At 53.2% G+C, this 280,500-nt stretch overlaps 5 protein-coding genes, 1 long non-coding RNA gene and 1 other non-coding gene across 30 annotated transcripts in view; 4 read left to right on the forward strand and 3 right to left on the reverse strand.

Annotated features, from left to right (window-relative positions):
- Abcc1 (ATP binding cassette subfamily C member 1 (ABCC1 blood group)) overlaps positions 1 to 50,234 on the reverse strand; it is an 87,406-nt gene extending 37,172 nt beyond the window's left edge. For both annotated transcript variants that reach the window (XM_078024307.1, XM_078024306.1), the window contains exons 1-12: positions 49,991 to 50,234; positions 27,528 to 27,704; positions 24,471 to 24,596; positions 21,979 to 22,116; positions 20,555 to 20,680; positions 14,939 to 15,000; positions 13,604 to 13,735; positions 7,211 to 7,444; positions 6,359 to 6,536; positions 5,016 to 5,177; positions 2,130 to 2,222; positions 761 to 964 (exon numbers count right to left, since the gene is read on the reverse strand). In XM_078024307.1, coding sequence (XP_077880433.1) covers positions 761 to 964; positions 2,130 to 2,222; positions 5,016 to 5,177; positions 6,359 to 6,536; positions 7,211 to 7,444; positions 13,604 to 13,735; positions 14,939 to 15,000; positions 20,555 to 20,680; positions 21,979 to 22,116; positions 24,471 to 24,596; positions 27,528 to 27,704; positions 49,991 to 50,038 — 1,680 coding nt within the window. In that variant the 5' untranslated portion in view covers positions 50,039 to 50,234. The remainder of the gene's footprint in view (positions 1 to 760; positions 965 to 2,129; positions 2,223 to 5,015; positions 5,178 to 6,358; positions 6,537 to 7,210; positions 7,445 to 13,603; positions 13,736 to 14,938; positions 15,001 to 20,554; positions 20,681 to 21,978; positions 22,117 to 24,470; positions 24,597 to 27,527; positions 27,705 to 49,990) is intronic.
- A 341-nt stretch (positions 50,235 to 50,575) lies between these two features.
- Positions 50,576 to 55,606, forward strand: LOC144367548 (uncharacterized). The gene is made up of 2 exons (XR_013427042.1): positions 50,576 to 51,748; positions 53,797 to 55,606. It is a non-coding gene; the product is annotated as an uncharacterized LOC144367548 (long non-coding RNA).
- A 1,944-nt stretch (positions 55,607 to 57,550) lies between these two features.
- On the reverse strand, positions 57,551 to 57,657 carry LOC144367679 (U6 spliceosomal RNA). Its single transcript, XR_013427213.1, has one exon. It is a non-coding gene; the product is annotated as a U6 spliceosomal RNA (small nuclear RNA).
- A 37,929-nt stretch (positions 57,658 to 95,586) lies between these two features.
- Positions 95,587 to 110,648, forward strand: Cep20 (centrosomal protein 20). 4 transcript variants are annotated; one of them, XR_001229712.4, is made up of 6 exons: positions 95,587 to 95,727; positions 97,913 to 98,110; positions 99,941 to 100,025; positions 105,637 to 105,765; positions 107,856 to 107,981; positions 108,440 to 110,648. XR_001229712.4 is itself a non-coding variant. In XM_005323700.5 (5 exons), exons 1-5 carry the CDS (start codon positions 95,661 to 95,663, stop codon positions 108,441 to 108,443), a joined length of 483 nt encoding a protein of 160 aa, XP_005323757.3. In that variant the 5' UTR covers positions 95,587 to 95,660; the 3' UTR covers positions 108,444 to 110,648. The 4 variants fall into 4 exon arrangements, 3 of the variants coding, with proteins under 3 accessions (XP_005323757.3, XP_021581099.2, XP_077880435.1); XM_005323700.5 differs by lacking the exon at positions 107,856 to 107,981; XM_021725424.3 differs by lacking the exons at positions 107,856 to 107,981; positions 108,440 to 110,648 and having other exon boundaries at positions 99,941 to 100,043; positions 105,637 to 105,738.
- Positions 110,649 to 115,808: 5,160 nt separating this feature from the next.
- Myh11 (myosin heavy chain 11) lies at positions 115,809 to 206,111 on the forward strand. Of its 6 annotated transcripts, XM_040278333.2 has the most exons (43): positions 115,809 to 115,945; positions 127,040 to 127,401; positions 133,798 to 133,954; positions 150,793 to 150,820; positions 157,626 to 157,728; positions 159,230 to 159,250; positions 160,871 to 160,963; positions 162,324 to 162,387; positions 164,153 to 164,251; positions 165,836 to 165,979; positions 171,835 to 171,930; positions 174,273 to 174,391; positions 175,789 to 175,941; positions 176,876 to 177,049; positions 177,990 to 178,163; positions 180,346 to 180,460; positions 182,323 to 182,516; positions 183,545 to 183,666; positions 183,762 to 183,831; positions 183,921 to 184,081; positions 185,343 to 185,451; positions 186,732 to 186,863; positions 186,944 to 187,150; positions 188,038 to 188,175; positions 188,495 to 188,618; positions 188,772 to 188,943; positions 190,205 to 190,417; positions 191,628 to 191,772; positions 192,906 to 193,112; positions 194,241 to 194,345; positions 194,430 to 194,582; positions 194,677 to 194,925; positions 196,026 to 196,238; positions 196,461 to 196,673; positions 196,891 to 197,052; positions 197,288 to 197,416; positions 197,686 to 197,774; positions 198,019 to 198,142; positions 198,828 to 199,036; positions 199,797 to 199,905; positions 199,982 to 200,154; positions 203,005 to 203,042; positions 205,461 to 205,597. In XM_040278333.2, exons 2-42 carry the CDS (start codon positions 127,057 to 127,059, stop codon positions 203,033 to 203,035), a joined length of 5,838 nt encoding a protein of 1,945 aa, XP_040134267.1. In that variant the 5' UTR covers positions 115,809 to 115,945; positions 127,040 to 127,056; the 3' UTR covers positions 203,036 to 203,042; positions 205,461 to 205,597. The 6 variants fall into 6 exon arrangements, with proteins under 6 accessions (XP_040134267.1, XP_013213332.1, XP_021581097.1 ...); XM_013357878.4 differs by lacking the exon at positions 203,005 to 203,042 and having other exon boundaries at positions 205,461 to 206,111; XM_021725422.3 differs by lacking the exon at positions 159,230 to 159,250.
- Positions 192,649 to 235,271, reverse strand: Nde1 (nudE neurodevelopment protein 1). Of its 8 annotated transcripts, XR_013427044.1 has the most exons (11): positions 235,121 to 235,271; positions 227,236 to 227,360; positions 226,148 to 226,301; positions 221,591 to 221,739; positions 214,372 to 214,508; positions 212,365 to 212,544; positions 210,946 to 211,037; positions 209,736 to 209,887; positions 195,932 to 198,025; positions 195,692 to 195,847; positions 192,649 to 194,895 (listed from the first exon to the last, which is right to left on the reverse strand). XR_013427044.1 is itself a non-coding variant. In XM_021725423.3 (10 exons), the coding sequence occupies exons 1-9, from the start codon at positions 235,217 to 235,219 to the stop codon at positions 208,503 to 208,505; spliced, it is 1,179 nt and encodes a 392-aa protein (XP_021581098.2). In that variant the 5' UTR covers positions 235,220 to 235,271; the 3' UTR covers positions 192,649 to 194,895; positions 208,476 to 208,502. The 8 variants fall into 8 exon arrangements, 4 of the variants coding, with proteins under 4 accessions (XP_021581098.2, XP_077880438.1, XP_040134268.2 ...); XR_005730916.2 differs by lacking the exon at positions 195,692 to 195,847 and having other exon boundaries at positions 195,902 to 198,025; XR_013427045.1 differs by lacking the exons at positions 195,692 to 195,847; positions 235,121 to 235,271 and adding an exon at positions 234,360 to 234,484 and having other exon boundaries at positions 195,902 to 198,025.
- Positions 235,272 to 239,231: 3,960 nt separating this feature from the next.
- Positions 239,232 to 278,034, forward strand: Marf1 (meiosis regulator and mRNA stability factor 1). 8 transcript variants are annotated; one of them, XM_021725420.2, is made up of 27 exons: positions 239,232 to 239,379; positions 242,849 to 243,050; positions 245,490 to 246,179; positions 246,886 to 247,060; positions 247,987 to 248,213; positions 248,994 to 249,111; positions 250,015 to 250,187; positions 252,742 to 253,170; positions 253,360 to 253,517; positions 253,605 to 253,763; positions 254,881 to 255,073; positions 255,864 to 256,042; positions 257,270 to 257,350; positions 259,047 to 259,283; positions 259,408 to 259,527; positions 260,212 to 260,387; positions 261,572 to 261,792; positions 262,513 to 262,655; positions 262,822 to 262,955; positions 263,921 to 264,123; positions 264,919 to 265,146; positions 268,348 to 268,578; positions 269,832 to 270,044; positions 272,295 to 272,355; positions 272,438 to 272,563; positions 273,447 to 273,617; positions 275,456 to 278,034. In XM_021725420.2, exons 2-27 carry the CDS (start codon positions 242,907 to 242,909, stop codon positions 275,695 to 275,697), a joined length of 5,232 nt encoding a protein of 1,743 aa, XP_021581095.1. In that variant the 5' UTR covers positions 239,232 to 239,379; positions 242,849 to 242,906; the 3' UTR covers positions 275,698 to 278,034. The 8 variants fall into 8 exon arrangements, 7 of the variants coding, with proteins under 7 accessions (XP_021581095.1, XP_013213359.1, XP_013213361.1 ...); XM_013357905.3 differs by having other exon boundaries at positions 254,884 to 255,073; XM_013357907.3 differs by having other exon boundaries at positions 254,932 to 255,073.
- Positions 278,035 to 280,500: the final 2,466 nt, after the last annotated feature.

A 280,500-nucleotide genomic window follows, 5' to 3' on the forward strand; every position in this document is an offset into this window, starting at 1 on the left:
CCAGCGTCGGGACGCACACCCCGACAGGAAAGCCTCCTCATCAGGAAAACGTGTGGTTTCAGGTCATAGAAACTTCCAGAAACCACAGTCACCCCCCGGCATCCACAGGGACTGGCTCAGGACCCCCCATAGATACCGAAGTCCAAGGTGCTCTAGTCCCTGGTATGAAGGGGCCCAGTGTCTGCAGGTAGCCTGTCCACGTCTGCCCGCGTGCACTACATCATCTCTGGATGCTCAAAGTACCTAACGGTAAACTCTGTCACCAGCTGCTATACTGCACTGTTCAGGGGACAATGACATGGAGAAAGTCTGCACGTTCAGCACAGACGCGGTCTTTTTCTCTAAACACACACGCGTGCGCACACACGCGCGCACATGGCACTGGGGACTGAACCCCAGGGTGCTTTGACACTGAGTCACATCTGCAGCCCTTTTTATTTATTTTATCTTGAGACAGGGTCTCACTGAGTTGCTGTGGCTGGCCTCGAACCCGCCAGCCTCCTGCCTCAGCCTCCCGACCCGCTGGGATGACAGGCGTGCACCACCGCACCCAGCTCAGCTAACGCGATTCCTTGTAAGAGAACGGCTCGGGAAGGGGGCACTGGTTCCTTCACTGGCTGCCCGGAAGCTGCAAAGGGCTGTGAGTAAAACAGAAGGGGCTGGGGGTGCGGCAGCTCGCGAACAGGGGACTGGGGAGACCCTCCCCGAGACGAGCAACCTCTGAAGGACACGGGACCCGGGAGCAGCCGGCCCCACTCACCAGGAACGGGGTGCAGACCCAGGTGAAGGTGCCCACGGCCGCCAGGTAGGCGGACTTCTTGAGCACCTTCAGCTCCTCCTGCCGGATGGCCATGACCTTGTCCTTGAAGGCCAGCTCCCAGGCGTAGAGCTTCAGCACCTTGATGCCGTTGAGGATCTCGTTCATCAGCTTGATCCGGTTGTCCTTGCTCTTCATGTGGGCCACCTTCACGGAGAAGGGTGGTCAACACCGCACCGGGGACGGGCCACGCGCCCTGACCGCCACCCTCCACATGGCCATCCCGAGACCACGCCACAGGACCCGCCGTGACGTGCTTCGGCCACGTCCCATGGCCTTTAGAGAAGGCCACTCAAGTCAACCGAGGAGCAAGGGGGCAAACACCCCTCGGTGGCCAGAGCAGAAGGGACGGGCCTCCTGGGCTGACCCAAACACAGGGGACCCTTTTCCTATTTTTAGGCAGTTGGTAGTTGGTACTGCTCTGACCAGCAGGGGCCCGTCTCAGGTTGTCACCTGCCTGGCTCTGTCCTCCCTCCTGGGGCGGGGAAGCCGCCCAGGGCCTTTGCGTGAGAGGCCGGTGCTCACCACGGTCCACCCAGCCCCCGCCAGGCATTTCTTTTGAGCGTTTCACAAGAGCTCAGCGATCTGCTGCTCACACAGACCACCAGTCAGTGCCAGGTCACCCTGGGTCACGTGGGGGAGCCTTCAGCAACACGGAAGGGTCCCCGAGGACAGCGTCGAGCTCCAAGATGGCACTGCCCCAAGGACATGCAGTGGTCACAGCCCGAGAGCACACGGGTACCACCAGGCCTGACCGTGTGGTTAATGAGGTGTGCGTGTGAATGCAGAGACAGTTCTAGAAGGTTCTGTGTCCGTGTGCTCACAGCGGCTGAGAGGGAACAGGGCACCCCCGCTAATCCCTCTAATCCCTGTTACTGGAACTATTTTATAACAAGAAAACACTCGCTCTGTTATTGTGTGTTTAAAAGCTTAAGGAATACACCCTCCCGTCTCTAAAAGCCAAGTTGAGCGCTGTGCAGAGGGTCTTTGTTACTCGACTCTTGCAAACACATAGATATAAGAAACGAGCAGCTCTATGGTAAAGGACGCCCGGAGCCCACTCGGCCTGTTTTAGGAGCTCTCCCGGGCAGCCCAGGACCACCGGGGAGCCTGCCCAGACCCCAGTGCCCAGCGCCCAGCGCCCTTGGTGAACAGAGCCCCAGGAAGGAGACCGGGCAGCGGCATTCACAAAGCTCCCGGGCGAGTCCCACGGGCAGGTGGGGCTGAGAGCCCGGGGCCTGCGCAGAGTGACCTGGCCAACGTCCCTGCAGACAGGCCGCGGCCAGGCCCACCCGCGGAGCCAGACACCCACCTGGTAGGTCTTGGTCTTCATGGCCATCACGGCGTTGAAAGGCACCATCAGGACCATCACGGCCACCCCGGCCAGGACAGAAGGGCCCAGGTTCTGGGGAGACAGAGACAGCCCGGGCTCAGCCAGCAGCAGAGAGCAGGGCCTGACCCTTGTCCGTGGGCCGTCCACCCCGACACGGGCAGTGAGTTCTGGGCAGGTGTCTTCCTTCTTCCCGGTGATGGGGTGTTGGGAGTCGGCCACTGCGGGGTCCCCCCACCTCTTTAGAAGATGCAAGTCTGCGATCCCTTTGATGGGAAGCTCTTGGGGCCGGCCGGGTTTACAACTGCAGAACGGACTTTCTTCCTTCCTTCCCTCCTCCATCCCTCACCAGGGACTGAACTCAGGGGCACTTTACTAACCCTGAGCCACATCTCAGCCCTTTTTAAAGATATTTTTATTTAGAGACAGGGTCTCACTGGCTGGCTTAGGGCCTCACTAAGGTACTGAGGCTGGCTCTGAACTTGCGATCCTCCTGCCCCAGCCTCCCAAACTTCTGGGAGGACAGGAGTGGGCCACCGTGCCCGGCCACAACTGTGGACCTTTGAAAGGAGACCAAGGTACCGGGCAGAAAACAGTGCGGCTGGCCTGGCCGCTCATCCGGCTCTGAAGGCGCTCACCAGTCCGGCTGGTGGCTGGGGTCTCGGAGCCTGAATTCTAGGAGGGGGTCACACCCAGCACGGCGCACGGTGAACCCGCTCTCCTCCTGGGAGCCTGGAGCTTCGGTAGGCACCAGACAGGGGGCGCCTCCGTGGCCAGATCCTGGCGAGACCCCGGGGGACAACACGTCCCACCCCTGACCCTCACCTGCTGGTGGGGAATCAAGAGCACCCAGGGGACCCCGGGGGACCACCCCGTATCAGGACACACCTCAGCCGCGGAAACTACTCGGCCCTCAAGGCGGAAGGTGACGCCCTCCCGTAACCGACGCGGCAACTCTGAGAGCAAATGTCGGTGGCCAAAGTGTCCCTGCACCTCTCTCTGCCAGGCCCCACTCCACGAACAGAACCTGTGTGAACGATCATCTGCCCCAAGAGCCCACCTTGAGAGGCCACGGTCACCGTGGATCTAGAGACAGAGGAGGAGGGGACATCGAGAAACACCCCCAAGTCCCCGAGTTGGAAACAGAAGAGGCTCGATTTGAACCCGGGCAGCCTGTTCCGGGCCTCTCCTGGGTTTGTGTTGAAGAGAGACCCTACTGCGGTCTCCAGCAGGGACACCCTGTCCTCAAGACGCCCGGCCACCTCGGGGGGCACTTTCCACCATCACAGTGGGGTGGGGTGCCACTGCCCGCCGTGAGGTCAGGGCTCTGCTGAACCTCCCACCGCCCACGGGAGGCCCACAGCCCACAGCTCCCCTGCCCCATGCCCCGAATGTCACCGGCCCCGGCTGCAAACCACCACCTACAGCAAGAGGCGGCGGGAAGCCGTTTTCCCAGCGGTTCAGAAACCAGTCCTGCAGGCAGCGCTCAGAGGGGCGTCCCGAAACACCCCGACCCCCAGGGGGACCTGCAGGAGCGGAGACGCCCCAGACATCTGCCCGGAGGTCATTTAGAGACTTAGAGTCTATCGTGGGAGGCTGGGCACGCAGCTCCGTTCTACCCCAGGCTCTGAGAAAGGGAAGATGCTCGCGTGTGTTTCTTTGAAGTTTCATTGTGACAAACACTTCGTTCACTTTTGCTCTCTGTAGCCACAAAAAGTGGTCGATTAAAGTCAGATTGTCAGATGATCTGGGGGTCCCTACTGTGTACCTGGCCTTGGAGTTACACCCACGAGATATGAACACGGGTTAGATGCTGTACGCCTGCACAGCATCGCACACGCGCGCACACACGCGCGCACACACACGCGCACGCACACACACACACGCACGCACACACGCACACACGGCCGACGTGGCAGCGTGACGAAGGGGCCGTACCTCAGGTGATTCCTACTCTAAAGCCCCTGGGATTCAGCAAAGGAAAACAAAGGAAGAGAGGACCGGCGGGAGGACAGGAGCCAGGGCCCGAGGAGGGCAGACTCCCAGAGGAAGGAGGGGCCTGGGCAGGGCCAGAGGTGGGGAGAGACGGGGTGGGCGTCCAGCCTCGGGCCTCCGGGCTCCTCAGCTCTGCCCTCTGGGAGCCCTCTGTCCCTGTGGACAGACTCCTGTTCCACAACGGGAGCCCCACCCGAGACAGGCTGGCCAGACAGAGGCCTCTCCCTCCCGGGCTGCAGACTTTGGTTCAGGGACGGGACGGGGACAGGACCTGCAGAGCCATACAGGCTTCTCTGCTGTGGCCCTGCTCTGGGTAAACAGGGTACAAGGCCAAAGGCCCCTGGGGAATCCCACTGAGAACAAAGAGGAAAAGGGGCCAAGAAACAGTGACCTTGGGAGGGAACCAAGTCCCTCAAACCCTGCTCCATCTCCTGGATCCATCCGTGCCTGAAGACAGTCCCCGGGACTTTTCAGGTCTGGCTCACCCCCAAACGCCCTTGGTTTGCTGACGTAAAGATGGACTCCTGGGAGATCCACACCCGGAGAAATCCACACCTGGGGAAATCCTGACAACACCACTGGGCACTTATCAGGGACTCTGGTCACGTCTGAGAGGATACGGGGGAGGAACAGGCGGGCATGTTGCCGGGTTGTGAGTCACACACACTGTCAAGGGGAGACAAATGCGCACACACCCCGTGCCATCAAGGAGGACATGATCCCCACAACCCGGGGACAGCAGGAATGTCCAGGAAGGGGTTCATGGGCCAGAAAACAACACATCAATGACAGCAAGAGGGACCGCTGAGCTGTGGCGGCTCTTATCAGACACCCCCTCCCCCGGGCACTCGAGGGGACGACGCGGACACCCACCAGCCACAGGAGGTAGAGGGCCAGGACGACCTGCAGGGGGGCCGACCAGATCATGTTGATGTACGTGGCCAGGTCCATGAAGCGCTGTGCGTCCACGGACATGAGGTTGACGATCTCCCCGACCGTGGAGGACTTGCGGGCCGCGTTGGTGATCACCAGGGCCTGCGGGGGGAGCAGAGAGGGGGTGAGCAGGTGAGGGGCCCCGGCCCGCCCGGCCCCGGACAGGACGGGACACTACCCCTCTTCTCCGTCTCCCCAGCCCCTCTGCCTCGCGAGGGCCACGCCGCTGCCCACGGCCCTCGTGGACCTGGCCAGGTCCATCTGCCTCCCGCCTTGGGCTCTTCCGTGTGCCCTCCGGGGCCCTCCAGAGCGGGCTCTGCACACGGGCGTGGCCACACACACGGGGTCAGCAGGTCTGGGCGGCCCGAGAGTCTGCGTTTCTAACAAGCTCCGAGGCCAGGCTGAGGTGGCTGGGGTCCGGTCCCCAGCCAAGGGCACCAGGTCCCTCAGAGTGGCCGTCAGCCTTCTGGGGCTGTCCAGGGCGAGGTGGGCCCTTAGCAGCCTCCTTCGCCTCTGACCACTAGATGCCCCCCCCCCCACACACACACACACACACGCGCGTTGTGACAACCCGACGTCACCGATGCTGCTCAACATCCCTGGGGATTGGGCACAGGGCTACAGCGAAGCCTCCCTGGTCCAGGCCCCGGGTTCCCGCACCGCCCACCGCCCACCGCCCGGGGAGTCTGAGGAACGCTAACTCCTGCCCCACCTCCCTCAGGACACTGCTTTGCTGGCCAGGGTACAGCCTGGCGGGAGGCCTGAGCCCCCCAGGTGAGTCCTGTTTGCAGACAGGGATGGGGACCCAGGCCCAGCTGTCTCCCTAGTGACACAGCCCCCACCCCAGGGGCTAAGAAGTGAGGGGACGGGAAGAAAACAGGGTTCCTTTCCAGTCCAACCTGGGGGCCGGGGACGTGGCTCAGCGTCTGGCCCGCACCAGGCCTGAGCTCCACCAGCTCCACGCGCAAAAATAAAAATCCAAGAAGCCGGACTGCACAGGTGCCGGCCAGGCTCGATCCTGCAGGAACCGGCCCCCCTAGGTTCCACCGAGGGGGAGAACACGGGCAGCCACAGGAGACCAGGAGGCAGCCTGGTGGCCCCACATGGAGGACTGGCAACCTGCCTCCCCGGCACAGGTACCCAGGGTGACAGGCACAGGTACCCACGGTGACGGGGGGCAGACATCCCGCACGGTGGCCCTGGATCCTGGCCAGTGGTCGCCCCCATCGCCCTCCGGCCCCCGGAGCAGGGCTGCAGATCCCCGGGGTCCCGGAGGGACCCACCTTGCGGTAGACGGCCCCGATGACGGCGGTCTTGATCCGCATGCCGCTGACGAAGCAGATGTGGAAGTACTGGTGCAGGACCAGCGTCTGCAGGCAGGCGCTCACGAACAGCAGCACCGTGTACAGGTAGCCCTGCCAGTCGGGGGCCTGGGTGTCGTTCACGAAGTTGATGAGCAGCCTGCGGGGGCGGGGGACAGCCCTGAGTGACGGAGCGGGACCCGGGAGCGGGATCCAGGGAGCGGGACACAGGGATAGGGACCCACAGGGCAGGACACAGGGAGCGGGACCCAGGGAGCGGGACACAGGGATAGGGACCCACAGGGCAGGACCCAGGGAGCGGGACCCACGGGGCAGGAAGGCGCCTCCGGCAACTTCCAAGCCAGGCGAGGGGGGCAGACAGGTCAGTCCAGGGCGCACACAGGGCCCCTGGTGATGGGCTGCAGGGCGGCCGGCCTCTCCCAACACGGCCCCTGCCCTGGGGTCCTCACACTGTTCTGCCCACCCCCAGAGAGTCACCCAAAGGGGACCAACCAGAGGACAAAGTGACCAAGGTAAAGCGGGACAGAGAAGGAACCAGAGGCCCCGGGAAGACAGAGGAGGGGAGAAGGGACCTCGCCCTGACTTCTAGGTGACATGGGCCCATGGGCTGTGTCCCAGGCCCTCCCCACCCTGGGTTCGGGGAGTCTGTGTGACCACAGTGCCTTAGCTCAGCTATTCAGCCAGGCAGGAAGCAAAGCCGGGACAGACGGGGACGTGGTGTGGGTCCCCCCAGCATGGAGGACACCAGGGTCCTCAGTACGGCAGCGAGAGGTCAGGCCGGGAGGCCGGGGGGCGGGGGAGGAAGACTCTTACTTCAGGATCTCGGGGCCAGCGAACATCATGAGGTCGTGGACGGCCTTGAAGAGGAAGCTCATGAGGAAGTAGGGCCCGAAGGTCTTGTACAGCACCTTGAACAGGGACGGGGCCCGCTCCCGCTGCGGGGACTTGACAATCAAGGCCTCAGCCTCCTCGCTCACGTCCACCTTGGAGCCCCCCGAGGCCTTGGAGGGGTCCTTGGTGGAGGAGTACGCGACCTTCACGGGCTGCCTGCAACACGAGTGGGGTCAAGGGGCGGAGGGGCCAGCGGAGACGCAGCCCAGGCCCTGGGGAGGGACAGCTTTGCACGGGGGGCAGCGGAGGAGTGGACATGGACTCGGGTCCGGATCCTGGCTTGGCCACCTGCCCTCTGAGGGACGGCAGGAAGTCCCCTGACCTCTCCAGGCCTCAGTTGCTTCGTCTATAAAATGGGGACAGAGGCCGAAGCCACCTCCTATGGCTGTGAAAACTGAACGAGCCACTGGACGTGAGGCTTAGAGGACCGCCAGCCCCCAGCTGGCCCACGCAGGCCCCAGGGTCCCCGTCAGAACCCCAGACCTGGAAAACCCAAAGCCCCGCCGAAGAACCAAGGAGACTCGCACGTCCCAGCTTCAGGACTGACCCCAAGACACCAGGCGTCCAGACAAGCAGAGGGACGGGCACCCAGAGATGGCGGCAGCAGAACCCGAGTCCAGCCAGGAAGCTCCGGACCTTTGGCAAGACCACCCACTGGGAATGGGACAGTCTTTTCCAAACACGGTATCAGGGACAGGACAGCCACGTGCAAAGGAAGGACTATGGTCGCCGGCCTTGCTCTGCCCACAAAAACCAACTCGGCACGGAGCGGCCAGCAACGCAGAGCTGGCGGTCTATACGCCTCAGGAGGAATCTGACCTTGAACTCGGCAAGAGAGTCTGCAGCCTCATCATCCCAAAGCACAAGCGACCAAAGGAAAAACAGTGTCGGAACTTCAACGGAAAACACTCTGTGCCTCAAAAGACACTCGGGAGAGTTAAAGGAGAACCCGAGGACGGGAGGAAGGGCCTGCGCTGGACACCTGGCAGGCTCCTGTGTCCTGTGTCACAGACACCCAGCTTCAAAGACGGGCAAAGGACCCGTAAACAACTCTCCAAAGAAGACGTGTGAGTGGCCACCAAAGCACGCTGGCCACCCTCGTCCCTCGGGAAGCCAAGGCAGAACCACACGAGATGCAACTTCCGACCCGTGAAGAGGGCAGGAGCCAAAGGCCACGTCATGAAATCGTGTTTGTGACGCATCAAGAAGTCGAAGCACTTTACGCCGCGGGTGGGAACAGAAGGTGATGCTGTCCCTTTGGAAACGGCTAGTAATCCCTTAAGAGCAGAAACAAACATCCCAGACTGACATCTGTGCCCAGGGGTCCTTCCCACGCAAAGCGGCGTGCGGCAGGAAGGAGGGCACCACTTCAAGACCAGGTTGGCAGAACAGCATGGACTGCACCTTGCCTTGCTTGGACCACTCACTCTGGACAAGGCCAAGCGCCACGTCCCGAGGACACTCCATCCAAGATGCCCCCCGTGAGACCCCTTGCTAAGAGCCACCCCTAACTTGCCAACTTGGGCACAACCAGGAAGCAGGTCTTGTAGCCCCACGTCCCAGTCGAGCCTTCAGATGAATGCAGCCCTTGCTGACGCATGACAGCACCCTCCTGGGAGACCTCGGGCCAGAACTACTGGGCCAAGCCCACCCCTGATCCCGGACCAGTGTCCATTGCTATTTCAAGCGGCTACATTTGGGGATAACTTGTTACGCAGCCCAGCCATAGATACTAACTGATACACCCCCTCTCTCTTCTCCCCAAACAGTCAAAGCAACTTTCTCCAATGGATGAACCATCTCACGGTTCTGGAAGTAGGAAACCTGAACGTACTAGGAGAAATCAGTGCTTGTCCCTTCTGGCTGAAGAAGCCACATGCACTTGCTGCTTTGTGACGCCTTCCTCCCACCCCAGGGCCAGCAGCGGCATGTCCCCTCTGTGATCTGTCTCCCTCTTGGAGAGAAGCCTGTCCAGATGGTGCGGAGCAGTGTCAGCACAAAATGCTCCCCTACCCACAGCTACAGATCTCTTGCTGTGCCACGGGACGTCCTCCAGGTCCTGGGGGTCAGGAGGGGGACGTCTTTGAGGAGGAGAGCCTTTAGTCCCAGCCACAGGGGACTAGTCACCCGCCCTAGATCGTCCCCTGCTCCATGTCCTCCGTCCTTGAAGCTGGGTTCCTGGCTGGCGTTTGGAGTCCAGTTTCTTCTCACCCCCAGGGGCCAGCTTGGCCAGCTCGGCACCACTTCCTGAGTGCCCCACGGGCCTCCCCAACCCAGGGCGGTCCTCGGTGGCCAGGGCGTGGCATCAGGGAGATCGAGGGCGCCAAGGAAAGCACCCAGTGAACGAGAGGCCCAGAGCAGGGAGGGAAGGAGCTTAAGGGGGTGGACGATGCAAGAATCTCTGAAGAGTGTGGCCAGTGCTGGACGGGGAAGGGCTGAGTCAGAGGAGACCTCCCAGAACAGGAGGCAGGGAAGGGGGAGCTGAGGCGGGGGCTGAGGGCCTTGGAAGGAGCAAGGAGCCGGCCTCAGAGCGGCAAGAGCCTGGGGCGGGACAGCCAGAGAGGGTGGCAGGGGACAGAGTGGCCTGTTGAATGAAAGCCACGGGAGGCCCCTGTGGGGCACTAAGCTCCCGCAGGAGCCAACGACCAGGCGGAAAGTTAAAATGGAGCCACTCGCGCTCAAGTTCCGCGTCACCAAGCGGCGACGAAGCTGTCCACCTCCTTCACAAACTCGGTGTCACCGGCCACAAAGACGGACCCAGAGGGACCCGAAAACACTCTCCAGGCCTCTGCCCGGGTCTGTCTCCTGCCCCGCGTGACCGGGAGGTGGCCTCACCAGGACTCACCCGGTTCTTCCCATGTCTCGTTTCCGCTTTCTTCAGCCCTTTTACGTCCATGAAAGGACCTGCCGGCGGCCACTCTGGAAAGTTCCCTCTTCAACCTGACGAGGGTGATCCCGTCTCCCCACAGCCTTCAACCAGAGCCTCTGAGGGGCCCCGGGGGCTTCGTCCTTCGTGAAACCAGACGGCCGGTGTCTGCAGGGGCCACGTCTCAGCCCCCACGGCTCGGGATTCCCTGGACGCGCCCGGAGCCCTGCTCTCCGACCCCGTCCCCGGATCTGATCTCCAGGCAGAGAAGGGATCTCCTCCACCCCGCGGCACGTTCCATTCCTCTGACCGGGAAAGGGGAGGTGGGAGGGGAGCCGCCAGCCAGGCCCCCACGCGGCCCTCCAGGGAACACGCGGCCCCGGCTGGGCTTCAACTCGACTCGTGGAACCAACGTGAGCGACGCAAGATGGAGTCGCCCTTGCTCCGTTCCTCGACAATGGGTCTCAAGAGGCCTTGTCACGAACCCCAGTACCCGAGCCCAGGTGCCAGCTCTTCTGAACCTTCCTGCCTTGTGCAAGACGGTCCCCAAGGAAGACGGTCATTCCACCAGGCGACCGTGCAGAAGGCAAGCCTGCTTACGATGACCCACGTGAACCTCCACTTCCAGATACAAATCTGTGCAGAGGGCGTATTTCTGCATATTTAAATAAATGCTAGACCCTCTACTTAACTGTGAGGAATACGGCCCGGAGCCCCCAGCAGACGGCTGTAATCACCAATTGTCCCAAACCCTACATCCACTGTTTTCTCCTAAAACTACACATTCATGAAAGAGTTTAGTCTATACATTAGGCACAGTACAAGATTAACGACTAATAAAACAGAACAATGACAACAGACTGTAATAAAATGTGTGTCAACGTGGCCTCTCTCAAAATATCTTACTGGAGTCTCCTTAAGATGGTGAGAGATGACACAATGCCCGTGTGATAAGACGAAAGGAGGTAAATGACACAGGCATTGGGACCCAGCATTAGGCTACTACCTAAGGATTACCTGAACACAAGCACTGTCGGTCTGATAATCAAGATGGCTACTAAATGACTACCGAGAGGGTAGCGTATACTCTGTTGACACATTAGACAAAGGAATTATTCACATCCAAGGCAAGGGAATGGGATGGTGCATCAACCATGCACCATTTAAAACTTATGAACTGTTTATTTTTGGAAATTCTGATTTAATATTTCCAGATCACAATTGACCATACAGAACAAAACCATAGGAAGTGAAACTGTGGATAAGGGGAAAATAACTATACTTATTAATTATTTTTAGGACTGCAACTATTGCACAAATCAAAAAAAAAAAAAAAAAGGCTGCATTTTGCTCAGGACTTCACCAAGTGTTGGTCAGCACTTTGTAAAATCTCATCTAATCTCCCGACACAAAGGGGCCAGTTGGGATTTTAGCTGGTGTAACAGTTATACCCTGAAATACATGTCCCCTGACTGTAAATTCCTTGCCCTGAATTCCTACTTCAAGTCTGGGGAAAGCACATTGACTTTTTTTAAGAATCAGATAGGCTGGTAGGTTATTCACGTGTTTGCAGATTTTTGGTGCCCAAGGAAGATTCTGGAATAAATCCCCTGCAGATAAGGGGGAGTGGCTATGGTCCTTTTTGTCCGATTTCTGTCACTGAGCATAAGGATTCTGCCGTTCAGCTGTGTGGTTTGTGGTGTGTATCCACAGTCCACTCCTGGGTGCTGCTTAGGAGCCCACCGTGGTCTGCACATCTGTCCACCAGCGGGTGGCTCAGCTTGAGCCACCACAGACACACGGCCTCAGGTCTGTAGGTGTCTTTAGGAGTTTCCAGGCCTCTTGGGAGTCTGCCTGGGAGCGGAACGGCTGGCGGCAGGTGACTTCTTTTTGAACACCGCCCAACTCTTTCCAGAGCCGTCAAACCCTCCTGCACCCGTGCCAACCGTAACCGCCACCCAAGACAGCTCCAAGCTACGGTGGCCCCGGGCCGCGCAGAACCCACAGCCCTCACCCGAACCAGCGAAGCCCTGGGTTTTCAAACCCAGAGGTAGGAGCCGGGAGGCAGCTCAGACCAGGCCTCTGAGAGGAGCAAGAGGGGCCAGGAAGCGGAGGCCGACCCTCCCGCCCACCACCCCTCGCTGTTTCCCAAAGACCCGGGCCACCTGCAGCCCAGCCCCACGCGGGGCGGCGCCCCTCCTCTGGTTAACAAAGAGACTTGGGCGTGAGAGGCCGCACCAAGGACCGCCAGCCCAAGGGGACAGTCCTCCCCAGCCCTCCACATCCTCAGCAGCGGCAGGGCAGATCCGGCTCCCCTTCAGGGAAAAACCCAAGTGACCTCTCGCCAAGCGGAGCACCCCTGAGGGGACCCGCCTCCGAGCCCCAGGAGCCATCCCCACCTCGTCCTCCAGCCCCGATGGAGAAACACCCGGAGCTCACCCAGGACTGGGACGCGGCTTGTCAGATGACACTCACCCGCGACTGCTCGCCAGGCACTCGGAGGACAACACGGAGTGAAGGCCCCACCCGTCCCCACCTCTGCTCTGGTTCCCCGTCTCCTCCAGGGCAGCCCCGGGGTTGTCATAAACCAGAACTCAGGCCACACCACCGTCCTGCAAAGCTGTCCTCTCACTACACCTAGAGCCAGGCCCTGGGAGAGCCCGCCAGCACCTCCTACCTTGTCTCCTCCTGCCCCCACCCCAGCCCCCCTCTGCTCAAGCCGCGTGGCCCCCTGGCTCCTCCCCAGGAGCCTCAGGACTTTTGCACGGGCTGCTTCCTCCAGCGGGAAGGCCGTTCTCCTGGATGCACACAGGACGCGCTTCCTCCTTTGACAAGAGTCTCCACTGGAACGTCACCTTCCCAGAGAGGCCATCCCTGACCACCGGCTCTAACACAGTCCACGGGACGCTCTCGCCGTCACCTCACCTTAATCCCACCCCACACTGGCGCTCAAAGCCACGATCTCAACTCCCCACCTGCCTCATCACGCCGCATGCAAAGGGCACCAAACCCGGGGCACGCCTGTCCTGCCCTGGCCCCTGAGCCCGGGCCTCGCCTGCCCTGTCCCCTGTATCTGCTGCGTGGATCCAGTGAGGGCCAGACAGAGGCAGAGCTGCTGGTGCCGGTCCACCCTGCTCCCCAGGGTCACCCCATAGGCTGGACCCACCCCAACGGCAGGATCGCTCGGGAGCACACCAGGGCTTGGAGACAGGCCACACCACAGAGGACTCGGGAAGAGTCACACGGCTCCACTGCGCCACCAAGAGCCACTCGGCAGCGGGACAGGCCCTGACTCTCTTTTCCACCCAAATCGCCTCTGCTCCCCCGAAAGGCCCCAGCCCACTCGGCAGACGGCGGCCCGGGGAAAGGAAGCCATCAGAGGCCACGGGGCCGGGCACAGTGGCGGGGGGAGGTGACGGGCCCCCGGGGGTGACAGGAGCCGCACTTACTTCCTGGACTTGGCAAACTCCTTCCTCCAGTTCTTCTGCAGCACGGGCACCACTTGTGCGGACGTGTCCTCCTTGTTCAGGGACCAGAGGTCGCTGGCCTCCAGGGGCTGGCGGTAGCCCCGGATCATCAACCTGGGGCCAAGACACAAAGGCGGACAGTGTGGACGGGGGACGACAGAGGGCGGCGGGTCCCACTCCACGCCCCCAGGGCCCCTCCATGACAGCCGCAGGCAGCTGACCACGGGAGAGAGCCAAACTGAGGGACAGAGGGCAGGTTACGGAACTGCAGTGAAGGCCATCAGGTGGCCCGGGGAAAGTGGCCTCATCTTTACAGAGACACGAACAGAATGATCAGGAGAGAAACGTCAGGGTGACGCTGATTGACCGCACACGGTGCAGATTCCAAAAGGCCACTTTAATAAAACACTGCGATCGTGGAGGGATGAGCTCATCGACTTTTATCCTTTATCCAAAATGCGTGGGAGGGGAGGCGCTGTGGATTCCGGACTCTGGAACACGTGCTCATGAATATGTGAGCGGCTGGGAGGGGCCCAGTCTGAGCCCGAGGTTCGTCGGGGTCCCAGATCCACCTTCTCCCCAGCCCGGGACGACTCCACGCAGTGTTTCTGGTGCCCCTGGGTTTCGACTGTGACCTGTCACCCGAGGCCCGGGGTGGAATCTCCCACTTGGGGCGTCACAGTCGGGCTTAGACAGTTTGGGATTTCAGATTCCAGATTGGGGGGCTTGGTCGGTCCTGGCCTAAGTGTCTGAGGACTTTCAGGATAAAACGCGAGACCAGGGACAGGGGCTGTGGCTCAGAGCACTTGCCTCGCCTGCGGGGGGCGCTGGCTGGGGACATTGGGGCACTGGGTTCGATCCTCAGCACCACATAGATACATAAAATAAAATAAAATCCACCTACCACTGAAAATTAAAAAAGAAAAGTGGACCTAGGATTTTCACCTTTTGGAAAACAATCTCAACGTTACAGAAAGATCCCAGGAACCGGACAAAGAATTCACCTCGTTCACCACCTCGGTGCCACGGTTCCGCCTCTGTCCGTCTCTACACAATGTGCCAGACACCCCCAAACCACCTTCGCTCCCCGGAAGGCCCTGGCCCAGGAAGGCTCCGCAGGCCAAGCTGCAGCCCAGGGAAAGGGAGCCACGTCCCCAGGGCGGCAGCTCGAGGCCTGCGCGTGTCTCACACTCGGCTTCGTGAGCCTGGGACGGTCAGCACCCGGTGCAGGAAGACTTGGGACAGGAGCCGAGCCGAGGGACGCCTTTATCAGTCCCTTCCCCTCCGCCCGCCCCGGGCCTGGGGCGCTGGCCTTACCCCGTGATCCACCAGAAGGTGATCCTGGACAGGAAGGAGGCGCTGGATTCCGGGCACGGGTTCTGGAGGAGACAGAGCACAGGGGGGGAGAGGGAGGTGAGCATCGCACCTTCCATCGCGGCCAGAGCCGGGCGAAGAGCAGCGAGCAGACCGTCTGCTTCAGGGGACCAGCATCCACTCCCAGGCTGCTCTGCGACTCACGGATTCCGTGCTTGGGCCCCAGGAGGAAGAGACCCACGGCTGCTCCTCCGTCCCCAAGGGTCCACCTCCAGGCACAGGTGCCGCAGCGCAGCCTGCCTGTCCTGCCACCCAGGACAGCCTGAACTATGGGACTCACTCAGCCAGTGCTTCCTGCCTCACCACCTACTAGGTGCTCTCCAGAGAACCGGAGCCCTGCCTTATCTCATATCCCACAACCAACACATGGACTGGGGTCACGATTGTCCCCCAGTGTATTTGTGCATTCATCGAGCAGGTACTTACTGAGCACCTACTACGTGTCCGATGATCTACAAAGAGCTCAACACCTGCATGATTTTATATCCCCCTGAACGTGGCAATACTATCATCCCAACTTCATCCAGCCAGCCAGCAAACACTTCCCGAGCACCTACTATGTGCTGAGCCCCATAAATGAAACTAAACAGAGACGTCACCCCCGACTTCATGACACTGGGCACCTACAGTGATAACAAACGCTGCCGACCTGCACACCAGCCGCTCTGCCCTGAGAGCTTCACACAATGACCTCACTCCGTCTTCACAACCACCTACAGCACAGGGATCCTCCCGGTTTGCAGTTAGAGCTTAGCAGGACGGAGGGGAAGGCTTTTCCCAAGGCTCACGGTGGTGGAGCCGGGACGTGAGCCCCAAGTCATCAGGTTCCAAGGGAAACAGGGTCAAGTGATCACAAGCAGCAACTGAATCTAATTCATGACGGGGGCCTCACGGGCAGGTCAGTTCCACCAAGGAGCCCATGCAAGGGGACAGGGGCCAGTCTGGTGTGCCAGGGTCCCAGAGGGCTTCCCCGAGGAAGACAGTCTAAGTGGCATCTGAAGAGCAAGTGACACAAGTAAAACCAGAGGAAAGGCCAGCCCTGCCTGGCAGAGAACAGTATATGCAAAGGCCCCGTGGCAGACGGAGGCACAGCAGACTCCAGGGACAAAGACGGGGTCTATGGTGGAGGCTGTCATTCTGTCCACACTGGGGCCACATGAGGAATGGTGGCTTCCGTCTTAAGGGCCATGGGGATCCCTGAGAGGCTCCAAGCAGCTGCCCAAGGATCTCTTCCCAGAGGTTCTGTTGATGCTGCTTCCCAGTTAGACAGGGGGCCGACAAGGACAGGGACACCAGCTCAGAGCCCCCGGGACTGCCGAGGCGGCTCTCCTAAGGCCCGGGTGAAGTCAGGCCCCCATGGATGATCTTCTCCCTCCAAAGCCATCTTCTTTATCCTCGCATGGCTGTGGGGGCTCAATGCCACCTGTTCTCAGCACCACGACCCCCGGGTCCTGTGGACACAGACCCTCATTCCAGCTGGGGGGTGTCCCAGGTGCTGGAAGCCAGCTACAGGTCAGCCCGTGGCCGCTGGCTCGCATGTCCCAGGGCTGCCCCTGACCCCTGCCGGGACCCCACGCGTGGATTCTCAGGTGACCGAGGTTCAGGCGCAGGGGCAGAGCCCAGCAGCGCTACCTGTCCTCCTCACTGTCAGGGAAGGAGACGTATCAGCCTGGGAGCTGGTTTCCGGGAGCCCCTGTCTGCCGTGCAGAGCCCGAGTCGACACACAGGCCGGCTGGACTCGCGAGGGGCCAAGATGGACAGACCGGAGGGGACACAGGCCAGGCCAGGACCCACGGCACCGCGTCCGGGGGAAGCACTGAGGACTTCCTAATGGGGCTCGTTAGAAGGGACAGACCGAGGGGTCACCTGGGGGCTTCCCGGCCCTGGACAGAGCTGTAGCACGTCCACCAGGGTGGGACGACGGGGACCTATGAACCGGCCCCTCGTCACCTGGAGAGGAAGACCACTCAGACGAGCCCGGCTGACGGCAGGGGCAGGGCAGGCCTGACCTGCACAGACCCAGAGGGACCAGGGACTCGGCAGTCGCGTGGGCTGCGTGTTTGGCACGAGGCGACTTGGCCTGAACCCTGGGGCTGAAGCCAGTTTGGTCCAAAAGCCCCAAACGCCGATTCCTTGAGAACTGGTCACGAATGACCTTGCAGGGGGAAGTCTGGGGACCTGGGCGGTGCCTGTCGCAGTCTGGTCCACGCATCAGAAATTCCCTGGGTCCCCACGCACCTTTCTGGTACTGATCTGCTTTTCGTGCCCACCCGGCTCTCTGCAGGGTGCTCGGAGATGCCCGCAGCTCAAAGTGCTGGAAGAGGCCAGGAGGCCGAGAGCCACGGTTCTCAAACGCACCGGCCCCCAGCAGTACCTGGGAACGAGTTATAAATGCCCGGAGCCACGCGGACCTATGGTATCAGAAACTGTGGGGGTGGGACCCGGCCAGCTGTGTCCTCCAGGCAACACTGCCACATGCTCACCTCACCACTCTGACCCTCTGTGTCTTCATCTCATTATCCTGCCTCACTGGGTTGCTGACAGGATTAACCCAACTAATAAACGGTGTGCGGAGCTGCTCTCCTTACGACCTGTGGGAACCACCTAAACATCAGGCCACCAACTTTCCAGCACAAGGTGAACACTGGAAATCTGTTTACGCCACTGCCCGCGAGGTGTCCGAACGCCCTCCCCGCCCAGGCCCTCTACTCTCTCCCACCGGGTCCCTTTCCCCCGACCCCCTCTCCACCTAGAGCCCCAAGCTGGGCTGGGGACCCTTGGGTAGACCCGAGTCCGTGGCGCCACGTCCCTCAAAGCCCCCGCTGCCCGTCCCACAGCTGCTCCCGCTCCGCCCACGTGTGCCTAGCTCTGCCCTGGCACCGCGGTGAATCACCACAGGACCACAAGGACGGGAGGAAAGCGTCCACGTTGCGTGGCCAGATGTGGTGGGGACCGGCTGTGATCCTAGTGACTCGGGAGGCTGAGGCAAGAGGATTGCCAAGTTCAAGGCCAGCCTCTGCAACTTAGCAAAACCCTGCCTCAAAATGAATAAATAAATAAATAAAAAGGGCTGGGGACGTGGCTGCGTGGTAGAGGGTCCCTGGGTTGAGTCCCCAGGACCAAACAATAAAATAAACGGATTTACTTGATCAGCAGCCCCAGGTCAGACCTCTGGGGCGGGTGGGTGGTGGACGCAGGTCACAGAGGGGCACGAGGAGACGTGGGGGGACGCCACAGGGACGGGGCCTCCAGGCATGGGCTCACGTCACTCGTCACACAGGAACTTGAGACTGGAAGTCTCACTGCAGTTAAGTTCTAATCCGTGGGAAAAAGACAGTGACAGCCGCCCGACTCTGGCTAATGATTTGCAGGGGACCGGATGTGGGTGACGGATGCCAATGTCCCTCAATGCAAGTCTCACACGTGCAGGGCATTAGCAGTGGGCGGGCTGCACAGAGAGACAGGGACGGGACAGCAGGTCAGCGGAACGGCAGCTGCCACTCTCGGTGATGGACGCGGCTGCTCCCGGTGCTCTGGGTGGGACGCAGGTGGGAAAGCGTCCGGTACCGTGGGGATGGACAGACAGACGTCTCCTGCTCCCCAGGCCCGGTGGCTCCCGGCACATGCTCTGAACCACCGGGGAAGCTGGTCACCACGAGAGTCTGACCGGGGGCCTGTGCGGGACCCGAGGCCCGACCTCTAACAAGCTGATCTGGGGGACCCCGGCTCCTGTCCCTCACCCACGGCGGAGGCCGGAGTGGGCAGGAGCAGGAAAGCCCTGGAACGCTCCCAGAGGCCCAGGCAGCCAGGGTCGGGGACGGAGGGCAGGAGCCCCAGGGGAAGCCAGGACAGAAATAGACGCTGAGTCACAGAGTGGGCCCAGGGCCCGCGGGGGGACGGCCACTGGTGACTCAGCATGTAGCGGCCTGGCCAGCCCCACCCCACCCAGCCTCCCGGGGGACACGCCATGGCCGCGGCGGCTCTGAGGGTGGGAGGGTGCTGGGGGCTGGGTGCCTCCCACCCTGACTGGGGCCTGAGGGTCATGGGGACATGAACATGGGACAGTGTCCTCAGGACACGGGCCTCAGCTCTTGGAGGCCGTGAAGCTGTGCCTCCCAAAGGTGGGCAGATAGTACCCGCTGCCCGCAGTGAGGCCTGGGGGCTCCCCACCCCGAGGCGGGGCCTCGGCCCCTTCCCCACACCAGGGCAACCTCGACCACCGAGGGACACCCTGCGACTCGGGGTCCACAGCTTCCTCTGGACCAGTCCCTCTGGAGACCAGCCGCTGTGCCCCGAGAGGCCCAGCCACGAGAGACCACCTGGTGCAGGCCCAGGGACGCCCCGCCAGCTCCACCCGACGCCTGGCTACGGAAGCACCGACCCGAGGTCCAGCCACCATCTGACCACGGACGCCGGAGAGGATGACGGGAGCCACCCAGCGGAGCCCCGTCAACCCCCAGGACCCTGGAACACGGCCACTCACGGGCTGGTTGTCAATGGAGAGACAGCAGTCACCCCCGTATGTCCGTCCCAGGACCCCGACACACGCTCTGAGACGCCGACGTCCCTGACACGTGTGTTCAGAGCATCCTTCGCGTGTGACCTTCGCACGTCTCTCCACGTGCTTGGCTCTCAGATGGCGCAACACCCGACACGGGACCCTGCTCTGCAGCCCTGCTGGACTGTTCAGGCACAGAGGACCGCGGCGGCCGTGCCAGGCAGCGATGCCCACCACCAGGCACCAGCAGGATCCGCACGGACCCCCACGGCAGCCCCAAACCCTTCCCCCGGAGGCTCCCAGGACGCCCCACTGCTCCGGGAAGTCGGAGGGTCAGGGGCGCCCCACGGCCGCCAGCCAGACCCCAGGACTCGGGGCCAGCGCAGCCTGACGTGACCCTGCTCCATACACTGGATGCCCGAGTGATGGGGACGCGGGGCCGTGGGGCCACACACACTCAGCACACAGACCAGCTGCCCGTGTGCCCCGCACGGGGAGAAGCCACGTGTGCTCGCTGCCTCCCTGAACGTCATACACGCCAACCACATGGACCCAAACACGTGCACACCCACCCCCTACATGCACACGCAAACGCACGATCACACAAGACAGGTGAGCCCACAGCAGCCACCCACGCCTGCTCATGTCCCCGGCCCTCGCCCCGGAGCGGGCGGCTTCGAAGGTCCTGGGCCGCGGGCTCCCTCTGCCCCACGGTGTCGGCTCCTCCGGGGCGCCCCAGCCTGACGTCACCCAGTCCCCCAGAGGCTCAGGAGGACCCAGCATCTGTGAAGTCAGCATCCTCCAACCCCTGCTCACGCTCCCCGTCACCAGGCCAGGCAGGAAGAGGACAGGCTCAGCAGCGGCCACCCTCGCCCCCAAACAGACCTCCTCCAAGCACAGCCCGCCCCGTCCCTGCCGCGGCCTGGTCACGGGTGCAGCGGGAGGCTGAGGCCACACGTCCCTCTGCGGGCCACCCGTCCCGGGGGCTGAGGGCTGGGGACCAGGGCCTGGGACGTCAGCCGGCGTGAGCTCCCAGGCACGCGCGTCCTGGTGGCACTTACGGGGTCATTGACTGTCTCGGAGAACAGGGGCGCGCGGTCCAAGACGCAGGACAGCACCAGCTGGGCCAGCACGAGGGCCAAGTAGACGTAGAAAGTCGTGTCCCGGAACCGGTCGACCTGGGCGTCCTGCGCGGCAGACAGGGAGGGCAGGGGGAAAGGTCACCTCCAGGAGCGCCCGGGAAGCCAAGCTCGGCCTCCAGAGCCCACGTTGAAGCCACGTCCCCAGGGTCCTGTGGTCACGGTATTTGGAGGTGGGACCCCCACCCCCAACCTGAGGAGAGACTCGAGTCTGTGCGCTGGCTCTTTGGGCGGGGACGCCCTGAGCCACCTCGGGGCTCTGGGAGAATCCCCACAGCGAGCAGGCCTGGCCAGACGCAGTCGCATGACCCTGGATTCCCCGCAGCCTCCAGAACCACGAGCTGCACAAACCTTTGTACTCTGTAAGTCACCCAGCGGTGGCATTCAGTTACAGCAACAGAAAACGGAGCAAGTCGAGCTCGAGAGCCTGGAGAGTGCCCCCTGCAGACCCAGCCCTGGCTTCCCCGCACGCCCCACCCCTCCTGAGGCAGGAGAGAGGGCTCCGACCCAGGGCCACCCTGCCCAGCTGTGTGCTGAGGGCATCCCAGGTGCGGGAGGAAGCCTGGGCATGGGAGCCAAACTGAGCTGCGTCCAGGGCCTGGTCCACCTCAAACGGGCTGCGGGACCTTGTTCACTTACTTACCCTCTCTGTGCCTCAGTTTCCCCTCCTACAAAAGTCCGGTGGTCCTCAACCAGGAGGACCTCCCAGGGACCAAGTGGCAGTCTAGGGACACACATTTGTCATAACCTGTGGTGTGACTGGCACCCAGCAGGAGGAGGCCAGGGATGCCCCAGAACACAGGAGAGTACTCGGTCACCAAGCAGTGTCCAGCCCAGAATGTGAATCTGGCTGAGGTCGCACAGTCCCATCCGTCACGGAGCAACATCACGTGATTATTCATAAAAAGCACTCAGTCCCCTGCACTTAGAGACTCGACGTCTGCTCCATCAACGTCAAGGAGAGGCTGCTCTGTATGCCGTGGGCGCTCAATAAACACCCATTCCTTCCCTTCCTTGGCCTCACGCTGCTCCTTGGTGAGCTCCAGGCCAGCAGGGACAGCGGCCAGGAGCCTCCAGGTGACCACTCCTCAAATTCCTGGGAGAGCGCTCGCTGCCCCCCTAGACACCGTCTCCAGCCAGAACGCAGCCGATGGCACCGAGGTCACCTGGGGACGCGTCCAGGCCCCCGGGGAAGCAGCCACTCACACACCCTGCTCCCAGCTCAGCTCCGCCCCAGGCCCAGGACGCGTGCATGTCCCCCGGCAACCCAAGACCCTGGGTCGGAGGAGACGCAGCCCCAGCCCTCCGCGGAGGTGAGGGACCGTGCAGGCCCGACGCCCACTCACCTCTTTTAAGGCAGCCATGATCTTGGATCTGAAGATGGCGAGGGCGCACAGTAGGGCCATGAGCCAGAAGACGAGCAGGAGGCCCGAGGACTGGACCCCCTTCCTCCTCTCAAGCTGGATCAGGAAGGTGGCGAGCAGCTGGGGAAAGCAGCAGAGAGGGAGCCGCTCAAGGAAGGCAGGAGCCAAGGCCCAGGGCCCGGTGGACCTCAGCCTGCGGGACGCGGCCTCCCGGGGTGAGCCGGCTCCAGCCCAGCTCCGCCTCACACCAGGTGTGACTGGGGGCTTTCACTCCGTGGCTGGCTCTAGGCCTGCTGCCCCCACCCACACACGACCAAAACCCAGGGGCACCAAATCCACCAGGATGCTTCTCCTTGAAAGAGGAGGGCACTGTGGTCACCCCCTGGAGGGGCAGAGTGGCCCGGGGGAAGCAAGACCTCGATGCTGGGCCTCCAGATAGACTCAGGAGAGGCAGGGCAGCCACAGGCCGCCCCTGCCCCCAGACATGGGTTCAGAATGCCCTGTCCCCGCTCCTCTGCCCAGTCCCCGCTCCTCTGCCCAGTCCCCGCTCCTCCTGCCCAGTCCATCGCTCCTCCTGCCCAGTCCCCTGGTTCCTCCTGCCCAGTCCCTGGTTCCTCCTGCCCAGTCCCTGGCTCCTCCTGCCCTGTCCCCGCTCCTCCTGCCCAATCCCTGGTTCCTCCTGCCCAGTCCCTGGCTCCTCCTGCCCTGTCCCCGCTCCTCCTGCCCAATCCCTGGTTCCTCCTGCCCAGTCCCTGGCTCCTCCTGCCCTGTCCCCGCTCCTCCTGCCCTGTCCCCGCTCCTCCTGCCCAGTCCCTTGCTCCTCCTGCCCAGTCCCTGGTTCCTCCTGCCCAGTCCCCGCTCCTCCTGCCCAGTCCCTGGTTCCTCCTGCCCAGTCCCCGCTCCTCCTGCCCAGTCCCTGGTTCCTCCTGCCCAGTCCCTGGCTCCTCCTGCCCAGTCCCTGGCTCTTCCCGGAGCCCATCAACCAGGGCTCTGCCTCTGAGGCCCGGGCCAGTCTGCCCAGAGCAGCCTCCTCCCCTCTGGCTGGGGCCCGTCAGTCCAGGGGCTCCGGCCTCCCCTCTCTCCTTGGTCAGCTCTTCAGGATGCCTCGCCCTGGCCCAAGACTTCTCCATTCAGGACCCGGGGTACAGCAATGGGCCGTGGCCAGAACCCAGGCGTCCAGGAACTTCACTGACCAGTGTCCACAGCAAGAGAGGGGAGACAGCAGGGTGGGACGGGCACACCTGGGGCTCTGTCACCACCACCAAAGGTCAGGTGTGTCCACACCCTGTGGGAGCAGCCAAAGGGGCCTCCCATGGCCACACATGTCCCGGCCACCCAGAGACCACAGACCACACGCCGGCCACGTGACCTCAACCTGAAACGCGTTGCCAGAGATGCCCGCCTCGTGCCACCAATGGGCTCCGACAACTGTTTAGACTGACCGTCCCCCGCCCACGCCTCCTGTGACCAGGAACGGCCCAGCAGCGGGCGGCGAGGCCACCCAGTAAGTAAATCAGGACAGACCCGGCCAAGGGCTGTGCAGCCAGACTGCAGCCGCTGCGCCCGAGACGTGCCCACGGTGCTCTGGAGGCTCAGAGCAGGACGGGAAGCACCCGAGTGGCCACAGGGTGGGGGGCGGGGAGGGTGACCACGGGGTGGCCCCAGGGAACTCGGGCAGGGGTACCCTCCACAGGTGCCCCGTGTGTGAGGCCGGGTGTGGAGCAAACCCTCCCTGTGCACCCTGCGCCCGCACACTCTGAGCCCCACAGAGCCGCCCGTGGAGCTGCCACACACCTTACCTCGCGCCCTCGGGGAACGGGGAGGGTAAGACAATATTTGCCCACTGTTTCCTGTGTCATGTCCCTTGTCTGAAGTCACAGGGGAGCCAACCCCAGTGGGAAAGCCAGATAATAAACAAAGAGTCACAGTAAACAAACAGGGTACAGTGCGGCAGGTGCTGGGCCAGAGCTGGAACCCGCTCTACGCTGTGGCTGTGTGACCTTAGCAAAGGCCTTAACCCTTCTGTGCCTCAGCTTCCACGCCCTGGAAGGGGACAGATCAGAAACTGTCTCGCAGCCGATCGGCTATAATTAATAACGGCTCACCCATGGGCACTGCCCGCCGACCGAGGACCCCCAAGGGGAGGGGCTGCTTCCTGTCCAGCTCAGCATCCCACCCCTCACACACGGCCGGGGAAAGCGTCTGAGATTTCATTGCAAATGCAAGGGAAGACGAGGTGTCACTCTGCCTCGGGGAAGGGCGGGGGCAGCGGTCCCTACGGTGGCAAGAGGGGTGTGCATGCCCCTCCCACAGGCCCCGCGGACCTCCCTGTCCAGCTGGACTCTGGCGGGGCCAGTCCCCGGGGTTTTTCAGAAGTCAGATTTCTGGGCTTTCACCGTCCCTTCTCAGCGGGCCGCGGTTTGGGCCTCCGCGGAGCCTGGCGATGGCCAAGGTTCCCAGTGGCGCCCACTCACCATGGTGACGCCCAGGAGGGTCGGGCTGACCAGCAGCACGGGGGCCACGAAGACACCGTGACTCCTTTCCCAGAACGAGTAGAAGAGGTCGGCCCAGCAGACGATCCACAGCAGGAATCCCAAGGCCTGCAAGAGAACAGGGCAGGTTCCAGCACCCCGCGGGGAGCGCGGCCAAGCCCACGCCACCAACCCCAGATAAAGCCCCGTCCTTGCCACATGGAGCCCAGCTGGGGTGGACAGCCAGCAGGCCACACACAGGGTCTGTGTCCAACCCGCCAGGCGGCGCCCCGACCCGGCAGGACTCGCTGGCTGATGTCCCCCCAGCACCCACACTCAAAAGAGCTCAGCCTGCAGCCCTCCCTGGAGCCATGCCATCAGCCACGTCACCTGAGGGCCAGCCACAGAGGCAAAGGCCGTCCCTGCCTCAGAGCTGATGCTTTAGTGGAAGATAATCAGGAAAAAACAGAAGCACCCCGCATCCTGCCCGAGAGCAATGGTGCAGTGCAGAGAAGGAAAACAGGCCGGGCCTCCGCCGGGAGGCAGGAGAGTGGAGAGTCGAAAGCAGGGAATGTGTGCACAAGAGAGCAGTCCAGGCAGAGGGCCCAGGACGTGCAAAGGCCCTGGGGTGGGACCAAGGGTTTGTTGCTGCTATGGGATGAGCCTGGACACGAGGAGATGGCAGAGGAGGAAACCTGGAGCCAGGGCACTCTGGGCCACCAGGGGACTCTGGGCCACCAGGGCACTCTGGGCCACCAGGAGGCCTTCCGGATCTTTACTCCCAGGAGCGGGAAGCTAATGGAGCGTTTCTGAGCCAGGAAGGATAAAAATCTGATCTATCTCCAAAAAGGAGACAATGTTCCCCAAGAAATGGACACAGGGCTCCTGGCTCACCCAGTCCAGGCAGGGAAGCCGGCGGCGGCCTTTCCAGGACTGATTCTGGAGGAGCTCCAAGTTCACAAGGATCAGGGTCAGTGCTTCCCCTCCCCCACCCCCACGCGCCCGGCCTCCGCTACCAGCATCCTCAGGGGTCCAGTCCCAGTGGACGGACCCGCACCCACACACGGCCGCCCAGAGCCCAGGCCAGGCCTCCTTCCTGGTACTGGACCTGCTCTGCCGTGGCCCAGGGCCTGAGGCCACGTGTCCCTTGTCACTGTCCTCATTGACCCCCCCTGCCCCCACCCTGTCTGTGCTGAGCTCTCCCCACCCCCACGCCCCGTCTTTCCCTTCCAGAGGTGACACAGCTGCGCTCTACACACTCTGTGGCCTGTCACACTGGCCACCCGAGTGGCCCCGCCCCTCAGACTGGCTTCTCCCCGGTGCACGTCAGTGGTCACCCGCCCACAGTGTGACAGCTCGGCTGGCCAGGCAGAGCCCCGCGGCCACTCCGACAGCGTGCGGCGGCTGCTCCGATCTGCAGGGCTGGTCGGTTCTAAGGGGCCTTGACCGCGGTATGAGCCAGACGGCTCGGGCGGGCGTCCCAGCAAAGGACTGGGGCCAATCACTCAAGCCTCCTTGTCCCCGAGGGTCTTGGGTCACAACAGCCGAGACGGACGGACGGCCCAAACCTGTGACCCCGCGACTCGGGAGGCCGAGGCGGGAGGGTCTCCAGCTCCAGGCCGGCCTGGGCCACAGGGCAAGACCCCATCTCAGAAAGACAGAGGTGGGTAAACAGCTGGTGCAGAAAGAGAGCAGGAGAGGGAGCAGGGCGCTCCCAAGCTCCTCACGGCTTCTCCTAGACGGCCGGCCAGCTGTGGGGGGGCGGGGATGGCACCCCAACACGGAGAGGCCAGCCAACACCGGGATCAAGTGACCGGCACCCACCCGACCAGGAAGGAGCAGGCGGGCAGCTGCTCTACCGTGGATCTGGACTGTGCCCCAAAGACCACGGGTCAGAGACCTGGTCCCCAGCGGGGGCACTACTCAGAGAGACCCCTCAGGAAGTGGGGCCTGGAGGGGAGTTTCCTGGGGACCCTGCTGGTCTTGGCCACGAAGAAAGGGTTTGCTCTGCTACATGTGCCAGCCAGGATGTGCGACCTCCTCTCAGGCCGAAAAGCCATGGGTCTGCCCAACCCTGGGCCCAGCTGTGAGCCGAAACAAACCTTTCCTCTTTCTAAGTTTGTTTATGTCAGGTATTTCTCACAGTAACAGAAAGCCAGCTGACGTTTGCGTCACTCAAATTCCAACTGAGGAAGGGTACTCCAGAATAAGCGTCCCTCACACGTCCCAAGGTCATGAGAGACGCAGGAGGGCGGAGACTTCTTCCAAATTAAAAAGAAGCTAAAGAGACAAACGTGAGCAAAAGCAGCGCGTGGCTGCAGCCGGGGTTCTGCGCCAGAGGAGGAAGACGCTGGCGAGGCCAAGGCCAGCAGCAGGTCAGAGGACAGACTGCAACTCAGACAGCAGGTTTTCTTTTCTTGTTAAGTCGTGGCCATTTGTGAAATTCCCTGTTTCGTAACTGTGCTGTGGTTACACAAAAGAATCTCGTTTGGGGGGAAATAAACACTGCAGAAGCTGAGGGGCCGAGGGGCGTGGCGGACGCCGCCTCTTCTCAGGTTCTGTGAGTGCAGGGGGCGCTGGGGACGGCGCCCAGGGCCTGTGCGCACGAGGCAGGCACGTCCCCAGCCCACGCCACCTCTCCTCAAACGGTTCAGGATGTGAACCCGCGGAGGGCAGGAGCTCTCCTCCAACCCAAGGGCAGGGGTTCAAAATCAGTGGGCACAGGAGGGACGGGGCAGTCCTGGACACGGATGCCCCGACCCTGTGCTGGGAAACCATTTCAAAACGAAGGCCTTTTTAAAGTAAAAAAATAAGAAATAAATGGCAGACAGCTTTCACCGGGAGGCAGGCCTTCTGAGGACCTGGTCACCCCTGGAGAAAGCGCTGCCCCCCACTGGGCACACATGGGACAGGGAGGCTCGCAGGCGCCCGAGCGGGGATCCGAGCCCCTGTGCGCTGCCCGAGCTCCGGACTTCAAGTGAACTCGAGACACGTGGACAGAAAGGTCAGGCGCCGCCCGGGGGCCCGCCCCCTCCGCCGCGGGGACGTCCGGCCACTCACAGTTTTGGCTTTGTTGAGGTGCGTCATCTGGATGTAGCCCCGGTCGTGGCGGGAGAGATAGAGGGCGTAGACGGGGAAGGAGGCCCAGAGGTAGAAGCATGGCAGCCACAGCAGGACGGTGTTCTGGAAGCACTTGGGGAAGTCGGGGTTGCTGGTGTGCCACGTGACGTTCCAGTCCTGCAGGCAAGGCACAGGGCAGGGGCACGGGTCAGGGGCACGGGGCAGGCGCACCGCCCAGGGTAGCCACCAGGATCCGCCCCTTCCGACCCACAGGGCTCGGCCAGACCCAGACACCAGTCATGGGACGGGCGACCTCTCGCCTCTCCCTACAGGACAGACAAGGTCCCCCAGCCCACGGCCGGTCCCACCGCGACACAGTGAAGACTGCCGTTTCCAGGGGCCCTGAAGGACCCTTTGGTCATACGGGTCCCCTGATGTCCCTGCCTTGTGAAATGAGGACGTCGTCATCAGCAGCAGCAGGAACATGGCTCACACCCCAACTGAGCTGGTGAGCCAGGCCCCCCCCGTGCTCACACTCATCACCCCCCTCGATCCTAGGAGCTAAGGACGCCCCCGGCCCCTTCTGCAGATGCGCAAGCGGGCGCCACGGGTCCCAGGGCGTGCGCAGTATCACAGGGTCGCTGGGCTCCGTGGCTGAATTCGCACCCAGGCAATCGGAGCGGCTCCCTGCCTTCACCATCAGACTCCCCAGCCTCGGGAACAAACTGCTCCGATCACTTTAAAAAACTTTTTTTAAAAAACGAAAAGCTTGTATTTTGCACAAGAGACGTGCCAGACAGATTTCTAAACATGATACGCACACACACAACTCGCCCGGGCGGACCTAGCCAAGAGCTCATTCCACTCGCTGTTTGGCAATGGAGGATGTGAATTTCACTCGAGGCCAGAGCCGTCGGTGAACCAGCTGCACAACTGGGAAACCCTGTCAGCCAGGTCGCGAGTCTCGCTTCCCACCTCTGCAGGGGGAGGCTGGGCCAAAGGAGAAATCCGAGACCTCGCCCCACAGTGGCCACGGAGCCCAGGGATGGTTCCGTGTTACTTTGGACATGATTATTAAAAAACGAGGTCAGCTGCTGGCACCTAAAACCAGACCATCTCCTATAAAAACTTGGATGATTTCTGACACTTTTTTTTTAAATCGAACATCCGGGCCCTGCGCGGTGGTGCTCGCCTAGAATTGCAGCAGCTGGAGAGGCTGAGGCAGGAGGATTGCAAGTGTGAGGCCGGCCTGCCCACCGTCACACAGTGAGGCCGGCAAGGAGCTCAGGGGCTGGGAACCTCGGGCACCAGACAAGCTTTGACGCCAGGCCAAATGCAGGGAGGGGAAGGGGAGGAAGCGCGCGGCTCTCGTCTCTTTTTTTAAATCTTTAAAAATTTTTGGTACCAGGGGCGAGACCCAGAGATGCTTAACCGATAAGCCCCAGCCCCAGCCCTTTTTATTTTTGATTTTGAGACAGAGATTTGCTGAGTTGCTTAAGGGTCTCACTAAGTTGCTGAGGCCGGCCTTGAACTTGCGGTCCTCCTGCCTCAGCCTCCAGAGTTGCCGGGATGACAGGCGTGTGCTGCTGCACCGGGCCCGGATCATTTCACTTGAAAGAAAACTGGGGAGGAGACCAGCTCAGAGACAGGGGGCTTGTCTGGCCTGTGGGGGCCCTGAGCCGCACCTCCAACTCTCCAAAATAAAAATGAAATAGAGAGGAAAAAAGCTGAGAATGTGATCAAAGTGTGTGTTCCCCAAGGAGCATGTGCGTCATGCCCCACGGGCCACTTGCCACGGCCCAGCCAGGCACCTGAAAGGCAGTTACGATGGCTGTAAAATTCTTAATAAATAATGGGACCTGAGAGGGACAAGGACTGGCTCCCCAGAGGCGTCCCTCCTCCGAGACGCAGAGGGCCGTTTTGGCAGAAGCGGGAACGAGGCGGGACCCAAGAGCCAACTTCCAGGGCCCCCACACGCAGGGCTCAGCGGGGAGCTTCGGGACCGACAGAACCGTTAAAAAACCAAACCAAACTAAACCGGAAAGGCCCGTGTGTCTGTACAGCAAGACGGCGGCCGACCGTGGAGGGGAGCGGCTCCCATGGAGGCCAACGGCCTTAGTTGGTTTCCCGCCACCTGTGAGTCTTAAGGTCACGGTTGGCACGAGGATTAAACTGCTGGTGGCTCTAACCACCAGGCAGCCTCTCCGCAGCCGCCAGACACAGCTCACGCCAAAGGCATCTGCCCTTCAGAGAGAGGACAGCCCGGAGCCACTGTCCCCAGAGAGGCGTCTGAGAGGCGCGGGTACCAGGCTACGCTGTGACCCCCTCTGTCCTGCTCAGTCCTCCCCACTAAGGGCAGGTGTCCAGCCACGGCCACATCTGACTGCCCACCACAAACCATCACCCACTTGTCACCATCCCCACGCCACATCCCCACTGACACCTGTGCACCCGCCCCCAAGTCCCTGCGTCCACCACCCGGGAGTGCACCCAGCCCCCTCCTCTCTCTGGATTTAACAGGTGACACGTGGGCGCCTTCAGACTTTTCAAACTACACCAAATGGTCTATGACGAAAACTCAGTCCCTTCTCCTTAGCGCCCAGCCGGTCCCCCATCTGCAAGCCAACTGCCCCCCGGGGCCAACGAGCATCCTACGGAGTGACAGGTCCCAGGCGCAGCCTCCTGGGTGCCCCGTGACACCCTCTCCTCAACACCTCGGGTTCCTGACTTGGCGTCCCTGACCCCACCACTGGCAGAGGTGTGCCCGGCGCTGGACATTTCGATTCCTTTGGAACAACGAGGTGGGAGCGCGATCCTGCCATCGTCCCGTATCCACCAGACCCGGCTCCTGTCCCTGGAAGGGACCTTGGCAGTTTCTTCTGGGTCCTTCCAGAAACCGATTCATGCAAACGTGACACAAGCAAATGACCGTCTGTCACCAGGGGCGGAAACAGACCCCCAGGGCCCTCTGCACCTCGCGTCCTTCTCCTACCCACAGACCCCAAACTGCGCGGGAAGCGTCATCGTCCCCTGTGACCCACACTTTGTGCGCCTTTGTGCGGGCGGACCTGCTTCCAACAGTCCTGCAGCCTTGGACCTGGGCGGCTCTTGCAAACCAGACAGCGTCCCATCCACACCCCGAAGGCCCTCGGGTCACACCCAGGCGAGGACGAGGACGTCTGTGCGACAGCTTTCTAGGGGTGAAACTGCTGGGTCACAGGGCGCACATTCGACATGAGGAGAGGCACTGTCCTCCACCCAGGTGGCAGGAGCCTGTACTCCACCCACAGGACCCAGGCGGGCGGCCACCCCCAGACCAGCCTCCCGGCAGCTCGACTCCCTTCCCTCCTCAGGGTCAGAGCACTAACTGGGAGGCCCTCCCGAGTGTGTTTAGGAGCAGGCTGCCCCCTGCTCAGAGGGAACCCACAAATCTACACACGGGCTCCGTCCTCGGCCCCACAAACACACACAAATGAAACTGAGTGAGACGGACGGGGCGGCCCCCTGCTCTGGAATATAGCGCCCCGTGGCTCCCTACTGCCTGAAAACGGCGTCTTGCCAGGCCCCCGCGGCCTTCCACATGCAGCGGGCATTCGGCGTCTCCTGCGGTTTCTCCCGAGGGCCATCTTACTTGTCCATCACCAGCCTGGACTGCCCGCCCTCAGGGCCTGGCCCCGCAGGGTCCACCTCCGCCTCTGACCCTCCTCACCCAGCACGCGGCTGGCGAGCAGCCAGCACACGGTCCAGGGACGCCGGCCCCTTCTCTGCAGGGGCCGACTGAGGTCAGGAACAGCACCTGCCGGGGCGCCGTTCCCTGGGCTGGACGCCACGTCGAACTCTGTGGAGCAACTCCAGCACCCGGGGGCAGGGAGTGGACGGACACAGAAACAAAGACGGGGCAGGCACGGCCAGGAGCCCGACCCCGATGGAAACGCGGCCTTTTTACCAGACAGACCCACTGCTCCCACCCGCGTCAGCCCCGGGGACACCCACAGGCTGGACGGGAGGTTTTCTTAGAAGGAGTCGAGGGGAGGAAGCTGGCCCAGGGGGCAGGCTGAGCTCGTGGGTGGACACGGTCACTCGTCTGGGGTTTGTGGCCTTTGGCCCTGTTGGGATCCTCTGCGCTGCGTGAAGCGCCGCCGCGATGACAATCTCCAGCCGGCCACGCTCCAGATAAATAAACAGCCGCCGGAGAGCGAGGGCAGAGGCTTCCGACCGCAGAGCCGGGAACAAACGGGAGGCGCCCTTCCACTGGGCGCCAAGGGTAACAGCAACGGGCCGCGCCAGGCCCGGCCCCGAGGTTTCCAAGCTCTGGTCCAGTCGAGCCTCCGCGGGCCTCCCCTGTCCGAGCTCCCAGACGCCCTCCTGTCCCGGGGAGGACGCTGAGGTGCGCAGGGTCAGGGCAGCCTGCTCAGGCTCACTGACCAGGAGGGGGCCTGACCCCAGAGAGCCTGCAGCGGCGTCCCAGCCCTTTTGTATTTTATTTAGAGGCAGGTTCCACTGAGTGGCTCAGGGCCTCGCTAAGTCACTGAGGATGGCTCTGAAGTCACGATCCTCCTGCCTCAGCCTCCCGAGCCACTGGGATGACGGGCGTGCACACGGCAGCTTTTGCTAAGCACCAACTGTATGCCAGTGCCGGGTGCAGGCGTCAGGGCCTCCTGTCCCAGGGGCAGCTGCGGAGGAGCCGGCACAGCAACCCAGCAGGCTGGCACGAGCTCCGGCCAGCGCAGGCCCGAGGCCCAGGAAGCACCCGCTGAGCCACCTCCAGGGTCACCCTGGGTGGGCATCCAGAGCAGCTGCAGAAAGGAGGGCAGAGGCCCTGGGCGGCCGGACACCGATCCCGTTTGGCCACACAGCCCGGGCACTCGCCCCGCCACGGCCCTGCACACACAGGACAGGGAGAGGCCGGGCTCCGTGCCCAGCACAGCGAGGCGGGCAGCAGCTCCCAGTGGGAGGTGCCAGGGGCCAGCACACCGTCGGCCAGGCCCCCTGCCCCCTCCGGCCAAGGGACGCTCCCCTCTCCTGGGACTCGGCAGAGCTTCGAACAACACGTGGAAGGGGACACGCCCAGACTCCCCCGACGCCCCGGGGACAGCACCCGGATCCCCTGTGGAGACTCAGAGCCAGGCGGCGGGTGGGCAGGTCAGGGGTCCAGCAAGCCCAGGTCTCCCTGGGCTCCCCGCGCAGAGGTCAGGTGGAGCCCGGCTGCCGCAGGGGGCAGCGTGTCCGGCCCACTTGGACACCAGCCTCCCGCAAGGCCTCTAAGCTGACCCCTCCCTCCCGCCAGGACCACGCGGCTCACGCCCTCCAGCTGCTTCCTCTCCTCGGTCACAGAACCCCCGCCCGGGTCATGTCCCAGGGACCTGTGAGGGGTCAGGCACAGGCCGGGCTTGGGGCCGCACGCATCTGGGAGTGTGGCCGTCACAGGACAGATGGCATTCGTGTGTTCACTGGCACTGTCCCTGGGGTGGAGGACCCCGAAGTGAATGGCGGGAACAGAGGCCCTGCCCTCCCAGAGGCCACAACCCAAGGAGGGGAGACCCTCAGATAAGACAAAGGACGCCGGGACTGTGTGCACAGAAGGGGCCCAGAGGAGGAGGAGCACGGGCGGGGGATGGGGGTTCAATGAAGGATGGAAGGAAACGGGGGACCAGGCAAGCAGCCACGCAGGGAGGGACAGGGCTCCCGGCAGAAGAAACAGCACGTGCCAAGGCCCTGGGGCAGGACTGTGTCTGGCACTTTTGAGCAAGAACACAGACACCCACATGTCTCCATGGTACCACGGGAGGAAGGCAGGGAGGAGTCAGGCTGCGAGGGGCGCCTAGGCCACTCCAGGGACTCGACTGCCACTCAGGATAATGGGGGTGCCACAGGTTCACGTTTGAACCTATGGGTTCACAATTGGGAGCCCTTCTGTCACCCAAGGGACATTTGCCAATGCTGGGAAACAGTTTGGTTGTCACCGCTGGGGGCAGTGGAGCAGGAGCTGTGTCGTCGGTATCTGGTGGACAGAGACCAGGGATGCTCCTAGACAGCCCCAACGTCACCAGCACCGAGGAGCCTGACACTGTCCACCCAGCCCCCCGCAGCCAGGAAGAGGCTGTCCCCTCCTCGCCCGGCGGAAGGACGGAGCCTCGGCCTCTGTGGAGAGGGAGACGGACGTGGGGTAGAGGTGGCCAGCCAGGGCAGAGCCCCCCGCAGGTGCCCGACAAGTCCACGTCCTTCCGTCCTCCAGCCCCGCTCGCGCCCCTCTCCAGCCAGCGAAGACGCCGCACCGAGCCCCCAGGCCAGCCGCGACCTCGTGGGCACCTGAGGGCAGGAGGCTGTGCAGGAGCAGAGGTGGAGGACCCGGAGCCCGCGGCCACCCTGGATGGACAGGCCGCCCATGGGAAGCCCGAAGGGGGACGGGTGGCGGGAGATGGGGCTCCAGGCAGAGAGGAGACCAGAGGCCGAGCGTGGGGGCGGGGGGCCGCGGCCCGGGCAGGGAGCAGCCGGGCCTGGTCCGGGTCCCCTGCATCCCGCGACTGGACGTGTAAGTGGGTCGTGTTAAGCCACTTGATCTGTGGAACCCGGAGGAGGTAACGAGGCCAACTGGGCTGGAACTGAGGCCCTCACCCGGCGGCACTCCTCCATGTCCCCATGCCCTCCCCCCGCCGTGAAATGGACCCGGGCCAGCACCGTGTCCATGCGAAGCCTCCTGCTGACCCCTCCCGGGTAGCCCTGGGGCGCCAAGGGCAGACGCCTCACGGGAGTCCAGGGTGTGAACTCACAGAAGGGACCCGTGCCAGGCCACTCAGGCCCACACCCTCGGCCGAGGACGCGGCCCGGCCTTCGGACTCTCACGCTGCCTTTACTTCACTTTTCCAGTCTGTTCAAAACCGAGACCCAGACCCGCACCTTCGCCGAGGCCTGCAGGGCCAGGACCCGCACCGGCCGGCTTCCGTCTCCACAGGGGTCCCCCCCCAACTCACACACACCCCGGAGCGGAGCAGAGGGACCTGCAGACGCTGCTCCGCAGGCGCCATGACTTTAAGTCAAAGGAGACACTGGAAAATAAGGGCGCACACCTGAGATCCCAGAGGCTCAGGAGGCTGAGGCCGGAGGATCACAATTTGGAGGCTCAGCAATTCGGTGAGACCCTGTCTAAAAGTCTGTGAAACACCAACAGGGCTGGGGACGGGCTCGGAGGTCTCGCACCCCTGGGTTCAACCCCGGAGCCCGGGGAACAGAAGGGTCAACCCGGAGTGTCACTCATCAGTGCACCCGGACATCACCGCGTCACCACAAAGGGGGAGACGTGCTGCCCAGTTCCCCGGGTGCGACAGGACCCCGCAGGGTGACGCCCCAGTCGTCATTAGGGAGGCAGGACCACCCTGGCCCTCGGGGCTGAGTGTGCGGGGCCTCGCTCGCCCCAAACCTGGCCCCTCCTGCTGCGAAGCCACCTGCTGAGCTGCCCTGTTTGCACCTGCCCGTCCACCTGCCCGTCCACCTGCCCGCCCACCTGCCCGCCCACCTGCCCGCCCACCTGCCCGTCCACCTGCCCGTCCACCTGCCCGTCCCATCACGGACCCTCAGCAGCTGAGGACCTTCAACACAGGCCGGACAGACACCTGGACAGGAGCCCACGGAGGCCCCAGGGGACGCAGGACCCGCAGGAGGCATCCAGAAAAGGAGGGAGGGGCCAACTCACAAGGAGACCCAAGGAACGCTCCGTTTTCTCATCGCAGGGTGGTGGTGGGGGACCTGCCTTTTCAGAGACATCGGGAAGACGGAATTCCCAGGTCGGAGGACTTCTCCACCCCGAGCCTTTGAAGTGGGTGCACTGTCCCCGTGATGCAGAAGTAGCACTGAAGCACAGAGAAGGACAGCAGCTCGCCCCAGGGTGCACAGCCTGCGCGTGGAAGGGTTCAGTCCACTCAGGAGGGCCGGCTCCTGGCTCCGTGTCACGTTCGGCCTCCCCAAGACGGGAGGGATAAAATCACTTGGGTGACAGTACGTGGGACCCAGGGGCCACCCTGTTAGTGGAGGCTGCTGGGACGATTTCCTCTTGGGAGGTCAGATCCGGATTCCTCAAGGAGGGGCTGCCTACCTCGAGGGCACGCGGCCCCGTCCAATCCCCAGCACCCACCAAGGAGGTGAAATCAGGGGACCCAGATGCCAAGATCCGCCACCCTGGAGAGGGGAGGGGAGGAGGGCCCCCAGGAGACATCCCCAGGCAGGGTCACGGCACACAGGTACAGCAGGACCTGCACGGGCCAGCCAGGCGAGCAGGGTGGAAAGGGAGGAGCCGGGCCAGCGCCAGGGCCAGCGCCAGGGCCAGGGCCAGCGCCGGGGCCGGGCCAGGAAGACCTGCACTGAATACCCCCAGGAGGACGGCCGACCCGGCTGTTTCCAAAGCCCCTGGGAACTGTGAAATCAAGACGGAGACCTTAAGGCCTCCCTGTCCCTTGGATCCAGCTGACAACAGGAGACTGGAGAATCACCATCATCCCGACTGCCCCGCAGACACCCCGTCCCCACCCGGGCACGCGCCCCCCTCTCGAGCCTTCCCTCCAGGGAGCCTCCGGGCTTGCCTGCCTCCTGACCCGAAGGTCTGCTCCAGACAGAGACCCTCACCTGCACCCCAGCCTCGCCAGGCAGCGCGGGCAGTGGGGACAGGCTGGGAGCGGGGAGTGCGGAGGGAGGGGCCACCTTGGCCGTTGGAGCAGCAGACCAGGCTGTGCAACCTCGGGAAACTCAACCTCCCTCTCTGACTCCCAGGCCCCACGTGTCGATGGACCATAGCCCCCCATCTCACAGTGGGTTTTTTTTGGGGGGGGGATTGTTTTGTGGTATTTTGGGAGTTTTTTTGAGGTGCTGGGGATCGGACCCAGGGCCTTGTGCCCGCGAGGAGGCAGCTACTCTATCAGCTGAGCCGTATCCACAGTCCCTTGTCCTGTTTTTCAATCCTGGGGGACAGGACCCTGGGGGACAGGACCCGGGGGCTCGGCCACTGAGCTGCACCCCAGCTGTTGCTCTTCGAGTCGGGGTTCCCCGAGTGGCTCAGGCTGGCCTGGAACTGGTCCCCCTGCCTCAGCCTCCCGGCTCTCGGGCTGTTCTGCAGGTGAGTCGGGAGGCGTCTGGTCCAGTGCCCGGGACCGGGCAGCCTGGGAGTTAATCATTAGCAGCAGCAGCTGCGCCAGGCGTCCACAGCCCAGGGCAGGCCCTCGCCCGCAGCCACCGAGGCCACATGGGTCCCCCGCGGCACTTCACAGGCACCCAAATCCTCACCTCAAAGCCGCCTACGGGTTCTTCTGGGCCTGAGAGTCCCCGGCCCGGCGGGCTGCACCTCCCCTGCCCAGGTGAAGGCCCCCAGCCCTGTCCCCGCGGTCACCAGGGCCGGGGTGTGAGTGCTTCCTTAGCACCCCTACATTTGCAGGGTGCGGGGACCGGCCGGGCTCTGGGGCAGGCAGCCTGTCAGCCCCAGGGCCACCAGGCCCTGATCCGGGGAACAGGGACGAAGTCTGGTCGTCTGTGCCGACCCGGGACCAGGAGGAAGCCTCGGGTGGGATCACAAGGAGACAAGCTCAAGGTGGAGGGTCCGGGCAATCCCTTCCTCGCACCGCCCAACACGGCGCCCAGCACCTCACGCCTCCCCCAGAGGTAAGCGGAGGTCAGGCCACGGGCCTAGTCACACAGGGACCCGCGGGCACCGTGGCAAACGGGGCTTCGCAGAACAAGGCCGACATCCAGCCCTTTCCCCACCCCTTCCAGATCCTGGACTGGCTCCTGACCCAGCGTCGTCTCTGGGAGCAGGCCACCAAGACCGACCGGCAGACGCGCCCACGGCACAGCGGCGGTGACTGACAGATGGCGGGACCACCCAAAGCGTGCTTCTCTCTGGCCCCTCCACGAGAGTCTGACCACCACTCAGACCACACTCACGTGGCCTCCGTGCTCTGTGAGGTCCGACAAGTCACCTAGAGACGGTCCAAGTACAGGGAAGGGTGCGCAGCTGGTGGGCGACCGTGTCCACCTGGGGGACGTGGGCATCCGGGGCCTGGGGCCTGGGGGGGGCGGTGCTGGCACGGGCTCCCTGCGGGTCTGACGGACGCCTTCCTTTCCTGCAATAGGGACTGGGGGACGTGTGACCATGGCCAACCTGTGACTTCACCCAGAGTGACGGGCGACTTCTTTCAGGGATGGATTTACTTGGGTTAAATGCGAGATAATGGATCTAAAGAGCAGAACTCAGTAGATAAGCTGCCGGGCAGGCGCTGCCGGCTGGCTCAGGCACAGCCCTGCCCCACGCTCTCCCTTCCACCTCCCACTGGAGAAGGGCACAGCCCGATGCCCACTCCTCCTGCCTCCCCTGCGGCTAGCGCTGGTCCCGAGGCGCAGTCCCAGTTAAGAAAACCTGAGGAGTCTCTAGTGCAGGCAGAGGGGCTTCCAGGAAGACTTTCGGTTCCCTAAATAAAGAGGGCCATGTGAGGCTGGCGTGGCCCTGCCTCCTTCCTGCCTTGAACCTAGATGGGCTGGTTGGTGCTACAGCAGCTATCTTGGGGCCTTGAGGAAAAGACCATGAAAATGGCAGAAACAGGCCAGAGAGCCTGCAAGCCCTGATATGTTTTTGTTTTTGTTTTTTAAAAGAAAAAGAGCACCTTCACACTCAGACCCTGGGAGCCAGCCTTTCTGTTTCTGAAGTCAACTGCAATCCTAACGGATATGAGGAAAGACACAGATGTCAAAACCGTGGGGACTGAGGTGAACCTCAGGGAAGAGCGCAGGCCCTGAGGTCCTGAGTTGGAAAACTGCCCACGCTGCTCGCTGGCCCTGTGAGTCTGGGCGAGTTTCACTGTGCCTCAGTTTCCCCATCTAAAAACAGGGATCGAAAGAGCCCAACCGTGGGCCCAAAGCAAAGTCTGCACAGAGAGGGCGTGGCATCCTCCACGACACACAGGAGCCAGCCATGTCTGTGACTTACAAAATTGAGCCCTTATCACAGTCACACGGGGAGAAGGGACAAAGCAAAGGTGGAACTGACTTAGTCGCTAGCTCTTCCAACACCTGCCCTTAAGAACTGTGTTCAGCACCCCTGTCTCAGAGCTGCTGGCGCAGCAAGAAGAGGGGAAAGGAAACTGCTCCAAGCCCTGCAGGCCAGCTCTCAGCCCCTGGCTCCCCCTTCCCTCCAAGCCACACGGGCCCCCTTGTTATGCTGGGGCTTCTGCACGTGCTCTCCATAGCCTAGAACATTCCAGCATTTGCTTTTTGCCCATGTGGCAGGAACTGCAAGCAGCCCTCCAATATCAGATCTCCCTTACCCACCAGCAATGCTAGTGGAGCGCACCTCTCCAGAAAACTACATTCCCTGGGCGGAGGCTGTGGCTCAGAGGCAGAGCTCTCGCCTAGCAAGCATGAGGCACTGGGTCATAAAAATAAAGAGTTAAAAAAAACTACATTTCCCAGCCTCCTTTGCAGCTAGATGAGACCATGTGACTAGTTACCAGCCAATGGGATGTGACTACAGACTCCTCAGGGTGCACCCTCTTCCCCTTTCCCACTGGCTGGTACATGGGGGTGGGCACAGATGGGCCAGCACCCCAAGGCAGCAGGGCAGCGAGATGGGGGAGCCTGGGTCTCAACTGTTTACAGGACAGAGAAGCCCGACCTGCTGAGGTTTTTACCTGGGAGAGCAATTCGCTTGCATCTTAGGCCCCTGTGTCTAAGTCTTCTGCCAGACGGACAGACCCAGCTTGCAATTCAGGCTCCCCACCCAACAGTCTCCCTCCTCTCCGGGACCAACCCTCCCTGCGCCCGCCAGCACCAAGTGACTCCCCTCCACGGCACGGTAGGTCCCACCTCCCACCGGCCAAGCTCAAGGAAGACGGGGACCCTGCTTGCACACCCTGGGTTCCCAGCACAGAGCCCAGTTCAAGGAGTCAGGACCCCCTCAGAGACTGTCAATGGGAGGGGGCCACCACGGGACCAACTCAGCCTGGGACACAGAGCCTCCGAGGGTCTCCATCCCACCAGGAGCACTGAGGAGGCCGGGGGGCCACCCACTCACCCAAGTCTTTCCCTCGACTTGCCAGGACCGCTCCATACCCAGAGGTTAAAAAACAAGACTCTGACCAACTGCCTCCAGGGGAAACGATTGTTAACCAAATACTTAATTAGCTTTGAGTTGACACTTCACCTTCAACTACAGGTCTGTTAAGAAACATGGGTCATAGCCAAGACACACAAGTCAATGGGAAGAAGAACGAAGAACATGCCTGAATAGGGCTCTCTGAGGCAGGAGGATCCCAAGTTCAAGGCCAGCCTCGCCAATTTAGCAAGACTGTCTCACGATAAAAAGGGTTGGGATGTAGCTCCGTGGTAGGGCATCCCTGGTCAATCCCCAGCACCTCAAATAAAATAAATTAAAATTACCAAGGGGCTGGAGGTGCTGCTCAGTGGCTGAGCGCTGGCCAAGCATGCCCGGGGCCTGGGTTTGAGCCTCAGATCTCCAAACATCAATAAAAATGCTGCCCGTTCAGCTTTCCTGGAGGAGACTGGAGATTAAAGGACCTGCCCACCAACGAGCAGAGAGTGACAATGAGGATTTCCACCTGTCACCTTCCCCTCTCCTCCCTTCTTTTACAGCATCAGAGACAAGGAGGAGGCCTGTGAGTAATCTAATTACCAGGGTGTTAAAGTTATCAGAAAGCCGCTCAGAGAAGTCACTGCCGGCTTCAGGTGGTTTGGCAACTTTCCTGAATCCTGAACGACAATAAAACCTGCAGGATGAACTTCCCCACGTTGTTTCAGAGCTGAGACCCGATGCCTGGGGTAGCCGGGGACTCCTCCAGTGCATGACTCGGCCCTGGCAGGGATACCTTGGGGCACTGGCAGAACCAACCCGAGCCATCTCCAGCCCCTGGATGAGCCAGGAAAGGATCAGGATGTCCCGGGGCTGCACCCTGCCCGCCGAGGCCTGCCTGGGCCCAGAGGCTGCAGAAGAGACACCAGAAGCCCTCACTCCCCACTGGCCGGCCATCCAGCCACCTCCTGGTGACCCCAGCTGGCATCTGCAGGGCACCTCCCAGGGGCCCCGCTCCACTGAGCTTCCTGGGGGGGGGGGTTGCCACCTCTTCTCCTCCTCAAGGTCCGGGAGACCCCCACACAATCACAGCGCACTTTACGGACCAGGAAACCCAGGCTGAACAGGCCCAGGGTGGCCTCAGGGGCCTTTGGAGAGTAACGAGGGGCTGACCCAGAGGGAAATCCTCTCTCAAGTGCCTCCTCCCACCAAGCACAAGGTGACCTGGAGGTGGGCCAGCTCTGTCCCAAGGGTGACACGGCCACCCACATCCCACCTCTGGTGGGACCAAAGTAAAGGGCGGAAGAGCCCCAAGCAAGTTCCAGCGCAGTCCTGGCCACCCCTGCTGCCAACGTCCCTGGGGAAGGGAATCAAGGAGGCCTTATCAATGTGCCCCCAGAGACACCGACCTAATAATAACCGCCAGGTCACCTCTCCCAGGGCCAACTGGCCACCGTGTCCAGCCCGCCTGCAGGGACCAGAGAACTGCCTGGCATCATCTACCCTGCCCCCACCCCCCACCCCCGTTTATTTTGGGGTTTTCTGTTGCAGGGCTGGGGCTGGGGGTGGAGCCAGGGCCTGGTGCCGCCAGGCCAGCGCTCACCACTGAGCCACACCCCAGCCCACAGCTCGTCTCAGGAACAACAGTGTGCATCCCCAGAGCCGGCCACAACTCTAGAAAACAAACAAGGCAAAGCTGCAGGGTCACCTTTTCAAAGGTCCTGAGCTCGTCCTTCCACTCCTGAGAAGGTATTCTATTGAAATAAGCCAAGGGCACCTCACCACCAGGTGCCATTACAAGTGTTTTCTTTAAAAGGAGAAGGGGGGAGGGGAGGGGGAACAACAGAGCACCCTAAATGTCAAACCACAGGTCTCAGGGAGTGAATTACAGTCCACAGATACGGGGACTGTCGCCAGGACACCTAAGGGTACAATTACAAGGGGTATGTAGAACGTGGGAAAATTATCACTGTTATTATTATTGTACCAGGGACTGAACCCAGAGGTGCTTAACCACGGAGCCACATCCCCAGCCCTCTTTTTTTTTTTTTTAATTTTGGAGACAGGACCTCACTGAGTTTGTAGGGCCTCACTGAGTTGCTAAGGCTGGCTTTCAATATGTAATCCTCCTGCCTCAGCCTCCCAGATGTCTGGGGTTCCAGATGTGCACCACCACACCCAGGCCCATTGAAAAATCCTTCCAACAGTGGGGGGAAAAAAAAAACACAAGATACGGAAGGGCACCCAAACTATAAGCGAGACTCGAATGTTAACCCGCTGACAGACACAGCCTTGGGAAAAACAGTGACAATATCCACGACAGAGGGACAAGGCCCCCAGTGCACCCCGAGAGCCTGCAAGTTAACCAGACACGACTGGCCTGTCAGACATGCCCCAGAAGGACCCAGGAGGACGCCCACAGGAAAGAAGGCACAATCCCGGGGGAGCGTGTGGAACAGCACACAGAGGGTCACTATGAGGGGCAGGCGGAGGAAAATCAGGCCTCTCTGCACTCAGCACAGCCAGAAACTGAGTCGTGTTCCGTCCTGGAAAAGATGCCGAGAAACGTGAATTTTCCACACGGGGCCATCGGGAAGGGACTCCTTTTGGAAAATAACCAGGCCACACTATTAATGAGAAAAATGTATATAACTCTGACCCAGGTACAAGGATATATATGGGGCCACAGTCCACTGGGGGAGAAAAATGGGAAAACCTATCCAAGCAATGATCCACCCACAGGCACAGAGCCCACCTATCCCGAATCTGTAGGTCAGAATACTATACAACCATGACAAAGGGTCAGGTTCTGTGTGCTCACGTGTGTGTGATGCTCAAACAGCCGAGAATGACAACAAGAATCCGTCTTGAGCTGAACCTATTCGCTGAGGGTGTAAATGTTGCAACAGTTCTAGAGAAAGGACTGACTCACGCCTGGTCCTGGAGTCCAGGAGAGACACTTGATCAGGCTTTCTTTTTTTTTTTAATATTTTTTTTTTAGTTGTAGATGGGCACAAAACCTTCATTTTATTTGTTTATTCTCATGTGGTGCTGAGGATCCATCCCAGCGCCTCGCACGTGCCAGGTGAGCACTCTCCCGCTGAGCCCCAGCCCCAGCCCCGCTCAGGCTCTTTCAATATCCCCATTCGGTCTGTCACTTTTGAGATCAGAAAACCCCAGACTCTACTAGAAAGTTTACGTGGAAAAACTCAACCGCCATGACGCCCACAGGGCACCAGGAAAGCTTCACCCCTGGTCTCTGGTCGACCTATTAAAATAATAGGTCAAAGAGGTTCAAGATTTAAGGGCACCTTTGAAACACTGAAACAAAAAACCGAAACACCCTCCTATCTGGGCTCCTGACCTAAGCCCTTTGGAATGTCAGGCTCCACTTGAGCCTCCACACACAGGAAGCAACCCGACCCGTCAATGCCCAGCCTGCTCCAGCCTGCTCGATGATCTTGATATGCCAGGAACACAATAGGTGTTTAATAATTGCTGGTGGGTCTGCCAGTGGGAGTATCACCTGCTGCAGCCACACAGCAATTAGCTCTGAAATTCCAAAACTCCCACATCCCACCACCTGGCAGCTTCCCCTGGGAGAACTTGGTCTGCCAAGTCATTTACATAGACTGGCATACATGCCTACAGCTCGCCCAGGAAGGAGCATGTATTAATGCCACCAGAAAGCTGAACAGGACCCCAACAGCCACCCAGAGGGGACGGGCGAGAACCCGGCTCAGGCGCGTAACTGAGTGTGTGGCTGATACAGAAAACGGTATTTCCTTTTCCTTTCGATTTGCGTGCACCTAACGGGGAAAGCCAATCCGCACTTAGAACAGGGACCTGCTGGGGGGGAGGGGACACACGTGGGTACACACACATCTGCGGGGTCTTTGCATAAGCTATGCTAGAGATTTTTCTAGAAGGTGGCTCCAAGAAATTACCATCATCACCAGGGGCACAGAGCAGGGAGGGGAAGTATGGCCTTGACCTTCCCTTTATCAGAGAACCTTTTTTTAGATTGACAGCAACCTCAAAAAAGTTACAGTGCGGGGCCCGGGCAGATGGGTGGGGGCCAATTGCATCCAGCTCCGTGAGGAATTTTCTAGTCCTCTGCAGAAAAGTCACTGTGACCCCTGACAGAGAAGTACCTCCTCATCTTCGTGGGCCAGGAAAACTTTCTGCATGAGAATCAAAGGCCGTGGGGAGCGGGGGAGTCCCAACCCCAGCTCACCCAGAGAGGTCCCCCGGGGTTCTCAGAGGTGAGCCACGTGGGGGAAAATACACACAGGAGCTCACTGGGCCTTTAAAAACCTGAAGTTCACTCAAACACGGATGGAGGATCAGAAGGCCCTGCCTCTGCTGGGGACCAGGCAGGGCGCCATCTTCCTGGAATTTCCAAGCCCTTCACCTGTGGGTGCTCCGGGCAAGACTGTGCTGGGCAGGCCCTGCAGATCCTTTGAAGTAAATTCCCCCCCGGGGGCCTCGGTGCCTGTGGATCCCTCTCCCATCCCCCACCCCCTGACCTTGCCTGGTGGCTCTGACACCGAGGTCTTGGGTCAGCCTAGCCCCAAGGGCCTTGGTCTGCGCTGTCTCTGCAGCCTCCACCTGATCTCAGATCCCCAGTGCAAGCCCCAGGGGAACGGGGCCTGTCTGTCCAGCCCTCTGCTGTGTCCCCAGTGTCGGGGACAGGGCCAGCACACTGTAGATGCTCAATTAATAATCATGATAATCAATGTCAATCAAAGAATGCCAAGTGGTTGTAGGAGAGAGAGAGAAGGAATCCCAGGCCTTCAGAGGCCACCCTGAAGTCCCCGCTCCTGGGGAACCCAGCTGTGGGACAAGTCTTTGCACGCGCACCACCAGCGCATGAAGACTCTCCCGAGGCCCACGGGAGGGGGTCGGGGTGCACAGAGGCCAGCTCCCAGCGAGAGGAGAGTGTCCCAGCAAATCTCAACCACTAGCTGAGCCAGTCCAGGGCCACCGCCTGGTCCTCAGAGCCAGGAGATGAATCCCACAACTAAGCCACGGGGACACTGCTGTGGAGTCTTGACTCTGTCACTGCTTGTCCTGGGCAGAGCCTCTACAGGAAGGACTCTGTCCCCACACCTCACCAAAGACAGAGGCAGGTGGAAATCCAGGCCCCAGTGGGGACAGGGCAACAGGCTGGGCTGCCCCAAGCCCCTTCTGTAGTGACCGGGGTTGAGCCTCCTGATGGGCGGGCAGCTCATTAAGGTCCCCCAGGACAGCTCCGTGAGCCAATGACACCGCGGGTCCCCAGCCTACCCCTGACTTCTCCAGGAAACGCCAGGAGCGAGGCCCCAGATGGCCCCGAACTTCCCGGGGTTCCCGCACACCAGGGGACTGCAGCTCCACCCCGAGCACACCTGGCACTGCCTGGGCCTTTCCTAGTTGTCCTGCAAGGGGCACTGTCCCTCTGTCCAGTGGGCAGCCGACCAGCCCCGGGGCCCAGGACGACTCCCACACCAGGGAGCAAGCTCCGGCAGCCAACAGGGCCAAGGTCGAGGAGCCGGCTCCTGCCGCCCTCGCGCCCACACGCCCTGTCCTCAGAGGACCGCCAGCTCTGGCCCTGGGCTCCAGCACAGCAGCCCTCCCCTCGCCCTCCCTCGGGGCAGCGGGGCTGGGGAGGCCCTGCGGTCCTTACTGCCCCAACCCATTTCTTTAGTTCTGCAAACAACGTTCAGGCCAATTGTTTTAGGAGCCGGAGTCTGGCTGACCCTAAGACCTGAGGGTGAAAGCCAGGCCTGAGCCCCACCACGAACACCCAAGCCAGGGCCCACAGGGACACCAGGGGCCAGAGTGCAGGGCCATCGGGGCGGGGGGGGGGGGGGGTGGCCCAGGTAGAGCACCTGGTTCCATCCACAGAAACATACAAATGAAACCGTTTTTTCTTTTCCCTCTAGGTAGCCAGATGGGCCCCAGCCCGGACGCCAAAAGGCTGGGCTACAAAACAGGACACGCCCACTCAAACACTAACAGGTGCCTCCTGACCCCGAGGAGAAGCCAGAGGTCTACAGAGGCCTGTGAAACCCCAGAAATCACAACGAGTCATACCATTAAAATGAGCCAAGCCAGCGGGGGGCTAGGTCCACCCCCAGCCCGGAACAGAGCCCAGATGCTTGCTCAAGTTCACGGGCCGATGGGGCCTACTATGTGCAAGACACCCGGAAAGAGCTGGACACAACCCTGTCTGGACTCTTGCAAGACAAAGGAGAAGGAGCCTCATGTGGGAGCCCAGGGCTGAGTCTGAGCACCCACTCCAGACAGGAGAGACTGCTGCACCCCAACACCTCGGGACAGGCCCTTCGGGCTGCTCCAAAGCCATTCTAGAGCCCTAGGTCGTTTATTCAATTAACAAACATTTGCTGAGTACCCAGGAGCTGGGATCGCGGCTGTGAACCCCGGGGGTGAGGTGGACCCTTTGGTGGACGTGTAGAGAGTTAAGCACAGTGAGTAAAAACTTCAGATATGAGAAGGCCACAGAGCCATGACGTGGGGGGCAGAGAAGTGAGCACGCAGGGAAGTGGGGGGGGTGAGGAAAAAGGCCACCCAAGGCAACCTCCAAACAAGACCAGGAAGGCAGGGAGCATTCCAAGACATATGCAAAGGCCCTGAGGCAGAGCAGGTCTGGCTGCCCAGTGAGTCCTCTCCCTCTACCCTGAGGGACCTGGGAAGCCACTGCAGAGTTCTCAACAGCAGATGGACAGCATCCCTCTGGCCGCCAGGCTGAGACTGGACTGCAGAGGTGGAGGGAGAAAGAAGAACAGAGGTGAGTGTACAATCCAGCAAGTGGCCCTGGGTGGCTCAGGACAGCACGGTGGCCCAGGAGGCCTGAGAACAAGGCCGATTTGGATACATTTTGAACAACAGGCAGCGGGATCTGCTGGGGGGTCAGATATGGAAGGGACGCCGGTCGGAGGAGTCGAGGACACTGCAGCTCCTGGCCGGTGTCTAGGCGGACTCGGCCCCCCCATCACTGACATGGGGAGGGCCGGGGAGCTGAGCTGCTCTGGGGCCTGGTGAGGCAGAGGTGCCCTGAGTCACCCAGGTGGAGAGACCAGATCCCAAAAGTCCATGAGTGGGAAGGGGAATGTCACCCACCAGCATGTCCCAAAGGTGAGGTGCCCCAAAGACTGCGGCCAAGGAGCGGCCCAGTTCAGGGTCTTCTGAGGGTCCCAGCCGAATGGGCTGCTGGGCCTTCCTTCTGGGGCCCCGGGTCAGCACGCGCCCTGCCCAGCTGGGACTCCCCAGGCCGGGCCTCAGATCCAACATCCACGCAGGGGGGTGAGCAGGGGCAGGACCACACCAGTCCCGAGGTCCCCTCCCGCTCTAGCAATCACAGGGAGGGAGGGGAGCGTGGCAGGACCCGCAGGGGGAGGAGAGGGACAAGGTGGAAAGACACAGTGTGGAAGCCACCCTGCAGGGTCCCTGCAGGACGGGACCCGGCTCCTTCCAGACGGCTGGGACACCCCCAAGGGGAGGTTTTCAGGCCGGAAGGAGGCCAACTCCAAGGCCACTCGTCACCCCCAAGAGGAACTTCTAGCAGCTGCTGGGATGTCCCCACCCGGCTCAGAGCTTCCCAGAGCAGATTCCACCCCAGGACCAACTCACTCCGCCACCCAGCCCGTGCTGTGGCCAAAGTCCACCAGAGTTCCACTGGGTGGCCACCACTGCCACCCAGGGAGCGCCAACGACAGAGCAAGCAGCCACAGTGAGACAGCTTGCCCAGGGCACGCTGACCACACTCCGAATCACCACGGCTCCCTGGGGGCGACACGATTCCCCCCACAGGGGGGACCGACAGAGGCACTGTCAGGGACACAACTGGCAAAGGTCCACGAGCGTCAGCTCCAGGCCACCGAGCTACACCGGAGCTGGGCTTCTCTCCGTTCCTCTGTATTTCTCTAATTTTTCTACCCTCAGCATGAAACACCCTAGTGCACGGATTTTAAAAACTGACTTGAGAATGGCCAGGCCTGGTGTCACACGCCGGTCAGCCCAGGGGCTCTGTAGGCTGAGGCAGGGAGATCGCCAGTTCAAAGTCGGCCTCGGCAACGGAGCGAGGCCCTAAGCAACTTAGCCAGACCCTGTCTCTAAATAAAATACAAAAAAGGGCTGGGGATGGGGCTGAGTGGTTAAGGACCCCGGGTTCAATCCCCAGTACCAAACAAAGGCCTTGCCAAGGAGATACCCTAGACATTAATCCAACCATCAAACACCAGCTCCAAACCTCACCGCCACCTCCAGGGAAAAGACAAGCCAAGGACCAAAAACTCAGCCCTGTTTGTTCCTGTAGATAACTCAAGTCCTCTCCTCCCATGGGGGTGAGCCTGCGCATCTGCGGAGAGCGTGGACATTTCAGGGGCACAGAGGCAGACACCGGCCCAGGCTCCAAGACAGTCCCACATGGCCCAGCACACCCCCCGGGAGTCCCCAGGAAGGACAGAACAGGAAACAGCTCCTTCTTGGAGGCCAAGGGAACCGCCGTGATTTGCGCAGGCGCAGGCTCCACCGCTCGCTCCTTTGCTGGTCCCAGCAACCTAGGAGGTTGGGGTGTCTGTAGGCCCCATTTTACAGATGAGGGAACGGAGGCAGGGAGTGACACAGTGCCTTCTCAGGGTCACACGGGCATCTCCCAGCATGGAGCATGCACGCCACCTTGGGAGACCCAAGCCAGCCGCTCTGGATGGCACTCGACTCCTGCGACTGGCACTTCCTGAGGCCAGCCGCCCACTCGCCAACGCTGGTTCCAGGGCACCTCCAGAATCTGGGGCATCCAGCAGGTGAAGGATCCAGAGGGAGGAGGGGCAGAGGGAGTCCGCCAGGCCAAGAGGCAGGAAGGAGCAAAGGCCTCTCAGAGGTGAGGGCCCACCACCCCTGTCCCGAGGTACATTCGACCCTCTGACGATTTCTGTAGCAAAAAGTCCTCGGGAGAAACAAAACAAAACAAACAACAACTGGGTTTCTTGGATGGGCTTCTTAGTTAAGTAACCACAGGACACAGGATACCGCCAACATTAGCCATCCACTGCCAGGAACCTTCCATGAGACCCGACCTGATAGAAACTGGTCGACAGGCACCTATGTCCCCCACCTTATCGCAGGAGAAAATAAACAAGAAATACTCCAGGACTCAGCGCTAAACCAGGTCCCCTGCGGAGACCTGCATAAATATCTTGCTGCCGTTACACCTGGGTCACAGGGACCCACAGGTGTTTCTCTGTGCTCAAGAGACTCCAATGCCAACGGCCTCCAGCCCATCCCACACCAAGGGCCAGCTCTAGCCCTGGAGCAGATACATCTGCAACTCCTGTGGCTTAAAATGACATCTCAAAAGTGCACTTGATTGTTCAACCAAAATGACACCCCCCCCCCAAAGAACAAAGTCTTGCCCTGGGCCCTTGAGGGGAACTTTTCAACCCTCAGGAAAAGCCCATACAACAGGACAAGAGAGCACTTGTGGGTGCTAATCGCCATCTCCTGTGAGCCAAGGGTGTCCCCCCCCCCATTCCTAAACAAAACAAAAGATTGTGTCCAGATTTGCCCACGGTGTTTACCAATCGGGAGGCCACAGAAGAGCGCTCCTGGAACCAGGGGGCAAATCGCATTACAGTGACCCTAAAGCCCCAAGTGCTGGGGATTAAACCAAGAAAGTGGACTCTGGGAAGCCAGCTGGCTAGGGCCAGCCCTTCGCATGTCACAACACTCCCCAGGTAGGGGTAGAGCCCGCGGCATCCCCAGAGAGGAGGCTGGCCCCAGGGACCCGGGTCCTGGGCATCCTGGGGGACACCCCAACCCTGACCCCAGGGTCAAGCAGCACATGCCAGGTCAGCCTCCTTCTCCCCTGGTCTTTCTCCTGTTCCCCTAAACTTGCCGTGAGCTTAGGCAGAAAGGAAGGAAACCAGGACAAACACAAGTAACTAGAGAGAGTGACACGGAGTAAAGCAACATGGGGGGGGGGGGGAGCCCCGGCGCCACCAGTGGGAAGTTCCTTTCTACAGCCTGTGCCCTTCCCCAGCTCAGGAATGGGGGGTTGGGGGCGAAAGGGGGGCCCCCAGACCACGAGGTAGGTGGGAGGGCAAGGTAAGCCGCCCCCCTGGCCTCCCTGCCTCCATCCCCACGTCCCCTTTCCTGGAAGGTAACTGCACGCGGCGCCCCGCGCGGGGAGGCCCCCTGCTCGGCCGCCCAGCTCCCCGCGGAGCCCGTGCCCGACGCCGGGCGGCCCGAGTTCACCCCGCGGGGGGCCCGGGGCGGCGGGCGCGGGGCTGGGGACTGGGGACCGCGGGCCGCGCGTCCCGGGCCCGGCCCCCGCCCGCCGCGCCGGCCCCTCCGGGTCGTCCCCTCGTCCTCCTCCCGCGCGCGGCGGCCCAGCACGTACCCAGAACGGGTCGGAGCCGTCGGCGCTGCAGAAGCCGCGGAGCGCCATGCGGGCGGCGGCGCGGGCACCGGGCGGGCGCGGACGGGCCCGGCTGGCGGCGGCGGCGGAGGGCGGCGGCGCAGGAGCGAGCGGAGCCGCAACGCCGCCGGGTTGGCCCGCGTCACCGGGATGCGAGCGGCGCCCCGCCCCGTGCGCCTCGCCCGCGCGCCCCGCCCGCCCCGGCGCCCGCTCCCCCGGCGCGCGCGTGGGCAGCGCGGCCGGACCCCGGCGCCAGCCACGCCCGCCCCGCGCGCCGCGAGGCCCGTCATGGAAACCGGGGGTCACGTGTGCGAGCCCGGGGCCAGCGGAGCCGCCGGCTGCGTCCTGATTCGACCCTCGCCGTTACCACTTCCCCTCGGTGCAGGAAGAGAACCAGGTGCCCGGTGGCTTTGCCAGGGTCACCTGGTTCCCAGCCCGCAGGAGCCGGGCGGGCCAGCTGGCCGCAAGACGGACAGCAGGAAGTGCAGACTCCCGTCCACCGACCCCTTCCTAGTGGGGAAACTGAGGCTGGAGCGGGGGGGGGGGGGAGGGGGCGAAGTGACTTGCTCAAGGTCACCCAGTCAGCAGGCAGTGAAAGTTGGCCCCAGGACGCTGATCTCCATTGCAAACACCTGTGGCCCCCCACCTGTGGGTGAAGCACACCTGCCTTGCAGCACTCTGAATTCCACCCAGGAAATAACAGGGTTGTTTATCTTCATCCCGGAGACAATAAAACTGAGGCCCAAGGATGTGATAATAACTAGCCCAAGGCCTGGGCTCAGCAATTCACCTGAAGTCACTGTCACACTACAGCCCAGGCTGGGGCCTAAGAGTGTCCCCGTTTTGCAGACTGAGGCCCACGGAGGCAGAGTAGTTTGTCAAGGAAGTGACTAAAATGCACCTTGTAACTGAGGGGGTCTGGTTGGGGAGGGGGAAATGGATCATGGTCACATTCTGCCATGTCCCCTCCGAAGGCCTGGGAGGTGGGCCTCGGGTGATTCCAGCAAAGCCCTTCCCCTCCCCTGCCCCCTGCCCAGCTTCTATGACACACACAGAACAGCTGCAGCCAGTGAAACAGGAACCGTGTTTGCACTTGGGACCCCCTAAAGGATCTGGTCAGGGGAGGGAGAAAGGAGATCGGGTTTCTGTGGAGTTTTGTGTTGACCCAGGTCCCCCTCAGAGTGAGTTTCCTAAGAAATAATGACTTGCCGGTGACAATCCTCCCTGTGCTGTTACTACAAGGTGCATACAGTCAGCATCTATTTATTGACCCTCTAGTAAATGCCTGATGTCTTATTTTGGCTTGGGTGCTGGGGATGACACTCAGGGGCACCTTACCACTGAGTTTATTTATTTATTCTCATTTTTATTTATTGACTTTCATTTTGAGATGTGGTCTCACTAAAGTTCCTGAGGCTGGCCTCTAACCTACGATCCTCTGTCTTAGCCTCTAGAGTCTCTGGAATTACAGACATGTGCCATCCCGCCCGCCCGGTATGCCTGGTGTTTGGTTAGGAACCTTTCAAACTCTTAAAGAACTTAAAGAGTTGTGTCTTGGTTATGTTTTGGAGTATTACATAAAGCAACAGATATGTTAGTCAAATAATCGGGTAAAGAAATTGTATTTACAACTGTGGTTAAGAGCTAGGAAGAAAAAAGTGAACCTAACCGAGCCTGAAGGAGCCCTGGCGTGCTACGGGTGGAAATCAGGAAGACTTCCTGGAGGAAAGGGTTTTGGAGGTAAGTACAAGAAATGAGTCTGGGATTGTGTTCCGTGATCAAGACCAAAGGAGCTCATGGAAGAGCCAGGAAACAGAAGGTTCTTGAAGGAAACCAAGCACCACTGGCGTGACAGGAGCCCCAGAGAGGGACAGGGAAGGGTTCAGCCTGGGACAGGTGGGAGGGGCCACAGCATGCAGGATCCTGTTGGCCACTAGCCTGGGGGGGGCAATAGGGAGCTCGGAATGGATTTTAGGCAGGACGAGTGGCGAAGCTGGATTTATTTCCGTTCTCATCCTCTGTATTCATTCATTCTTTCAATACGTTTTTTTTTTTTTCAATTGGGCAATATGGGAATCCCTTCGACTCCCATTAGTCATCACAGACACGCAAAGTCAACTCCTTTGCAATAAAATCTGTGCAATTTCTACCAAAGCTAAATGTGCAACTACAGGGTGACACAGCAGTTTTCGTCCTCTCCGGGAGGGTGCTTATGTCCACCCAAACACGTCCACAAAAAAAATGTTCCAGCAGGAGTGTGTGTGTGTGAGTCTCCAAAGCCTAATATGGAGCAAGAGCAGGCAGATGGGAGAAAGCACATTTGTCACGATAACGTTCAGATGATGTTTGGGAACAGGCAAAACTAACATGTGGACTCGAGTCAGAGTGATGGTTGTCATCGGGGATGTGGACCGGGGAAGGGTGCGAGAGACCCTGCTAAGGAGATGGGGCTGGCCGATCACTTGATCTGGTAGTAATTACATAGTTCCTTTTTTTTCTTTTTTAAATTTTAGATGGACACAATTCCTCTATTTTATTTACTTATGTTATGTAGTGCCGAGGATCAAACTCGGTGCCTCAAGGTGCTAGGCGAGCGCTCTACCACTGAGCCACAATCCCCCCCACACATGGTTTTTAATATATATCTCTATATACACACATATACATATTTTTTTATTTACTCCTAAGTATTTTTAAATGCATTGAGCTGGGGAAGGTGGCTGACATCTGTAATCCCAGTGACTCAGGAGGCCGAGGCAGGAGGATCGCAAGTTCAAGGCCAGCCTTAGCAACTTAGCTGGGCCCTGTCTCAAAATGATACAAAGGGCTGGGGAGGTGGCTCGGTGGAAGAGTGGCCCTGCATTCAATCCCCTGCATCACAAAAAAAGAAAAAGGAAACATGACTACAGCGAGGCGCAGTGGCACACACCTGGAATCCCAGCTACTTGGGAGGCTGAGGAAGGAGATTCAAAAGTTTTTATTTTTTTTATTTTTTTTAAAGAGAGAGTGAGAGAGGAGAAAGAGAATTTTTAATATTTATTTTTTAGTTCTCGGCGGACACAACATCTTTGTTGGTATGTGGTGCTGGAGGATCGAACCCGGGCCGCACGCATGCCAGGCGAGCGCGCTACCGCTTGAGCCACATCCCCAGCCCAGAGAGATTCAAAAGTTTGAGGTCAGCTGAAGACCTTGTCTCAAAATTTAAAAAAAAAAATGTGGGGGTGTAGCTCAGCGGAAAAGCACTTGCCAGACACACATAAGGCTCTGGGTTCAATCCCCAGTGTCACAAAAAATGAGTAGAATGCTTTGAGTCTGACCCAAAGGTTGCACTTTGCTCTGTAAAAGGTACACCTTGATCAATTTTAGTGTGTGTGTTTATGGGGTGCTGGGGATGGAACCCGGGGCCTCGTGGGTTCTAGGCAAGCTCTCCCCCACAGAGCTACATCCCAGTCCTTTGTTTGAAATTGCCTAGCCACTACACCTGGCTTTGATTAACTTTTTTTATTTAAAAAAATGAGTAAGGTGAACGTATGTACCGCAGGCCTGCGAATGTTGGGTTCTGGGTTCGTCGCTATAGATGCAGTAGTAAACAAAACACAGGTCCCTGCCCTCCCCTGAAGGAAGAGGAGCTGGGGAGGTGGCTTGGGGACAGAGTGCTTGCCTGGCACACGTGAGGCTCTGAGACTGAGGCTCTGGGTTCCATCCCCAGCACTGCCCGAAAAAAGGAAGGGGGAGGAGGAGGAGGAGGAAGTGGATGATCGACCCAACTAATAATCACCATTTTCCAGGCACAGAAACCAGGGGATCGGTGGGAGCTGGCCACTTGTCTCAAATCCCTCAACTGGTATTCGGCAGAGGAAAAGCTCAGCCGTCCCCAGCTCAGCCACCAACACTCAGTGGCAGTGTCAGACCCCGACCCTCGAGGCTCCCAAACCGCCTCCGGAATCCCCTTCCCCCGCTCTGGGGTGCCTGTGTCCTAGTCAACACCTTCGCCCAAGAGGCTCAGGGGGGCCAAACCCGGCCACTGACCACAGAGTCACCTGGGATTACCATTCTGAGCATCCACAGCACGGTTGACTGAGAATCAGGTAAACAGCATCAAAATGAAGCCTCTTCCTGTAATCCTACCACCCCAGCTCCACGCACGCCTCCTGCCGTGCTTTCTGTTCTGTTCCTGGGACCATTTGTTTATCTGTCTGCACCCTGTGGCCTCCCCAGGCCAGACAGGGGGCTTCCAGCTAATGCCATCTCCCACCCGGACCCCGGCACACGGGGCTTCTGCAGGGTCTCCTCCTCTCCCTCCCCTCCCCACTGTAAGCAGGGACCCTCAGGGCAGCCCGGGGGATCCTCCTCTTGCAGCCAGGCCCTGGGGGCCTCCCTCCCGGGGGGGCCCTGCGTGGACAATCCCACTGGAAGTGATTCAGCAGTTTCCTCTCCTGGGGATACTCCCGGAGCCAGCGAAAGGACTCAGATGGCTGCACCCCGTGCTTAGATCAGCATGAGTCACAAGGGTCAAAAGGGGAAGCCACCCAAGTGTCCCCAGATGGGTGACGAGATAAGCAAATCATGGACGCTGCCTCCACCTGAAGAGGAAGGAGATTCTGACGCCCACTAGGATGTGGATGCACCTTGGGGACCTAGCTCTGATCCAAATGAGCCCGGCACCAGAGGACAGATACTACCTGAGTCCCCCCGATGTGAGGTTCCTGGGCTGGACGTCCTGTGAGGAGCCAGGCTGGGGTCTCGGGGGGCTGGAGGAGGGGCGGTGTGGAGTGAGTGTGCTCAGGACCCCAGACCTGCAGCTTCAAAGTGGTTAAAATGGTAAATTTGTGTTCTGCAGATTTTACCACAATTAAAATGATTTTTAAAATAATAATAATAAAAGGGACCAAAATGGAATGGTCGGACCCTCAGTGACCTGGCCTCTGCCCCTCGCGCAGGGTCGTCCTGCACCTCGTCTCCTGAGCGTGTGGCCGCCCTGTGGGTGGCTTTCAGTCCCTGAATGTGCACCAAGCTGGTCCCCACTCCAAATCTTCTCCTCTGCTGGTCCCTCTGCCTGGGACCCTCTGCTCCCAGTCTTCAGGGGGCCGGTCCTGCTTCAGCTCAATGTCACCTGGGGGGGGCAGGGAGGTGTCCCTTGTTAGCCCAGGCACAGAGTCACCATCCCCTCTGTCTTGACCCCTTCTTTATTTTCTTGATGGTACCAAATACTGTCTGAAATTGCGTCATCCGCCTGTCTCTGCTTCTGTAGTGACCCTGTCTCCTGCTGTAATGTGGATCCTGAATGTCCCCCCAAGGCCCTGTGTTGAAGGCTTGGTCCCCAGTGTTGACACTATTGGGAGGTGGTGAAGACTTTAGCGGGTGGGGCCCAGTGGAAGGAATTGAGGTCTATGGGGATGTGCCCACCCTGGAAGGCAATATGGGGACCTGTGCCCCTTCCTCTCCCTCCCCACTCCTCCTTCCTGGACACTGTGGGGTTAACAGACCTCTCCCACCATGATGTACTCCCTCACCAAAGACCCAAAGCCACAGGGCCTAGTGACTATGGGCTGAAGCCTCTGAAACCATGAGCCCAAATAAACCTTTCTTTCTCTTTAAGTTGATTCTCTCTGGTATTTTGTCACAGAGATGGAAAGCTGACCGATACATCTCCCTTCAAGAATTCAACCAACAAATATTAACTGGGGGTCAGGCAATGTTCCAGGCAGGAGTTAGTGAACTACTATGTTTATCGATAAAGTTTTATTGGAACCCAGACACGCCCATCTTTTCAGGTATTTTTTTATGGCTGCTTTCACACTACAATGGCAGAGTTGAGTGGTTGCAACAGAGAGACTGTGTGGCATGCAAAAACCTAGAAGATTTACTCTCCGGCTTTTGGCAGGGAAAGTGTGCTGACCCTTGGCCTCGGTGCCCCAGGCACCTTAGTGAACAAAAATGCTAAAATCCCCACATCGTGGAGCTGAGATTCTAGAGAGAAAGAGAAACAGATCAACATATTCACAAGAAAAATACGTACAATACTGAATGCCGAATTCCAATGATCAAATGCAGGAAGGAAACGTAAAGGAGGGAAGGGGGTCTGGGGGCCGGGGTGGGGAGGAAGGTACTTGGCACTGGGTGACCAGGGAGGACCTGTCTGAGGAGGTGGCATAGAGGCAATGAGGTGAGGGTCACGTGGCTGGGCAGGAGGATGGCCTAAGCAGAGGCTGCAGCTAACGCCAAGGACAGAGAGCCCAGGCTGAGGGAGAGCCGGGATCAGGGGTGCGGAGTGGAGGGGGGGTGTGAGGCTGACCGCTGGGCACCTCGGAGAGGGCTGGGAGGGTGTGAGCCAGGGACTGGTGTGACTTGTGCAGGACCAGCAGCTGCTGCTGGACTGGGGTGGGCACCCGAGGGTGCGGCCAGGAGCAGGGCTAAGGAAGCCCAGCGAGGATCCCAATGAACGTGGTGAGGACCAGCCCGTCGCCACGGTGGCTGGAGGTGGCTGGTTCTCAGTCGGCTTGGAGAACCAGCAGGATTGGCCGACAGACCCCACGCAGGTGTGAGAGACAGAGAGACTCCAAGGGGGTCTCCCGGACCTTGGCCCTCAAACTCTGCCGGGTCCCCACGTGCCCGGGGCTAGGTCCTCACCAAGCTGAGCGAATGAATCCAGGAATGAACGCTCAAATGGGCATCGGGCCGTGACAAAGGGAGGCCGGGGCCAGGGATGCATGTCCACATCTGGCTCTTAAAGCAGAGGGGAAGCCAAAGCGCAGGATTCCTGAACCCTCCAGGAACAAGACAAAGAGGACCTATGAGCCAGGCGGGCGTGGAGGCGCACGCCTGTCATCCCAGCGGCTGGGGAGGCTGAGGCAGGAGGATCAAGAGTTCAAAGCCAGCCTCAGAAACTTATTGAGGCGCTAAGCAACTCAGTGAGACCCCGTCTCTACATGAAATATCAAACAGGGGTGCAGGATATGGTCCAGTGGTTACGGATCTTGGGTTCCCTCCCGGATACAAGAAGAAAACACAGCGTTGGGCTGGGAGTGTGGCCCCGCGGTGGAGCTCTCACCTGGCGTCGGAGAGGCGCTGGGCTCCATCCCAACGCCGAAATCAATCAATAAATAACTTATTGTTTCAGCTCAACCAGAAAAGATCGCCAGGGTCCCACCTGGGGTCAGAGCCACCTGGGTTTATCACTCATGTCGGTTCACCCCGGAGCAGCTGTGCGTGGCGGAGAAGAGTCTGATCCGCGTGGGATTGGGAGCAGGGCCAGGGGCAGGGCAGACTCAGGTGAAGCAGGACCCTGGGTACAGGGGGTCCGAGGCCCGGAGCTCTCCGCCCCTGGAAACAAGGAGTTCCACAAATGGGAGTTCTGTACCAGGGCTGGAGTCCTAAGGGCTCCTGGGTGTCCAAGTGACTTGGATCCTCCAAGAGAGAGGGAGAGATTTCGTTGGTCCCCATAGGATTCTATTTGTTGGGGGAGAGGTGCGATTGTTTTTCTGTTTTATTTATTTATTTATTTTTTGGAATATAATGAAAGTTTTATTTCTTCATTGCATAAAAAATATGGAACGCTTCACGAATTTGCGTGTCATCCTTGCGCAGGGGCCATGCTAATCTTCTCTGTATCGTTCCAATTTTAGTATATGTGCTGCTGAAGCGAGCACTGTTTTTCTGTTTTATTCATTTTGAAAACCATGTTCCCGCTTCCTTGACTTCTCGGCTCTCCCTGTTTCCTCGCTTGGCCGCTGTTCTGTCCAATATCAGGTCCCCAGCTCTCTGCCCAGATGGAAAGCCCCTGTGCCCTGTGGCCACAGCCCTCCCCCTCCCCAGGAGGGCTCTCAGAGGGCAGAGACCACCTTTCCTTCCTGTCACTCCCCAAGGAGCTGGGAACAGAGCAGTCCAAGGGCCCACCTTCTAATCCCAGAAAACCTGGGGCTCCATGCGACGTGGGAACCAAGCCGGCTCCCGAGCGTAGCAGGAGACTTTCTCCTATGTCCGAGGATGAGACGGGGTTTTGAGAAATGCAGACCAGGCTGGGCGCAGTGGCGCACACCTGTGATCCCGGCGGCTCTGGAGGCTGAGGCAGGAGGATGGCAAGTCCAAAGCCAGCCTCGGCAACTTAGTGAGGCCTAAGCAACTCAGGGAGACCCTGTCTCTAAATAAGATTTTTTAAAAAGGGCTGGGGATGTGGCTCAGTGGTTAAGCACCTCGAGGTTCAATCCCTAATACAAAAAAAAAAAAAAAGAAAGAAAGAAATCTGGGCAAGACCGTCAACTCTATTAGTATGACCGCACTGCAGCATTTTTAAAGGAAGATATTTATGCTTTTATTTCTCTTCCCAAAGAGGAATAGACTCTCCTAACGGGGATACAGTGAACCAGGATAAGTCCGCTCACACACGCGAGACGTTCCTGGATCCTGATTTGGGGTTGCTGAGAATGTTCAGCACGTGTGTGTGTGTGTCAGAGTGGCAGAAATTCCGGGAAATCGGAGAAAACCGAAGTCAAAGGCGGCGGCCACCTTCCCGATTCCTGTGGGACACGCGTACCTACCACTTGCTTTTTTGTTTGTTTGTTTGTTCCTGGGTGGATGTCCAGGCGTGGACACCCCTGATGGCAACGTAAGTTATCCTGTCCATCACGGAGACCGGAACAACACAGGGAAAGACACCTTTCGGAAAGCGACGGAAGGGACCTTTGGCTGAAGGTTGTCTCACTCTGAAGGGGAAGGACTGGAGCCCAGAGCCCTGAGGCCTTCATTAGCTTGACCCCGCTCTTTGGAGGCAGTAGCCTCCGTGGGAGCTCGGCCTCCACCGGCTGCCGGTTCCTCCCCCTCCTCTTGGGGATGGAGGGGCTGGGTTTCCCCACACCTTCCTGCGTGGCCTAAACTGCTCCCCGTGGGGGTAGCTGGCCATCCCCCAAGGCAGGAGCAGTTCCAGTGAACGTCCCCCATGGGCAGTACTGATCCGTGGTCCCTGGGGTCAGCCACCGCCCCGCACTGCTGGGAGTGTGATGAGACTCAGGAGCACCAGGCCACCCGGCCCTTCCCGCTGGTGGTCGGTAGCAACCGCATCTTCATGTCTGGCCTCCCTCCTTGTCTGTTGGCTTGGTTTCATTTGATCTAGTTTTATTTATTTTGATTGTGAGTGTGTGGAGCTGGGAATCGAACCCGGGTCTTCCCCATGCTGAGCCAGCCCCAGCCGCTGAGCTACATCCCGTTTTCATTTTCATTTTGAGCCAGGGCCTGGCTAAGTTGCCCAGGCTGGCCTTGAACTTGCGATCTCCTGCCTCAGCCTGGGGGGGTGGGGGGGGCTGGGACGTTTCCACGGTGCCGACCCCTGGGGCCTGATCTTATCTTCAACTGCCCGTTTTTCCGACCATCTACCATTTTAGGGAACACACTTTCTCAGTGAGTCAGAAAGCAGCAGCCGGTTGTTCCAAGAAGGGGTCACCCCGTCGGTACCTTGCCCTTGCAGGGATCCTTCTGACAAATATCGTTTCCGGTTCCCTCTGTGGCTGGCCTTATCTGGGTGTGACATCCCCCTCTGAAGAACTGCCTGGTGGCTTTCACTCTGCTTGTCTGATCCTGCTTTCTTTCGCCTTCTCACAAGAAGGGGTCACCTCCTGCAGCACTGGGTGGTCTCCTGTTAAGCGCATCTTTTAATGGAGATCAGCCCCCCCCCCTGGCATTTTCTGTGACCTTTACATCTTAAGGCTCACCGGATTCAGGCAGTAACCTGAGCTCCCAGAACAGATGCCTCTGGCCCAGAGGTTTGGGTTAGTGTTTTGCGGTGCTGGGGATGGAACCCAAGGCCTCACACATGCCAGGCAGACGCTCCACCACTGAACCATGTCCCCAGCCCCTTTTTATTTCATCTTGAGACAGGATCTTGCTTTTATTTTATGCTGGTCCAGGCTGGCCTCCAACTTGAGATCTTCCTGCCTCAGCCTCCCTGAGACAGGCATGTGGGGATGCAGAGAAGAAAGACATAGCGAATCTCAAAAGAGAAGCCCCCCAGGAACTTTTGGAAACGCTGCCCTGGAAACTTTGTAATGCAAAACAAGCCACCAGGAGCACCCCCCTCCCCCCTGTCCTCGGTCCTCATGCTTGGCCACCAGAAGTACCAAGATACCAGGGCCACGTGAAAGTTCAAGGAGAAGTTGTGCATGGGTGCTCCGATCCCACCTCCATTTCAGTCCCTGGCTATGGTCCCTCTATAAACAGGATCAGCCCAGGCCAAAGGGTGGATGCTCCTTGCCCTAAAGAGGGCCCCCCTTCTCCCTAGAATTTCTCCCGGAAAAATGTGCAGTCACCCCCAAAGGCCACTCTCCTCTCTCTCCCCACCCACGTGGACACATTTGCCCTTGAATGTGGATCTGCTTCCCTAAATAATCTTCCCCTCTGTCTCTGATGGGCACAGGCTCAAATTCTTTTCCATCTCAAACCCACAGGACCCCACTTGTCTTGAGCCAAAGCACACCCCGTCTCTGGGGACTCCTCTGATGACCTCTCTCTCTCTCTCTCTCTTCTCTCTCTCTCTCTCTCTCTCTCTCTCTCTCTCTCATTTTATTTATTTATTTACTTACTTACTTATTTACTTTGGTCCTGGGAGATGAATATAGGGGTGCTGTACCCCCAGCCCTTTCTTTCTTTCTTTCTTTCTTTTTAAAATTTTGATCCGGTCTCCCTGTGTTGCTGAGGCTGGCCTCAAATTTGCATTCTCGCTGACTCAGCCTCCTGAGTCACTGGGATTGCCGGTGTGCACACCACACCCAGCTTGGTGACATCTTTTCTCAGCGTCCAACATGGGGCCCTCGTGGAAGCACCCACTTCGGCAAGTTTTCTCGTCTTTCTGCCTTGCTATGCCTTACTCTATGGTAGCACCCATATTTCCAGCCTCCCTTCCTCTGCCTCCTTCACTTGAAGAGCATGAACTCGGTCCAACTGCTGGCCGAGGGTTCCTTTGGTGAGTGGCTGGGGAATCCCCGAGCCACGTAGATTCAGGTGGTGATAAAGTGGTGGTCAACGCTGTCCTTGGGATCTGGTAAGAGTCTTGGACTCTAAAACCACCAAGGAGCTCAGTATTCTGCAAAATCCTTGCCTTTGCCTCAGACACTTCAACCCCAGGGTTACCTGTAGATTACCTGTAGATTTCTGCCTGATCTAGCAAAGACCTGCTATCTCAATCCAGCTAGAAGGTAAACTACTTGTGAGTCACCTCCCGGGCTTGTTTGAGACCAAAGAGGGAAAAAAAAAAAATCTTTTAAATTCAAGCTGTTATAAGACTTAGACACGGGCTGGGGTTGTGGTAGAGCGCTCGCCTAGCACGTGAGAGGCCCTGGGTTCGATCCTCAGCACCACATAAAAATAAAGGGATTGTGTCTAACGACAACTAAAAAAATAAATACTAAAAAAAAAAAAAAAAAGAGGCTTAGACAGTGACCTAAATCTGTAACTGAAAATAAGACACCACCTGGAAATAGATTGACTTTTATTAAAGGCTACATAACTTTATTCTATCGAGGATGCTTCCAAATCCTCTTAAAAACTCGTTCTACAAGGTCTTTGTGGCTTTTGCTGTTTTAGAGCTACAAGTTTCTGAGAGCACCAAAAATCATTTACGAATCAGGGATATTCCTCTATAACGGATGAGTCTTCTCTTTTTTCCTGAAGACCCAGAACAGAGAGTTTGTTTGTTTGTTGTTTTGTCACTGAGGATTGAACCCAAAGGTGCTTTATCACTGAGCTATGTCCACAGCCCTTTTAGTTTTTTTTTTTTGGTTTTTTTTGAGACAGGATCTCACTGCTTTGCTGAGGCTCACCTGGAACTTGCCTCCTGATTAACTGGAATTGTAGGCATGTGCCACTGAACCTGGCCTGAACAGGGGGTTCTGAGACTTACAGGAATGTCCAGAAGCAGGGATCTGCTTATCTGGGATGAGGAATCTCCTGCGACCAATAATCTGCAGAAGGTCTGAGCTGGCACCAGTCATTTAGAATCGGCTGCATCCCGGGGCAGGGATGCCTGAGACAAGCAGATTGGCAGGACAGGGCGGCCCTAAACTGTCTGACGTCAGGGGAGACTCGCTGCCTACTCAAGAGACAGTATTCTGGCTTTCCTCCCCCCCCCCCCCAGAATAACACAAGGAAACCCTAGAAGCATGAAGTGACCAAGATCCTGGGTCACTCAATGCCTATCCCTGAGACCTCACCCCGCAGGTGCATAATAAACCATCGAACTTGTTTTAGGATACAGATTGTAAAGAAAAAAAAAATTGATTTCTTCTGTAACCCACAGCTTAGGCCAGACTAGAGAAGGCAGAAGGAAAATGGACAGAGAGCGATCTATCTGGTCCCCACCCCCACTGTCTTTTAAAAACAGTGACTCAAGTGTGGTTCCCTCAACAGTTACCGAGAATAAATTCAACTGAGAATGAGGGAAATCAATGAGTCTTCCCCCTTCGAGGGTCCTAGGGAGGGAGATAAGCCACAGTGAAGGTGGACACAGATCTGCCTCGTGGAAGACAGGCGTCACCTGGACCCGTGATTCGGTGTGGGCCATGGTTGGCAGATTCCGCCCCGGCCGCGGCCAACTGTGTGGCCCTCCCCACGGCTGTGTCCTCTACCCTCTGTCACCCACCGTGTCATGTGATAGATGTCTGTGACAGCTCTGTTTTGGTTTCTGAAACTCTAAATTGGGCATGTGCTCTATTTTGTGAGCATCTGTGACTCCCTTGTCCCCTCCCTGTGGGGATCCAATACCTGGTCTATCCAAGGTGTGAAACAAATGGGCTCTGTCGAACAGAGACGCGTCACAGCCAGATCTCTGGGACAGTCCAAAGGCTGTTCTCAGGGGAAAGTTTATATCTTTGAGTGCTTACGTGGTAAAAAACAGAGAGATCCCAAATAGATAATCTAATGTTGTACCTAAAGGCCCCAGAAAAGGGATTTCAAAATTAGTAGAAGATGGGAAAGACTATCAGAGCCCAAATTCATAAAATTGAGAATTTAAAAAAAAATGCAAAAGACCAATGCGACAAAGAGTTGAAAAGATAAACGAAATTGATAAACCCTTAGCCAAACTCACCAAGAGAGAAGTTCCAAATTAGCAAAATCAGAGATGAAAAAATCAGATGTCACCCCAGATACTTCTGAAATCCAGAGAATCGTGAGAACTGGTTTGAAAATGTATACACTGATAAACCGGAAAATACAGAAGATATTGACAAATTTCTAGACACATAGGACAGACCCAAACTGAACCAGGAGGATATAGAAAACCTGAACAGACCAACATTTAGCAATGAGATTAAAGAGCCATTAAAAGTCTTCCAGAAAGGGGCTGGGATGGTAGCTCCGTGGCAGAGCACTTGCCTAGTATCATGTGTGAGGCACTTTGTTGGATCCTCAGCACCGGATAAAAATAAACAAAATGAAAATATTATGTCCATCTACAACAAAAGCCTGCCAGCAGAGGAAAGCCCAGGACCAGATGGGTTCTCAGCCAAGTTCCACCAGAACTTTAAAGAAGAATTAACCAGTCTTCCTCAAATGATTCCATGAAATAGAAAAAAAGAGGGAAGACTCACAAAAATTCATGTTATGAAGTCAGTCTAACCCTGATACCAAAATCAGATAGGGACATACCCAGGAAAGAAAAATGGCGGGCCAATATCCCTGAGGCACACAGAGGCAAAAAAATTCTTAATGAAATATGAGCAAATAGGCATTAAATTTGCATGAAGAAGATAGTACAGCAGGATCAAGTGGGTTTCACTCTGGAGATGCAACGTTGGTTCACCATGCACACGTCAAAAGACATAATTCACCACAGAAATTGAATTAAGGGCAAGAAGCACATGGTCATCTTCATGGGTATGGAAAAGGCCTTTGACAAAACCCAACACCCATCACGTTAAAAATACTGGAGAAACTAGAGAAAGAAGGAACTTGCTTCAGTATTATAAAAGCCAGACATGAGAACCCCAGGGTCGACATCATACTGAATGAAGAACAAGTGATTGCGTTTCCTCTAAAATCAAGAGCAGGATAAGGATATCCACTTTCTCCACTCCTATTAAACATAGTCCTTGAAACCCTCACCAGAGCAATCAGGCTAGAAAGAAATTAAAGGAATAGGAAGAGAAAAAAGAAGAAGTCAACTTATCTCTGTTTGCTGATGACATTATCTTGCATCTAGAAGACTCAAAAAACTCCACCAGAAGACCATTATCTAGAGCTGATAAACGGATTGAACAAAGATACATGATCAACACTTGCGAATACTTGGAACTAAATCTAACCAGGGAGGTGAAAGACCTCTATAATAAAAACTGTAGAACACGGAAGAAAGAAATTGAAGAAGACCTTAAGAATTTGCAAAGCCCTCCCATGTTCTTGGATAGGCAGAATTAATATGGTCAAAATGGCTCTACTACCAAAATATAAAGTGTTACCCGGATTCAAAGCAATCCCTATCAAAAGACGTGTAGGATTTTTTTTCACATTAAAAAAGGAAAAACAGTCCTAAAACTCATTTGGAAGAATAAGAGGCCTAGAAGAGCCAAAGTAACTTGAGCAAGAACAGCAATGCTGGAGGAATCTCAATACCTGATCCCAAAGTGTATTATAGAACCATAGTGACCAACACTGTCATAAAAATAGACATGAAGACCCGTGGGATAGAGAAGAAGACACAGAGACCAACCCACATGGTTACAGTCATCTCATTCTTGACAAAGACGCCCAAAATATGTGTTAGAGAAAAGACAGACTTTTAACAAACGGTGCTGGGAAAACCGGATATCCACATGTAGAAGAATGAAATTAGATCTCTCGCTCTCATCCTGCACAAAACTCAAAGTGGAACAAAGACTTAGCAATTAGAAACAGAAGCTTTTCAACTGCTAGAAGAAAACACCGGAGAAACACTCCAACACGTTGCTACTGCCTTCCTTAACAAGACCCCCAAAGCTCAAGGATTAAAGCCAAGAATCAATCAGTGGGATGGCACCAGATTAAAAAAAAAAGTCTTCTGAACAGCAAAGGGAATAATTAAGAGAGCCCGAAAAGAGAGCCTACAGGAAGGGAGGAAATCTTCATCCAGTACTCCTCCAACAGGGGATTGATATCCAGACTACAAAAAGCACCCAAAAAACTTGACACCAAAAACAATAAAACAAATCACCCAATTAATAAATGGGTCAAAGAACCAAACAGACATGTCTCTGAAGAAGAAATACAAATGGCCAATAAATCAATGGAAAAAAATATGCAATATCCTTGGCACTCAGAGTTGGTCTCACCCTAGTTAGAATGGCTACCGTCAAGAATCCTACGAATGATAAATCCTGGTGGGCATGGCCGGATGGGCACTGATACATGGTGGAGGAGACTGCAGATCACAACCACCACTCTGGAAAGCAACACGAAGAGTCCTCCAAAGACCGGGAAGAGGACCGCCATGTGACCCAGCGACGCCACTCCTCCGCATTTATCCAAGAGAATTAAAATCAGTCTACTCCAGTGACACAGGCACATCCATGTTTATGGCAAGCACAACTCAAAATAGCCCAAGTCCAGGGGGCCCATCCACAGAGGAACGGATGAATGTGATGGTCTGCATCCACAATGGCGTCTCACTGAGTCATAAAGAAGGATGCAATTATGGCCTTTGTTGGTAAAGGGATGGAACTGGAGACCATCATGCTCGGTGAAATTTCAAAAAGACTCAGAAAGTCAAGGGTTGATTTGTCTTCCCTCATCTGCAGAAGCTAGAGCAAAGTAAGGTGCCAGGGAAGGATGGGGTATGAGCCCACAGAAATAGAGTGGGGGGGGGCCGTGGAGAGGAGATGGAGGGGAGGGAGGAGGGATGGGAAAGGGAGAGACTGTAGAGTGGAATTGACAAAAGAATCCTAGGTGCCTGTATGAATATACCTCAGTAGATTCCACCTTCACATACATCTATAAAGCACCAAATTAAAAAATCAGTCAATCAATAGAAGGTATACCAGTAGTACAGAGGAAGAGGAACAAGGGGAGGGGGGAGGGGAGGGAAAGAGGAAGTACTGGGGACTGAGGGGGATTGTATAGGGAGCATGTGTGGTGATGTCGAAATGAGCCCCACTATCGTGCAGAAATACAAACATTTTCACCCAGCTCTGTCTCTCTCTCTCCCTTTGTCTGTCTAATAAGATGCTTTCTTTTCTACTTTTTTGGTTCAAGGGGATATCTAGCCCCCTCGGTGACTCTCTGGAAAGAAATCCAACAGGCCCTAACATGGACTTGTGCTCCAGCCACCGGAGCAGCCTCTAAAAAAACATAGTTCTAAAAGCAGGTACTGGGCCAAATTCTAATTGACAAAGCTTTGGAAAGTTGAAAGGAGGCGTTCCCAGGGTGGGTGAGCCTAGTCCCCCACCTCTGATTTGTAAAAAGCCAGGTAGGTCAAAGGGACTTGTCCACTCGATGATAGTTCTCTAAAATATGATTTTCCTAACTTATTACGTAAGAAATTTCCCTTAGTAGGGGGTCTCTTGGTTATATGGAGGTTGATTAGCTCTGGAGTCAGGAAAAAAAAATGCTAGATTTACATCATAAACCTCATCTTTCAACCTTTTGCTGGGCCTTTCTCTACAAGGTGGAAAATCTAGTTCCCAGTGACAGAGAATAGTCTAGATTTTCTACCTTGTTTCAACCAAGTCAAATCTTTGTTGCAGATTTGAGAATAAGGCTGGCTTAGGGCTATGGTCAATATAGCAACAGTCTAACCTCTTTGAAAACTGAAAATGCTAAACCTAAATGAGAGCAGTAAGATCTTTGCTTTCTGACTATTTTATGTGTGTTTGTACACAGGTATATATTGTGTGTTGTGTCTTCCTGGTGCCAAATCGGCTTACACAGCAATGAGCGCTCGTCCACTTGAGAAACACATAAAAAAAAAAAAAAGATGCCTTTTCGTTCACATGACTTCAATGAATATTTGATAAATTAGCTAATACCAATCTGTTGCTTTGAAATTATTAACACACATATCAATTTGCCTGGGTGGCTAACCGGTGATTACTATGTTTTTCCTTTGTGAAAGATGCTGAAAGTTCATTGTCCATCCTGTTTAGGAATTTTTCTATTGGAAACAATAACTTAAAATGTTAATTATGCTGGTGTGATCTTTTTTGGTTTCATGGGTAATTTAGAAATAGTTATTAAGTTGGGCAAGCAAGGTTTGATAGAAATCGGATAAACATTTATTTAAAGTGTACTTGTGGAAGAGAACATGTGAGCCATTTGTACGTTGAGTCCTAAAATACCAGTTGGTACATATAATACCAGTTGGCTTCTTAAGGTTTACAAAAGGCAACATATTTTGGATTATTTGAGGCATTTTCGTAAGTTGTCGATACGTGGGGGAAACAACTCAAGATGGCCTTTTTCCTGTGTCTGCATTAAATTAAAATATAATGTTACCAAAGATAACAAAGAATACAAAGAATATAAGCTGTGTTTTGATTTTAAAAATCCTGCAGAAAGCATAAAGTATTTTATGTTATTGAAGAAAAAGGAAGTGATTTGTCTAAATTCAGACATTTTTTTAAGGATTGTTTCGAATTGTAACATAAGGAAGGATAAAGGGCAGAAAAGAATTACCAAGCAGTTGGAAAGAAATGGCAGGAGGTTTTGAGAATGGAGACATATTTTTTGGAGAATGTTTCTAGATGAAAAAAAAAAACTATTTTATATGGTAAAGTGAGATTTATGCCCTAAAGTCCAAAAATGTGAAAAAGGGAGACAGGGCCAAAACAAGCTGTGAGCCAGATGTGGTGGCTCATCCTTTAATCCCAGCAACTGAGGCAGGAGGCTCACAAGTTCAAGGCCAGCCTCAGCAACTTAGGGAGGCCCTGTCTCAATATGGCAGTGGATGGAGCTCAGTGGTTGGACGCACCTGGGTTCCATCAACAAAACAAAGCAAGAAAGAAGAAGGAGACGAAGAAAATTAAAGGATAAGAAAACTTTTCATATATTTCTGTGTTTTGTTTTTGAGGTACTGGGCTTGAACCCAGGGGCCCTCTGCCACTGAGCTATATCCCAGCCCCTGTTTTACAGAGAGTCTTGCCAAGTTGTGGAGGCTGCCCTTGAACTTGCAATCCTGCCTTGTCCTGCCAAGTTGCTGGGATCACAGACATGTGCCACCGTGGATTTAAAAATATCATTCAAATTTTCAGCAAGTAGGTAAAAATAAGCTGTAATTGGTAAGCTGTCGATGGAGAGGTATGTTATTTTCTACACTGGGGTGGGAATTTGAATATGCTTTTTGAAAGTTAGTAAGGAGATGCTGATTGATTGATTTAAAGGCTGGCGATGTAAAATATGGAAATGTTTTGCCACTTTTTCCACAAAAAAAAAAAAAAAGGAAATCAAGAGCCGTCTTAGCCTTTCTGTTGGATTCATACTTAGATATGACGCTTTTATGCCTACTGTTCCTTAAGTAGACTCAGAAAACCTTATGTGGGAACTTTGTTTTCTTACACTCCTAACAGAATGATATTTTAAAAGGGGGCAAGGATTAACTGCAAATAAAACACTTTAAGGTTCCTCTGAAGGCCAGCCTCACCAGCCTCTCCTCTTGCCTACACCATGCTAGGGTGGCCCCCTGTAGGCTGAAATTGAGCCCATTTCAAGTTCTGTTCAAAAGGATACATTTAAAAAAAAAAAAAAAATTCCTAGCTCTTTTATTAAAAAAAGATATTTTTGGTTGCAACGAACACAATGCCTTTATTTTATTTATCTATTTTTATGCAGTGCTGATGATCGAACCCAGTGCCTCACACGTGCTAGGCCAGTGCTCTACCACTGAGCCACGACCCCAGTTCCCCTTGTGAAGCTCTTTAACAGCTGCCTGTTAGAGTTTTGCAGAAATCCACTTCTAATGGGATAACCTAAGTTCATTCAAAATAAGAAGCCATGACCCACAGGGCAGATAGGATATGAGACCAACTGCCAATATAATGCTGACTCCAATTCAGTGGAAAGGGTAACTAGAATTACAAAAGCTGTGATTAAAACCCACTGTTCCCACTCAGGACAGGTGGGACTGGCCTTCTCCTTGCTCATTAACAGAAACCCGGAGACCAAGAACCAGAAAAATGAAAGAAACAAGAAAGAGCCAACTTGCTATTTTGACCACTACCTTCCGCTATCAGCCAGTACCCAGGGAAGGACAGACAGAATGCCACTCTGCTAAGTCACCTGACCTCCCCATAGAAGGAGTTACGGTTTAGATGTGAGGTGTCCCCAAAGGAAATGATAGGAGAAAAAAATAAGAGGATCAAAGAATCATAGGAGGAAAAGTTTCAGAACTGACAGGCACGATTTTTTTTTTTTAAGAGACACATACTGAAGCATCTACATGACTATGTCATGGCTATTGTAACTTCCTCTAAAATATTTCAGCAAACTAGGACTGTGGTTATAACTTAATGTAAAAGGTCCTAGGTTACCAAAAAAAAAAAAAGAGAGAAAAAAATTTTTTTTTTCTAGCAAACCACAATGAGCCATTATTCTAGACAGACCAGAGCAACTGTAATTTTGAAAAGATAACATCAAAAACAGATGGGAGGGCTGGGGAGGTGGCTCAGCGGCACCACACTTGCCTAGCATGTGCAAGACCTCAGGTTCCAACCCAGCACACCGTGGAAAAAACAAGAAAATGGATCGAAACAAGCTCCAGATGTGGGTTCCAGGTTGTCTTCTCTCTAACCTGCCTAGCGTCTCCCTCCCACAGACTTCTCCACATGCTCCCACAGTTGACTAAAACCTCAATAATACATTACTTTTTATTAAGTAACAAGGGCCCATAATCGTTGTGCTTCCCCAGTCAAACTACAATCCACGTTCGTAGGTCATTAACCCTCGGAGGAAGGTGACTGGAGACGCTATTGCAAACATGTGCTCTCTAAAAGGACTCCCCAGACGAGGTGAATACGAGGTATTTGGAGGGAGAAATCCAAATAGAGACAGAGATTTTCTTTTCACCCATTTGTTTTGTTTGAAAAAAAAAATTCTTAATTTATGTATAGTATAACTTTTTGAATGCATGATCATGTTAAATCATAGCATGCGTGCACTTATAAAAAGAAGTTAGGATAGATGCAAAGTGTACAGTAGTATCTCATTGTGGTGGTAATTTGCATTTCCTGAGGACAAATGAAGTTGAGCACTTTTTTGTATGTTAACAGGCCAAATGAATTTTCTCCTTTTTGAAAAAGCATGTTAAGCTCTTTTGCCGTTTTTCTGTCCTCTGACCATTTTTTCTTAATAACTTCAAGGAGTTCTTTATTTGATCTAGGTATACAAATGCTTTGTCACATATGCATTGCAAATATCTTCCCCAACTCTGTTTTTTAAAATTTATTTAATTTCTTAATTATTAAAAAATAAATAAATGACAGCAGAATGCACTACATTCTTATTGCAGATATAGAGCACAATTTTTCATCTCTCTGGTTGTATATAAAGTGTGTTCACACCAATTCGTGTCTTCATACATGTACTTGGATAATGATGTCCATCACATTCCACCATCCTTGCTAACCCCTGCCCTCTCCCTTCCCCTCCCACCCCTCTGCCCTGTCTAGAGTTTGTCTATTCCTCCCATGCCCCGCCTCCCTACTTCACTATGAATCAGCCTCCTTATATCAGAGAAAACATTCAGCATTTTTTTCGGGGGGGAATGGGTAACTTCACTTAGCATTATCTTCTCCAACTCCATCCATTTACCTGCAAATGCCCTGATTTTATTCTCTTTTATTGCTGAGTAATATTCCATTGTGTATACATAGCACATTTCTTTATCCATTCATCTACGCAGGGGCATCTAGGTTGGTTCCACAGTTTAGCTATTGTGAATTGTGCTGCTATAAACATTGATGTGGCTGTGTCCCTGTAGTGTGCTGTTTTTAAGTTCTTTGAGTAGAGACCGAGGGGAGGGATCGCTGGGTCAAATGGTGGAGATTCCTTAGAATACTCTTTTTTTTTTTTTTTAACCCTATTTTGTTTAAGTTTCATTTGATGAAAACAGTTTTTAAATTTAGTTGAGCTGAACTTATCAATATACTTCCTTTTAATACTACTTGTGCACTATGTAAATTCTAGTAGCTAGAGTCCGGTCTTAAGGTAAACTTTAATATTCAGTAAAGCAAATCTTCCTTCTTTTTTCCCCGTCTTTCTTTTCCAAATGTTTCTTGGCTACTTTTGCTGCTTGCATTCCCATGCCAGTTTTGGAATCAGATCCTCAAATTCTAAAAAAAAGAAAAAGTAAAGTTTTAATTGGAATTACATTTTATCTATAAGTTGATGAAATGAGAATTAGCACCTTAAAATCGTAAATCTTCCAAATTAAAGAATATGGTATATCTTTCCATTTATTTATATCCTTTAAAATGTTTCTCAATAAAATTTTATAATATTTTCAAAGGAGTTTTTTTTTTTTTTTAACAACCTTTGTGAGTTGTCAGCTCTTTTTAGTAAAGACTCCTTAGTGTAGCAAGGAGATAAGCTTTCACTTTTTTTTTTTTTTTTTTTTGGTACTGGGGATTGAACCCAGGTTTGCTTAACCACTGAGCCACATCCTCAGCCCTTTTTTATATTTTGTTTACAGACAGGGTCTCACCAAGTTGCTAAGGCCCTCCCTAAATTGCTGAGGCTGGCCTTGAATTTGCAATCCTCCTGCCTCAGCCTCCCAAGTCGTTGGGATTACAGTCTTGTGCCACCGTGCCTGGCACTTCTAATGTTTTTAAACTGGATTTTTAAAAATTGTATGCATATATTTTTAAAATAAAAACTATTTGGGACTGGGGATGTGGCTCAAGCGGTAGCGCACTCGTCTGGCATGCGTGCGGCCTGGGTTCCATCCTCAGCACCACATACAAACAAAGATGTTGCGTCTGCCGAAAACCAAAAAAAGTAAATAAATATTTAAAAATTCTCTCTCTCTCTAAAAAAAAAAAAAAAACTACTGAGGTTTTTAATTATTCATTTAGTTATTTGTGATGCTGAGTCAAACTCAATGCCCCTCACATGCCAGGCAAATGCTCTATCACTGAGCTACAACCTCAGTCCACTGCGGAGGTTTTTGAATCAGCATTACATTATCATTGCTCACACACCAAAAACTATAAGAAGGCACATAGTAGAAAGTCTCTTTTTCACTCCTGTGCCTATCAATATATTCCCAAGCTTTCCCAATGGGTAATTGCTTGTGCAGCGCTGAGCACTTCACGTTTTTTTTTTTCAATTTTATTTTAGTTATTGATGGACTTTTATTTTATTTATTGAAATGCAGTGCTGAGAATCGAACCCAGTGCCTCACACAAGCTAGGCAAGCGCTCTCCCACTGAGCCACCACCCCAGCCCACACTTGATGTTCTTAGCATGTATTCTCTTTCTCTCCCAGGGGCCGTGTATGCAGTAATCACAGGAGCCCCGTTGCCTAAGGCCCACAATACTTGTAAATCTCATGGGAATACTTTAGTTCTCTTTAGATCAGAAGAATAGTAACCGTAACCCTGTATCATATTCATCTTTCTGCCAACACAGGCGTATGTATGATAAGAAAATATTCATCATCATCACTTCACGGAGGGCCTATCCCGACCCATGGCCCCTTCAGCATAGCAGCAGCTGGGGGCTAAGGTGGCACAAGGGAAGAAACTCAAGTCTGAGAAGTGACTTTGCCAGGTTCAAGGCCAACTAGAAAGGGTGGGAATGGGGGCGAGACCCCAAGCCTGGGAGGCCCTCAGCACTTGCTCAGGGCGTCTGAGCTCAGGGGGCTCCAGCTGGGCCCATTCATGGCTCGGGACGTGCCTGTCTGACCAGACCTGGGAAGGCTGATCCCGGAAGTAGAAGGACATCGGATACCGCCTTCAGGATACCTGGAGCGCTGTCATGCAGAAGGAGGATTAGCAGCCCTTTTATATGGACCCTGAGAACAGGGCTTGGGTGGGGGAGAGGGGTAACAGGAAGGTGGCTTTTGTCCTGGTGAAGTCAGCAATAAGATCCCTCTGGGTGTTGCTTTATTATGACCACGGGAGGCAGGGGGCTTGACCCCAGTCTCTGAGAGGGGCAGAACTCCAAACAAGGCTGTGTGGTGGAGGATGGCTGCTTAGGAGGAGCGGGGCTCAGAACTAGACCAACCTGAGTGTCCCTTTCAACACAAGGGTCTGTGGCTGCGAGTGTCAGTGGTTCTGTCGCCCGAGGCGCTGGACCCTCCCTACACCTACCTCGGATTCTTCAAACCTCAGGGAGACCCCTTGCCTCCCCGTGGTGGGAGGATAAAGAGGGATGGGGTTTTGGGAGGGATGTTTTGCAGTGTCTATTAAAAGGGGCGCTATTCCTTTCCTTTTGATTTAGCGATTCTCTGTGTAAGAATCTGTCCTGCCGCATAAGCACACAAAGGTGGTCCTCCAAGGGGGTTCATCACCAGATGTTTTACCTTTCCACCAATACACCTGCAGTCCCAGCCACTTGAGAAACCAAGGTCACTTGAGCTCCGTAGTTTGAGAAAAGCCTCCGCAACAGAGTGAGACCCCCCCTCTGAAAACAAGAACAAAAGCAAGGAAAGAAAAAGAAGAGGCTTGGGGCTGTGACTCAGTGGCAGAGCGCTTGCCTGGCATGCGTGAGGCCCTGGGTTCCATCCTCAGCACCAGGTAAAAATAAATAAAACAGGGCTGGGATGTAGCTCAAGCGGTAGCGCGCTCGCCTGGCATGCGTGCGGCCCGGGTTCGATCCTCAGCACCACATACCAACAAAGATGTTGTGTCCGCCGAGAACTGAAAAATAAAATATTAAAAATTCTCTCTCTCTCTCTCTCTCTCTCTCTCTCTCCTCTCTCACTCTTTTAAATAAATAAATAAAACAAAGGCATGCTGCCCCTCTACAACCACTAAATAAACACACAAACAAATAAAAGAACAGATGAAGTTGGGAACAACCTGGTGTCCACTGGAAGACAGGTTAGAGGAATGACGACTGGGTTGTCCCTCAGCATTCTTGGGCATTTTCAGGGTCCCCCACGGAGACCCCAATCTGCAGATGTTCAAGTCCTTTACGTGAACGATGCAGAATTGGCCCAGGATGCACTGTGCACATACTTGAATCATCTTCAGATTTCTCATAATCCCAGTCTCACGGGAACCCTATGCAAACAGTTGTCCTGTGTTGCTGGGGGGTACTCATGAGGGGGCTGTCTGCACGGGCTCCCTCCGTATTGACGCAGTTTTCCATTCAATGTTGGTTGAACAGGCGGGTGCGGAACCATGACCACCAGGGGCCAGGTGCACACAGCTGGTACCTTTCACAGCACATGAAGGAACCTGGCTCTGTCGCAGACTCCAGGGACCTGCCAGGAGCACGTGCCGCAGACCTCACTCCTGTGAATATCTCCCTAGTGGAGGTGGGAGAACATCTGGCGATAGATCAGCAGGTTTAGTGAGTAAATCTTCATGGTGGAAGGTGGTAGGGGGTGTGAAGAAAGTTTGGGGTAGGGGTGAAGAAAGAAAATGTGGGGTAGGGGTGGAGGCATTGCAATTTGGGGGAGGGAGGGTACTGGGGATGGATCTCAGGGGCACTCGACCACTGAGCCACATCCCCAGACCTATTTTTTTTTTTGTATCTTATTTAGAGACAGGGTCTCACTGAGTTGCTTAGTGCCTCACTTTTGCTGAGGTTGGCTTTGAACTCACCATCCTCCTGCCTCAGCCTCCTGAGCCACTGGAATTACAGGTGTGTGCCACGGTGCCTGGTGAGACATTGCAATTTGAAGTGAGATAGTCCAGGTCAGCTTCCCTGAGAAGGTGCCATCTGAGCAGACCCGAAGGTCACTGGTAGGACACTTAGTGTTTCCTGTGGCTCTATGTTGGAAGTCTCTGGAAGGTCACCTGTAGAGAGGGCCTAGCATCCAGCAAGCCCTGGAAGGACAGTCGCTATTGTTCATTTTAGTCCTGAACTGAGTAAGGGCTCACCGTGCCCAAGGAGGATGCCTGCAATGGAGAGTGGGGAGGTTCAGAGCTGGTAACTGTTTTATCTGCCTCCCCAGAAAGGAATTGCCAAGTCCCGCGCCCTAGCGGAAGGCTCCTGCTGGTCCTGCAGCCGCCTCTGTTACAATTCTTCCATTGCTCCCACTGGTGGAACTGCAAGGGGAGGCCCCTTAGCACGCTGGGTCCCTGATAACACCCACAGCGCCTGGCCGGGTGTGGGGCCAGGACATGGCATGGCAAGATCCCTCCCTGGAGAGGAGGATGACAGCCACATCAGGGCCTTTATTCTGAGAAAGCACCCCCGGGGAGTTTCAGAGGGGCCAGCGCTCCACTCCTTCTCCCTGACTCCAGGCCTTAGCCAGTTCCTTCCAGACATGGTTCTGACCTCTTCTCTGGGATGACTGGCCTGTACCGGGCCCTGCCCTGGCTTAGCTGTTCCCGACGTCAGACAGGAAAGTGCTTCTCCAAGGGGAGAAGAAACAGATTTCAACACCAAGCCAGGAATCAGGCAGGACCACAAGAGCAGACCCTGGAGTCTCCTCCATCGGGAATAAGAAAGGGACCAATGACATCCATTTTCCTAGGGGAGCGGTGTCCTGAGACAGAGGACACAGCAGGCTGCCAAGGGCCTATTGAGGCTGTTCTGAGAGTCCCTTTTGTCTGGGCTTTGTGACAAAGAAAAGAATTAATGGGGGGGGGATGGGAAGAATGCAGGAACTTTGATGGGGCAAAGGGGAGGGAGAGGAAAGGATGAGAGGGAGCATGGGGCAGGGAAAGATGGCGGAACGAGGTGGACGCCCTTACCCTAGGTCCACGTATGACTGCACATGTGCTGCGACTCTACATCTGGTACAACCAGAGGAATGAGGTCATGCTCCACTTATGCACAGTGAATGGAAATGCATTCTGCTGTCATCTATACCTAGTCAGAACAAATAAATAATTTTAAAAAAAGAATTAATGGTGATAGCTCATGGTCATCTATGCTTGCCCTGTGCCCAGCGGCTTATAAAGACTTAGTACTCCATGTGACCATCGTAGCCATCCCGTGAGGAAGTATATGATATGGCAACTCTAGAGTTAAGCACACAAAGGCAATGGTGGGTTATCCGTTGCCTGCGTGGGGTTGAGGGGTTTGTGAACTGCAATGACCGTGGCCACTAATGGACCACGAAGCTCTCTCTGCTGTGCAGGTGAGGAAACTGAGGCAGGAGCCGGGCGAGAGTCTGATTCCAAACCACCACAGCTGGTTATGGGTCCAGCCAGGTGGACACTGAGGCTGACCCCCGAGTGCTGGTTCTTTACCCCTCTGTTGGATCATGACTCTCTGATCCCACAAGCAACCTATGAAGATGTACTTGGTGCTTGCTCATCTGGGGACCGGAGTTTGGAGGGAAGGAGAAAAGCAGCCCTAAGCCACTGTCACTGGCCTGAGAGACAAGGGTAATTTAAGGAATTTTTAACTGAGACATAAAAACTGTACACACTGTGGTGGCACACACCTGTCATCCCAGCAGCTCGGGAGAGTGAGGCAGGAGGATTGCAAGTTCCAGGCCTGGCTGGGCAACAGAGTGAGACCCTGTCCAAAAATAAAAAAATAAGAAGGGTTGGGGATGTAGTCCAGTGGTAGAGAATCCCTGGGTTCAATCCCCAGTAGCACACTCAAAAAAAAAAAAAATCTGCATACACACGCACACACACACACACACTTTTGGGGGGGGTATATTGGGGATTGAACCCAGGGATACTCAACCACTGAGTCACATCCCCAGCCCTTTTTTCTATTTTATTTAGAGACAGGGTCTCACTGAGTTGCTTAGGGCCTTGCTAAGTTGCTGAGGCTGGCTTTGAACTCGTGATCCTCCTGCCTCAGCCTCCCAAGCTGCTGGGATGACGGGCATGCGCCACCGTCCCTAGGCATACACCCACACTCATGGAGCACTCCATGATATTTTAATTCATGTACACATTGTGTAATATTTAAATCACATTAGGTACCTCTATATCCTGCTAGGTGCCGTGCTACAAACTTGGAATCCCAGCAACTCCAGAGGCTGAGGCGGGAGTATTGCAAGTTTGAGGGAATTTAGGGAGTTCCTAGGCAATGTTGCAAAACCCTGTATCAAAATTAAAATTTTGTAAAAAGAGGGTTTGGGAAAGTAGCTGCGTGGTAAAGTGGGCCTGAGTTCAATCTCCAGTAGCCACCCACCCCCCCACCAAAAAAGATTTTATCTTATGGTTGAACAGTGTTGCTTGGTGTATATGTACCACATTTTCTTTATCCAAGAATATCCTTATCACATGGACTTATCAAGGGACTATTTATTAAATCATAGGTTCATGATTCTTAGGAGATACAAAGTAAAGTATTTAGATGTGTGTGGGGCATCGTGTGCACAACTGACTCTCCAGTGGCTCAGCAGTCATCCCATGGACTGTGTGTAAATACAATGTGAGTTCACAGGGACTGTCACAGATGGGAGGTGTCCCCCAAAAGCTCATGCGTGAGACGTGGCAGGATTTAGAGGTGAAATGAGTGGGTTATGTGAATTTTAACCGAATCAGGGCATTAATCCCCTGATAGGGATGAACTGGGTGACAGTTGTAGGGATGTTGGGAGTGGCTAGAGGAAGTGGGTCATGGGGGGGGTGTGTCTTTGGGGTTTACGTCTTGACCTTGGTCTGCAGAGTTCAGTCTCTGAGCTTCCTGGTGACATCCTGAGCTGCTTTCCTCCGCCTGACCCTTCCACCGTGGGTCACCTCAGGCCTCGTGTAACGGAGTCCACCAGCCGTTTATGGACTGAGACCTATGAAACTGTGAGCCCCCAGGTGAAATTCTCCTCCTCTACATTGTGTGTGTGTGTGTGTGTGTGTGTGTGTGTGTGTGTGTGTGTGTGTGACACAGAGAAAGAGCCCACCCAGCGTGAGGAAATGTCTAGGCTGGGGAAGGACATGGGAAAACCTTTTGCATGGTTCTTTCATTCTTCTGTATATTTAGATTATTTTTCAAAATAAAAAAATTTCAAAAAAAAAAAAGAACATGTACTTTTTTAAAAAAAAAAATCACATTGGCTTGTTGAAGGCCGTGAGAAATTCTTTGCAGTCAAAATTCTTGTTTCTCTCAACAACCAAGATTTGTTTGACCACATTTGTTTGGGCCTGAAAATCTGTTCCTTTCTTACTTGTAACTCCAGACGACACTTTGGGCGTAGACTAGGATGGCACGTGTGGGAATAAAGTAAGAATGGAAACAACATAGGCAACAGAGATAAAAATCCACAAGATTAGGTGCGGTGGCTCAAGAATCTAGGTTTTGGTCATCGGGAGGACGATGAAGCTGTAGGATAAATTCAGTCCCTCTGCACGGTGGGGGAAGTGGCCGGTGGGGGTGGCATGGAATTTTGCTTTAGATGACTTTAGACTCTCCAGTACAGGCTGTAAGCAGTCGGGCAGGCAGGCAGCTGTCAGAGTGATCTGGACATGGAGAAATAAGTCCATTTTCATTTAGGAGTCAAATAGTGTACAAGTCACGGGAATGGCCCATGTCCCCGGGAGACACACACACACAAAAGTGGTATTTGTTAGTTTTTGCTACTCATCACCCATTTCTTCCTGTTTCTGAAAATGTCACCTGCTTTATTTTGGAGAGCTACCCACTCCCTTGCTGGAATGTTCTTTTTTTTTTTTTTTAAAGAGAGCGTGAGAGGAAAGGAGGGAGAGAGAGAGGGAATTGAGAGAATTTCCAACATTTTTTATTTCTTAGTTCTCGGCGGACACAACATCTTTGTTGGTATGTGGTGCTGGGGATCGAACCCGGGCCGCACGCATGCCAGGCGAGCGCGCTACCGCTTGAGCCACATCCCCAGCCCTCTGGAATGTTTTTAATGAGGCTGTCCACCAAAATGTCCTCACTCTGCTGATCAACAGGTGGGTGTGTGAACCAACCTGGCCGATTAGATTCTCTTCCCTGAAAAATGTGAATATTGATCAAAAGGGCTGAAAATATTTGGATCCAATTCATTCCACCATTAATGCCCCGAAAAGACTATACATGCACATTTCCTATGTATCATCTTACTAAAAATGTTTAGGCTGATTCTAATCCCGAGGAAACAATGAGACAAACCCAGGTGGAATATTCTTTTAGGCATCTGAGAAAAAGCTCTTCACAAAAGCCAGTTTCATTAAAAAAAAAAAAAAAAAGAGGTGGAGAACAATTCCAATTTGAGAGAGAGAAAAGATACATTACAACCAAATCAATACATCGCCTCTACTGGATCCTGGACTGAGTAATAAAACAAAAGTTGGTTGTAAAAACAGACACCATAATTACTAGATTAAAAACTCTGAATCAACTATTTTGAAATATTCTGCACCCTACAAAGAAAAAAAATCATAATTTTGAAGAATTAATAGGCCAAATTTCCAAAACTTGATGGAAGACACGAATCTACACATCCAAGAAAAATAAAGACACTGAAGTAGGACAAACTCAAAGAGATGCACACTGAGACACACTGGAATCCATCTGTAGGGCTGAGGTTGTGGCTCAGTGGTAGAGCACTTGCCCAGCACATGGGAGACACTGGGTTCAATCCTCAACACCACATAAAAATGAATAAATAAAGGTATCGTGCCTGTCTGCAATTAAAAATTTTTAAAAAAAGAATCAATTTGGGGCTGGGGATGTGGCTCAAGCGGTAGCACGCTCGCCTGGCATGCGTGCGGCCCGGGTTCGATCCTCAGCACCGCATACAAACAAAGATGTTGTGTCCGCCGAGAACTAAAAATAAAATATTAAAAATTCTCTCTCTCTCTCTCTCTCCTCTCTCACTCTCTCTTAAAAAAAAAAAGAATCAATTTGTAGAAAGGGAAAGGCAAAGAGAGAATCCTGAACATAATAAGAGAGAAGCTACTTGTCACATATAAAAGATCCTCAATAAGAGTAAGAGTTGATATTTTAATCAGAAATCATAAAGGTCAGAAGGTAGTAGGATGATATATTTGAAGATCTGTGAGAAAAAAAATCAAATGAGGATCCCATAACTACAAAACTATCTTTACAAAAATAAAGTCAAAATTAAGATATTCCCAGAGAAAGAAAAACGGAGAGAGATCATTGCTGGTAGGGCTGACCTTCAAGAAGGGCTAAAAAGAGTCTTTCAGGCTGAAATTAAAGGTCATTAGGAAATAACTCATATCCATATGCATAAATAACACTGATAAAAAGAACTACAAAGGTAAATGTATTTGGTAACTATATCAGTATTGGTATATTTTGGTATATAATATATATATATATAGGTATATTTTTCCTTTATGATTTAAAAAACTCCATAAGACAGTAATTACAGGGCTGGGGATGTGGCTTAAGCGGTAGCACGCTCGTCTGGCATGCGTGCGACCCGGGTTCGATCCTCAGCACCACATACCAACAAAGATGTTGTGTCCGCCGAGAACTAAAAAATAAATATTAAAATTCTCTCTCTCCTCTCTCACTCTCTCTTTAAAAAAAAAAAAAGACAGTAATTACAAACTTATGTTCATGGGCACGCAGTATATAATGCAAGATGCAAACTTTTTCTTTCTTTCTTTCTTTCTTTCTTTCCCCCCAACCAGCACAAGAGATTGAACCCAGGGGCACTTTACCACTGAGTCACATCCCTAGACCTTTTTATTCTTTATGTCAAGACAGGATTTCTCTAGGTTGCTTAGGGCCTTGCTAAATTGTGAGGCTGGTCTTGAACTTGTGATCCTCCTGCCTCAGCCTCCAGAGTCACTGGGATTAGCAATTTTCAATAATAAAAAACATAATGGCGGGGCTGGGGATGTGGCTCAAGCGGTAGCGCGCTCGCCTAGCATGCGTGCGGCCCGGGTTCGATCCTCAGCAGCACCACATACCAACAAAGATGTTGTGTCCGCCAAGAACTAAGAAAAAATAAATAAATGTTAAAATTCTCTCTCTCTCTCTGTCCCCCTCTCTCTCTCACTCTCTCTTTAAAAAAAAAAAAAAAAAAAAAAAAAAAAAAAAAATTCTATCATTTAAAAAAAAAAAAAAAAAAAAAAAAAAAAAAAAAAACATAATGGCAATCATGGAGCTTAATTGGAGTAAAATGTTTGCATGCTATTGAAGTTAAGCTCATGTTAATTTGAATGAGATTGCATAAATTAAGATACTGGAGAAAACACAACCTTTTTACCAAATGGCTCTGGGAAAACTAGATATTCATATGTAGAAGAAGATGGTTATTAAATCCCTGTCACTCACCTTGTGTAGAAATCAATTAAAATGGATCAGAGACCTCAGTATAAGACCTGAAACATTAAAATTGCTAGAAGAAAGCATACAGGAAAGACCTTGAGATATGGGTACAAGGAACAACAAATATCTTGAGGGCCGGAGTTGTGGCTCAGTGGTACAGTACTTGCTTAGCATGTGTAAGGCACTGGGTTGGATCCCTGGCACCACATAAAAATACACAAATAGTGGCTGAGGCTGTAGCTCAGTGGTAAAGTGCTTGCCTCCAAGGCACTGGGTTTGATCCCTGGCACCAGATAAAAATAAACAAAGAGTGGCTGAGGCTGTATGTAGCTCAGTGGTAAAGTGCTTGCCTCACATGTGTGAGGCACTGGGTTCAATCCTCAGAACCATATAAAAAAATTAGTAAAGACACTGTGTGTTTATCTACAACTAAATAAATATTTTTTTAAGAGAGAGTGAGAGAGGAGAGAGAGAGAGGGAGAGAGAATTTTTGATATTTATTTTTTAGCTCTCGGCAGACACAACATCTTTGTTGGTATGTGGTGCTGAGGATCGAACCCGGGCCGCACGCATGCCAGGCGAGCGCGCTACCGCTTGAGCCACATCCCCAGCCCTAAATAAATATTTTTTAAAAATCAAATAAATAAAATAAAGGTATTGTGTCCATCTACAATTAACATAAAAAATAAAAAAAACTTGAGATTCCTGTCTCACCCCAGTCAAAGAGCAATTATCAAAAATATGAATAACAATAAATGGTGGTGAGAAGAGGAGGAAGGAGTCCTAAATTCTGTTGGTGGGAATGTAAATTCGTGCAGCCACTGTAGAAATCACTATGGAGGTGCCTTAAAAATTGAAAACTAGAACTACCATATGACCCAGCTGTACTACTCCAAGTCGACATACTATAGAGATACCATGTTTATCACAGCACAATCCTCAGCAGCCAAGTTATAAAATCAGCCTTGGTATCTACCACATAAACAAAATGCTACATATATACACAATGGAGCATTACTCAGCTAAAAAGAAGAACAAAATCATGTTATTTGCAGAAAAATAGATGGAACTTGAGATCATCGTGAAAGAAGCCAGACTCAGGAAAAGAGTATCACAAGTCTTCTTTCATATGTGGAATCTGGAAGAAACAAACAAAAATCACATTAATGTAGTAGGGAGGCCATTCATGAAGAGGAAGAGGAACATGGGGGAGGAAAATAGTAGATAATGGGGGTGGAAATGGTCAAGATATGTTATACAAATGTATGAATATGCCATAACAAAAACTTCTATTCTGCATAGATAACATGCACTAATAAAAATAGGTAGATAAATGTGTATTTGATGAATAAAACATGTTAACTGTAATCCCCAGGGCAAAAACCACTAAGAAAACTGAAAAATATATAGTAAAATACATGCCAAGGGAATCAAAATGGTACCCTAGACAATATTTAACCCAAAATAAAGCAGTTAATAAGGAAATTGAAGAACAAAAAGCATTACACATAGAAGACAAATAGCAAACTAGCAGAAGTAAATTCTTATTCATCGGCAATCACATTAAATGTAAATGAATTAAACTCTCCAAGTAAGGGGCAGAGACTAGCAAAATAGAAAAAAAATAATAGCATAAGCCAACTACAATCGTCTCTGAATATCTTTGAGGGATTGGTTCCAGGACCCTGCAGATACCAAAATCTGAGAATATGTATGTATAATTTAAATCATCTTTAGATTGCTTACAATACCTAATAAAATGTAAATGCTATGTAAGTAGTAGTTATATAGTATTGTTTAGGGAATAGTGAACAAAAAAATGTCTCTGTGTGTGTTCAGTACAGATACAACCATCATAATCCTAACTACACAGTACATGAATGAAATGCAAGGTGAGAAATGCCCCGACAGTGCATGCTAGAGAGGAACTGAGGCCTCAGGAGATGTGGAGGCCACCACACAGCTAAAGGTTGCTTCATTTGCATGGACACAGGGTAGTGTTTGACATGCAGCCAATTCAAGTTTTGCATTTTGGAATTTCCTGGTGTATTTTTCTCAGATATGTTCATATTGACATATTTGATTATATCTTACCCTATTGACAGCTGATTATATCTGCTAATGCAGGACCCGCATTAAAGGTTTATCAACAGGATTACAAAATTGATACACTTTAACTAGATTTTTGGCCAAGGAAAAAATGGAGAAGACCCAAATTACTATGATAAAATATGAAAGAGGACCACCACCCATACCTAAATAAAAGAGATGATAAAAAATGCTATAAAACGTCAAAAATCAGATAACCTGGAAGAAATGGACAAATTCCTAAAAGCACATAAACCTACCAAGAGTAACTTGAGAAAAAAAAATAGAAAATCTGAATAGATCTTCTATTTTTAGTAACAATAGGGAAATTAGTAACAATAGGGAAATTGTTAGTAACAATAGGGAAATTCCAATAGGGGTTGGGGTTGGTGCTCAATGGTAGAGCGCTTGCCTTGCAGGTGTGAGGCACTGGGTTGGATCCTCAGCACCACGTACGAATAAATAAATAAAGGTATTGTGTCCATCTACAACTAAAAAAAAATTTTATTTCAATTAAAAAAAAAACAGGGCTGGGGATGTAGCTCAAGAGGTAGCACGCTCGCCTGGCATGCGGGTTCGATCCTCAGCACCACATACAAGCAAAGATGTTGTGCCCGCCAATAACTAAAAAATAAACATTAAAAAAGTTCTCTCTCTCTCTCTCTCTCTCCTTCTTTCTTTAAAAAAATAAAAAAATAAAAATAAATTTAAAAAAAAAAACAAGTTCAGGACCTGGTACTTCATTGGCAAATTCAACTGGGCATTTTAATAATAGCATTATGGTTTGGACCTAAAGTTTCCCCCAAAGCCATGTGCTGAAGGGTTGATGGACCATCTGTGGAGCTATTGGGAGGCGGGGCCTGTTGGAAGAGGCGGGTCACTGGGGCCATAGCCTTGGGGGCTATATCTTGCCCCTTGCCCTACCTCTCTCTCCTTCCTGGCCACCATGGGCTAAGCAGATTTACTCCACCTCGCGTTCCCCTGCCATAAAGTTCTGCCGCGCCAAAGCCCCGAAGTCACATGGTCAAGTGACCGTGAACTGAAATCTCTGAAACTGCAAGCCAAAGTGAATCTTTATTCCCTAAACTTGACATTCTCCCGTATTTTGTCACAGAGATGGAAAGCGGAACTAACACAATGAGCACCGATTCCTACTTAATTCTCCTCCAAAACAGAAGAGGAGGCGATCCTTCCTAACCCATCCCACCAGGGCAGCGTTACCCTGACACCAAATCCAGACAGACTTAACAATAAAACTATAGACCATGTCCTTTATGAATATAGAGACACACACACACACACACAAAAATACTAGCAAATCGAATCCAGCAGCATATAAACAGATTGTGCATCATGATTCGATTTAGATTTATCCAGGGAATGCAAAGGTGCTCTCATATAAGAAATTCAGCAAATCTATTTCCAGAGACAGAGAGAGCCGATGGGATATGGGAGGGGATTTATTAGGGGGGTCGGCTCCTATCACCACAGAGGCTGAGGAGACTCGCAATCCGCCGTGGGCAAGCTGAAGATGCAGAGACCGTAGTTGGGTGGCTCAGCCCAAGACTGGAAGGCTCAGATCAGGAAGCCCCCAGGTGCCAACCCCCATCTGAGACTGAAGAGGCACAGGTCCCCAGAGGTGAGTATGGAGGTGCAAGTCCCCAAACCCAAAGAACTTAAAGTTCTGATGTCCAAGGGCAAGAGAGGGGAGTCTTGCTCTGGAAGCGCAAGACAGAGAGACGGAGCCTCTTCCTTTTCCATGGGGGTGGGCAGTGGTTGGATGGGCCCACCCACATTGAGGGTGGAGTAAATAGGTACCCAAAGGAAATTTAGTGTGCTATATGCAGAAGAATGGATTCTGAAAGCTGTTGTGGCCTGGATACAGCTTGAAGGTCCTCATTATGGTGATCCTGCCACATCCCAGATGGGGCTTCGGGCATGGTTAGAGCTCACCAGGGCACTGCCCTTGGAAGGGGTTAATGGAGTCTTGTAGGACCTCTGTTAGTTCCTGTGAGAGTGAGTTGTTAGAAAAGAGCAAGACCAGCCTCCCTCTGGCTTCCTGTCTCACTATGTGATCTCTCCCTCCCACAGGTGCTCCTGCCATTTTGTTGCCACCACCAGGGGAATGAACATCTTGGACTTTCAGCCTCCAAAACTGTGAGCTAAAAACAAACAAACAAACAAACAAAAAAAAAACAACTCTTTTCTTTATACATTACCATCTTCAGGTATCTTGTCATAGCAATGGAAAACAGGCTGACAAAAGCTGAGTGGAAATAACAGACAGGTCCTGCATGAACACCTTCAGATTCATGTTGTGCCTGTCCCTGGAGTCTGACCTCCCTTCCCTAAATGTCCTTATTGTCCCTCCTGTGATAGTCCATGTTCCTGGAATGTTCTTTTTTCACTGCGCCTAGTCACTACACCTTCTTATCTCTCAGCTGCCGGCTCCACATTCACTTCCTCAGGGCAACTGTAGCAGCTGTCCTTTCAAAATATGGCCACAGTTGTTCCTCTTCCAGGGAGATCTGGTTACTCCTTCCCTTAAGAAGTGTGGTCTGGGGCTGAGGATGTGGCTCAAGCGGTAGCGCGCTCGCCTGGCATGCGTGCGGCCCGGGTTCGATCCTCAGCACCACATACCAACAAAGATGTTGTGTCCGCCGAGAACTAAAAAATAAATATTAAAAATTCTCAAAAAAAAAAAGAAGTGTGGTCTGTATTCCCTTCCCTTGAATCCAGGTGAGCTTGAGGGTGTTACTGTGGAAGTGACACTGTATGACCTTTGAAGGTAGGTCATGAACAGTGAAAAGCTTCTGCCTGGTTGTCTTGGGACACTCCCTCTTGGAACCCAGCCACCATGCTGTAAGGAAGCTCAAGCAGCCCAGGGAGTGCCCCCGAGAGCAAATGGGGTTCCTGCCCTAGGCCTGGCTGAGTTCCCAACTGACAGCTGGTATCCACTCGTCAGCTGTGAGATCAAGCCATCCACAAAGTGGGTTCTGTAGAACCTCAGCAACCTTGTGCTCAGTGACATGAGCCAGACACCCAAGGCCATGACCAATATGCCTCCTTTTATAAGAAATATCCAGGGTAGGCAAACCTAGGAGACTAGTAGACTATAGATTGGTGGTTGCCAGAGGCTGGAGGGAGGAAAAGCAACAGCGAATGGTCCAGAGTTTCTTTTTAGGGAAATGAAAAAGTTCTGGAATCCAGTAATTATGGTTATAGCACCTTGTGAATAGACTAAAAACCACTGAGTTGCACAGTTTCAATTTTATAATATGTGAATTTTTATTATCTCTGTTTTTTTTTTAAATAAAAGTGGGTCCTCCAATCCCTGTCAACTGTCATAGCTGATGCCCATCTTGTGTGGCACACAGACTTGCTGCCCAGGCTGCATTCTGCCCAAATGGCAGATTTTGGGGGAAACAAACAATGGTGTTGTTTGAAGCCTCAAAGTTTTGGGGGATGGTTGGTTACAAAGACCTGGGTAAGGTTGCAGAAGCCTTTCCTAACCACATACTGGTCTGGATCAGGGCCCCTGTCTTCCCCTGTCTCTGTATTTTTTATTATAACATCTATCTTATTTGCAATTTGATCTATATTTGATCAGCTGCTGTCTTTCCCATTGGAGAGTGAGCTCTGGGTGGGCAGGGACCTGACTATTCGCTGCAGTGCTCTTAGTGACGACGGTTATACTCAGTACCTAATAGATGCTCAACAAACATCTACAATGAGTGAATGGAGGATTCACATGAGGAGAGATGCCAGGCTAAAGTCGAGGGGTCACAGGGTCTTCCTGGTTGAGTAGGTTTGATGGGTGAGCAGGAGGATGGAGACGAGGTTGGGGATTCACGGAGAATGGAAGCTTCTGGAAAGACTAGAGAGGAAGGATAAGGAAATTAACAAGAGAAAACTGGAGCATAAATGGACTCTTCCACACTGAATCCAGCTTGGCCTCCCAGAAACAGCGATAGAGATGGAGGAGGTGTGCGTTGGGCTGGACTAGGGCCTGCCGAGGGGAGACTGGGGGAGGAGGAAGCCATTTATTTGTGTTTGCTATGTCCTGGGCCCGGTACTGAGTTCTCTGCATGCATTAGCTAATCTGAAGTTGCATCATCATCCCAGGAAGTGGATGCAGAAATCAAGACTCCCTGGTAGAGCAATTTAGCCAAAGGACACCACTAGCCAAGATTCCCACCCAGTTCCACATGATTGCAGAACTTGTACCCATCACCAGGATCCTGCAGGGGGCGGGTTCCAGGTCTTTGGGTTCAGACTGTGTTTCTAAGAGTGCTGTCCAAAGCCAGTGACGCAGGGAGGTTCCAGGAGGGGACTCAGATGTCACCTCATCTGTCTGGGCTCTAGGTTGGCTGTGCCACAGATCACTGGTATGGCCTTAAGCAAGGTCTTTAACTCTTCTCCAGTTCAGTTTTATGGTTTTATTTTTCCCACAGTGATCGAAGATCAGAAGAGCCAGGGAAATCCTAATTGGGACAAAGGCTACATCAGCTTTCCCCTACATTCTTTTCCAGCCTGAGAGCCGAGCCTTCTTATTCTAGGGATCGGTGAGCTCATGACAGCCATACGTCAGAGATTTTCCTGGTGTAGCTGGACTACCAGTTATTCTGTGCGCCTGCCTGGCCAGTTGGAACTGAAAGACCTTCAACCTGAGTCTGGCCTGGTCTTTTCCAGGTGTCTGACCTTGGGCAGGTCACGTTCTTCACTTTCACATCAAGATAACAACAGGACCCGGCTCTCGGCTCTCCCAAGAATTCAATGGAATGATGTAGGTTTCCTACAGGTGCTCCTTCAACATGGACGGCACCCCTGTTCTTAAAGTCTGTGCGCAGGGCAACAATACCGGAAAGAAAGACAGTTGCTGTTTTTCCTCCTTAATAAATCCAGAAAGAATTTGAAATCCTCCGGGATTCGGACGGATCCCTCTGAGTCAGCAGTATAGCTGGGTTGCCATGGTCTCGGGGGCTGTGCATGGCTGACGTGTAAGCATGTCGCATTTCAGAATTTGTCTCGGCTTGCCAGGTGAGCAGAACCCATTCCACAGGCAGCCATCTCCAGTCTGTCAAATTCCATGTCACCGTGGCTCCCACGAACAGACTGGTCTCCGACTGAATCTTGGTAGGGGACGTGGCCCTCTTTGGCCTTAAGGACATTTAACCGGCAACTTTTTCCAGCTGGTTTCCTCTGACAATACTCGTTTCAGCAAGATTACCTCAAAAATTCCTTCATCTTTAATCTTCTTAGTGAACAAAGCGTTGGATGAAATGAATGCTCATGTCTCTGAAAATGGCCTGCTGAATGCGGTCTGAGAATGTCGTTTAACCGGGGGAACCAGCCGACATGAGTATCCACTTATATTTACTTATAAATCAATAGAAGTAAATACAATCCACTTTAAAATTTCCCACGGGACCAGGGTTAGATGGGAGAATTGGAACACGCCACAGCCTAGGACATGGGGTCTCTGATCCCGATGGATTCCGGGCTGGTGTCTAGGCAGCAGTGCTGGGCTCAAATCCCACCTCGGCCTGCCCCGGCCTCCTTGCTTTGGGCCAGTGGCTGTCTTCTCTGGGCGTCCATTTCATCTGGGAGGTGAGCTGTCCTACAGGGCTTTGTTCACTCATTCTGCAAATATTTGTTCTACCAGAGGTAGTAGAGATGCAAAGCAGCCAGTGCGGGCAGCTATCTGGAAACAAAGAATGGTGGCCACGCCTAGGGTGCTGGGCAGGGTGGGGATGGAGCCAGCCCAGAGGGTGCCTTGGCTCCAGGTGCACCCTGGGCACGCCCTCTGGCCTGGCATTGCTGCGGCATGACTCACCCCTGCACACCTCGGGAAGTGGAGCCCGCACGGGACCTGTCACTGCTCCATGGGATCCTGGCCCAGGTTCGGGGAGAGACCCAGGGGGAGATGGGGGAGCAGAGGCTTCCACACCTGGAGGAGACGCAGCTTATCACCACCCCAGGCTCCCCCTCAGGCAGCTCTGAAGTTGAGGTCACCCTTAGAATTAAGGGGACCGAAACTTTATACCCCAACAGGTACCAGGCTCCGAAGGCAGCCTGGCCTCAAGGGAGGCCGTGACCTTGAGCCTGGGGGAGGGCAACTGCGGTGCATCTGTACGTGAAGCTTCCTTTAGCCTTTCCCCAAACAGATCTGACAAGAGCCTCATCTATCCAGGGGAGTGAAGATGGGGTGGAAATCACCCAGGGCAGGAAGAGCTTAGAGGCTGAGGGAAGGGCCCCGTGAGAGAAGAGGAGGGGAGGGGAGGGGAGGGGAAGGAGGAAGAAGACAGAGAGGAGGAAGAAGAGGAAAAAGAAGGAGGGGGAGAAGAAAGAAGGAGATACAGAAGGAGAGAGAGAGGGAGAGAGAGAGGGAGGAGGACCGTGTCTCTTGGGAGTAACTAGCAAGGTTCCCTGAATGTGGGGTGGAGCAGTAGTAGTTAGCCATTTACTCCCAAGTGACTCAAGTCACTCACAAAGAGAGTGACTCTGAAGCTCACTCTCTTTGTGACACAGGGGTGGTCCCCACCTGGCTCAGGTGCTTTTCAGATGATAAGAAAGAAAACACACACACACACACACACACACACACACACACACAACTCAAGAGCTCTTTAAATGTCCATTTTTATTATTATTACTGGTATTGTTCAGAAAATAATGGCTGATTCTTTAATCTTGTACCCCTTTCCTGGAAAAATTTATGGAAGAATTATTCGGGAGTTGGCAAATTTTTCTACAAAGTGCCAGATCAAACACTTTTAAGCTTCTGAGCTTTCTGGCAACTTCTTGACTTTCTTGCATCCTGGATGGAAGATGCTGGAGACATTGTATTAAAAAAAAAAAGAAAGAAAGAGCTCAGCAGTGTTCTAACAAGACTGTGATTACAGAAAGAGGTGTGATAGTATTGGCAAGGATCTGGAGGAAATCTCCAATAGATAAAGAGGGTCAACTGCAAGTTAAAGCGATTAGCCTAGTGTGGTTTAATCCAAAAGGCAAGCCCAGCGCAGTGATGCACACCTGTAATCCTAGTGACTCTGGAGGCTGAGGCAGGAGGATCACAAGCTCAAGGCCAGCCTCTGCGATCAAGCCAACAGGCAGATCCTGAGACATGGACACTGGAGTGGGGGGGACTGTGTAGAGTGAAATGAGGCTGGGGGCAAACTAAGTGCTTGAGCTGGGAGCCGCTGTGGTTCAGTCCTGTGGAAACCCCTTTGGGACTATGTAGAGCATGACTCAGAAACGCCCACTGCAGACGTGGACTCTCACTGACTGGTCAAGGGAGGTGTTGCTCCCTCCCATTTCCAGAAGTGAGAGCTTGCCACCTGGCAGAAGGCCTCCTGGGGCAGTTGGACCAGAGGAGTTAGCAATAGTCCCGATATTCCCGGCTGACCAGAGTCTGTGCTGCTGGGCTGCTCCTGCACCAGGCCCATAGTGAGGCCTGCACGTCATTAACAATGTAAATCAACATGGGTCCCTGGACCAAAGTAAGTCCATCTTAACCACTAGCCCTTGATCACCCACCCCTCCACGCTCTCCTATTTATCTTTTCAGGTCTATCCTGGATATAGGCAAACACATTTCTCCTTTCTGTAAACCACTGGTGCATACTGCACAAAATCCACTCGATGGTGATGATATTGATGATGATGATGATGATGATGATGATTTTTGGTACTAGGAATTGAACCCAGAGGTGCTTAACCACTGAGCCACATCCCCAGCCCTTTTAAATATCTTGTTTGTAGACAGGGTCTCGCTGAGTTGCTTAGGGCTTTGCTAAGTTGCTGAGGCTGGCTTTGAACTCGAGATCCCCCCCTGCCTCAGCCTCCCGAGCTGCTGGGATGACAGGTGTGTGCCACAGCGCTTGGCTGGAAAAATTATGGAAGAATTATTCAGGCAGGAGTTGGCAAATTTTTCTTCAAAGTGCCAGATCAAACACTTTTAAGCTTCTGAGCTTTCTGGCCACTTCTTGACTTTCTTGCATCCTGGGTAGAAGATGCCAGAGACATTGTATTAAAAAAAAAAAAAAAAAGAGAGAGAGAGAGAGAGCTCAGCTGTGTTCTAACAAGACTGTGATTACAGAAAGAGGTGTGAGTCCCATCTGCCAACATCGAACTTAGCCTGTTCATTTGAGAAGACATTTGAGGTCTTGGATTGTGGTTTTTAATACGTCTGTGCATGCATCTTGATGTAATTGTGAATGTGGATGTTTAGGAGCCAGTCTTTGGGAGAAAGGCCTAGGACTCCTCTTGTGGCTGCACTGTCATTTATTTACACAGTCCCTGCCCTGATGATAGCAATATTTCCAGTATTCCTCAAAAAGTCAGGTGGAGGGAGGTATACCTGGAGTAAAGATCATCCTTTCAAGTGTACAGTGTTACTTTGGCAAACATGCCCAAGGCTGTAATTCTAATCAAGATACAGAGCAGCTCCATCACCTCAGAGAGTGTCCTAGTGCATCATGGGAAGCCATCCCCTGGGTCCTCCTGAGCACCTGGTACCCAGGGATCTGCTTTCTGTCCCTGTGTTTGCCTTTTCAGGCATGTCACACAGGATGCAGCCTTTGGAACCTGGTTTCTTTCACTGAGCACAGTGGGTGTGAGACTCAGCCATGCTGAGGCTCAGGAACATGGTTGGTTCCTTTTTATTACCAAGGGATACTCTGTAGTGCAGACCCACCACAGTCTGTTTATTCACTCACCAGTCATAAGGCATTGGGTCATTTTCAGTTTAGGGCAATTACGAATGAATCTGCTCTTATTAGTTCCTGGCTTCTGTGTGGACTTCAGTTTCTGCATCTTGGGTCAACGCCTGGGGTTGGGATTACAAGGGCTACATAAATGCACGTATGACTTAATAGGCAATCACCAAGCAATTTCCCAAAGTGACTGCAACTTGGTTCTCCCTCCAGCCATATGGCGTGCTTGACAGCATTTAGCATCGCCAGTTCTTGTGTTAGCCTTACCGAGAGTTGTACGCAGTTTTGTACTACAATAAACAGTGCTGATCACTGTTTATGTACCTATGTCCTTAGACATGTATCCTTTACTATTAGGTGTGAGTATTCTGCAAGGTACATTCTTAGAATCAGAACTGATGGGGGAAAGGGTATGAAAGGCTGATTTGATATTGCCAAACAGCCTCTGGATGGTGGCGCCAATTTGCCCGCCCACCCATTCCCTACGGCAGTGCCTGTCTTAACCACATCCTTGCCGGCAGCGTTTTACTCAATTCAAGTTTTGATTTAATTATTTTAAAGAGATGGGGGGGGGGTGGTGTCTCTCTTTGTTGTCTAGGCTGGCCCTGAATACCTATGCTCAATCGATCCTCTTCTCCTCCTTTCTCAGCCTCCCAAGTAGCTGGGACTATAGGTGCCTGCCCCCACCTCCAGCAAGTGCGTATTTTTGAAGAAAATTATACTCAAGACAATTGCAGAGTAAGTGTGAACTTTGGAGGGGTTTAGGGAGTACTTAAAGTAAAGCTTCTGGAGCAGGACCTGCTGATTAATGATCAATGGCACTACTAATCAGTCACAGTGTTCTTTGCCTCAATATATTCAGTAGGGCTTCTTTCTGAAGAGCTCAAACTTCACCAAAGGAATTTAGTTGATCCTCATAATAAATCTCCTGAGATGGTGAGCAGGCATGTAGGCAGTGTGGTGCTGCAGAGTAGGGAGACCTGACGGGAAGGAACTTTCAGAGGTTCCAGAACAGATCTGTGTCCCACAGGGTCCAAAATGAATCTGTCGGGGCTGGGGCTGTGGCTCAGTGGTAGCATGCTCACCTGGCATGCGTGAGGCCCTGGGTTCGACCCTCAGCACCACACAAAAATAAATAAAGGTCCATTGACAATTTAATAATACTTTTTTTAAAAAATCAATCTATCTAGGGATAAGAATTGATTCCTCTAGATTAGGATGAGCCTGTTATGGTTAGATGGTCTTTCTAACTTTTTTTTTTTTTTTAAACTGCTACCCTCTTTGAGAAATACCCCAGGAGTTGGGGCCAATGATGCACGCCTATAATCCTGGTGACTTGGGAGGCTGAGGCAGAAGGATCCCAAGTTCAAGGCCAAACTCAGAATCTGTCTTTGAATAAAAAAAAAAATGGGGGGGGGACTGGGGCTGTGGCTCAGTGGTAACGCAAGTGCCTGGTATGTGTGAGGCACTGGGTTCGATTCTTAGCACCATTTTTTTAGTTGATGATAGATCTTTATTTTATTAAAAAAATAAAGATCTATCATCAACTAAAAAAATAGATAAATAAATAAAATGGGGTGTCGATGTAACTCTGGTAGAGTGCCCCTGGATTCAATACCTGTACTACTACTACAACTAATAAATAAGTAAACATTTTAAAAAAGAAAGACAACCTCGGGATCTAAAATATATATATAAAACATGTATTTTTTGAAACAAAAACTTCAAAGAATAATCTTCAATGTCGTGTACTTGTTACCTTGTTTCTTTGACAATGTGCTGAGCACATTGGGATCCAGAATATCTATTATTGGGCTGTCCGGCATTTTATTTATTTTTTTATTGATTCTTTTTAGTTATACATGACAGTAGAATTCATTTTAATATAATTATACAAACATGAAAATATCTTATTCTAATTAGGACCCCATTCTTCTGGTTGTACACAGTGATGGGATTCACCTGGTGTATTTATATGTACATAGGAAAATTATGTCAGGTTTGTTCCACTGTCTTTCCTTTTCCATTCTTCCCTCCCTTCCCATCATTGCTCTGCCACCTTTTTTTTTCTTTTTTTTTTGGTGGTGCTTGGGGATTGAACCCATAGCCTTGTGCATTTGAGGCAAGCCCTCTACCAACTGAGCTAAACCCCAGGCCTCCTATCATTCCCCTTTGTCTAATCAACTGAGTATCTATTCTTTCCCTCTCCCCTCTTATTGTGGGTTTGCTTCCACAAATTAGCAAAAACATTTCACCTTGGTTTTGGGGATGGTCTTATTTTACTTAGCATGATGGTCTCCAGATCTATCCATTTACTGGCAAATGTCTGAAAGTCATTCTTCTTTATGGCTGAATAATGCTGCATTGTGTACGTGGACCACATTTGCTTATCTACTCATCTCTTCAAGGGCACTTAGGTTGTTTCCATAGCTCATCAATTGTAATTGAGGTGCCATAAACATTGACATGGCTGTGTCACTGTAGTATGTTGATTTTAAACCCTTTGGATACACACCAAGGAGTGGGATAGCTGGGTCAAAGGCTTGTTCCATTCCCAGTTTTTTGAGGAACTCCATACTACTTTCCAGAATGGTCGCACCAATTTGCAGTCCCATCAACTGTGTATGTGCCTTACCCTTTCCCGACATCCTCACCAACATTTATTATTACTTATATTCTTGATATTTCCGGCCAGCATTTTAAAGAGCACAGTTGTAGAACCCACGTCAATCCATGTCACTTGTATAACCAAGGCTTTCCATCTCCCTGGTGATGCAAATTGGAATCATGCAACCTCACATTCAGTTTGGGACACTTGATTCCCATGTTCCTTTTCTGGGGATCTGAGAGCCTATTCCTTCGTCAGTTATTTCCGCAAAATAGCTCTTGGATTCCCTATGTGCACTGCGCAGTATTCAGTGCTGGTGGAAGACAGCCGGCTTTGAAGAGAAAGAGGCCTGGATTCAGATGTCACCGTCACCTTCTGCTGGGGATCTTACAGGGAAATCACTGAGCTAAGGTATGGAAAGGACTTGGCCCAACGTCAGACTCACAGCCGGTGCTTAACACAGCGGTCCTCAACGTGGGATTTCCCAGACCAGCAGCGTCGGCGTCACCTGGGAACTTGATAGAAAGGCAAAGCCCCAGGCCGCGCCTCAGTTTCACTGAGAAGCTCCGAGGCTGGGACCCGGACGTCTCTCTTAACCAGTCTTCCAAATGGTATCGAGGCCTGCCCACTTTGAGAGCCAGCGGCTGAACGGTGGTAACATTAGCAGTTAGCACTCAAAGCTGCACTGATGAGCAGCGGGCGGAGGACGAGCGGCTCCGCAGGCTGCAGTCAAGCACCGAGGCGCCAGCAGCACCCACAGGTCAACGCTTGAACTGTCTCTGTCCCGGCTCCTCCCACCTCCCGCCTCCTGGAGCAGGGCCCGCCTAGTGCGCTCACTGATTGGTGGAGTCTCTCGTGGACTTTCGCCACTCATCCAATCCCGAAGAACATAAACAGAGAAGGGCGGGACTGGGCTGTGCGCTCATTGGCTGTAGACCACGCCGGGGCGGGAGGGCGGAACTGAGCATGCGCGCTTTCGCGGCGCGCCCCCGGCGGCCGTTGAAAATGGCGACTGTCGCCGAGCTCAAGGCTGGTGAGTACCAGCAGGGCGGCTCGCCGGGTGGTAAGCATCGCGACTTCCACCGGTGAAGAGCACGGGCCGGAAGGAACACAGGCTGGGCCTTTGCGGGGCTCGTTCTGCGGTATCAGGGAGCGCCCGGCGGGGGTGGCGACCGCCGCGCGCGGGCTCTGGGAGGGACGCGGAGGTCCAGCGGCGTCGAGCTGCAGCCAGAGCCCAGAACCCGCGGGCCCCTGCGCGGGCTCCCGGGCTGCACCCTGGGCCTCTGGCGCGTCTTTCTGGACCCCGCCGGGGCTGGGGAGAGGGAGGCCCGGGCGGGCTTGGCACCCGAGCTGCCCCGGGATGCAGGGTCGCGACCACTGGGCAGTCACCATTGCTGTACGCACAGCGGTCGTTGGTCGGAGCTCCGTCCTGACCGGTTGGCTCGGTTTGCTCAGGAGGTCCCGCTTGTCCATCAGGAGAAACCGGGGTCAGAGTTTCCTGGTGTGGCCACTCGGGAAAGTTCTGTGCATGTCATTAAGAACATTTAAGGCCATTAACTTCGAAGCAGACGTCCCGACAAGTGTTAGTGATTGCACACTGGTCAGCGCCTGAGCTGGGTATTAAGCACTGCCCACGGCCGTGCGTCATCTGATGGATGCCCTGTACCCGTGGCCTGGACTGGGAAACTGAGCTGTTAAGAGGGGAAGTGCCCGAAGTCATTTACCGAGGAAGAGACAAGTGTGGGAACCCAGATTAGGCGCACCGCGATGCCAGGTCTTCATCACCGGGCAATAAACCTGCTTAATGAGTCAACTGAGTTCTGGTTTCCCCGCAAGAACTCACAGGAACTCCAAAGTAGCAGGCGCCCAAGGCAGCAAGAGCCTCCCTATTGCCCGACAGTAAAGGTCAAATATACAATACAATCAATCCAGCATCACAGCAATTATATATAGCTCAACTCAAATCATCATCTCAATGGTTCCCTGGTGCTCACCTTTCAACCATTCCCTCTGGCAAATGCCAGGCATCCCTCAGACTGGCTGTGGCTCTCAACAGTATTCCATGGGGGATCAGCCAGGTCAACAACCTCTTTCTGATGGAGTTTTTATGGTGCAGTGTTCTAGGCATAACAATAAAGAGAAGGGAAAATGATATGGAACCCAGAGGGCGATTTGCTCTTTGCTTGTCCTACACTGACTTGAAGAGGGGCCATTTTCTCTGCTTTCCCCAGTTCTGAATGTGCTTTGTGTCCAAAAGAAAGTCCATGAAAGCTTGTTTGCCAAACATCTTAAATTTTATGGACGTTTTATCTTTTTGGGGAGGAGGGGTGTCTTGTTCTTTTTCTGTGGTTCTTTGCTTTTTTTGCATACCTCGTGCCTTGTGTGTATAGAATTCAGGCCACCTCGGGCACAAGCACCTTCATTGTTGCTTTGTTTTGTTTTTGGGGGGTACCAGGACTGAACTCAGGGGTACTTGCCCACTGAGCCACATCCCCAGCCCTAGTTTGATTTTTATTTAGAGACAGAGTCTCACTGAGTTGCTTGGTGCCTTGTTTTTGCTTAGGCTGGCTTTGAATTTACGATCCTACGGGTGCGTGGGCCACCACTGCAGGTCTTTTTATCTTTTTTAAGCACTCATAACTGTCATTAGAAAAAAACAAAACAAAAAGCCCCCAAACCGGTTCATTCAGACTGGGCCATTCCCGAAGGGTATCAAAGGTATCATATATTTTATACAAAATATATGACACATTCCTTTCTTTATGGCTTCTAGTTTTCTTTAATCACCTTTCTGCACTGGAGGCTGTTGGTGAAGCCCAGAATCCATTTGCAGTGACAAATGCTCTTGAACATAGGAGAGATTGGGGGAGGTAGGCTAGGTCCTGGTAAGCCAACTCTACTTCTTATCCCCCTATATTTTCCCGTCTGTAGTCTGGGAGTATGTCTCAGACTACAGCCCCTGACCACAAAGATGCTATAGGGATAAACTTGAATTCCTTCAACTATATTCAGAATAAATCATTACAACTTGGAAACTTTGTTTTTGTTTTGTTTTTGTTTTACAAGCATGGTTTGTGGTCAGTGTCATTGACCACTTGGTTACTTTGTTTAGCTCAAGGGCTGCATTTGCACTATTTACCTTTTAAACATTTTTCTTGAGAACATACCCAACAGTGACAAAATTTATAACTGAAGCATTAATATTTTATATTTAACAGTTTTAAAGGACACCTTGGAAAAAAGGGGGGTACTAGGGCATTTAAAAGCAAGGATCCGAGCTGAAGTTTTCAGTGCCCTAGATGATGATCATGAACCCCGACCAACGTTGTCTCATGAAAACCTTCTAATTAACGAATTAATTCGGGAGTACTTGGAATTCAACAAATATAAGTATACGGCATCGGTCCTCACAGCAGGTAAGTGGTCATGGTTTATCACTTGAGGCAGAATCTGTGCCTCCCGTTCCCCAATTTATCCTAGAAGTCCAATTTCATTACCAAGCAGTGTCATCTGGGTGACTGGATCATAAAAATCATATGTGCTCTTTTCACAGCTCAAACAAAATTTTTTTTAAAATATTTATTTTTTAGCTTTTAGGTGGACACAATAACTTTATTTTATTTTTATGTGGTGCTGAGGATCGAACCCAGGGCCTCATGCATGCCAGGTGAGCTTGCTACTACTTTAGCCACATCCTCAGCCCATCAAACAAATTTTTATAAAGTTTAACATACTACAGGAGAAAATACTAGCTAGAACTTTCCATTACAGGTCCTTTAATATTAAACATACATTTCTGCATCCCTCAGTTTGTTATAGATGGCTATATGATGCCAGTGACATCAGCTAGTTATCTTGGATTTTGGCTTCCCTAGAATGAAATCCAGTGAGGTAACCAAATTTCATATTAAATGTTTTGGCTTTAAAAAAAAGTGTAAAATTTACATACAAAAAAAAAATTACCCTTTTTAGTGTACAGTTCTATGGATTTTGTGAAACATGTTCAATCATGTAACTACCACCACAGTCACAGTCGAGACACAGAACATTTCCGTCACCTCAGGAGATTTTCTGGCACCCATCTGTGGCCAGCCTTGTCACTCAGCCCCGCCCTGACACTCACTAAGCTGTCATTTTTCTGTTCTGGGGTCTTCTTTTCCCGAGTGTCCTGCATGGAGCATGTTGGTAAAGCCTTTTGACTCTGCCTCCTGTTGTTTGCATACTGCACCTGAGGTTCAGCCATGCTGGCTGTCCCTGCAAGTGGCATTATCCCCAGGGAAACCGTGTGGCCCTGCCAGTTCACCTGCTCCAGTGGTTAGGCAGTTAGGTGGTCTCTAGTTTGGGGCAGTTATGAATCAAGCCACTGTAAACATTTACTTATGAGTTTTTATGTGAACATGAATATTCATTCTCTTGGGTAAATAGCTAGGAGTAGCGTTGCTGGGTTGTGTGGTAAATGTTCACAGACCTTTATAGGAAAAGGGGCCAGCTGTTTTCCAAAGTAACTGTGCCATTTTACTTTCCCACCAGGGAAGTACGAGAGTTCCAGTTGCCTGTGTCCCTGCCGGCACTTGATATCAAATCCAGTTTTACTTTTAGAATTACTGCTGCCAAATGGATATATTTTTTCAAAATTGAGTTATTAGTAGTTATGTGTTTATATTTTGGTGGTGCTGGGGATTGAACCCATAGCCTTGTGCATGGGAGGCAAAGCACTCCACCAACTGAGCTATATCCCCAGCCCTTCCATCATTCCCCTTTATCTAATCAACTGAACATCTATTATTTCCCTCTCCCCCTTATTGTGGGTTCGCTTCCACATATTAGCAAAAACATTTCACCTTTGGTTTTGGGGATTGTCTTATTTTACTTAGCGTGATAGTCTCCAGATCTGTCCATTTACTGGCAAATGTCTTAAAGTCATTCTTCTTTATGGCTAAGTAATGCTGCATTGGCTTCTCAGGAAACTGATTGAAGTCTAGTATTATAATTTAGAGGCAGAAAGAGTATTTTCAATCCAGAATTGGGGATTTAAAAACTTAGGTTAAACTGCATTAAGTTTTGCATTAACAGAATGAATTTTTCAAAGTCATATAAAGTCAGTTGCAGGTGGATCTACCCTGTTCTGTCATTAATCTTCCCAAATCTGAAAAGCGTATGTGTATCTGGTAAGTATGGTTGTTATCAAAATCACATTTGTTATTAGATTAACAGACTCGGTGTTTTAATGAATTTTTCCCCTCCAGAATCTGGTCAACCTGCAGTTCCACTGGACAGACAGTTTCTCGTCCGTGAACTAAATGCCTTTGAAGAGTCAAAGGACAACAAAATGTAAGAAGCTTCTTTAAGGTGGGCGTTCAGCTCCTGGCGCAGGAGTCCTCCTGGCGCAGGGGGCTGTGGTTTCTCTTTAATTCAGCAGGTCTTGACCCAGATCTGGTGTGCAGCAGTGAGAAGGTCCGCTCTGCTCGTGAAAATCCCTATGGTGTCTGTCAGAGGACTAAGCATCTCTACTTTTTTTTTTTTTTTTGGTGGTGCTGGGCATGGACCCAGGGCCTGGTGCATGCTGGACATGGCTGTACTGACCCCCACCCCAGCCCTCTTCTCAGGGCCACTTTCACTTGCTCTCCCTCTCGCCCGCTCTGCATCTCAAGTTCTGTCCTCGGGTTGATGCCACCCTGGTGGGAGTGGGCGACACTTTCTGGTGGTGGTTCTTTCCAGAGGGTCCCTGGGTGGGCGGAAGAGGGCTGAGGCTGGCAGGCCACTCCAGGCAGCCTGCCCCAGCACCTTTCCTTCTCTTTCTAAAAATTCATTGAGCTTTTGATTCTCCCTCCTGGTGTGATGGGGTTGATTACCGCGAAGCCTTTGACTTACATGCCAGTTGAATTCCGTGCAGTCGGTGCCCCTGATAATGTGCTGCCCGGCCCTCTACTCTGGGTTGAGGCCCGCGGGCCAAGCGTGGCGTCTGTGGATTTCTGATTTGAGAAGTTCAACTTCACTTGAGTTTCTGCAGCCTTTTGTAATATTGACTGGTCTTAAAATGCTTTTTGTCATTTGTTTCTAAGACTCTTTACGTCCTAGTTTCTGGGGCTTCCTCATAGTGCTCTTAGTTTCTTTGTTGACTCTTTAGGGCTCCTTTCACCTGCGCCCGCCCCCAAGTCTGCCCTCTGCTTTCCCTTCTCCTTGTCCTCCACCTCCTCTTCTGTGGCCTCTGGAGGCTCTAGTGATGCTGCCTGCTGCTGCCTGCTTTGAACTGGAGTCTTAAGTCGTAGGCCGGGTTTCTACTGGCATGTCCGGAAACCAAATGGGTTATTCTTATCTCCTCAACGCCCTGCCTCCGTGGGAGCCTCCTGCAGCTGCTCAGGTCTTAGTCCCTCTTGGTGCCGGCTCTCTGTTCTCTACCGGTCCCTCCGCAGATCCCACTGCTTCTGCCTCACGTCCCCTGTCCACCCTGTACCCCACTGCTCAGGAACCCTCTGACTAGGTTTTTCATCTCCAGTCACCTCCTTTTCCACCTTGTTTTACCTGCCACTGTCTTTCAACAGGTTGTTGCATGGTTTAAAAACAACATTGAGGATGTGACGAGCCCCAGCGCCTCGGCCCAGCGTGGCCAGCCGCGTCTTCCCACCCGTCTCTGGTGGGATTGGCTCACACCTCACTGTGCGTCGTCCCCAGAGGACACCTTGTAACCCCAAGCTTCTCTGCCTTTGCACCAACTGTCCCTTAGCCTCGCAGACAGGGTCACTTCCTTGTTCGTCTCACTTCCTGTGGGAGTGTCCTTCGTCACCCTGGCCCTGTTCAGATGTTAACTCCTTTTTGACATTTTTCTTCCTCTTCTTTCCACATTTCTGTGTTTCTTTAAGATTTGATTTTTACTTTTGTTATATGTGTGTTTCATTTTTTTCTTAGAGTTAACTGTTTATAGTTCATCTATTGGACAGGAATCTTTAAGAAAAAAGGATATGTGACATTCATTTCTATTTGTCATGGTATGTCACCGTGTTCTCTTTTTGTTTTAAATATATTTTTTAGATATTGATGGATCTTTATTTTATTCATTTATTTATATGTGGTGCTAAGAGTCGAACCCAGTGCCTCATGCTAGGCAACTGCTCTGCCACTGAGCCACCACCCCAGCCCCTGTCACCGTGTTCTCTACACACATGAATAAAATGCTTACTGCACTGAACCTCCATTACCCAGATAATTACTAACTATATAAAATCAGGGTTGCTTTGAAAAAGAGGGAAAAAACCCTTTTATCTCAGTTCTATTGATGTATATTTTCTTTAAAGTCCTCATGTGGGCAGTAAATGATTGTAGAAGGCTTTAGCAGCAAAATTAGACTGACTAGAAAGAAGATAATTCCATTACGCCATATTCTGAATCTAGAATTTGATCCAAATAAGTGTAGCTGGCGCTAGTGCACACCCGGACCCCACAGTCACGTCTCCAGCTCACACTCCACATTCGCATCCCCCGAGCATCCAGACCCCGCTCACCCCTGTGCTGGGAGGTCTGCTGCTCTGATGGAAGGGCCCGATAGGCAGGACAGGAGGAGGGGACGCGCTGCCTGCCTGCCCCTCTTAAAGTCAGACACTTCTGTGAACTGCCACAGGCTCCCGGAGGCAGAGCAGTGGCTGGAAGAGTCAGGACAGACCTCTTCAGCAGAGGGTCAGAGTGTTTTAAGTGACAGTGAAAGTAGCAATTGCTGTTGAGGAAGAATGCAGACAGCACAGAGGAGCAGCCATTGAAGAGGAACAAGCTTGGCCCTCGCTGAAAGCCAGTCTCACTTCCCCAGACGCCCACCGTGGACTCCCCTTGCAGCCATTCAAACTTACGCTGTATTTAACCCACCCGTGTGAACTCTCTCCTGCCTGTGCAGGGGGTGTATTTGCCACTTGTTTTTCATCCCAGAGTACATAAATCTTTTTTTCTTAATAAGATTATAAGTTATCCCAGCTATACAGAGCAGTGCGGAGTCATGCAGCAGACGCTGAGTTCCTTCCCCTCCGGCTTGGAACATTACGCTTTGTCTTTGAGTTTTTTAACTACATAAATATTAAGGGTATCTTTGAAGGCCACCTTCCCCCATTTCCCCTCCTCCGGCAAAACTGTTTCCCCTTTCTGTTTTAAGACAACTTTGTAGTGTTCTGTGTACCATAAATGATTGGCACCTGCTCCTATCGGTGGACATTTAGGTTGTTTCCAGTGTTTTGCTATTGCAACAGATACCGCAGTGGATGGTGGTTCACTTAAAAGTGTCTGAGAACCCATTGTGTGTCAGACACTGTTGTAGGCTCTGGAGACAGCAGTAGGAATTGTTTTCTGCAGTGTTTTCTGGGAACCAACCATGCCCAAAGCGTGATCCACAGAACAGTTGTCCTATGAGAGTCACTGCAAAAGGGATTTTGAGCAGGAAGCTACCATACCACATCCCTTCTTGGAGATTCATATCACCTTATTAGGGCAATTGCTCTGAGAAATCCTGCAATCAAAGAGCCATTGTTACCTAACCTGTTTGACAGAGGGACCAATTTTGGCATAAGTATTCACATCCTGTAAAGCCAGCGTTCATGGGTATAGTTGATAGCTGTACTTAAACACTGAGTTGTTAAAGCAGTGGGTAACACTTTAGAAAGCATATATTTTGACAAATTTTGAAAAGTATAGAAAACTGGCAGAGTAGAAATGGTGGGAGTGGTAATTTGGAGGAGTCTACGTGTGACTTGGGACGGGCCAGGAGGTAAGGTGGCATCCAGTTCAGGACCTTGGTTTGCCAGTAGCACTTGGGAATGAACCCTGATACAGTCTTCCTGGCTCTTGGTAGTTTTGAGATACTTGCTGCAGATGAAAGTATTAAGAAGTAAGTGACGGCTTTACTTCCAAAAATTTAGGGAGATTCTTCAAGCTCTATTTTTGCTGAGTTTAATGATTTGCATTTGCCAAGTTTGCCATTCCCCGTACCACTCGGGTTATTCACTTAGTGCAGATCTTCTGTGCCAGTTCTGAAACCCTTAGGGCAGCTGGGTCTTGAAAATCCAGAAGTTTTCATGGATAATATGTTAGGTCAAACCCTGCCACCAAATGAGGGTGTGCCAATTTTATGAAGAAAGTTCCAGTTTTCAAGAGGTTTGATTTTCCAGTATTGTATGTGAGGCTGTACTTTAAATGATCTTTTTAAAACCTATTTTAAAAAATGAATCTTGATATCCATGAAATTGCAAGTTAAATGTGTTAGTTATATACAAGTTAGAATACCTGATTTTTTAAAAATTTCAATCTTTTGTCAATCTTATCCATATTTAAAATATAAAAATTTAAACACTTAACAATCATCTTAACAAATTAATACTTGGGGAAAGACTGGCTTAAAATAATAGGAGACGTATCTTTTAATTGCTAGGTGAGGCCTGTCTAAGAAAGGGGTGGGCCTCCTCTTAGAGCAACCTCCTTGCCTGCTTTCCTGGTAACATGGGAAAATTGCTTTGATATGCAATTATTAATTGCTGCCTGAGCGACTGCCCCAGAATCTGATGGCTTAAAACAAATATTTATCCTTGTCTGCAGCGAATGTGGGAATGGGCGTAGCTGGGGAGTCGAGCTCAGGCTCCCTCCTGAGGCTGCGGCGGGCGTCTGGGGCTTGCTAGGGCTGGGAGTGGCTTGTAGCTGGCTCTCGGGTGGCTTGTAGCCAGCTGTTGACGGGCAGGAGGCCTCAGCTCCTGGCTCTTCATTCCCAGGGGGCTGCTGGAGAGTCCTTGGGAATGTACCTTCCCCTAGAGAGAAAGCCAGGAGGTAGACACTGTCACTCTCCACCTTACTCCGTGTGTTGGAACTGAGACCAGTGCACAGGGAGGGCAGTTGGGCCCAGTTTCAAAGGGCTTGTTCATGCTTTGAACCATACCAGCTGATAAGTAGGTGGATATCTAAGAAAATCAGTCAAGTTGTTGGATTTTCAAGGATGAAATTAAAAACATTTCTGTATTGTCAACAGGGCAGCTTTCATTGATGCAAAGGCACTGATATAAATTCCTGGGTGGCATATTTCTAGAAAAAGTATAGGACTTGGGGTGTAAATATGAACTTTATTTACTCTCTGGACTGTGGATTTCTCATTCACAAATTGATGATAATGGTTATGACATCACAAAGGGAGGATAAAATGAGGAGGAGTAGGAGTGTTTTGTGAACTGTGTGTAGCTTCTAAAATTCAGCTGCCACGTGTGTGCCGGGCAAGCCCTAAACACTCAGGGCCTGTGCTTTCCCCACCTCAGGAGGCAGAGACACTGAGGAGACCCGGAGGCTGAGTCTCGCCCAGGGGTCCACAGCTGACAAGTGGCAAAGCCAGTATTGGAGCCCTGGCTGTCTGGATGTGTGACATTTTCTGGGCCCTGATTTATTCAACAGGCATTTGCTGTCCTGTTACCAGGCAGAGTCAAATACTGGGAGGTCTATGGACTTGGAGTTTAAAAGCTGAATTCCTATGAATTGGTTCATAGTATTTCCGTTTATATGAATTTTAAGTTGTTCACATGTTTTCTCTAGGTTTTAAATTTTCCTTCAATTTAATGGTACTTTTAAACTTAAAGAGTATGAATAGTTCACAACTCAAATAATAATCACACACTATTTTCTTAATATTATTTTTTGATACTGGGGATTGAGCCCAGGGGTGCTTTACCACTGAACCACATCCCCAGCCTTTGATTTTTGAGAAAGGGTCTCATAAGTTGCTGAGGCTGGCCTTGAACTTATGATAATCCTGCCTCAGCTCCTGAATCACTGGGATCATAGGCATGCACCACTGCCCTGGCTTATAGAACTGTTTTTAAGCCTAGTGAATTACTTGGCCATTTTGGTGTCAGAGGTTATCTTTAAAGAATAAATGTTTTTAGTTGTCCCTTTTATGTTAATTGATTTTTTTTTTGTTTTCTTCCTGATATAGACCTCTTTTATATGGAATTTTGGCTCATTTCTTGCATGGAACTAAGGACAGCATCCCAAACACCTTTCTGAAGGAGTCTTCATTTCAGCCTTCAAACCCAAATCTTGTCAGACAGAAGAAGGCCGATGGGTAAGAGGTTCCTGAGGTTCCTCTTTTAGCTTTAGCAAATGTGTTTTCTTCCTGTGCGTTTGTATCCTTGAAGGAGTTTTTCCTGAGCTTTTGAGCCGAAGTTTAATTTCATTTATATCTAAAACAGTGAGCTTATGTTACTCAACCTTCAAGAAATACTTTTTGGAAAGAAAATTTTTTTAAAAAGTAGGGGAATAACTGGGAAAGTCCGTGTGTGTGTGTGTGTGTGTGTGTGTGTGTGTGTGTGTGTACACATACATGTAAATTCATATACACACACAAAAGTTTTGCAAAACCTGATTTTTATTTATAGTCCTTGGAGCACTGCAGATCTGTATACTGCAAAAGTAGTTTTTTTTTACCAAGGGATCATTTTTTTCTGTCCAGGAGCTAAACACAGATGGAGAAGTCATGGGCCATGTGTCCTTTGCATTTTCAGGATTTTTTTTTTTTTGTACAGTAGATGGTCGTTATTTTCACAAATAATGGATTCTTAGAATGACTGATCTTTTTTTTCAGAATGCTTGCTGTTAAAATGAGCTTTCAGTTGTTCAGTTACATCAGTAGTAGAGCCTCCGTTTTGGATTGCATTTTAGCTGTGTTTCCAGCCGTGGTAGAGAGCTCATTGCTCTGCCCACTCCTACCAGTAGTTCTTCTGTGTGGGCACGTAAAGTAGAATTGCTGGTCACAGTGTACAAATATTGAAAACCAGCACAAATTGTTTACACGCTTCCCAGGAATATGTGACTATATCCGTTTGTTCCAGTGGATCTTGGTGACATACGAGCACTTGTTACACAGCAATCGCAAGACATTGTATTAGTCCCGGGAAGAAAGAGAGCCTCTTGAGAAATAAGCCTTTCTGGCTCATAAGCTTCTTATAATCAGTCTCTTTAACATTCCTGCTAATGACAAGTATTTCTTGACCAAGTTCTGTTCAGAGGTGGAAGTCACTGATGAGCTCCTGCTGTCTTACACCACATGGGGATGGACACGGAGGGAAAGAAGGGCCAGAGACACCTTCTGGGTACAAAGTGCCAAAAGTATCAGAGAATCAGCTTCAAGGCAGTAAAGCAGCTTTGTTCTGTGGCAAGCTCCATAGAAAACCCAGCCGTGAGGGTGACCACTGATCCAGTGGGACAAGAACAATGACTTGCAAATTATTTTCTTGGCACAACAGTGATTTCTTTGTGCAATGACTTGAAGCACTGTCAGCCACATGTTTCGTCATGTTTCAGGAACATGGTTCAGCAGTCTACTCGCTTTCTTAGCCTGCATACCTGCACGCCTGGAGCTGCGTCACTCTTACCTGACAGCACTGAGGAGGTCGCAGAAATAGTAAAGTGACCACTCTGCAAGCCACGCGCCTTATCACTGCACCGGCCCATCCGGACGCAAGACAAGACATCAAACAAAATCTGCTTCCATTTGAAAATAAGCCCAAAGCCTGCCAAGATGAAAACACACCTCATAAGAGCTTTCAGAGTGGGGCAACCCCTCTGAGAGCCCGCTTACTACCTGCTGCTGGTGACCCTTGCCATCTTGCAGGCAAAGAAGTTTTTGCTCCGAATAAAAGACAAGATGTTTAGAGAAAACCTTTATCAGCTCGACTTTATACAAAAATGCAGACTCCATTTTATAGAACAGGACTTTTCTAGAAGACCTAACATCACTGTGCTCTAAGGAACTTGTTCATTTTGTTCTGTCAACAAAGTTGCCCAAATGTGGAGGGAGAGAGATCCCCATCTGTTATCCAGACTGGAGAGGTGTCCTATTCCTAAGGCGGATGTCACCTCTTCTTAAGGATTTGAAAACCAAGTGTGGATTTTTGGTACTAAATCTACATTTTCTAATCCCTTGCCTAAATTTGTATTTTCTTAAAAGAATTGACACAAGAAAGGCTCTGTCAGCTGTGGCAGTGCTGGGCTGGGCAGAAGTGCCCTCTTTACTGTGGCCAGAGCACTGCAGGGGTCACAGAAGCCTCCTGGAGCTTTCTTGTCTTGTTTTTTGGCTTTTGAAAACATTTTCCACAGGAGTTTTCAGATCTCGGTAGGAAGGTGTGAATGTGCCCATGTTTTTCTTGCCACCAGAGGGCGCTGCTGGGAGGCGCTTGTGTCTGAAGGTCTGGTTTCTGATGGAAGAGCTCTGGCGGCCCTCAGCAGCTGACCCACCACTTGTCCTCCTCCCTGGTGAATTCCATTCCTTACAAATAAGAGGTAGGCCTGGAACTCATCACGCAGGGGTTTCCTCCAGCCTGCCTCCTTCACTTAAAAAAAAAAAAGGGCAAGAAACTCTTTTGAATAGTTAGCCTCAAGGATGAACATTTCTGACTCCTCAGTAGGTTTAAGAAGTGCATTTAAAGGCAGGTGCAGTGGTGCAGGCCTGCGATCCCGGCCCCTTGGGTAGCTGAGGATCACAAGTTCCAGGCCAGCCTAGGAAACCTTAGCAAGGCCCTGTCTTAAAATTTAAAAATAAAGGGGGCTGGGGATGTGACTTGGTGGTAAAGCACTCCTAGGTTCAGTCCCCAATACCAAAAAAAAGAGACTTTTTTTCATCATCTTAAGCCATCTTCAGAACTCATCCAAGAGTGCATGACAGCATTGGAAAATTCGTGCAGGTATGGCCGCCCCTGTGTCTTAGGATACGTGTTGACATGTGCTTCTACTCATTCCAGGTGAACACCAAGAAAGGAGAGGGGCGAAGGCACCAACACCGAGGCTCTCCCCCTTTCTCAAGCCGTGAAGAGATGACACTTCGATGCAGAGTATCTTTTATCTTAAAATTGTGTGTATTAAGTAACTTATTTATCATTCCAGTGTTACAACTACTATTTGCATTTTGTAGAAATTTGAGTTTCTGCACAACACTTGACCCCTCGTGTTTTACTGCATTTGTGAATAAAAGCTAACTCTGTCATCTAGCTTATTGGCTGTGACTGGAAAGAAGGTGCATGGATTTTACGAAGTAGTTTGAAGGCCCAGAAGTTCATGAAAAATGCAAGGGCTTTTAGAACTTTGTACCTTCTTCTAAAAAAAGTTCCAGACCTTTATCCACATGTTCTGCTCCTTGACATGCACATGAATTAAATTTCCTTCAGTTGGAATCATGTGAACTTGTAGGAAAATTCATTCATGACTTAAAGAATATTAAAACCAAAACTAATTTCCTGTACAGTTTGATTTTTCTTAAAGGACCTATTTTTCAGAAAACCACTCATGATTCAGTTTAAATATCTGAATTACTACCTAAAGTTAAATTTGTACATAGATAACCAAGTACTTTTTCTTTCCTTAGTCCATTTTGGCTTCCGCTGGAAATTTTAATTAAAAGGTAGAGGAGGAAATAATTCTTTTAACATGCTATAAGTAAAACAGAGTTTATTTTGTTTTATTAAGAATGTAAAAGAAGGGGGGCTGGGGTTGTGGCTCAGCGGTAGAGCGCTCCCCTCGCACGGGCGGGACCCAGGTTCGATCTTCAGCACCACATAAAAATAAAGGCATTGTGTTGTGTCCATCTACACCTAAAAATAAATATCAAAAAAAAAAAGAATGTAAAATAAGGGGCTGGGGTTGTGGCTTAGTGACTGAGCCCTTGCCTCATGTGTGTGAGGCACTGGGTTTGGTCCTCAGCACCACAAGAAATAAATAAATAAGTGCAAAGATATTGTGTCCACCTACAACTAAAAAAAAAGAATGTGAAATGACATGAAGAGACAGGCTTTAGGGAAATACCAGAAGGAGCTTTCCCTAGAGGCACTTTTGAAGCCCCACGTGGCCCAGGTCGCGCGCCTTCCTGCGTGGGCTCTGGAGGTCATTTTGAATGTCCGTGTGTCTCCAGAAGCCCCTTTGATCATTGCTAAGGAAGTCTCGTGATGTGGAGTTTCACCAAGACAGCTCTCAGGGCAGCCCGCTCCTGTGCAGAGTCGTGGGGCGCTGGAACTCGGAGCGCCTGGACGAGCCGGTCTAGCCGCGTGCTTCCCACGGGAGAGGGCTGTGGCGGGCGCTGTTGTTGCCCTCCTTGGGGTGCTGGGTTTGTGCTAACTTTGAAAATGACAGAAACCTTTGATTTTTATATTTGATGATGTTAGTTGTATTTACTCCTTACAGATTAAGAATTTTTATCTAAACACAAACCACCATTGTTTTTCATTTTTATTTTGTTGTGCTTGGGCTGGAGCTCAGGGCCCCAGGCTTTCTAGGCAGGTGCTCTACCACTGAGCTACCCAGCCCATCAGAAACTACTAATGAAACCCCTTAAACTATATTTTATAAGTCAAAAGATTTTGAGAGCTGGGCGCAGTGGCTCATGCCTGTCATCCCAGAGGCTCAGGAGGCTGAGGCAGGAGGATCTTGAGTTCAAAGCCAGCCTCAGCAACAGCAAGGTTCTAAGCAACTCAGTGAGACTCTGTCTCTGAATAAAATACAAAATAGGGCTGGGGATGGGGCTCAGTGGTTGAGTTTCCCTGAGTTCAATCCCTGGTACCCCCCAAAAAAAAAAGATTTTGAGAGCCCTGTTTGTGGGTTAAAACTATATCTGTAGATGCAGAGTCTTATAAGGGCCCATTTTCATTTTTAAATCTGTAATGTCTGGTTACAATTATGAATTCCATTGTATCATATGTGGGAATATGAAGATCTGACTTTTCCCAGCAGTCTTGGTTCACATCCAAGTCGTTGTCACTAAGTTTACCTCAGGAATTGCAATCATGTAGATTAAAAATGCTGGAGTTGATGATTTTGGATACTGTTGAAAAACCATCACAATGAAAGCTGACTAGAACTGTCACCGGTGTTGTAGCCTCTGTGTGCATTATTCTGTAACTCCTGTGCCTGGGCAACTTTTATACTTTCAATATAGCATTTAATTAAAAAATATTTAAGCAATTCACCTGTGTGCAGAGGGTGTTTGTATCGCTGCTGTGTTGTCAAGAGCTGGGCTCAGAAATAGAAGAAGGACCCGGTGGCTCTCCCGCTGCCTGTCGGGGTCCTCATGGTGGAGAACCTGGAGTAGGGGCTGGGGTCTGTGCCCTGGGCTTCAGCCCTGTCACCCCGCAGCAGCTATTCCCAGGGTGCAGTGGGGGCCTGTGCCAGTCCCTCGGGGGTAGCATCACAATGGGTGGCAGGGGTGGTTTGAAAAACATTTGTATTTGGAAAAGAAAAGACAAAACATACACTGAGAATTTTATTATCCAAAAAGAAGGACTTCATGTTAAAAAAATCTGCCCCAGAAATCTCCATACTTGAGGTTTTTCAATAGTGTCAGTTTTTAATCCAGGAGCTCAAAAAGGCGGTGCCTGAGACAGGGAGACGCTGGGGGAAAGAAACAGAGCACAGATGGACTCAAGGAAAGAGAGGACTCCATAGTGCTGGTGGGTTCCCTGGGGTTGGGAGAAGTTGGGAAAAATGGGAAAGTGGAACAGAGGGATTTAGGGAGGTGGAGATTTAAAACGTGGACAGTCTAAAAATCCAGAGCAGGCTCAGAGGGCGTTTGAAGATGACGAACAGGCTTGTCATATGTATTTGCAGAGAATAAACGAATCGCCTTATGATTACGTGTGAGTACACATTTGTGTGTGGCTCACGTGCCTGTGTGACTGTGTGACCTTGATGAGTTCTTTTAGCCTAAAGCCAAGTGCACAGGAAGGACCGAGTTGTGACAGTCTGCCTTTAGAGGCCCTTGGTATGTGACGTTTGTAACAACTGTTAGGCACAGACTGTGATCTCCGTGGATTTTTAAAAAAGAAAATGAAGGAAAACTACCTTCTTAGAAATAGATGATATTGTTCAGAGCAGTTGCAGATGCACAGCTAAATAGAAGGGAAGGGACAGTGCCCTTTCCTCCCTGCCCCAGGGACGAGCAGCCTCTGCACCTGTCACTGTGGACGGGCCTGCTTTGACACCTTAAGTCCATGGTTGCGTTAGGGACCACTTGGTGTCTGTCCCGTGGTTTTGGACAAAGGTGTACTCACATATGTTCACAGTATAGTGTTAGACAGCAAGTTTCCCCCCACACCCTCTGTGCTGGGCTTTCTTCTGCCTTTTGCAGACGACTCTAGCTGGAGTCGTGCAGACTGGCTTCTTTCACCCAAGACCCTGCATTGAGTTCCCCTCATTGCTTCATGACTTGAAAGCTCATTTCTTTTTAGTCTTGAGTAGTATTCCACTGTTATTTGTCCATCCTCCACTTGGGACATACTGTTGCTTCCAAGATTGGGCAATTATGAACAAAGCTGCTACAAACATCCATGTGCAGGTTGAGTTTTTTGTTTGTTTGTTTTTGCGTTGGACATAAGTTTTCAACTCCTTTGGATAAATTCCTAAAAAGCGTCACTGGCTGGATCATATGGTAAGAAAATGTTTGGTTTTGTAAAAAACGATTTTTATTGAGACTCTTGGGACCCTTTCCTAAGATAGTGGTAGAGAATATACAGTTACTGGGAGGCCAGAGTTGGAAACTGGTGACAAGGAGGGTGGCAGGTCACTACCCAGTGCAGTCTTACGCCTGGAGAAGCGTGGGGCCGCCTGGCTGAGACGGAAGCGCTCTGGGCAGTGCAGGGGACACAACTGTGACTGGTCAGCAACCTTGGGCCAGGTGGACTTGAGATGATACCTGGGGCCTATTAAGTATTTGAGTATATAAATCTATTTACCTGTTAAGTAAATAAATCCTGAAGCCCACACAGGAGAAAATCATGCTTAGGGTGACCTATCTTTGAGAACTAAAAATTAGAAGGGGCCAAGTGCTGTGGTGCACACCTGCAATCCCAGCAGCTCGGGAGTTTGAGGTGGGAGGATTGCAAGTTAGAGGCCAGCTTCAGCAACTTAGGGAGACCCTAAGTAACTTAGGGTCTCAAAAGAAAAATTGGAGGGATCACACATTGGGGGCTTTTTGAAAACAGCAAGAAATTATTTTTATTTTTTAAAGAGAGAATTTTAATATTTATTTTTTAGTTTTCGGCAGACACAACATCTGTGTTTGTATGTGGTGCTGAGGATCGAACCCGGGCCGCACGCATGCCAGGCGAGCGCGCTACCGCTTGAGCCACATCCCCAGCCCAAGAAATTATTTTTAAAAAGACCCTGAGAGAAAGATTTCCTCTCCCCCATAGTTCATGGAAACGCGCATTATATGGTCCCTCACAGAAAAGACGTGCCTAGGAAAAATATTTGACAGCAGGCAAAGTGACATTTTGTAAAGTAGTTTTTTGTCTCCATCTTAAAAATAATTGGCCTTTTGAGACCTGAGAAATAAAGCAGGCATCTGCTTTAATTCATAGAAGAATGCACTTTTGAAGATTCCAGCATCTGAACGTGGAGCATGGGCAGGCACATGTTGAACCGCCATACGTGAACATGCCATCTCTGGGCACTTCTGGAGCACGCATGATGAAGTGGTTATTGGAAGGCTTCAACACCATCATATTCACAACTCGGCAAGCTAGTCAAGGCAGGGTCTAATCTTTACTTTTCCTTTGAGAAAATGGACTCAGGTACAGCCACAAGCCCGCAGCTGCTTGGCTGGTGCTTATTTAGTATTAAAAGTCAGGCCTGTCGTGCTTACTGCAGACTCAGGCGGTGCTCGGAATCCCTGCCCCACTGCTAACTACCCCAGCTACCTGCCCTGGGTGTCTCACCCCTCCAGACCCTCACCTACGTCATATCCTTATGAAGGACCACAGGAGAGAGCAGGTAAAACTGAGCATTGGCTTCAAAGTCTCTACTTCTGATTACTCTCTTCTCAAAGTTACCAACGAGTTCAAGCAATCAGCGGCAGCCCTTTGGAATAACACTGTTGGGGCCAGGGGTGGGAATGCCAGTCCTTCCACGGAGGGGGCCAGGCTGGGTTGGGCCAGCCGCTCTGGACTCTTTCCAGGATGGGAAGGTGAGGATCGGCGGAGTCTTCCCCCTTTCTCTGCTAATGCAAAGACAATTTCCACTCCTTTTACAGTGTAGATGTGAAAAGGTATGTGGGGAAGCAGCTCATTTGTCATCTTCTAAAGAGCTTCACCCTGAACTTCCCCAGCCCTGGAACTCGGCTGCTCTTGGCAGAAGGATTTAGGCCTCTGAGCCGGTGGGGGTTGGGCGCAGATTCTTTCAAGGGTGAAAACCAGGTGGACTTGAAGTTGGAGGGGTGTCCCCAGGACCGGGAGGGTCTGAGCTGCACAGCTGTCTGCAAGGAGCCGGGAGGCCGTTCTGTTGGAGGGTCTGCTGCAGCTGGACCTGGTTTCCCCGGAGCCCTGCCAGAGGTCTGCTCCTTTCACATCAGGGACTGCTTATCCCCAAACAGGAAGGGCCGGTGTCCTGCCGTTTTCCAGGTGTGGAAACCCAGGCCTGGCAAGGTGAAATCACTTGCTCGTGGCCAAACAGCTAGAAAGTGGCGCTGGCAGCTTGACTCCCAGATGTCACCCTCAGCTCCTGTCCTTGGCCTTCTCCTGCGACCCCCCCACCCCAATGTCCCCTGTCTGGAAGTGCATCTTCCTTTCACAAAGCCCCAGCACCAATCCATGGCTGTCAACCGGTTCCTGTAGGGACTCGGTCTTCTCGTCTGAAAAATGGAGATATTGGTTCATATTGGTCCCCGGGGCTGTTGGACAGGGCGTGGGCCAGGTACAGAGCCTGCCAAGGGTCTTCCCAACTTTTTTTAACCCTTTCCCCAGATCCTCCGGCTTAAAGCGGTTGGGCGCACGTGGGCCTGGAGCGGGACGGCCCCTTTGGGCTCTGCCCGGGCAGAGGGTCCCCTCCACCCGCCGGCGGCTGCGGCCAGCTGCGGGATGCGGCCGGTCCCCATCCCCGCCCGCGCGCCGCGCTCGGCACCATATTTAGTCAGCGGGAGCGGGCAGCCCCGGCTGGTATGCGGCGCTGGGAATTCCTGCAGGAGGAGCCCGCGCCTGGCCTTTTTGGGTTGTCTCCCACCCAGCGCCGGGGGAGAGGACCGGCCCGACCCGCCCGGCCCGGGAACCTCGCAGCGGTCCGCGCGGGAGCGGGGCGTCCCCGGCCTGGAGCGGGGCCAGCTCGCTGCCTCGACTCCTTTTATGGCCTGTGCGTGCGGGTGACAGGGAGGAAAGGGACCGGGAGAAGACAGCCAGAGACCAAGGATAGAGATGGGCGGGCGACCGAGGAGGAGGGACAGGGGGGCCCTGGACGGGGGATGGGACAGGGGCTGGGACCACAGTCCGGAGCGGGAGCCAGGCGACTCGGGTACCGACGCGCGGCACCTGAACGCGGCGGAGGGGGATCGCAGGCCACTTCTGGGTCTCTGAGTCCCTGGGAGGAGCAGCGGGAACTCGCAGCGCAGAGGCGCCCCCACGTTCTCCCGGGACGGTGACCCGCGCCCCGCAAATGACACAGCCGCCCGCCCCCACCCTCTCCCACGTCCTATTTTGCTGATGCAAAGGCTCAGCGAAGGCACTGGCTCGCCCCAGGTCACCGGGGGACTGGAGTCACGGAGCGGGATTGCTTGAGTTTTGCTGGTGGCCGCGGGCGCGGAGGTGGGGCCGGCAAGTTGGGAAAAGCAGAAAATTCCCCTTCCGCCCCCTTCCCAGCCGTCGGGGCGGACCGAGGGACGCCCGCCTCGAACTCTGAAAAGTTGATAAATAATTTATCAATCAGTCAATCGGTCAACGCGATCCCCTTTCCCTGCCCTTCACGCACACGGCCGGCCCCCTCCCTCGACAGTGGCAGGCGAATGAAATGGGGACAAGGGAGGGAGGCGTCAGGTCGGATCCGCCGCGGTCCCCCGCGCGGGCAGGAAGAGGTTAAGGCCCGGGAGGCTGGAATTCGGGAAGAAATTCCCAGTATTCAGCCCAGTCGCTGCCCGCTCCACCCCTTTCTCTAGGGACCCAGAGTCCTGGCGACTGCCCCGAGCGAGGGGTGAGACACCCGGCCCGCGACAGGCGCGTCCCCTGGGCCCGCGCCCCTCCCCGAGCGCCCGCGCCAGGTGCGCCCGAGGCCCCGGGACCGCGGCTCTTCTCGGGCCCTGCAGGGGGCGCCGCGGAGGCCGCACGTGGGACCCTCCCCCTCCGCCCCCCGTGGGTGGCCACCTCCTCTTTCCCACCGCCCCAGATCTGGGGCTATAAAGCCAGGCGTCCGAGGCGCGCAGGGAGATTTGGACGCCCCGGCCTGGGAGGTGTGCCAGATCTGAGCTCTGCGTCCAGCGTCCGCTCCGCAGTCCCCAGGAGGAGGTGTGTAAGTAGCGGTGGTCCTGCTGGGCAGATCCCTTGGTGCGTTTGAGGGTCCCACAGTAAGGCATTCTGCAGCGCTGGGGAAAGCTGTGGGGTCTCTGTCATCCTCTCCTAAGGGCTGCCGCGGGGTCCCCTGTTACCCAGGTCCGATGTTCCCCAGACCAACATCTCCCCCCAAATCCCAGCCTGGATCCAGGTCCAGCTCCGGCGCTGCTAGAATCTCCAGGAAGACGCCCCCACCCCCCACCCCCCAAAAAAATTACTGGTAATGAGGGCTGGGCTGCAGCTCCCCAGTTTGTGTGAGGCCCTGGCTTGGTCCAGCCCCTGTGCCACAAAAAATGAAAAACCAGGACTCCCAGGTGGTGCCGGTGTGAGGTTGTCGGGCTGCCACATCAGGCTCTTCGTTTTTATTCTAGACACAAAAAGTGCAGCTGGCTCCCGGACAGTCCCATCTCGCCATCACGGCGGGGAGAGTCCAGCTCCGAGTGCGTTTCAAAGCCTCTGCCGAGTTGGGTGGAGGAGAGTGGAGGGGGCTTTTGCTCGGTTATCAAGCCCAGTGGATAACTCCAGGGAGATAAAGCTGGCTCAGCAGATAAGGTTTGTTGATTAGAGCCCAGATTTCTTCCAGACCCAGTCCCTCCAGATTTAAAAAACCGAACCTGGTCTGGGTTGAGCTCAGGCCCCAGGTGTCCAGGTGGATGTTATTGGCATCCTCACGGGACAGGTGTGTGGTTAGGTCCTAGGACCCGTGCTGCCCGCCCCCAGGGTAAAAGTTGCTCTCCTGCCTAACAAAGTGGCCCAAGTGGGGGAGGTGTCGGCTCCCTTCTCACAGCTGCTGGGGATTTCACCACTCTTGGAAAGACACCTTTCAAAGCCGTGCTTGTCAAGAAGCAAAAAAAAAAAATATTTAGAAACCCAAGGCGGGGAGCCTTTAGTTACAGCAGTAAGAGCTGAGAGATGACCTTGTACTGGCCAGGGTCTAGCAGCGGAAGTCACGCTGTGGATGAAGAGCTTCACTAGTTCTCTTTGGTGACCATTTGCTGGGTCTACTTAAAAGTTTTAGCATTGGTTTAAAGAAAACTCAAAGATATGAACTGCAAGTCGACTATGGCAGGGCACATGTGGTATATTGAGTGTCATTTCAAGGAAAACATTGGTTCTTGCTGTCTTCTGTGGCCGAGATGGCTACTGTGTTGGTACACTCAGGTGGGAGGCACCAATGCTAATGGATCTCATTTAATCATTGCCCCCACCTCACCAGAGGGTCATCATGATGTTTAGTCTAGAAGGCAGCCTGAGACTCAGAGAAGTTAAGTAACTTGCCTAATGTCACACAGTAAGTGATAGAACCCATTCCCCCCCGCCCCCCCCATCTGTGAGATGCCAAGTTTATGTCCTTGAGCCCACCACATTTTTTTTCTTGACTGAGGACAAAAACGTCTTGTAGCAGTCAGGTTTCCGGTAGGACCGAAGGCTTCCAGCAAAGTAAATATTTATCATCATCTCTTCGAAGAAAACTCAAACTGACCTTTTGCGAATTTAAAATAAAATGCACCGTTTGTCCCCCGCTGGGGTGGTTATCTAGTTGGAGTTGGTGACCTGAGGTGGGCTGCCATCCCTAGAGTCCAAAATGGGAACTGGCTGGGCCTGGCTTGGAGAAGCCTCTGGGGGTGCCTCGTAAACACGGAGGTTTTTTTTATTATCATGTCTGAAATAGACGCGCTATGCCGTACAAGGTATTTGTTATGGGTCTATCATTACTTTTCTGTGGGAGGGCTGGGATTGAGGCACACATGCCCATTTATGGTAGCGTTTTTCCATGAGGCCATCCCCGGCCCCCTTGCCAATTACCCTGCCCTGGGCTGCTCAAGGCTCTGGGGATTTCTCGGCCCCGTCCTTCCCCGGCAAGAACCAGCATTGAAGCCCAGAGGGGAAGCAAACACGGGAGGAAAGGGGGTCATCTTGCCCACTCCTTTTTATTTAGAAGCCTTGATTTTTTTGGTGGAAAAGTCATCTCCTCTGTCTTTGGTAAAATGAACCCCAACAAGTGACACTTGTGCTTCGGGAGCAACTGTTCTAAAATGGGACACGTTAGATCTTTCTGGAAAACCAAGTTCAATCTTAAGACCATCAGGATCCTAGAAGGTCATGAACAAATTTAAAAGTCCTCCCCTGTGGGCTCCCCCAGCCTCAGTTTTCCCCATCTGCCAGGTGGGACTGCTGAGAACAGCCAATGTGAGTCCTGCCCTGTGACGGTCAGCACCAGGGGAAGCCTGCCTGGGCATGGGCTTCCTAAGTCTTCACCACAACCCTTTGGAGTGGATACGGGTTATTGTGGACCCTATTTTACAGACGCGGATTCTCAGTAACTTGCTCCTTAGTCCAACTAGCCATCAAGATGAGATTTGCTGGGTGCAGGGGTACCTGCCTGTAACCCCAGCAGCTTGGGAGGCTGAGGCAGGAGGATCGCAAGTTCAAAGCCAACCTCAGTAAAAGCCAGGCACTAAGCAACTCAGACTCTGTCCCTAAATAAAATACAAAATAGGGCTGGGGATGTGGCTCAGTGCCCCCTAAAAAAAAGTCAGGATTCCACAATCCAAGACCTATCTAAGGGATTACCCTTTGGGGAGAGTTAGACAATACTATAAAGGGTTTAGCACAGTGTTGGGCATCTGGCAAACTTCAGCAGAGAGTCCACGTATGATGACTGTGATCAGAGATGTTGAGGAGGTTGCTCTGTGTGGCACAGCTCATCTCAGCAGAACCAGGAAGACCCACGGCATGGTCTTTCCATAATGGAGAAACTTCCCCTTAATTTTTGTGTAGTCCTTGTTTGCAAATTCAGCTCCCATTTGGGGCTCAAAGTAGTAAATAGAAACTGATCAGAAACATACTTCCTCACCTGTGATGTCACGGATGCCCGTTATGCCGGCCCGTTCCTGCTTTGCTGGGGGTCACTCTGGACTCTTCAGAGCTCGACTGTACTTGGGAGAAGTCCATCTGGTTCTCTGGTCCTCCAGCCTTCACCCCTGACTTTTGGTCACATTAACCCTGGGCACAAACTGAGTTTGGAGAAGGCCAGGCAAGATTGGAAGGAAATTCTTGTGTGTGAGTAGAGGAAGAAGCTGCCCATCTGTCCAGAAGCAGGAAGTCGGGCATCTCTGACTTACTGGGTTTCAGGGACCCATCCTCCTCAAAGTCACAAAGAAAAGGTCATGGGACCTGCCTGCTCTCTGTGCAGAGCTGAACTTGCCAAGTTGGCTCTGCCGTGGGGTCCGCGTCTATGAATTCCATCAACCGTGGGCTGAAAACATTTTTTAAAAATTGCATCTCTACTGAGCATGCACCAATTCTTTTTCCTTATCATCCCCTAAATCATACAGTAGAGCAACTATTTCTATAGGATTGACATGGCATCGAGTGCTCTGGGTAATCCAGAGACTTCGAGTATGCGGGCGGACGGGCAGAGCTTCTGTGCAAACATCGTGGATGGAGCATGGTTGGATTTGGTATCCGTGGACACCGGGCAATGCCTGTCCCTGGTCCTCTCCCTGGAGAGGGAGGGGGGCTGGGACTGCCATTCTCCTGTCTCCAGACAGAATATCTTTGTCTCTATCTCCTCCATCTCGGCATGCATCATGGTAAATGTAGTCTTGTGAATCTTCCTAAAATTTATCTACATCAGATTTTCCTCTTTATGCAATTATTGGCATTCTGTAGACTAGTTCCCCCTGCCCCACCTAACTATGTATTTCCAACATCTTTTCTATGTCTGCCTCCTTTGGCACTTTCCTCATCTGCTACACAATGTAAAAGGACAACATCTTATTTAATCCCTTATTAAATATACCAGATTCAGGCCACTGTTTCTTATAAATAGTGCTTTAGGGAGTGCTTTAGGGAGTATTGACTGTCTCTTATCTCCAATGGTTGGGAACACAAGTATTTCAGTTTTTTGTTTTTATTTTTTAATATTTGTGGGAACGTACTGTGCCATCTTGGTGATGGGATCCAAATCTAAACCCAAAGGTCATTTTTTTTTTCATATCTACATTATGCAATAGCCTGAAGGGTCAATTTTTCTTTTCTTGGTGGTATTGGGAATTAAACTCGGGGGCCCTTGACCACTGAGCCGCATCCCCAGCCCTATTTTGTGTTTTTTCTTGAGAGACAGGGTCTCACTGTCATTGCTTAGTGCCCCCATGTCGCTGAGGCTGGCTTTGAACTCACGATCCTCCCGTCTCAGCCTCCCAAGCTGCTGGGACCACAGGCCTGTGCCACTGCGCCCAGATGAAAGGTAGTTTCATATGGTCTTTTTGTGTTTGAAGTGCGACCTGTCCCAGAAGGTCAAGTGTGGACGTCAACCCTCAGAAAGTGTGTTCTAGACTTGCCGGGCTCACGGAATTTTCTCAAGAGCAAATACGTGGCCATGTGTCCTTATGAGAGCCCAGGGTCCATGAGGGGGGCACAGCCTTGGGATTTCAAGGTCTGCCGGGAACCCAGCTGTCCCGATGCGTGCTCTCACGAAGCGCAGGGAAGAGGTGGCCCCTTCCTAATGGACTTGACCTCCGGACTGTGTTTGAAGGGCTTGGCGATACCCTGTCCCACTTTACCCCATGATCCCCAGGGGATGGGGTTTCCAAGGGGCCCCATCTGGGAAGCGCCGTGGCGTCGTAGCCCAAGCGTCTCCATCCCTTGTCTGCTTCCCGTGACCAAAGTGGCTTCACACTTGGTGACTGTCAGAGGCATAAAAGCCAAGCAGAGCCTGCCAGGGCCGCTCGCTCGCTCGCTTGCTCCTCTTTGTGGACGGAGACCGAGTCTCTGCCTTTGATCTGGTTTGTGTTTTCCAATCCTGGATGAGTCGGGCTTCCTGGCCGCGCAGGGGGGCCTGCTTCGGTGACCCGTGAGCCCTTTCATTTTCCCGTTGAGATTTGGGCTCCTTCTCCCTGCCCCTCTAAGGCAGCCCCTCCACACGGTGATCGGAGCTTGTCACGCTGCCTGGGAAAAATGCCCTCAGCCGGGTGCTGCGACTGGCCACTGCAAGACCCTGCTCGCTGGCTGCAGAGGCATGAAAAAATGCCACAGCCCCGCCGTGCTGTCCCCCGGGATGGGGGGGACATTCTATGTTGGGAGTATTTTGCTGCAATGAAGATAAAAAGAAACAAGATGGAAAAGCGGGTTTTGTCTCCAGAAAAGTCCCCACGCAGAGCAGCTTGATGAAGTCCTCCAACACCATGGCTCTCCCGTGACGAGCACTAGGGTCAAGAAATAGGTCACCGGCCCCCAAGCTGCCCTCGGGTCCGGCCTTCCAGGGCCTTCGTGCCCGGGGACATTCCTTCTGTGGCCTCTGTCACCACAGACTCCTTTTCCTGCCTCAGGACCTCATTTAAACGGGTCACTTTTGAGTCCGCCTCCTGTTGCTCAGGACAGTTTCTGTAGGATGACACTTTCTCACGGTCGGGAATCGTTCATCTAATCTGATCCAAGTCCATGTTGAGTATTTATTATGTGCCGGGTCCTGTAAGATCCATCTTCTGACAAGCTGGACAGGCACAGGCTCCCAGAGGCACCTGGGCTCTGTAGCTCTGTAGCTCTTGGCTGTGTGATCTCGGGTAGATTCCTTCACCTCTCTGAGCTTCAGTGTCCATAGGTCTAAGGTGCAGCTGGTGGTGGTGATGGGACTTAATAATTGCACATGCAGGATTTAGCTCAGGCTGTCACTGAGTGCTCAGAAACTCTGCCATGGATATGCAGTAGGGCTTCAGTGGGAGACGGTGCTATGTCTGCATGGCTTCAAGTGGAAGACGGCTTTATAGATTTTATAGGGTTATATATTTTTTCCTTTTAGAAAGATCTCAAGCATGTGCAAGAGCCCAAAGACCAGGATTACATATTCCCAGGCACCTGTCACTCATCCTCACGGGCTATCAACACACGACCCATCTGATTTCACCCTGACCCCATTCATTTCTCCCTGCTTTGATGTTGCAGTAAGCCCCGGGTAGATCATTCCACCCATGACTCCTTCGCCATGCCCCTAGGCAGCAAGGACTCTCCAACCACACGAAATCGTCATACCACGTTCGCACCAAGAGTCTAGGAAATTCTCTGAACTGTGGAGTCCATCCATGGTCAGAATTTTCCTGCTTATCTCCTACGGGTTCTTTCTGTCCTTTTTCTGAGGGGGGATGCTTTCAAATAAATTCTTTTTTTTTCTGACGACTGCATTCAGTCTTGCTGAATTTCCCATTTAAGGCATGGCTTTTGAAAAACACAAAACATACCTTTCTTTGTGATTCACTGTGTGTGGTGGGGGTAGGGACCTTCCCCTGCCTTCTCTTACCAGATATCTTTTATTGTACCTGTTTTTCATGATGAAAAATTTGAAATGTGTGTAAAGGCAGAGCCGCCAGCCACTGGACTTGAGTAAAAGCTTCCTGGGTTTCCACCCCCCCCATGGCTCCTGTCAAGGAAATGGCAGGATCTGGTGCCGCATCTTGTCCACAACAGGGATTGTCCGGGAATCTGCTACGTTTCCCACCTCGGGAAAGTAACTTGGTCACAGTGTTGCAGAACAGACGGGTCTGGTTTTTGTGTTTTTTTTTTTTTTTTTTTTTTTTTTTGGTGGGAGGTGGCAGGGACAAAGTGCTTCAAAGAAAAGGGAAGAGGAGACATGTAGAAAGGTCACCTTGCGGATGCTGGGCCGTGCCTCTCACCTCTCCACCACTAATGCAGAGGTTTGCATAAACTGCCCAGAACACCTCCTGGGGTGGCCAGATCAGATTTGAGCAGGGATCTGCCTCCCCAACCTGGCTGTAGATGAAGGTCCACTAGCCATTCAGACCTGGCCAGCTCCCGTCAGGACGCAAATCTCCGTCTGTTTGGAATGTCTCCAGTGCCGTTTCCTCCTCTTTGTTCCAAGTCCCGTGGGTCTCTGGGCGGCCTTCCCTGGGGTCTGCACTTCATTTGGTAACCAAGTCGCTTGCCCTGTGGCTCCTGACTTCTGGGCCTCGCTGCTGCGTGCCTGTGACCTGTGTATGCCTGGTCTTGCCCGGGGACAGGTGGCAGATCCCCAGCCCGAGTGCCACCCCCTTCTTGTGAGATGGCTTGTGGGCCGCCCACCTCGGGCTTGGCAGGTCTCTTCTGCTCTCTGTGGTGGTCATCAATTATTAGGGTCAGGTGGCCCGGCCTGATCCATGCACAATCAACTTCCCCAACTTTTTATCTTGGAGTCGGTCTTCAAGGGTAGACTGGGCCAGCCGTCCTCCTGGGGATGGTGAGACACAGATTCTTGGGGCTGGGGGCACGTCGCTCGGGGAGAGGGTGTGCACGTGCTTAGCACACGTGAGACCCTGGGGGACCCCAGCACGAACCCCCAAACCCCCAACCACACACAGCAGGAAAACTCGCCAGCCAATCAGATCCCCGAAACATGAATCCTTGGGGTGCTGGTCCCAAACCCACAGCACGAGGCGGTGTGAGAACCAGCCGTCTCATGGGCTCAGCGGCTGTGGACGGTCCTTGCCAAGGCCTATGACCAGGGGTTACAAAAGGGTCACACTGAGTCTCTGCATCAATTCACCGGCCTCCTTCCCCACAGGAGGGTCGACGATTCAGATGGGAAGTGGGAGGGAGGATGCTCTTGGGCCCATTTGCTCCTAAGATAAATCTATTAACGATTTTCAAATGCAGGAAAACGTGATTGTTAAACCCAAACCGCCTGCGATCACATCTGACGGGCTAAGGCCATCCTTCAGAGTTACAGAGCGCTTCACTTATTTCTCCCCTTTTAATTTTTTTTTTTTTAAAGCGACTCTTTGATCAGGTCCCTGGGAGAAGTAACTTCTCTCCAAACAACTACCTTCTGTTTCTTTTTAACCTTCTGGATACAGTGTCTTTATTTTTATGTGCTGCTGAGGATGGAACCCAGTGCCTCATGCAGGCTAGGCGAGCGCTCTGGTTTTTAATTACTGTAATTTTTCACCCTGGAAAGGGGAAAGTAGGTATTAGGATAACAGCCCCTTTTTTTTTTTTTTTTTTGCCTTGTGAAATCTGCTTCTCCCCACTTGTCTCCTGTTAGAGGAGTTGGTGCCTTGGCTCTGGGCCCTGGATAGGGGTTGACCCCATCTCCTTTGGGATTGGGGCCCTCGAGTGGGGATTATCTTGGTGAATTCAAAGGAGGTGGAAATTATTTTTTGCTGAAGCAGGGACGTCAGCCACACAGTAGGTCCTGGTAGCTGCACATCCTGTCTCAATTAGTGGCTTATTTCTTTGGAGCCCAGCAGCACTGAATGGGGAAGGGGTGAGGCTGGCTGGGAGCACCGTCAGCTCCTGCAGGTACAGTCAGAGGGTTCGGAGCAGGTGGCTACAGGATGGAGAATCAATTGCAAATGGTCTCCATATTGAGAGGCACAGTTCATGAATTGAAATCTTACTTAGAAGAAAAAAGTGTTCTCCTTCTCGGTCACTTAGTCACCCTGGGGAACAATCTGTTTGGGAAAGGTAGACTTGATGACTTGGTTTTTGCCCCCCTTCTTTAACCATTGTTCAAAGACACACTTGGTTCCTTCTCCTCCTGCAGGATGATCTAGGGATGTCTTTCATCGTTATGAACCCGAGTTACAGACTTAAACAGCCTTTCAACTCTTACAGTTATGTTAAAAATTGATGTTTAAATCGCCCCATACTGGACCGGATAGGACCATAGTTTAATATTTGTGCACTTTTCTGGACTTTAAAATGCAGATGCGGGTTGGGGATGTGGCTCAAGTGGTAGCGCGCTCGCCTGGCATGCGTGCGGCCCGGGTTCGATCCTCAGCACCACATACCAACAAAGATGTTGTGTCCGCCCAGAACTTAAAAATAAATGTTAAAAATTCAAAAAAAAAAATGAATAAAATGCAGATGCATCATATAAAATTACAAAAATTTTAATTATACTTTAAAGTGTAAAGTGTAAAATTTGTCATTTTTTTCAATTCATTGATTTTTTTTTTTTTTTTTAATACTCAATGAACTTTGCCAGATGTATGCAGTTATGTGATCACCACTATTGTTAGGATACGGGTCATTATTATCATGCTGTGCTTCTTATGAACCCCATGCAACTACTGATCTGTGGCCCTGGCAATTACTGATGTACCGTCACCATGAGTGTACCTTTTGACTTCTTCATCAATGGAAAAACGCTGCATGCAGGGTTTTAGATCTGGCTCCTTTTACTTAACATGGTGCTTTGAGACTTAGCTATGGTATTGAGGTTTGTTTTTTTTTCTTTTCCTTTTCTATTGCTGAGTAGTATTCCATTCAGACATGTTGTTTTTTAACTTTAAAATATATAGGTATCTTTGCATGGTCTCAGCCTGGTCAGAGGTCACCTATTATGTGATTCCATTTATCCAAAATGTACAGAAAATGTGAATTTACAGAGACAGAACATTAGTGATTGTCAGGCCTGGGGGCAGGGACCCTAACCCCAACCACAGCAGGGCCCATGGGTACCCCTTTTGAGTCACTGAAATGATCCAGAATTGACTGTGATGAACACACAACTCTGTAGGTGTGCTGAGACATCACGGAATTGCACGTTCACCGTGAGAGAATTGTATGTCATACAAATGAGCCTTCAATGAGTATGTTGGAAGAGGAAAACCTTTGGCATAAGTGAAAGTCCTCGTCTTAGATATTAGGCAGAATCACAGCATTTGATCCAAGGATTGTTCCAGGGGTGTTGTACCACTGAGCTATCTCCCCAGCCCCTTTTGTTTTGTTTTTATTTTGAGACGGGGGTCTCCTCAAGTTGCTTAGGGCCTTTCTAAGTTGCTGAGGCTAGCCTCAAATTTGCAATCCTCGTTTCTCGGTCTCCAGAGCCACTGGGATTATAGGTGTGTGCCACCACACTCAGCTAAATATCTATTTTTGCTGATTACAAATTTAATAGTTCTATATTTTTGTCATATCTGACTTTTTATGACAGGAAGTACACCCACCTTCCTAGCAGCATTATTTATAATGATTAAAATGCGAAAGCAATCTGGATACCCATTGGTGGGTCAATGAATAAGCAAAGTGAGGTCTCTCCACACAGTGGAATATTACTCAGCTGTAAAAAAGGAAGAAAATCTGGATGTAGGCTACAGTTTGGATGACCCTTGATCACATTCATTGTGCCAAGTGAAAGAAACTTGTCATAAAAAGATGAATACTCTAAAGTCCCCCCTGTGTGTGGTACTTTAGAGTTGTTGGTGTATTAGGGAGACAGAGGAGAAGAGCCATTGCCGGGGCTGAGCCCTGGGGCTTGACTACTGAGCTATCCTCCCAGCCCTGTTTATTTTGAGGGTCTAAGTTGCTGGTTCTGACCTCAAACTTGCGATCCCCCTGCCTCGGCCTCCCTAATTGCTGGGATAACAGGCGTGTTGTGCCGGCTGTCGGGGGGCCTTCTGGGCCAGGCTCCTTCCACTTAGCGAGATGTTTTGGGGGTTCAGCCACGTCGTAGCACGTGTCAGTTTCATTCCTTTTTATGGCTCAGTACTACTCCACTGTGCGGAGAGGCCACATCTTACTCCTCCACTCGCCTCTTACCTGCCCATGGACCGTGGGGATGTTTCCACTTTGGGGCTGTGACAAGGGACACGGCTGTGATAAGGGACACGGTTTTGGGGTGGAGGTCTGTTTCACTTCTCCTGAGTACGGACTCGGCAATGGAGTTCCTGGGTGCCGGGGTGGCTCTGGTTCATCACCTGAGAACCCCCCTTTTATTTTGCAGTAGGCAGTGAGCTCTGGGTACCCTCCATGCCTGCACCCCAGGACCTGCTTCCTGCTGGCCACTGGGTGCTTGGGTGGTTAGAGTTTCGCTGCAGGAAAACCCCTGGTTCACCCTCCGGTCCAAGCTGGTGGCCGGTGGGTTGTGATCATGGGCCATGAAGCAGGGGGTCCCCTGGAGGCCTCGGAACGTCCCCGTTCTCCCTCCCACAGCACACACGGGGCCACAGGGGTGCAGACCACACAGTGTCCTGCCGAGACGGGGGGGGGGGGGCAAGGTGTCTTCGAGACGCAGTTCTGGCCCGACCCTGACCCTCTCTCCTCCTCCCGCAGGGGACCCACCAGGCGCCATGGCACAGAAGGGCCAACTCAGCGACGACGAGAAGTTCCTGTTTGTGGACAAGAATTTCATCAACAGCCCGGTGGCGCAGGCCGACTGGGTGGCCAAGAGACTGGTCTGGGTGCCCTCGGAGAAGCAAGGCTTCGAGGCGGCCAGCATCAAGGAGGAGAAGGGGGACGAGGTGGTGGTGGAGCTGGTGGAGAATGGCAAGAAGGTGACGGTGGGCAAGGACGACATCCAGAAGATGAACCCGCCCAAGTTCTCCAAGGTGGAGGACATGGCCGAGCTGACCTGCCTCAACGAGGCCTCGGTGCTGCACAACCTGCGGGAGCGCTACTTCTCGGGGCTCATCTACGTGAGTGTCCGGGGGTTGGGGTGCAGGCGAGGGGCGGGGGCTTTACTGAGCACATCCCACGGGGGTGACTCCATCCCAGTCCCCCCTCGCCAGCTCCGGGACGTGGGCAGGTGTGTGGCCTCCCACAGCCTCACTTTTCCCATCTGTAAAGTGGGAGCCGCGCCCTCCCCACAGAACAGGGGTGGACAGTCCCTGCCGTCGCGTACCCAAGTGCCAGGCGCGGGACAGACTCCCCTCAGATCCCAGGGGTGTCTTCCTGGAGGTGTGGAGAACTTGGGGACCCCTTGGAGAGGCTGGTCCACCCTGGCACTGGGAGGGTAGGGGACAGGAGAGGGTCCCTGTCACAAGTGGCGACGGCCAGGTGGGACCTGGGACTCTGAGTGGACCCTGCAGATGAGGTGGACTGGAGCCGAACGTGCAGCGTGGTCACCGCTGGCCACTGTGGCCACCTGCACTGGGCTTCTAACCAACTTTAAAAAATGAGTATTTGAGGATTCGTTTCTCCAGCCGGGTCTCGGCCACGTGAAGTCCTCGGCAGTCCCTGTGGCCAGCGGTGGCCTGGTTGGAGGGTGTAGGTCTAGAACATTCTCACCATCGCAGTTCTGTTGGGGCTGGTGACAAGGGGGGACACCAGTGCCTTGGGTTGGACCAGATTTCCAGGATGAGTGGGACCCAGCCCCGTGAGGCCAGCTGGGCGGGCGGAGGTCCCCAGCCCGGTCATTGTCCACCTTTTCTCTCTGAAAGCCACACTGGGGCCTGGGGCAGGCCGCCTGACGCACCTGGAACTTGGTTCCCTTGTCCGGGTGACAGACAGAACCGCGCCAGCCTCCTGCCCGGGGAGCTCTAAAGAGAAAGCCCGACACTCTTCCTGGCACATAGTAGGCACTCAAGTGTGAGGTGTCCCCATCACAGGTTGAAGGCCACCGTGACGGCTTTAGTTGTCCCGGGGCCAGTGTTCCTGGATCCTTCGCAGAGCCATGGGCACAGTCACTTCTGTCCTTGTGTCCCCTTGGTCCGTCCTGTATGCCTTGCCACTTGAAAATCGCCCAAAGCTCCTTGTCATCTCTTTAAAAAAAAAAGAAACCCGTCCTGCACATTTTTTTCCTAATTGGGACAATAGGACACATTGTCTGGGAAGGACTTGGAATCCAGAAAAAGGCAAAACTCGGTCAAAAGCAGAAAACACAAAGATCCGTCTTCACCCAAAAAGGAGGTGTGTGCGTCCATCTCTTCATGGGAATGGCGCGAGATGTGGGTGTGTCTGCGAGCCTACTGTGCGTGTGGGTTAGCGACTGGCTCTTCTTCCGTGTGACGTCGATGCTGAGCGTCTCTCGGCCCCAAAGGTTCCCTTTGAAGGGCCACATACTCTGTGGTGGGCAGAGCCACGATTCATGACCCCTTCTTGTGGCTGTTTCTGAAGGGGCCACAGAGGCTGTTTTAACAGCCGGGGGGGCGGGGGGGGGGGACAACTGTGAAATGCACTCCCCCCCCCCAGCCAGGTGCTGTAACCCGGCACCCTCCATTTCCTTAGTGGACACAACAGCCACGGAGTGACCCAGGGAGTCCATTTTACAGGGGAGCAAGCTGAGGCCCAGCGTAGAGAGCCCGTCTTCCCTTCCCCAACTATGCAGAGAATGTCCCTTGAGTCTGTGCCGTTCCCTGTGTGGAGACAGCGCCACCCTAAGTCCCTGGAAAGTACACTGGACTTTGCTTTTGGTACTAGGATTGGGCCCAGGGGTGCAAAACCCCTGAGCCACCTCCCCAGACCCTTTTTAATATGTTTGTTTAGAGACGGGGTCTCCCGGAGTTGCTGGGGGCCTTGCTAAGTTGCCGAGTCCGGCTTTGAACTTGCCATCCTCCTGCCTCGGCCTCCGGAGCCGCTGGGATCGCAGGTGTGTGCCCCTCCACACCCCGCTACTGGGACATTTCTGAGGACGCCAATCTGCAGAGGGCTGGGGGGACCGTTGGGGTCTAACCTGTGTCACCTCCCTCCTGAGGACAGGGCCACGTCTCCATTCGACTTGCTGTCCTCTGACGTGGCGTTTGAGCCCAGAATAGAATCTGGGAATCATGAGGCGCTTGTGAAGTTCCCGAGACCCAGACTACCATCTGAAGCAGATGAACAAGGAATCGGAGCTGCACATTCCTGCTGTGCTTCTCTGGGCAGAGCAGATTAAAGTCACGTGGCCTCGTGACCAGGCACCTGCTGTTATCTGGTACCTTTCTGCTCGATTTAATCACTTAACAGAAACTGTTGCCCGTGACGGAAAAAAATAGAGAAGGCAAGGGGTTGGGGGACGGGCACGGGAAGCCGCTCTCCCATCCCGTAATCAGACTGTGTGACCCTTATTAACAGGTGGCACCGTGTCTGCGGGCCAGGCGGCCGACCGTGCCCACCTTTGCCCTCGGTGATGAGGAGATCCTGGCGGACCTCTGTCCTCTTGGGCCCCACAGGGTCCTTAGAAGCCGGAGGAGCCTGTCCTCTTACCTTAGATTTTCGGGTCTGTGCTCAGCAATGTCCAGGGACTCGCCCGAGCTGCCCGCACACCTGGCGTGGGGACGCAGCTCTGATCCCTGCTCCAAGGCCCCCTGTTCTTCTGGGTCCTGGGCCGAGGCTTCTCTGTGGAGCCTGGTAGCCCTGGATACAGGAGGAGGGAACCCCCGTGTGGGCCTGCTCCGGGCCAGGTGCTGTCCCAAGTCCTTCCAGCCCACTTTGTCCCTTGGGATCCAGCAGAATGATGTCCCACCCTTCAGATAAGGTGACTGAGGCGGGGGGGACATACCCTTAGGAGGGATCCCCTTCCCAGTTCTGGTCTGTAAAACGTGGGCCGTCTCCACTCTCCTGTTTCTGGGTGGGACAGGAGCGTTGGTCCTCGTCCTGAGACGGTTCTGCACTTAAGTGACAGGCGAGATGCGCTTGAGCCAGATGCAAGTCGCGATGTCTATGTTCTAGGACTCTGTTCTACAACACGGGGTGGGGGGTTCAAGCCCCCCGTCCTTCAAATGGGGGCCAGGGAGCCTGAGCCTCTGGTGATTTGGGGGAAACATTTGCTCCTATCTGTATTTTTTCCGGCCACTGGTCTTAGTTGTCATTAAACTCTCAACGTAGCCGCTGACCCTCAGTGATAGTAGATAGTATTGGTTCAAGATTTACTAACATCAAAAGTTGATGCTAACATATTCTTGTGACTACCATTTATTTTTCTGTAAGAGACACAACTACAATGGACTATTAAAAAATGTAGGTGGCGGGGAGACACCATGACTTATGCCCATTTTTTGCAGTTTAAAACTGAGACTTTGAAAAGTCAAATGCCTTGGGGGACCCAGAGGTGACTCTCAAACCTAGAGAGGCTGCCCCCAGACCAGTGCTCTCACCTTGATCCCACGTGATGTGTCCAGATAGTGTCATATCGCACTTTAGAGAGGGGGACACTGAGGCCCAGTGCTCAGTCTCATTGCTGGTAAGTGGCTGAGCAGGGATGTGGCACAGCCTGGGGAGGCTGCCCGCGCTGGGCAGGAGGGGAGCAGGAGGTGAGGTGTGGGGGGGCGGGGGAGACGGTGCCAGGGGTGCTCTCGGCTTTGAGTAGCACAAGCTCTATGTGCCTGCGAGGAAGGCATCCAATCTTGTGTTACGATTTCTTGAGCACCTACTGGGTGCTGGGGTAGACATTGTAAGCTGGAATGATTAGCCCACCAGAGATGCTGGGCGCAGAGCTGTTCTGGGTGCCCGTCACTGCCCTGGGACCTGGAGGGGTGGCAAGAAAACAGGGCGGGAGGCGCCCTTTGCTGAGCCTCCCCAATTAGCCCTTCAGACTCAGTCCATCAGGGAACATAGACCGTCCTTTCCCCACCCCAAATGGGCGTGCAGGCCACTGCTGGCCTACATCTTGGCCTTGGCATCTAGCTGCCCAGATGGATGCCCGACAGTTCTCTTTTTTCCTTTTTTTTTTTTTGTGGTTGAGGGGGGATACCCCGGATTGAATTCAGGGACACTCTGCCACTGAGCCACATCCCCAGCCCTGTTTTGTATTTCATTTAGAGACAGAGTCTCCCTGAATTGCTTAGGGCCTCACTTTTGCTGAGGCTGGCTTTGAACTCCTATCCTCCTGCCTCGGCCTCCTGAGCTGCTGGGATGACAGGTGTGTGCCACCTGCCAGCAATGACGCTCTTTTTAACCATAGCAGGGTCTTCTGCTCTAGGGATGAACTGGACTCCCTGACGGGCGTTTGGATTGATCCTAGTCTTTTGCTGCTGAAATCCAGGCAAGAGCCAAATCACTGTCTTGAGTCTAGGACAAGGATCCCATTCATTCAGGAGTGACTGTCCATCATTTTAGAGAACAAAAGCAGGATGCCCGGTCGGGCTGTGTGCACAGCCAGGCCTCGGAGATCCCCCAGACCCGAGTCCTGAAGCCGGTGTTCCTTGGCCTTCCTCCTGCTCCTGGACACTCGGCTCAGGGCTCTGGGGCTGACCATATAAAGCCTCGGGGAGCAACTGGAGCCGCTTCCTAATACGGTTACAAGAGGGACACCGTGCCTGGGGCCTGGATCTGCGCGGCACAGACGCCCTGAGATGCTGGCTGGGGCACGGGCTGGGGATGTGGAGACTCTGAACTTGCCCGTCGGGAGGGGGGGCTCCTGGGGACTGAGGCCGACACAGGGCCAGCTACAGGGGGCGGGGTCAGGGCCAGGGTGAGCCGAGTGGGACGTGGGGATGGAACGGCCAGATTCGCAAGCCAATGACCGGGTGGGACCTGCCTCTGGCCCCTGTACTTGTTGGGCAACTGAACTGAACACAGATTCAGATCTGCCTGGAAGCATGCAGTCAGTGCTTGCTGTGTGCACAGCACCTGGAGAGGTGTCCTGGGATCGTGGTGGAGCTACGAGGGCCCAGCTTTCCCTCTTTAGGATTCATGTTATTCGGCGAATATTTGCAGGTGAACATCCACCCTGTGCTGGGGGCGGGAGATGCGGTGCTGACGCTGAGTTAGAGCCCTGAGCTGCAGGGACACTGAGGGTAGACATCACGAGTCCTCATCCCCTCCCCTGGAAGAGGGGGTGGTGGCTCCAGGGAGATCAGGGGGAACCGCCTTTGGGAAGATGCCTTGTGGCATCATCCTCCGGAAACAGCGCAGGCATAGTCGCTCATGTTGACTACTACTGAGCACCTACTGTATACCAGGCATGGTGCCCAATGCCTTAAGATCATGACCTCGGAACAAAACGAGGAGGGAATTGTTAGTGTGCCCCCACGGTTTTTCAGATGAGGATAACTGAGACTCAGAGAGGTGAAGAGTCTTTCCTGGGGTCACAGAGCTAGGAAGTCGGAGAGTGGGGTTCAAATCTGAGTCCTCCTTTAACTGTTGGAGATTACTGCCTCCCATCCAGGGCTTGGGCGGGAGGTAAATGACACCCGTAGGCTGAAGGGGGCGTGGCAGGGGTGTGGCCTGGAGGAGCCGGAGGCGGGGCTGAGACCAGAGGAGGTGGGACCTGGCTGCTTCCGTTCCACGTGGTGCGTTCAAAGCTCACCCCTGTTGCAGCGTAGGTCAGTGCTCTGCTCCTTTTGGAGGACACTCGTCCTCGTCCTCATTTTACAGATATGGAAGTGCTTTGTTAGCCATCATGAGCTCTGAGCAGTCATGATGTCTACCCCTGAATGTCCCTCCAGCTCTGTGACCTGGTGACAACCCCACCACGCCTCAGTTTCCTCTCCTGTCAATCAGGCAGCAGGGAAAGCAAAGGCTCCAGTTTCCCCGCAGAAGATGCCCGTGAAGTGCTCAGTTCAGTGACGGGCACTTAGTGAGCACTCGGAGATGGCCACTGTTGTGAGGTCCTCGGGGCTCGGGGTGAAGTGACATCAGCGGGGGTAGAGCCGAGGTTTGAACTGTCTAAAACCACACAGATGGGGCTGGGGGTTGGGTCGGGGGAGAAACCTTGCCTAGCACGTACAAGGCTCTGGGTTCCATCCCCGACACCACACACCAATTAAAACCACGCAGTTGGCCGGGCACCGTGGTGCACACCTGTAATCCCAGCAACTCGGGAGGCTGAGGCAGGAGGATCGGGAGTTGGTGGCCAGCCTCAGAAACTTAGGAAGGCCTGAAGCAACTTATACCCTGTCTCAAAATAAAAAATAAAAAGGACTGGGGAGTGGTAGAGCACCTGGGTTCAATCCCCTGGTCCCAGAAATAAATAAATAAAACCAGAGCTGTCGAGCACGGCGCAGTCCGGGCTGGCTCCGTCCCCCTGTCCCCACGCCTGGAAACCGGTGACGCTCAGGGTTCCCACGGCCACTCTGGGCCTCAGTTTCCCCGACTCGGGTGGGAACTCGGAGCACACCCAGTGACCTCGTGCTCCTGCGTGGCCTGGAGCTAAGCCCGCTCTCTGCTTGCAGACCTACTCGGGCCTCTTCTGCGTGGTGGTCAACCCCTACAAACACCTGCCCATCTACTCGGAGAAGATCGTGGACATGTACAAGGGCAAGAAGAGGCACGAGATGCCGCCGCACATCTACGCCATCGCGGACACGGCCTACCGCAGCATGCTGCAAGGTGAGCGGGCGGGGACCCAGCACCTCTGGGGAGCTGCTGGCTCCGGAGCCACGCCCAGGGCCACGCCCATCCCACAGGCCCCGCCCATCCCAAGACCACGCCCATCCAGCAGGCCCCGCCCATTGCGCAGGCCCCGCCCATCCTACAGGCCACGCCCATCCCGTAGACCCTGCCCATCCTGCAGGCCCCGCCCATCCTGCAGGCCCCTCCCCCGACTGGGGCTCGCTGGGGACGCAGGCCTGGCAGGCGGTGCTGGGGGACAGGGGCACTGCCACTGAAAACGGGCCAAGCAGGTGGACCGTCTGTGTCCACGCCTGGGGAGCGAGAACTGGGCAGCGCCTGCCCTGGGAGGAAGAGGGTGGTGATGGCCAGGTCTGGGCCAGCAGGTGGCTTGTCCCTCCCCGGCAGCTGGGCGGACGTCGTCCCCTCTCCCGCCTCAGTTTCCTCGTCTGTGAAGGGGTCGGCGCCTCCGCCTCGCTGTCTGTTGTAAGATTGCTGAGGCCGGCCTCTCCGATTCGGGGGCGAGTATGTTTCCCTCACGCCCACGGCCTGAGCGTCCCTCTCTGGAAAGCGGGGGCCCGGGAGGGTTTCAGGTTTGGGATCTCCAGGTGTCGAAAGGCCAACCTGCGCCACGGCTCTTAGGAACAAAGTGTTTTTAAGGAGAGGAAACACTGGAGACTTGGAGAACGCGCAGACTGTGCTCAAGGGTCCGGTTTAAAGTGACTTTTGATGTCTGCAGTAGTGTGATCACCATCCAGACCAGGATGCGAAATATTTCTAGAAATGCCTCTTCCCAGTCAATAGCTCTTGGACACCTCTGCCTGGAGTGGCCGCTGTTGACCTCCATCACTGTCAGTTAGTTTTGCTTGTCCTTGAACTTCATATAAATGACATTCTTATGTTATTTATGTAATGCATTTCGTATCAGCTTCCTCCCCTCCTCAAACTACTTTAGACTAAACAAAACCCGGCAATATCCCTTATTAAGAGTGTGAATTCTAGAACAGAGCTGCTCGTGTTCAAATTCCAGTCCTGTCACTCGCAAGCTGTGTGACCTTGGATGAGCTGCTTAACCTCTCTGTATCTGTTTCCTCCTCTGTGAAAGAGGATCATAGTGACTGTGCCTATCCTCACTGGGCTGAGGCAAGGATTAAATGAGCTGTTGCACCCAAAGCTCAGAACAACGTCTGGTTTTAGAGTAAAAGCCTGTTAAGTATGAACGATCACAGGCTGAGCCTGCCTAATCCGAGAATCCAAAAGCTCCAAATTCTGAAACGTTTGAACCCAGCGTGAAGCCGTAAGTGGGAATTCAACACGTGGGAACACGGGGGCTGGGAATTGAGGGGAGCCCTGTGCTGGGAATTCCTGAAGGGCAGGAAGCCGGGAGTGTGCAGGAGACGGCACCCCACAAGGTAGAGGCTTCAGGCAGAAGTGTCCCAAGTTGCTGGCAGTTAGCCAGGCTCTAGGGCAGGACCTGATCCTTCAGGACACTGGGCTGCCATTACCTCCAAGGACCAGCAGATGAAGCCTTGCAGGGTCAGTCCCGGAGGCGCAAGCTGTGTCCTTGAACCTCATGTAAATGGCATTCTTATGTTATTTTCGTAATGGGGTTTAAAGCAATGGCTCCTGGAACCAGGGAGTGCCTTTGTGACATTATTCTATTTTGGGTGTCTTCAGATGAAACGGTCTTTTAAAAGTGGTTCCCACCCCACTTTGGGAGGCATCACAGACCTAGGATGTTCATATCTTTTGGCATGCTTTTGATTGCAAGTAACATAAGAACTAACTCAAGTGGCTTAAACCGTAGGAGTTTATTACCCTGTATGACAGGAAGTCTAGAGGTTGGTGATTTCCGGGTTGCTTGATTCAGGAGTTCAAAGGCAGGCCACTTTGGGGGGGTTTTCTTGGCTGCTTCCTCATAGTCACAAAATGGAAGCCATTGATCCAGCCATCACATTGTCAGGTGATAATATCCAAAAGCATGAAAGAAGTGGGGGATTAGGCTCTTACCCCCACTTCTCTCTAGTCAAGGAGGAACTTTGTCACATGCCCAGCCTCTAAATCGAGCATGAGCTGAGCGGGTGTTCACGACTGTTTTAAATCATTTCTGGTTTCTTTTTGTGGAGTGGAGGGAGGTCCCACTAAGCGCATTTTATCCTGATACTAGAATGAAATAGAATTGTGTCAGGGAAGGAGAATGGGAGAGACACAGGTGGGTAGGCATTGCTATAGGGCTCTGAAAATGTGCATTTGTAACTTTGAAAATCCTTAGCATTATAGTCTATTGTAGAAAAATTAAACCCTCTATTTAAGGAGAGGAGAATGTGCTGGGACCTATCAGTCTGTCACCCAGAGGTCACCATCACTGATGTCCTGCTGTGCAGCCTTTCGTACACTAACTGAGCTGAACGGCACGTAATGAATAAGACTCTGACCATCAGAAAATAATTGGCTCCAGAAAAGGGTGACTTCACACGGGGCCAGTCATCAGCAGGCTGCAGTCCGAGGGTGACTTCACATGGGGCCAAGGTTTCACTGTAGACAACGAGGGGGGTGGGGGGAAGGTGTGGGCTTGAGAAAGGGTCTGGCAAAGTAAGAAAATGGCCTATCTCCCCCTTCTCATGTGTGTTTAGCATTCGATTGTAACTGCAGATAGCTGCTAGTCCTTGGATTGAGTTTATTTGGGGGGGGGCTTGACATTTTTCAACACCATCGTGTGGGCGTGGCCCGGAGCCCCCTTCCTGTCTCGACTGAGCTCTGCAGCGCGGCCGGGAAGCCCCTCTTCAGACTCACTCGATGGCCCAGAGGTCTCCCTAGGGCTTCTCCACGGTGTTGGTGCCGAGCACAGTGCCCAGGTCCCTCTGGTCGGGTTCGGGACAATGCTCTGACCTCCAGGTGGGAACTGGCCCCACGCTCTTTGTGGCCTTTCCAAGGCCCTTGACTCGGGGCAACACTGTGACAGCTCCCACGTGGCTGGGGCTGTTGGAGCCCAGTCATCAGCAGGCTGCGGTCCGAGTGGGGCTAGCAGGGTGTAGACCCAAGCAGGGGGTGTAGACCCGGGAGGTGGTGTAGACCTGGAGGCTGCTCCGCTGCGTCAGACCTCCCCGTGGTCAGTCCACTGAGGCTTATCCCTGGGGCCCGCTGACGCCCGCTGCCCTGGACGTGCCTCACCGTGGGCCAGGCTGGAGGATGGGGAGGACCCTGTGTCTCCCTCCGTGCCTCCCGGGCTTCGTGTGCAGACACAGAAGCACAGTCGGCTGACGCCACTTAGAGATGCTCGCTGGGCTCCTCCGTGGCCCCCAGGGGACGGCAGCCAGGAGCAGGGCACCCCCAGAAGGCGGCCGTCTGTGCAGTGGGCGTTAGTCTGCCGCCGTGTCCTCGTGCGCCTCCAGGCCTTCTGAACCACGGGGAGGGGACTCCGAACACAAGTCCACGGAGCTCAGAGACACGTCGGGGAGGGAAATGGAAGCCGGGGGCACTGTGCACACCGGTGTCCACTCCCCCTCCGTCAAGTGGGAGTTTGGCTGTGGTAGGGGGACGGGGAGGTCCCGTGTGTGCGCCACTGGGGACGTTCCTGGCTCGTGTCATTCAGTCTCTGGGCGTAAAGATGTAGAGATGGTGTGTTCACGTCCACAGATGCACCTTCTCCTTCCCCTTCTGTGCATGAGACCCCCGTCCACCTCCCCGGAGATGATCATGGCTCCTAGTGTACCAGGTGTCCTCCTGGACTCTAGTTTCTTGCACGTGTGAGCAGATATGTCTATTTTCTCCCACCGTTTCCCTACAAATAGTAGCATTTCACGTGCTGCACTCTACATTGTGCAAGCGTGTTCCTAGTTAGTGTTATAGGGACCCCTCGTCCCTGTGATTTTAAATTTAGTTTTGATTTTTATTAAAAATATTCATGCAGATGATAGAGTCAAATAACTCCTCCAACCTTGTTAAGAAAAATAGCCCTCCCTCTACTCCTTCCCCAGAGGTGACCCTTATCAACTCCTTTCATTGATGTTTGACTATTTGCCTTTATATATATTTTTTTTTTAAGTCTGGTAAAACATTGAAATTTTTTTTGTAGTTGTAGATGGACAGCATACCTTTGTTTTATTTGTTTATTTTTATGTGGTGCTGAGGATCGAACCCAGAGCCTCACACATGCTAGGCAAGTGCTCTGCCACTGAGCTGCAGCCCCAGCCCCTTGCCTCTATGTCTTCAAATAACTTGACTATTTTGCTGATATCTTGACACCTTTTCAGTTTTGCCTTTCACCTATTGACTTTTCACCATGGATGATGAGGATTTAACTCATCCACTTTCTTGGTTTGCCCTTCTGCCCCATCCTCATACACCTTATTTATATTCTAGATTGCCAGTATAGTTAGCCTTAACCTTGATGAGCTCACTATTCAGAGTTTACTATGTTATGACTATAATAGTAAATGCTATTATATAGACATCATTCAGTTCTCATCTCTGCACTCTCTTGTGAGCACTTTTCTTTTACTGTATGACTTATTCTTTTCCCTGGAGTTAGCAGTTGCCTTTTTTTTTTTTCCTCCCTAGCCTGGTTTTCTATGTGGCTGCTCACTTATTCTGCCCCAGATTCTCCATCTAAATGTGTTACTCTTGTCTTAATAAGTCCAGAAATGTATCAGAGGTCACCCAGTGATAGTCTGTCCTTGAACTGCTCTCTACTGTAGCCTTTGGACCTGCCCTAACCCTATTACTGGTAGCGGTCAGTGCTCTCAGGAGGATTCCTTGTTCCCTAATTTCCATCTCTTCCTGTTCCTTGGTTGACTCTCCTGTTTGAATCGCACCTTCCCCAGTAGCTTCCCAAGGAAGGGTATAGAAGATCCTGATGTATGGAGATCCTGCACAGCTGGAAGATCAGAAGCTCCTCTAATACTCAGAGGATAATTTATTTGGGTTTAAATGTGTTGGTAAGAAGTAAAATTTCCTTCAGGATTTTTAAGGAACTGCTTTGTTGCTCTCTAGTTTCAGTTTCGTTTTTGAGAAGCTAAAACCTAGTCTGATCCTTAATCCTTTCTGTGCAACCATAGACTCCTTCTCTGCCTCCTCTGGAAGTTTTTAGATCTTCGTCTCCCTATTCATGGTGATGGGACTTTCCGTGGTTCCGTTCCCCACGTTGTTCTGAAGACCTAGTGGGCGCCCTTGGTTTGTAAACTCATGCACATCCTTGAATTCTGGGAAGTTTTCTGGAATCCTTTCCCTGGTCATGTCTTTCTCGCCGTGTTCTCTCTTCCTACTTCTGGAATGGAGCTTCTGAACTGGCCCCAGAGTTTTCCTTCTCCGGGCTCTTCTATCTCCTTTTTGTTATTTTCTTTTTTTTTTTTTCCTTTTTTTTTTTTTTTTTTTTAGTAACTGAGGATTAAATCCAGGAGTGTCAACCACTGAGCCACATCCCCAGCACTTCTATTTTTTTATTTTGAGGCAGGGTCTCACTAAGTTGCTTGGGGACCTCGCCAAGTTGCTGAGGCTGGCCTTGAACTTGGAACCCTCCTGCCTCAGCCTCCGGAGCTGCTGGGATTACTTGGAGTCCGTGCGCCTCTGCACCCAGCTCCTTATGTTTTTTTTATTCTGTTTACTGAGCAGTTACCTCAACTTTATCTTTCAACCTTTCCACTGAGTTTTTAATGTTGGTATTTTTTTTCTTTTTAATTTCCAAGAGTTCTGTTTCTCTCTCTGAATGTTTCTTGGGCTACTCTTTCCGGTGGCTGCGATGGCCTGTGTCTGGAGGACGCTCCTTCACGTATCTTCTCTGTTTCCTCCAGATGCACATTTTCCTGCGTGTCTGTTTTGACTTCTTCCTGTGACCGGCTTCCTGGTGATTCTTGGCCGGCCCAGTGTGTGGGGACCAAAGAACTGGCGGGAGCTGTGCGCGCAGAGGGCTTGCGGGCGATGACCTTGGCCTAGCTGGAGGGAGCTGGGCTGTTCACATGGCTCTTCTGAAGTCCCGTCCCCTTTCCTGGCCTGGTCTGTGTTCCCCTCTCCTGCTCCCCCCCCCCCCCCCCCCCCCGCTCTCAGTTACTGAGGCTTGGGGTAGGAATGAGCCAGGGCTGATACCCGTGTTCAGAATCAGAATCCGGGTCCGTTTCCCTGGGGTTGGCGATCCCGAGAAGTGCCCAGCCAGGAGCAAAAAGGTTTATTTAAAGACTCCCCCTCAAAGGAGGGGGTCCAAGACTGGCGCCCCAGGGAGTGGGGGTGCCCGCCCCTTCTGTGGGTTTCAGGTGTCCTTTGTTCTCATGCCCCCTCCTCCCATCCTGCCGAGTGGCCAAAAGGTGCAGTGACCCAGGGGTACTGGCCGAAAGTTGAATGGGCCCAGCTTCTGACCCAGTCACCCGCTACCTTTTGCCAACCCCCAGGGATGCGCGATCCTGCAGTTGGGGGAGTTGGGGTTCCTTCTAGAGCCTCCTGCTGCCGACGACGGACTCTCCTCCTCTCTTGGAGGAGTTGTCCCTTCCACTTCCTGGCTTCCTGGCTTCCCGGCTGGAGCTGCAGGTCTCTTTGGAGGTGGCGTGGGCTTGTGGAGACTCCCTTTACCATGGCTCCGTGAGCGCTGGGGAGGGAGGAGAGCTCCAGGCGTGTGTCCACCCACCGTCCTCCCGCGGACATTCCCGGCTCCTCTGCCACGTGACTGACAGCTGTGGGATGTTAGCAGACGTCTGCTAAATGCTCGGGGCTTAGCGAGAATGTCCAGCTAATCCTTAGCTAGGAACCCCACGCAGCAAACAGGACAGATAGAGACCTTTAAAGTTCCATCCCGAAATTAATACGGGGCCTGCGTGTGTCATCCAAAATAAAAGCGAGCTTAGATTTAAAAATAAGGAAGGCCAACCACATGTTTAAATCTCTCTTATGTTTACATTAATGGCTTTTTTTTTTTTTTTTTAAAGAGAGAGTGAGAGAGAGAGGGAGAGAATTTTTTAAATATTTAGTTTTCGGCAGACATAACATCTTTGTTGGTATGTGGTGCTGAGGATCGAACCCAGGTCACACGCATGCCAGGCGAGCGCACTACCACTTGAGCCACATCCCCAGCCCTTAATGGCTTTTTTACAAAATCGCAACTATCCAATCCTTCCTTGGCGTGTGTGTGTGTGTGTGCGTGCGCCGTGAGCGTGGGCGTCCGGGGCTTGTTGGTGACCCAGCGCTGGGGCAGCCACCACCATGAGTCCCCTTTAGTAGCTGGAGAAATGAGGCTCAGAGACATGAAGGATTTGCTGAAGGTCAGATAAATGTTGTAGATGGATTTGAACTTGACCCATCTGACGTCCAGTCTTGCCCTGGGCGGAGCTACAGCAGGGTCCCCATCCCCTGGGTGGCTCTGTGCTCCCCAAAGTCCAGCTCCTCGCATCTCCCCGTAGTGAAGGCCCACAGCTTGGGAGGCAGGAGCTGAGCTCGGGACACCACGGGACACCACGGGGTGAATGGGCAGCAGCACAGCCCTCCCGCAGGCCCCCCTGGGGTCTTCCTCTCCCCCCAGGGCTGCTGGGCTGGGAGGACCTGGGGTACAGGGAGGTCCTGGGGTGCAGGGAGGTCCTGGGGTGCAGGGAGGTCCTGGGGTACAGGGAGGCCCGAGTTCATTCTGTCCTGCTGGCAGGAGCCCTCAGGCTGTGCCCGGCTGGCCCAGTCACCAGAAGTGTCTTGTCGTCACCTCATTAGCACCAAATGGCCACTCTCCGGGGATTAGAGCAGATGCCGGGCCAGCATGGGGCCCTGGGCCCAGTCCCCTCCAGGCCTGAGATAAGTCTGCACAGGGAGGTCATCCCAACTGCCCTCTGGGCCTCGCGGGTTCCCACACTCGGTTGTGTCCCCCTGTGCCTGGTTGGCAGGCCCTGGGGCTGGCTCGCGTTGGCCCAGCTCCCCAGAGGCTGCTCTGGAACGAGGAGGAGGGCCCGCCAGGTCCGGGCTCCCTGCTCCCTAAACCCCAGCAGGCTAAGCCCTCGCCCGCAGGACAGGCAGCAGCCTCCCCACCTGAGAGACTGGAGAAACTGAGGCCCCACACGCCACGCGATCTGGCAGAACCGAGAGTCATCGTGGAGACCACCACCTTCTGCCCCGCCAGGGCAGCACGCGAGTTGGCCTAGACGGTGACTCCATTTAAGGGAAGGAAAACAGAGGCCCCCAGAGCCCAAGGGGCTGGCTTAGGCCTTAGGACTTAATCTGTTCTGGTTGCTATAACAAAATGCCTTAGGCAGAGTGGCTTATAAACCACAGGGGTCCATTTCCTACAGTTCTCTAGGCTGAGAAGCCCAAGGTCAAGGTGCTGACAGATGTGGTTTCTTGAGGCTCTGTTTCCAGGCTCCTAGTTGGAGCCTTGCTGGGCCCTTTTCACCAGGGAGAAGAGGGAATGAGCTCCCATTGGTGACTAATCACCTCCCAGAGGCCCAACTCCAAATTCTGTCACCTCCGGGAGAGGATTTCACTATAAGGATTTTGGGGGAGACACAAACCTTCAGACCACAGCACCTTGTCATGAGAAAGGGATTGAACTTGGCCCGCGACCCTGCTGTATCTATTTCCACCCTGTTTTTATCTGTTTTCCTGGTGAAGGCCTCGGCTTGGGGAGGCAGAGGGGGTGGCCAGGGGGTGGGCCTGGGAAGTCGCCCCACACGGCTCTGCCCCAGGGACAGATTTCTTGAAGACACGTCTCCCGACGTTGCGAGTGCCGTGCCTCTCCGTCTCTGGGGCTCGGCGGTGTGCTCGGCAGTGTCTGGCCTGCCGGGTGGTGGGGACAGTGAGGACCCTGGCACAGCCTTCGGGGACGGCTGGTTGGCACTTGTCTCGGCTCAGGCTGCTCAAACCACTTGATGTCGTCCACCACTTGATGTGTGGGAAATGTGCTGTCCACCTGGCTGGAGCCGGGAAGCCCCAAGTGTGGGGCACCAGCGCCCTGGAGTCCCGGTGAGCCCTCTTCACCGTAGATGGCACCCCCTCGCCGGGTCCCCGTGGGGTGGAAGGGGCTGGCCAGCTCTCTGGGCCTCTTTGATGGAGGACGCTGATCCCATTTGACCTAATCGCCTTCTGAAACCCCAGCTCTCCACAGGTCTCCCCAGTGCGTGGGGGGTGCCAGCGCTCGGGCCCCGCAGGCTCTGACTTGCCACCACGTCCTGGCACAGTGGAGAGCAAACGGGGGCCATTTATAATCGGTCAGTACTGAGCTGGAGAAGCCCACATGCTGCAGAGAGTGGACTTGGGGGTTCCTTGTTGTATGTGCATGAAGGTGTCCCCCAGCCTCGGGGAATCAGGTTCCTGTCCCCTTGTTCACTCAGCAGGATACATAATTGACCCGCGCTGGCAAGGCACAGGCTGGGGAGGGAATGTTCATCAAATCATTTCAGGAATGGACAGGCCCTGGATGGAGGCCCAGGGAGCTGCGGCAGGGCACCCCCTGGGGCCTGTCCTAGGCTGGGGGAGCGGGGCCTCCTGGGGAGGTGGCTGGAGCTTCATCAGGGAGCCTTGGTGATATCCTCGAGGCTGGTGGGGCTGGAGGAGGGGGAGTGTGGCAAGTGGGAGTGGAGGCCCCCGGGGGGACATTGGTCTTCTGCTACCCAAGCCCCTCGGTGGCTCAGTTTCCCACCCAGGTCTGTGGGAGGGTGGGGGTGGGGCTGGAGGAGGAGAAGGCCCACCTGCAGGCGTGGCGCAGGGAGTGGTGCAGGGAGAGGTGCAGGGAGTGGTGCAGGGAGTGGTGCAGGGAGTGGTGCAGGGAGTGGTGCAGGGAGTGGTGCAGGGAGAGGTGCAGGGAGTGGTGCAGGGAGTGGTGCAGGGAGAGGTGCAGGGAGTGGTGCAGGGAGTGGTGCAGGGAGAGGTGCAGGGAGAGGTGCAGGGAGTGGTGCAGGGAGTGGTGCAGGCGTGGTGCAGGCGTGGTGCAGGCGTGGTGCAGGGAGTGGTGCAGGGAGTGGTGCAGGGAGTGGTGCAGGGAGTGGTGCAGGGAGTGGTGCAGGGAGTGGTGCAGGGAGTGGTGCAGGGAGAGGTGCAGGCGTGGTGTAGGCATGGTGTAGGCGTGGTGCAGGTGTGGTGCAGGGAGTGGTGCAGGCGTGGTGCAGGCGTGGTGCAGGCGTGGTGCAGGGAGTGGTGCAGGGAAAGGTGCAGGCGTGGTGTAGGCATGGTGTAGGCGTGGTGCAGGCGTGGTGCAGGGAGTGGTGCAGGCGTGGTGCAGGCGTGGTGCAGGCGTGGTCTGGCTCTGGGTTTGCACTTCTCTGAGCCTCGGTTTCCCCGTTTGCCCCAGGAGGGTGAGAGTTGCCTGCTTCAGGTGTTACTGGGGCTCACCTGGCAGTGGCTGGGAGCCTGGTGCCTGGGCAGGACAGGGCCATTGGGGGTCAGTGTCATCTTTCCTTGGGGACCAGGCACCGGGCTCATTCACGTTCGCCCGGCGGAGGGTCAGGTGCCCCCGGACCCTCCTTCAGGTGGGGAGGAGGGTCGGGAGCCCCTTCCTGCTCATGGTGTAGACGGTCCCTCCGTCCCCACTGGCCTGGGACTAGGGAGACCCCGCAGGGGTGTGGGCTTGGCTCCTTGTCCCCGAGGTCCTGGGCAGCCTGGCACAGGGAGGAAGGGAGGGACGCCGAGCGCTGGGTTTTCTCCTTTTATGGTCAGCTGCAGGACTCTGTGCCCAGCCAGAAATCGGGAGCTTGTGCTTGGGATCCGGCCGAAAGAGCCGGTCTGTGTGGAGCTGGGCACCTCCTGAGAGTCCTGCCTGTTGTGCCACCGCGGGGAGGGACCACTGGAGCCCTGAGTCCCCTTCAAACACCCCCGAGACCTGCACCCCAAGGCAGACCCCAGGCCCGGGAGGAGGTGGGGGAGGCCCCCCAGCTCAGGGCTCTGGCCGGGAGGCAGGGCTGCGCTGGTGACGTCTCCCGGGCTGCAGGCCAAGGGGGTCCTGTGTCCTTCCCGCTCTGAGCTGCGGGGTCTGGGGGGCTCTGCCTGGGGCCCGGGATGGTACACATCCGTCTTGGGGTAGCTCCCTCGGCACGGAGACCACGAGGCCTTCCTGCTGTCTGAGGGGCCTCAAAGCCACATGCCCGTTCCCAGCACTGGGCACCTCCCCACTGCGGTGCCGTCACAGCCAGAGGTCATTTCTTTGCCCATCGGTCCCCAGCCCTGGGTCACAAGCTTCCGAAAAGCAAAGATAAGCGGGCCTTGTTGGTTTGCGTGTCTAGCCTGGCGCACAGTAGGGCCTCGGGACTCCTTTGCCGAGTGAGCGCAGCGTGTCCCGCTGTGGATAGGCGGTCACCCTGCCCCTGCCTCCGCCCGCGCCCCAGGTCAGCACAAGCCCCTCGGCACCTGCTGCCCCCTGTGGCTCTCGGTTCCCAGGATCAGGCACCACGGCCCTTGACCTTCAGGCGCTCTGGGCCTCCCAGGGGAGCACTGGGAACAGTGAGGGACAGTGAGGTGACGGTTGGGAAGCCGAGGGACGCACCTGAGGTGTGGGAAGTCGGGCCTCTCGACTTGGAGAGGGCATAAAGTGAACACGGTTTTCCAGAAACCATGATTGTGGCCTCGTTTACGTACCACGAAGGAATCGGCTGCAAAGATGGCATTTCCTGGTCGCTGGTGGCCTTGCAGGGTCCGAAAGCCATCTTGGCCCCCCAACTTTAGATGTCCACCAACGCAAAAAGAGGTGCCCACACGCCAGCCGCCCCCACCCTGGCCGGCCCCCCACCCCTTCTGTGTCTGTAGGCCCCCTGCTCTGGCCCATGCAGGCGACCAGGGTCCCGGCGGTGGGCTCGCCGTGGGCCGGCCTTGCCCCTCCCTGCTGGATGACATCCTGTTGGTCAGAGAAGCCACATTCTGCTCACCCGCCCCTGGCTGTGGGACAACTCGGCAGTTTCCCCTTCTTAGCTGTTACCCGTCCTGTAAAGTACTGCGGTTGTCGCCAAAGTTGAGAAAAGTAAGGACTCTACAAGCCCCGTGGTGACCGTCCCTTATCATAGAATCTGTACCCTTCCCCCCAAAGTATTAAAGAGACAGGTTAAATAACGATCGTGGGAGGTGAGTTGCTACCCTAGAGAGAAACTTTGGACCAAGGGGGCCGGGACCACCCTGGACCACGAGGCACATTGGCAGAGGGAGAAAGAGGCACAGCTTTCTCCAGGTGCTCGGCCTCCATCTGCTGGGAGAAGATTTGAACGAACATCCAGATCTGCCATGAGCAGTGTGGGTGGTCCCCTGGAGAGTCGTGCAGTGTGCAAGTCACCCCACCGTCCATGGCAGCCATGCAGGTGGGGACGGGGTACCATGGAAAGGCCCCCTTCTCAGCTCCTGAGAGGTGTGAGTCAGAGGCAGCATCTTGGATGAGGTGACTCCCCAGATGCTGTTTGAAGAATGGAGTACAGTCTACACCCCCAAACTGAAAACAGGTGCTCGCTGAAAGATTTGTACGTGAATGTTCCCCGCAACCCAGATTCCATCGGTGGAAAAATGGAGAAATGAAACTACTCTACCTACAGAGCAGAGTGTCAAGTCACAAAAAGGAGTGAAGTAGGCAGGCACAGTGGACCACACCTGCAATCCCAGTGGCTCCGGAGGCTGAGGCAGGAGGATAGCAAATTCAAGGCCAGCCTCAGCAACTTAGCAAGACTCTGTCTCGAGTTAAAAAAGTAGAAAGAGCTGGGGATGTGGCTCAGTGGCAGAGCACCCCGGGTTCAGTCCCCGGTGCCGACGATGACAAAGATGACAAAGTACTGATACAGGCTGCAGTATGGATGAACCTCCAAATCACCCTGGGGGAGAGAGGCCAGGTCCTAAGGTCCACACCTCACAGGACTCCATTTCTTGTGACATCTCCAGGTGAGGTCCACGCGTAGAGACAGAAGGCAGATTGGTCTGACAGAGGTGCCAGGGAATGGGCCGTGGGGAGCAATGACTTAACGGGCACCGCGGTTTATTGGGGGGTAACAAGTGCCTTGGAGCTAAGTGGGGAAGGTGCTCTTGGGCCCGGGAATCCGCCAAACCCCACGAGTCGCTGGTTTTGAAGTGATGAATGCTGTGTGGACTTTGCTTCCGTGAAAGAGAACGGATTGTGCAGGGGCAGGGCAGGGCAGGGCGGGCATGGGGGCAGAGGATCCCCTGCACATAACTGAGTTCTGAAATCTCTCTGGTCTGGAGTGGGCACAGCTGGGCCCAGGAGGGAACCAGCAGGCCCAGGGCATCACAGCCAGGTTGGCAGACAGTGCCCCCCGCCCGCCCTGCCCGCGCCATGCTGCCCAGGACCAGCCCTCCCCGGGCTTCCCACGCTGCATTTCCGATGGGAACGTCCCAGGCCAGAGGTCTCCCAGTGGCCCCCGCACAGAGCCTGCTCCCCCTGCTGGGGGCCCTGGGACCTCTGACCCTATAAATCTCTCCTGCGCTGGGGCCGACTCTGCGGGGCTGCGGGGAGGGTCTGCCCGCTCCCTGAAGCAGACGGAGCCGGCTAGTCCATCGACTGCGTCTCAGACTGTTCCTTAAAATAGCGGAGGCCCCTGGGGGTTGTCTCCCGCCTGGCCTCTGATCCCGGGGGCCTGCTTCTTCCAACCCTGCCCTCTGTCCGTCCTGCCTGGATCCATTTTTAACCCGGTTCCCGAGACGCTCTGCTCTCAGTTTCTCCCCCTGGGCAGGAGTGGACGGCACAGGTCCCCGGTCCTCAGGCCTGCGTCGTTGGGCCAGCTAGGATGGTTCCCTGTGCACGAGGGATTTGTCTGTCCCCAGGGAGTCCTGGGGACATTAGGTTTTGATTGTTTCCTTCCTTTTTTTGTCCTTTAAGGAAGTGCCGGCCAGGGAATGTGGGTGACCTAAGGAAGGTGAGAGAGGCCCCGGCCTGGAGTCCCACCTGCCACTCACTAGTGAAGGGAGCCAAGGGAGCGGCTGTATTAGTTTCCTGTGGCTGCTGTAACAAACGGGCCCTAACTTGGTGCCTTATCAGGAATGTCTTCCCTCCCAGCTCTGGAGGCCAGAGGCCTAAAACAAAGGTGTTGGCAGGGTTGGTCTCCGTGCAGCCTCTGAGGGACATCTCCTGGCTCCTGGGGGCTGCCAGCTGTCCCTGGGGTCCTGGCCTGTGGGGGAGTCTCTGGTCTCTGCCTCCATCTTAAACAATGAGCCAGTCCTCGACATTGGAGGATCCTTACCGTAATTGTACCTGAGAGACCCTTAATCTAAGGGACCTCTCAGCCCTGAGGTCCCAGGGTTCACTGATTTGGGGGTCCATGGCTAGGCCCCCCATGGTGACCGTGTAAAGTCCCCCTGCTTCTGAGCATCACTCTCCATCTGGAGAGCGGAAGTGATGCTGGTGTCCACACCAGGGCTGCTGAGGACCAGGTGCAGAGGCCCGGAGGACATGCAGGTGGCCCTGCTGGTTCTGACTGGTCTCCCAGCCCTGTGCCTGTGGTCATGGTGGGTTGACCAGGCGCAGTGCGAGCTCTTCTTCCCTCGGCCGGTTGTGGTGGCCCGAGGGAGAGGCTGCAGCAGGTCTTCAGGGCACAGAGCGGAAGTGATGGGGCCAGAGTGGGTCTCTGTCTTCCTCCTCGGTCCCTGACCCTCTTCAGGCACAGATGGTCCCCGAGGGATGTGGTCGCCAAACACGATTCCATCCTCACGGCGGTGGGCGCGGCTGTTTGGTGGGGCTGGACTTGGGATTTGAATCACGATTCTTTCCCAGTCTTGGCCACTTGTGGCTTGGCCCCCCTGCTGCCGGGCAGCTGGGAGCGGTGGCTCTGGCCAGCCCCATGATCCTGAGGGGACACAGCTGGAGCTTGGTGGTGAGCCCCGGGGCTCAGCCATGGAGGTCAGGAGGTTGGGGTGCATTCCCAGTAGGGACAATCACTGGCACGTCACCCCGTCCTAAACGGGGTGCCCGTGTTCTCCACCCGGACACGAGTACATAAGGGCACACATGTCTACACAGACACGTGTGTGCGTGTTGCAGAAGGCGTGTTTCAGAAAGCTGGCAGTGGGCCGAGTCCCTCCTGGCCTCCTGGCCCTGGAGTGTGAGCTCGGTGTGTCTCGGAGGAGGCGCCCGCCGGCCTCTGAAGACCCGCTCCTTCTCTCTCTGGTGTTGGGACTGAACCCCGGGCCTCCTGCCTCCTAGGCACGCGCTCTGCCCCGAGCTACCTCCCGGCCGCCGCCCCTTTCCAATGGCAGCCTGGTGTGGCACCTGTGGCCACGCTGGGGCTTGTGCACCAGGGCTGGTTTCTGTCCCCGGGCTGGTCACAGGTCTCGCTTCCAGTCTGGCTGCTACACACGTGGCAGGGACAGCCTGGAGCCCTCCCCAGGCGGGGGTGGTAGAGCACCTGGCCTGGAGGACAGGCCGCGAGCTGACCGAGTTCCCATGCCCAGGGAGGGCTCTCCTCCCGCCCCATCCCATCCCAGGGCCTCCCTCCTGCAGGGGCCTCCCTCGGCCTCAGCTGGGGGGTCAGCCCTGCCTGCCCTGGCCCCTCCCTGCACCCCCTGAACGCAGCCCCTGCTGGCGCTCCGGCCCTGCTCCCGCCTCGGCTTGGAAAAACCAAGAATGGACGGGGGATCGGATGTCCTGCTGGCTCTTCTGCCCTTGGTCCCGGGGACTTGGCTCGACCTGGCCTCTCGGGAGCCCATTCCCCAGGGAGCTAGCGGGTGGGGGCTGCGGAGAGTCCTGCAGCTGGCCCAGGTCCTCTCCGCCGGGCCCCCCTCACGGGGTGTGACCCTCCCTCTTCTCTGTAGTGTCCCACTGGACGTGGCCTTCATGGCCTCCAGTCCTCTCGTCCATCCTTCCACTCATCCCCCTCCTATCCCCAAAGCCCCCAGGAGCCCCGTCCCTTCAGACTCGGGGTAGGACCCAGGGAGACCTGGGGGGAGCTGGCGAGGGGCCGAGTGTTCCCTGAACTAAGGACCAGGGAGTGGGTTAGAGGGACGCCCACCCCTTTGGCACTGGGCCAATACCACCCTCCGACTTCCCTGTCGTGGCTGATGGCAAAGATGTTGGAAACTGTTCCCATGTCCCCTGTGAGGGACAAAATGAGCTTTAGGACCCAGCCCTGTCCTCCGAGGCCCCCTGAAGAGCAGATGGTGGTCTATGACAGCTGCGGTCACCTTTGACCCCAGGATACCCCTGTACCCCGTTTCCCTGGGGTCACCCCAGGGCTGACTTCTGGAGGACAGGAACGTAGGGAGGGGCCTGAGGAGCCTGCAGGGGGGCGGGGAGGCTGGGAGCCAGCCCTGAGAATGTGACCGACACTGGGGCTGTGCAGGCTCTGGGGACAGCAGTGAGGTCCCTCAATTCCTGTGTGACTGAGGTGGGTCTTGGGCCAGAGAATCGGGGGACACAGCCAGTTCTCAGCTGTTCACTGGGGCCTGGGGCTCCTGGGCCAGCCCCGCCCAGGCTGGGCGTGATGGCCGCTGACGTGGGACAGATGATCTAAAGGAGAGGGAACCAGGTGGGATGTCTGGAAATGTCTGCCCCCACCTCACAGATGGGGAGCCAAGGTGTGGAGGAGGTTCGGAACCTCCTCCCGTTTGCCCAAGGCCACAGAGCAGAGCTGTGGCCACTCGGGTGTCCAGTCTGTCTGGGTCTGAAGTCTGTCCTGGCCACAACCTGAACTGGGCAGGGTGGGTTCCGGGGACCCCCCCGCCCCATCCTCACCAGACTGGGAGCCCCTCCTGGATGAGTTGGCTTCTAGCCCCATCCTGGGGCTGCCTCTGGGACTCGGTGGCTGCCCTTGGCCTTGACCTTGACCCTGGGCAAGAAGCCCCTGGCCCTGGCCTCCCCAGCAGGACCAGCAGGCAGGAGCTTGAGATTGGAGGGCCTGGGGAAGCCGTCCAGACCCTGATCCCAGAGCTCCCACCCATTCACGCCCCTCTCTCCTTTCTGTCCGCAGACCGCGAGGACCAGTCCATCCTGTGCACGTAAGTGGAGCGACTTCCTGCCTCGTTCTTCTGGGATGGAGAGGCCATCTGTCAAAAAGGTCACAAGGGCGGGCTGTGTGATGTGTTCGGGGCCCAGTGCTCCGTCCCACCAGGTGCTGCTGAGCACTACGGAGGGTGCTCTCCTGCGAGGGCCACCCTGTCCCCCGGGAGCCTGGCAGCATCCGGGTCTTGACCTTGGAGCTTTTCAGAAGTGCTCTTCCAGCGTCTCCCCGAAGCCCCCAAGGTGGGAAAGAGATGGGGGCAGTAAATACTTACCACGTGCCAGTGAGTGCTGGGTCCTGCTGGACACGGGTCCCCGGGTGACCTCGGAGTGCGCTAGGGAGCAACGGGAGGGGCCAGACGGCTCCCGGCAGGTGTGGGGTGGACGTGGGTAGAAAGTGGGAGGAGTCAAACAAGGCGATCATGAACTCTGCAGAAAGCCACCAGGTGGGCAGGAAGGAGGGGGAGAAGATGGGCGAGGTTCCCGTGGGTATCAAAATGCAAACCAGAGCCGTGGTCTGCACAGAGCCGCTGCGGTGCGTCCTCCTCCCCTGGAGGTCTGCAGCCAGCCAGAGGGGGAGCTGAGGTCTTGGGGGGGCTGGGGACCGCTTGGTGCCACCTGGGTGCCATTCCCGGGACTGCAGTCAATCAATGGATGATAGAGAAAACATTTGGGGGACTTTCCATCTTTTCCTGCCACGATTCCTCCGCTCTCCAACGTGCCGCTACGCACACGGCATTTACGTCGCGTGGGGTCTGGCGGTAACTAGAGGTGGGTCCGCCCGCGTGAGGGCGCTCGTGGGGCTTGTGCAAAGACCGCACCGTTTGATCTAAGGGACCGGGGTGTGTGCAGACCTGGGAGGCCCCAGAACCAGTCCCCGTGGACACTGGGTGGACGGCGCGTGTGTCCGGTTGGCTCTGTGGGGAGAGGTGCTCTCCTCCCCCACCACGGGAAAGCGCCGCTCGGTACTTGACAAGGAGCCGTGAGAGCGGGCGATGGGGGGCTACCCAGACGGGGGGTGTAGATGGGGACTCACCGAAGGGGCTCCCCCTCTGCCACCCAGAGGCTGCGTGTTCCTGGCCCGTGGTCCCCGGCTCCCTCTTCAAAGCAGCATTTGGGCACCTCCCTCCCGCTCTCCAGCCCTCCTGCGTCTCCTTGTCAGGAACTTTAGTGTATTGGCTCCGCCCCGGTGGTTCCAAGAGTCCCCCATCTCATGTCCTTGAGTTTGTCATGCCTGCTAGGTCCCCCCCACATGAGCTAACCCATTGGCGGGTTCTGGGGACTAGGACATGGGCATCTTTGGGAAGGGGCCCTGTGAGCCAGACCCTGTGTGAGCTGCAGGCCATCTCCCAAGATGTGAGGAAATTCAGTGTGGTGGCCGAAGGGAGCAGGGAGAGTACCTCTTCCAGGTGGCCTCGGGCTGTGTGACCCTGCACGGTGCTCTCGACCTCTCTGAGCTGAGCTCTGGGAGAGGCTGTGCAGGTGACAGAGCAGGCACCCGCCCTCTTCCCTGGAGCTTCCACCGTCATCAGGTTCTGCTTCACCCAGAGCCGGGCTGTCCAGCGGGACTCTGGGACAGTAGCTCCTGAGCACTTTCAATGTGGCTAGGTGACCCAGGAACGGAATTTTATAAAAGTTAACTGTGGCTAATGTAGATGGCCTATGGCCAGCAGCGCCCACTGAGGTCCTGAGACATTTTCCACCTCGGTCCACTCCGCTGACCCCATGGCCTCCCCCAGAGGGGCCCTGTCACCCCCTACCTAGGCCACTGCCAAGCTCTGAGCTCTCCATGTGGTAATGCCCAGCCACCCACCCACCCATCCAGCCACCCAGTCAGTGGTCACCGTGAGGACATTCATCCAGGATTCTTGGTAGACGTCCGTGGATGTGGGTGGCCAAGTGCAGACAAGGGGGCACACCTCTGGCTTGAACTCCAGCCTGTCCCCAGCTCCCTGCAGCTCAGCAGCAGGTCACTGGACTCCCCAGTCTCCATTTCCCATCCATGAAGTAGGGACAGGAAGCACCCGCTGAGAGGTTGGAGTGTGTGAGTTTTGTCACTGTGACCAAAATGTCTGACGAGAGTGACCAGGAGGAGGGTGTCCATCCTGGGCTCACGTATTCAGAGGTTCAGTCCACGAGGGGCAAGTCCGCGGCTCTGGGCCCCAGGTGAGGTGGCACGTCACAGTGGGGGGCACAGTGACAGCCCTTTCTGTCCATGACAGCCAGGCAGGGGGAGGACTGGGGAGGGGCTGCGGGGCAGATGTACCCTGCGGGGGCATCTGCGTGTGACGGTCACGCTCTCTTCTCTCCTGCCAGCCATGCCACCCTGCGGTTCTGACTTCCTGTCCCTCTGGTTCTAAAGGCTCGGTGGCCATTGGAACAGAACCCAGGCTCCTCCCTGTGGTTAGGAGATGGCCCATGACTGGCCCTGCTTCCTGGGCTTGTCACTAACCATGTCCCCATCCCTCAGTGTCCAGCTACACTGAGCAGCACGCTGCTGCCCACGTTGGGGACTTTGTGGTCCCTCTTGCCCGGCCTGGTGTGCCCTGCCCACCGCCCTTCCCAGGTGTCCCCGAGGCGGCTTTCAGGGCCACCCCTTCCCTGGCCACCCGCCTGCGGTCTCCCCGGCCACCTGGGTGGCTGCTTGGTGCCGGCTGCTGTTGCCTCCCGTGTCTGGAAAGCCAGGCCAGTGTGGAAGGGGACAGGGGTCGTCCCCCAGGCCCCGCCGTCACACAGCCAGTGCTCGGGAGCAGGCCTCTGCACTGCCGGGAACGAGTCCCAACCTGAGCAGCTTCCGTTAAAAAACGCAGCCCCCTGAGCCACCAGCCCCATGACCTCCCTTCAGTGGTGGGTGAAATCAGCCGAAGCTCGAGGGCCACGGGTGGGTGGCAGAGGGCAGCAGAGGGGAGCCGTGAGCAGTCGGGAGAAGCCGGGTTGGGCCGACTCCTGCCGTGGGCGAATGCCACCAGGAGGCTGGAGGCCAAGCGGTGTCCTTGGTAGATGTGAGCCCTGTTCTGTCCATCAGGCAGAGGCCCTGGGCCGAGGGACCGAGGCTGAGAAGGAGCGTGTGGGTTGGGGGCTGGATTAGGAGGACGTGGGCGTGAAATCAGGGGTGGGTGGGGGCCGCCCTATTAGAAGGATGTGAGGGCTGAGGGACTTCCACCAGATTGACAGACTGTGACCAGAGGACCCAATCCGGCCCCCGTCTGCATTTTATAAATAAAGCTTTATTGGAACACGTCCTGGTGTTCACCATGGGCTTTGGCTACAGTGCAGAGCACGTGGTTGCCACAGAGACCGTGTGGCTCACAGAACCCGAAATGGTTGCTGTCCAGCCCTCTGTAGGAACAGTGGGAGGACTCCTGGCTGGACAGTGGGAAGTGGCCAAGTGATTCATGTTTCAGTGGTAGCATGAGTGGTCAAGGTCATGCCGTAAACAACATGTGAGCACAGGGAAGAAGCAGTTTTCTCTGTGTTTACTCCCTAAACCCTCTAAACCTGCAAGGTGAGTGGCTTTATGATGTCCACTTTAGAGATAAGGAAACGGAGGCACAGAGTGGTTAACTGACTTGCCTAAGGTCCAACAGCCACCGGCAGAGCAGGGGTCTAAACCATGACCGTCCGGCTGGGAGCTCTTCTGTGCCATCCTGCCAACTGACGCTGGAGGGGGGAGGGCATTGCTTCTGCTGTGACAGTCGGAGGCGGGGCTTCACTGGGCTTGGTAGGAGGCGTAGGCAGCCCAAACGCCTGAGGTGTGGGTCGTGGGAGGACCAGGACTGGCTGGCTTCGAGGGTCAGAGCCCCTTTGGTTTTCTCACCAAGAGTGAGCACCAGGCTGCGGAGGGTCTGGAGACGGCGTTCAACCCCGGGGGCCGAGAGAAGCCGTACAATATGTAAAATTATGCACCATGAAGACACAGAGCCTTGTTCAAAATTATCAGGAATTTCAAGATGGCAGCCTCGGAGCTTTAAATAGCACAGGGCCTTCCCGGGGCAGTCCTGTGGGCTGCACGGTTACTCATCCCTGGAGCTGGCCCCGTGGGGCCTGGGGTTAACTGCACTGGATGCTCCTCCAGCCACTGGACCGACTAGGAGGACTTGGCAGTGGGGACCCTGCAGGGCCAGGAGGCCATATCTGGTCAAGTCCAGGTCCTCTGGGCAGTGGGAGCTGGACACCAAGTCCCGGGGAAGCAGGACAGGACTTACGGTGCTCAGGTAGGGTGACTTCTGCACCCCCAGCTCCAGGGTGACAGTGCGTGGCCCTGCAGACGCCCACGTGCCGGAGCCCAGGACTCTCTGGCAGAGCCTCCTGGGACAGTCTGTTTGTATCAGTGAGGCCTGGAGGGGTTGAGCCAAGCCGGGGAGAAGCAGATTCCCAGCGCCTGTGTCCACTTCCCTTCTTTGGCAGGGTGGACAGCCACAGCTGCCCACACGGTGGCTGTACACCAGGGGGAGGGGAGGCTGAAGGCGAGGTGGGAAAGGAGGGGACACTGATGTGTGGCAGGAAGACCGCGTTCTGCACACATTGACGGTAAGCACTGCTCTCTGCACTGGTTCAGATCTCAGGCTCAGGACCACCCACATCGGCAGTTTCCAACACCAGTTCCCTCTTCTTCCTTGTGCTCTGATCCCAACCCAGCTCCTTCCGTTTGGAGCAAAATCTGTGGCATATTTTGATGTTAACCTGATTGGACAAATTTATACTACGGTGTAAATGACTGAGTGGCTTTGCTCACTGATCACTGGTTCCCAAGAGCCTATTAAGGCAAGATTCCTAGAATATATGGAACAACTCTGGTGGAGCAGGGCTGGGACCTCCTTTGCCTTTCCCCTTATTAACATAAAAGCATAGAAGGCAGATCATGGGCTCTAGTGTCAAGGGGACCCGAGTTCAAATCCTGTTCCTCTCCCGTTTCCTATCTGTGTGACAGCAGGAGCAATTGTGACCTGGGGTCAACTTACTCAACCTCTCTGAGCTTTGGTTTCCCCAGGCGGATGATCAGGGTCATCAATCACGCCATTGTAAGATGCAAAGGCTTAAATGGTGAGCCCAGTGCCTGGTGCACCATAGTAGACTTTCAAAAAATCCTAGTCCTTCTTCCTGTTCTGTTCTCTTGCCTTAGCAGGTTTCTAAAGAGCTGTGCCTGGGTTCCGGAATAGAGTAAAAGAAAGCTCTGCTTGCGCTGGAATCGAGAGACCAGGCTCTCCATTCTGGCCTTGCTGTGGGACTTGGGGCAAGTTGCTTATGCCCTCTGAGCTAGTTTTGGGTGTGGGGGGGATCAGTCCCTCCTGTAGGAATGGCGAGCAGTAAGAGAATGAAAGAGATTATGCACGTGAAACCGTTACGAAGCCCCTCCCCACGCCTGCAGAAAGAGCAATTCTCCTCTTCAAATTGGAAAAAAAAATAGGCCTTAGTTTTTCCTGTTCAGGAAAATGGGGATAATACCTCCAGTGCCCCCCGTTCTCACCTCACAACCCCCTCTGAGGCCACGTGAATAAAGTCCACTGGGCTGGGAGGGGACCGCAGGAAGGCTGGTGTGACAGGTGTCGTTGTCCCTGACATTAGGTTTTGGGACACGGAGAGCCACAGGACTGGGCAGTGACTCAGGGCACGTGTTTCTCCCTTTTTCCTTTTAGCTCTGAGCAAAGTTATTAATGGGCCCTTGGCAAAAAGAAGAAAAAAAAAGCCTAATTTCTTCATTCCCAAATTAGGAAGAAGAGCAGAGGCCCTGGCTCTGCCCAGAGAACCCCAGGCCAACCTGGGGCAGACGCATTCTTTCCCAGATTTTAAAAAAAAAAAAAAAAAAAAAAAAAAAAAGCTCTTAAAATGGGAGTTTAGGCAAAGAAAGGAAAAGAAACAAGAGCGGAGGGGGAGGGAGGCTGTTGGCCGAGGCCCTGGACGTCCCTTCTGCCAGGAGTTGGGGGGAGCCAGAGCCGCTCTGGAGCCCGTGGAGGCAGCAGTCCCTCCATGGTGCCCCGTGGCAAGCCGACTGGAGAAGGCCATGGTGGCTAAACCCTGCCCGGGTACTCTAGGAGCACTCTTTTATTCTGGTGTGTGTGGGGGAGACCACCAGGGGTTGAACTCAGGGGCCCTCAGCCACAGAGCCCCATCCCCAGTCCTGTTTTGTATTTTATTTAGAGACGGGGTCTCACCGAGTTGCTTAGAGCCTTGCTTTTGAGGAGGCTGGCTTTGAACTTGCCATCCTCCTGCCTGGGCCTCCTGAGCCGCTGGGTTTACAGGCGTGTGACCCTGGAGTGGTGCTCTAGGAGCACTCCTTGGATGAGACGGGTTTCGCCAGCAGGGCATCCTCGGTCAGTCTTGTGCACTTGAGCGTGAATTACATCACCCCATTTATCCTCTGATGCTCACCGGGGTCCTTGGCTAGTCACCTGGCCTTCAGGTGGGATTCCCCAGAGGATGAAGGGGCTTCCCCCCGCCCAGTGGCCAATGGGATACCAGTCCTCTTTTGTAAGAGGAGCTTATGTGACTTTAGGTCCTGCACAGCTCTCCCCTGAGAGCTTCCTGCGTCCTTCTGTGTCTGACACATCTTAAAATGAGACAATCGCAGATAGACGCACGTGGGGACCTTCGTAGCAAAACCCAGGTTTTCTTTCCCATTCTTGTCACCTGAGCTCTTTCCAGCCTCCCCCGGGAGGCGTCGGGCCTGGCTGGCTGTCCTTGGGCGAGTCAGGCCCGTTCTGGGAGCCTCGGTCTTCCCTCTGGGGAGGCAGTGACCACGCGCTCTGCCTGCTCCGGGCACAGGGAAAGGCCTTATCCCAGGGGTCACAGTCCCGTGTCTTTCAGAGGCGAGTCTGGAGCCGGCAAAACGGAAAACACCAAGAAGGTCATCCAGTACCTGGCCGTGGTGGCCTCCTCCCACAAGGGCAAGAAGGACACGAGCATCACGGTGAGTGGCCGCGTGGCAGGAGGCTGCGCCTGACCCAGGTGCAGAGGGCTCTGGACGCTCGGGCCACGCCCCTGTCCAGACCACGCCCCATCCAGACCACGCCCCATCCAGACCACGCCCCATCCAGACCACGCCCCGTCCAGGCCACGCCCCCGTCCAGGCCACGCAGCTCCTGTTGGGCCTGCAGGAGCCTCTCCTGGTCAGTGCCCTCTGCCCTCCACCAGGGCTACCCACCAGGGTGGCTCACAGGGCCCTGTTGTCATTTTGCAGCAGGTGGCGGGGTGTCCTGGCCACCAGGATGTTGGCAGAGCCCCGGCCTCTGTCCTCCCACAGCACCCTCCCCTCCCGTGGTGACGACCACCCAGGTGTCAGATACCGACAGGTGTCCCCTGGGATGGGACACAGTCATACAACTGGGCCACTGCTTTAAGTGGATCTCCGACGTCCCCAGGACTGAGTGCATCTTGGGTGGCTCCTTCCTCCATGTCCCTGACCCCCCAGGGAGGGGCTCTCTCTGGCCCAGTGTCCCTTAGTCCCGTGGGCAGAGCCCCCGCTGTGTGCCAGACCCTGCTGGGGTGAGGCCAGGGGGGGATGCTGTCCTTGTCATTATGAGCTTTCAGACAAGTGGAAAAGAGTCACCAAATCACCCCCGGGACCCCAGGTGGCAGAGGCCAGGGGCCTCCGGCTGGGGCCACGCCCCTAGGCCTCCTCTCCCCGCCCACCCTGCCTCACCCAATCAGGGCTGGGGCCAGGCAGAGGGACTCGAGTCTCACCAGCACCCCTGTCTGCCCCTCTGGGGACAGGAAGGTGGCAGGAAGGAGCTCTCAGTTGGGTGACCTCACTGCTTCCTGACATCTCGGACCTTGTCCTCAAAGTAACTCTGCCCATCACAGCGGCCAGCTTATCTGGAGACCTGGGGTGGACGCCTGTTGTGACTCTGGGGACCAGAGGCCTGGCCTGTCAGAGCTGCACCTGGCAAGTTGGCTCCCAGCCAGCGTGCAGGGACCAATGGCCCCGGGAGTGTGGAGGCTTCCTGCTCCTTCCGTTGCCCTGTGTGAAAACGAGAAGTGACGTTAATAGTGACCAACTTCACCAAGGGCCTGCCACTACCCTACCCATGTAGCACATGTAGGATGTGATCTTGATGGCTACCATTTTAAAGAGTCCACTGTGACCGGCTGTGGTGGTTCACACCTGTAAACCCAGGACTCAGTGGCTGAGGCCGGAGGACCACAGTTGGAGGTCAGCCTCAGTTTAGCCATTTAGCAAGGCCCTAGGTAATTTAGCAAGACAGTCCACTGTGGTCCCTTGGAAGCATCAGGCCACTAGTGATCAGAGGAGGGAGGGGACTAAATGGGAGGGGAACCGCAGAGGAGGAGCTGCGTCCTGCCGTCTGGGGGAGGCCAGGCTGTTTGGGGGGTGAAACACGTACCCCAGCCCGGGTGTCCGTGCGATTAAAGTAACGCTGACATTTGTTCCATGCCGTGCTGTCTGACCGTAGCAAGGCCCATCTTTTGCCTACGTGAGTAACCGAGAGTGTTTCCCTGTCCCGGTGTGCACGGGCAGCACGGAGTGGACTTAGATCTGCATGCCCCTGTCGCACCCACGAGTCTCCCACCCACATCAGCAAGCCCCCCAAATCCCGTCCCGTGGGCCTCCAGGGGTGCAACGTGGGGTGTGTCACCGCCCACAGCACCCCTGGAATCCTGGGTTTTGCTCGTCCAGGATGGACCCTCAGCTCCCATGAGCCCCTCTCCCTGCCCAGCAACATGCCCAGCCCCAGAACCCCTGACCGAACGACCTAGAGACGCCCTCCCATCTGGCGGAGCAGGACTGTCGAGGCTCCCAGCGTAATGGATAGTCGCCGCTCGGCTCTGGCATGCTTCCCGCCCCGCCCCTTCCGCCACCCTCCGAGTTCTGCCCCAGCCCTGTCCCGTGCACTGTGTGTCCCCACGCATGCGTGTGCCGTGTGCCGTGTGCTGTCTTCTGCATGCTGGGTGCTTGACCAGGCTCCGAGGACCAGCTTGGGCGCGGCGCACTAGCTTCGGTGGTGTGGTAAGGCCCCGGCTACGCGGCACGTGACCTGTCCTGCTCGGACCTCTGCACAAGTGGACTCATTGCTAACCTGGAGCTTGGGGGGCTGGCACTCAGGTCAGGGGGTCTTCCATGGCATTGGGAAGAGCACACGCGACCCACGTTAGACAGACCCTGGGCAGCGGTATTGTGGAAGGGAGGAGAGTCCGATTATTTGAGACGGGCTCCTGTGTGACCCTGGCTGAGTCACTTGCCTGTTCTAGGCCACAGTCTCAGTCCATCAGAGGAGGCCTCGAGTTTAAAGCTCCCCTGACAGGACCCCCCTCACCCACCTGCTGGGTCCTCACTTGGGGCGGGCGTGCAACCCCAAGTTAGTGTGGACAGAGGGACTCTTTTTTCCCCAAAGCCCAGCAGGAGGCATGGCGTTCTTGTCATTCTCCATGGCTGGGGCAATTTCCCTGGGGGCTGGGATTCCGTGAGGCTGGGGCTTCTGCTCCTCTGGCTCTGGAGCTGCAGAGGAAGAGGGCATGACGACCAGGCGGGAGCCGCTGGCCTGTCCTGGGACAGCTTCTCGCCAGCCAGCCCTGCCCCCTGGGCCCTGGAGGACAGAGAGCAAGGTCCCCAGAGCCACGCTTCCGGGAGGGAGGATCGGTGGCAGGCTGCAGCGCCCCGGGGCTAGGCAGAGCGGGCGCGCTGCTTTCTCTGCATGACTTACCTGTTGGCCTTTCCTGCGCGTCACCAGCGCCTGGTGCACAGGAGCCTGCAGCGGGGTGGTGGGCTGGGTACGGCCTCAGCTGCATTTAACTGATGGACGGAGCTCGGGCAGCCGGCTTCAGAGCTTTGGCATCCCTGGCGTTAGGCAGTGTGATGGTTTTTGGTGACAGTGACATTGCACAGATGAGTAGGCACTTATCTTTGAAAAAGTAGTCTTTGTAGGGAACGGAAGTCCTAGCCATCAGAAAGCTCTTCTGAGATTGTCAGGTCTGGAGATTGGAGATGGGCGAGAACCTGTGTGTCAAGGGCAGAGTTTGGCGACAACATCTGCCTAGGGCCAAACTGTCAGGATCCAGGTCGCTTTCTCCAATAACTAAATGCCAATGAATTCTAGGGAGAGCTGGAAAAGCAACTTCTGCAAGCAAATCCCATCCTGGAGGCTTTTGGCAACGCCAAAACGGTCAAGAACGACAACTCCTCACGATTTGTGAGTAGCAGAGCCACGTGGGGTTCTGGGAAACGTTTGGGTCCCCCCATCCCGTATCACCCCTGCTGAGGCTGTAGAGCACACGTGTGCAGGGGAATCCGGGCCCCAGGGTAGAGGATACCTCACGGCAGCCTCTCCAGTCCTGCCCTGACCACACAGTCAGTGTCTGTCTGTCTGTCTCTCTCTCTCTCTCTCTCTCTCTCTCTTTTCTTTGAGCAGCTACTGTGAATAAGGCCCTGTTAGGCATTCAACTTTCATAATTCACTTACTATTGCCTGAGCACCTACTGTATGCTAGGTATTTGTATCCAACACTCATTTATTCTGCAAAGCATGAACTGAGCACCTCCTCATGCACACACATCCTTCACCATTTATTTAGCACCTGTTGTGTATATCATTCTGGTAGGCATTATTCCCTGCACCATCCTCTTTTTTTTTTTCATTTGCTAAGTCAGTTTAAACTTGGCACCTACTGCGTACCAGACACTGAACCGGGTTCACAGGATCATGGTGAACAGCTTTCACAAAGCTTGTGTCCTGGTTGGGGAGCTACCAGCCCATGAGGAAGGAGGTGCCATGATCTCACATAAGCTCCTTGAGGCTCCAAGGGTCTCCCCGGAACTCGGGAGGGGGGTTGATGACACAGAGACAAACACTCTTTTATTGTACAAGAGAAGAGTCCAGAAGACTCGAGTTGGGAGAGGCCAAGCCTGGGCTGCCCCTGCCCCTGTAAGCAGGAGCCTCTGTGGCTGCTGGGCCCCCTTGGAACTGTCCCTCCTGGGGCCGGGGAAATGGGGGACACATGGACTCTGCCCACCCAGAGCCGTCTGTGTGCACTCCTGTGCCCATTGACACGGTGCCCTGCCTGTGAATCCCGTTCCCATAACTCGCGGCACGTCCCCTTTCCTGGCCTGAGGTTGGCTTGGGGAGGAGACGGCCTGCCCCGCAGGCTAACGGAGCAGCAGGCCCTGCGCAGGACTCGGGGGATGAGGGCTGGGCATGGGGAGCCTGCCTTGACTGTGGCTCTGCTTTTCGGGAGCGGCCACTGCGCCTGTCAGCCCCAGTGTTCCCACTGACATTGGTGTGGCCATGACGGACAGAGAGTCCTCGCAGGAGCCAGATGAGGTTGACCCGTGGGTCTGTCCGAGTGGCTCCTGCCTCCGTGAGTGAGGCTGCGATCACCGGGCTCGGTGGATACTGGTTCCCTCCGGGAGGCTGCCCTTCTCAGAGGCCCTGAGGGTTGGCCAGGGTCAGCCCCTGCCCCAGAAGACTCCCTGGCATCTCGCTCCCCACTGGGCGGGGTCTGGGGTCAGGGCCCGCGGCCTGCAGCGCAGTGAACCCCCTTTTCCCGTTGGCAGGGCAAGTTCATCCGCATCAACTTCGACGTCACCGGCTACATCGTGGGCGCCAACATCGAGACGTGTATCCTTTGGCCGGGCCTGGGTCACATGGGCGGAGAACGCCCCCTGCGCTCCCCACGCTCTCGAGTTCCTTCCAGAACCTTCCTGCTTGCCTTCCCATAGCCACCGGCCTGGGTGTGTCGGGTTGTGTGAATGCAGACCCAGGTGTGAGCCCCAAGCCGGTGTGGCTCTGGGTGACGCCTCCCGAGGCGGGCGACCTCGGTCGTTTGCCTCTGTGCCCCGCAGGGCAGTGGGCATCGCAGGGTGGGGTGCCCGCCACGTCAGACGACGTGGGTCGACTCTCGGAAAGCTCCCAGCACCAAGTCGGGACAGAAAGGCCGGTCAAGGACCCCTGTCGTGTGACCCACGGCCACACGTGACCCCTTGTCCCTGCCGTGGGTCTGTGACCAGCCTCCACAGGTAGGAAGCCCATGCAGCAGGGCGTGCAGCGCATCTCATCCTGGAGTCTGGACGGTCAAGAGCCGAGTGGGAAAGTTCTGGGCTGGGGACCAGGGCTGGGCTCAGGAGTTTCCAACCCCAGAAGCATCCAGGCGGCCCTCGGGCTCAAGATGCCAGACTCACAGCAGAGCAGGACCCTGGCGGGAGGGACTCCAGTGAACTTCAGCTGCGCTCAGTGCCCCAGAAAAGAGGGCCAGCTGTGGAGTGGTGCTGCCCCGAGTCCAGTCCTCAGCTCGGCCCTGTTGGCCGTGAGGCTGTGGGCAAGTTACTTAACCTCTCTGAGCCTCCACCCTCCCTCTGCTCCCTGCAGAATGGGGGCGGTTCCCTCTCCTACTCTGTGGAGCTATTGAAGCTGATAAATGAGATGATGTATGGGACCCACGACGTGGTATCTGATGGCTGGTGGCCGTTGGGTCACTAACTTGACCTGTGTGCTTTCCCATGGAAATCTGCCAAAGTTTTCTCCAGAAAAGGGACATTTGTGAACTGATTTTTTAAAAATCTTGACTTCTCTGGAGAAGCATCACAGCCATGGGTAGCTCCTTAAACCCAAGTGTGAGAGCCAGGCTCTGTTTGGTCATGCAGGGGGGACGGTCACTTGAATGCGTGAGGTCAAAACCAGCCCGGGCAGCAGAGAGGCCCCGTTTAAAATAAAAAAAAAAAAAAAATTGGCAAAACCTTGATGGCTGAAGGGCCCGAGGGAGGTCATTTCTTCTCTGTGTCCCCAGTGCCACTAGGTCAACTGTGTGGTCCCCTCCCGGGTCATGCCGGGGCACGCACACGTTTCTCCCCTCTGGCCTCTTGTCTCAGGCAGGTCCCCAGACGCTCATCTGCAGCCCCAGATGCAGAGATGTCTGAGATTCGGACTCGCCCCAGAGCCGGTGGCCTCTGTCCACTCAGGACAGTGCTGGTGTGCCTTGCTGTGGCGGTACCGCTGGGCTGCTCTGTGTGCAGTCTGGAAGGTTCTGGGCTCTCCGGGGCCAAGGGCTGAGAAAGGGGCTGTTCTTACAGCGTCGCTGACCCGACGCAGCCCTCCGTCCTGGGACGTGTCAGTCATCTTCTGTCTTTTCCTTCTGTCCCCTTGCTTCTCCCTGAGCCTGGTGACTGCCAGCAGCACCCGGCAGGCTCCCTCGTCCACGGGGGTGACGGTGTCGGAGGACTGGGCGGCCAGCCTGTGGGACACAGGCACCACGGCCCAGCCCTCCAGCCATCCAAGAGCCCGGTCCAGGGCCCGTCATTGTCCCCTCCAGCGCCTGGAGGGACAGGGATGGGGAGAGGTGGGGTTCTGCGAGCACAGCGTCCCCAGGACCCTTGACTCCCCGCACCAGACCTGCTGGAGAAGTCGCGGGCGATCCGCCAAGCCCGGGAGGAGAGGACCTTCCACATCTTTTACTACCTGATCGCCGGAGCCAAGGAGAAGATGAAGAGTGAGTCCTCCAACAGCCGTGGCTGGGCGGCTCGGCCTGTCACCAGGGCACGGGTGGGCGGCCAGTTGTTCAGAAATGGGACCCACTTTGAGTGGCTGGTGGGCAGCTCCTGGCCTTCCCAGAGAGAGAGTGGCTTTTGTTGAGTCATCATTTACTGAGCACCTACTATGTGCCTCAGTGGACGTCGACTGCAATCGGACATCTGCCCTTTAACCAAATCCAATTAGACACACCCGTGCCACCAAGGAGGGCAGAAGAGGTCACCTTGTTGCTCAGTCGACGAACCTTCCCGAGTGTGCAGGGTGCATTCTGATTTCATGAGGAATTCAGATGGTGGGATTAAGGACTTTTTGTCACATGTGATTTGAAAGTGACTTCAAAGCAGCCTTTCTAGGAAAGGTCACCAAACTTTCTAAAAAAGGCCAAATGGCAGATCTTCTGGACTTTGCTGGCCATGTCATTCATGTCACAGTTGCTCAGCTCAGCTAGCGTCTTCAGAAGCAGCCATAAGCTGGACCTAAACCACGCGGTGTGACCACGATACAATGAATCTTACTTGCAGAAATGGGCCGAGTACTGAGGTGTGCTGAGGTGTGCTGGCCTCTGTGGTAGGAAAAATTGTTTTCACGTAAAAGAAACATGCTTCAGGCCAGATTCCAGTAGGTCTGCAGCATATTATAAGCTTGGACCATGCAGTCGTCCAACTGAAAAGAGTAGACAAGGAACGGAGCTAAACACGGGATTGAGCCGTGTGCAGTGGCGCAGTCCTGTCATCCCAGCAGCTCTGGAGGCTGAGGCAGGAGGGTCGCGAGTTCAAAGCCAACCTCAGCGACAGTGAGGTGCTAAGCGGCTCAGTGGGACCCTGTCTCTAAATAAAGTACAGAGTAGGCTGGGGTGTGGCTCGGTGTCAAGTGAGCCACAGGTAGACGGCAGCATCTGCTTCCTACTAATAAGTTGAAGTCCAAAAGTCTATGAGAACAGCACCAGCTTTGCTTCCTGCCCTTGTGGTCCAGAGCTGGTTACTCTGGTTAAGAATATGGCTAAGTGCGTGTGCGCTCCCACCCGGTGCCGGTGCTCGGGGGAGGTACTGCCGAGCTCTGGTGGTGGTGTGGGGGGTGGGGTGACCTGGGACCTCGGCATGAGGTGAGGCGGTGCTGGGTGACAAGGGTGCTGGCTGGATGCCCAACTCCAGCAAGGGTGTGGCTCAGCGGCTCCAGTGCCAGTGGCCATGGGGTGGCCCAGGTCACATGTCCACGAACCTCGGCCCTCCACCGAGCACCAAAGGTGACAGGCGGATGGGCTGGTGACTTGGTCTCCAGCTCTGCAGCCCGCCTCTGGTCTTCCTGAAGTCGGGCAAGAACGAGGACAGTGATGCAGTCCTGGGGGCCACCTGGTTCTCCATGACAGACCTGGGAAGGGGAGGGCGCCGTCCACCTGGCTGGGTGAGAGTGGCCGTGGCTGGTGAGGCCACCCACGTGGTGACTCAGAGCAGGGTCTGACACTGTCCAGGCCTCGAGAAAGAAGGTGACGGCCGAGACCTGGCCCAGGCCGCGTCTCACGCCGCGCACTTGCCCCCTCCCCCAGGCGACCTGCTCCTGGAGGGCTTCAACAACTACACGTTCCTGTCCAACGGCTTCGTGCCCATCCCGGCAGCCCAGGACGACGAGATGTTCCAGGAGACGCTGGAGGCCATGGCCATCATGGGCTTCACGGAGGAGGAGCAGCTAGGTAGGCTCACGCCCGGGGACAGGACACCCCCCCAGGGTCCCCGGGAGTCCACCCGGGACCTGGTGGTCAGAGTGGACCTCAGTGGTCAGAGTGGACCTCTGCTCTCTGCGTTCCCCGCATCCCAGGGAGACGGCCCCCTGCTTAGGCCTTGTGAGTGTTCTAGAAGAGCAGCTCAGGCTCCTACAGGTGACCAGGTCAGCTCCAGTGGACACTCGTGATGCCAGTCAGCTCAGGGCTGCGTTCCAGCCTCATCCCAGGGTCTGTGTCCAGGGGGCAGCGCCAGTCTGCTCGGTCCCCGAATGGGGTCTGTTAACTGCTTGGTCCAGGTTGAGGTGCCCTGTGCCGAGCTCCTCGTGATGGCAGGTTGTGGAATGTTCCGGAAGGGGCCGGTGCAGGTAGAGATGCTCTGTAGGATCGGGGGCAGCTGGCAGGGTGGACTGCTAGCGCTCTTCCAGAGAAGGCAGCCCTGGCCACAGACCCGTGGACCCTGCCGTCACCCCAAGGCCAGGGAGCACTTGGGTCCCGGGGACAGGACAGCTCAGAGTCTTGGCCTGACGTTGTGCTTCCGGAAACACTTCTCCTTCTGGGCCGGGTGAGCCCCAGTGGTCAAGGTTGAACACGAGGGCAGGATGGTGGAGGACTCCCCTCTCTTCCCCCGCCCCGCGGTCCCCAGAATGTCACTAAGGGCTGAAATGCAGGGCGGGGGAGGGGCCAAAAAAGAAGGTCCCGAGGCTCAGCTGAGAGGTGGCTGCCCTTGGCCAGGGTCCCACGGCAGAATCCAGCACCGTGGACTCCCCAAGTACAAGTCACTGTGTTGGGGCGATGGGTCAGTTCTGCTTCTAATCTTGCTTTTTAAAAACATAGATGATGAAATACTTGTTATATGTCAGAAATATTCTGAATCCTATTTTTCCCCCTCCTTAAGGTACCAGGGTGTTCAATGTAGACTTATTTAAATAGTGAAAAAAAAAAATTGGGACAAACTGAAATGTTGATGGGTAAAGGAGTTGTTAAATCATCACCTGTGCTTGAGAAACTGCTTTGGAAAAACACGGGCCTCTGTGGAAATGCTTACAGTATATCCAAAGGGAAGACGTTAGGTGCCAACTGAATGAGGGGCCTTATATGCAGCATTTAACATCACGACAACCCTGTGAGGCAGCTACTGTTATCCTCAGTTTGTTGATGGGGAAATTAAGAAACAGAGAAGGACACACTGACCCAAGGACACACAGCAAGTTGCGGGTGGAGCTGGGGCTCGCTCTTGGGGCTTTTGAATTCCCAGTCCCTGCTTTTGTCTGTGGAAAGGGAGTTTTGATCCTTTAAAATTCTGTAAAAACTCTATCAGGACCTGGTGGAAATGGGCTAGAAGGATCCGGGTGTGTTCTCGATGTGGACCCCCCCACACACTGCCGGGCGGTCTCTACTGAGCTTTGACCCGAGACCATTCCCTTCTCTACCCTCCCTCAGTTCTTTTGATGGCTTTCAGAGTGAGATGGCAGCCTGGCACTTAGTAGGTCTTCCTCTCCTCTTGGTAGTCTCCCTTTGAACCACAGAGAGAGCCAATCCCAGGTGCAGCACCTGCCCACAACTTGACCATAGGATTTGTTTCCCTGGTTTTTCATCTTTAAAGTTGTCCTCTGCTTTGGGCCAAGTGAGGCTGGAGCTTTACTTAAGATGAAGTTTCCTAATAAAATAAACTTAAGGAAATAGAAGTGAATTTAAAGAAGAAAGTGAAGTCAATAATAGATCAGACAGTGCCCGGAGCAGGTCACGATGATGAGCTGACGGCAGAGCTCCTGGGACCCAGACAGACCAGGGGGTGTGCTGGCTGCAGGTCCACACTCCTCCACCACATCGTCCACACCAGACCACAGGGGCTGGGGGCAGCTCGGGGGTACACACACGTGTCCTCCAGCACGCGCAAGACCCTGGCTTCCCTCCCCAGCACCCCCACACACACACACACGAGGCCAGAGGAGAACCAGGGGCAGGGAGGAGTGTCAGGAGCAGCATGAGGCTGCAGGTGACGGGGATTCCCTGCCACATCGGTTCTGATCTTGGAGTAACTGCAGAGTCACCAGAGCCCCGGAGCGCGAGCCGGAAGGGACCCTGGAGACTGGCAGTCCAGCCGCCTCTGTTTCTTGGAGCTCAGCAAGAGAAAGGTCACAGCCTGTCTCAGTTGGGACGGGAGCAGCAAGAGTGACAGGGTGGCAGCTGATGTTGCCGGGCACTGGCCCTGTGACTTAATCCTGGTGACAGTCCTATGGGGAAGGTGTCTTATGGGTCTTCAGATGGTGAAACAAAGGCCCAGAGAGGCGGATAACTCACTTGAGGTCACACAGCTGCTAAGAACAGGGCCAGGACCTGAGCCTCTGCGGTCAGCATCCGCATCCCGGCACCGAGACTCTCAGGGCTGTGGAGATTGGCGACCCCACCTCAGTCCTCGGCACTTGATGCTACTTGTGGTTGTATCTGTATCGTTGTTGTGATTTCTATGACCCTCCTCACTCTGGGCTTTGTCATAAATGATAGTTTATATAAAATCACTAATTTGATGTCCTAGTTATATGGATTCTGATAAATACCTGATTACTAAGATCTTTTTTTAAAAAAAGTCCCACTGGGTGTGGTGGCACATGTCTGTAATTCCAGACACTCAGGAGGCCGAGGCAGGAGGATTGCAAGTTCGAGACCAGCCTCAGCCATTTAGTGAGGCCCTAAGCATCTTAGCGAGGTCTGTCTCAAAATAAAAAATAAAAAGGTCTGAGGATGTGGCTCGAGGTTAAATGCCCCCGGGTGTTCCATCCCCAGTACCAAGAGAAAAGAAAAAAAAAAGTTTCACATGCAACTGAAATCATCCGCCCGCAGGGTGCCGGCCATCGCCCCTCCCTGCTGGTGGGGCCAGGTGCCTGTCCACGAGCTCTGTCCACTCATCCCCTGTGGCCTGGGTTAGGTCACCTCCCTTTGGTCGTTTCTATGATCACATTAACTAACTGCGTCAGAAAATGCAGATGGGTAGCCCCTGGGCCTGCAGGAGAGAACTTGGCCCCCGCGATCCTTTAACTGGTTTCCCACATTCAAACGTTTCCTAGATTTCACGTAAGAACCTGGGTTGGCATCGTCTTTGGGAAAATCAGAAGTTCTGGCAACACCTGGCTGATCTCCTGGGGACAACAGCACAGTCACTGTCCCCTTTGTGGGGGGTTTCAGTCACCCAGGCCCCATTGGTCTCCTCTGTCCATTTAGGCCAGTTCTCCACGAGGGGTGAGCCTGCCCCCCAGGGGACATTAGAGCCGTCTCGGGAGACATTTTTGCTTGTCCACCTCTGGAGGGGGAGCATGCTGTCATCTAGAGGTCAAAGACCAGGGGTGCTGGACACGTCCTCCCGGGCTGCACAGGAAGCCGCCCACAGCCAGGCCGGTTCGGGCCCCACGTTTCAGTGAAGCCAAGGGGTGGTCGCGGGCTCTGCAGGCCTTCCAGCAAGTCCTGGTGTAGACCTGCACTTGGAAGTCGGGGGTGCAGCCCTCGGCAGCTGACAGAGCCCCTTCACGGCGGTGGTGGTGAAGGAGCCCGTCTCGGCAGCCTCCTGTCATCCGCGGCTTTGTGCTCGGTGCCTGGGAGCAGCCAGGTGAGGGCCAGCAGCTGGGTCTTCCTCCCGCTGACGGGGCCTGGCCCCCGTGGTGTGAGGACAGCTGCTAGGAAGGGCCTTGCAACCCGCGGTTTGGCCACAGGAACCGGAGAAGGCTGCCATCTCTAGGCTTTGCTCCTGGAACACAGCGACTTCTTAGAATCCAGAACTCTCCGCGACCGATTCCCGAGTTCAGCTGAGATGAGCATTTGCTTTAATTAGTTATCTGTCTTCCACCATCTCCCCATCCTGCCCCTGTCCTCCACATCCATCTAGCCTCCATTCAGCCTTCAAACGTTCATATCATCTATCACTCCATTCTCCATCTATCCACTCATCCTTCATCTATCGTCTTCCATCCACCCAGCCTCCATCCACCCAGTCTCCATCCAGCCTCCACCCAGCCTCCATTCATTCATCCACCCATTCAGCCTCCATCCACGCATCCACCCAGCATCCACCCAGCTTCCACCCACCTATCATTCATTCACCCATCCAGCCTCCATCCACCCAGCCTCCATCTACCCATCATCTATCCACTCAGCCTCCATCCATCCACCCAGCCTCCATCCACCCAGGCTCCATCCACCCATCCACTCATCCATCCCCCATCCATCCATCCAGCCTCCATCCACGCATCCAGCCTCCGTCCGTCCACCTATCCATCTATTCATCCTTCATCTATCCATCCTCTTCCATCCTCTCTCCATTCATCTACCATCCATCACTCCATCCTCCATCCATCACTCCATTCTCTATATGTTCATTCTTCACTCACTCATCTCCCGTCTATCCATTTGAATTCTTCCGTCCATCCGTCTATCACTCCATCCTCTTTCCATCCATCACTTCATTCTCCACCCTGCCCACATCCATCTGTCCGTCATGTTTCCCTCCTTCCCTCCCGTGTGTCTGGATCCCGGACTCGGCTTCGGGAATGCCAAGGTGTTTGGGGCACACCCCCACCTAACAGAAACGCATGGCCCTGAACAGATTCCAGCGCAGAAGCCGTTTTCACAGTAACGTGAGCCCAGTACGGAGTCCCGAGAGTTGTTCTGGGAGTTCTGGGAGTAGAGCATTTTTGTCTGAAGATATATCTAGATGATAACTGGGGAAAATTTCCCACCTTCTTATCCTGACTTGGGCCTCTCATACATCCAGTGGGGTATGTTAAGAAGCATAAGGTTTTAAAAAAAACTCTTATTAATAAGTGAGATACATTTAGAAAATCACGTCTATCCTAAATGTACTGTTCAACGAGTTTTTCTAAACTGGACACACCTGTGGAACTAGCACCTGTTTTAAGCTAGACGCCACCCCCAGCCCCTCCAGACTCCTGGCCAGCAGCTCCCCCTAGTTAGGTTAGCCATCGCCCGACCTCTAACGAGGTGGATTCGTTTTGTCTGTCTTGAACTTTCTCTGAATGCACTTACAAGGTGTGTTCTTGTCTGTGCCTGTGTCCTTTGTTCATTCTTGTCTTGTTCTTGTCTTGACGCGTCAGCTGGGTTGTCTGTAGTTACAGATCACTCATTCTCCTGACCTGCAGCAGGGCTTGGCAAGCAGCTTCTGTAAATTCCACAGAGTAAATATTTTAGCCTCGATGGGCCAGACAATGCCTGCTGCAGCTGTTCAGCTCTGCCATTGCAGCAAGCAAACGGCTCCAGACACTTCGCCAATGAATGAGGGTGACTGTGTTCTAATAAAACTTTATTAGTAATAGCAATCGGCGGGCCACATGTGGTCCACGGGCTGGAGTTTGCCAGTCTGTGCCGTGTAGCATTCCATTGTAGCACAAGGGTTTTAGCAATGATCTGGAGCCATTCAGTCACCGTCTGGGTATTCGCTGTGTGTGCAGAGAACCAGGTGGTTCAGCTCTGTCCTCCACACAGGAGCTCAGGACTGAATCTCCTCATTAAAAAAACATGTAGGTGGGTTTTAGTCCCCAGTGACTTTGAGATTGCAAACCTGGCACACCTTAGTACGGATGCTTAGTACTGGCACACCTTAGTACTGATGCTTAGTACTGGCACACCTTAGTACTGATGCTTAGTACTGGCACACCTTAGTACTGATGCTTAGTACTGGCACACCTTAGTACGGATGCTTAGTACTGGCACACCTTAGTACTGATACTTAGTACTGGCACACCTTAGTACTGATGCTTAGTACTGGCACACCTGAGTACTGATGCCGTGTCTGACCTGTTCTTCTCTCCTCACCTCAGCCATATTGAAGGTGGTGTCATCCGTCTTACAGCTTGGAAATATTGTCTTCAAGAAGGAAAGGAACACAGACCAGGCATCCATGCCGGATAACACAGGTACCCGCCACCTTTTCCCCGTGAGGGCAGTCCCAGAGGTGGAGGGAGGGACCCCTTCCACCATGGCCAGTGTGGCCATCCTCCTCCTCTCCGTGTTTCCTTTACTGTGGATTCGGCCACCTGCGGTCAGCTGGGTGCAGAAATGCAGAACTGCACAAGAAGACTGAGAGGGCAGGACCACTCTGACATAACTTCTTTTGTTTTTTAATGCGTCCATTTTATCTTTCACACTCACATAACTGTTACTGCCATGTATCGATGGTAATCAGTCTATCTTATTAGTCATGGTCGCCGACTTCTCCATGTGCCTGATCTATAAGTGAAACTTTATCATATGTGTCGAAGAAAACATCTGTAGGATTTGGTTCCATCTGTGATTTCTGGGGGTCTCAGAACGGGTGCCCCACCCACAGGGGGGGAGTTTCTGCACCTCGGGGTGAGGGACCCAGGAGATGCACAATGGCTGGACGAGGTTCTGATCGCGGACTTCTCATGGCTGAAGACCCGATGGTGGGAAGTTCCTAAAGTGGGGTGTTTTAGAATTCTGAAGGGGTTCATCTCTCCCAAAACCCTCCACTCGTTTGTTTGTTCAGTATTTCTTGAGCGCCTGCTGTATGCACTGGACACAGTGGGAGATGAGCCCTTCTTATGAGACCGGCCCTTCTTATGGTGTAAGTGGTCCTGTCCCGGGGACCGTCCTCCAAACTCCCGGTTCACGAGACCGGCCAGATGAGACGCGGGAGGCCGAGTCGAGTGTGAATTTCAGTAAACGGCAAACACCTCTGTCATAGCTTTGTCTGCTCCAGTCACGTTTTGTGTCTCTGGGACCAACAAGAAGCTCCTGGATTCAGAGGTTCAGTCCCTAGTCAGCCGAGTCCTTCCCACTGGCCCAAAGTGAGGCCGAAGGTCATGGCGGAAGGGATGGCGGAGGAAAGAGCTCAGGACACGGCCGGCAGAGAGCTCCACTAAAGAAAGCAAACATACATCCCAAAGGCACACCCCACGCCCACCCCTCCCACTCGCCCCACCTGCCGGCAGTCACCACCCCGTTAATCCGCCCAAAGTGGATCCATCCACTCACACCACTGCGTCTCTCGTGACCCAGTCGTCCACCTTCAGACTCTCTTGCACGGCCTCTCACTCGAGCTATTGAGGGGCACCTCAAAGCTAAACCATCACGATGTCCCATGCGGCATCTGAGAACTACATTAATATGATTAATTAATGGTATTGATCTGAAATCACATTTAACTGGGAATTCCATTGGTTGGTTGGTTTTTTCCCCCCTCCACTAAATCTGACAGCCGTCCCTGGAAACAAACAGTTCTGGGTGTCTCGAGACCACAGGCCGCCATGCTTGTTGGTGGCCGAGCTGGGAAGTTGGCTGCCGCCGCGTTCCCTGAGCCTGGGCAGGGGCCAGAGCTGCCGTCCTATCACACCTGTCCCGTGTGTTCACTTCCCAAATGTGGCAAGTTGTGACCGAATCCACTGTCCCAGAGAGAAGTTGGGGAAACGAGAAATGGAAAAGAATCCTTGGAAAGCGGTGGTGAGAATAGTCCTGACAGTCCCTTACTCAGTGTTGCTCTGCGACATAAACCTTGTGATCGACAAAAGCCATGTCACACTGTTGACACCGTTCTACACACAGATTCTTAACACTTGCCATGGTCTAGATGGCTTCTCCCCCCCCAACTGTGACAAACAAAAACGTCTCTGGACGTTGCCAAATGTCCCCTAGGGACATACTCATTCCCACTCAGAGCCACGGGTCTAGAGAGAGACTGTTCCCTTTCCCTGCTGTTTGCCTTTGGGTTTCCATGAAATCAGGGCAACGCGTCTCTGTCCACTCCCCCATACTGATGGGCGTGGCAGCGGTTTCCGGCATTCTGCTGCTGCGTGGCTGTGACACGTGTCCTAGAACACTGGAACAAAATCTGAGTATTTCTTGAATAGCTGCCGTATGTCAGGCCCTTTACCAACCTCACCTCAGCTGTTGGTGTTGACAACTGGACAGGACACCCAATGGCTGGCCCTTTACAGAGCTGAGGAAGGCGCGGCTCCAGGAGGTGGACCGCCTTGTCCACAGTCCTGTGACTCGAAAGTGCACAGGGCAAGGACTTGGACTTGGATGTATCTGACCCCTGTCCCCTGTAGCTGCAGCCCACCCCATGTTTGCCTCTTAGCAAAACACTAAGGGGATGGTCACTAGGAGCGTGGTTCTAGGACTCTTGCCGCGCTCACACACGAGGCCCCGTGTCCCAAGAGTGGCCTGCGCAGAGCGCAAACGTGTGTGTGTGGGAGGTCCTTTGTGACACACTTGGGATGCTTCTTTCCTCATCCAGCTGCTCAGAAAGTTTGCCACCTCGTGGGAATTAACGTGACGGATTTCACCAGAGCCATCCTAACCCCACGGATCAAAGTGGGACGCGACGTGGTACAGAAAGCTCAGACCAAAGAACAGGTAAGACATTCCTGCCATTCATTCCTGCAGAGTCTCCTGTCTACCCACCCACCCACTCAGCACGCATCCAGCCACTCAATGTCCATCTAGATATTCTCCCACCCACCTACCCACCCACCCACTCAGCGCGCATCCAGCCACTCAATGTCCATCTAGATATTCTCCCACCCACCCATCGATTCATTCACCCACCCACCCATCCATTAATCCATCCATTCACCTATCTCCCCATCTGCCCATCCATTCTCCCACCCATCCACACATCCTCCACCTGTCTACCAATCCACCCACCCACCCACTCTTCCAACTCCATCCACCCACCCACTCTCCCAATATCCATCCACTCACCTGTACAATATCCATCAACCTGCCTTTCTTCCACTTATTCATCCATCCACCAGTCCACCTACCCACCCACCTAACCATACACATACATACACCATCCATCCGTCCGTCCATAGTCCATCCACACATCCATGCATCTACACACCTATCCATCCATCCTTCCATCGATATATTAACCCACCCACGTCCCCATCCATCCACTCACCCACCCTTTCATTCATCCAGCTACTCTCACATTCAGCACCTGTCTACCCACCTATCCCACATCCACAGATCTGCCCACCTCCCTACCCATCCATCCACATGTCCATCTATTTAGTTATCTATTCATTCACCCACCCAGCTGCCCACCCACCCACCCACACATCCAACATCCATCCTTCCATCCGTGTATTCATTCACCTGTCGACCCACCATCCACCTGTCTAGCCACCTATCCATTCACCCAGCTGCCCACCCACCCATCCACCCATCCATCCCTTTGTCTCGCGTCCATTCAACACTAGAACACTTGAGTTGACCTCTCAGCCATGGTCTGAGGTCTGGCGGGCAGACTTGCCTGTGGAAATGCCCGTGGACCTTTTCTAGAGGCAGGGACGACCTCCAATGATCCTGGGATGAAACAGCCTCCCCGGTTCCCCGAGAGGAGGCATCAGGACCCACAGGATCACTCCTTGGGCCTGACTGTGCTTACTGCAGCTTTCCTGCTGGTGACAGACATGATAAAATCTCCCTTCGTGTTGGTTGGTTTATTTTTTAAAGGGTTGATTAAAGGTAAGGGGAGAGGCCTATGGTGGTTCATGCCTGTGATCCCAGCCACTCAGGAGCTGGGGCAGGAGGATTGCAAGTTTGAGGTCAGCCTCAGCAGCTTAGAACTTGTCTCAAAATTAAACAGGCCAGGGAAGTAGTTTATGGAAAAGCACCCTGGGCTCAATCCCCAGTACCAAAATAAATAAATGCAATAGGAAGAGAGTAAAAATCTGAACCTGCAGTCTGTCCTCGCTGTGAAAACCCAGCTCGCTGGAACACCCAGCTCTCTTCCTCCCCTGCAGGCCGACTTCGCCATAGAGGCTTTGGCCAAGGCCACCTATGAGCGCCTTTTCCGCTGGATACTCAGCCGTGTGAACAAAGCCCTGGACAAGACACATCGGCAAGGGGCTTCCTTCCTGGGCATCCTGGACATTGCTGGCTTTGAGATCTTTGAGGTACAGCTTGGTGGGATCCTGGCAGCCCTGGTCCTGGTCCTCTGGGATGAGGCTGTCCCCTGGACGGATCCCTGGGTTGGAGAAAGGCATGCTCTTGCCCACTGCAGAGTGGAAAGCTGTCTAGGTAGGGTCAGAGGCGTGGTGCATGAGAGGCAGAAATCCGACAGGGAATGTATTGGTTTTCGTAACTAAGACAGCCAGAGGTACAGGAGCGTCCAGCAGGCAAGGCCTGACCTCTTGCCATCTTTCTCTCTGCCTTCCTTCATATTGGCCCCATTCTTAAGTGGGCTGTCCCTAATGGTGCCACAGCTCCAGACTGTCTCTCGGCAACCCTGGCAGAAAAGACTGTTTTTCAACAGTTCCAACTAAAATCGTGGCAGGGAGTCTCACTGACTCCTCCTCACCCGAGTTGGGCCCCATGGTCACCTCCAAGCCCAGCGCTGTTTTCAAGGTGTTGCGGTATTTTGTGTAGTATAACCACAGTTGGTTCCTGGAGACCACTCCCATGGTTTGGAGGAAAACTCTAAGATCTGGGAGTGATGGAGGTAGAAAAGACGCCTCCTGCAGAATCACTGAGACTGAGCCTCGGTTCCCAGTCTGTAAAGTGGGGATAAGAACTTGCCTTAGGGGCTTCTCCATCCATAGGTCATTCTGCAATGGAAAAGATAAGGGTCTTAAAGCCAGGCCATGTGGCTGGGGCTGTGTCATACCTGATGGCCTCTGGGCAGCCTGTTGGGCCCCAGCCCTCTGGGTGCTGGAGTGAGCTCCAGGGAGGGGTCGTGGCCAAGGGACTCCTGGGGAGGGGCGTGGCCACGGGACTCCTGGGGAGGGGGCGTGGCCACGGGACTCCTGGGGTGCGGGTATGGCCGCAGGGCTCCTGGGGCTCCTGGGGCCGGACCTTCCTGCTGACGCTCAGCCCCTGCCGGTCCTGCAGGTGAACTCCTTCGAGCAGCTGTGCATCAACTACACCAACGAGAAGCTGCAGCAGCTCTTCAACCACACCATGTTCATCCTGGAGCAGGAGGAGTACCAGCGCGAGGGCATCGAGTGGAACTTCATCGACTTCGGCCTCGACCTGCAACCCTGCATCGAGCTCATCGAGCGGCCGGTGAGGGGCGGCACGGCCGCGGGGCGCACAGGGCACCGCGCTTAGCTGCACGTGGACCCCTGGCTCGCCCCCTCCGCGCACCGCTTCCCCTCACCGAGCCCCTAGGCCGTCTGTGACCTAAACCACACTTTCCGCTAACGCACATTCTATCGTCACAGGTATTGTCCTTTTCCAAAATGTCCCCTCTCGCTCCTCTTCCTTCCCCCCTTCCTTTCCCTCTCCAACGTGCTCTTCTCCGAAGGTGGGCATCTGTTCTGTTCCCTGCTGTACCCCAACTCCCAGAAACCATCGTAGGTCGACAGTAGACATTGGCTGATAAATATTAACTGAGCGCCTACTATGGGCTGGGCCCTTCTTCAGGGGCTGAGGGTGTAACTGAGACAGACGGGGGTCCCTCCCTCCTTGGAGGAACAGTGAAACCGGAAAAATAAAGCAAATAAAACGCCTTCAGGGCCGCTGTGGAGAGATTTGGGAAGAAGGCCAGCTGTGGACAGAACAGTCAAAAAATGCTTCTCTGAGACCGAGTCAGCAGGGCAATGGCACGTGCAGATTTGGCCACGGTCCTGAGACCTTAGTCCAGCCTGTCTCGGCCTCAAGGAGATGCTTGACTGACAGCAATCCTAGGGGGTTTGATGAGTGAAGAAAGCACCTAATTTGTTTGCAAGGACTTGCAATCTCCGAGTTGTCCACTAGGGGCAGCAGCAAGCTCCTCCCCTCTTTGGCTCTGCCTTGCACCCCAGGGCCATTCACTGTCCAGGGCTAATTTCAGGATAGATTTTGGGGGTAGGGGACATGGGGACACAAATCCACTTTATGCAGGCAAGTATGGTGACAACAGGGGAGGCCTATGCAGTGTGCTTGGGGGGGAGGCGCTCTCCAAGTGTTCCTGAAGCAGGAGTGACCTGCCTCCCTGTGGTTCCTGCCCCCTTGTCCTCCACAGAACAACCCTCCCGGTGTGCTGGCCCTGCTGGACGAGGAGTGCTGGTTCCCCAAGGCCACAGACAAGTCCTTTGTGGAGAAGCTGTGCTCAGAGCAGGGCAACCACCCCAAGTTCCAGAAGCCAAAGCAACTCAAGGACAAAACCGAGTTCTCCATCATCCACTACGCTGGCAAGGTACCGGCTCGCCCAGTGCCCCCTCTGTCCACGGGACCCAGGTGGATGATCAGACCAGGGATGATTGGGAAGTGGCAGTACCCTGGAGCTTGCTGGAAATCCCAAAGGCACATAGCAGGTCACACTCAGCCAGGGCCTGTGTACGATTGGTCTGTGCATCCATAAGGGGAGAGACTACACCCCTCCAGTGTATTTAAACATGGCAGCCAGGCTCTTCTTTCTTGGATAGACTCTAAATCCTGCCTTCTGTGAGTTAAACCCCAAAAAAAGGATCAACTAGAACGAGGTGACCACTAAATCTACCTTGGGTTTAACCAATGTCCCCGCCATTGCCAGCCTGTTCCCCCTGGGGAAGTCAATGGTAGTTTTCTTCCTCCTCCTCCTGGACTCCATCCTCCCCCCCCCACTCCATCCTCCCTCCTCCCTCCCACTCCATCCTCCCTCCTCCCCCCCACTCCATCCTCCCTCCTCCCCCCCACTCCATCCTCCCTCCTCCCCCCCACTCCATCCTCCCTCCTCCCTCCCACTCCATCCTCCCTCCTCCCCCCCACTCCATCCTCCCTCCCCCCCACTCCATCCTCCCTCCTCCCCCCACTCCATCCTCCCTCCTCCCCCCCACTCCATCCTCCCTCCTCCCCCCCACTCCATCCTCCCTCCCCCCACTCCCTCCCCCCACTCCATCCTCCCTCCCCCCACTCCCTCCCCCCACTCCATCCTCCCTCCCACTGCATCCTCCCTCCCCCCACTCCATCCTCCCTCCCCCCCACTCCATCCTCTCTCCTCCCCCCACTCCATCCTCCTCCTCCCCCCTACTCCATCCTCCCTCCTCCCCCCCACTCCATCCTCCCTCCCCCCACTCCACCTCCTCTCCTCCCCCGACTCTATCCCCCCCACTCCATCCTCCCTCCCCCCCTCCATCCTCCCTCCCCCCCACTCCATCCTCCCTCCTCCCCCCCACTCCATCCTCCCTCCTCCCCCCCACTCCATCCTCCCTGTCCTCCCTGTCCTCCATCATCACCATGTCCTGCCTGTTGACACACAGGACCTTGCCTTATGGCTCCTGAGTGTCCTGAACAATGTAGGAAGGCCCTCGCTTGGTCTGGCTTGCAGAATCATTTTATGAACCCCACCCCCAGTAACCCCACTGCATTGTGAGACCAGTGGGTGACAAACCACAAGCCCAGGGGTCAAACCTGGCCCACAGAGTGTGTTTATAAATAGTTTTATTGGAACCAGCCAGGCCCATTTTCTCACAGAAGGTCTACAGCCGCTTTCGGGCCCCAAGGCCAGAGCTGGACAGGCGTGGCTCACCACGCTGGAAACATTTACCCTCTAGGCTCTTGACCAGCGGCCCACTCTGCCCTACATTCAAGGGAGATTATGCTCCTTTAAGTGCACAGAGGAAGCACTTTTCTCTTTCTGGCTTCATGTGTCTTTCCCAGGCCCCTCTCAGATCAGGCCTGGCCATCACCTTGACAACCCACATCCCATAATAATCCACCAGAGCGGAATCATCCACTTCTTTCATTTCAAGGTCACAGTCATAAGATGAAGGCTTTGGCCAGGAATTCCAAGGGCCTTCAATGTTTGTGTGTCTGTGTGTGTTGGGGTGTGTTGGGGTATGTTGGTATGTGTGTGTGTTTGTGTGTTGGGGTGTGTGTGTGTTGGGGGTGTGTGTGTGTGTGTTTTTGTGTGTTTGTGTGTTGGGGTGTGTGTGTGTGTGTGTGTGTGTGTGTGTACCCAGGGGTCAGAACCTCCAAGTTAAAAAAAAAAATCACGTTCCCCAGAGACGGAAAGAGGACCCCAGGCTGAGTTCAGAAACTCCAAGTCGTCAGGGCTTCCCTGGGTGAGGGGACGGTGGGTGTGGGGAGGACTCTGGCCACCCGCAGGCCCATCCTTAGCCTTTTTATAACTCCAGGGCCTTGTGCCCCTCTCTGGAGAGAGGAGGTGCCAGGGGAGGGGCTGCAGGAGACTGGGGGAGGGAGGGGCCTTCCCTGCACTGGCCACGGCTTGCTGACCCTCCAGTCTCGGGGCCCTTGATCCATGGGCCTCCCTCACGGCGGCTGCAGACGTCCTTTCCTCGCTGACCCTGGGAGATCTGGGGGGGAACCCGGAGGCCCTGGGTCCTGTCCTTGGCGTCTGACGGGAGAGGGTACCCGACCGGTGCGGTGGTCCTTGGCAGGTGGACTATAACGCCAGCGCCTGGCTGACCAAGAACATGGACCCGCTGAACGACAACGTGACTTCCCTCCTCAACGCCTCCTCGGACAAGTTTGTGGCCGACCTGTGGAAGGACGGTGAGGCCCCCTGCTCTGGAGGCTGCTTCCAGGGGGGGCTGAGCTCCTCAGTCCTCTCTCTTCCAGCTGCCCCAGGAGGGGAGGCCTGTGCGCGGGGCAGGGGAGAGGACCCTGTTGTCCTGAGTGGTGTCCCCGAGTCCCCTCAACCCCACACCTGGACCCCAGGGGGCAGGTCTGAGGCCAGGGCTCAGAGGAAACGGTGACCAGGCAGGCGGGTCAGACTGTCCCCAACTGAGGTCAGAAGGACCTGGTTTCATTCAGCCTCGTCTTCGCCACATACAGGCAGCCAGAGGGCCAGAGCCGGTGGGTCTCTGTTTTGTTCATGGTGGCCCCTGGGGCCAAGCACAGGGTGGACACTGACTTTATAGCGTCCGTGTCCTCATCAGCTAGAGATACGACAGTCCCACTTCTCCCAGGTCATCTCCAGGGTCCCGTTAGACCAGAGGGGCTCAGGATCACCTGTTGAAACCCGGGGCGCTGCGCTCTGTCCCCAGAGGCGGTCGGATGTCCTGGGGGGACCTGGGGATCTGCTCTTCCTCCTGTGCCCCAGCCCTGCTGCGGGTCCGGGAGCCTCTCTGGCTCCTCCTGAGAACCAGGGAGTAGGTGACCCGTGTGAGGTGCTGCTGTGTGTTTGCCAGGGTTGGTGGGCTCTGCCGATGGGACCCTGGGTGCCCACCAGATGCCACTCTGGCCCCAGAGCCTGTGGCCTGGGGCTTGCAGGACTGGCTTCCCTGGCTTGGGGTATGATAGGAAGCACTCCAGAGGGTCCCACTGCCCGCCGGCGCACCAGGCCCTGGGTCTGGACAGCTGTGTCACTCCAGGTCAGCCTCAGCCTGGGCCTCAGGAGCAGCCCAGCCAGGCCCTGCCCTCGGGCCCTGGCTAGGGGGAGGCAGGCAGGTGGAGCATCACTGTCCCGTGGCAGCCGAGTCCGTGGGGCAGAAGCCATGCCCCCCCAGGCCCTGGGGTTGGGCTTGACGTGGGCACATCTGCCGAGCTGTGGGTTCCCTCCTTCCCAGAGAAAGCACACCTGGGGGAGAGGCCAGCAGCGGTGGTGGACCGCCCGCCCCGTTGGGAACTCACCTGTGCGCCAGGCCCCTGCCTCCCTTTCTGTGCCTTCTGCTCAGTTTATTCTCTCCCCGGACGTCCACGTGGTCACTCACGGCTTCTATCTGGTCTCTGTTCAAATGTCAACTCAACAGAGTCCCCCACCCCGTCAAAGGAAGGACCTGTCTCCCTCCCCCGTCACTTTCCTAGCCACACGTGACCACCGGGAAGACACAGACCCCTGGTCACTGGCTGCCCCCACCCCCAGGCAGCCAGAGGACCAGAGCGGGGTGGGTCTCTGTTTTGGTCATGGTGGCCCCTGGGGCCAAGCACATAGTAAGTCCTCAACTCATGCTCGTGTGGGGAGGAAGGTTGGAGGCTGGCCGGGAGACGGGGGCCTGCGTGCCCTGTCTCTCATTCCTGCCCTGGGAGGCAGATGTTCTGGTGCCACCTCCTGTAGCAAGGGAGGCCCAGGCACAAAATGGCACCAGGCCAGGGCTCCTCGTGGAGAGCAGCCAGGACAGGTCTCTGATGAGGGCAGAGGACGTTCCTTCTGTCACTCGGGCACCCTTGGGGTTTCCCAGCGCGACACTACCAGCCCAGCCCCACACGCCTCCTCTTTCTGCTGCTGGAGGTGAAGGTGGTGGACAGGAGAGGAGGGGTCTTGGGCCCACTGAGGGGACCTGGGTTCTCCAGGAATGTCCTCACCAGGAGGCCTGCCTCACCCGCTACCCTCTGGGCCTGGTCCCCTGGCCTGTGGCAGGGGTGGAGGCCCTAGGAGGGCCAGAGGCCAATGCCACCCTCAATGTGCCCCACAGTGGACCGCATCGTGGGGCTGGACCAGATGGCCAAGATGACCGAGAGCTCGCTGCCCAGCGCCTCCAAGACCAAGAAGGGCATGTTCCGCACCGTGGGGCAGCTGTACAAGGAGCAGCTGGGCAAGCTGATGACCACGCTGCGCAACACCACGCCCAACTTCGTGCGCTGCATCATCCCCAACCATGAGAAGAGGGTGAGCCCTGCCTCCGGGCTCCCGGCCCTCGGGGCTCCCGGCCCTGGCTGCCTGAGTAGCCAGGGTGCCCCCAGGCACACTGTGGGGGGGGGACGTGAGTGACACTGAGGCACCCCAAGATAGAGGGCCAGGAGGGGACGCCCCCTTCTGCACCCAGCCCCTGCCCACGGCAGGGGCTCCGCCTGCCGTGGGTGGAAGGTCACCTGGATGGCCGGGAGGGAGCCGCTGTGGCATATAGCAGGTAGAGGCCAGGAGGCTGCTGGACACCTGCGGTGCTCCTACTGCAGACCCTCTGGCCCTGGATGTCAGGGGAGCTGAGGTTGCGGAAGGTCGGGGGGACCACAGTGGTCATCAGGAGAACGCCCTGAGCTGGGCCCACAGCCACTCAGGACTCACAGAAAGCCCCTAGGGGATCTGGACCTGAGTCCGCGCAGGCGTCCCCTTGGTGAGGTGTGCGGGAGGCAGAGGCGGCCCAAGGGGCTCAGGGGTGAAAACACAGGGTCACGGCAAGGACCTTAGCTGTCATTTCACACTGACGTGATGACCAGGGGTGGAGCTGGGCAGAGGAGAGGGTGGGTGGGCAGAGCCTAGATCATGGAGTCCCTGGGGACCAGAGCTTGGCTCCTGTCCATAGGAAGCCACGGGGTGGGGGAGTTAAGCCGAGTTGGTTGCGGTCAGGTGGATGTTCTAGAACAAACAAGGGACTGAGGTGGGGAGGCAGGTGGGGAGGGAGAGGTGGGGGCAGGGATGGAGGTGACGACGGGGGAGTCTGGAGGCAGGAGCTAGAGGATGGGTGACGGAGGGAGTGAGGGAGGGAGGAGCTAGGGAGGAGAAGCCCATTTTCCAGCCACAGACGCTGGCACCCTGAGGACAAGGAGGCCAGGGGACGCACCGGCCCAGAGAGGGGGCGCTACATTGTACAGCTTCTGCCGAGCCTCGTCTGTGCCTCTGTCTTACCCCACGCTCTGCAGGGGGGTCAGCCAGGCCTGCGCCTGGCCCAGGGTCACTGTCCTCTTTTGCCCCCGCAGTCGGGCAAGCTGGACGCGTTCCTGGTGCTGGAGCAGCTGCGGTGCAACGGCGTGCTGGAGGGCATCCGCATCTGCCGCCAGGGCTTCCCCAACAGGATCGTCTTCCAGGAGTTCCGCCAGCGGTGAGCCCCGGGGGGCGGGCCAGGGGGCACCACGGGCAGCTGGGCTGGACAGAGGAGTGACGGGAGGCACTGGGCGACTTCTGCTCTGTTTCCAGCTACGAGATCCTGGCAGCGAACGCCATTCCCAAGGGCTTCATGGACGGCAAGCAGGCCTGCATCCTCATGGTGAGCCCCCGCCCCCCCCCAGCCCCCGCCTCGCCCAGCTTGGGGGACCCCGGCCCAGGTGACAGTGGGCTCCTCTCCTTCCCTGGCAGATCAAAGCCCTGGAGCTTGACCCCAACCTGTACAGGATCGGGCAGAGCAAGATCTTCTTCCGCACGGGGGTCCTGGCCCACCTGGAGGAGGAGCGAGACCTCAAGATCACCGACGTCATCATAGCCTTTCAGGCCATGTGTCGCGGCTACCTGGCCAGGAAGTAAGGACGCGCCCTGTGCCCCGAGGTCCCCAAACAGGCCGACATGCTGACAGGGAGGGCGTCCTGGCCCCGTGTCGCGGGTCCCTGATCTTTCAGAGGCCACCTGTTTTAAGTCTTTCCTGGAGAACAGCAGCTTTTGGTGGAGGGGAAGAAAGGGCCCCTCAGGCAGAGCCCAGGGAGGGAAGACAGAAGTCCACGTTCTCTGGACGTGAGACCCGCGCTCTCATCCCAGCCCCCACTGACGTCCTGATCAACCGTGGGCAGGTCACAGTGCCTCTCTGAGCCTTGGGCTTCTCCAGGGGGATATGAATGTGGTCGCCCTACCTCGTGGAGCTGGCCACGAGGAGTCGGTGAGAGGACTCCTGAGCAGGCTCACAGCAGTGGCCGGTGGTCAGTGTAGAAATGTTGGGGTATGATAATCTGGAGGACGTTTGGCCCTACCAATATTCCCCAAGGCCAAGTGCCATTCAAAAGGCAGGACGCTGGAAGTCCTGGTGCGCTCTGCGCCATGAAGCATGGGACCAGGTGAGGCTCAGGTGCCCCTAGGACAGGCCCAGGCCCAGGAGCTTCAGGGGCTGGTGGAGCCGCTCTGTCCAGAGCGAGCGTCGTCATGGGGTGTAGACCCACCTCATCTGCAGAGCCCTGAGGGGGTCAGGCTGATGCACTGTCACTGGACCCCAGACGGCAAAGGCCAGCTCTGGGAGCCCTTGGTCCAGCAGTAGACCTAACTTGCGAAGTTCAGTAGCTAAATTCCCTGTTGCCAGCTCCCCAGCTCCGGAAAAACTGGGGCAGTTTAATTCTTAAAACCTGTGCCCATCGAGATGGACCCTCTCCCTGTCCTGTGGTCCCCTTCCCTGTCCTGTGGTCTCCCTCCCTGTCCCGTGGTCCCCCTCCCTGCCCCATGGTCCCTCACACGCAGTAGCCCTTAAAGGAGGCGTGCGGAGGTGGTGTCGAGGGCTGAGGTGTCTAAGGTACAACCAGGGAAAGGGCAGGTTGGTCAGGACAGGTGGTGGCCCTGGGGAGTGACCGTCCACAGCGATGCTGTGGCACAGGTTCGACTTCTGGGGTGTGGGGATCCCAGCTGTGAGTCCAGGGCATCCTGTGGGTCTCCCTTGCGCCCTGAGAAAGGCGCTCGGATCCCCTGGGGGGCTAAGCCGGGGCAGTCGGCGGAAGCTCGGAGGCTCTGGGCTGGAGAGGACGGTGCAGGGCGTGTGGACCACGGGACGTGGGCTCCTCACGGCCCCTGCTCCTCCACCCCCAGGGCCTTCGCCAAGCGGCAGCAGCAGCTGACGGCCATGAAGGTGATCCAGAGGAACTGCGCCGCCTACCTCAAGCTGCGCAACTGGCAGTGGTGGCGGCTCTTCACCAAGGCGAGTGCGGGGCCCCCGGGCCCCCCCCGTGGAGCCCACACCCGCCGGCCGCTGGCTCTCCACCTAGAGGGCCTCCCCGGGCCTGTGGGTGACGGCCACCACCTCCATGCAGACCCAGGGCGTCCCAGCACCCGGGACCCCTCACCTGGGCCTGTGTAGCCCGCCCGCTCCCCCCTGGCCCTGGGAGATGCTGGTCTCGGGTCTGAGTTTCGTCAGGATGCGAGGTCAAGGGCGTGCTCCAGTGTTGGGCCGCCTCTGGGGACTGGCCCTCTGCATCAGCATGGTGACCGGGAGAGCACACAGTCGCCCGTACCCACGGTTACGTCTTTTCTCGTGGCGAGTGGACCCAAGGCCTCTGGCCACAGCTGGCTCCAAGAGCGCCACCTGCAGTGTGCCCGCCACACAATGCCATGCCCAGCTGGGTGGACCTGCTGCCCCTGGGGCCTGGCACACGCTAGGTGGTGGGGAGGCAGCTGTGGACAGGCCTCACGGCCCCTGGCCTTGGGAAATGACCCGCTGACGGTGGGACCCGTCAATAAACAGTCATAGAAACAAGGAGATAAAGGCGACTGTCATGGTCAGCCAGGGCCCCAGGGCCAAGCTGGGGCTTAAAAACAAGCCCATGAACTACGCTGGGGGAGCCGCTTCTTGGACACGTCCATCCCCATTGACCCGCCTTCTGACAAACTATCCCAAGAAAACCACATTCAATCAAATCAGGTCTCCCTGGGCCTACTGACAGCAGCGGCATGTCAATGTCCAGCCCTTGGCACAGGGACGTGTTCACCCCTCAATGGAAACATTTTCAACTAAAACAATGGCCATCTAAAAATAACTTCGTAAGCACGATGACCAGCCTGGGCTGAGGAGGAGCCCGTGATCTCGGGTCCTAAGGCAGACGTGAAGCGAGGCAGGACGCACGCGAGTCTGTTTTTAAACATAGGAAACAGTCCAGGCAGGGAATATAAGCAATGCTGGCCGTGGCCTTGACCAGGAGGCCGGAGGCAAGGGCCCCTGCCTTCCCCCAGCCCCAGCAGGAGTCCCCTTTCAGGACAGGTCTGAGGCAGGGAGCAGGAGACTGCAGCACTGCTGGATAGTCCCTCTACCTGGCCAATGGAGGGGGGTGTCCCGGTCTTCTGTGATGGTCAGTACCGTCCACCAGTGTGACAACCAATGGTGACTGCAGACACACCCAGTGTCCCCTGGATGGGGGTTGGGGGCAAAAGCATCTGTAGTTAGAAGTGTCCATCTGACGCGAGCCTGGGCCGGGGTGTGCGCAGGTGAAGCCGCTGCTCCAGGTGACGCGGCAGGAGGAGGAGATGCAGGCCAAGGAGGACGAGCTGCAGAAGACCAAGGAGCGGCAGCAGAAGGCCGAGAGCGAGCTCAAGGAGCTGGAGCAGAAGCACTCGCAGGTGGGCGGGTGGCCGCAGGGAGCCCCGGAGCCCGCCAGGCCAGGCGCAGGTGGGCTCACGGCCACCTCCTCCCCCGGCAGCTGGCCGAAGAGAAGAACCTGCTGCAGGAGCAGCTGCAGGCGGAGACGGAGCTGTACGCGGAGGCCGAGGAGATGCGGGTCCGGCTGGCTGCCAAGAAGCAGGAGCTGGAGGAGATCCTGCACGAGATGGAGGCCCGCCTGGAGGAGGAGGAGGACCGCAGCCAGCAGCTGCAGGCTGAGAGGAAGAAGATGGCCCAGCAGATGCTGGTAAGGGGCCCCGGAGCTGCCCACGGGGAGCGGCATATCGCCTCACCCTCATTGCCAGCGTCTGTGTCATGCGTCCCCACTGGACAGGTGAAGAGAGTTGGGGTTTGACCACTCTGACCTCCCGATCTCCTTAAATGACCACACTGACCGCTGTCCTGTCTTGATGCACACCCTCTTTCTTTGGATAGCAACCCTGTGTGATGGGCAGCTGTGTTTGTCAGCTGCGGCTATGTAACAAAACGGCCCGAACGCAGCATCTTGGCATAATAAGTACTCATCCCACACAGGAATCTGGGGCTGGCTTAGCGGGATGGTTCTGGTACAGGGTCTCCTGAGAGGTCACCATCAAGACGTCAGCCAGGGCCACAGTTATTGGAAAGCTTGACTGGGCTGGAGGAGCCACTCTGAGTGGCCCATGCAGGTGGCTGTTAGCAGGCAGCCTCAGTTCCTCAGGATGGGGGCCTCTTCCAGGGCTGCTGGGTGTCCTCTTGAGATGGTGACCGGCTCACCCCAGGAGGAGGATCGGGAAAGAGTGCACAGCCTCGTCTCTGGGGCTACATCCTCTCGCCTCCTCCCGACTTTTTCTGCCACAATCGGGTCATTAACGCCCAGCCTACACCCAAGGGGGGGACCCGGCTCCACCTCTTGGAGGGGTAAGACCCAGGGGCGGTGGGCCTGCTTCACACCTGGCCCCTGCTGTCCCCACTTTGCAGTCGAGGAGACGGAGGCTCCACTGCGGAAGGCCACTGACCCCAGACTCTAGCCGCCTCCTCGTAGGAGGCCGAGAGTGCCGGACATGACCGTTGGGGCCTGTGTAGCCCTAAGCTCCACTGTCCCCGGGGGACTCTGTCCTGAGCCCGCTGTGCTTCCTATCCCTGCCCCACAAGGACCTGGAGGAGCAGCTGGAGGAGGAGGAGGCGGCCAGGCAGAAGCTGCAGCTCGAGAAGGTCACGGCCGAGGCCAAGATCAAGAAGCTGGAGGACGACATCCTGGTCATGGACGACCAGAACAACAAGCTGTCCAAGGTGAGGGGCGGCCTCTGCGTGGCCACGGGGCTGCCCGGGGGCGGGGGCTGGGAGAGCCCATGAGCTCTGCCACCTGGAGGCACCGCCATCCTGGTCAGTGACACCTCCCCAGTCGCCCTGAGGGGGGTGTCCTGTGTCCTGGAGCCGGGGATCCCCCTCAGGCTGGGGACCCTTGGGGAACCTCCACCAGTGGACAGCAGCCTGCCTTTGGCTACAATGTGGGGCGTTCTTTTGGATGTTTATATGGAAATTACCAAAAGAAAGATGCAGATCGTGGAGGAAAACAGAGTCGACACTGTCTCTCTTCCGGCCCCCAAAGGAGCGGAAACTCCTGGAGGAGAGAATCAGCGACCTGACCACGAATCTAGCGGAGGAGGAGGAGAAGGCCAAGAACCTCACCAAGCTGAAGAACAAGCACGAGTCCATGATCTCAGAACTGGAAGGTGGGCCGCCGCCTCGGGCTCCCGGGGACAGGAGGGAGGTCCGGAGTCTGAGGTCCCCAGGAGCTTGGCCTGACCCTGCTGTGCTGCTGTGCGGTCGGGGGGATGTGTGGGCCCCCGGGTGGGCCCCATCCTGAGCGCCCTCTGTGGCTGCAGTGCGGCTGAAGAAGGAGGAGAAGAGCCGGCAGGAGCTGGAGAAGCTGAAGCGGAAGCTGGAGGGCGACGCCAGCGACTTCCACGAGCAGATCGCCGACCTGCAGGCGCAGATCGCGGAGCTCAAGATGCAGCTGGCCAAGAAGGAGGAGGAGCTGCAGGCGGCCCTGGCCAGGTAGCGGACGGCGCAGGGCCGAGGCCATGTGTGCAGTGTCCGGGGGCCGCCGGCCATCTGTAGCGGCCACCTTGGTCCAGGTGCCCCAGGCCCTTAGCACAGATGGGGTTTTGCGGCCAGGCCTCTGCTCTCAGCCTCCCAGCTCACCTGGGACTGTCTTCTCCCCCCTCCAAGCCCAGCCTTCCTTTGTAGCCTCCCTGTTCCCATGCTGTCGGGGTGCACTCTCTGGATGCCCGGGCGTTTCTCATCCACACCCCAGTTCTGCATTCCATCGCTCACTGAGTCCGTTTCACAGCACGTCTAAAGCTAGGGTGACCTTCCTGTCCCCCAGGTCCCTCTTTTTGTGAATGCCAGGCTCCTCCGCAGCTGTTGCCCACCCTCTTCTTCCCTCCCACAGCAGGCAGCAGCCCCCCCACACACACTCTGCCTATCCTTGGAGAGGTGCTCCCATCCGTCCCCCCCTTTGTCCCCTTTGCCTGGCTCCACATGGGAGTATTGCAGCGGTGACAGGTGACAGTGGCTTCCCTGCACGTGCTGAGCTGAGCTCCCTTCCAGTGGGTCCCCGTCAGGTGCGCTGCTCTCCTCTCACGAGGGAGGAAGAGGCCAGGCCTCATCCCGTGAGGATCGACTCCTAACTCCAGCGCCAGCTCGGCTCCTTCTCTTCCAGCTTCTGCCCCACCGTGCTGGGGTGACCCATGACAACCACCTGGGGCAGGAACATGCTCCGGGGCTTGGCTGGCTTACGGGGAAAGGCAGGTTCTTCCTACCTGGCCTCCGGAGCCCGCCCCCTCCAGTCTGTCCCCCCAGACCCGGCCCTTCTGCTTTTGTTGGTGCCGGTTCAGATCTAAGTGGGCACCTGTCCCTGGCCAGAGCCCTCTTCCTCCTGGTCCTCCCCCCATGTCCTTCTGTGACACCCTCCTGCACTCTGCCTCTGAGTCCCCTCCTCTGCCCTCCTGGGTCTTTGCTCCCAGCCTCAGCCAGGTAGGTGGGGGCTGGGGGCTCGGGCCTGGTTCGGAGCTGGCACTCCCTGCTCCAGCACCCGGAGGACAAATAAGTGTCCACTGTGCAGAAAGCCGCTGCGAGGCGCCTGCCGTGGACGGACCTGCTTTGTGTGCGCACAGCCTGGCCTCTCATCCCACATGACTCCCTGAGCCCTGTGTCCTGGGGAGGTGCAGAAGGTGTCTCGGCTGGTCCCAGAACAGAGGTCCTGGCTGCGCAGGGACCCTGGGGTCTTGACCGCCACCCCCGCCATCCCTTGCAGGCTGGATGACGAAATCGCCCAGAAGAACAACGCCCTGAAGAAGATCCGGGAGCTGGAGGGCCACATCTCCGACCTCCAGGAGGACCTGGACTCGGAGCGAGCGGCCAGGAACAAGGCCGAGAAGCAGAAGCGGGACCTGGGCGAGGAGCTGGAGGCCCTGAAGACGGAGCTGGAGGACACGCTGGACAGCACGGCCGCCCAGCAGGAGCTCAGGTGACAGGACGCCACCCAGCCACAGTCCTTGGCCCCAGGACCCTGGGGAGGGGAAGGAAAGGCTACAGGCCAGTCCTGGCGCCCAGGAGTCCTCAGCCCCTAGACCTTGACCTTCCTGGCCACGTTCTGCTGTGACTGGCGGAAGCTCGATGGGGTCTGGTCTTATTTCCCATCCACAAAGAATGACTCTCAATTAGAGACGATTTCAAAACTACAGAAAAGTGGTCACGCACGCACGCCGAGTCCCATCACGGTTAACGGTGCTCCGCGAGGGTTGCCCCGGGCGCCGCTCGGTGCGGCTCGGGCGTTTATTCATTCAACATGCACACGCCTGCTTCCTGGGCAACCCGTGGGCAGGGCGGTGCCAACATTGAACACCTGAGGCCCACTGCCCGCGCTCCGGGCTTTGTGCTGCACTGCTCGCCTGCCCTGAGAGGCCAGCACGATGTCCTGTGGCCTTGTCACCAGGCAACAGATGGAAAAGCCCAGTGCTTTTGGTGAAAATGCAGGCTCAAGGCCAGGCCAGCTTCAGATTCTGTCACACCGTGCTGTGACACCACGGGCCAGCGGCTCACTCTTAGTTTTTTCACCTGTGAGATGCATATAACACACCTGCTTCTTAGGGCTGCTTGGAGGACCAGATGATGTGTATTAAAAACTGAGCCAGGTGTGGGGGGGTACACACCTGTAATCCCAGTGACCTGGGAGCCTGAGCCAAGAGGATCGCAAAATCAAGACGGCCTGGGCAACTGGGCGAGACCCCGTCTCAAAACAAAAAAAGTGAAAAGGGCTGGGATGGATCTCGGTAGTAGAGCACCCTGGGTTCACTCCCCGATCCCCACACACACACACTGCCCCTACCCTCTCTATTGAGCACTTAATATATGCCAGGCCCTGAGCATACGTTAAGTGCTTAATAAGTAAGAGCTGGCATTAACACTCGTGGCAACGTGGCAGTTCCCAGATACTCTTTCAATATTATTTGGCAGTTGGTCTTTCAGCCTTGAGGGAGGTTCTGGGCAGGTAATGTGCTCCCCATTTGGGCAGCTGAGGAAATTCCAGGTTCAGAGACATTAGGTGAAGCACTCGAGGGCACACAGCAATGAAGGGTGGCAACGGGACTCCAGCTCCGGGTGCTGCAGAGCTCGTCCCCTGCTGGAGGGAAGCCCGCCTCCTCCCCGTTGCCACCTACTGTGTTCTTCCTGCCAAGGGCCAAGCGGGAGCAGGAGGTGACGGTGCTGAAGAAGGCCCTGGACGAGGAGGCCCGCTCCCACGAGGCCCAGGTCCAGGAGATGAGGCAGAAGCACACGCAGGCGGTGGAGGAGCTCACGGAGCAGCTGGAGCAGTTCAAGAGGGTACGTCGCCAGGCTCCGCGCCACCCGGGCCCGCAGGGTCGCAGCCTCAAACCATGACGGGTCTGAGTGTCCCGCGTCCAAAACCTTCAAGTCTGAAACGCCCCAAACCCAAACGTTCTGGGAGTCAACGTGAGGCCACAGGTGGAAGATTCCATGCCCGGGCTCATGGGATGGGTGACACCAAACACAGGCTCACTGAGGACACTGTCTGAAATTCCCCCGGGGTCATGTGGATAAAGGGTACACGAAACATAGATGGGTTCCGTGTGTGGGCTCAGGCCCCATCTATCCAAATGCAAACATTCCACAATCAGAAATCCTACACTTCTGGGCCCAAGCATTTTGGATAAGGGACACTCCATCTGTATGTGTTGGCGTCTACGTGAAGACAAATAACGAGTGATGAGATTCTAACGATAGCTGCGGCGCCTCGCATTTACGAAGTGCCTCCCGCATGTTGTCCTTTCACCTTTACAACCACCCTATGAGGTGGGTCAGTGTCCGTTACTATAACAAATACCCAGGTGGCCAACTTACAAAGAGAAAAGGTTTGTTTGGCTCAGTGTGTTGGAGGCTGCAGTCCACGGGTCTGTTGGTCTACTGCTGGGGTGAGGCAGCTCACCACGGGGCCCCAGGGCAGGGGCGAAACCCTCAGCTCGTGGTCAGGAAGCGAAAGAGCAAAGAGGGGGTCAGAGTCCATAGTTCCCTTCAGGGCCACACCCCAGTCACCTGCAGACCCTTCACTAAGGCCCACTCCTGATAAGCCTGGGGTTAGGGCTGGTTTTTGGAGGAAGGCAAGACCCTCTGCACCCATTTGACAAAGCGGTGGGCTGTGTGAGCAGCGCTGGTTTAGGTCTTCAAAACAGGAGCTGGAAATCCAGACTTTCATATAAAATTTATTTAAACCTTGGTAACTCCTCCCTTTTGGAAGTCCTGAATGGGGCAGTGGACGTGACTGCAGGTTGGAGGTGGCTGTGGGACCCCCGTGGGCCAGCTCCACGGCTTAGGACACAGCATCCCCCAGCCTCCCTGGTGACTCTGCGCTCCCCTTGCCCCATGCTCCGTGATGGCACGGTCCGGGGCCCTCCTGGGGAGCGGGGAGGAGGCGGCCTCTCACCTCCCGGCCCCCGCAGGCCAAGGCCAACCTGGACAAGAGCAAGCAGACGCTGGAGAAGGAGAACGCGGACCTGGCCGGCGAGCTGCGGGTGCTGGGCCAGGCGAAGCAGGAGCTGGAGCACAGGAAGAAGAAGCTGGAGGGGCAGGTGCAGGAGCTGCAGTCCAAGTGCAGCGACGGCGAGCGGGCGCGGGCCGAGCTCAACGACAAGGCCCACAAGCTGCAGGTGAGCGGCGCCGCAGGCCAAGGCAGGCCTGGCCAGCCACCACGGTCCCTCCAGTGACACTGCCCCTGGGAGGGACAGCTCCCTGCTCAGCTCAGCCGATGGGCGTGCATTGGCATCTGCTCTGGGCCAAGCACGGTGCTTGATCCCGAGACTCGAGATCAAGGAAGATGACAGACACTGTCCCTGCCCAGTACGCTCCAGCCTGGTGGGGTGGGAGGACACCAGCGATCACACAGATGGAGCTGGAAGGGGAGGCACGCAATGGAGTAAGTGGCAAGAAGGCTGGGCCAGGCCTCCCTCAGGAGACTGTGAAATGACCCGTAGAAGTCTGCTAGGCAGAGGGACGGCATGCACAAAGGCCCTGTGGTAAGTGGAGAAGCAGAGGAGAGGCACAGTACAGAGAAGGAGGCTGTGGCTGGATGACACAGGGCCTGCAGGGACATTCAATGGATGTTGTTATTCCAAGCGATGGGAAGCCATTGAAGGGCACGAAGCTGACAAATGGCTCGGCCCGTCTTGGGTTTTAATTAGCTTTGAAGACACACTGAGCCCGAATTTCCATTTTTCATGACCGGCCAGAAACTAGATGGATATTTAATGTACTAAGGCCTGGGCCAGGGCAGCACGGGTTTCTTTCCCCACCTGCATTTGAGAGCAGGGCTCTTGATATCCTAATACGAGCGAGGTCCTGGAAGATTAGCGTCAAGGTCAGTCACAGCCTCGCTGTAAACGGGAAGAGGCAGGCGCACACCTCCAGAGGCCCTGCTCAGGGACAGCAGGCCCTTCACCTTTAGGGTGTCTTTGGTTGTAGCTAAAAGAGCTAACAGAAGGAGAGGGTGGGGACGGTCACGTGTCCTCCACAGTCTCCTCCCCCGCTCTAGGGAGCACCTCTCAGCCCTGGACCTTGGGGCCTGCTTCACCCTTGCCAACTTGGGCAGGGGACCAGGGCCCAGTCGGGAGGTTAGAGTCCAACAGACTCTAGAACCACAGTCTAGGGACAGGGACTTAGAGACAGTCACCCAGACCCTGCAGATGTTTTCTCAGTGGACGCCATGAGTCGGTCGCATCCTGTGAGGGTGCGTGACATGGTGTTCTAGAGCCCCACTAACCAGTCTCCTGCCACCGCAGAATGAGGTGGAGAGTGTCACCAGCATGCTCAATGAGGCAGAGGGCAAGGCCATCAAGCTAGCCAAGGACGTGGCATCCCTGGGGTCGCAGCTCCAGGACACCCAGGTGAGTGCCCCGCTGCATCGTCCGGGGGACAGGGGTGTGGCCCTCCTGGGTGGGTCCTGGGACCTCCGTGCGTGCTTTCCGTAGGAGCTGCTGCAGGAGGAGACCCGGCAGAAGCTCAGTGTGTCCACCAAGCTGCGCCAGCTGGAGGGTGAGAGGGACAGCCTCCAAGACCAGCTGGACGAGGAGATGGAGGCCAAGCAGAACCTGGAGCGCCACATCTCCACCCTGAACATCCAGGTGGGCGCCCGGGGCTCCTCCCTGGCCGAGCCTGGCGTGGCCCCGCTCCCCAGGGCCGCTCTCCTCTCACCCCGGCCGGGCGCTGCCGTTTCAGCTTTCCGACTCCAAGAAGAAGCTCCAGGACTTCGCCAGCACCGTGGAAGCCATGGAGGAGGGGAAGAGGCGGCTCCAGAAGGAGCTCGAGGGCCTCACCCAGCAGTACGAGGAGAAGGCGGCCGCTCACGACAAACTGGAGAAGACCCGGAGCCGGCTTCAGCAGGAGCTGGACGACCTGGTGGTGGACTTGGACAACCAGCGGCAGCTGGTGTCCAACCTGGAAAAGAAGCAGAAGAAGTTTGATCAGGTAGGGGCGGGTCCCCACACTCGGTCTTGGACGCTGGGGACCTCCATCCCATCCTCACTTCTAGAAGGCACAAAAGGCTCTCTCACCTCACCGGGGGTGACCATGACACATAAGGGTACCAGTACCATGAGGGCCATTTGTGGGGCACCCAGTGAGGATCCCATTTATACTCCGGTACCACCTGTCCCACCAACTGCATCATGGGAAATTTCACACACCACCAAGTGGCAAGATTGGCGCAGCGAATACCTGTACAGAACACTGTACAGCCATGCAGCGCTCACGTGTCCCCACGCACGCTGCGCGCACTCGTTCAACTCCTAAGGTTTTACTACATACTTAGAAGGATGAATCATATCTATCCATCATCTTTGGGCACATCTCAAAGCAAATTAGACATCTGTATACGCCTCCCTCAACAGCACAGTGATTATATATTAGAGTTCATTTTAAAAAGTAACTTTGCTTCTTTTGAAGTACAGTGTACCAATAAGGCAACGTACAAATCTGAAGTTTACAAAGTTCTCATAAAGGCACCCACCTGTGAGCCAAACCTCTGAACACCAACTTTTACGATGTTACCTATAATTATTACATAGAGCCCAGTTTGCAGGTGACTGGGAGTTAGTTATCGTAAAAACAAATTTGGGGATTGTACCACTGGGGCCAACTGCCAGAGGGGTGCTTGGCTTCTATGCAACATCCCGATTCTTCCCTGTCCCAGGGAACCTGGAGGGATCAGCTTGCTTTTTCTGTTGGCCATCACCTATGGTGCAGGGTCATTGTGTTGACTGTGCTGTCTGGAGGTCCTGGTCACTGACTTTGGGTGTTATAGATGGTAATGCCCAAACAGCAGATGAACGGGCCTCAGTGTCACCCTGGCCTCCGTAGCTGGGATGTTCTGCCCACGTGGGCAGCTGATCTAGAAGTAGAAAGTCCATTATGAACGACTTCCACTGAAACCTGAATGACTCACCCCCGCAGCTGGGTACATTCAGTGGGCCACCTGGCTCCTGGCTTAGAGCTGGGCTCACTGAAGCTGCACCCCAGCTACACCATGGTGGGGACCGGGCGCCCATGAGCCTTCTCTTGTGTTGCAGTTGTTAGCCGAGGAGAAGAACATCTCTTCCAAATATGCCGACGAGAGGGACCGGGCCGAGGCAGAAGCCAGGGAGAAGGAAACCAAGGCCTTGTCTCTGGCCCGGGCCCTCGAGGAAGCCCTGGAAGCCAAAGAGGAGCTTGAGAGAACCAACAAAATGCTCAAAGCCGAGATGGAAGACCTGGTCAGCTCCAAGGACGACGTAGGCAAGAATGTAAGTGGCTCGTGGCTGTCGCCTGTCCCCACGTTGATCCGCCATTGGGACTGGAAGGCGGTCCTCGGGGTGGTGCATGGAGTGGGGAGCTGGGGCCGAGCTCTCAGCGGGCATCTGGGTCCCTGGTCGTGCATCCTGCGGGGGGCCAGGGACACACTCTGGACTGAGGCGCTGGGCTCTTCGGAGGTGTAGCCTCACTGCAGTGGGGGGGTCGCCTGGCAGGTCCATGAGCTGGAGAAGTCCAAGCGCGCCCTGGAGACCCAGATGGAGGAGATGAAGATGCAGCTGGAGGAGCTGGAGGACGAGCTGCAGGCCACAGAGGATGCCAAGCTGCGGCTGGAGGTCAACATGCAGGCGCTCAAGGGCCAGTTCGAGCGGGACCTCCAAGCCCGGGATGAGCAGAACGAGGAGAAGCGGCGCCAGCTGCAGCGGCAGGTGAGCCCCGTCGCAGGGAGGGCAGGACGGGGAGTGGGCAGCCTGTTGAGCCCCTGCCGTCACCTGGACGGGCCTCCGGGCACTGTCTTCCCATTGGCAACCTGGGCAGTGGTGGTGCTGGGAAGGGGCTGCGGCACGGGGGAGCACAGGGCATCCCCAAGTGGGTAGGTGGCATCCTGCAGGGACAGCCTCACCACGCTGCTCCCTCCTCGTTCAGCTTCACGAATACGAGACGGAACTGGAAGACGAGCGGAAGCAGCGCGCCCTGGCAGCCGCCGCCAAGAAGAAGCTGGAAGGGGACCTGAAGGACCTGGAGCTGCAGGCCGACTCGGCCATCAAGGGACGGGAGGAAGCCATCAAGCAGCTTCGAAAACTGCAGGTGGGTGACACGCAGAGTGAAGGGCACGGGTGGGGGGGAAGGGGGCCCTTGACAGGTATTGGCCACCGCTCAGCTCACACCAGGCGCTCGGCTCCTCGGGACAGCACAGTGCCCTGAGGATGAGGGCAGGGCCATGCCCCACGGACCCCTCTGAGGCCAACTGCGCTAGGTCCAAGGGCCTGGCTTGGAGAGGTGAGTAAGGACCTCTGGGCCTGTGCTTCTGTTGCTTACCCAGGCTCAGATGAAGGACTTCCAGAGAGAGCTGGAAGACGCCCGCACCTCCAGAGACGAGATCTTTGCCACAGCCAAAGAGAATGAGAAGAAGGCCAAGAGCTTAGAGGCCGACCTCATGCAGCTCCAGGAGGTAGCGTCCCCTCCTGGATGGCAGGCAGGGCCACCCCGGGCCTGTGTGCCCTGGGACCTCCTTCCCTTGCCCCACACCTCCCCGTGCATGGGCCCCCATAGCAAGAGCACAGGAAGAGGAATTCTCGCTCCTGCTGTCTGGGGCCTCCCTGAGCTCAGGGGGAGAACGTGGCACTTCAGGAGACTGGGGAGAGCTGGGGGACGGGAGCACAGGGGATGTGTAGTGGGGGCGTCCTGGAGACAGCCCCTTTCCTCCCTGCTGTCCTGCAGGATCTGGCAGCAGCCGAGAGGGCCCGCAAGCAGGCAGACCTGGAGAAGGAAGAGCTGGCCGAGGAGCTGGCCAGCAGCGTGTCGGGCAGGTAGGGGGCTGGGGGGAGGAGGGAATGGCTCTCAGGAGGTGACGACAGCGCTCACCTGAGCTTCCCAGGGGACAGACCCACTGTCAAGGGCTCCCTCAGCTTTTCCACGGCCCAGTCCTTTCACTCTGTGCCCGCCTGGTCCCTCATTCCTGGACGAGGCTCCTACTCCTCTGAGCCTCGCCGTCCTCCGAGCATGAGGACAAGCCGGGAGGGGTGCAGGCCCACGGAGGCTGTTTCCCCTCAGGAACACCCTGCAGGACGAGAAGCGGCGCCTGGAAGCTCGGATCGCCCAGCTGGAGGAGGAGCTGGAGGAGGAGCAGGGCAACATGGAGGCCATGAGCGACCGGGTCCGCAAGGCCACCCAGCAGGTAGGTGACGCCAGGTTCAGGCTGAGGGCGCAAGTCCCCAGGCAGGGAAAGTCAGTACAGAAGGCTCGCAGGAGCTGGCCTGGCCCTCCCCCGCCGCCAGGCGAGCTGTGTCATGAAGCCAGGGAGGACAACGTTAGGCCCCCGGGCTCAGGCCACATCAGGGCACAGGGGTGCTGCAGCGGGGCGAGGACCCCCAGGCTGAGGCCCCCCACAAGAGAGCACCTTGCCTTGGATCGCGGCTGTAACCAGGTCCAAGTCTTGTCCAGGTTCAGGGCCACATCACAGGCCTGCTGTGGCTGCCCAGGGAGAGCCAAGCTGAGAACAGGGACCAAGGGATCGTCCCTCCTCCAGCGGGTCCTGCCAGCGCCCACCTGCTGTCCCCGTGACACTCAGCACCAGCCTGTAGGGTCTCCCTCGTTGACCAGCACCTGTCCACTAGAGGGAGCAGCCTGGCCGAGGACCCTGGTGTCCTTGTGCGGAACCAAGGCTTAGCATCTGCTTTAAAACATGCTGGGCTCCCCTGTGGGCTGGTGCTCCAAACAGGACCAGAGGACGGAAGGGAGGGCTGTCACTCAGCCCGGGTGGAATGGAGTGCGTCTGGAGGTGGCTCCAGAGCTGAGCCCCAGTGTGGGGGCATCTCAACATACACCCTCCCTCCTGAGCCTTTCCCCCCATCACCCCCCAGGCCGAGCAGCTCAACAACGAGCTGGCCACGGAGCGCAGCGCGGCCCAGAAGAATGAGAGCGCGCGGCAGCAGCTGGAGCGGCAGAACAAGGAGCTCCGCAGCAAGCTGCAGGAGATGGAGGGGGCAGTCAAGTCCAAGTTCAAGTCCACCATCGCCTCACTGGAGGCCAAGATCGCACAGCTGGAGGAGCAGGTGGAGCAGGAGGCCAGGTATGAAGGGACCACCCCAGCTCACCTGCTGTGGCCAGTGGGGGACACTGGGGCGGTCAGGTAGCCTCTGAGCATGGAATGGAAACACTAAGTGCTGTGCCTGTACCAGGCCCAGAGCAGGCACTTCACACACATAGGATCACGATGGCCCTGGGGACATTAGCCACCTTCCTGGCTAATGCAGGGAGATGATGTCATCAGCCATGTAGCTTCTCCTAACTCTGGGCCAACTCAGGCACATGGTCACAGCGCCTCTGTGACGAACAGGTTTCAAGGATTCTGACCTTTCAACCCACCCGTTTACCGTGCGTAGTTCCTGGGGTTCTGTCTCGGCAGACGTGTAAGATGGTCATCTCTTTGACACCAGGGGTGCTCCACTGAGCCACATCCCCGGCCCTCTTTTGAGACAGGGTCTTGATAAATTGCTGGGATTACAGGCGTGAGCCACCACCCCCAGCGCCACTGTCCATGTTCTAGAATGTTTCCATCACCCAAAAGGAACCCCAGCCCTCTAGCCTTCACCCCAGGTACCTGCTAATCCAATCAGGCCCTGGTCCCCTCATACAAATGCACATAGTCTCCTGCCTGGCCACCACCTCCTCCAAGGGAGGTGACTCCAGGTGAGCGCTGGCTCCCCCCCCTCCTTGGCCAGTCAGTCCTGTCATCAGGTGCTGCTTCAGGGCCTAGGGCAAAGTGCCCGCGGAGGGCGTGACGCTGCACGCAGGACACTGCCTGAGTCTGCTCCCTCCCCACGGTGCAGAGAGAAGCAGGCGGTGGCCAAGTCGCTGAAGCAGAAGGACAAGAAGCTGAAGGAGGTCCTGCTGCAGGTGGAGGATGAGCGCAAGATGGCGGAGCAGTACAAAGAGCAGGTAGCCTTGCGCCAGCCCCCGTCCCAGGACCCCTGGGCCCCCCGAGCGGCCTGACCCTGCGCCTCGCCCCCGACAGGCGGAGAAAGGAAACGCCAGAGTCAAGCAGCTCAAGAGGCAGCTGGAGGAGGCGGAGGAGGAGTCCCAGCGCGTGAACGCCAACCGCAGGAAGCTGCAGCGGGAGCTGGATGAGGCCACAGAGAGCAACGAGGCCATGGGCCGTGAGGTGTCCGCGCTCAAGAGCAAGCTCAGGTGAGAGGCCCTGAGGGCCACAGGACACCCACGAGGGCCAGGCACTGAGGCTGCCCAGAGCAGAGCAGGTGCCCGTGGGAGTGCCCATCTTCTTCAGAGCCTGCGTCCACGGCCAGAGGAGGCACAGCTCCCGAAACTGCCTCCTCCCTGGGCCTCCTCCGCACCTGCGTCCTGCCTCGGCGCTGACTTTCTGCACTGGACCCTTCTCTGCTGGGCTCCTCCCCGCACCATGGCAACCAGCTGTCTCCAGAGGGCGCTGGGGTGCAGTCATGCTCCGTGAGAGCCTCTGCACACCCCTGTCCTCAGGGCCACCTCCACTCAGAGGCCTTGGCTCAGGGTACCCGGCTCTCTCCCACGCCACTTGTGCTCTGAGCTTTCAGCACCCAGGTCAGCTCCGGCACCTTCCCCATCCTGCCAGTCGCCCGAGCCTCCTGGTTTGGCCACAAGACATCTTGTGGGTCAGGGCCACCTGGGCCTAGCTGTCGCCCTGGGGTCTTCACGCATTCACAGCCCCCGCACAACCCGCCCTCCTGCCTTTTCCACAGCTGCAGCGCAAAGGGGCCCAAGGAAAGCACCGTCCCCACTGCGTGCTCCGACCCCCACACTTGCCCCCTCACACAACCCCCACCCATGGCCTGCCTTCCTGTTTCACTAAAAACAGAAAGACCCTGAGACCACCCCCAGCTTCCCCCTCTGCCCACCTGTGCTCATTCCCTCCACCTTTCCTCCACTTCTGGGCCTAACTGCCCGGCCCCCGCCCAGGCCAGCCCAGGCCCCCTTAAACTCGACCCGCATTTGCTCAGGTGCCCTGACGTCTCACCTTGCCCTGCTGCAGAGCTTCCCTCTGGTTAGCAGCCGGAGAAAACCAAGTCCCACTTCTGCCACCCGTTACCACGACACTCCCTGTGGACACACACTCCCTGGTGGCCCTGCGTCTTTCCCAGGGCCTGGCCAGGGCTGCCTCCAGCCCTCACCCACCTGTGGGACAGCGCAGGCATTGGGGGCAAGAGGAGTGATGAGCTTTTTCTCGTGGGCTTCCCAGGCCCCACCCTCCCCTGCCTGCCCCCTCTCAGAACTTGCCAGCCACGAGGCGGCCTGGGCCATCTCGGTTCTCATCTCTTGCTGCCCACGGTGATCGCAGCTGGTCTTGTCTCTTGGGAATTTCCATCTTCAGCTGATAACTTTGTATCCAGTTCCCCTTGAACTCCCCCCTCAGCTGTCCTGAGGGCCGTTCCTGCGCAGCCCCTGCAGTGGGAAACCCACCCCTCACTCAGACTGCTCACCGTGGGGTCGTGGTTCCCCTCTCCCCTACCTCCTACACCGCCCTGTCGGAACAGTCACCGTCCCCCTCGTCTAGATCACAGGCTCCCGCTGCAGTCACCCAGGGACCTCCTGCTCCCACTGATCCTGACTTCCCAACACAGCAGCCCAGGGATCCGGCTACATGAAGCTGGAACCCCTCCCAGCTGTCCTCAGCCACTACCCCCCTTACAGTGTCTGATCCCACTGACCCCCGTGACCTCTGCCAGTAGGTGACCCTCACCTTCACACACGGCCTTGGGGACTTTGCAGTGGCTGCCTCCTCCCTGGTCCTTACCCAGCCTCACTGCTTTCCCAGCTCCTTGGTCATCTTGTGTCCATCTCCTGGGCTGCAGGCCCATGAGCAGAGTTTCACCTGCTCCTCCCCAGGACAGCATTGGGCACCCAGGAAACCTCCAGTCACTGAGTCCTAAAGCGTGTCTCTCCAACTTCTATTCTGAGGCCCCGTTGTCATTCACCTGAGCCTCTTGCCACCTGCATTACTGCTGTTTGAAAGTAGCCATTTTAAACATTCACCTATTTGCAACTAAAACTGGCCACCCCCGTATTCCTAACCAGCATCACCATCCTAACAGGTCACAAAGCTAAACCCAGTGAAGTCGAAGCAGTTGTGGTCACCCTGAAGGCCGCCTCTTGGCTACAAGGAGTAACACACACGAGCAGCAGCCTTGAGCAGTGCGGGGGGCCGCCCTTCTCCCTGCAGTTCAGCTAGTCCAGGGCAGGCCCAGGAGCACCCACACATGAGACAAGGGGCGGGGGCAGGGCGCCAAGGCTTCAAGGAGGCCCCAGTCCCTGCAAGATGAGGGCTTGTGGGTCTCGGTTAGATGGAACAGAATCTAGACCCAACTTTCTGGGTGGAGCAGGGGCTTGGAAGCAGGGTCCAGGGGGTCAGTGGAGGAGAGCTGTGCTCCCACAACGTCCCCCCTGACACCCAGATTATGCCATGGAGAAGCTAGGCTGAGCCAGGGGCACACAGCCACTCCTGGCTTGTCTCTGCTCCTTTCTGGGGGGCTCAGTGATTCTTTGAGCCTGGGCAGAACCCCCGGCGCTAACCCTTCTTGGGTAGGACCGGCCAGTTTGCACACACAATAGGCCACCTCTGCCCAGTCTCGGGGGAGGGGGAGTAAACACATACTCGGGCCCTAGGTCCCTTTGTGCCAGTGGCAAGCCCCACCAGCTCCTTGGCGAACAAGGAATTTCAGAGCAATGTTTCATCAGGTAAATCTTCACACCAGCCCTCGGTAGCCTGACCCAACACTGACATTGCCACAGTGCCGGCCACCTCTGACCCCAACTGCACAGCCTCCCTTCTGCCTGAATAGGTGTGCAGTGACAGATTCGCTGGCAGTCCCCAAATACAGCGCTGCAGGACAGAAGTTTTCCAACTTAAAACACTGCTAGTGCTTGAGGTCCACTCTGTCCCAGAGCTCCAGCTGCCTCTGCAGGTTGAAGCTCGTGCCTTTAGTGACCGTAACCCTCTCAACCTGGCTCCTTCCTGCTAACCACTGGGGACTCTCTCTCTCTTTTCAGAGGGGCCCCCCCACAGGAAGCCTCGCAGTGACCACCAGGTATCAAGCCTCTGGCTGCAGCCCCTGTGTGTTCTGCTGTGTCCTTCCTGCCCGTGTCTCACCCCCTACACACACCCCCTGCCTTTTTTAAGTCCTGGCCAATTTCTGTGGGATTCCTACAAAACCTGAAAGTTCGGGTAACTTAGTGTCCCTTATGAAGCCCGAGGGCCTCAGGCCAAGTGGACCTCCCCTCCGGGGTGGCTTTCCTTCCTCCCCAGCAGTGCTTTGGTAGTGACATGGCACATCTGAGTCCCAGGGGGTTCTGAGAGACTGTGCTTACGTTGCTTGGGTTCCTCTTACCTGGGCGCTGACCCTTGCACAGTGACCACACCCCACTAAGTGAACAGGACGTGAGGCTCCGGGTCTGGCCCTGGAGAATGGAAGTAGCTTGAATTGGTCACACAGCAGGAGTGACAAAGCACAGTTCCTGGTGACCATGGCCCGGACTTGTCCCTCACAATTCAGCTTTCACAAACATGTACGAAGGGCACAGCGCTCGCTGCCACGTCCTGCAGGGCTTCATGTGGCTGCCACCTGTACCTTTGGCACACGGGGTGGGACCCAGCCCTAGAAGCCTCACAGGCGCGAGTTCAAGGCCCTGGGGACGGACGCCCAGACCTGAGGAGCACGGGGGCCCTGCTTCTCTGGGATTTTGACTTCTCCACACTGAGGTTGGACAGTAGGGGCCCAAGTCCTCTTCTCGCCCCACTGAGAGGCCAGGCAGGCCCCAGCTGGTGTCCCCCTTTTCTTGTGGAAAATCTCAGCTTTGCTATGGCCACTGCATACTTAAAGCTCAGTGAGGCCCTGCCAAGAGCTTCCGAGTGGGACCCCCTGTTAGCAGGAAGTGGGGTCCCTGCAGGTAGCTGGGGGGTCTGCTCTGGGGAGGCTCTTAGCTAAGCTCTCCAGGACGAGGAGACCCCTACTTCCTGCGATAGAGTTGTCTAGGGCTTGAAGCCAAGTCCCGGGGCAGGGATCTGCTTCCAAGATGGAGGATCCCGACTCCTCCTGTAGCCCAGACTCCCCCCTCCCAGGCACGAGGGGACCCTAGCCAGGTCAGACACCATTTCCCAGGCTGGTCCACGGGGCTCGGAGCAGGGAAGCCCCAGAGCAGCAGCACCGGAGAGACCAATGGCCATCTCTCCACCCTGGTCTTCAGGACCTTCTCTTGCTAAAGAGGAACTGGGGTCGGAGAGGTCACGTTCAGAGAGGGTGCACAGTGCATCCTCTAACGTGGCTGGAGGTCTAGAAGCTTCCTCTGAAGCTGTCCTCGGAGGCTTTAGTTGGCCGGGGCTCTGATCGCTCACCTCGGGGACCCCACCCTCAGACCCCAGAAGGCTGATGTTGGGATTCCCCACTCCGCGATCACCAACCTTGCTTACGCACTCCCCCAAGCCTCACCTGGGTCCGTTGGCCCCTGGCCTAGAGAATGGGTAAGGGCTCAGCCTCGTGGCCACTCCGTCCAGCCTGTCTGCGCCGAGCAGGTCTTTGGTTATCAAAAGCCTGCTTTCTGAGAGGTCCTAAAATGAGGTAAGGCCTGTTCTGCAACCCAGGTCAGACAGGTGGTGGGCCTGCACACTCGAGGTTTCTGTCACCAGCAACGGTTCACTGCAGGTGGCAGACGTCCCCCTCCCCCCAAAGCCTCTTCACACAAGCAGTCCTCCTTGGGAAACCAGCGTGGGCCTGGAGCATGACTCGGGTGCATGACTCGGGCACACGGCAGGCCCAGGGAAGAGGGGACAGGAGGGGTCCTGCCCACTGGGGCTCAAGGCCACCTTGGACTAACTGCTTCTCTACAAATGTTCGTTGAGCACCTCTCTTGTGCCCTGCATGGTGTATACCACACACCGTCCCCCTGTGGGGACTCAACCAGGAGTCTCCACTCCAGCAGGGCACCGTCTTGCTCTGCAGCCAGGGGGCGCCCCTCTGCACCTCGACTTGTTTCCTTCTCACTGTCCTTGGTGTCCACTTCTAAAACCGTTCAGTGGACACCCAACATCCCCATTTTTCTTTCGGAAGTACAGAGGGTGGCAGGTGGAGGGGGACTCGGCATGGTCCCCTCCTTCCCAGCTGCCCTCCTGGGCCTGGATAACAACAAGGGGACTCACTACCCACCCCGCCTTTTACCCCTCTCCTCCTATCCAAGTTCAAGACCACAGTGGACCAGAGCCCTGGGGTCACCAAATGACCAGGCTCGATGGCTTTAAAGCAGATCATCTCTCTCTGAAAAGAATCTCCTGACCCCCTCTCAGCTGCGAATGGTAACTGAGCAGACCCCAGACTCAGCTGCTGCCCTGAGCCTGGCGGCGGGGTCTCGTTGTGTCCAGGCCCAGTGCTTGGTCTCTGCCCCTGATGAACACCTCTTCCGACCTCGAGAGGATGCCTCTACTACAGAGAAACGTTTCTTGTTACAATCCACAGGCGGGGAAACGAGACCTCGTTTGTTCCTGCCAGGAGGTCTGGAGGCCGCAGGGTCATAGAAAACGCAGACGGATCCGAGGAGGAGCTGGACGCCCGCGATGCAGACTTCAACGGAACCAAGGCCAGTGAATAAACTCAGAGTTCTGCACGAGGGCCGCAGGGGGATCGCCAGACCTACCACCGACCAGCAGACTCTGAGCCCTTCCCAGCGTCAGACTCGCCACACCCCACAACCACCAGGGAAGAAAGCTCCCCCTGCCATCGGGGTGTGGATTTGGCCTTTAGGACCCCAGGAGAAAAGCCCCAGACGAGACATAGGAACGGCCCCCACATCGCTGGACCGGGCCAGTGTCGAGTTTTAAGAAAAGCCACAGTGACCGGTCACCAGCGCCTTTGTTCACATGAAATGGGGAGAAAGTTGCCGTCCCGGGCGGCCCTGCCCCCCACCCTGTCTGCTCCCAGCTCCACCCCAACCTGCGGACCCCTCCACCTTCCGGAGTCCAGCCTTGTTTGAGAATTCTCCCCCCCTCCTGGCGGCCACACTTGACACAGTTCACCACCAGCCCCGTGCCTTCCATAGCCACGTGAAGCCAACACTGTACCTTGACTGTACTGCCACTATCACCAATAAAAGGTTATAAATCACGAGAACAGGGTCGGCTTTTCTGTTGAACATCAGTTTGGTTTTTTTTACAGAGCAGAGAAATGGGGCAGGGGCAGCCTCACTCAATCCTCAGAGACCCAACAGGGTGGTAACTCCCCAAAAAATGGGGACACCGAGGCCTAGGGAGGAGAGACCGGTGGCCCCAGGTCCCATGGCTGGCAAGAGGCAGCGAGATGCAGTGTGAGGCCATCTGAGGAGGGAGGTGGCCCGGGGTCCAGGAGGGCTCTGTCCCTGCCCTTGACCAGGACCGGGGAGACCATCCTCACTGATCAGAACTCACGAGAGCCTACTGGTTGTGCATCCTTGATCCAAACCCCCAAATCCTTTTCAGCACCAGCATGGCAACAGAAGTAGAAGCTCCAAGCGTGACCCCAGGTGAGGTCCCAGGCACAACGCGGGCGCCTGGGAGCACCACCTTCAGGCTGTGTGGAAGGCCTATGTGGAACATGGTGTTTGGGGTTTTTTTGGTAGACATGGATCCATCCCCAACATACCTCATTTCTATCTGCAAATATCCCAATTTTTTTAAAGACCAACATCCAAAACACTTCTGGTCCCAAGCATCTTGAATAGGGGACGTTCATCCGTCGTATGGCAAATACAAGATTTCTTTGATGTTTTTAAAGTTGACTATAAGGGGCTGGGGATGTGGCTCAAGCGGTAGTGCGCTCGCCTGGCATGCGTGCGGCCCAGGTTCGATCCTCGGCACCACATACCAACAAAGATGTTGTGTCCGCCGAGAACTAGAAAATAAATAATAAAAATTCTCTCTCTCACTCTCCTCTCTCACTCTCTCTTTAAAAAAAAATAAAAAAAAAAATTAAAAAATAAATAAATAAATAAATAAAAAATAAAGTTGACTATAAGACTGTCCTCTGCCCATCAGGGGAGTAGTTGACCGTCTCAGTAAATATCTTAGCCTCTGTGGCTCCGGGCTCTGTCGCACAGTTTTTTTTAACCCTTAAAAGCATCAAGACCTTCTTGGCAGGTTGGTCCTACAAAGCCCAGGGCCCTTCCCTTCTTCCAGTGCTTCAGGCACGTCTTGCAAAACTTCTCTCACACCAACGGTACCACAGACCGACACAGGGGAGAGAGGCGAGGACAGGAACCCGGAACCTCAGCAGCACACTGGGTCCCAACACCCTTGAAGGGGGGCCCAAGTGTCGCCCAGCATCCCCAGCAGGCTGACCTGCAGGGAAATTTTTAAAAAGCAGATTTTTTTTTTTCATATTTTGTGACTTGGTTTAAAAAAAAAAAAAAGTTTTCACAAGCTCACAAGCCAACGTGGAGGCAGATACCACGAGGCACGAACCAGCTGCACATGGGTCCCTCTTGATTTTATTGTTCTTTTAAAAAATAAAAATCCATCTTTCACTGACACAGGTTAGGATGCTTTCGGGGACAAAGTCCAGCACGGAGGCCGAATCCCCTGAACCCGGGCAGCTCTCGAGAAGCCGTCCTCATCCCACGGTGATTCGGCTGGGCAGGAAAGCGGGCCACCAGGCTGGGCGGGCTCCCGTGGCTGGGTGCGCCTTCCACCCATGTCCGAAGGCAGGTGTGCAGCGCGGCCAGCAGAGCAGACTCGGATCCCACGGCGGGTCTCCTCCCACCACAGGCCCACCGCGACCTCGAGCTCCTTTCTCATTGGAAGGCCACCCTGGTTACCTTATGATGATCCCATATTTCCAAGTCCTGTTCTCAGGGCTGTGTCACTGCGGTCACTCCACCCCAAGGTCCCAATGCAGATGTCCACACGGGGGCAGAGGACTCGGGAAGACCAGGATGAGCATTTACAGAGGACAGACTTCCCACTGACCCCAACCCACCTGAGAATGACTCTGAAAGTCGTCTAACCTCCGCGAGAGGCAGGCGACCGCCCCAGAGGCACAGGACACGGTTTGAAAAGGCACATGTGTCCTCCGTTCTCACTCCTGGACGCAGGCTCAGGGCCGATTTCAGGGCACTGTGAGGCCCGGGAGGGTCTGTCCTGAAGACAGCTCCAGGGGACAGGGCCGGGGAAGCGAGCCCAGGGAGTGCAGCGCCCCGTGGGGGAACCCAAACACAAGAAGCACCGCTCAGGGCCACGGGGACTCGGGCACCGACATGGGGCGCCTCATCACCCACAGTCTCACACTTCTCAGGGGCCCACTTTGTCCCTGCCTCTGGGATGTGCACACTGACAGTGACGCTAGGGACAGAGACATCATTTCATGGGGATGACACCGGGGCCCCAGGTGACAGCCTTGGTCCTTGGTTTGGGCCACGCAGCACCAGCAAACCACGGTGACTGCTGGCTCCCGTTTCTCAAACTGACACCAAAAGCCTACTGGGCAGGGGACGGGGCGACGCACCCTCCGGCGGGCTCCAGCTCTGGGCTCCTAGAACAACAGCTTGACCACCCCCGGGGCGGGCGGCGGCGGCGAGGAGGACCGTGAGGGCGGCTTCCCGAGGTCCAGACGTTTTCCCAACCTTCAGACAGAGCAAGCCAGAGTCAGATGACAGGACAGAGGTGACACGGCGGCTAACAGGGGCCTAGAAGGACCTAAGAATGCCAAGAGAGGGAGCACGTCTCACGGGGTCTCGATATTCCCTCCTGTGACATGAAGGACAGACACTGGCCACCTGGCTGTGTCCTCAAGCCCTCTCTCAGAAGACGCCTGAAAACACCTGCTTCCCACCTGTCGATTAAGTTGTGTGTGTGTGTGTGGGGGGGGCACTGGGACCTGAACCCAGGGCTTGCATCCCATAAGCTAAAACTCCAGCCCCCAAATTTAAAATGTGCAGAAGTAAAAATTAAATTTTAAAACAAAATCTGTGCAGGGCGCAGTTTTGCACGCCTGTCATCCCAGTGGCTCAGGAGGCTGAGGCAAGAGGATTGAGAGTTCAAAAACAGCCTCAGCAACGGTGCGGCGCTAAGCAACTCAATGAGACCCTGTCTCTAAATACAAAATAGGGCTGGGGGTGTGGCTCAATGGTCAAGTGCCCCTGAGTTCAATGCCCAGTACCCACCGCCCCTGCCAGCCCCCTCCCCGAAAAACAAATCTGCTTCTAGATGTCCAAGTGCACGCCACAGAAACCCACTGGGCTTCCTGCCAGGTGCCTGCCACCTGTCGGGTTCATATGGGGAGGACCAGGTTTACATCCAGGAGGACGGTGGTGCCTCCTGGGAAACTCCTGTGTCTGGAGGTGGCCCTGGTTTTCTTCAGGCAAGAAAATCTGTGAGGCTGCTGGGGTCAGACTGGGCCTCTCACCAGGACTCTAGCCTGGCCAGAGCGCAGTCAGTCCCTTCAGATTCCTGAAGGTGCTGCAGGCTTAGAAGAAAGAAAATCCTCTGAGAGAAGCAGCGCAAGCTCACAGGACAAGGGATCCTCCTAGGACATTCCCAGGGCGTGACCCCACGCTGGGGCTGCAGAATCCAATTATAGCAATGGCCCTCTTTGTGGCCATTTGCTCAAACCAGAGGTCATCTCGTTCAGTCTCAAGGAAAAGGAGGGCAAGGTTCACTGAAATGATCCTACAACTTAGAAGAGGGGGCAATGGGTGGGGTCAGCGTCTCCCACCCGGAGCACACAGGGGCCCACCCTACCTAGAGCACAGCAAAAGGTACTGACCCTTTATCACTCAGAGGTCCGCCGCTGCTGCTGGTCCGTCTGTCCCCGCCGTCTCTGTTCTTGCTCCCCCGCCCTGAGGCAGGGCCGCCTGTCCGGTTTGGGGACTGGTCATACACGAAGTTCCGGCAGGAGGCGAGTTTGGACTCCAGAGCCTGGAGAGAAGCGAGCTTTCATCTCTCAGGGCAGGAACCCCTCTCGCCCACAGAGAAGACGAAACGGTGGTTCCTGAACGGTGCTGCGCTGGAATTCCCAGGGGTGGGCCAGAGGAACCCAAGTAGCTCTAAGACTTAGAACCTCTTGCCCCGAATACCCAGGAGCTTCCTGGAGAATGGCTAACTGCTTTATTGTCCAACTCCACCCATAGGAAACATGAACTCGGCTTCCAGTTAGACACTCTTCTGTTGACCTCATGGAGCCTGCAGAGTGGCAGGAGGGTTCCACAGGGACTTGAACTTGCAGTGGAGAGACCCTGAGGAAACCGAAGGGCAGCGAGAGCTCCTGGCCTCTTTGTATTCTAACTGGGCTAAAAATTCAGAGACCTGCTAATGCAACAGAAAGAGAGGCCCAAGCCACGGCCAAAGGAAGGAGGGGCCAGCTTCCGTGAAGCTGTATCCACCAACACACATGTGCTGCTCAGTGACCAGCCAGCAGGACTGAAGTCACAAGGCCTCTCGGGCACCTTCTTTAAAAATGAAAGAAACAGGGCTGCAGCTGCGGCTCAGTGGTAGAGCACTTGCCTCCCATGCCTGAGGGCCTGGGTTTGATCCTCAGCGCCACATAAAAATAAAGATACTGTGTGTCCCTACAACTAAAAAAAAATAAAAGAAACAACTACCAAGATTCCCTGTGCTATGGCTTAAGCACAATAGAATCCCTCCCTGTAATGAATGTAAAACCTGGAAGGACAAGTTCTTAAGAGGTCCTTTAAACTCCCCGAGAAACCAAGGAGAGAAAGCCATTTACAAATGGCCCTCAGTTTTTTCATAGTAAGAAAAAAAAAATCAGCCTGAATTGAAGGGAAAAACGGTTCAAGGAAAAAAAAAGATACAACCTGGGCGAGGTGAGAGGGAAGGCCGGCTCGGGGCTCGGGGCCTCTGGCAACTGCTACAGGAGATGGACCAGCTCAGGGATGGACCAGCCCCAGGGGAGAGGGCCTGGTGAGACGGGCCCTTTCAGATGTCCCGAGAGTGTCCAGGGGTGAGGGCCTTACCCCTACTTTCCGAAGCAGGTCCCCCACGATGTTGAGGGCTGAAATCCGGGCTGCAGGTGTGAGGGGGGTCCCACTGTTGGAGTGGTCCAGACCTGGGTGTGCAAAGAGAAGTACGTGTCACACACCAGCCTTCACCCGTGTTCTGACACGTCCAGATCTGAGGCAGTGGGGGAGGGGGAAGCGGCTGCCTCCTCTTTGACCAGGGGTAGGCGAGTGACGTGCCGAGACCTGCTGACAACGGACTCTGCTCCTTGTGAAGACCCCACCGAGCATCTGTGGAAACCCTAGGGTTCCACACAGCCAGCCCCGGCACCTGTTCCAGGCAGCTCGCTCTCACATTAGCTGTGTAAATGTGACATTTACACAGGAAGCGAGTCGGAGCACAAAGCGCTCTGCTCTGCGAGACCCCTCCCCAAAGTGGCTCCGTGGACCAGCCGCTCCTGGGTGCTGGTCAGAAATGCAAAGTCACCCAGACCAGCCAAACCCGAGGTGCCCGTGGAGGAGACTCAACGCACCCCCAGGAGTCCTGCTCAGGGTTCCTGGAAGAGAGGGAAAGCGCTCCAGGCAGGGCTCTAGGACCCTCCCCATCTCTTCGTCACCAGGGACAAGCTATGGGCCCTGGAGCCAGCCTGCCTGGTTCCCACCCCAGCTCTGTCGTTGACTCCCGAGGGATGCCAGGCGGCTCTGGGACTCGGGGCCTCGGTCTCCACTCTCTCCAGATGGGGACAGCTCTGATATTAAGGGCCGAGGCGAGTACCGTGAGGCCACACGCAGAGCCCTTCAAGCTCGGGGGCCAGCAGACCTGTCCTTTGGTCCTGGCTGTCTGTGGCCTGATCAGGGTCTCCCAGCTGAGCACTCGGCACGGGGCAGAATTCAAACCTCTGGTTCTGCCGCTCAGCACAGTTTCCTGGGTCCCCTTGGGATGGAGGAGCTGCTGGTCCCACGAGGCTTTGACTTTCGAGCTGGGGGCCTCACTGAGTGGCCCCCGCCAGCCTCAAGCCTACTCTCTTGCTTCAGCTTCCCAAGCTGCTGGGGTCACAGGCCCAGCCCACAAGCTTTGTGTCCACGATGCTTTTCACACTTCTTTATTGGTCATTCAACTGGGGGATTTCATATTTGAAAAGGTCTCTCTCTGGTGAAGAATGGCCACATCTGCGGGACGGAGCCCACTTCCTGTGGCAGGAGTGAGTGGTGGGTGCCCCTCTAGATAGGGTTTCTGTCCTTCACCACGGACCCCGCCACCCCCTACTGCCTCACATCCTGGACACTCCCCTCATCCACCACTGTGCCCTGGCGTGCCCAGTGCCCCAGACTGCCCTGCCGTCCAGCCCGGCCAAGTCCCTTCACCCTGGACCCACCCAGGTTCTCAGTGGGCCAAGCTATGTGAAACCACCACCCTGCGGATCCCCGTTGCCTCACCACGTTTGAACGTCCCCGGTGTGTTTAGGCCGGAGCTGGGTCCTCGATGTGCTACGGGCGTGGACGGCACGGAGCCCGTGGCCTGCACAGCTGTGTCCGTCCTCTCAGCTTCTGCCGAGCTGGGCATGGGCGTCCTGGGCTTCTCCTGCTTCTGCTGCACAGCCAGCTCCTGCCGCAAATCTGTACCAGGAGAAGAATCCAGAAATGGGAGTCCTGCTTTGGAGCGGGGGGTAGGGCGGCCCACAGGGAGAGGGGAGAAAACTCCAGGAGGAAGCCCCAAGTGGAGGGAGACCCTCACGACCCTGCCGAGCAGCTTGGCCAACTATGTGATCTGGTTTCTGAGTTTCAAAAAAAAAAAAAATGTTTAAAACTGTGGTAGCGACACGTTATGGCTTTGATTGTTAAAGAAATTCAACGCAGCAGTGCACCCGGGGTCCTGGAGCAAGGAGGGTGTGCGTTCCCCCAGAAGCACTGCTCCCTCCAATGCCCCGTGACTCCTGAGTGGTCCCAACACTCGGGACATCTTCTCAGCCCTTTTCTTCTGGGTTGTAGCATCTTTCCCCTTTTATATTTAAAACCCTCCGTGTTTCTGGTGCATCACGACCACATACAACAGGGGGAGTCACCGTCACACATTCTACAGGCACACAATGCGACATACACTTTGGTCAATATGGCTCCTCAGTATTTCCCTCCCCTCTGCTCTGCTGGTCTCCCTTCAATTTTCAGGAGATTCCCCCCAACCATTCTTCTCCTTTTTCCTTTTGAATTTGTACCTATGAGAGAAAGTACAAGATCCTTGACTTTCTGAGTTTCACAGAACGCTCTCAAGTTCCATCCATTTTCCTGCACAGGACATTCATTCTTTTTTTATGGCTGAATAAAACTCCATTGTGTATTTATACCACTTTTTTTTTCCATCCATTCATCTAAAACAGGGGATTACATATTTGGAAAGAAGGTCTCTGGTGAGGAATGGCCACATCCGTGTCATGAGCCCACACTCCTTGTGGGAGGAGTGAGCGGTGGCTGCCCCTCTAGACAGGGTTTCTGTCCTTCTCCACAGACCTGGCCACTCCCTACTGCCTCACGTCCTGCTTGGTATCTAACCTTTGTTTCATTTTAACAAATGTCTAACGTTCCATAAACCAGACCTAAGTAATATTTTCAGTCACTTCATGATGCTGTAGCAGTGACTACAGTTGACATTCCTTATCCAGAATGCTGGGACCAGAAGTGCTTCAGATTTTGTAGTTTTTTCCAAATTTGGAAAATATTTACGTAGATTTCACTGGCTGAACATCCCTAATCTGAAAATCTGAAATGGTTCAAAATCTAAAACTTCAGTGGTACTTTTTAAATGTAACAGTTGGGGGTTTTCGTTGTTCTCTTAACTCCCCTACCTACTTACTACATATCAGAAATCAAATCAATCTTATAAACAACTAGGACTTCAAAAAACTCTCGTGTGCCATCTTGGACGCCTCATGAATGCACGCAGTGGCGAGTCCAAAAGCCTTAAGTCAGGAACCGCCACACTCTTGTGGACGAGGTTCAGAGTTCTAAAGCCACATGAAGCCATTCCACCAGGAGGACTTTCCTCCCCATGAAACTCCTGTGCTCCTACTGAGGTCCAAGCCAGCTTGGCTGGGCTCCTGTGGCAATTACAGACGAAGAAGCATCTTTCCTGAAATGAATTCTGCTGCCGAGGCAAAACCCAGAGCAAGGCCCTAATCTGTGAACCCTAAAGCTATTTCTGTGAATACCGAAGGGGGTTACAGATGATCCCTAAATACTGAGGGCAGCTGACAATTCTGAGGTTGGAGAGGGACCAAGGCAAGGGACTGCCCAGGGTGTCCCGGTCCTCTGCCTGGCTAATTGTGTGCAGAGAGGGGGACGGGTCTCCAGGGAAGGCAGCGCTGGGCCAGGCCAGGGGACAGGTCCTGTGAGGGTGGAAGAGAGGACCACACCCGTGAAGTCGCAGGACAAGGCCCAGGCCCTCCTGACCTCTGGCTTCGTCCTTCAGCCGCTGGACGGACTCTAGAAGGTTCTCCTTCTCATCAAGTTCACTTTCCAAGAAGGCATTTCTCTCAATGGCTTGATTCAGGCGCTGCTCAAAGTCTTCCAGAGACATGATCGTGGCTCTAGATAAGAGAAAAGCAAAGCTGTCCAGGAGGGCAAGGGGCAGCGTCCACCGGTACCTACAGACCCAGGAGACACTGCAGGTCAGATATACCTGGGCCCAAGTCCCAGCACTGGGCTTCCTACATGCCTCAGGGACCCAAGCCACAGACCTAGGCAGGTCCCTTAGCTCAGGGGCTCAGGCTGCTGACTGAGGAATGGGAGTCACCCAGGAGCACAGAGGTGAGTCAGGCACTGTGCACACTGCCCCAGCAACCAGCCAGGGCCTCAGCAGAGGACACGACCCACCCAGTCCTTGGTAAGTAGCCAGTTCTGCCTTCTCCTTGAAGTTCACAAAGCAAACTAGTATAGAGAGCTGCCTAATAAACACTGGTGCAATTCAGCAACACTCATTTAAACAGGCAGACGAGACAGCGCAATTACTTTAGAAAGCTCTGAAGGCCCAGCCCAGGCCACCCGCCCTGCCAACAATCCCCGTGAACAGAGAGGACGTCAGCCTGGGGCACAGCAGTGAGGGGGCTGAGAAGGGCCGGAATGGAGGGAAGAGTTTGGCTCTGGCAAGCTTTGGGTCTCCACTTCCTATCGTGTGAAGCGGGCATGGTAGTGAGTCCCCAGTAAGAGCTGGGGGATAAAGGAAGACGAAGAGCACCCGCAGGAGCGCCACACCAAGCGCCAGTGATTTTGTCTTTGCGGTGCTGGGGAAGAGGCCCAGGGCCTCACGCACACTAGGCAAGCGCTCTCCCCCGAGAGACTTTTATTTGTGACCCTGTGTTGGTCTCCAGAGGGCCTCTACCATCCTGCTAACTATAGTCCATGGTGGCTGGAAACACGCTTGGCATGGAACCAGGAACCAACACCAAGCTCCTCCACAGAGGCCTGAGTGTCCTTGTCCCTTTGCCTGCAAAGCAAGCAGGGATTCCTTCCCTCCTTCAACGTCTACCTGGAGTCACACTCGCACCCACCCTGGGAGAGTCTTTGGAAGAAGTGGGATAAATTCTCCAGAAAAGGCTAATTCAAAACAACAAAGGGATCGCACCCAGGAGCACAAGAAGAACAAGTTAAAATGCCCTCAGGATGGCGCCACACGACCATGAACGTGGCACGGCTAGGAATCCTGTGACAACGAACACGCAAGGACACGAGACGCCGCGGAAACACAGACCTGCTGTTCATGGAGCGGAGGACGCGATATCCGGAAGGAGTCGGCTCTCCAGGAGCTCATGACAAACCTGCTACCATTTTCACAAAGATACAGGGCTGGGGCGGAAGACTTGAAAGATCACGTGATAAAGAAACAAGAACGGCTGGAGAGCGGCTGGGGTGTAGCCCCCGGTGAGGCCCCGGGTTCAGTCCTGGGGGAGCTGGCCCTAGCAGGCGGAAGACACGCTACCCTAGAGCCTCGGTGATGAATGACGACAGGCCCTGGTGAGAAGGACAGGCGGCCTGGGGGGACTTCAGGTCCAGAGGTAGAGGCAAAAACAACCATGGCACATGGTCCAGCAGCACCACACACCCTGGGGAAAGATGGCCAGGTCAGGTCTAGGCTTAGGCGGCCGCCTGGAAAAGGGGGTTGGATTCCAAACTCTTGGTGCAGCCCAAGATAAATGCCATTGGCATCAGAAACTTAAACTCAGTATTTGCTCCAAATCGACTATTTGGCTTCTGGAATGACAGAGAACTGAAGACCTCAGCAGCGTTCCTGCCATTTGTGGTCCAAAGTCCGCAGTCTTGTGATGTGCGTGACCAGCAGCACGATGGCACTGATAATACTGGCAAGCCACGTCCTTCAGGTTCACTGTGACTACTGCAGAATTTGCTTTCAAATAAAAGGTCAGCATCCTAATGATAACCCAAGTTAAAACTACCTCCTGGGCTCTATGTGTTGAGACTCTACCTGTCGACTGATCAATTGTGGGTGTATTTACTAGAAGAGTAAAATGTACTAGGATTAATGGCTGGAAGCTGCTACTGCCATGTACTGTTAAGAGGTGGAAGAGAGTTAGAGAGGGAAACGGTTTTCCAGAAAACAACAGAGTTATCAGATAAAAACATGCAGGTGATAAGATCAGTCCATTTTAATTTCTGTGGAAATTTTTGGTGTCTTAACACTTATGTATGAAATAAAATAACTTTTAAGGGTTGTATGTAAATTTAGCTTCTTCTAGTGAGGCCCCCAGTCTTTCAAGCCATCCTTGCCCAAGGTCCCCTCCCCCGGTGGAAGGTGAGTCACTACTTGTACAGGTGTGCAGCATCAGGACAGGAAGAAGGACCACCAATGGTGCTGAAAAGTGCTGTTGCTGCAACAGAATGTCCTGTTTCAACGTTCCTAATAAATCTTCACGTTACAGTTCCTGGGAAACAACAAAGCTTGGCATTCTAGAGATTCATCAGTCCCGTCACGGTGCCTTGGGCTGCTATTTCTTTACTGAGAGAGGAGAGAGGAGGGACAAAGAAAAAAGGAGAAAAAATGCCAGAAGAAAAGCGGCTAAGTGCTTCTGAGTGCAGAAGGCCCCAGGACTGAGCAAGGAGCAGGGCTACCCGGAAGCCAAACAGCCGACGCACCAGTAAAGAGACCGCGGGCAAAGCCGGGGACCAGGGCCAGCTCCCAACACTTCCAACTCATATCAAGTATATAAGAACATCCTGAGAATAATGAAAAGCAAACAACAAAAAAAACCCCACCGACCAACCACCCACAGACAGAGCTGGAGCTGGAGCTCGCTGGAAGATGGCTGCCTAGCACGAGCGAGGCCCTGGTCTGACCCCCAGGACAGTCCAGAGTAAGGGAAATGACATAGTTCTGCAGTAGATGAAAAGAAACTCAAAGACACTTAGGATTCAGAAATCAGCCTGTTTCTCACCTCTTAGGAAGAAATCCTAAGCTTGAAAACTACTGTGAAGCTACTTCTAAAGCAGCCATTCATATGCATCCTGTCATTTCCACCAAATCTCATTGATCAAAGCAAGTCACATGGCCACGCGAGTCAAAGGTAGGGAAGTACATTCCACCCAAGGCAAGGTGTGCTGGAGAGAGGTAGGGAGATCCAGCAGGGATGCTGGGAACCTACGCTGGACCCACCAGGTAGAGAATAACCCAGCAACACCTGCCAAAATCACAAATGCATATATCCTCAGAAACACCAGTTTAGGTCCTGGGACTTTATTCTACAGTCTATATCTGTGAGTAGTCATTCGACACAGCAGTGCTTATCATTGTAAAAGACCAAAAATTCAAGAGTGATATCCATCCACTGGGGACTCGGTAAATAAATTACTATGGCATCCTACCACATGATACCAACTGTCGATAGAATATTACATATGTAATATTCCACTTGGGGGGAAAAGAACAAAGAATGCTGTGTCCTACAACAACAGACCTCCAAGATTCTGAAGATCTACCGATCTATCTCCAAGATTCTCCAATGCGTAACAGCACGAGCACCGCGCTCTTCTATGGGTTAGATAGAGAAAGGAGATAAAAAGTATGTCGATTTTTATTGACTTGAATTTGCATTAAGGGCTGGGGATGTGGCTCAAGCAGTAGCGCGCTCGCCTGGCATGCGTGCGGCCTGGGTTCGATCCTCAGCACCACATATAAACAAAGATGTTATGTCTGCTGAAAACTAGTAAATAAATAAATATTAATTTGCATTAAAAAAAAAAATCAAACTACTCCTTTGCCTATCCTTTCTGAACTGTGTGATGCACTACCTGTGGGGGAGGACCATCAATGGTCCCAATTCCTCTTCCCTCTCTGCACCCACACTCTTTGATGCAGTGTGGCATGTAACTTGCTGTGACCAGCCATACGGGGGTGGAGATGACAGCATGCCAGTAGCTTCCACCAGTCGAATGTGGCTTTGCTTACTACAAAGCCACAGTGCTCAAGTCCCCAGGGTATTGGTGGAGCCATTCACAAATGGTATATTGGACCAAACAGAGAATCCAGAATTTAGACCCCAGGATGCACGGGAGATTAACATAACATCAACTTCAAATCAGGGGGGAAAAAAGACGGGGTGTTCAATAAACAGCACCATAAAAATGGGTTATCCACCTAAAGAAAATAAAGTTCATCCCATATCTTATCCTAGATATAAAAAACAAACTCTAGGTGAATTAAGGCAGTAAATGTAAAAAATCAAACAATAAAAAGGATTTTCTAAAAAGAGAAAGAGAGGAAACAAAGCTATAAAGGGAGATGTAACCGATGACCTGGAAATGGAAAATATTTGTATGGAAAATGATGGACAAAGTCAGACAAAAGATTATTTTGAGCCAGGCACAGTGGCTCATACCTGTAATCCTAGCAGGTCAAGGAGGCTGAGGCAGGAGGATCACAAGTTCAAGGCTAGCCCCAGAAATGTAGCAAGACTCTGTCTCAAGATGAAATATAAAGGGCTGGGAACGTAGCTTAGTGGTTAGGCACCCCAGGGGTTCAATTCCTGGTGCCAAATAAAAAAGATTATTCTGGAAAAAAACAATTTTTCAATGCAGGACAAAAGGTTAGTACCAAAAATGAACAAAGAACTCTTACAAATTGACAAGAAAGGAGGTCCCACTTCTGATAAAAATGAGCCAGTTTGTATCAGACCAAGCCTCCTACAGATTGCAAACTATAAACGCACGGGAAAATGTGCAAAAACAACTATCTGAAGGCACTGGCAGAAGCAGAAGGCAGCAACGCTTGGGAGAAGGGAACAGCACTGGGGACATGACCCATTTCCAAGCCTCAGACCTAAGGCCCCACAGAGAGATGCAGCCTCAGGAGAGAGCCTCGAGCGCTGCCCACTCTCGCCACCTCCCGCGGGTCCCGAAACCGCCTGTGCAGGAGGCATCCAGAGCATCCAGTAAGGGTTTAGAAAACAAACAAAAAACCAAAATAGATTTCAGTTACTGCCCATCAGACGGGAGACAGTTTGGAATGTAAATTCAGCCAAGTTATACTTGAAAAAATAGACCAAAGAACAAGATAATAACAGAAAACTCCACCTAATATGTGAATCACGATGTCCAAAATATTACCCAGAATTGCTAGACTTGTAAAATGCAAGAAAAATGTGATCCAAGTCACGAGAAAAGGCAATCACTAGAAAGCAAACCTGAGACAACCCAGATGTTGGAAACAGCAGAAAAGGATTTTAAAATAGATACTGTAACTATGCTCAAGGATGCACAGGAAGAAATCTCAGTAGGGGAATAGAAATTATATCTATACACATATGAACCAAATGAAAGTTCCTGATGTGAAACATAACACATCTAAAATCGAACATTATTTGATACAGTTTAATAGCAGATTAGAGAAGGGAACTCTGTGAACTTGAAACTAGAATAGTACTGTGCAATTTGAGAAGCCAAGACAAAGAACTTAAAAATCACTCACACACACACACACACACACACACACACACACACACACACACGTTCTCTCCCCTCTCTCTCTCTCTTAGACCTAACAGTATCAAAAAGACATGAGTTTAACTGGTATCACAGAAGAACAGGAGAGAAAGAATGGCAGAGAAAAAAATTTTGAGGAAAGACTGATCAAAGCTAAATTTGGCAAAAGACAAATGTACAGATTAAAGAAACTCAGCAAACCCCCATCAGCCTAAGTACAAATAAAACCTCAGCCAGGAGTGGTGGTGCACACCTATAATCCCAGAGGTTCAGGAGTCTCAGGCAGGAGGATTGCAAGTTCAAGACCAGCCTCAGCAACTTAGTGAGACCCCGTTTCAAAATAAGAAGGGCTCAGGGTGTGGCTCAGTGGTTGAGCACCCTTGGGTTCAATCCCTGGTACCAAAACACACACACACACACACACACACACACAGAGCGAGGTGCCTTCTAGTCCACCCTGAACACCAGGAAACAGAATCTGAGAGCAGCCAGAAGGCAGCACTTGACACTTGGGCAGTAACATAGGAATGATCTCCAACTGTGATCACAAATGGAGGCCAAGACAATGAAATCACCTAGAGGTGCTAGTCGAAAACACAAAACCAAAGACCCGTCGACTCGGAACCCACACCTAGTGAAAACACCCTTCATGGATGAAGGCAAAGATATTTTCGGATAAAAGCTACGCCACCAGAAATCCTAAGGACGTTCTTAAAGCTGGAGGGGCATGGAGTCAGATGGAAACGGCTTCAGGAAGGAAGGAAGAGCACCAAGCACCAGAAATGATAAATATGTGGGAGACTATTTTTCCATCTTCTTAATTTCTTCATATGACTTTTTAAAGCAAAAGTTATAACAATGTAGTATGAATTCCTCAGCACTTCTAGATGTATCAGGTCTATACAACAGATTTGTAGATGCAAAAATGGAAGAGACACAATATTAACTTAAGACTGAAAAACTGGAGATGTGTACAGTCATCCCCAAAGCAACCACTAAAACAACAGAAGGAACTCTGGAAAAATCAAAGGGCTCCGTATCTCAGTAGGAGTGTGGGCTTCATGAATGGGAGCATTTTTCAAAACTAATTGTACACTTGAGATCTGCACATTTCATTGTAATTTACATATAAATTATTTAATTGTACATATTTATAGGGGTACAGAATACTTTTAATATTTTTAAAAAGAGTTTTCTTTAAATGAAAAAGTAATTTAGAGAGAGTAATTATCCCATAAATATTGTGTTCTGCTAAACCACAGAACATCAGTTTAGGGAATACTGTTTTGTTAATGTGTTCCTTTCCTGCCTACCTCAGGACCTTAGCACATGCTCATCCTTCTGCCTGGAATGCTTTTACCCCGCTTCCCTTCCTGGATAACGGCTATTCATGCCTTCAGTCTTGGCCTAAATGGCATTTCCTGTGGGAAGCTTTGCCTGACCATCCCACCAATGGCCAAATTAATTCATTCTATTATAGTCCCCCAGCTCCGGGCCTTCCAGCATTTCTTGCTGTAATTAGTGAGCTCATGCCTGTCTACTGTCCGTTTCCCCCACGAGACCCCAAAGGGCACTGGCTCTGCTCGGTCACTGCCCAGCTCTCTGTGCCTGGTGCCAACGTGCTGGAGTAAAGGGCAGGAGGAAAGCCGCCCTCCTCCCCGTCCTCTCCCTCCCGACGCACCGTTTTGCTCTTTCCAGGTCGTCGTTGGCCTGCTCCAGCTCCCGGATGTACTTCTGCAGCTGATCTCTAATGGCTCTGGTCTGCGCCAGGTCATCCTCTAAGGCGGAGATCTGCCGGTAGCCCTCAGAGTGCTGCAGCTCAAACTTCTCCTAAGGATAAAACCAGAGAGGGTGAGCCACGCCAGTCTGTCTTCCTGGTGCCTCCTTCCAACGCTCCGGGGACAGGAGCTCCCCTGGGAGTGGGCGCTGGTTGCTCTCTGCGTGTCCCACCCGCACCCTTCTTCACGGGGTCTCTCTCCCGCCCATCACCCCCATCTCCTGCCTAGGCTCAGTCAACAGGAGCTCCCTCCAGACTCTGGAATCCTGGGAGTGACAGAAGACCGTGGGGACAGGTGGCAGGCATGTCCTGACCTAGTGCTCCAGCCACATGCCAAGTGCTTCCCGCTCCCTCCCACCTCCCACCCCCCCACAGCATGTGGTACCTGCCCACTCCCAAACCTGGTCCCTACAGCCCCCAACCATTTAAGGTGTCCATGGACAGAGGAAGCCTCGCCCAACGTGCATCCTGCACCACCGAGCAGGGGGGACCACAGGTGCTTGTGCATCAGGATTAGAGGAGGGCATCGGGCAAGCAGTGTGACAACGTCCTTTGACAGTCCCCTATAGCACAGGGGAAGTTACGGGAAACTTTTGGGCAAGGAGGGCGGGAGATCAGGAAATGGAAGGAAAACAATCACTAAGTACCAGAGGAAGCTTGGAGTGACTGGCTGGTACTTTCCAAAGTCAGGGAATCACGGGTGGCGTCTCAGGGACTGGCTGTGGCCCACGTGGAGCAGTTTACATGTACTGCGTGTTGATCTCAGTGCCAGCCTGAGATATGGGGACTGAGGCTCAGTTACACAGCCAGCCCAAACCCACTGGCCGCAGACGACCCAGTCAAGACTGAGCCCGCCACTTGAGCTGGTGGTGTTAAGACGACCCTAGCCAGACACGGTGGCAGATGCCCGTGATCCAGCGACTTGGGAGGCCAAAGCAGAGGGTCACACATTCTCAGCCAGACTCAGCTACTCAGTGAGACCCCGTCTCTAAATAAAAAGCTCAGGGTAGAGGGTCCCGAGTTCAATCCCCAGGACCAAACACGGTGACACTCAGCAGCCCTAAGCCACTTCATTCCAGGTCACCGACGTGCCGACCACGTTTTCTCCTACTTTTGCTCGTCTTTCAAGTTCCTTTCTGCATCAACACAGCCTTCCCACACTTGTTTCTGTATTTTATTTACGTATTTGATTTTGTGGTGCCAGGGATCAGCCCAGTCCCCCATGTTAGGCACCCTCAGCCCCACCCCCTTCCTGGATTCCACAAACACATGAGAGAAGACACGTCCCACAAGAAAGGCCCAAGGTCCACTGGGAAAGTTGAAAACAAAGGCCAGCTTCTCCTCCACTCGGTCCAGCACACAGAGCTGTTGCTAGACAGGGTCCGGATGCGCTGGGGGGTGACGTCATGGTGCTCGGGCCACAGAACAGCCGGTTATTCACAGGGTGGTGACAGGAGGGCATTCCATACCCTCGCGCGGGCCGCAGGGGTCCCTCTGCTGCTCCATCCCTGGCTGTGAGCAGAGTGGCCTGGCCAGTTCCCAGGTGGGGATCTGACCGCCCTGCACCCTCTGCTTGGAGCCGTCCGTCTCTAAGCAAGCCGGGGTCCCAGGTCACCACCGCGACTCCACTGCAGGTTCCGAGAGGATGCAGGGAGCGGACTTCTCTACCCCCCAGATTCAGATGGTGTCCTCTGAACTGCGGACATGGCAAGCTGTCCTGTCTTCTTGCGCCTTCACTTGGGGCTGATCAGAAGGAGCCGTCAGCTGACGGGGCCTCAATAGCTGCTCTGTCTGATTCCTGCCAGGCGCAGCTTCAGCGCCATGAATGGGCCACTTGTCCAGAAGCCCGTCGCGAGAGCGTGTCTCTTAGGTGATGGACAGATGCGTACTGGGGGCAGCGCACTCGTCCTCGGAGGTATCTGTTTCCTCCCTGGGAAGCTGTGCTAAAGAGGGCTTCTGCAGGCTCAGGTTAAAGCAGCTGATTACTCAGAAACCAAGGGACACTCAGCCTCCAGGGAGTCCCGCGCTCTCCAAACCACAGGGCGGCCTGCAATCCTTCACTCTGTGTAGCTTTTGTCCCCAAGTCCTCTCCAAATTAAGAACCAAGGCCACGGGCAGAGGTCAGGCTGTCACAGGAGGGAGGGAGGTGGCCCCGGTGCAACCCAAACAGACCCCCGACACTTGGCCCTGGGCACTGGAGGCAGAGGACGGGCAGGTGGGGCTCAGCTCCCTGCTGGTGTGGGCGGACGCAGGCCTGGCGTGGCCGGCTCCACTGCTTCTCAGGGGAAGTCAGAGATCCACATTTTTCTACACACCTTAGATTGGGATGTTAAATATTTTTTAAAAACCTAAAAATAGACATTTTACCCTTGAGAGGGAAAACTGTAAACAAACATCTGAAGTCTGGTTAATGCGAAGCCGGCCGCAGAACTCAGGGGAAGATGTGCACAATCTGCAGCTGACTTTGAAATGCATCCGAAAATAAGCTGGCAGGGGGGGCAGACACAGAGGAGGCAGGATGGCAAGGCCACGGGAGAGACCAGGAGGCAGACACGCAGGTGTCCCCTGGAGAGGTCTCCCCTTGCCGGGTTCTTGGAACCTTTCAAGGTAAATGCTGGGAAAAAGTAAAGGGTCCAGCAAACATCCAGGGCCCGGACGGACCTGTGCGTCGATGGCCAGCCTGGGCTCTCGGTCTACTGCACCAAGTGGGGACTTCACTGTTTAGCCTCCAAGGTCTTGGGGCCTTTCCGGTCCCTTCTCTGAATCCCCAGGGCATGTGCTGGTCTTGCTCTTTCCCATGCACAGGAAGGCCAGGGTTCCAACTGCTACTCACCCTGTCCTCTCTGACACAGGTCCCAGGAACTTCTCTCACACACTCCAGCCCCTAAGCACATCGCTGGCTGCACACGGAGACAGACAGACACACACCGCCCCCCTTCCAACCCCAGCTGAAGTCCCTCTCAGCTCCACATGAAGCCTTCTGCAACCCACATAGACCTTCCTCATAGAAGCTCTCACAGCAGAACAATGGGACAGAGCGCCATCTCCCTAACTGCCTGACGTGCCATGCAAGTAGGATTAGGTCAGAATGAACCCCACTATTAGGTATGCCTAGAATGCACTCAAAAAAAAATTTAAAAAGAAAAAAGTTTTTAAGTTGTAGATGGGCACAATACTTTATTTATTTATGTGGTGCTGAGGATTGAACCCAGTGCCTCACGCGTGCAAGACAAGTGCTCTACCACTGAGCCACAACCCCAGCCCCTAATAAAAACTTTAAAAAAATGTTTTAAAATGTGTTTGGAGAGAGAGAAGCGGACAGACACGTACAGACATGTCAGGGCCCTGCCCCCAAATCACTGAGAAGTGGAATCTCAGAATGGTGGAGCAGAGCTGGGGTAGACAGGATGGGACTGCCCAGGTCTGCCAGGCATTAATGAAGCCGGCTTGGTGGTCCTGACTGGCAGCCAGGCTGAGAGCCCCCGACGGTCATCTGCTAAGTTCTACAGAATGCACAGGAGGCATCATCACCGTCAGAGCAGGGGCTCCCCGGGCTCAGCCACATCTGGAGAGAATTTTGGCTGTTTCAACCCCAGAGATAAGGAGATGCCCGCTGGTACGCGCTGGAGGGAGGCCAGGGTGCCCTTAGACACCCACAATGCACCTCGTGGCTCACACATCCAGACGGCAGCTCCCCTTCTCCACAGGGACACCTCCGAGGCATTCAGCCATGCCCAGACTTCAGATGTCTGCGACCCTGTGTGCAGGTGTTTATCTCACACACACACCCCTAGGATGAGGTTTAACTCATCCCCTTTAAGAAATTAATAACAGTAAAGTAGAATAATTATAACAATAAAGCAGAATAAAAGTTACTCAAAACTATTGTTTTTGTCTGGAATTTTCCATATAATACATTCTGAGGTAACTAAAACCATGGAAAGTGAAACTGCAGATAGGGGGTGACCGCAGGGTCTGCACTGGGAAACGTCCCCTCACACTCTAACAAGGTACCCGTTCCGCAGGCCTCTGCCCACTAACGACACCCGTGAGCCGCAGGTGACCAAGAAGTACTAGAAACGTGTGACTGGGGCATCGAGGGCTGTGTTCCCATTAACTCCCATTTCAACAGCCACCTGTAGCTAGGGTTACCATCCTGGTCAGCACAACCCTGGGCCTCATGATCATCAGCAACTCTAGTGACCATCCAACATCCACAAAGAGCTCCCTGCCATGTGCCCTGGGAAAACAGCCCAGAGCTCCAGGAAAGGCCTTGGGACACGGGTGTGACTTACTTCCCATAGAGCTCCATCCAACAGGGACACAAAGTGCACTGACCACCCCTCCCCCAGGACTGCAGGAGAGGGACCTGGTCTTGGCCCACACCCCCCAGCGCCCCTCCTCCAGCCTGCCCTTGCTGCAGGCCTGCCCCTGCCTGAGCACACCTCGCCCAGCCCTCACCTTGACTGTCTCCAGCTCCAAGCGAAGGCGGTTGTTCTCTGACAACAGGTCCCGGTTCCTGGACTCGATCTGTTGCAGCTGTGTCTCCAACTCAGCTTCATATTCTCGGCTTCCCTCTTGGAATTCTCGAAGTTCCTCCTGCGTATTCTCTGCCCTGCAGCAGAATCGCCCAAAGTCAAATGATGATTTATTGAGCACCTAGTATGTGCTGCACTGTGCCCGTCACTGCAGGACACGGATCACCTCTTCACTGACAGTACTTCCATTTTACACACAAGATGTGGTTTACACAAGATGAGTAACTTGTCTAACCATCACACAAGAAATCAAACAGAATTAGGAACTAACTCCCATGTACCTGACTCAAAGCCATTTCTTAACAAACTCACCATTCGCTCAGTCAGTCAGCATATACCAACAGGTAGCAAGTATACTTGGGATTTTGTATCCTCTGCAGATCTATTTCATACATGTATCTCCACCATAGGCCTGACCCAGCCCATCCCAAAAGTCTGTCCGGCTTCTCAATCCTTAAAATTCAAAAGACTTGTTCCCTTCAAAACCAAACCTGAATAAACTTTAAATCAAACTAAGAATAAAGGAATGAGAGGGACTGGAACAAGACCTCACGTGGAGATCCTAAGAGTCCAACAAGGACAAGCACTGGACTCACACACACAGCTCCAGACGTGCCCACTGGAGCATTGGCTTCCGATTTTAAAATCTGCCAACAACCTGTTTTGTTAGGCACAGGGGAAAGTTCTTTTCTAAAAACCCCATTTATAACTGAGTGCAGCGGCATCCAGGAACTGGCTGTGGGTCACAGCGGCCCGAGTTTCCACCCTCGCAGGTGGCGGGGCGGTTAGGCACAGCCCTGCAGCAGATCCCAGCTCTGCTCCTCGCTGGCCGTGACCCTGGGCAGGAGGCTGCCTTCCCCGAGGCTCTCTTCATCTATAAAACAGGCGACAGCGGCTCCTTCAGGGGGCCTTCTGAGTGTGAGGTGGGCCCTTCACGGGGCAGGTGCATGACGGGCCAGCAATGAGAACGCTCCCAGGAGCAGGAGGCCAGCTGGGCTCTGCAGGACTCACCTCTGCTTGTAGGTCATTGCCAGATCTTTCCAGTAGCTCGCTTCTTCCTCCTCGGAGCCAAAAGTCTTTCCCGAGTCTTCCATGGTAGAAACGGGGAAGGGATCACACTTCCTGGGGCATGGTGTCTAGGAGAGAAGGTTTCAAAGTGACGGCCCGTATTTGGGTCATCTTTAACAACAATGACAAATTCTTGAAGTTGATTCTGGATTAAGTGATAAAATATTGCTCCCAAACAGAAACTAAACCCAAGCAAAAAACAGCCCAGCTGTCACATTCCACGGGTTAAGATTGATGTATGTCACTCCACGAATCTTTACTGAGCACCTACGATAGGACCCAGATAGCCACACACAGTGTCCGCAAGACCCCCGCTTCCCCTCAGGGGGCCGTGTACGTGGAGGAGATGTAAGGTGCCATCCGTGGTGAGTGTAAGAACACATGCACAGGACACCGTCACGTGACGCGGACGTCTATGTAGAGCACATGTTGTGTGTTTGGACACACACAGGATCAGAGAAACCTCCACCACAGTGAAAATGAGAAGCGTTTCTGCAGTGACCAGGATGCTTGGGGAGGGAGTCCCCAACTCAACCTGAGTTAGGAGGGGGACCTCCCGGGACAAGTGACGCCTGAGCAGCAGGTGAAAGAATATGAAGGTGCAGGAGGAAAAGACACGAAACAGAAGGAGAGAAAGTCTGTTTCGGGGCACTGAGGAAGTCAGGGAGGCTGAGGTTGAGGTTGGAGGCCAGGAGGATTAAAACAGAGGAGCTAAACCAGTGGGCCTTTCTGACCTGTTAAGACACCCAGGGGCAGCTCTCTCTGCTTCCTGCTGCCATGATTGGCATCACTCTCCTCCACCATGCCCCCGCCCCCACGATGCTCTGCCTCACCTCAGGCCCAGGACAATGGAGTCGGTCAACCACAGGCTGAACCTCTGAAACTGGAGCCCCCAAATAAACTTTCCCTCCTCTTCTAAAAAGGGCAGCAGCAGCAGCAGCAGCCAGGCAGGGTGGTGCACACCTGTGATCCCAGAGACCTGGGAGGCTGGGGCAGGAGGATCACAAGTTTAAGGCCAGCCTCAGCAACTTAGTGAGAGCTTGTCTCAAAATAAGAAATAAAGGGCTGTGGATGTAGCTCAGTGGTTGGCAGAGCACTCTGGGTTCAATCCCTAGTGTCACCAGGAAAAGAAAAAGGAAAGAAATATCAGGAACCAGCGCAGTGGTGCACGCTGTAATCCCAGCAATTTGGGAGGCTGAGGCAGGAGGATTGCTTGGGCCTAGTTTGAAGTCACCAGGACAGACAGCATGGTGAGATCTCATCTCAAAAAATAAGCAACTTTTTTTTAAAACCAGGATCCCAGGACTTATTACATTTGGGCGGGGGGGGGGGGGGATGGAGGTATCTCCTGGGTCTAGCTCTGGCCACAGGTACCTCAACTATCCCCATCACCAAAGATGGAAAGTACCAGGAGGAGAACACTGGGTGGGTGGGTTGGGGGGGGACAAACCCCGACTGGGGTATTTCGGGTTTGACTCGTCCAGGACACAGTTAGATGCAACAGCGGACCCGAAACTCAGCGCTGAACTCAGCCGACAGTACAGCTGGTTCTCCCCTTCTTCTTGGGACAGAATCCTCAGAGTCTCACGTGGACCACGTGTGGCACTTGGGGATGCCAATGCTGGAAAGGCGGGCAGAGAAAGGAAAGAGAGAGGAGAACCAAGGAGGAGGAACTGTCCCAGGAGAGGACAGTGCAAGGGGACATTCCATAGCAACCAGGACACAACAGAGAAGCAGATAAGAGCTGGAAAATATCCAGGACACTGAGGGACATGCTGGTCACAGCGGCCTGAGCCTGAGTTTCCACGCTGTGCAAAAGAGAAGGAAGCGGAGCACAGGAGAGCGAGCCTGGCAGGTGACAGCAGGTGACAGCAGGTGGGGCATGGAGTCAGGGGACCGAGGAGCTGGAGGAGGGCTCGGGCTGCTCCAATCTCCACCAACCTGGGCTAATGGCTTGTCAGCTCCCTGGGGCTAGACCTCCTCTTTCTCTGATGTCACAGCCCATCTTCTGAGTTGGAGGCCTTGAGCTTGCCAAAAGTTAGAGTCCACTTATGATGTGATCAAGGTCCTTCCCTCCCTCGGGCTCCTAGGGGTCCACCCCGCTGCAGACAGAACCCACAAGCTGAATCTTTGGTTAAACACACAAACCATTAGGCTCTTCTCTCTCCCTCCTAATTTTTAACCCTTCCATAATTCAGAGAGAACATACCACTTCCTCCCCACTCCATCCCGACGGGGAAGTGTCTGAGAGCTCGATCCAGGTGACAGGTATGGCCAGAGTGGCTGATGGACAGATTTTTTCCCAGCCACTCATCCTTCCCGCCATCTTGCTGTGACCGTGCCCCAGAATTCCTCTGGGGAACGCACCCCACTCTTACTGCATGTGGTTCGTGGACTCGATATCATTCTCTGGCTCTGGGAGACAACCTAGTCCTCTGGCATCAGTGACTGGCACGGGGATGGCTAGACCCAGGTGAGCACTGTCACTACTGTGACATTGACTAGTACATGAGCTGGGCCCAACCCAGGCTTGAGCCAATGAAAGAGGGACCGGACCCAGTGGTTGAACCAATGGCTGGCACGGTGGCTGGACACAGCCAAGGACGGACGGGCTGCGCCACAGGAGCCATGGAGGGCCTGCCTTCCACACAGCTCCCCAGGAGGAGACGCTTCCCACCGGGGTTGGTCAATAGTAAGTGGCAAGCTCAGGGCGGCCAGTGCACATCTGGCCGTCACCGTGGAGAGCCAGGCTGATGAGAGTACTGATGCCACCCCTGCACTCCGTCTCAGAAGATTTAAAGACAGGACAATCAGTTCCCTGTGGGTTGGCTCTCTGCCACAGACAAGACCTAATCAATATATGGAGAGAACATTCTTATTGCTCAAAGTAAAAACAGGTAGAGCATTGATGAAAGAGTAAAGGGTAGAGGGTGGCTTGGCTCAGATCCTCAGCCAGTCGCTGACTTGGCCAGGTGCAGTGGCTCACACCTGTGATCCTAGCAGCTCAGGAGGCTGAGGCAGGAGGACAGCAAATCAAAGCCAGCCTCAGCAACTTAGCAAGACCCTGACTTATTTTAATGCTAGGGACATAACTCTGGGGTAAAGCACCCCTGGGTTCAATCTCCAGTACCAAAAAAAAAAAAAAAGAGTAATTGACATAGTAAGAAGGTGTAAATCCAGACTGAACACTCTCTGCTCCAGCTTAAGTTCAAAGGAGCCCAGTTCTCATCTAACATGTAGTTACCAAACCAGTTCCATAACCTCAAGAGCACAGAGCTCATGCATCTATAGATGAGCGCCATGTGCCCATTAACACACTGGTGACCCATGGAGGCCAGTCTCAGCTATGTGGCATAGAAGACAGCACACAATTGGGTGAGGTAGTACCTACCACAGACTAACTATTCTGACTGTTCAGAAAAAAATCACTCACAAGATCCCAGGTGACCAGTCCCCTGCTTACTTCTCTAAACATCTCCTACCTCTTATTGGTTTTGTCCCAAGTACACTGTCTTCACTCTTGCCTGAACACACCACGTTTGCTCCCACCACAGGGCCTCTGCACTTGCTCTTCCCTTGGCCTGGAATGTTTTTGCCCCCAAGTCTCTGTCCAGCAGGCTTCCTTCTTGCCATTCAGCTCTCCAGTGAAATGTTGTCCACAAAGAGACCACATTTAAATACTCTATCAACACTCCCCTCCAACTTTCACTAAGCTACTAACCTCTGCTGCATCTTATTTCATCACTTTTGAGTTTTGTTTATCTTCTCCATGAGAATGTCAGTTCTTGTACAGCAAGTTTTTTCATCCCCAGTGCCTACAACAGTGTCTGCATTCAGTGAATGGGAACCAGGGAGAGATGGAGACTGATAACTGGGAAGGGCTGTGAGCAGAAGGAAAGGCAGCAAGCAGGGGCCTGAGGGAGGAGAGAGGCGCTGAAGCTTGCTCACACCTGTAAACCCCAGACGCTATCAGAGAACCTAACCCACTCTCCCCAGGTGCAGCTGGGAATGGTAACGAGAAGTGGCTGGAGAAGATGCAGCATGGGAAACCCGCCCACCCAGGGTCACGTGATGAGCAGTAGCCCACGCAGTTACTGGAGTTCAGAGGCTCCTCCTGCATGCTTACAAGCCAGTTTTAGAAAAGGGCTTCTTAAGACCTTTATCTTGGCCAATGAGGCTTAAAATTGAATCTTCTGGAGAGGATGTGAGATGTATTTGGAAGTGATGTGATGGTGAGTGGGTGAGTCTAATTATAAACGGGCCAGAGAGAAGGGTCCAGCCTTGACCTTCAGGGACTGATGAGAAACCACACAGACCCCGGACTACCTCAGAGCCTGCACAATCCTGTATGTCAACTAAAGGACAAGGGGCACAGGAATGGATTTCAACCCAAACCCCACGCATTCTAAAAGCAATAGTTAGGGAAGAGGAATAAAAATTCTGAATAAGTGGGAAGAAGTCTAGTGTAAAGAAGCAACCTTCAAAATATATATGTGTGTGTGTGTGTGTGTGTGTATCTATACACACACACCAGGGATTGAGCCCAGGGGTGCTTAAACACTGAGCCACATACCCAGCCCTTTTTGAGACAGAGCTCCAGTAAGTTGCTTAGGACCTTGCTAAATTGCTGAGGCTGGCCTTGAACTTGTGATGCTCCTGCTTAAAAATATATTTCCTTTTGCCATTTGGAATCTGGCTTGGAAAGTCCTATGGCTCTGCTCTCTGCCACAGAAAGCAGGCTTGGTGACTCACGAAGGCTCTCTCCTTCCAGGATTATCTACTGACTTTTTACCTTGGCCTTCTACTTGCTGTGGCCTGGGCATTTAACAAACTCCTTTCAAAGGACACTAGCCGCCTCAGGCTGTTCTGCCCTAAGAGGTAGGCAGCAGCTGAAACGGATGGTAGAGCAGGAACATAGCACGCGTTGGCCATCTTTCAAGGGGCAAGTTAGTGGTAGAAGCAACCAGAACCAAGTCCAAGGCCTTGCAGGAGTTGCAGACACACTGACTGGAGGTCAGATTCCCTCATTTCATTTGGCCTATGCTCCTTTTAAAGACACTACAGAAGGCAGGTGTTGGTTCATACTGGTCTCAGCATACACAGCTCTGTACCTTCTATCTTTTTGGGGGGCTGGGGGGGTACTGGAGATTGAACTCAGGGGCACTTAATCACTGAGCCACATCCCCAGCCCTGTTTTGTGATTTATTTAGGGACAGGGTCTGAGTTATTTGGCATCTCATTTTTGCTGAAGCTGGCCTTGAATTTGTGATCCTGTCTCAGCCCCACAAGCCGGCGGGGATTACAGGCATGCGCCATTGCACCCAGCTTGTAACTTCTATCTTAAAAGTGGATACTACACTTACTTCACCTGTGTGCAGATCTTCCTGTCAACATGTCCAGAAGCTCTGTGGACCAATCTGATGGGGACCTCAAATATACATGCAGCATGCAAAAAACAAACTAGGATCCAGGGGTACAGAAACTGTTTGGCATCACTTAGTACTCTACCTCCTATAAAAATTCTATAAAAATTCATTTCAGCATTTTTTGCATGATTAAATGGAACAGGAATGTCTCAAAACACACTGGAGACACACACCTCTTATTTCAAAACTCTGGAAAAAATAAAGTGGTCCCTCTTGGCTTTCCTCCGAGCAAAGAAAGCACAGCTGATCAGGATCAATACACAGGTAGAAACCATCAGAAATTAACTGGCTGCCCTTCTCCACCCAAATCCCACCTCCTTCCCCATCAAAACAAATGCAAGATCTGAGGGAAAAGGGAGGGAAGAGAGAGAAGCTGGCAGGTGTTCACACATGCACCAAGAGCCTTTTACCACGCAGGCTTTGCACTTTGCAGAAGTGACATCACTGGGGCAAAAATCAGTGAGGAGTCAGCAAGCCTGGTGTCTCTTTGTGCCTTCAAGGTCTATAATGATCTACCTACAAAAGTACTGAAGCATGCAAGGACAGGTGCTCAGGGATACACCCTGTCATTCACTAACATGGAAAACTGGAGAAACCTAAGTGTCAGCAGAAGACTGATGGAAAACTGCAGTTGTTGAGAATTACATGTACGCATACGGAAGAAAGCTCCTGGTGTGTTGAAAGAGGGTCGTTCTTGTTTATCTTCCTCTCTCTGCCACACGGTTAGAAAAGGGTCTGGAAGGAAGTGCCAGGGTAGGGGTAGAGCAGGCACCAAGATAACTACTTGTACCTGGCACACTTCTTTACTCTAGACTTTTACAGTAAGCATGTCATTTTTGAAATTTTAAAAAACTTATGCTAGGGGGAAAAATAGCTATTGTTCCAGGATAATTTTACTCTTTTGAACCAAGATGCCAGGGAATTTTTCCTACTGTCTTCCCCTCCTCTATTCCTTTTAATCACTTCTTGAACGCCTGCCTACTATGTGCACTGCTGGGAGAGGCCCACAAAGCAGTACTAGCTGCAGGGACAAACTTTCTGGGCACTGGCAGGATTAAGTTAGGAAACTGTCTTGCAAAGGAAGGGAGTGTAATCTTTCTGAGTTCACAAGTTCTAAGGCAAAGAATACATTTCGGAAACAAAAACAAAGTCCTAACAGAGTAAGCCAAGTTAGGATACTATTATCCAAAATGGGATAAAATACACAGTTCAGAGACCCGTAAGGCTTCAAGGGCACAGATCATCAGCATCTAATGATCACAAAAGACGAGCTGAGAGGAAAGATTAAGTTTCAAAACCGGTGAGATACCAGCGAGGTAGGGGGAGGGGCAAGGGTGGTCAGATAACAAGAGGCTCTGGGAGTAGCGGGGTATTCAATTACGCTTCAAAGCACCCTACTCAAGTCCTAAAACGCCATCCTAGCCCAGAATACATTGAAACAAAACCAGACTAGAAAATGACAAACCTGGGCACAGCACACGCTGCCAGGGCCCTTTCTTTAGAAAGGAAGTCAAAAGGGGCCTCGGGCTAAAAGTAGAAAGAAAGAGGCACAACCTGGTACGAACCCTGGACAAAGAAGACTGGGGCGCTCGGGCTCTCGGGAGGCCAAGAACCTGAGATGACTTAGAGAAGATAAAGTACCTGCCCCAAAGCAGTGTCCAGGTGCTGGCGGGGTTTCCCAGGACCTCGGGGAGGCGGGTAAGCCCAGCCAGCATTCAAGCTGCGGGATAAGCGTTTTTCACCCTTTATTCAATCCTGCCCCAAAGTGCTGTCCCGAGAAATCCGAACCGCCCCGCTGCAGAGAAAAGCGGGTGGAAAGAGACTGCTCCAAGGGAGGGAGGTGCCAAGGAGGGGGTGGTTTTTGGAAGGAAGCCTGCGCTCGGGGTGAAAATGGGGTGGGGACATGGGCACGAAGGCGGAGGTGGCGCTGGGAGTGAAGGAATGAGGGGGACCAGGGGCCCGCAGGAGAAGCAGGGGCGGGAACGGGAGGGAGGCGGGATGGAGGGGCGGAAAAGAGACGAGGGGCGTCTAGGAAGGAGGGAAGAGCGGTAGGGCCGGGCTGGGGAACCAGGAGGGCGAGGTGACCCAGGAAGTCCCCAGGGCGGGCAGGGCAGCAGGGCTGGAGAGACCAGCGCAGAAAGCGGAACGAGGTTGGCCACCCGAGGAGCCGGGCGCGAGGGGCACGCGGTGGCCGGGCGGAAAGTTAGGCAGTGGGGCTCCGGGAAGGCGCGGTGCTCCGGAGCCCGCGGAGCCCGGGCAGCGGGAGAGGGCGCGCAGGGTCCCTGCAAGGCGGCGGTGGGGTGCGGTCCCGCGGGCGCGGGCGGGCGCCGGGCGGGGCCGGAGTGTGGCGGCGCCGGCCCCGGGGCGGCCCTCACCCCGACCCGGCCGCAGCTCCCACTTACCGGGCTCAGGCGCCGAAGACCCGGCGGCCCGGGCGGCGAGGGTGGCGCGGCCCGGGTCCTCGGATCTCCGCCCCGGCGCTCGCGGCCGGCGCCGCCCATTGGCTGCCGCGCCACGGGTCCGCGTCCGGCTCGGCCAATCAGCGCCGAGCAGCGCGGTTTGGAAACTTTTTTCCCAGGCCCGGGCGCGGCGGGGCCACGCGGCGGCTGCCCTGCGCGGGAGGGGCCGGCTGCTGGGCGGCGACTGGCCAGCCGCGGAGAAGGGGCCGGCTGCCCTCCCCAGCACCCGGGGACGGGCTTGTCCTCGCGGGCCACGCGCTTCAGGAAAATACGCCGGCCTCTTGCACACCGACCGCCTTCCCCTTCTTCCCCTTCCCCCCAATCTGAAAGAAGGGCAAAGACCCAGGCCCGCCGAGGCCACCAGTGTTCCGTGTCCTTTCCAGTCCTTTCCACCCAGAATAGAATCGTCAACTTCATTGTTTGCTTCAGAGGCAGCCCAAGAGCTTGACTTTGAATCCTAGCTCTGCCCCTTGCTAGCGGTGTGCGCTTGTGCAAGTTAGTTAACTACGCTCTCAATTTCTTCTGTAGAGGGAGGTTAAGAGAACTAAGGCAGTTAGCATTTGTAAAACGTTTAGGTCAGTCCGCTTTGCACATAGTATGTACAATATACGTATTTGTTAAATGACTGGGGTTTTTGTAGAATTATCATGTATCTCAGGCACACTAACTTCTTGACAAGCTTTTTTTTTTTCTTTAACTCTCGTGACAGGTTAATTGTTCACTAACAAATATTAATCAAGCAATTTTATGTACTAGGTACTCTTAGAGCACGATGAACAAATCAGACAAGTGCTTATATTTTTAAAAGAGAAAGGCATTAAACCAGTAAGCGAATAAAATAATTTCGGGTGTCATGATAAGTTATGAATAAAACAAAGTTGTGATAGAAAAGGGATAAGCGGGGTCATTTCAGATAAAATGGTCAGGAGAAGCCACTTTAAGGATGTGATGATGGAGCTGAGTCTTCCCGCCTCCCCATGATGAGAACCACAGGAAAACACTTTCATTGTACTTATTTTAAAAGATGAGAAGACAAAGGTGCGGGAAGTTAAAGGAGTTGCCCAAGATTCTACAATTAGTAACTAACAAATCAGCATTCAAAACTGGCTCTCTTTGATTCTGTTTGATTTTTCACCATAAACTAGAGGCAAAGAATCCCTCCTGCCTCCCTGCTACAATTAGAATGACCTTTCTCTAATAATTTTTTGACTCTTTGCTAGTTCTTTAAAGAATCTGACACACAAAAGGAAACCCCAACACCTACATCAACAGGGTAAAGGAAAGTACCAAAGTGTTTTTCCAGAAATTTCCAATCTGGTTCCAAACACTAACAAATCATTTGCATAGGGCTTGACGCTCAGTCTGATGCCTTTACCTTCTAAATTTTACTTGACCTTTAGAACTCTAAGGTTTCTGGGCAGGAAGTAATCACCCAGTTCCTAGACAAGTTGAAGCACAAACTGGTGAGGTATTGGTCTTGCCTAAAAGGAAATGATCAAATTATTTGCACTAGTTGGTTCTCATTTTCCCAAAGTTTCCATAAAGACAGGGAAGGATACTGAAATGATTATCGTTAAAAGTTTTATTCAGGACAAAAAATTGGGGAAATGGATTTGTCATTAGGCAAAACCTTAAAATGTTTGGTGGACTCTAAAACTGTTTCCCTCTTTATCTAATTAAAAAAAATAATAATACTGTTAAAATCAGTATACCTGGTTCATTTCAGCTCCTTCACTGCCAAACCTGGGGGCAGGTTTGCTTGAGTTTTTTTCTTTGCAGCTTTGAGATACGACTCTGTAACAGAGAGCTCAGTTTCTCTCCTTAGAGTCTTCTGTAACAGTGGCCCCTTCGCCTTGTGAATATAGCCTTCAATGCTCTAAGGTTTACTTTTTAAAAAAATATTTTTTCTCTCTTCTCCCCTCTCCCCAACAAGATTAGGGGGACAGTGTTATCTTTTCTTCCCCTTGAACAAGCCCACTACAGGAAGGAGAAGCCTGCTGAAGATCTGGGAAATGAACATCTCCCAAATTAACAAATGAATTCTAACAAGCTAACTGGGTGACCTAGGACCCCCCTACTGGAATGTAACTCTTGAAAAGTTCCTTTAAAACCCCCTGTCCCTCTTGATCAGGAGTGTCACAGCCTTTGGGACAGGATTCCCTTGCGTTTCTCCTTTGCTAGTAAAGCAATAAACCTTCTTTTACCTTTTTTCTCAAAATCATTATTAAATTGGTATTGGTTGGCATTGGGGACAGGAACCGAACTTTTGGTTACACTTCCACCATAATTTACCAATTCAAAACACTCAACCTAACATAGGCAGGAAAGCAGTTACTGAGGAGAAACCCCTGTAACAGCAGCTTGGATAACTGAGAAGCCAAATCAAATGCAAAGTAGCCACTCAAATAACACAAAAATAAGTCTTCATCCTTGTTTCATAAATGTGGAGGTTATTATTTGGATAAGGAAAAACTTAGCCTCTATTAATTTAGTTCTATTTGGTAAGTCTATCTGTACTTAACATATATCTTAAGAGAAATTACTATTTCCTTGTTTATGTTTGTTAACAAAATCTTGTTTGGAAATACTCAACTAAAGTTTAAAAGGAGGGGTGAAACCATCTAAAAGAGTAGCGTATTTGTTTGATACTTTGGAAAAAAAGAATAGAAACACGGTGGTTTTTCATATGTTTCAATTCCCACTTGGAAAATACTACCCAAACACAGACACAATGAAGATCTACTCAGCAATATTAATAAATACCTAAGCAGGCAGATGATGTTTACTTGCTGTGTGCCTTCTGGAAAATTAAATACAGGCACAAAGGGTTCTTCAGGGACATGTTGGATCTTGCCCTTCACAATACATGTCTAGAGCGACGTATTAATCACCACTAAATACGAATTGCCCAATGAAACCACTTCATCCTGAAGACTTCAGTTAAAAAAAAAAAAAAGAAAAAGAAAAAGTTCTCATTTAGTAATTTCTACTTACTGATTCTTTTGTAAAGTTAATTTGTTTCTCGGCAAACTTAAAAGTAGAATGTTTTGAGTAATATTCTGCTAGCACATTCTCAACCGTGCCTAGACTCAGATAATACGTGCTTTGTTTTTCTCCTAATTTGCAACAGGAAATACCGAGCAGCTGGCAGTTTTAGAAATCACCATGTTGGCCTGATGAGTCTTAAAAAAAAAAAAAAATCACATCAAGTGAAAAATCGTGAGGTGCCACTGAAAAAACACACCCACAGCATGTTTATCCAGCTGAAACAAAAAAGTGCTGTTAGTTTCACAAAGCTTTTGTAACTGCAGGGTCTCCTTTTTTGTCCACTGTCAATGGAAACGTTGTATTCATTTGTAACGAGCTCTGGATCAGGGCTTTTAAAAACACGATTTTTTAACTGAGGTCGCCACGGCCCTCTTGTAATCGTTGGTGACAGCATCCAGCGTTAAGTCTTTGCACGCGCGTTATTGGTGCCAGCTGGGTCGAAACTGCGAGCAAGCAACCGAGGACTTCGCAGGGAGCCCGGGCGGCAGGTTTTCTCCTCCTCTCGCCACTAGGCTGCACTAGTCGTAATTAAGGACGCTGTGAAACATGCGCCATTTAATTTTTAAAAATAAGTAGGACTGTCACGTGACCGGGCGGGCGGGCGGGACGCAAAGCCGAAGCGACCCAGTCTTTCAAGGAAATCCCGTGCACCTCGCTTGGCCCCCCCAAAGACCTTGATTCTATTAAATCCCGTTCGGCAGGTTTTTCCTCGGTTCTGCCCCACAAGCTCCCCCAGTTCTCCGCTTTGAGGTCCCAACCGCCTCCACCACCTCAGGGCAGGGGGGAGGCCTTCTTAAACTGGGGGTTTCTGCGGAGAAATGCCGGGCAGCCCCCCGGGAAGGTCCCTATTTAGGGGTTTATCGGGAGGGGACTGAGCCTGACGAGGCTGCAGGGCCGCGAGGCCCCGCCCCCCCCGGGGGTTCCCAGCGTGCCCCGCGCGGCGAGGACGCGGCGGCGGGGGCGGGGCGGGGCGGGCGGCAGAGAAGGGCGTCGGTTTTGCGACAGGGGCGGTGCGGTGCGGAAGCGGAAGTGGAGGGTGCGCTTGGCGGCGGCGGCGGGAGCTGCGGAGTCGGGAATCAAAACAAAGGGCCTGGGGGGGGCGGGGGGAAGGCGGCGGGGCCGGAATGTGAGCGGAGGTGGAGCCGGCGGCCGAGGTGAGTTTGCTGTCAGCGCTGGGACTGGACCCTGACAGGCCCACTGCTCTGGGGCCGCCGGAGCTGGACGAGGGGCAGTGCCCCCCCTTCCCCCACCTATTGCTGGTGGGGTGAGAGGAGAGGTGGCTAGTCCGAAGGGAAGGAGTGGGACCCGCGGCACGGGCTGCTTCCAAACAGTCGGCTGGTCTCCCCTTCAAGTTCCTTCACTACTGTCACTGTTATGCAGACGTTCCCCTTTGGGGGTATTTGGCTCCCCGTCCGCACCTGTCTCCCTGCTCCCTATTGGGCCCTCCAGGTGAGAGGAGCAACCTTCCCAGAAGGATATGCAAAGTTGGAAAGTGAATGGAAAACGTTAGGAATGGGTGTTTTGCAAGCCTCCCGAGCATTTTGCATTCAGGTGGGTCTTTCAACAACTCGTAGGGTGGTCGCCTTGGGGTTTCAACCACTCCCCTCTATAATTGTATGCGACCTCCCGATACCCTTTTTAGAGTTTCCCAAGCACCTTTTCTGATTTTACCAAGAGATTTTCAGCTACGTTTTTATGTTTTGCACTTCCCAGCATCTCTGAGCGATGGTCTTCTGCTTTGCATGCAGAGAAATTGAAAATTAAACGTTCTTATTTGACGTTTATTGAGCTCATCATTTGTTCAACAGTTATTTCTTGCTATATGCCAGGCACTGTGCTAGATGCCAGAGATAATAATGAATAAGAAAACATCCCTGGAATGTTGTCCTAGAGTTTACATTCTAATGGGACTAAAAGAGAATAAAATAGCAGGTAAAAAATAAGAATAAAGTAGCAAGGAGAGATGTGAAAAAGAAAAAAAAATGGTGATGGAGTGGTGTGGGAGTCCAGGACAAGATAGGGTGATAAGGGAAGGCCATTTGCTAAGTGTTCCAAATGGATTAGCAACTCATGTAATCAGTCCTCTGAGCAGGGTACTTTTTTTCCCTTTGTTTTCACCTCCCCCCCTCTTTTGTATGAAAAGTAAGAGAAGAAACTGTGAGGGTTAGAGAAGTTGTGAGTTGCTCAAAGCTGGTCAGCTAGGAAGAGGTGGAATTGGGGACAAATATACAGCGTGACATCACATCCTGTACTCTCAGGCCACTATCTAAATTGTTCAAAGGCCATGAGAGAGAGAGAGAGACTGAAGGGAGATTCCAACTCAAACAGCCCCTTCTTTGGCTACCTAAGTTGCTTAGTAGCATTCCTAGAAATATTGGAAAAATTTCAGGGTGCAGGCTGTCAGCAAGTTTTTGGTTTTTTTTATTTGCTTGTATTAAGCAGTATTAGAGGCAGCTTGGTGTGGTGGTAAGAGTTGGGCAAATCTAATTTTGCCCCTTTCTGCAGTAATTGTGTGATCTCTGACTAGCTACAGAATCTTAAATTTCTGTTTCTCCCTTTATGAAATAAGACCAACCATTCCCTTTCTGCCTCACAGAATTACTGAGGGGGGAAAGAGTTTACGTAAGTGGATCCATTCCTTATTTTTCATCATTATATTTCTTGTGCTTTAATAAAATATAAGCAAATATTTGCTGAATGAGGAAATAAGGTTAAGTAAAAATGCTTTATAAATTCTAGTTCATTTTGAGGTTTTTGCTTTAAAGAGTTTTGAGAGAGCATATTAAAATTGTTTATACCGGGAACATCACAAATTGTTAGGGCACGTAAGACCTGTATGTAGTGGTAAAAACAAGTATCATTATTTGGTATTAGTATTGGCATTTCCATCTCTCTCTCTCTCTCTCTCTCTCGCTCTGATTAACCACTTCCAACACTAGTGGGTAAATTTTGTGATTTCTTAATTCCTTCATTCAACAAATATTTACTTTGTATCTACTGTGTAACAGGCCTGTTTGTGCTTAGTACAAGATACAATGATGAAAATGGGTATTGAGTGATTTACTTAAATCATTTTATCTGCAATGCTTTGGGGTAGACCAGGGAAAAAATTAGCCACATTTTACAGAGGAGGAAACAATGTGTGTATGTATGTGTGTGTGTGTGTGTGTGTGTCTGTCTGTCTGTCTGTCTGTCTGTCTTGCATGTGCCCTGGGAATTAGACTCAAGGCCTTGTTAAGCATGTACTCTAACACCACACCCAAGCCCAGAAAGAGAAACTTAATGAAAATTTGAAGCTTTGCTAAATAGGCCAAATAATTAATATTTTAGGCTTTGTGACCCGTCCCTGTCACAACAACTCAACTCCGCAATTGTACAAGAGCAGCAGACAGACAGCATTTAAATGAATGAGTATGGCTGTGTCTCAATAAGTTAACTTAATGGCCACTGAAATTTGAATCTCATTTAATTTTTTTTCAGGAATTAAAAAAATGTAAATACATTCTTAGTTCACAGGCCATTTGAATTACAGGCAGTGGGCTGGCTTGGGCACACAGTCCAGACTTCTGCTTTATGTGGTCAGTTCTCATGTACCTTAGACACAGTATTTATATAATTTCTCAGCTCCTCCTAGAATGTAGATGTTAACATCTCTTGGAAAGAACATCTTATTAGAGACAGAACTAAGAAGTTGTTTACTGTATGCTTAAATAGAATTTCTGATAATGAAATTAATCCCCTGAAAATGGCCAGTATAGGTAAGAAAGGTGGTTGTTGGGACATTGTGGTAAGTACTTAGAAATGAAGTTTAGTCTTCCTCACCATTGGCCAGCTTCCTCCATGAATGGTGGGTGTGGATTGATTTGATCTGTCTTTATTGTACTGTTTAAGACTTGTAAAAGTGTTGTTACAGTGGAGCAAATACAGCACACCTGTGACTTGTGGTTGCTTTAATTGTTAGATTTTTTTTGTGTGTGTGATGTGTCATATTGGACTTTCATCATAAGTAAACTGAGAAATTGGTTGGATTTATTCTGTGCAGAATAGAATTCAAAGTTCACAGTGCTCATATCAGAGACATAGTGGTAGAGGCTGATATGGTGTTATTTCTTTTAATACAATTAGATTCTCTGTTCCGTCATCTTCTTTACTCTTCTAGGCAGAATCTTGTGAGGGGAGAGAGAAAAAGAGAGAGTTAAAAATAACTTTTAAAAAGTCCGCTTAGGGCAGAGAAAGTTGATTCTAGCCAGGTGAAGAGAAGTCTCATTCAGGAACATGAAAATGTCTAAGATTAGGCTAGTTTTTCAAGCATGTCAGTGTTTAAAGAAAAAATAGGACTCAATCAAAACTCATTCCTATTTGAAGAGCTATCAAACACAAGGAATAGCAGTTTATAGATTTTATAAAAATCAGATTGATGCTTTTAGATTTTAAGCATAAGCAGTCAATCAAGTTTAACACATTTTAGTAGCTTGTAAGGTGCTATAATATGCATTCTTTTGTTCTTTCAGATTTGAATCGAATCATTGACAGCCATTGCGTGGTACATGTTGCAGTTATATTTAATATAAAATTTATCCTTATATGAAGAAATAACAAGGAAATGTCACTTGCTCTTAACAGGGTGGAAGAATGAAAGAAAAGAAAGATGAAAGAATGTTGAACCACTTTGCATGGCTGTATGATGGAAGGAAACGGAACTGAGAACCCCTGCAGTAGAACACTTGGATGGCTTCAACAAGATAATGATGCTAAGCCATGGCTTTGGAAATTCTCTAATTGCTTTTCTCGTCCTGAGCAGACGTTGCCACTTAGTCCCCAAACGGTAACTATGTGCAAGGACTTAGCAAACTCCTTGTGTGACTAGAGGAGAGGTCCATTTGGTCTGGCACAGTCTCTTTCCCTGGAGTCTGTGCCAGGTGTTTCTGTATTGCCCACTGTAGAATGTTGTTATTCCTGATGCAATGAGGGTGTAGTTTTGTTTTTTTGTTTTTTTCTTCATTCCTGTATTCCACTCTGAGTGATAGTAGAAACTTCAAATGTTAAAGTTAAAATTTTGGGAAGATTTGTTTCTTAATATAGTCTTAAATTCCAAAGATTGTGTAGTAAAATCAGAGGAAAGTGCAAAATAAATTGTATTACACTGGAACCTTCTGAGGGTTTTGAGTCTCATGACTCAGGAAACATTGACAAGACCGTATTGGCATTCTTTTTTATTCAGGATTTCTCCTGAATGTGTCTTATGAATTCTCTGTGGTGGTGGTAGTGCTCAGCATGAAACCCAGGGACTCACAGGTGTGGAGCACATAGCTTACACTGAGCTGCGAACCCAGCCCTGTGCTTGCTTTATTTTTTCATAGTGATTTTGACATTTTCTGATTTCATGCACTCCTGTTACCACTTATTTTCCTTTTTTCTATTGTACTTGGGATTCAAATGAGACTTAAAAAAAATCAATTTGGTTTTCTGTATTCTCTAGGTTTTCATTGTATGTATTTGTTGTTGTTAATGATGCTTTTTACTATATAGTTGTCTTTGTTGCAAGGCACCAAGTAATTTGGGTCATTTCCAGAGTGCATCGGTTTAAGGACAGTTGACAAGGAGTGTTGGCATCTCAACAGGGATTCCTGGGTTGTGATCTGGATCTGGTCCTTGTAGAGGTCACCCAGTTCAGAATTGCATTCTCAGCATTACCTCAAACCCTGGGTTTTGTTGGTTCCAGGGATGCTTCACCACTGAGCCACATCTCAGCTCCTTTTTATATTTTATTTAGAGACAGAGTCTTGCTAAATTGTTTAGGGCCTCACTAAGTTGCTGAAGCTGGCTTTGAACTTGTGACCCTCCTGCCTCAATCTCCTGAGCCACTGATAGGCTCAAAAGTTGTTTTTGACAGTGGCATGCAGAATGGAGTAGGTTTTAGGCAACCAGCTCATCATCATATTGCACATAAGAGCCTGATATATAAGAATTGAAATGTTAGTGTATTCATAATTTCTAGTCTGAACGATAATTATCAAGACACACTGCTTGTTGCCTGGTCAGCCCATTGCTATTATCCCCCTTTAAGGAAAAGTCTAACTGAAAATTCAGATTCCTTCCGAATGAGTGTAGAATGATAGTCAAAGGGCCTTTCCATGCTCTGATGGATCAGCATGTTTCAGTCACTACATGAGGGCCTCCTCTTTGGGTTAGGGGTTCTGCATTCACTCCATAAAGTTGATTAATTAGTTAGATCCCCTTTCAGGGACCCAGTATTGTGCTAAGTACTTTATATGCTCAATCCCATTTCATCCTTCAGTAACTGTGGAAGGTGCTTTTTATGATTCCCAGTTTATAGATGGGGAAACCAAAGTTTAGAGAGGTTAAGTAACAAACCCAAAGTCACGCAGCTTTGGAACATCACATTCAGCTCCAGGACTATTGACAGGAATGCCCTGCTTGTAACTTTTGTCATATACTGTCCTCCCCTGTATTGAAGTTAGATGGGAGACTGTCTCTTTTTCCCAGATGGTTTTCTAAGTACTAGTTCTTTTGCCGGTTTGATATAATGGTTGTCATTCTGGCTTTAGGTCATGACACCCTATCATTTCTTAAGTGTCCTTGACAACAGAGCTGGACCCTTGGGAATCTTACTCTTCTTTTTTAGGGGACCCTACCAAAACCCTTGATGCACTAAATGCAGGAACTATTTGGTGAACCACTTTGTTCGCAAGCTATCTTTATTGAATACAGTTTGTGACATTATTGTTTTCATACCACCTGTCATCTTTTGAAAGTCCTGTGAGGCAGAGGAAGTTATAAAAGGGAAGTCACTGAGGCATAGATGGTTAACTTGCTTTGCCGACCATCCCCTCTTTGTTTTGGTACTGGGGATTGAACAACCCGGGAGTGCTTAACCACTGAGCTATACCCCCAGCCCTTTTTGATTTTTTTGCTAAGGTGCTTAGGACCTCACTAAGTTGCTGAGCCTGGCTTTGAACTTGTGATCCTTCCTCTTGCCTCAGCCTCCTGAGTCAGTGGGATTACAGGCTCGTGCCGCCACACCAGCAACAGTCTTTATATTAGTTGTGTTTTTTTTGTCCACATCCTGGAGATTTTTCCAAAGAACACCCCTGGTCTTAGCCGCTATTCCATTTTGTTGGGATATGACTGAGAGATGGAAACAGAATTAAACACTATTTCTGTTTTTTAATGGAGTAGTATATGAGTTGACAAAAGTCACTGACCTCATAAAATTGACTTCTGTTCAATTTTCTTTTCTCAGAAAGAGTACATGGAGAACAAGAAAGTTGCTGTGGAATTAAAGGATGTACCATCTCCCCTTCATGCTGGCTCTAAGCTCTTTCCAGCAGTCCCACTTCCTGATATTCATTCTCTTCAGCAACCTAAAATACAGCTTTCAACTGTCCCCAAAGTAAGCTGCTGTGCTCATTGCCCCAATGACTCCTCCACTTCGCCAATGCATTTTGGTGGTAGTGGTGGCAGCAGTGGTGGAGGTACTGGTAGCTTGATTCACACGGGCACACTCTTAGACTCACAGAGCACCAGGACGGTCACATGTCAGGTAGGGTCAGGGTTTGCTTTCCAGTCTGCGTCTTCACTTCAGAATGCCTCAGCTAGGAGCAACTTGGCAGGCATTGCGAGTGACTTTCCCAGCACGTGTCTAGAGAGTAATCTGTCCTCCTGCAAACACCTCCCCTGTTGTGGAAAGCTCCATTTCCAGTCATGTCACAGTAGTATGCACAAGCTGCATCAGTTTCCGACTCTCCAGGGCTGCACTTCTGCTGGCTATTTTCCCTGTTCTGATTTCACAAGTGGGGCTCCAGGGCGTTTGGAAGAGCACATTTCACAGTCGGAGCTAACGCCTCATTTGTGCACCAACTCTTTACACCTAAATGTGGTACCTCCGGTTTGTTTAAAGGGCTCACTTTACTGCGAAGACTGTCTAAACAAGGTTTGTATCTTTTTATTTTCTATATTGGGTGCAGCTGAGGTTTGAGGAATGACTTTTCTGTAGTGTATTATTGTGCACAGGGTGGATCTCCCCATGAGCATGACCTCTGCTGGTCCTGAAAGATGCAAGGGTAAAATGGGAGAGCCTTTAAAAAAGTCAGAGGTTTTTTTTTTTTTTTTTTTTTTTTTGTAGCTTATGCTTTTAGAGTCCCTAATTGAAATAAGTCTGTATCCAACTTAAGAACCTAGTTCTGCAAAAGCTCTGGGTTGTTGTATTTTTAATGGCTAGGGCACAGCTGATTTCTTGTAATTTTATGTGTAGTCGTGAGTTTCAGATAACATAAGTTACCCATATTGTCTTTGTAATAACATGGAGGACTCTGCCTCAGTCACAGAGTTCAAGGGAAAACTACATTGCCCTTAGTCAAGTGTGTGAGGTGAGGTCTCCACTGCAGCAGACATGTGCACCAGAAAGCAGAGGCATAGATGGTTAACCTGTGCTGTCTGCCCCGATCATTTCAAGTCACTTGTTGAAATGAGGCTACGAATTGATAGTTAATCATTCTGGGAAAGATTTGAAAATACATTTTATCAGAGTTTAGGTGGAAAGGTGAAACACTTAGAATGTGTTTTCAGATGTGTGTAACTCTAGGTACTGAAATGATGTATCTGAAACCTCCTCCTTTTTTAAAAAAATTTTAAAACAGCCGGCAAGAAATAGTATAATTGATGCTGCTAAAGTCTGGCCAAATATACCACCTCCAAATACTCAACCTGCACCTTTTGCTATCCCTCTGTGTAATGGCTGTGGAACCAAAGGAACAGGGAAGGAGACCACGTTGTTATTGACGACCAGTCTAGGCAAAGCTGCTTCGAAATTTGGTAAATGACAGTATGGTGTGAAATGTGCATTATTAAGTAGTTTTCAGTAGCTGGTACTAACGTTGCATCTGATCACCTTTAAAAGATCCCTTGTGGTTCTAAAACTGTGTTTGATTTTAAAGTCTATGCGAGTCTCCCCTTCCATCTCTTGGTAAAAATCTTCTTCTTATTACCATAAACCAGTAAAGTCATTTGTCCTTGATGTTGGGTGGAGGCTGTTTGAGATCAGAAATTATTTATAGAAAAATGGGAAGTCATTAGGAGATGTGGGGTCAGTGGGTTCATAATTGAGCCTACTGCTGTATATACCCTAAAAGTTGTAAAGTCAGTATTTATAACAATTTAGTAATGGCTGATATTAAACAGAATTTGAAAATCTAAGAGTTCTCAGTTAAAATAATTTCCCTCAAAAGTAGTTCATATGATATTTTTCAAAGACATTTTTAAGTGTTAAATGGGATGTTAAGCATTAACATTTGTTTGTAATTTAAATTCAGCAGTAGTGCCAGCTTCACCTTGGTCATCTCTTCAGTGTTGTTCCTCACTGAGTAGGTAGTGAGGCATGGGTGCCCATGGGAATCCAGGCCTGGAGCAGTAGTATCCAACCTGTTAGGTGGCTGGTGTTCAGAGAAGCGTCACTGGTCAGCGTGAGAATGGCTCATACTTCAAGATAGATTTACTGTGAGCTTAAAGTCACTTGACCTATAGATTTGTTCTCTCTTGGAAAACGGGAATGATCTTGGAGAAGTACTGTGGCACTTTGGTTGCTTTTTAGGTCAGTCAATCTAGTTGGCATTGTAAACTTAACATCCATCAGTAATTTAGCTTTTCTGCCACTAAGAATGTTAGGTAATGACCTATTAATGAATTTTAATTTGCCATTTTATTTCTCACAACATGTAATTAAAGTGTCAACATTTCTTAAGGGTCACCAGAAGTCACAGTACCCGGACAGGTGCTGGAAAACTTGCCCCCCATTGGAGTTTTTTGGGATATTGAAAACTGCTCAGTTCCTTCTGGCCGGTCAGCTACCACTGTTGTACAGAGAATCCGTGAAAGATTTTTTAAAGGTCACAGAGAAGCAGAGTTCATCTGTGTGTGTGACATCAGTAAAGAAAACAAAGAAGTTATTCAAGAGCTGAATAATTGCCAGGTAAAAAAAAAATTTTTTTTTAGTATTTTAATCTAGCAGCCAAGTATGGTAGTGCATGCCTGTAATCCTAGCAACTCAGCTAAGGTAGCAGAATCACTAGTCAACTTAATGAGACCCCGTCTCAAAATTAAAAATAAAAAAGGACTGGGAATGCACCACTACCACCAAACAAACATCTCATTATTCCTACTCAAGTTTTCAAATAAAATAAATTAGCAAGAGATTATTCCTAAAGTGCTAGAAATCACTTAATCATGTTTAATCTTTCAATAATGTTATTTATGGTTACATTTCAATGGTTTCTTTGGCCTTCCTTCCTTCCTTCCTTCCTTCCCTCCCTCCCTCCCTCCCTCCCTCCCTCCAGCCCTTTTTATTTTATTTTTGAGACAGGGTCTCGGTAAGTTGCTTAGGGCCTTGCTTAGTTGCTGAGGCTGGTCTTGAATTTGAGATCCTTCTTCCTCAGCTCTCTGAGTCACTGGGATTACAGGTCTATGCCACCGCACCTGGTTTTCTTGGTTTTTTGAAACTGCTATGGAACCAGACACATAAGATTTGTTACTTGAAAATTTACAGACAAAACTAAGGCCCTGAGTAGGAAAGCAACTTTTTTAAGACTGAGATTTAATCCAGATTGTCTGATCCTGAGCTATACCCCAGTTTTCCATTCCTGGCAATAATAGTTTCTTTCCTCAAGAATTATCTACTAAAATATGGGCAGATGTGTAGCAGGTTTTTTAACCTCACCTCATGCTCATCTGCCCTCATTATGGATCAATGCAGGTAACCGTTGCTCACATTAATGCTACTGCAAAGAATGCTGCAGATGATAAGCTCCGGCAGAGTCTCCGAAGGTTTGCAAATACTCACACTGCTCCGGCCACTGTGGTTCTTGTGTCAAGTAAGTGTAAAGATAACTGCGGACTTCGTTAAATTCACTGAGGGAGTTAGAGAACCAGATACACGGGAAAGTAAAGTGAGGCTGAAACATGCTAATGCTTATTGTTGTGAATCGTTTGGAAAAAAATTGAGCCTGAATTTTTTATTGTCTCCTTGGAACTTGAGTTTTTTTTTTCTCTCGGGGGTGGGGGGACCACTGGGGATTGAACCTGGGGCACTTAACCACTGAGCAACATCCCTGGTCCTTTTTAAATACTTTATTTTATTTAAAAATAGGGTCTCGCTAAGTTGCTTAGGGCCTTGCTAAGTTGCTGAGGCTGGCTTTGACCTTGTGATCCTCCTGCCTCAGTCTCCCAAGTGGCAGAACTTGACTTCTTTCTTTCTTTTTTTTAAAAATATTTTTTAGTTATACATGGACACAATATCTTTATTTTGTTTATTTATTTTTATGTGGTGCTGAGGATTGAACCCAGGGTCTCACATGTGTGAGGCAAGCACTCTACCACTGAGCCACAACGCTAGCACTGAGAACTTGAGTTCTTAATGGGACCAGTTTTATAAGTGTGACTTGGTCTGTTCAGGTATTTTTAACCCGGGCCCAGGATTATTAACTTAAAAAATCCACAATGAATGATTTCCAAATTTGAGTCTCCCCAACATATTGATGTTTGCTTCCTAGTAATGCTAAAAGAAACAGATGTCTTAGAACTGCATGTAGATATGTGGTAAAATTGTCCTACTGTGTTAATTTTCTGGTAGGAATTGTGCTTGTGTTCTTTAAAAGGGGAAACAATTTTGAATAGAAGCCAGCCAGTCCTTTCTTCTAAATGGGTGTCACTGGAGTTGTTTTTGTCACTCGTTTCTAACCTTTGAGGATGAGTTTGGTCTGTAACTTTTCTTTCAGCTGATGTCAACTTTGCATTGGAACTTAGTGACCTGAGACACAGGCACGGTTTCCACATAATTTTGGTTCATAAAAACCAGGCGTCAGAAGCACTGCTGCATCATGCCAACGAGCTAATCAGATTTGAAGAATTCATTTCTGACTTGCCCCCCAGGTTACCACTAAAAATGCCGGTAAGTAAGTTTGCTATTTTTATCGTTTTCCAAGATTGAATTATTGAGGCTGAAAGGCCACCTTTACCAAAGGGTGTTCATATCCAGGTAAGGGCTGTTCTTTGCATGAGACCAATCAGTTTTGAAATAAGGCTAGGAAATCTTCCACTTATTCTTTACAAAGAATGGATATGTATGAATCTTCCTTTTATTTTTTCAACTGTCATAGGGAATTATTTGTAGATTTACCTTACCAATAGTCATTTGCACCGTCTCCAAAGCTAGCAGTGTTTTATATCAAATGGTTGGAAATAATGGAGTATTATGGTAGAGAATATGGTGAGAGCTCACCCATACTTGTGTGTTTGGCATCCCATAAACATGGTTATTATACATTTTGTAGGCCTGTGTTTCCTAGGCTCCAGCAGGCTTTCGAGCCTGTGCTTTCTGTACTGTGTGCCTGTGGTGCCTGGGCAGTAGGGGTGGCGGTAGCTGCTGCACCTGTGATCCAGCTAAGGTGCCTGCTGGGAGAGTGGGCGCATGTTTCTGGGAGGAGCAGCACCTCTGCAGACTTGATAGGGACAGGACTGGGTACTGCAGAGCTGAGCTGTGTTTAAGTGTCTGGAGAATGTCTGTGTAACTTTTAGAGAAATAGTAAGAATGATGGAGAAGAGCTGTATGTAGGTGACCCAGGCAAACGGGCAATCCCATACGTAAATGTACTCGAAATGCAGCTTCCACACAATTCAATGACTGTGCCTTAGAAAAGATCTCACCCAACATCCTCACTTCAGGGAAGAAGATTAAGCACTTAGAAAATATGATCTAGTCATTTAAATAAACTTAAAAATAATAGTTTCACATTTATAGTGTTCTAATGACTTTTTTTTTAACATAAAAATGTTATATTAGATGCCTTCCAATGTCAATATATGTTGATTTAAATCACGCATTCCAAAAACCAGCATAATGTCTTTTAGCAACATACTTTAAGCATTCTACCTCTTTCTGGACATTTTGTTTATACCCAGTTTTTCACCATCTCCAGCAAGTTCATTCATGTCATCTTTGAGTTCCTGGGCTATAGTTTTATAGGGTAAATTGTAAGGTGTGACTATTGTGAGTCAGAATTTCACTGTCAGGATCCACAGTGCCCTCCAGGAAGGTGACTGAAATACATTCTTACCAAGAAGTGGTACAAAAATATCTTTACCAGTCTTATAGGTGAAAGAAATCATCTGCCTATAGATGGCCTTTTTTATAATCAACAGCAAGGTACAATTTATTTTTCCTTTTATTTTTGTTTTCCTTTTATTATTGTTGTTGGTTCTTGTTATCTTTCCTGTAGATTGTTCACATATGCCCATTTTTAATGATTTCTTTTATGGCTTTTGGATTTAATCTCCATAATTAAGTTTCTTCTTGCATTTTTGTGGTTTTGTTTGATTCTTTTTTTTATGCTTGGGATTGAATCCATGGCCTTGTGCATGAGAGGCAAGCGCTCAATCAACTGAGCTAGAGCCCCAGCCCAGGTTTTGTTTCTTAATATATACATTGCAGTTCTCGAAGGGTCATGGTCACACAGTGTCTGGTAAAACTTCCAGGCTAGTCACTGGCTACCTGCTATTGTGACTTGACAGGCTCTAACTTTGTACTATATCATTCAACAGTTCTGTTTAACAAATAAAACAACTTTTAAAAAGGGTTTTATTGCACTATTATTTACATAGCACAAAATTCAATATATACAGTTCAATGATTTTTTTAAAAATAAATTCCTGAGCTATACAGCCAGTTTTAGAATATTTCCATTATTTCAGTAAGATCCCTCATGCCATTCCCCATTCCCACCTGAGGCTAATTTTTTTTTTTCTGGACATTTTCTTTTTTGTTCTCCCTTTATTTTTTTATTTTAAAAACTAATATATATATGACTGCAGAATATATAACAATTCATATTGCACATACAGAGCACAATTTTTCAAACCTCTAGTTGTACACTTCTGAACATTTTTATAGAAATGAAATCATGCAGTAACCTTCTACCCAGCATCTTTTTTTTTTTTTTTTAAATATTTATTTATTTATTTTTTAGTTTTCGGCAGACACAACATCTTTGTTTGTATGTGGTGCTGAGGATCGAACCTGGGCCGCACGCATGCCAGGCGAGCGCGCTACCGCTTGAGCCACATCCCCAGCCCCCAGCATCTTTTTTTTTAATACTTATTTTTTAGTTGTAGTTGGACACAATACCTTCATTTTATTTGTTTATTTTTATGTGGTGCTGAGGATTAAACCCAGGGCCTCGCACATGCTAGATGAGCGCTCTTCCACTGAGCCGCAATCCCAGCCCTGTACCCAGCATCTTTTTAAAACAATATTCGGCCACCTCGGCACTGCGCAGGGTTATCCTCTCCCACCGGAATCACTCTGCGCAGGGTTATCCTCTCCATCTGAATCACTCCGCCTCCCCTCCTCGGTTGTTAGCTGAAGTTTGGAAGTTGCACATTCTTTTTTTGAAACAGAACTCGGGCCCTGGAGCTGAGCTGAGGTGACACTGTTTCCTCTGTATTAGCAGTGCCACACTCTGCTCTATGTTTATAACCTGCCCGCAAACAAAGACGGCAAGAGCGTCAGCAACAGGCTCAGACGCCTGTCCGACAACTGCGGTGGGAAAGTGCTGAGCATCACGGGCTGCAGTGCGATTCTGCGCTTCATAAACCAAGACAGTGCGGAGCGGGCTCAGAAGCGGATGGAAAATGAAGACGTCTTTGGTAATAGGATCATTGTGTCATTTACTCCAAAACATAGAGAACTCTGTGAAGCAAAGAGTTCAAATGCAATTGCTGATAAAGTGAAGTCTCCCAAAAAACTTAAGAATCCAAAATTGTGCCTCATCAAAGATGCAAGTGAACAATCTTCCAGTGCCAAAGCCACGCCTGGAAAAGGCTCGCAGGCAAATTCTGGATCTGCAACAAGAAGTACAAACGTTAAAAGTTTACAGGTAACTTGGATCTCTCTTGCTTTCTTAAGCTTATGGTAGTTTGGCTTCTTTATTTTCATGCTTTATGTGCGTGCTGGCTCTTGGTGTGTCCTCTTATTTTAGTTTGATAAAACTCAAAGTCAGTCATTTTCTGTGCAAGATCTAACACATCTTGGGGACTTAAAACCCACTGTCCTTGTGTCTCTGAAGGAGCTGTGCCGCATGGAGTCAAAGACCGGCAACAGAAGCTGTGAGCCGCAGCCTGGTCACGTGAGACTGGCAGCGACCCCGCACTGTAATCCCAGCGCCGTGGTGCCCACGCCCAAAAACTCCGGGATGGCCGAATTGCTCTACAAAGGCAATCAGAAGTGTGTGGAATTACTCTTTCTCAGAGTTGCGTCTTTAATGTGAAGGGAGACATGTGACCTTTCCTTTCAATTTTTCCCTTTTATTAGAAAAGAGAACCTCAATGCTCGAAGTGTCACCAGTTCTCCCGTAGAGAAAAAAGACAAAGAGGAGACTGTCTTCCGAGTGAGCTACCCGTCCGCTTTTAGTGAGTTGATGGCGTCAAGGCGAGTTAGTCCTCTGCTCACGTCTCCGCCCTGGACTCCTAGGTGAGTCCAACTTCCTGACCAACACAGGTGGTCACGTGCAGGAGCAAGGATCAGGCACTAGTGCGTGTGTTGAAGAAGTGCCGGAAGCAAAAAAGATAAGTCTTCCAGCACCCCCTGCCAGCCCTATTTCTTTAGGTCGTGGCTAACATTCTGGGGCAGTACTTCGCCTTTCCCTCTCCCGGTGGAAATCTTGGTGAGCAGAGATCGGAGAGCAGCCTGCCTGGAGACCCCGGCTAGGGAGGGGAGGCAGCCAAGATGTGTTGAGGAGAGAGCTCAATCCAGGCATATGTTGGGTCTTCTTATTTTTATTTTTTTGGTGCTAGAGATTGAACCCAGGGCACTTTACCACTGAGCCACTTTCCCCAGTCCTTTTTACTTGTGTCTTGGGACAGGGTCTCACTAAATTGCTAAGGCTGGCTTGAATTTGCAATCCTCCTGCCTCAACCTCCCTAGTTGCTGGGATTACAGGCTTATTAATGTGTCGATTTATAGAAAGCTGCTTGAAAAGTAAGAGTCTCTGTAGACCACTGTTATTGTCTACCATCTCTCTTATCTAAGTTTACAAACCCTTACCAAGTAGTTCTTGAGACTTGAGACACAGGGAACCATGAAGTGTGTCGTATTCTCCTGGGCTCCTTCTGACACTACATTTGCTCTCCTGAGGTGGTGAAGAATCACTGTAGAAAATGACTGTGAACCTATAAAATTACACATAAAAATTCACATGAACGTTTTCCAAAGTGCAGAAGTACTGCAACATCTGAGTCAGAGTATTTAGATTTTTCACAGCCACAGAGGAGGTTAAAGACTGAAGTTGGTAACACAGGTTAGTTTCCTAAGGGTAAATGCCCAAAGTAGGACTTTAGTTCATCAAGGTTACCTGTAATTTCTGCCTTTAGCTTTAAATAACACATGAAAGAATATTTGAAATTGAATAATTTATTGGTTATTTAAAAGGGTTCAACAGATAGTACCTCAGACAATAGTTCTAAATCCATGTATGTTAGGATAAAAGCACAAATGGGAAAGTTCTTTTCTATGTGTAGCTTCTTACAAAGCCTGAATTTTAAAACCCAAATACATTTTTTTTTAAACTAACCTCACTGTGTGTTTCCAGCAGGAGTATGTCTCCAAACTTCTTAAACAGAGCATCCCCACTTGCTTTCAGCGTTGCTGACCCCAGCAGTGGAGCCGACCGCCCAGACCCCTTTGCAAATGGTGCTGACATCCAGGTCAGCAACGTGGACTACAGGTTGTCCCGGAAGGAGCTGCAGCAGCTCCTCCAAGAGGCCTTTTCTAGGCACGGCAAGGTAACCTGCTCCCTCTTGCTCTTTTACCCTTTGGTAAGTCCAGAGAACTTAATTTGGCACACATAACCACAGGCAGGATGTGAATGTGACTGGATGGATTTGAACTTCTTCCTTTCTCTGAAGTCTGCTCGGGTTGTGCTATATGCCCAGGTTCTAGGTCACGGCCCCAGAGAGCAGGAGTTCTGGCCGTGAGAAGCACTTGTCATAGACAGGTTCTCAATGGCACTCTAGAAGACAAAACATTGATGGATCTTAGCTCTGCCTACAAAAAAACAGAAAGCATTCTTAAGTAATGTTGGTTATTTTTCTTTATTTCTTTTTTTTTAACATTTATTTATTTTTTCTTACTTCTCGGCGGACACAACATCTTTGTTTGTATGTGGTGCTGAGGATCGAACCCGGGCCGCACGCACGCTAGGCGAGCGCGCTACCGCTTGAGCCACATCCCCAGCCCCTTTCTTTATTTCTTATTGTCCCTGACTCAGCTTTTAAATGCAGTTTGCTAAAAATCCACCTTTTCTAGTCTGGGGTTTTTCAGAGTACAGACTACCTGGAAGACCCCTTCTGTGCACTGGCCTCTGAGTCTGCCTCAGACAGTTGTGTGTGCCAGAGCACATGGGCAGACCAGCCTGGTGTGCACCTCTGAAGTCACCCCATCCTGCCTGTCTTCTGGCTAGCAGAAGTGCAATGTTCACACGGGTTTCCTCATGTCTGCCCTGAAGTCCACAGATGTGTTTCTAAATGGCAGGACCTGGGTAGACATGGTTCCATTTTCCTTTTCTCCTGGTAGGTGAAGAGTGTCGAGCTCAGCCCCCACACGGATTACCAGCTCAAGGCTGTTGTGCAGATGGAAAACCTGCAAGATGCCATTAGTGCAGTGAATAGCCTCCACAGGTGTAAAATTGGCAGCAAGAAGATCCTGGTCTCACTTGCCACAGGAGCTGCTAATAAATCACTCTCTTTACTGAGGTAAGAAACAAGGCAAACAACTGACCATTTATTTCAGGAAGTAACATTTGACCCAGAAACTGTTTTGGAAATCATAAAAATAGATCTTATCACGTTCTCAATTGTGTTGTGATGAATATGTATGCAGTAATGCTTATTCTTAATGTATATAGTTAGAAATAAGCCATTGTGTCTTGTTCAGTCATTAATCATAGATGAAGTTCAACTTAAACTTGACAGGCAATTGGGAGTAAAATAGTATGCCACATATCCAGAACAGGTTCTAAAAGTAGAATTCTAAAAGCTTATAAGCCTGCAAAGTCTAAGATGTTTCCTTCAACTCTTGGTAGAAGGTCCATTCACCTTGCAGACTAGATCTACACAGCTCTAAGTTCTCAACTTGGCATATGTCCTTAATATCACACAACCACCCTGCACCGGTCAGTGCACTTTACAACTGTGTCGATCTGGGGAATCCTGTGGCTTTATTTATTCTAATGTTTGATTCTCCTTTGACTATCCGTGTTTTAAAACAGGAAGCTCTCCAGAGTGTCTGTTTGGATCTTTAACTTGTATTTCACCATTATTTTAAGTTTTTTGTTTTCCTTAGAATAAAAATAATTCTCATTTGAAGAAAATTTGGAAAGTTCAGAAACAAAAGCAACAGGAGAGAAAGTCCTATAATCCTGTGGCTCGAGAGAAAGTCCTATAATCCTGTGGCTCGAAGCCAGTCACACTTAACATTTGGGCATTTTCCAATCACAGTTAATGTTTGGGCATTTGGGATTTTTGTTGTTGTTTTTAACTTCCCTCTGAGTGGTTTGATTTATTTATTTTTGTACCTTTTGATTTTTAAACAATAGTTGAGATACTGTTGTACTGAGTTATGTTATATTCACATATATAGGAATTCTGATCCTGTGTATATAATGTATAAACACCATGGCAGGAGATAATTCAAGCTCTGAATTAGCAGCCAGGTGCTTGTCCTACTGTGAGCAGTCTGTCTTTCTGCTCCATAGGTGGGGAAAGCCTGATAAAACCTAGTGTATAATTTAATCTCTCATTGACTTATCCCTAAAATTTTTTCTTTAAATTTTTCTAGAAAATGAACCAACATATCAAAACTGGTAATTACTTTGCATACACTATACATTGTGTTAATTTTATGAACTTTTTTTTTTAAATATGCTTTGTAATGTAGAAGACATGGTGTACTTTCTAATTAATTAAAATTTTGTCTTACAGTGCAGAAACCATATCTATTCTTCAGGATGCTCCGGCCTGTTGTTTGCCTCTTTTTAAATTTACAGATATCTATGAAAAAAAGTAAGTTGGTTATTGTTTACCTACCCAGTCAGTACTGACGGGTGACTTGCGTGCAGAAACCATGGTAGCAATTCAGGGAACTGCCAGCCTCCTGGAGGAAAGGAAACAGTGTTGTTCTGATTTAAATTTTGAATTTAACATTCATTTTAAAAACTTATTTTTAATCAAAGTTAGACTTAATCCCCAAACCCTATTCTTTTTTTTTCCCTAATCTAGTCCTTTTAGGTTTTTTTAAAATTAGTTTTATTCTCAGCAGCAGATAAGACAGAGGTGGGGGTGTTGTTCCAAGGATGTGTGGAGAGAGCACTGCAGGGAATGCAGGGGTCTGAGGCTACATGTGGTCTGAGGGTGAAGTGGAGATTGCTGGAGGCTGCAGAGCCATCACTGTGAGTCCTGTGGGTGACATCTGGGAGGGAAGGGGCAAGAGTCTAGAGGACACAATAGCAGGTGCAGCTGTGGCTAACCTGGCTGTTTTTCTCATGGAGGAGCTGGGACCATGTGGGGCACCTGTTCGGGAGAGGGGCGCTGGTAGAGGGCAGTCAGTGCAGATGGGATGGTAGGGCACTGGGAAGGAAGCACGGGTAGCGTGGTTAGTGTGGTTGAACTCACCTCCAGCCAAGCCCCGTCGTGCTTAATCACCTAGCGCTCACATGAGCCCTGGGGGGTACACATTGGCATCACTCCACAGGTGAGAACACCAAGGCCTGGGTTGGGTTTATGTCTTGCAAGGGTCACGTGATGTCAGCTTAGCTCTGTCTGCCTCCAGAGCCTGGACCCAAGTATGCAAGTTACAAGTTAGAGGGTCACTGAGTTGTCCAGTCTCAGAGAATGTGGGCATGTAGTTGGGGCACAGGGGAGTGACAGTCTGTGGAAAGGAGCATGCTTGTGACGGCAGAGAGCAGGTGGTGGAAAGAGGTAACAGGGATTTGGAAGTGAGGAGGGCCACGTTGAGAGAGGTCATGTTCGATAACTTTCCTTCTGACAGATAAGGCAAGGGTGTTTACACAAACTGGGCAGGCATAGTGGAGAGGCTACCAAATGATATGGTCCTTGTGCTGGGCCCTGAGCCAGAGAGGAATGACTCCAAGGATACCAGGCATCACTCGGTTGGTAGTAAATGAATTCACAGTGATAATATAGGTAGACTTTTTTTTTTTTTTTTTTGGTACCAGGGATTGAACCCTGGTACAAAAGGTTAAGTGTGTGGCTCTTAAACTCCAAGCCATATCCCCAGCATCCCCAACCCTTTTTATTTTTTATTTTGAGACAGGGTCTCTAAGTTGTTCAGGGCCTCACTAAGCTGCCTAAACTAACCTTGAACTTGGGATCCTCCTGCCTCAGTCTCACAAACCACTGGGATTATAGGCTTGTGCCTCCATACCCAGCTAAGTTGATCTTTGATGAGAGGAAGAAGCGTATTATTTTTAACCTCTGCTGTCCTGGAGATTGAACCCAGGGGCAGTCTACCACTGAGCTGCATCCTCAGCCCCTTCTCTTCTTTATTTTGGATGGTGTCTCACTGAATTGCCAATGTGAACCTGGAACCTGGCAGTCCTCTTGCCTTGGCCTCCCAGTAGCTGGCATTGCAGGTGTGCCACTGCCTGGCCAGGAAACACTCTTGGTAGTCTTTTGTTTAAATGGGACAGGTGTTTCTGTACAAAGAGCAACATTCTAAGTTAGCATCTCTCCTTTTTAGGTTTGGACACAAGCTGAATGTGTCAGATTTATATAAGTTAACGGACATAGTTGCAATCCGTGAACAAGGAAACGGGCGGCTGGTATGTCTCTTACCCAGCAGTCAGGCCCGCCAGAGCCCCCTGGGGTCTTCCCAGTCACATGACGGCTCCTCCACGAATTGCAGCCCAATTATATTTGAAGAATTAGAGTACCATGAGCCTGTCTGCCGACAGCATTGTTCAAATAAGGACTTCAGGTATGCACATGTTTTCCTTAAATAATCCTTTTATGTGAGACTGTGGAACTTCTCAAGTTAATTACCCTGTGAATGTTTTAGAACTACAAGGATTCTTAACCGTTTTTTTTTTTCTCTTCTGCAGTGAACATGAATTTGATCCAGACTCCTACAGGATTCCTTTTGTGATTCTCTCTCTGAAGACGTTTGCACCCCAGGTCCACAGTCTTCTCCAGACCCATGAGGGCACCGTGCCTTTATTAAGGTGAACTGTGTCATCCCGCTGTGGGTGTGATGCCTGAGCTCTCTGTGTCAAAGAAAGTCTGGCCTTTCTGACCACACCACACACTGTGGAGTGCTTTGCCCTAATGTTTTTAGCCTTTCAGTTGAATTGTATCTGAAGTGGGATCTACTCACTCAGTGCTTCAGCAACAAAATTTGTGTTTGTGCTGATGTTTACAAACAAACAGGACAGTTTATTCTCTGGAGGAAAGAGAGTATGTAAGTGCAGTAATAGAAATCTGCACAGTGGCTAGGAAAGTGCACACATCCTCAACTACTTGGAAATTTTAAGACCTGAAAGAGAAAGGTGATCTTCAGGAGTCCATTCAACCACTGCATAGAGGGCTTACTACAAAAGCCAGTGCAGGACCCAGCAGCCCTGATGCCCCTGCTGCTGAAACAGAGTAACTGACCAGGAACTCTGGAGCCTTAGAGCTAAGACCTGCTCCTGGAAAACTGCCCAGGAACTTCCAGTACCATCAGAATGCATCATGAGGCCAGTGTCACCACAGTTGCCTCCTTGGAACCTAACTTTAGCATTCAAACCCAGATGTGAGCTTTTAAACAGAAGTTACTTAGTGACCGACACCTTAACCTGAAGCCTCCTGTTTAGAGGGTGCTTTGCTTTTCTGTTATTTTATTTCACCCTCTTCCCCTCCCACTTCAGCTTTCCAGATTGCTATGCTGCAGAGTTTGGTGACCTAGAAGTAGTGCAGGAGAATGAAGGGGGCGTCCCCTTGGAGCACTTCATCACCTGCATCCCAGGTGTGAACATCGCCACCGCGCAGAACGGCGTCAAGGTGGTGAAGTGGATCCACAACAAGCCCCCACCTCCAAACACTGGTAGGTGTCCACGACCCCAACTCATAGACCTAGCCTTTTAAAAACAGGTTCAGGTGTTTGAGGAAAATATCTCTTGATGTGGGTTTATCTTTGAAATTCATTTTGGTTGACGTTTCTTTCTTTGATAAAGGTGAAAATAACTTTGAACAACAAGGACTTAGGACCTCAATTTGGGCAAGTTTTTGAATTATGGGCATGCCCTGTGTTGCTACTGTCAAATGCCACTACCTGTGGGTGGTACTTTAAATTGTCCCTTCATGTGTATGTGCACTTCCTTCTTTATGGCCACCAACATGTCCTCCCTTCTCCTCCCACTTCCCCCAGCCAACAGGGGACAAGGCAGGTCAGTCAGGGAATTCTGCCCAGGCGGGCAGCTCTTGGAGGAGAAGGTGTGTGCCACAGTCCCTTACAGAGTCCCTTCTCTTCCCCCTCGCCTGAAGCTTGCTCCTTTCTCTTTCCTATGCTGTGAGTCCACAGCTTCTTCCACCTTCCTATAACGATTTCCATAGAATTATTATTATTTTTATGTTTTTAGTTTTCAATGGACTTTTATTTTACTTATTTAGCAGTGCTGAGAATCGAACCTAGTGCCTTACACATGCTAGACAAATGCTCTACCACTGAGCTACAACCCCAGCCCTGTGTGTTTTTTTTTTTTTTTTTAATTAAAAACTTTTTCACTCAAGGTAGTATGTATGACCTGTTCCTTACTCAGTTTTATGTCTTGGTAGTTTTGTAACATTACTGCTTTCCATGTTTTTTTGGTTAACATTTTCAGCTCCACTCTGGGTTAGTTACCCTCTTTGGGGGCTCCTTACCCAGTGTTATAACATTGTGGGAAAGTATGTTCCACAGGACCAAGGTACAAATAGATCTTTGAAATGCACCCTGTGTGTAAACTGGAAAATTTCTCTGCTTTCACTTCTACTGTAAATAACCTTAGTGAACTGTGCTTTACTCCGGCTACTAAACTTTGAGAATTAGTAGAAAAGGTTTGCCAGCCTTAAATCAGTTGGACTCGCCATTTGGTTGTGTGGGACTGCGGACAGAAGCAGGCATGAAGTGATTCTTCGGGTTCCTCCGCCTTCTCATGGTTGAACTCAAGCTGGAAACTGGAAAGTTCATTACCTTCTTCTCAACTGATGAAATGCATCCTGCCTCAGGCATGTCATTTCTTTGTCTAGACCCTTGGCTTCTGCGTTCAAAAAGTCCCGTGGGGAACCCGCAGCTGATCCAGTTCAGTAGAGAAGTGATCGACCTGCTGAAGAGCCAGCCATCCTGCGTCATCCCCATGAGTAGCTTCATCCCGTCCTACCACCATCACTTCGCAAAGCAGTGCCGGGTGTCGGACTACGGCTACGCCAAGCTGGTAGAGCTGTTGGAGGCCGTGCCTCATGTGCTGCAGGTAAAAGTGCTCAGGGGTCGTTTGCAGACAGGAATGTTTCCTCATGGATTTGGCTACTCTGGGCAAAGAAACAATATAGATAGTAAGCTGATGTCTAAAAAAATCAATTCTGATCAAAATAGCCTGTAAAAGTGTTGTCCAAAGTGCAGGAAGCACACACCAACTGGCTCCTCAGGTGTTGAGGCCCGTGGACACCCTCCCTCTAGTCTCTGTAGACTGACACCATCCCTACAGAGTTCTCTCCACAGTTGGTCACTGCTCTAAGGGAGCTGCTGTGGACATCCTGGTACTTATCTGTGGGTGCCTCTGTGAAAGTCGAGGGCTGAGCCTTTCTTGTGAGTGAGTTGGAGACTGGTTATGGGGCGGGAGCGAGGCATTGCACCCTGTGAAGACTTTGCCCATTAACTTACAGCGTCAGAGTAGTTTCCCATTTTTAAAAATGACTTGAAAAGCTTTTGCTGTCTTTTAAAGTCAAAATTAGCTGTTCAGATTGACAATATACTTTTCATTCTGTGGTCCTGACTTTGGGATGTGCAAAACCAGCACAGTCCAAGGCAGGCGGTTTTCTTGTGACTGTTGATGCTTTGCTGATTTATTGAGTGTTTCACATGGTGGACGTTATATATGAAGGGAGTTACTCTCTGAGGGTAGCGGCAGGAATGTGCAGCAATGAAGCCAGTGTCTCCTGTGATGTAAGTAATCGAAATATTTGATTTGCAGATTCTTGGAATGGGCTCCAAACGTTTGCTGACCCTCACCCACAGGGCTCAAGTGAAGCGCTTTACTCAGGATTTACTAAAACTCCTCAAATCCCAGGCCAGCAAGCAGGTCATTGTGAGAGAATTCTCGCAGGCTTATCATTGGTGAGTTGAGGAGAAGTAAAAATTGAAGGCAAACATTTCAAATTACTTTTTCTTCCCCCAGAGTCTAAGTGGTTATCTAGCTTTCCTATTAATCACTCTTGGAAAACTTGTAGTTACTGTCATGATGATTTTACTCATTCTTTACCATTTCTGGTGTTGTACCTAGGTGTTTTTCAAAGAACTGGGATGTTACTGAATACGGTGTTTGTGAGTTGATTGATATCGTATCAGAGATTCCAGACACAACCATCTGCTTGTCCCAACAAGATCAAGATATGGTGATTTGTATCCCCAAAAGAGGTACATGGCTCACATTCCCTGAACACATTATCCTTCTCAGTAGGGATTTTAAAGTGGAATCGTTTAGGTTTCCCCTCTCTTTCATGGTTCCTGAGGATTCCATGGAAAGTGCAGTTTGAAAATTGCCACGTACCTGGCTGTCCTTGTGTTCCTCAAAGTAGGTTCTTGTCACAAGGGAAAGCACACTGGTTTGTTTGTTTTTTTTGGAATTCACTCCAAGGGGAAGAGTGTAGCTGACACTTTCTTAAAATGCAACCCTCTCCCAGCTGTGGCTGTGTAAGCTGCAGTGACCCAGCTCAGGGTCTGTCACGCGGCTGTTGCTTGTGTCTTCTTAACTCTGAGCACTTTACCATGCGCAGCTGAGCAGAGAAGAAAACTTGAGTGTTGTGTTTTGTCTCCTCAATTTGGATGATTCCAGTTGAGATCTGGGAGGTGGGATAGCTAAATCTACATATCATCATGCTCTCCCACGGATCCGTGATGCTTAAGCTGGGCTTCTGCAGAACACTGATGTCCATGAATTCTAGAGCTGAGTAATGTCAGTCTTTCTCCAATTCTAATTTAAAAATTAGTAGAAATAGCCAGGCACAGTGGCATATGCCTATAGTCCCAGCCATTTGGAAGGCTCTAGATTACCTTTTTATGCAGAGATCTGTTGGAATATCATGTTCGCACAGGGTGGAGGAGGCAGTGGCATGCCCATAGGCAACACTGTTTCTACTGTCAGGTGCATACATGTGTATTCATGGCAGACCATAATAGTGTCATGCCTTCCCAGTGTTCTGCCCTTGAACTCATGTGAGAATCACTGGCAAAGAGGAAAGAGTCCATGTATTTAAGTTGTGTGTATTTGGAAGGCAAAGATGTCTGTCTTGTAGACTCAAAATAGGACTTACTGCAGTGTGGGTGTTAAACCCAAATGGATAGAAAAAGACTGTGACCTACATTTTGTTTTGTTTTTAAAGAACGTACTCAGGATGAAATAGAAAGGACAAAACAGTTCTCCAAGGATGTTGTTGATTTGCTGCGTCACCAGCCCCACTTTCGGATGCCCTTTAATAAGTTTATTCCTTCCTACCACCACCACTTTGGCCGGCAGTGCAAGCTCGCGTACTATGGGTTTACCAAACTACTTGAACTTTTTGAAGCCATACCTGATATTTTGCAAGTGAGTGAAGACATTCTATTTTCCTGAACAGTGTATAGGGAATTGGTTTTTTATTTTCAGGATCTATTTTCCTGGGAAGTGAGGATTTATGAAACAGTATGACAATCTGAAATATTCCCATCAGATAAGCTGTATTGTCAGCTCATTGGTATTTTTGGTTAATGTGGTTTTCTTCTTAATAAAGAATTACGTTTCAAACTCTCTAGGATAATTATTGAAAAAAGGATCAGGTAGTTTGGTTTCTTAGGCTGGATATTCTCTTATGAGCTCCATACTTTCCAAAACCCCTGAGATGGGGGCTGGGGATATGGCTCAGTTGACAGAGTTCTTTCTTTGCATGCACAAGGCCCTGGGTTCAGTCCCCAGCACTATGCGCGCGCGCGCACACACACACACACACACACACATACACACCAAAAAAAAAAACTGTGCTGGAGGTGGGGTAAGCGTAGGAAATGACAGCGATGCTAAGCTGCAGAGTTGATTTCTGTGGTTGATTTTATTAATACTGTTGGGCTCCTAAAGTGCTTTTAAAATTTTTTATTTTCGTAAAATGTACATGACAGAATTCACTTTCATAATCTTGTTTTGGTATACATTTTAGTACTAAGTACATTTCTCTTGTGAACCAACTTCCAGAATTTTTTCATCTTGCAAAACCGAGCCTCTGTCCCCCTTAAACAACCCTAACATTCTTTTTAATTCCTAATTGTATATATTTTTTTGTGCTGTTTAGTTTCAGAATTATACTTTGTTCAGTCTTCTTCCTCTTCTCTTCCCTATTTGTTTCCCAAGGTATTAGAATGTGGAGAAGAAAAAATCCTTACTTTGACAGAAGTAGAACGGTTCAAAGCTCTAGCTGCCCAGTTTGTAAAACTTCTGCGGTCCCAGAAAGATAACTGCCTTATGATGACAGATCTGCTTACAGAATATGCCAAGACTTTTGGTTACACGTTTCGTCTCCAAGACTATGACGTCAGTTCAATTTCAGCTCTGACGCAGAAACTCTGCCATGTTGTAAAGGTAAAGGGGATTTTTCATGGAATAGCCCTTGTGGCATAGTCCTCATTGGCATGTTTAGCGTTTGCGTTTTTACCTTGTGCCACTTGCTGTTGCTACACAGTTGTTTTGTGTGTTATTAGTACCCTATTAGGCTTGCCACTATAGGTTTCTGGTCTTCCTTTTGTGTGTTTATTAATGGCCTTGTCAAGGTAGTTCGTCTTTGAGTTGATGGGGTCACTTTTTATCCCATGGTGTGCATTCTCAGCAAGGCAGACCTAAAGTTGAATCCTTCCAGACAGATTTTTGTCTCCAAGGTTTATAGGAAGCTATAATCATGTATCTCTTCTCTCCTCTAAATCCCCACTCATTTGGGAGTAGATCTGGGCAAGCCGAGGCTCAGAATTGCCTTCATTGCTGCTGCACGTATATCACAGGGCAACTTCCTCCCCTTGCCTGCCCTGAACTGCCCCTCCCAGGTCGAGGCAGAGCAGCTGTGCAGTTTCCAGGCCACCTCCAGCACAGGACCAGGAAAGTCACCACCAGGGGGAAGAACTAGGAAGGAACTAGGAAGTCGGGGCACCCCAGGCACAGGTCCAGGAGGGATATGGTTGCATTCAGTGAGTTGGAGGAGGTAGACCAGCACAGGAGGTGGGAAGGAGTGACCAGAGGGCAGGACACAGTGGGAGAGCGGATGTGGCGGAGCCAAGGAAGAGGAATAGTCAGCAGTGTCCCGTGCTTCTGGTGTTGCTGGGGAAGGCAGTGATGAGATGTGGGGATAGAAGCCACAGTGAGCAGGTTGAGGAATGAGGAGGGGAGGCCATGGCAGTGGTCTCCACACTTCCTGGTGGTGGCTTGTAAGGGAGGAGCCGCTGGGACTGTGGAATGGTGAGGCCAGCTGAGGGCGGGCTGACTTTTGATTGGGGGTTTTGAGTCTTGAGCATGTTTGAGAGCTGCTCAGCAGGATTCACTTGAGAGAAGAGGAAGAATACCAGGGCAAGAGAGAGAGGTCCACTGGGTGGCATCCTCAGCAGGAAGGACGGCTCTGACCTTCATAATTGACAAGACGGAGGGGTGACGGGGATGCAGATGTAAGTGCATGTTTGTTGTCAGGGAAAGGATGGCATTTTCCCATCCCATGGCTACTGTCTAATCAAGTGGAAGGTACGATGAGTGCTTAGCAGCGGAGGAGAGACCAGCTCGAGATGGAAAGGTGTGCAAAAGGCCTGAGTCATAGAGAGGGAGGGCGGCATGACCCTGAGGTCAGGTGGGGCCGGGAGTGCTGCGAGTTCCCTGGAGTTGGACTCTAGACTGACTGCGGAGACGAGCATGGGGTGCAGTCGCCTGGGTGCAGGCCCAGGGCTGCTCAGCAGACCATCGACAGGAATGTGGATGAAGGAATGGGCTGCAGTGCCAAGGTGGTTGGGAGAGGAAGGTGAGGAAAGGACAAGGACGTGACTCCCGGCATCCCGAGGTTGAGGAGAGGTGCTAAAGGTAGAACAGTAGGACCTGCTGGGGTCCGCCTATCGTTGGTGCCCTGGAGGGCTCTGGAGGGCTGAATGGCCTTGGGGATGGTTCTGCAGTAGAATTGGGTACCGAAGGTGGCCCTGGAGATGAGAAAGTTAGGGGCTGGAAGGCCCTGGTGTGGGCCCAGGGTGCTCAATGGCCTGCACAGTGGGAGGTGTGGGCTCAGCTGGCTAGGGAGACTCCAAGCCGTGGCTGCAGACTCATGAACGAGGTCAGCTGGTGGGTAGGGTGCAGCTCTGCTGCCCACTGTCACCTGTAGGCAGCTGCTGGGGGTGCTGCATCACAGACTCCCCAAGTGGCCTGAGATCTTCAGATGAGCCTGTGAGTGTGTTCCGAACCTTGGTGCTTTCCAAAGCTCCTGTGCTGATTCTCATGCATACACGAGAATCAAGACAGAATCTAAATAGCTTCAAAGGAGCAGGGTTGGGAGTGGTTTGATTTCTTAAAAGGCAGCAGTGATATAATGGTGCAGGCACCTAAGAAGATGACTCCCAGGCCCCTGAATTTGTATGTGCAGATTGATTCTGTCCTACCTCTGAGCAGACAGTCTGTTCAGTTCCATACCGTGGATTGGGAGTCTCCTGCTCAGCTCTGAGTGCACCCAGAACCAGACTGAGATGCACGGTTGTGAGGCTGGCTCCTCACTGCCACCCACCTCTCTCTGCCCTTCAGACTCCAAAGTCCCAGAGTGGACCATCTTCTGATTCCTTGGCCCTCATTGTGGGCATGGAGATCTTTGACACTTACAGGGAAGCCAAGTAAGTGAGACTAGCTGTAAGAGTAAATGCTGGTCAGCCTTAAGGGTGCCTAAGTAGCGGGACCTTCACGTGGACACTGACTGCTCTGCTTACAGTAAAGGCCTGTAGGCAGACTCACCTCCACCCAGGGCCTGCTCATCTCAGACTCCAGGTGCCTGTTTCTGAACATGTTTAAGTATTTTTTTAGTTGTTGATGGACCTTTATTTACTTATTTATTTATTTATATGTGGTGCTGAGTATCTAACCCAGTGCCTCACACATGCTAGGCGAGCGCTCTGCCACTGAGCCACCACCCCAGCCCTCTGTACTCGTTTTGGTCTCCAAATGATAATGGGTATCTTTTCCACAAAGTTTTCCTCCCAATGCACTTCATCACTTCAACCTTTCATTTTCTTGAAAATCTAAAATAATTGAGGAATAGGTACGTGAGATGAAAATGCCAGCTTTTCAATTAGAACTGACTAGAAAAACAGCTTGCCTTGTGGTCAGAGGGGCCCTCTGCCACTCCTCAGTCTAACTATTCCTCCCACCTCTCCTGTGAGCGTAGCAACCCTTTACACACAAGCTTGAGCCAAGGCTGTTAGCTGCAGTCTTGCCATGGGGACAGAGGAGTGGGAGGAAAGGCAGGAGGGAGTAGGGTGGATGGACACCAGCTTCTCTGTTATCACTCTGAGAGAAGTGGTGGTGTATGTGCAAGGTTTTGGTTAGGGTCCAGCAGAGAGGAAGAGAGCAACTTCTGCTGTGCTCTCATCCACAGAGTTGGATTGATATCCCAAAGAGGCTCAAGCAAACCTACTCACTTTATTTTAGTTTGAGAGAGAGAAAAAAAAAAGTTTGTTCCTCTATTGCTTTCATTAACCAAAATGGAATCAGCTGAACTGGGTAATTCAGCTAGGTCATGTCTCCTAAGTTCAAGTCTGGTTCTTGGTTTTCCCCCAGGTTGCTGATATGGAATCTGGCAAACAGATTCAGCTGATCAACCGAAAGTCTCTGCGGTCCCTCACTGCCCAGTTGCTGGTGTTGTTGATGTCTTGGGAAGGAACCACCTCTCTTTCCGTCGATGAGCTCAAGAGACATTATGAAACCACCCACAGTACTCCTCTCAACCCCTGTGAATATGGATTCATGACCTTGACAGAACTTCTGAAGAGTCTGCCTTATTTAGTTGAGGTAGTGTGTGAGTGGTTTTGAGAGCTAATGAACTGCATCTCTCTGGATGATCTGTTGGTCTAGATTAATGCAGTGCATAGAGTAGAAAGGGACTCCAGAGATCTTCAAGACTGATGCTCATTTTATACCTGAACACACTGAGGCCTGGGGAGGCAAGGAACCCTGCTGGGGGAGGGGTACAGTCAGTGCAAAGGCCCTTCACTCCCAGTGTTTTCCCCAGCTGGATCTTGCTGGTGCTGCCTTCCTGAGTCAGGTGGCATGTGTCGGAGGGTCAGGGGCTTAGCAGTAGAGGTAAGGGTTAGAAAGAAGGGTGGCTGGCCAGCCACCTGGGCAGCCTTCCAGCAGTGGCACTTCAGGGTTGGAAGAATTTTAAGATAATATTTTATTTAGTCAATTTTATTCTCTGTAGAATTTTAAGACAGTATTTTATCTAGTTGGCCAACAAACATAAAAACCTAGATGTGGTCAGAGGGGCCCTCTGCCAGTCCTTGAGCAAGTAGGCGAGATCCTAGGGAAAAAAATCATCCAGCTCAACTCTAAAGGAAGTTAAGAATCAGGCTAATCACTATAAAAGAGACTATAAAGATCCTTCAACTTTCACCACTGAACAAGGTGCCAAACTCTGTTAATTGTGTATTCTACCAACATTGGTTCTGGGTAACACTAATGATGCTTCAGGACACAGACTTTGATGACCAGTTAAGTTTGGGAAGTATCCCTTCTCTTGGAGATTCCAGTGCATATTGAAGATTCTGAAAAGGTTCATGATTTTTTTAAAAAATCTGCAACTCAATAGGAGAGAAATGGTTTTGTGTGAGTGTGCACGCTGCTTCTTGTCTTTGTTACATTTTTAAAGAACGCTGACACCCTCCTGCATCCCCATTTCTTGTAAAGCCAACGTGGAAGGTGAGGCTTAGTGCTTCCGCCCTGCAGCCTGTGCAGCGCCCTCCGAGGCTGCGCCCCTCCTCGTGGCCTCTTGGTTGGAGACTGCAGTTCCTGGGCTTCCCTCTCCACTCGCTCGCTTGCTCTTCTGGGCCTGTCCTGTTGGACGTGCAGAAAGCTGAGTTCAGGCTCCAGCCTCCTCCTAGAGGAGCTCCTGGAATGACTCCCCATGGCCACCCCCTGCTCCTTTGCAGATTATTGCCCATCTTTCAAATTGACTTTTTTTTTTATTTTCACTTGGAGTCTTCACCCCCAGGGGACAGAGCCAGTTGCTCGTGAAGTTTCTAATCCTGTCTTTTCTTTTGGACCAGGTTTTTACTAATGATAAGACAGAAGAGTGTGTGAAGCTCACAAGTCTCTATTTGTTTGCAAAGAATGTGCGGTCTTTACTTCACACTTACCACTACCAGCAGATTTTCCTTCACGAATTCTCCATGGCCTATACCAAGTATGTTGGAGAAACACTGCAGCCCAAGGCATATGGCTACAATAGTGTGGAGGAGCTCTTGGGAGCAATCCCACAGGTAGGAGTCTTCTCAGTTTCTTGGAGAGCCTCTTCCTGAATAGCCACAGGTGTAACTTGTGAGCAGCGAAAGCAAATGCTGCCAGAGTAATAAAGTGGCAGCATCTTGAAATGGTTGTCTCAAAACATCCTGTTAGTGCGAGATTAGTGATGCAGTGTTTTTCATTGATTCTTCAAACCTTAAAGCTCCTGTGTGCCAGGTAAGTAGCCCCAGATCCTCCCCTTGGAAAGTGCTGGTAATGGACATAGACGCCTGGCAGGCAAGGAGTTGGTGTAGACACTGCAGCGACAGCCTTGAGCAGAGGGCCTGTGTCCCAGGTGCCCGAAGAGGGACATGGCGGCACCCACTTGCTGTATATGGGGCTCCCAGGGCAGCAATACCAAGGACATGAGCGAGTTACTATGTGAGGAGGAGGGGAGAGGGCAGTCCAGACGGGTAGCACCAGCTGATGGAGCAGCAAGCAGCAGCATAAGATGCCGGGACACTAACACCACGTTGGAGGGCTGGGAGCAGCCCAGTGGTAGTGCTCATTGGCCTAGCATGGGCAGGGCCCTGGGTTCAGTCCTCAGCTCTGCAACAAATAGAAATTGAACAAACCTGTGCTGGGGCCTGCCTGTGAAGTAAAGCTCAGTTTGGAGGGTTTTGCTCCTCTAGGTAAGGAGCTGGATTGCATGGGGGCTAGGAGAAGCCAGGCTGTGTTCAGAAAGCAGCTCAGTGGCTACTGTCCATGGTGGGATTGAGTGGAACAGTAGCGTAGGAGGGAGTTGGCCATCACAGAGGTCCCGGGAACTGCTAGACAAAGGTGAGTCAGGGTGAAAATGCAGGTTGAGCATCCCTAAACGGAAAACCTAAAATCCAAAATACTCCAAAATTCCAAGCAAAATTGAGTGCCAACATGAGGCTGCAAGTGGAAAATCCCACACCTGACCTCATGTGACAGGTGACACATTAAAAATATTATATAAAATAATTTCACGAGCCAGGCATAGTGGCACATGCCTGTGATCCCAGCAAATCAGGAGGCTAAGGCAAGAGGATATCAAGTCAAGCCAGGGCAATTTAGACTCTCAAAGTAAAACAAAAAGGGCTGGGGCTGTAGCTCAGTGGTAGAGTGCTTGCCTCGAGTGCTGAGGGCCCTGGATTCAATCCCCAGTGATGCAGAGAAACAAAAACGGAGAAATCCTTCAGGCTATGAGTATAAAGTATAGAGAAACATAAATAAATTTGTTTTACTTAAAATTTTTTATTGGTGCACTATAATTTTACATAATAGTGGAACTCCTTATGCCATGTTCATGTGTGCACATAGTTTATTAGTACCATTCTTCAGTAGCACCCTCTCCCTCTTCTCCCCTCCTCCTCCTCCTCCTCGATCTGCTTACTCTACCCATCTCTCTTCTGTTGTTATTATTTCAGTTAATACACTATAATTAAATATGTAAATAGAATCCACTGTGGTATATTTATACAGGACATGGCATAATTGGTAGGTTTTGTTCCCAGGCCTTCCCATACCCTCCCTCCCTCGCCATCCCCTTTCTCTACTCTGTTAGTCTCCCTTCTACATAAGCAGACTATGTATGCCTAGCTTCGAGTCCCATCCCCAAGAGGCCTCATTACGTACACACAGATATTCCAAAATCCAAAGCCCTTCTGGTCTCAGACACTTCAGATGAGGGACACTCAGCCTGTAAGGAAGCAGAGGAAGTAGTAAAGACGGATGAAGACTGCTTAGGAGCCGAGACCAGGGACTTGTGCCGTCACACGTGGGCCTGCAGCCAAGGGTGCCACCCCCACCCGAGCTGGCCAAGGAGGTGAACAGCACCATTAGGTGGGGTACTTTGCTTTAGGATTGGGATCAGAAACTTAGCTTAGAGTTCTGGGGAAATATTTATTTATTTATTTTTTATTGTGTTTAGTTTTTGGAAAAAATGGTAAGAGCTCTCATGTGAGACCTTTCTTAATCTATGTGCCCAAACTGGTGTTTGAAAGGCATTCTTTTCAAGAGTCATAAAGAATATTTTTAAAGCTGACTTGATTTTCTGACTGCTCCACTTTTTCTCAAGGGGCGTGTCTGTCTCTTTCTGTTGCTTTAGAAGCTAAAGAAAGTTTATAAAAATATTTCTGGGCATTAATTTGGTTTCTCAGTTCTAGAATGTTAAAGCAGGCACAAGAGGCCCACCCTTCCTGAATGCTAGGGCGTGTTCCCTCCTTTTCCACTGCTTAACCAGGAGTATGTCTTGTGTGCAGGTGGTCTGGATAAAAGGACATGGTCATAAGAGAATTGTAGTGTTAAAAAATGACATGAAAAGTAAGTAAGCACCCGTCCCCTGCCCTACGCAATCGTGGTTCTCTCACTGACCTTTCTCTGACGGGTGCTCCTTGTCCTCTAGGCCGGCTCAGTTCACTCAGTCTCTCCCCTGCCAATCCTGAACATCAGCCCGCAGACAGTGAGCGGATCCTGGAGGTGCCTGAACTGTGCGCAGCCTCGGAAACCCGGCTTGGAGCAAGTAGCACTGGTACGAGAGGAAAGGTGGATAAAACAGAGCTGTGGGGTCTAGGAGAAGGTGCCGGTGGGCGGGGTGGAGGAGGGGCAGCAGCTGCCATCCCACTAAGTAGCCACTCGTTCTCCAGAGCAGTCTTGGTGTTGCTGACAGACAGCCCACATTCCATAGCTTTGGCACCCCCGTGATAATTGTCCCTGTTCAGGTGTTTAAGTTATACTGATGTTTGCTAAAGTGAAAAGTCAAGACTATCGGGATAGAGGGAAAGAGCTCCACTCTGATACAGCAGGGACAGTAAGGGGTCAGAGCTGAGGAGCAAAGTGGGGTCAGCACACAGACATTTACTAAGAGAAGACATCGAGGCCGGGGCCCTTGCTGAGCTGCCTAGCGGGATTCCTTCCCTGGGGCTTGGGCCTGTTTTGACAGTGATGGAGTGTCACTGAACTCTGCGCTCACAGGGAAGCTGGGTTGCACAGCTCCTCACAGGGCCAGACACCTGGCTGCAAGTCATCTGCTAACGTCCCCGCCTCTCTTCAGCAGGGAGTCACCTCCCTTCTCCAGAGAAGAGCTGAAATTGCAGGTGGAATTAGCCAGGAAGTGACAGGAGCAGGCCCAGGTCTTCTGAGTCTGAGCTTGTGCTCGTGTCCCTCCTCGGAAGCTACTTCAAAGCTTTTTCCCAGTGGGGCCTCTTGAGGGGCCAGTGTTCCTAAGAGCACAACTCTCCAGGAGGTGACTGGCTGTGGCATTTCATTTACCAAGGGTCTTACTGTTGATGGCTTTTTAAAAAAAAAGTTGAGTACTTGAGCGCTTCCTAACTTGCTTCGTCTTAAGGCTCAGCAACCCTCACGCACAGGCTGGGCATTGGCCTGTGGTACACCACCACCTGCTCTCTCTGTAGGGCCTGCTCAGACGGAGCAAGAGCTTCTCCGCCTGGCCAGCAGCTCCCCTGTCGACCTCCTGTGTGCACCTGTCCCTTCTTGCCTGCCGTCCCCTCAGCTGAGACCAGATCCTGTCATCCTGCAGTCTGCTGACCTCATTCAGTTTGAGGAACGCCCTCCAGAGCCTTCTGGTAGGTCACAGTGTGTCTGGGCTGCGTTTCAGAAGCAGAACCACAATGCCTATGTGTGAAATGGCTGATGAAGACGGGGAGAGGCTACCTCTTCAGGTGTAACAGTACCTGGCTACTTGGAACTTGCTTTCTTTGTTGGGGTGTCCCCAGAATAGGCCTCATACCCCAAAGCTGCTCAGGGAACATGAAGCGAGGGAACAGAGGTGGGCTGGAGGGGTGATGTCTCTGGCTGTGGAAGCACCCGTGGAGGAGGGTGGCAGGTCCCATCAGGGAGCCTCCAGGCTTTTCAGAGGTTCAGCTACTTGAGCACACTCGCACCAGCTGCCTGCGTTGCCTGTGGCTGGGACCCAGCGGGTGCTGGGCTTTTTTTTTTTTTTTGGTACCAGGGACTGAAGTCACTTTTGTATTTTATTTAGAGACAGAGTCTCACTGAGTTGCTTAGCGCCTCGCAGTTGCTGGGGCTGGCTTTGAACTAGAGATCCTCCTGTCTCAGCCTCCAGAGACACTGGGATTACAGGAGGGCACCACTGCCCATCCAGTGCTGGGGCTTTTTGAGGTGTGAAGAAGCAAGGCATCTGCTTGCTTCAGCCCTGGAGTCTGTCCAGCAACCTGAGGATAGAGGGGAAGCTGACCTGGTCGGGTCCTGACTGACAGCCGGCCTCACCATGTGCAGTGGGGTTCCGCCTTGTGCCAGCCTGTGCTGAGAGCTGACGGTCACTGCTGACCCTTAACAGACACTCAGGGAGCCACTGCTCCCACTTCACAGCTTAGGTGACCTGTGGCCCAACTAGAAATGCAGCTGGACACAGGCTACTTGGCCAGGAAACTGTAGAGCCAGGATTGAACCAAGGCCTCCTCAGTGTCACCGGCCCCCTGTGAGGAGGCCCAGCTGCTCTGGAGAAACCCTTCCCTTCTCCTCTCTGGGAATCCATCCCTCCCATTGTGAGTACTGTTTTCCAGGGGTCCCCAGGGATGGCTGCTGCTGGGCTGGCCTCAGTGTCCTTAGTCTTCCTCAGCAGCGTTTGGCACCAATGAGGACAGAACTGAAGCTTTTTATCTGGAACACAGGGAATGGGGGACACATAACTGCCTTCTGATGAGGCGTAAACTCAACCGTATGCCTGTGACGAGAGGAAAGAGTGATTTGAAGATGTGGGCAGTCCTGTCCACCTCGGTGGGTGCCTGCCAGGAGCTGGGGTTCTGTCCCTTCTGTCCCTCCTACCTTGTATGAAGCCTTTGGGAGCAGGAGCCTGTGTCACATGCAGCAGGAGTCTGGGGTATGCTGGCACGTCTTCCTCAGGCCACAGGGCTTGGGTGTGCTGCAGGTGCGTCGCCTATGGCTCGGCCGCAGAAACAAGACTATGAACATGCAGGGAATCGGCTGCCCTTCCCTTCCTTGGTTTTCAGGGTGATTTTGATTCAGAGTAACTCTCTCTTTTCTCCTAGTTCAGCTCTATTAGAATATGGGTTGTTCCGGAATAGAATGACTCCTTGCTCCCTGGCACTAAGGCCCCTCCAGGCTCAGAGTTCCCATGTGGCTGATGGGTCCTTACTCCCCTGACAGAGAATGGATAGGCAGGGGCATCCTAGCAGGAAAACGTGGCCCATTGAGGTGCAGCCAAAACCAACGTCTCTAACACTTGGTGGTCCATGAGGAGGGGAGGGCAGTTAGACACGTTTGAGTGTGTGACACGTAGCTAATATGTAAATTGTGACCTAGGTGTGACATTTGGTGGATTATTTTTTAAATACCTTTTGAGAAAATACAAGCCAGAAACTGAAAACCAATACTTCTGTGTGTCCTAGAATTAAATGTGTTTATTTTTTTGTCTTTATAGAAATTATGAATCTAAGCCAAGAAGAAAGCATTGCAATTCCAGTACCAGGAAGGAAGGAAACGCTGCCCTGTTACTCCAGCCCCTCTGGCGTCCCAGCCGCTGCCCCAGAGCTGCCTCGCCCCTCAGGAGCCCCGGAGCCGCCACTCAGCAAGGACCCTATGGAAAGCCCCGCCAAAAAGCAACCCAAAAACAGAGTGAAATTGGCAGCCAACTTCTCCTTCGCACCTGTAACCAAGCTTTAATTCCCACTGGGAACATAGAGTTAGGATGGGGAAAAACTGTCTGATTCTGCACACAAAAATGGGCTCAAAAAACAGCCTTTTATGTTTTAATGAAACCCCCCAGAAACCACTTAACTGCTTCTTTAGAAGTATTCCATGATATTTTTGTCCTTTTAAATTGAACACAGCTTTCAGCTGAAGTTTTTCTTTTTTTTTTTCCCCCTCAATTATTTGAAAGAACTTCTGGCATTTGTTAAAGAATCTTTAATATATTTTCCCAAATTTTTCTTAACTATTAGGCAACACAATGTGTTCCGGAAGAAGTAAGCAGTGGGAACCCAACTAGCAGGAAGTGGTCTTGCTTCCATTGAGCCGCTTCAGGGGTGTGACCCCACAGTTAGCATACAGAGCCGCCGTCCTCGCTCCCCGAGGTCCCTGACAGTGTCAGCCCAGTGCGTGTTGTGTCTGTGAAGCAAATTCTGTGCGGAGCCTGCGCATGCACACGCGGAAGGAGGGTGGGCAGGGCGTTGAGCTGCGTTCTCAGGTTAGACTCTGAAGGTTCCTGGCTTCCATGTGACTTGTAAGCGTGCCCAGTTTTTATTTAACTATGTCTGTAGTTGACAAATATGGCTTCATCACAAATTTTTTAAAATGTTTCCAATGTAGGATTCCCTTTAGGAGCTTTCTAGAAAGTTGAGGTGCTTTAAGCTTCCCTTCTATTTTAAGTTCCAGTTTGGCGTGGATCAGGTGGAGGGTAAGGAGATGGTCTTGGCGTCATGAGTTGAAGTCAGCGTTTGAATTACAGCACACATTACTGTGTGTCGAGAGGCAGTGTTGGAAAGAGTCTGATTTTCTAAAATATGCATCAGATGCATAAATTATAAATCAGAGCTGAGTGGTGAGGTACTTTAACAGGAAAGGGATCAATACTATTTCCACTAGGAAGAGACAGTAATTCAATCTGTACATGTGAAGGCCAAGGTTGATCAACTTAACCTTGTTTTTGTAATTTTAAAGCTGGTGTTGGTAGCTGGGAAGCTGTACATGTGGAGAGGTGTGTGTCTACGTGTTAGCTCAGCCTCTTTTAAGTGTCTGTTTTTACTCTTGTCACTTCTCGCCATTGGAAGCATGTTTGGGTTTTTTTTGTGGTGTCTGATGTTGGCATTTGAGAAAAGCCAGCCTTTGGGGGCACTGCCTGTGGAATGGCCTTCCTCTCCAGTGCCTGAGGTCTCTGCTCATGGGTGACCTCTCACCCCTGCTGGAGAAACCTGACATTTACAATGGATTGTATTTGTTGGGCAAAAAGGGCGGATTCATTCATAGAGCAGAAAGAACCTGTTTGGCAAGTGGCAAGGTCTTCCACTAGTTAGTTGGTTTCTTTTGGGGAAATGTTTATATTTTGTAATTTCTAGAAAGCCAGAAAAATGGGCTCTGATTTCATAGCCAGCATTTTGATAAAATGCCACAAAATAAGGGCTATTGAGAGATTTTTACAAGTTGGATTTTTGTTCCCCAAATCTTTTAAATGAAGCCACTGGTGCCTGGTTCTCGGCACAAGACCCCAGTTGAGATGGAACAACGCTGGGAAACCTTCTGCGTGCTGTGGCAGTCTGCACATTCTCCCGAAGGCGTTTCCTCTGCAGGCATAGTGTTACAGGAAGTACAGGGCAAAATGCAGCTTTTTATAAAACGCTTTTAAACCATGTAATAAAGTGGGTGTCTAGAACATCAGCGCCTTATTCTGAGACTTCATAAGGCTGAGTTTGCACACTTGGGCTTCAGTTTTGCTAGCATGTAAAGAACTGTGGACTTTAAAACCGTAAGAGGTATCATTACAAGTCACGTGGAAATGTCTCAAGGAGCAGGTTCTTTGGGCAGCAGAGAAAGAAGGTCTGCGCTGTCGTGTGAATGTGTCTTTGCGCCATTTGCTGGGATTGCCGGTTAGTCTGGGACACTCTTGTGACTAACAATTGCTGTTTAAAGATGTGCGCTACAGGGGCACGGGCCCTGTCCTGACGTGCTCCACAGCGGCCAGTTCAACTGCTGTCTATTTTTTTATCCAGAGGCTTAATTAAGTGAATGACAAAATGATGTATGCACATTGAGACGAAGTTCTTTATTTCTAGGTGGCAAGATGTACCGACTTAGAGTTATCTGTTTAAAAAGAAAAAAAAAAAGACAAAAGTTATCACCAAGACCCCCTTCCCCATCTTGCACTGTTGGTTTTGGATCGGGCGTGGGGGAGGAAATGTTTTTCTTAACTGTCTACTTTGTTTGAACACTTTTTTTGTGGTTCAAGTGCTATTTTGTGTGTTGGGACCAAACAGTTGTCAATAAACTTTACAAGCAAGCATCCAACCTGGGGTTTCCGAGTGAGTGCTTCGTCTCTCTGGGAGAGATGTTGTTCCTAAGTCTGACGACTTCATCTCGACTGCCCCGACTTCTCGCCCCTCCTGAGCATCACCTCAGTGTGGGACGGAGAGCCCCGGAGGCTGGTGTGACGTTTGAACTTTTCCAGCTTTGGTTCCAGTTTTATATCAGGACGGAGAAACCCGACAGCCACACAGACCTTCCAGCTAGAAAACTGGGGCAGTTCCTAGGCTCTGGCTCCCAGAAGGAAGTCCGCCTTCTGTCCGCCTCAGCTTTTGGTCCCTGCTGAACCTGCTGTGGGAAGCAGCCAGTTGAGAAGGGGCTTCTTCCTCAGGTTCAGCAGGACAGCCTGCTGTCCCCCTGCCGCCCCCACCCCTGGTGACACTATGGAAGGACCTGGGGGAGGCTTGAGTGAATTCCTTGTTGATAAGGTGCGATTTCTTTTTAGGTTCAATCCTGGAATCTCCTGAAGACCGTCGGCAGTCTTTCCCACTGCCACCCCCGAGACCATCCCTTCCCTCCACCGAGGCGGTTCATGGAAGGCCTCTTCCCCTTGCACCTCTAGACGCTGGGTTTGAGCACAGAGGGACCCCCCACCCCTGCCACCCACCTCTCCTGCCCTCTCAAGAGTTTCTAGAGCTGCAGCTGTGTAGACGGAGGCTGCAGGGCCCTTGCCTTTTGCGGGTTAGAGCCCCTGCGTCTGTGTGTCTGAGCCAGACGTGAACTCGGGAAGGAAACGTCGGGGAGGAAGCTCCTGTTCTGCTTCCGTGCAGGGTGGGCCAGTGAGGTATTGCTCGTGGGCTCCGAGGCCTGAGCCCTGCAGTGCACCTCGCTCTCCTCTCTGACCTAGCCTCCTGGCTATGCACTGCCTTCCTGCTGGGGAGCCTCCTGCTGCTGCCCCTGGGCCCATGTCAGGCAGTGGCTAAGAGTCGGCCTGTTTTGAATCTCCACTTACCTCTTCCACGCCTCCCTCCCCACCTTCAAATGAGGCCAACAAGAACACTTCAGAGAGTCCTTTCCTACTAGAAGTGAAGCATCCGAAGGACCACAGGACCTGTGACCCGTGCCCATCTGTACCCACTGGTGCTCCCCTGGGCACTCGGGTCTGAGCACACACCTGGTTTTCTCAGGGAGATTCCTCTGACCTGCTGTTCTCTCCGCAGACCAGGCAAGTTCGCCCACTTCTCAGCGCCAGCCCTGTCCAGCGCCACTCTCTGGAGTCTCCGAGACTGCCCTTGTCTTTTTTTTTTTTTTTTTTTTAAAGAGAGAGAGAAAGAGAGATAATTTTAATATTTATTTTTTAGTTCTCAGTGGACACAACATCTTTGTTTGTATGTGGTGCTGGATCTCATGCCAGGTGAGAGTGCTACCGCTTAAGCCACATCCCCAGCCCTGCCCTTGTCTTTAATAGCATGTGAGAAGCAGGAACGCTCACAGTGTGCCAGGGAATATGTCTTCTTGTTCCCCTTGACCAGGCAAGGAGGGTGGCGAGGGTCGGAACGGTCTGGTTTTTTATTCACTTGCCTCTCCCCAGGATCTGGGGTCTGGCTCACAGTATTAACAGGCCATGTTAGTTTTCTGCAGCTATGTGACGAATCACCACCAGTGTGTGGCTACTGTCACGTGGTTGGTGTGGGTCCGGGGGCAGGCACAGCTTAACTGCCGTCAGGAGGTGGCGAGCTGGTTTCTCATCTGGAGGCTTGACTGAGACAGAACGCTCCATACTCCTTGAGGGGTCGACCAGATTCACTTTCTTGAGGTTCTGTGTGGCTCTGGGCTCCAGCTCTTTGCTGGCCTCTGCCGGAGGCCGCCCACAGTTCCCGCAGCACGGACATCCTCAGAATGACCGCTTGATTCACCAGGCCAGTGAGGAGAGCCTCCCCGCCGCGGCATAAAGCAACCTCGTCAGGGTGGTGACTTCCTCTGTCTTTGCCATGTCCCACTGGCTAGAAGAAAATCCCACATCCTGCCTCACAGACAGTCCTTAAGATTTGAGGAATGAGCAACTGGCTGAATTTACAGGCCCAAGACATCCAATCCGGGTCCAGGTATGGGGCAGAAGGGTCCCGGCTACACCCAGGCTGAGAGCCAAGATGCAAAGCTGCAGGGCCCTGGACAAGCCGCTCTCCGCCCCACACAGGTTTACAGAGGAAGAAGGAGGCAAAGAGGTTAAGCCTTGGCCCAAGTCCAGGTTCAGTTGACTCCCTCTGGGTGCCAGGCATGAGCCAGATGTGGGACCCTGATGAGCAAGGCGGGCCCAGCTGTACGGTTCTGGTTCCCTGATGGCAGTTGCACACAGGGCCCTTGGCAGACGGGAAGACGCCTCCAGTGGTGGCGAAGTTGAAGAGGGGCCACCAGCATCACCAGGGCACTGTGGTTAACACACAGGTTCTGTGGGCAAGGCCACGGGCCAGAGGTCTTCAAAAACGCCAGGGTCATGAGAGACAGGACCGC

Source organism: Ictidomys tridecemlineatus, chromosome 10 (assembly GCF_052094955.1).
Source record: "Ictidomys tridecemlineatus isolate mIctTri1 chromosome 10, mIctTri1.hap1, whole genome shotgun sequence".
Lineage (NCBI taxonomy): Eukaryota > Metazoa > Chordata > Mammalia > Rodentia > Sciuridae > Ictidomys > Ictidomys tridecemlineatus.

What these genes read in the sequence shown, in the direction of transcription:
- Myh11 (XM_013357878.4), top strand. Translation starts at nt 127,057, where the DNA reads ATGGCACAGAAGGGCCAACTCAGCGACGACGAGAAGTTCCTGTTTGTG. An exon ending in GGCGCCAGCTGCAGCGGCAG is followed by an intron (nt 196,674 to 196,890) that starts GTGAGCCCCGTC and finishes CTCCTCGTTCAG; the next exon opens with CTTCACGAATACGAGACGGA. An exon ending in ACCTCATGCAGCTCCAGGAG is followed by an intron (nt 197,417 to 197,685) that starts GTAGCGTCCCCT and finishes GCTGTCCTGCAG; the next exon opens with GATCTGGCAGCAGCCGAGAG.
- Nde1 (XM_078024312.1), bottom strand. Translation starts at nt 235,219, where the DNA reads ATGGGCGGCGCCGGCCGCGAGCGCCGGGGCGGAGATCCGAGGACCCGG. An exon ending in TGGAGCTGGAGACAGTCAAG is followed by an intron (nt 221,740 to 226,147) that starts GTGAGGGCTGGG and finishes TTTTATCCTTAG; the next exon opens with GAGAAGTTTGAGCTGCAGCA. An exon ending in GGACCTCTGAGTGATAAAGG is followed by an intron (nt 201,400 to 209,735) that starts GTCAGTACCTTT and finishes TTCCCACTGCAG; the next exon opens with GGGCTGCGCAGGAACGGCCC.
- Marf1 (XM_021725420.2), top strand. Translation starts at nt 242,907, where the DNA reads ATGATGGAAGGAAACGGAACTGAGAACCCCTGCAGTAGAACACTTGGA. An exon ending in AAGAGCTGAATAATTGCCAG is followed by an intron (nt 248,214 to 248,993) that starts GTAAAAAAAAAA and finishes GGATCAATGCAG; the next exon opens with GTAACCGTTGCTCACATTAA. An exon ending in CCATACCTGATATTTTGCAA is followed by an intron (nt 264,124 to 264,918) that starts GTGAGTGAAGAC and finishes TTGTTTCCCAAG; the next exon opens with GTATTAGAATGTGGAGAAGA.
- Cep20 (XM_005323700.5), top strand. Translation starts at nt 95,661, where the DNA reads ATGCGCGCTTTCGCGGCGCGCCCCCGGCGGCCGTTGAAAATGGCGACT. An exon ending in TGTCGCCGAGCTCAAGGCTG is followed by an intron (nt 95,728 to 97,912) that starts GTGAGTACCAGC and finishes TATATTTAACAG; the next exon opens with TTTTAAAGGACACCTTGGAA. An exon ending in GGCATCGGTCCTCACAGCAG is followed by an intron (nt 98,111 to 99,940) that starts GTAAGTGGTCAT and finishes TTTCCCCTCCAG; the next exon opens with AATCTGGTCAACCTGCAGTT.